General features: G+C 41.3%; 4 protein-coding genes across 14 annotated transcripts; 1 reads left to right on the top strand and 3 right to left on the bottom strand.

Moving 5' to 3' along the window:
- Window positions 1-6122: 6122 nt before the first annotated feature.
- Window positions 6123-49097, bottom strand: YAF2 (YY1 associated factor 2). Its single transcript, XM_054987692.1, has 4 exons — window positions 48738-49097; window positions 48307-48432; window positions 19432-19584; window positions 6123-7703 (listed from the first exon to the last, which is right to left on the bottom strand). Exons 1-4 carry the CDS (start codon window positions 48761-48763, stop codon window positions 7466-7468), a joined length of 543 nt encoding a protein of 180 aa, XP_054843667.1. The 5' UTR covers window positions 48764-49097; the 3' UTR covers window positions 6123-7465.
- Window positions 49098-79269: 30172 nt separating this feature from the next.
- Window positions 79270-89413, bottom strand: ZCRB1 (zinc finger CCHC-type and RNA binding motif containing 1). 4 transcript variants are annotated; one of them, XM_054988077.1, is made up of 8 exons: window positions 89046-89407; window positions 86088-86178; window positions 85883-85911; window positions 82553-82664; window positions 82366-82473; window positions 81050-81162; window positions 80872-80947; window positions 79270-79666 (listed from the first exon to the last, which is right to left on the bottom strand). In XM_054988077.1, exons 2-8 carry the CDS (start codon window positions 86169-86171, stop codon window positions 79538-79540), a joined length of 651 nt encoding a protein of 216 aa, XP_054844052.1. In that variant the 5' UTR covers window positions 86172-86178; window positions 89046-89407; the 3' UTR covers window positions 79270-79537. The 4 variants fall into 4 exon arrangements, with proteins under 4 accessions (XP_054844052.1, XP_054844054.1, XP_054844055.1 ...); XM_054988079.1 differs by lacking the exon at window positions 80872-80947 and having other exon boundaries at window positions 89046-89413; XM_054988080.1 differs by lacking the exons at window positions 85883-85911; window positions 86088-86178.
- On the top strand, window positions 89207-160462 carry PPHLN1 (periphilin 1). 7 transcript variants are annotated; one of them, XM_054988072.1, is made up of 11 exons: window positions 89207-89228; window positions 95201-95243; window positions 99391-99476; window positions 100915-100950; window positions 104667-104837; window positions 105922-105983; window positions 124303-124550; window positions 128347-128429; window positions 129747-129866; window positions 130211-130351; window positions 159528-160462. In XM_054988072.1, coding segments are annotated over exons 2-11 (1140 nt in total). In that variant the 5' UTR covers window positions 89207-89228; window positions 95201-95242; the 3' UTR covers window positions 159720-160462. The 7 variants fall into 7 exon arrangements, with proteins under 7 accessions (XP_054844047.1, XP_054844048.1, XP_054844044.1 ...); XM_054988069.1 differs by lacking the exon at window positions 89207-89228 and adding an exon at window positions 89508-89559; XM_054988070.1 differs by lacking the exon at window positions 89207-89228 and adding an exon at window positions 89806-89863.
- A 1124-nt stretch (window positions 160463-161586) lies between these two features.
- On the bottom strand, window positions 161587-230826 carry PRICKLE1 (prickle planar cell polarity protein 1). Of its 2 annotated transcripts, none has more exons than XM_054989442.1 (8): window positions 230610-230826; window positions 169630-169816; window positions 168071-168184; window positions 166881-167018; window positions 166285-166488; window positions 165856-166042; window positions 164352-165212; window positions 161587-163467 (listed from the first exon to the last, which is right to left on the bottom strand). In XM_054989442.1, the coding sequence occupies exons 2-8, from the start codon at window positions 169747-169749 to the stop codon at window positions 162620-162622; spliced, it is 2472 nt and encodes an 823-aa protein (XP_054845417.1). In that variant the 5' UTR covers window positions 169750-169816; window positions 230610-230826; the 3' UTR covers window positions 161587-162619. The 2 variants fall into 2 exon arrangements, with proteins under 2 accessions (XP_054845417.1, XP_054845418.1); XM_054989443.1 differs by lacking the exon at window positions 230610-230826 and adding an exon at window positions 175534-175710.
- Between the last annotated feature and the right edge of the window lie 35773 nt (window positions 230827-266599).

The following is a 266599-nucleotide window of genomic DNA, read 5'->3' as shown; positions in this document are numbered from 1 at the left end:
GGTGTCACATTTCTTAGGTTTCAACATGTCGTTTGAAAAATTCCCTGCCTGTCCAACTTGTATGAGAATCTGCTTGGAAAAGGTCTTTTCTCATCATCTATTTGGAATCGATGTTAAAATGTGTAGTGGTGGTGATAAAGTTATCCTCTCTCTTATAAACAAAACTAAATCCTACTCCTGTTGAACATGTTCCTCCCGAAGATATTTTCAGTAGCCAAGTGTCATTATGGACACCGAATGAGCCACCGTGATCCTTTTAACTACACACATGAAAATTTAACTATAAAAATATTAGAAAGGATAGCAAAAGGATTCCACTAAGATATGTTAATCTCTCTTGTCATATGAGAAACAAGTGAAAAGAAGGAAAAGTACTTTATGGAACTACAACCATGCAATTAGCATTTTGGAGAGGAAAGTAATTAAGAAATAATATACTTGGTTGCGCTTTTAAGAATACTTTCCTGCGGGTAAGCCCTATTGAACAAAATGAGACTTCTGAATTACTTCTCCCATAGAGAGCAATCCTAAGCAGATCTACTCAGAATCCTACCGAAGTCTATGGGGTTTACGTGCAGGAATCCATTCATAGGAATGCTCCCAAAAAGCCGTATTTAATTATCTGTGAATGCTGAATGTGCCGTCCTTTACTAAGCTACTTTTTTACTACTTTAAGCATTCGATATGAGCTTCTGAAAGTGGAAGCTCCATGGTTTTGTATGCCTTGTTTTTTAGTGTTCAGATTGTTCTAAATGTATATTGTAATGGTGTCTTAATGAACTTTAAAAAATACAATGTGCCTATTGTTGTATTTTGACTGGTACCACAGTTGGTACATTCCATTTAGTGCAGGGGTACCCAACACGGTGCCTGTGTGTACCATGGCATCTGATGACAACTTTTCTGTTGCCCACCAAGCATTTTTAGGAACTGGGAGAGGCTTTCACCTAGAAGACTTCTGACTGGCCATTGGAGATCTGATTGGCTGTAAAAAAAAAAATTAAAACATTGCTTTGGCAGAAGCTGCCACAACACAAGGATCTTTGTTTTGTGGCTGAAGGTAAGCTGTGTCTATGCAAGAAAATATTTTTAAACAATATGTTCATTGTTGAAGAGAGCTTCTACCTGAAATATTGAAGAGTTGCTATTAGAGTTATGCATAACCTCACTTCTTGACATTTTGTGGGTGACTCTTTCTTCCATGGAAGCCGATTTGTGTCCACCATCCATGGAAGCCGATTTGTGTCCACCATCTCACGGCAGAGTTCCAAAGGGGCCCACAGACTTTAAAAAGTTGGGGACCCATGCTGAATTGTGTAATGGAGGCAGCATGTCTGATCAACATCCCTCCCTCTCCAAAGTGCTCACAAACATGAAGGTCCCTATTTGAGCTGACATCATGTTTTTTGTTTAAAAAAAAAAGCCAGAGTGTCAACCCGTAGCAGCAACACCCTTTATCATTTAAAATGATACAACATAGCATGGGGAAAAGCTGTACTTTCTTATATTAAAAATTAAGAATAATATTGTATTTTCTTACTTTGCTAAAAATATTAAGGCTGGAATTATTGCAACATGACAAAAATCCTCAAAGTGAAGACATTCTATTTTAAGCATTTATCAAACACCCCAATTTAATATTTTAGTCATATTTTGCATCTTAGTGCTTTTAGCTAGAGGAAGGAATGTTAAAAGAATAATTAAACACGTGTGATATACAAATTGAAAATGAGTTCTACGTAATAGACAAGAAACCATGCTTACAATTGTTTTCAAATGTAGTTATAGCTATAAAGTTGCTCATGTACTTTAGATAGCTATTATGATATGCCAATTGGATATGCCAAGAACTAGGTTTTTTAAATAAAGCATATAGATTTTTACTATGAGCTTTACACATTCAACATCTATTTTACTTTTACTGTGAACATTATCTAAAACTATTTATTTAAGTGAAGAAACAAATTTGCCAATATTTATTAGTCCCTTTACTGGACACTGGCCTGCGTTCACCTTTATATTCAGAGAAAAGTTTTGCATGGTACTGAACAAAAAGGTTGAGCTCTTTACCATTTAACTGGGATGGATATCATTATTAATATATATGTTTAGGTATAGTATTTGAAAATGTGGATGCTTATAAGGGTAGTGTATCTGGTGGCATATTAAATCTATTGGCTGTACAATTCGTATTGGCTATTTATTGCAAAATAAAAAGGTGCCGTTACTTAAATTACATTTTGGTACATATTCTATGATTTTAGGTGTCATGGAGCCCTGTTCATAGATCCAGAGGAGTTAGCTGTATTAGTCTGTAGTAGCAAAATAAAAGAGTCCAGTAGCGCCTTTAAGACTAACCAGCTTTACTGTAGCATAAGCTTTAGAGAACCAGTTCTCTTCATCTTGTACCTGACGAAGAGAAGCTTTCGAGAACCACAGTTCTCTTCGTCTTGCATTTGATTAAGAGAATGGTGGTTCTCGAAAGCTCTGCTACAGTAAAGTTGGTTAGTCTTAAAGGTGCTACTGGACTCTTTTCTATGGAGCTCTGTGGCGCAGAGTGGTAAGCTGCAGCTCTGCAGCCCAAGCTCTGCTCACGCCCTGAATTCAATCCTGGCAGAAGCCGGGTTCAGGTAGCTGGCTCAAGGTTGACTCTCCTTCCGAGGTCGGTAAAATGAGTACCGTTTCCTGGGGGTAAAGTGTAGACAACTGGGGAAGGCAATGACAAACCACCCCGTAACAAAAGTCTGCCAAGAAAATGTCATGATGTGACATCTCCCCATGGGTCAGTAATGACTCAGTGCTTGTACAGGGGCCATGTCTTTGACCTTTACCTTTAGGTGTCATAAATAAGTAGATTACCAAGACAAGAATAGTCTTTATGCAGACAAAGCTGATTCCCACAAATGTTAATACACCAGCTTGTAAATACATTCACAACTTCGTGAAAAGCCTTGCAATGTTAACTTGAAGACAGTATGTAGTTTTATATATGGCATTTGCTCCAATCTCAAATTTGGTAGCATATGTTTAGTGCCGTGTAACTCAATTTGATTGGAACTCTTCCAGTTCTCCAAATTGTCGTTTGCACAAAGGATTATCTAAATAATAGTTTTCCCAACTATTTTAAACAGCATAAGCAAGTTGTATGGACATGCTGCTGCAGCTTAGGAACCAGTATCGTATAGTGGTTAAGAGGGTCTGACGATCTGAGAGAACCAGGTTTGAATCCTCACTCTGCCATGGAATCTTGCTGGGTGACCTTGGGCCAGTCACACTCTTTTAGCCTAACCTACATCACAGGGTAGTTGTGAGGAATGGAGAATTATGTAAGCCACCATGGATGCCCATTGGTGGGGGAAAAGGTGGGGTATAAATGAAGTAAATAAATGAACAGCTACATAAGGAATACACTCTGAAGAGTTAAGGACAGTATCCTATGATGAAGTATTATCTATTATAAGTAGGTAAATTTTTGCTTCACTGGTATTTGTCAACAGAGGGGGAATGGGTGAAGGTACATCTTTACAATTCATACAGTCTTGCTGCGTCCCTCCACCCCCCCCCCCCTTTCTGTTCAGGTACCTATAAAGCTTGACCATGGCCAGAGATGTTGGTCAAAGGGCAAGAACCAAAGGACTCTTGGCCCATTTGCTCTTAGCTTGTGGCCTGCATCCCAGGTCTTTGGAGGAATCGCCTTATGAGTCCAGGGTCACTCCAAGATGTAGTCTGCTGTTGCGTCGCTGTTTTATTGATTTATGTATAGTCTTTTTTGGTGGATTGTAAGCTGCTTTGGCTCCCTTTGGGGAGAAAAGCAGGATACAAATAATCAAAGTAAGAAAAATGCTTATGATCGCTTTTATTTTAGTCTTGCAGGGCCATGTGTTTGACATACTTTGCACATTTGAAAAGACTGGTTTCATTCCTCCAATCTGTATTTTTCCATGGAAGTGCTACTCCTATTGCTTCAGCAGTCCTTTACTGATGACAACCTAAATCAAATAAAGTATACTAAAATGTATACTGTTACAAACTGACATTCCTCATTTTGCAATAAGTAATCAAATTATCTTATAAAGCTAATAGCTTTAATTTGGTGATAAAGATATAAATATAATGAGATTAAAATGAATGCTTGAATATGGCTATATCATATTGGAAATTATATATACGTATTAAAAACTGGGCATCAGTATCAGCTAAATGGCCAAGAGTCCAGGTAGCCACTCAACTTTTTGCAACCTGTATCATCCCCTTAACGACTGCAAAGTTTTTTCTCAGATATATATATATACTTATGTACTTATATGTACTTATATATATATAAGTACACACAGGAAGATACCCAGCTAATGTATTATTTTAAAGAACTAATTCCAAGTTTTAAAAAGTAATAATCTAAACATGTATTGTTTAAAATGTATTAATTTGTTTTGTAATATAAATTATAACAGTCAATCTTATTAACAGTTCATTTGAAATACATTTTTAGCATTTGATTTTTAGACACCACCACCAAAAAATGAGGTATGCAAGTTTTAGATACCACATCAGACTTCCATTTTATGCAACTAACTGTATTTCACAACTAACATCTTACAAAATAGACAGTACCATTGTGCCCGTAGAAGTACTGCAGTTAAAAACGGTGTGTGTGTGTGTGTGGGGGCGGAATACATTACTACAAGAAATCAATAAACATCACAATTATCAGGGGGTTACAAAATTCCATTATTTAGCTGAAAAGCTGTTGTATTATGTATTTAATATTTGGGGTCTAGATTCACTGACAAAATTCCATCTATTTTTTCCCTATTAATTCACAAAATAAATATTTTCAGTGAAGAATAAAAGTGAATTGCTGGAAAATGAACAGTGTCCCCTGCAACAATACACTGGTAGACTTATTACCAAACTGAATTAACAAATTAAAAAAAGCTAACAGCCTGGTCTTTTATTTTGTCAGAAGTAAGTCCAGCTGAGTTCAGTCAGACTTATTTTCAACTAACAGTGCATAGGATGTCAGCTAAAAATAGATGTTGAGGCTTTTTCATTACTCTGCTCTCTCAGAATATTTGCCGTTGTCTGTCTAGGAGGAACAACAGGAGGGTTTTTATTTGCTTGTGAATCAGCTGGAATATTTATGGGTATAATCTATGCATGATAATATTTGTGAATACAAGTTTTGGATGGTAGCTGTGGGCAAGCATGGGGAATCACAAGAAAATGAAGATGTACGAGTTAGGATCTTTTCAGTTGTTCTCTTAACACATTACTTCTGAATATTAGTGTACTATACATTTGGAATAGAGTCATTGTTAGATAGTGACTTTTACCCATCCATGAAGTTAAGAAAGAGAAGGTAGCAATTATAACTGATTTATTACTTCAGCTTACTGAGCCCCTCAAGCTTTTTTTTGGTTGTTGTTTTTTTTTTTTTACTAATTGTCACTGAATACTCGGGAACAGCACAGTTGGGGTTTGCAACCGGAAGGGAAAATCAGGAAAACTTGCCTCCCGACTCTTAGAACTTAATTTGCCTTAAATCTTTGTAATACGGTTAGATACTTGGTTCAGACCATCCTCCAAACTACACTTACTGTTTCCTCCTGACTTATGTATGATTTCCCATTCAATTTCCATTTTTAGTGATAACCATGATTTGCTACCATATCTAAACTGGAGAACTGTAGTTAGCAGGTTTCTGATTCTGATATATAAAGTGTTTATCACAGTGTGCCAATTAGGGCATTAGGAAAACTGAATAGCACAAAAAAGAAATTGAATGGGCTGCTGCATTAGTAGGGAGGGGAAAACAAAGCCACAACTTACTTTTGGTCCCTGAACTGAACCTGTATGTTCTGGCTAATAGTATTCTTCATTTTATTAACAATACAATCCTAAGGATGTATACACATAAGTCCCACTAAAGTTAATGGGACTTGCTCGCCAGTACATGCGTTTAGGATTCAGCCCTAGTCGCTCATGAAAACACTCCAAAAAGTTAATAATCATCTCCCATCCCACTGTGTTCTTAACAGTACTGTACTAGCATAAGAAATTATGAATAAATTATTTTGTATGTCAAAATGCTTGACTGATTGTAAACAAAATTGCAAAACCTATACTCATAAAAATATTTTATTGGAAATTTTACATAATACCGAATGGGACTGTAAATCTTTTTGTTCTGTATCTATATATTGCTAAATGCATAAATGTTCACAACTATGTCAAAAACAAAACTGCATTTTTCCTATGGTTTGCTCTATAATATTTAATAAAGGATCATTTAAAAAAGCAAAAGGTTGATATAGGAACAAATGTTATATATATATATATATGTATATATACACACACACGCACACATACATACACTCGCTATTTGCTTATTTCCTCACTCTGGTGCAACATTTAATATCACTGGTTGGGATCCCAAAGGCTGCATAGAGAGCTGTGGCTGAAGGAGAGAAACCCCAAGCCTACATAAATCTCTCTTGCAATTTTAAGAGAGACTTTGGATCCCAGCCTCTGTGCTGAACCGATATATCATTATAACACTGAGCAAGTCAAGGGTCAAGGAAAGAGGAGTAAGCCAAAATGAGAACAGTTATCACGTTTGGATTTAAGGTATCAACAGTAGTTAGATATTAAAATCTAGTTTTTTAAAAAAACAAAACAAAAATTCCTAATCATTTGAGAACAAGTCCATGTTCTATAACATAAAATACCAGTGTATACGGACAAGGTAGTACTACATTTGAATTATAAAGCTAAACAATAAATGCTTGTAACAGATTTACTGTCTTTCTTTGCTTGTAAACATTACAATAAATGTTCTAAGTGTGTGAAGAAAATATTGGAAAAGCCAGCGACATAATTCAGTAACAATAATCTAGTAAAATGTGTCAGACATTGGCAAAATTCATACAAATGTTTTATTTAATAACATTTTTCCTATTCAACCACACCAAGTACCAGCAGGTGTTTTAAGATAATCGTTACGAAAATTCTTTTGCAGCAATAGTTGATTAAATTGATCATTGACTTGCATACATATAACTATGTTTCACAATTCTCAAATAATACATATTTAGGCAGCTTGAACTATGTTATAAAAAGTTTTAATTCAGTACATGCCAATAGTATAGAATCCAAGAGTTGAGTAAGAATTCACTAAACTAAAAGTGGAAATGGACTTACCAGTAACACTGCATAAAGAACATTCAAACCACATTTTCATGGCACTTTTGTATATGGAGATTAAAAGTTCATCTGAAAATGTTTTGTAGGTTGCAATTAAATTTAATTCCATGGCTGCACTTTGCTTTTACAAAATGCATAAATCATATCTGAGTAAACATACAAATCGTGCATGGTAGATAACGTCATGAAAATGCGGTAATTGTTGGCCGAAGTGTATATTTGCAAGTTTTGGGGAGACTAAAGAAACTGGAGGAAATAAACTTTAATGAGATTCTCCATTCAACGATGAGGCTTCTCCTCTAGGTGACGATGACCTGGACATTCCTCTCTCTGTATTATCAGAACTAGAACCACTCTGACTGTGCTGATCAGCAGAAGCTGCGCTGGAGGCAGGTGGTGATTTAGTTTTTTCCTTAAAGTCTGTAATAATCACTGTCAGATCACCCACTGTAACTTCCAAGTGTTGGGCACTACTTCGATCCACGTTTTTCAACCTGGGCCTAAAACAACATGAACAATCAAATTATAAAAAGATACTTCATATCTCCCAATCTAAAGTTTTCTTTGCATAAGAAGCTGTTGTATTCTGAGTTAGAATATTGGTTAGTATTGTAGTACAGGACTATAAATTATTATAAGAGTACTATAATGGTACAGTATTATTGGCAACAGCTTTTCAAGATATCATACAGAAACTTCAGCCTTGCTATTTAAGATAATTGGAATTGAAAATGCAATGGAATAAAACAGATTTTATAAATGCAAAGCATGTGTTCAGCCGCTGAGCTCTGGTCACTACTCCGTCAGCTGAAAACACTACTGTTTTGTAAATACTGTAAAAACAATATTGTAAATATAGTTATACAGCATATATGGCTAACAAATGCTTTATAAAAAGTCATTCAAAAATTTCATAAACCCAATAGAAAAAATATAGTTAAGGAGAAGATTGAGATAATGGGAGTAGATGGGGAGGGCAGCGATATCTAGAGAGAGTTTGATGGAAGAGAATCATCAAGCAAGAAAGTACAAAAAGGGAAAGAGAACTGCTTGATGCCCTTTTTTCTCTTAACCTTTTATTTTCAAAAACTCAAAAATGACTGTTCTATAAGTGACAGCAGACACAAAAAATCATTTTAACGTGGAAATTCTTCAATCAACTGCCATACACAAAGATCAAGATCAGCATTATGAAACAGAACATCTTCACACCCTCTGCTCCACCACTGCTGAGGAATGCTCATATGATGACTCTGACTTCAGTGGCTGGCTGTTAACATATGGAATGGCAATCACACGGGGTCAGGTGGGAGATCAAATATTATTTCTTGTAGGAGCCCATCTCTGCATGTTCCTTTGTGGCAGAGAGAATGGAAAATTAAGCTCTTATTTTATCATTCCTAGTTTAGTCAGATCTAGTCAGTGATCCATGCTGTAGATACATCTCGACTGGACTACTGCAATGTGCTCTGCATGGAGCTACCCTTGACGAGCGAGCAGAAACTACAGTTAGTGTAGAATACTGTAGCTACACTGCTGGTTGGATCCAAATACTGGCTGCCAATCCAATCCTGAGTCTAACTCAATTATTGATCTTTAGGAGGTAGTTGAAGATAGTTTTATTTAGAACTATATTCAATTCATTTTACTTTTTATTGATAGTTTTATCTAGTGATTTTAAATTGACGTTTTTATGTATTTTTATGTCTGCTGTAAGGCACCTTGAGCGCCCTAAGGTAGAAAGGAGGCAAAAAAAAGTTTTATGAAGAATTTTTCTGTAACACCCTTGGAGTCTTTCTACAGGAGACATCTTACACAAGAACGCTGAAGTGCAGGAAGACGCAATGTTAGCCGGGAAGCATAGTTTTAAAAGACAGAGCCAAAGGCTCTGTTAGTTTCACCTCTCTACATAGAGCAGGCAGAGATCGCTCAGAGGGTTTGTTCATTTAATCTCCGCCTCTCCAAAGGCTCTGTCAGTTTCACCTCCCCTTCAGGAGATCTAAGTATCTCACTGTTATCCTGTTTTGTTTCTTTTGTGAGAGCACTTCATGGGTTTTAGCAGAAAATAGTGTTGCCCCTTCAAATGGTAAGTCTTCCACTTTGCTTCTCACTTCTGTTTGTAACCCACTATAGTGTAACCAAGAGTGTCTTCTAGTGACAATTCTGTATGCCATGGCTGTTGCAGCCAGATCTACTGTATGCCTTCCAGCATTCATCTATTGTTTTGATAATTTAATTGCTTCCATTTGTAGCAATTCAACTGGGACTTTTTCTGGCAAGGAAGTCCATATAAAATGTTGGTTTCTCCCAAAGAAAGAGCTGATATGCTCCTATTGTGGTTTCATAATTTGCCACTTTTAGTGCTAAGGCAGCAGTGGAATACTGTTTTCTTCCAAGAGCATCTAATTTTCTTCCCTCGTCAGCAGGTGCTGCTTAGGACCCAGCTTTATATCTGGCTTTGACCTCCTCCATTACAAATGAAGAAGGTGGTGGGTGTGTAACCAGGTAAGGGTAAGATAAGGGTAATCCTCTTGCTTGACTCTGTATGTGGATTCTGCTTTTCTAGGCGTACGTGGTACTGATGCTGGTTTTTCCCATGCAGCTTATATTACATCCAATAATTCTTCTAAAATTGGAAAGGCAATGATGGAGTGTGCATCTGAATAGAGTCTTCTTAATATTTTATCCTTTGGTCTTGTATCTAATAAGGCAACATCTATTTCTAACGTTTGAGCCATCCAGAGAATTTGCTCTGAATATAATCTCAAGTCCTCAGTAGGACTAACAGATACACCTCCTCTGACTGCTTCATCAGAAGATAAATATGCTACAGATTTGGATGCTACTTCAGAGTGAGATCAAGCCTCTTCCATTTCTGATTCAGATCCCCCTAGTTCAAGTTGTCTAAGTGTTAGAACAGAGATTTTTTGTTCAGCCCTCTTTTCATTCATGTGGAGTAAAGCAATGTTGAGATTTTCTGCAACGGCAGGGCTGCCAATAAGTGTGCAGTGTTGGATCTCAGTGCATTTCCCTTAGCATCAATAGATCTCCATTGGATCTGATCTGATCACTGGAATCAACTCCAGTTGTTGAGCAGATCTCCATCCTCTTGGATCTGATGGCATAGGATCTGGTTGTAGCATCTCTGCCAATGACTCTGTTTCAATTTCTCCTTTGGTTCTGTATAATTCCGGTGATCCAATCTGAGAAGATGGTGTGTCATGGAGGTTACAACTATTTCCGCTTGTTCCTCATCTCTTATCTAGTCTTCACATAGTGGAGAGTGTGTTTTTGATTTTGCTGGTCCTTGCTTAGAACAATGTTTATGTTCTCCATACTTTGTTTTCTTGGGGAGGCTCTAATAAGCTCCTTGAAGTCAACTTGGAAGACTTTCTGCTGATTTCTGTCAGATCCGGCCTTGGAACCAATGGTCTGGATCATACAGGTTCAGATCTTTTTTCACACACCTCCACAGTCTCTGAAGTTGCTGGGTTTGATAATACTTTTTCTCATAAGGATGCTTTTAAACATGTAGCTCTTTTGTGCTGAGCCTTGGCATGAAATTTTGGCATATTTTACACATTGTCACATTGTGACCTTCATCTAGGCATAAGAAACACACACATGTTCATCTGAGTGTGTCATCTTCACTGAGCATTTTTATACTTCTTAAAGAGTGCTTTTTGAGATATTTTGTACAATATTTTTGAATGTATCTTTTACTGCTACAGCTTCAGACATTCTCCCAACATGACAGGAAAGAAAGAACTAAGGAAGGGTGGGGTGCTCCATCCATTGGCAGGGTGACCATTGGGCAGGAATGGATGTGTGCTGACAGAGGGAGTGCCCCTTAGAGTTCTACAGCTTGAAAAATCCTTGTTAAGAATGAAAATGAAAAATACATTTTCTGTTCCCAAACCATATCTGAAACTGTATCCTGATTTCTTCCAAAGTAGCCTGCGGCTCAAAAATGACGAACTTCTCTACCACCTTATAAACTTGAGATTGGCCTATAATTTCAAAGTTCTAGTGGTTCTAGAAAGGGCTTACTAACAAGTGGCCTAATAGTCTCCTCCAGAAGACAGATGGCCTCTTGACTCACAATGAGGTGTGCCTACCATCATTCTAACAAACCAGTCAGTCCTCCATTATTAGCTTTAATTGACCAAGCTGGGTAAAGGTCAAGTATACAGGAGGTAGATCAAACAGTTGTCTATATCCTCAGCTTGCAATCACTAAAATTTTGTGCAAAGGACCTGAATAATAGGAATATAAGGACAATTTCAACATAGAAACAGCATCTCATGTGGATTCAAGCTGTTTTTTCAGCAAAGTGCTTCACAATGATATTTCAACAGGTGATTGAATAGTTCTTGTCTTGAAGTTTAAATTGAATAAAGCCAGAAAACTTGACGGTGGTATAAAAGTAAGACCACTCTGCTGCTAATCACCATCACAGAGCAGACTCTAATATGAGTTCTAGTTTCTATTCCGTTACACTTATATCTCCACTTTGATTTTATAGTTTAGTTTATTGTATGTATTCCTTTCCTCTTCAAAAGTAAACCCTGGGAAAAATGGAAACATCTATTTATTGCATTACAAGTATACAAGTTAGCAATCACACTTTAGTTAGATTTAATATACTATTATCAGTTAAAAAAAGCTAATAGGCAATTTTGCTATATTTTTCTGTACTATGTAAAAGAATGCCTATGACAATGATCTAAATTCCTTAAAGATAGTTGATGCTTGCAGAATGTGAGTCATATCTACTACTACAGTTCAGTATAGTGAATGAGTATAGTGAGTTCAGTAGTATAGTGAGTAAGGCTGCTAACTGGACAGGAAAAGAGTCCTGTCCCTTTAATAGAGGTTTAATGAGTGGAAATGGGCAGTTGAAACTTTTCAGGGCATGAAGTTAAATAACATTAACCGCAGTTGGTTACACATCAAACTGATATTAAAGGGACAGCTAAATGGACTAATTTAAAAGCTGGCAACCCTAACATAAGCTGCCTGATCAAGATTTGAAAGTAGCTTGGATTAAGCAGGTGATACTGGCGAGCCTTAAACATGGTTAATTTGGCTGCAGGTGTAACGCTTAAGGTAAGCAGCAGTAATTATTGTTCCTAAAAAGGCAGTGTGCAGTTCTACAGTCTACTTCTCCCGGATCAACTATCTAAGATATTTAGAGCATTATGTGAATAAGTGACCAAACAAGGCCCAGATAGATAAATGCACTGTGTGCTCATAATGTATGAACATATGTACAGTAGCATTTTAGATCCTCACACTCATTGTGGGAGGCTTGTCCTACAGTGATATTACATGCTTCTGGTGACTAAAAATATGGGCCTGGGTTTTTCTCATCTTATTACTACTTGTTCCCGCTCCTCTATGACTTTGTTTGTGTGGTATGGGAGAAGTAGATGATGTGATTCATTATGTCCTGAGATGCCCTCTTCTTTTGGACCCCAGAAAAAACAGTGTTTCTTACCTGTAACTGTTGTTCATCTAGGTCTTCCGTGCAGGCACACATGGGACTGCGCACGTGCAGGCCTGCCAACTTCGGAGATTTTTAAAGCTCAAAACGCTAGGGGGCGCCCTCGCCTCTCAGCGCGCATGCGCGGCCGTCTTTCCTGCCAAAAACGGCTCCTAAGAGGTGGGGTGCGCCCGACGTACCCTCAGTCCTCTTTCGCCACTGCTCTACAAGTAAGTACCAAGAGGATTAGCAGGGAAGGAGGGAGAGTATGTGTGCCTGCACGGAAGACCTAGATGAACAAGTTACAGGTAAGAAACACTGTTTTTCATCTGCGGTCTTCCTGTGCAGTCCCACATGGGAGATTATAAAGCTTAAATACCTGGGTGGAGGTGATAGATAGCCGTCACAGGAAGATTGAGTGTAGGACTGACGTGCCCACTGTTGTTTCCTTCCTGTCTAGGACGTCCAGAGCGTAATGCCTGACAAACCTGTCAGCAGAGGCCCATGTTGCTGCTCTACCGATGTCCTGCAGTGGAACGCCTCTCAGGAGAGCTGCTGATGTTGCTTGAGACCTGGTGGAATGAGCATGCACCTCCAAAGGACAAGGCAAGTTCATAACTTTGTAACATAACAAAATAGTTTGAACAACCCAACGAGCTAACGTTTGAGAGCTGGCTTTATGGCCCTTTTTCGGGCCTGCAAAACATAAAAACAAATTGGAATCTACTCTAAAATTCTTAACACGATCTAAATAAAAAAGCAGAGCCCTACGTACATCTAGGGTATGAAGGGCCCTGTCTGCCTCAGAAGCGTGCTCCCTAAAAAACACTGGTAGAGAAATCTCCTGAGACATATGGAACTTCGACAATACTTTGGGTAAGAAATCCACCTTAGTTCTAAGCACCACCTTTTCCAAATGGATCTTCAAATAAGGGGGCTCAGAAGATAATGCCGCCAGCTCCCCAACCCTCCTAGCTGAGGTAACTGCCACCAAAAACACCACCTTGAAGGACAGGAAGTGTAGTGGACATGTGGACAAAGGTTCGAAAGGCTTGGACATGAGCCTAGTCAAGACCAAGGGCAGAGACCACTGAGGAACCACTGCCCACACTTGAGGGAATAAATTGTTTAACCCTTTCAAAAATAACTTTGACGTGTAATGAGAAAAAACAGTCTTCCTATCAACAGGGGGGTGAAAGGCAGAAATAGCTGCCAAATAAACCTTAAGGGATGAATTAGACAACCCTTTCTGCTTAAGGTCCAAAAGTAAGTCCAAGACTGCAGAAAGTGGAGAGGCAAACGGATCCAAGTCTCGGTCTTGACACCACAGAGAAAACCTGTTCCACTTTACAGTGTACGACTGCCGGGTGGACAAACGCTTAGCATTTTCCAGCACGTGCATTACTCCCTCAGAGAATCCTTGTTCGGGAGGATCAGCCAAGCCGTCAGTCTGAGTTTGTGCACATCATGGTGAAACACCCCCTTCCACGACAACAGGTCCGGCCAAAGCAGGAACTGATACCTCCTCGTGTGCAGTCTCATGAGTGTATGAAACCAAGGCTGTCTCGGCCAAAATGGAGCCACCAGAATGGCCGCCGTCCTATCCAACAGAATCTTGCAGATGACTATGGCGAACAGAGGGAACAGATAGTAGAAGTGGTCGGACCACTTTAGCTGGAAGGCATCCCCAAGAGACTCGAGGCCGACTCGTCCTCTTGAACAATACCGGGGAGTCTTGTGGTTCTCCTCTGATGCAAAAAGGTCTAAGTCGGGGAAACCCCAGTCTGAAAAGACAGGACGTAAATGCACATCTTGAAGGGACCATTCATGATTGTCATCCCGCAATCTGCTAAGGTGATCAGCAACTGTGTTGTCCACCCCTGAAATATGAACCGCTAACACCCATACTGAATGGTCAACTGCCCAGTCCCAGATCCTCATAGCTTCTGTACATAACCGGACAGAAGCCGTGCCTCCTTGCTTATTCACATAGAACATAGTAGTAGTATTATCTGTCAGGATCTGGACCGTTTTATTATGAATCATATCAGAAAAAGAGACTAAGGCATAGAAAATTGCCCTCAGTTCCAAGAGGTTAATGTGTTCTGCACACTCCGAGTCATCCCACAGCCCGTGAGCATAAGACCCATTACAATGAGCGCCCCATCCTAGAGTGGAAGCATCTGTAGTAATCGACACTTCAGGTTGTCTATACCCAAACTTCACACCTCCCAGTAGGTTAGAACCTACCAACCACCAGTCCAGGGATAGGAGAACCTTACGAGGGATACTAAGTTTTCTGTTTTGAGAATCCCTCTCAGGGCAATAGACAGACACAAACCAGAGTTGCAGAGGGCACATTCTAAGCCTAGCCAGGGGAATTACAGCAGTTGTTGGTGCCATATACCCCAGCAACATCTGAACCAGTCTAGGAGGTTGAAATCTGCATCGTTTAAACTTGCTAACCAAAAGTTTAATCTTATTGGCTCTATCCTGGAGTAAGAAACCAGAGTCCCTTGTGCCATCAATTACAGCTCCTATAAATTGCGTGACCCTAGAGGGAAACAGCTGAGACTTCTTTTGGTTGACAAACAATCCCAACCATAGCCAAATGGACAAGGTAGTGGAAATTTGTCTCTCCACATCAGCAGCTGAGTGACCAACTATGAGCCAGTCATCAAGGTAAGAGAAAATACAACAACCTTGTAATCTCAAGAAAGCAATGACCACAGCCACACATTTGGTGAACACCCGAGGGGCGGTGGATAAACTGAAGGGAAGGACCCTGTACTGAAAAATGCGTGTACCATATGTGAAATGCAGAAATTACTTATGGTCAAGGAATGTAGATATATGAAAGTAAGCATCTTTCAAATCTAAAACACCAAACCAAGATTGAGAAGGTATCAAGGCCAAGACCGTCTGTAAAGTGGTCATCTTAAATTTGCAGGTCTGAATAAATGCGTTCAAACCTTGAAGGTCCAAAATGAGGCGGAGACCTCCATCCTTCTTCTCTACAACGAACAGATTAGAATAAAAACCAAGAAGGGAGGAGCTATCTGACACCTCCTCAATCGCACCCTTCTCCAAAAGAGCCGTCAGCTCAGACACTACCCCGGGTTGAGTACTCTGGGGGGAGAAATTAGGCAGTCGGAGACCAGGCCATTGTAAAAACTTAACTTTATAACCGTTTTTAACTATTTGCAACACCCAAGAATCGGAACAAATGCAGCACCATTCAGAAAAAAAGGAAGCTAGCCTGACCCCAAACAAGGGGTCAGGTCCCTGCAATAGACAGAATTGCTTCTGAGAATGAGCTGGTTCTTCCGCCTGCTGTTGATGGCCTCCCTATTTGTTCTTTTGGCCCAGTCTTCTCTGAGAAAAAGACGTTTGAGGGCTCTGATAACGCCGTTGAGGTTGGTAACCATACCCGTGGTAGAGGTGGAAGCGCTGGGAACGGCCTCTATTAAAGGGCCTAAAATTGCGATCTGTTGGAAGCTTGGTGCTGAGGCAATACTCCATAGGAGCATGCTGTAAGTCTATCTTAGTCGTCGGTTTTGTCCGAGAAGAGTGTATGCCCCTCAAAAGGGAGGTCCTCCGCCCTGTTTCTGGTCTCCACAGGCAAGGTGGTCGATCTTAGCCAAGCAAACCTGCGGATGACAAGCGCAGACAGCAAGGATCTTGCTGAGGTATCTGCCATGTTTCTAGCTACATTGATTTGATGACGGGATAAACGAACCGCCTCTTCTTGGATTACCCAAAGGAAAATCCTCTGATCTTCCTGTAAATGCGGGATAAAGGTGGCCACCTTGTTCCATAACAATAACTGGTAGGCAGCCATCATCGCTGCATAATTGGCAATTTTAATGGCAAAGGCTGATGATGTATAAACCTTCCTGCCCATCGAGTCTATTTTCCTGCTTTCCTTGTCAGATGGAACCGAAAGCGACCCCTGCTTAGGTCTGGTCTGCATATCCTGTTACCAGAGACAATGGGGGAGAGTGCGAAGACAAAAACGGGCATAGATCATCTCTGACCCGGTACAAGTTCTCCACCCGCTTGTTGGTTGCAGGGGTGGAAGCTGGTTTCAAATTCAGTCCCATAAGGAGCTCAACAAAGCCCTCGATCATGGGAAAAGCAAGGGCTGGCGTCGAACCAGAATAGATATGTTTCAGAATCTTATCATTAGAACGTGGTTCCGTAGAAGCCACTTCCAACTCGAGTGCCTTTGCCATCCTTAGAAGTTCGTTATAGGCATGAAAATCATCTGTCGGAGACGCCTCCTCCGAAGGTCCGATAGCACCATGTAGGGAGTCAGACGGGGGAGAATCATAGGGTTGGTCAAAGCGGGTACCGTCGTCCTGTTCTGAATCAGACAGTCTAGGGGTCCTCCAGGAACCCGGGTAGGAATAAGCCCGCAGGGAGGGTGATCTCGAATGGTGCCTAACTGCCCGCTCGGAAAAGTACGAATCCTCCCTATAATACCGACGCGGTGGAAATCTCAAATGAGAACCAAAATAAGGGCTTCCTCGATCTTGACGAGAGCCTCTCCTCTCCCTCGAACGACCCCTCTCACTTCAAGAGGAACAGGAGGACCATGATTCCTGAGGGGGTGATCTGGATCTCCCCGACGGTGTAGGAGGTTTTTCGATTACAGATACTTCTTCCTCAGTAGGACCCTTAGAACAGGGAGTACTACCCCGAGAGCGATGGCCATCGGAACCACAGCGTTTCTTCCTCGGTGGATCAGAGTCCCCTGCAGCCTGACTTTCTGCTGGCTGTTGCGGGGTTATCACAGCCTCCAAGACCTGTTTATCACGTTTAGAAGAGTGATGTTTTTTCTTCTTCTTCTTACTTAGGTCGGAGCCTGAGGCCACAGATGGTCTAGCTGGATCCGAAGATTCCGGAACTACGGGCTCGCTATGTTGGCTCCATCAGTCCAAACTTTTTCCGCTCCGGAGTCCTTGGTTCCGATGTCCTCTGAGTCAGAGAACCTTCACGACTAAGGTGAGATTGTACAGTAAGCGGTTCCGAGGGGGCCCTAGGCCTGGGTTCCGACGGAGTCGGATCCAACATCGAAGCCGTTGGTTCCGATGTGCTGCGAACCGAAGCTGACGGGTCCAACTGTCGGGTGTGCTTTTTAAGATCCAACGGATCAGCTGGTTTAGATGAACCCGATGCGGTGGAAGATGGGACCGGATCAGTAGCTGCCATGGCATGCTGCCACAGGGAGGCCTGTGGCCTGATGGAAGTAATTGTAAATGGAAAAGGGATATGGAAGGATATTCTTAAGAATCTCTGACAACTCTGCTCTTTGAAAAAGAATCTTGGAAACGGACCCTATGAGGATCTGGACCGTCCGTTAGAGAATTCTGTCGCAGTACTATCAACATACACCAGAAGAACATAGGTCTACTCAGGATCTGCGACATTCACAGTGTCTGGAATCACCCTTGGACTATGCCTATATTGTATTTGATTGCAAGGCAAATTTGATTCTGTATATGAGAAACAGTGTCATAGGATGCCAGAAAGCAATTGCACTTTAATTGTAATAATTATAGCACCTTGAGCACGAGACACTTTAATTAATTGGTTACAGGATATATGGAAAGCCTGCATGGTTGAGGTCGAGGGAGGTTGCAATATGTGGTATAGTTCTTGGACGTGTTAAGAATGAATTGAAATATGAAATTAATCATTACATCCCTTATGTATTGTTAAATAAATAATTCTGGAAATAATATATTAAATAACATATGTTTTATTATTAATTGTGGAGACATTATTACCACACGGGGATTTTTTTCTTGCTTGACAGGGAGGCCTGTAGCTGACCTGCGCGTTTGGCTCTGGCTTTCGGGGTGAACGTACGGTAGTGTCTACAAGCCTGCGTATTATGGGTCTCCCCCAAACAATATAGGCAGTTAGAATGCCCGTCAGATTTCGTCATCTTTCGGTCGCAAGACACGCACTTCTTAAACAAGGCTTTTTCTGACATTCTTACAGTATCCGAAGAAAACTTGCTGGAGAATGGATGAGCTAGAACCTCTGAAGTCGGTGGCAAAAGAGGAACTGAGGGTACGTCGGGCATGCCCAGCCTCTTAGGAGCCATTTTCGGCAGGAAAGACGGCCGTGCATGCGTGCTGAGAGGCGAGGGCGCCCCCTAGTGTTTTGAGCTTTAAAAATCTCCGAAGTCAGCAGGCCTGCGCATGCGCAGTCCCATGTGGGACTGCACAGGAAGACCGCAGATGAACAAATTTATTTCTAATATTTTGTCCTTATGGGAAGGGGTTTCAGATATGGAAAAAGTAACATTTTTGTTAGCTGCTGAGGACCTTTATGTTTCTAACAGAGTTGCTTTGTATGCATTAGCGGCAAGAAAGATCAGACTGAAACGTATGGAATAATAGTACAAGTGTGTTTTGAATATGTTTTAATCTGGACCTGACCCTGTGTGGCTATGTTCTGTATTATGTTGCATTATTTTGTTACGACCTATGGTCGATACAATAAATTACTAATACTACTACTATTACTACTCTCCCACCAGGCAGATGAAAAATCTATTCTTTCAATCTATTCTGTCTCAGTAATATACACATTTGAATACTGAGTCAAATTGGTCTCCATGTTCTGATAATCTTAATTATCATAAAATAACTTTAACTGTTTCAAAAAATGTACAGAAGGATAGATACCAAAACGGTTTTCAAAGAAAACAAAACTTTTCAGAAGTTTACCTGGTTTTCTTATGACTGTTCTTTTTACTAGCAGTTTCCTTTTCACTTTTTTCCTTTTCTACTTTGTCTTTTTTCTCTTTCTTTGATTGCGTGGGGGGCACAAATTGCTGGGTCACCTGTTGTGCAACCAGTTGAGAGACAGGTCGAGGTTTCCTGTGTACATACATAAAAGAGTTTAAACTCCTTAGCATCAGTGAAATTTCTGCATGAGACCTGATCAATGAGTACCATACTCACTAAACCTCCAGCCCTAACTAGATCTATTCACCTCATTCTTTATAGAAACTTAAAGCATACAGCTAGACTCAGTGCAACTTAAAGCAATATAATGGCAGAAGTTGCCAGGAGAAGCCTGAAAAGAACATATTCTCTTCTCACTGATCTTAGATTCCTGCTAAAGTCCAAAGGCTGCAGCAACACTATAAAAGGAAGCATTATATGGCAAATTATTGGAAGTTTTGTTGATTAAATCTCTTTAATCACACCAATAGTAATAACAGATCTCAGAAACATAAGCTACTTATGAAGATATTTGTTAAATCAGGGCAATTATTAGAAAAAATCATAATTGTCAAAATATTTCTTAGAAACAAGCCCATCTAGTTCTAGAACATATGTTACATATTCTCTTGCATAAATAAGACACTGTGATGTGTAGGTTTACATTATTTGTCCTGCAAAATGGCAAAAACTAAGATATGTGCTAAGGTAGTACAGAATGCAACAGTTCACAGCTCTCTCTCTCTCTCTCGGGTAATGTTCACAATTTTGCTTTAATAAAACAAAGGGTGCAATCCTATGCACACTTACCAGGAAGCAAGCACCACTGAACATTATAAGACTTAATTCTTCACAGACATATACAGCATTGTATTGCAGCATGTTTACAGCACCATTTGCAGGTAGGGAGAGCATATCTCAGAGATGTGCTGGCATAGTGCCGTACTCTACCGTAGCCAGCTGCTGGCAAAGCTATGCTGTGGACCCCCACTAGAACAGCACTGGTGCAACCCTCCACCCTGATAAAGTAAGTAGCAGGACCAGGAGCACAACAGGAGTTGGTTGGTTCCCAAAACTGTTCCACATTGGGAATGCCCCCCAGCACTGGTGTAACATGCACCATCAAAAACTACAGCATAACCCATAGGTGTCCATGCAATGAAAAAGGCAAAATGCCCCCCACACCATGCAGTCTTGTCCACAAGCCTCAGTGTATCAAAGAATGCTAACTTCATGGCATGCCTTTCTTGCATCTGCCTTCTTGGCCCAGTGGTTTGGTTGCTGGTCTTGGGTGTGGGAGCTATGGTTCAAGTATTGCCTTTGTCTTTTTTTTCTTTTCTTTTGGAGAAGGAGGGTGCTTGGAGCAGGTATGGTTCTCTGTGGGCAGCACTTATGCTGTCAGTCAAACCCTTGCCAGGGGACAGGTGGGCTTCTTGTTTTCTGCAAGTGCGCCCTTCCCCTGTGTTCTATGGAGGGACATTCAGGCCACATGCCTCTGTAGGAAGTGCAATGTTGCTGGGTGATTCCTCCTTGTCCCCTGGCACTCCATAGGGGGGACAAAGAAGTGTTGAGGGGCAGCAGCTGCATCCACAGGCTGCACTTGTGTGCGCCACTCAGCGCAATGTCACTGCATGCCAGTGTTTGACTGGTGCTAGGGTTGCTATGAACTCTGGCATGTTTGCTGAGCAGTTCCAGCCTTGTTTAGGTGCTTGTGTTTTCTCCTTGAGTAATGTCTACATTACTCCTACCAGTACCACCACTATTAACATCAGTGACTGCCTGCCACCACTGTAGTCTCCCTCAGGATAGGGCTGCTCAAGTTTTAAATTCCTTAAGCATGCCAAGCAGTACAATTTTATATGCTAAGTTATAAATGATGCCTTTTCATTTTTTATGGTTTTTATTTTTATAGTTTTGGGTTTTTATAGTTAATAAGAAAGTAATGCAGATAACTCTTATTTCTCCATCCCTTCTGTTGTTCTAAAATAAAAAGAGGGAAGGGGTTCCTATGTCTTCAAAGTATCCAGAAATTTTACATACTCACTTTTAAAATCACATACAAGCCAGTTAATGTCATAAATCTATCCTAGCAAGTAAGAAATGTAAATTTGGTACTGCTCTCCAATCAAGAGCACAATTTAGCCATCTTGTCTTTATTTATTAATGAAAATGTATAATTCAGGGAGCAAATTTATGTATCTTCTATATGAACATCATTACGATTGGTAAATACAAAAGGAAATATATATTATGTATTTAGACATAAGTTATAACAGCAAAAGCACTGATAACCTCACAAATAATGATTATTAAAATATTCATAATTAAAAAATAACAAATGGCTCTCAATTACATAGAACACTTTACAAACGAACGTCCTTCAGAAATTTGCAAACTGCAATCCATTTTTGATACTCTTACAAAAGACATGTTTCTTGCAGCATGTGCAAGAGCTAAACTACCATTTTGGGTAATGTCATCCATACTGGTTCACAGTCTCTCCCATCTCATTTTTTCCACCTCTGCTGAACACTGGAGGTGATGAAGAAAATCTATCACATGTTGTTCCTGAGAAAGTTCCACAGGAGTGAATACATCTTATAGAGGAGCAGTTTGTGCCAAAGTACACTTGCATCCAATGAAGATTAATTCAAGTTCACTACAAATAGATTTTATATTATAATATTTATTTCTAAAATAAATGTGATAACTTTCACATATGCCAAGTGTAGCACATACATGAAGGTAGTAATGAAGGGTCAGAAATGTAAATGACTAAAAACTTAGGCCATAAATTTCCATGAAGTTATGTAAGATTAAACCCACAGAATTAATGTAACTGTCTAAAGGATTACAGTCTACAATTCTTGGAAGTACATTTCATAACTTTTCATTCCTTCTGGAGTTTAGGTCAAAAGTAGGGTGAAACATACCAGCACTGATTCCATTTTCTTTTTTTAAGTTGAAGTTTTTATTATAGAAAAATTAAAAGAGAAAAGGGGGAGGGGGAGAAAGGTACATATAACTAATAGAAGCCTAGGGCGGCCTACACAAAGTAACCTACAAAAAACAAAACAAAAAAAATCTAGCTCATATCTTTAGTCATTACAGTTTTCCCCCTGTGACACTTCATTTTTCACATCCATTATTGAGCCAGCGTTTTAAAGCCAAAAGCACAGAATAATTTCAGAAGTGAAAAAACAAATGAAGAGAGACAAAAACTTCTCAGGAAGACTCATTGTTATTCAGTCGGCTTATCTTCAAGGCTGTTCCTCTGCAGTACATTCCAACTTCACATGCCAGACTGTTTATCTTGTCAGGTTGTAAAAAACAAAACAAAACAAAACACATAGGCTTCCAACATAGCAAAAAGTTACTCTAAGTCCGTTTGAAACTTTCTTTTTCCAATATAAATAAAGCAAGTTCCTGTACATTTATTCATTTCTTTTCATTCTTATTTTTCAACATGTAAAACATATCCAAATTAGGAAAGAATTAAGAGAAACTTTCTCACCAAGCTGAATAAACCATTCTGTATCACATGTTTCAAATGTTTAGTAGATAGGATTGGGAGTGGGTTGTCCTTTCGGTCCAACACAGCTTTCGATGGAATTGCATTCCCGGTCCTCAACTCTTCAACATCTGACACTGTCCCAAAATGGTCCAGGCAGTCGAACTCACCAAATGAGGCACAAATGGGTATCTTCGATCATTCTCTTATTAAGAATGATAAATGGCTGGAGAAGAGCTCTCCAGTCACAAAAAAATCAGCTGCTTGTCTCTCCCACAAAGCGGGAGCATCCGGACGTCATTCCTCCCAGAAGTCAAATCCTGCGCTGACTCCATTTTCTGAAAATCAGTTTCAACAATAATTTTCTGCAATGTGTGGCTGCTTTCAGATCATTTTATTACCTGCCAGGAACTGACAAGTGTCAATATTGCAACATATGCACACCTGAAAATTCCACTAAAATGCTCTAAATATTATTAGGATCACAGTCTTGATGAAGATGGGTGAGTTGCACTACCCAGTCATAACCACTGAACACAAACAAGAGACAGAACAGTTATATATATACAAGCAGTTACTGCCAAGGCAGTAGTGGTAAAAGAAGACAGACACTAAAGTAATGTTTCCATAGTATGCGCACACACTAGTCTTCATCAACCAGCACAAACTGATGACAATGCACATCCATGCTGATCACTGAACCCAACTGCCCATGCGTATCACAAAAGGATCATCATGGCCAAGCCAGCCTCTTTTCCATAGCTGCTTAGTGATGCTCTCCAGTACAGACCAGTAGTTTGTAAAACATGAACCCTCAGATGAGTTGCAGGATCCTGTCTGTTGGGTTGCAAATCTGTATAGAGCCACCATTTTTGTAGCATTTTGGAAGCTCTGCTCTTCTTCTCTTTGCATGCAAGCTGACAGGAGTATCAGGACAGTAAGGCAAGGTCAGACAACAGCAGAGAGAATTCAGCACAGCTGAGGCCAGGGGCACTGGATCTTCCTTTTCCTGTCACATGACACTGTTGTCATCACTGATACTACCTGCTTGCTGCTCAGGGGCTCCCTGCCCTTTCCTGGGGCTGAAAGGTGGGTTCAGGATCTGGAGCGATTGAAGATCACTAATACAGACTTGTACGGGGTTACAGAGCCCTCCCCCTCAGACTTACCACAGTCCCGAAGGGTCCAGCAGCCAAAGAGACACCAAGGATAGGGGCAGGGGTTGCTGAGCCAGAGCTTTCAGAGGAAATGGCTAACAAGGCTCTGAGAGCTGCAGCTGCACTGCCAACAAGCGAAGCTCCAAGAACAGCAGCCGCACTACCACCAAGCCAAAGCCACAGCTGCGGCCGGGGCACAAGGGCTGGCTGATGGGCAAAGTTCTGAACACCGGGACCATGCCAGGACCACCCAAGGCACATTGCCACCAGTGGAGGTCCAGGCTGCTCCCCCCAGCACGAGTGAGTACAGCCTGGCCCACGAAATACTCCAGGGAGCAGGCCCCCACAGCCAGCCAGGATGGGGCAGCCAGAGGGCCTACTGGTGCAGCAGCTCAGCCATACTACCTGGAAGGAGCCAGCCAGCCCTGCCCTGCAGGGAGGCCTTAAAGGGTCAGTGAGGAGCAGGGGTGGGCCTCTAGAAACCCTCGGTGGGCCTGATGATCTTAATCTTCTATAAAGAGAAGCAGTCTGAATACTTCCACAGTTTCATTGCTCTAGCACAGTAACCAAATAAGACGAGCCACTTGCAAAACCTGAATTTTCTGTTGTAAGTTTAGTCATTCATTTTGTCTAAAAAAATTTCCCTTTTATTTATAAAACGAGGCACCACCGCATACATTATTACCTTGTATAAGTACAGTAGCATAGCCTTGGTCAAAAACAAGAGGAGTGATGTTTACTGGAAACATACCAGTGGAAATGAGATTCAATCTCATGGCTTCCTCTGCCTCACTCGAGGAACATTACCCTAGGACAGACTGACAAACAGAAAGACATAGAATACTGCCTGGTCAGTTTAACTGTTAAGAGTCTTTCTGGCTGTTCTTAGCATATTTTTTAATAACTAGGAAAATAGTAAAAAAATGATCATTTATCAGAGAGGAGGAGGGGTAGCAACTGACAAGTGGTATGCAATTGTAGCTAAACTACTTTAAAAAAAATTTATTGGGTTTTTAAAGTAAACGGGGGGGGGGGGGGGGTTTACAACAAGACATAAACATTTAGCAGATTCATATACAAGACACATATCCATCCGCCCAGATACAAAAAGCCACTATATATGTAATTAGCGCCCCATATACCTTCAAAATTCCCTTTTATTTTCTATAGTCTTTATTTAATTTCTATACTTTTTAATCCACTTACTCTGCTCCTTATATCATTTCTAATAATTTTTTCTTTTGTGCATCTTATAGCTAGATCACATTTCACCTCTTTTACCTTTTAATCAGGGATCTTAAATCCCTAATCATTCCAGGAGTGGGAGATGGAAATAGCAAAACATAAAGTATCAGCAGGGCAGTAGTATACATCAACATAAAATAAAAGAGCAATTTTTATGCTAATTTCCCCTCTTTCTTATATCTGTTCTGGCCATCCCTTCCAAACTTGTCTACTTGAATTTTCATAATAGTAAGGGTGAAGAGGCCAAATCAATATTTAGTTTAAAGACAATTTTATATTCTATAAAAAATATCTCTTTTATCTATTTTGTTCCAGCCAAATTTATATGCTTGGGTTTTCATACTGATAAGGCTAGGGTAGCTAGTAGCTCCTTCATCTGTTTTATTTTGACCATCTGCACTTGTTTACTTGGATTCTCATACTTGTAAGGTTAAGAAGAGCAGGTGGTCATTTAGCTTAACCACTATTTTGTATTCTGAGGAGGAGTACAGTCTAAGAACAATTAATAAATTCCAAAGGCCCACTTATCACATTATCACTATCACTTTAACAGTAGATATACAAAGTCTGTTATAATATAAAGCCCCCAAAATTTTCACTAAATCTATACTGCATATCATTAAACATATAGAGGAAGTCTAAATCATAATCCATAGTTCTCCTTCTTTCTTACTTTCAAAATAAAAAAGGAAAAGAGAGAACAGTAGTAAAACCAGAGAGCTCTATAATTCCATCAATCTCCCTCTCTCAACTCTTCAAAACATATACAGAATATATAGTGTTTTATATATATATATTAAAAAAAAGAAGGGAAGAGCTATAAAGGAGGTTAGGTCTGCATTATTGGATCCTAATCTGGTTCTGATTCTTGTTTTTTCTTTTTTCATCCTGTAAAGTAGTACGTCCAATCTTTAATCCATCTGGACCACCAAAGGTAGATTCCCTTGTCTTCCAGCCATTTCTGAAGGGGGTCGATATGAATGTTGTTACTTCTCTGCTTGTTTTTCTGCTTTAAGATCCACTGCACTCTTTTTTCCCCTTTCAGTAGTGACATGCTGGGTTCTCTCCATGCAGGTCTGCTTCGTGGCTCCGCCTTTTTTTTTAATGCTTTGTATCTTCAAGGAGACGTCCTGGTAGAATCGTCCATTTTGTAGACTGTGTCGCAGACTGTTTTTCCCCTTATTTGGCTCTATTTTTCTTTCAGTTAGATCTGTCCCTTTAGAAATTTTTTCTGCATTGTCATTTCTTGTCATCCTTTTCCACTCCAAATATCCCGTCTGCTTTAATTAGTAGTTCAGTCATTAATTTAGATATTTCTTGCAAATTAGAGAGTACTTCTTCCTCCCAAGAAGCCATTTCAAAAAGTGGTAAAAAGCTTTGTTTTGGTTAATTATGTTCAAAGATTTGTAGCTTTCCAGCAATCTGCTGAGAGAGTCTCTTTAGAATTCCTCTCCTGTCTCTGTCCCCCCCCCAGCTCGCTCAAGCAGCCATCTCGCAATCAAGCTGGATTGCCCTCGTAAAACCATAAAACAATTTGCTTACTTGATGGAAAGCTGTGGGATCACTTGAGCTGTCTTAAAGTTGTTTTTTATATGTCTTGTTAAGAATCTGCTTTTCACTGTAGTTTATTGTGGCTTGCCGGACTCTCGGTTTTGCAGCTTTGTAGCCATATTGGTTCCTTCGTTGGTCCTTGCTTTCAGAACCGGTATCAGGGCTTCTGCGGGTTTGCCAGACCCCCTAAGCTCTTCCACCTTGTTCCAGCCTGCCTCCCCTCTCCAGGGGGAGGGCTTGGGGGCCCAATCTCTCAGGTCCCAAGGAACCAGGAAGGTCACAGCAGGGAGCTCATAAAACTCCCGTCATAATTTCACTGCCTCATACCGGAAGTCCCCAATTGTAGCTAAACTGCTTTAAAAAGCAGTTGTGGAGATGTAATTTGTAAATAAAAACAAATAGCTGTACACAGTAAAAAGTTTAAAAAGTACTAAAAATTAATATTATACCATATACAGAATTATTTATTAGTAACCTACAAGGGAGAAGAGAGCTTTCTATTTATGTTTAGTATTATTTTTTTCTGTAATTTGTAATGCCCTAAGACATACTCTGCTGTTTGCATTATGATTAAACTTTTAAGTATAATTTGTGTGCCGAGTCTAAACTTTAAAGATGAACCTCCGCTTTTAAATATTTTTCAATATTTCAATACTTTGAAAATGCAAGTAGTATCTATATTCTATAATTCTTTTTTGATATCTTTGATATCTTACTGTTTCAGCTCCGGAATCCTCACTGTAACTACACAAAAAGAGAAAGAATGTAAGCTCTAAGCAGCACAACCATTTCTTTAAAGCAACATATACTGCCTATATAGATTCAGTACCTAAATTGTTTAATAATCCCTACAGAGTTTTTTAAAAGCAGGGAAAGCTAGTCTGCCAGGCTCTGATATAGACATGTTGAGTGTCACTTAGAAAAGAGACCCGATAAGATTTTGTCTCTGTGCTCTGGGGAAGAGAGATCTCATCAAGGACTGGTTGCTCCATCTACAACTGACACAAGTCATCCACAATTTGTAAGGCAGCAGCTGCTCAGATACAGAGCAGCTATCCTGCTGCTTCAGCTCAGTTTTCATTGTATGGACCATTTTAAAAAACACTCCTGAATAGCATAAGAAAGTGCTTCCAAGTAGGAAGGGTGGAAATCACCCCCATGCCCTGCAGCCTCAATCAAACCTACTTTGGAGTGGAATTTTGTTTTGATATATAGCATTATGTTGTCTGAAACCTATGTTTATATATATTTAACTCTTGTCAGTGTAACAGTATTGTCAAAACAATCTAACATACAGAGGATTAGAAACTTCCAGTATGTCTTCACCAGCTGTTTGTCCGAAACATAGTATGAAGAGATCATAACGTCTGAGCGCAGTCTTCAATAACAACAACATTTGATTTATATACTGGCCTTCAGAACAACTTAATGCCCACTCAGAGCAGTTTACAAAGTATGTCGTTATTATCCCCACAACAACAATCACCCTGTGAGGTGGGTGGGGCTGAGAGCTGTGACTGACCCAAGGTCACCCAGCTGGCTTCAAGTGGAGGAGTGGAGAATCAAACCCGATTTGCCAGATTAGAGTCCTGCTGCTCTTAACCACTACACCAAACTGGCTCTCAGAACTCTGCCTCCACACAGTGGAGATTTAAACTCAGGTTTCCCAAATGCCATGACCCGGATGGTTCAGGTAGCCCAATCTCATCAGATCTCAGAAGCTAAGCAAGGTTGGCCCTGCTCAGAATTTGGCTGGGAGACCACCAAGGATGCCCTGGGTCAGTATGCAGAGACAGGCAATAGCAAACCACCTCTGAACATCTCTTGCTTTGAAAACCCAAGCAGGAGTCAATGTAAGTTAGCCTCAACTTGATGCCGCATGCACACACACACACACACACACACACGCACTTCCCAATCCAACTTCAATTTTTAAAATTGCCAGTCAACCATGTTTGCCTGTGATTCCTTTAGACTAGCTCTTCCTTTCTGCTGTTGCATAGCCATAATTGTACTGTTTCTATCCTGATGAACTGTTTCTAATCCTTTGTACTGTTTCTAATCCTCTGAGCTACTGTTTGAACATCTGTCTAAAGGCATGCCTGAGTGTGACAGGAACAAGAAGTCTGCACCAGAGCCTCTATACTGATTTAAAATTTTAAAAATGCCATCACAAAGTCCAAGATAAAAATAGGATTTGAAATTGGGCAGTGGGATTATAGATTTGGACTATAATGTTCAAACTATTAAATTGCACCCAAAAAAGCCCATTTAAATCAACAGGCTTGGATTGGAGTACCTGTGCACAGCACTGCACACTTTCAAAGGAAATGGAGTGTTGAGTGCCTTCCACTCCAGTTGCATCCTAACTCATTATGGGCAGACACTGATGTGTCCTTGATGCTATTCCTGAAATATCAAGCAAGGTTGGGATCCCTTGGTGTTGTTGACTTCTCTTGATGTGGCAACAGGGCACACATTGTATGGAAGAGATTCAGAGGCAAAGCAATAGTTACTATATTGAAACCAAAGGAGAAAAATTCTATAAGCGTTATTAGCAGCATTTTTGTCTACATAATACAAGTTGTATGAAACCACCTAGGCAAGATGACTCTGGCAGTGCCAGAACACTGTTGAAACAGCACAGAACCAGTTCAGTATCTCAGATCTACCAGCTAGAGTTATAACAGTTCATATACATAAAAATTAAAGTGAGAGGAAGCCAAAATCAAAAGTTATATTGAATAAAGATTAAGCTCTCTCTTGTAGTGGTGGCAGTCTAACAAAACATGATGCCAACAGATTTTTGCTTTTCCCCTTCATTGTTGGCTTTTTGTTAGAAAGTGACTTTTTCAAAGGGTTTACAACATTTCATCGCTGCTGCTACTTCTGTTACCAGGGTCTCCCTTCCCAGATCTGTGCTGTCTGCTCTGACTCCATCTTGGTTAAGTTTGTTTTGGCAGCCGTTTTAGGAGCAAGCAATGCCATACTTTGGAGAAAGCCAAGCTCTCTTCAGGCTATGCCAATAAGTGGCCATAACTTTGGGCAGAAACTAATTCACTGATGGGACATCTGCAAGCCTACCCATTGCCGCAGGGGCTTGCACCCACCTAGACCTGACAATATAATTTCGGCAGCAGCAAGTCTTGCTGAGCACAAAATCTAATCACTATCAAGAGCCAGGTGAGCTTGATTACCTCTACTGACCTTGTCTGAATGTCTCATACCAACCTGCCACAAGCATGGGTGAAGTCTCCACCTACCAGCCTTTTTGACCACTTTGCCTAGATGTAATCACCTTTTGTTACCTTTCTGGGAAGCCTCCCACTCCTAACTCACTCAAAGTCAGAAAACCCACAGATTCTCATCTTGGACTCTGGATTCCTGGACATTACAATTATGTCTTTGATATTCTTTTGTGCATATTCCTATAACTATCTGCCTGCCAAACAGCGTAGTTTAATCCCCTCTGTTGGCTCAAAGGCTGCCCACTCCACTCTCTTTTGGATCCAACCAGCCTTTTCCTTGGAATCTTCAGAAACTCTGCCTGTTCTCTAATCTTAATCTCTGGATCATCAAAGCAAACAACATACTCCACTAGCTCAGTAGATTGAAGATAGGTAAACTCCTCCTCTGTTCATTCTTTTCCTCTGGAAAGTCTCCTTTCCCCTTCTTTAAATCCCCCCTCTCTTTATGTTTGCGTACATTTTCAATCCCTGTATCCCATATTCCCTCAATGGATTCTAAACTTTGCTTTTAAAAAGCTCTGGTTGTTTCGTGCTTACTGGTAGCCTATTAAAGGCACTCTGAGCTTGCTTCCATGCTATCCAGGTAAAAGATCCCTAAATCATATGATCTGCTCTTCCTAAGTGGCAAGTGTGTCAATTTTTCGCTAATCAAATTGCGGAAGTGGGAATTGGGATCCCTCTGATCCTGAACTTATTTCCTCCAAATTGGTTGTGGTTCTGGGTAAGAGTCCCAAATCCAAGTCAGAGAATCCATGCACGTAAGGATACATGTGAAGGGGAGCACATGTGGTAACACCTCCTTATCTAGCCAACTGATTGACTTATCTGCTATGTGTATTCTTTTTGTTTGCTAGTTATTGTTGTTAATCTGTCTTTCTATCATTATATTTTAAAATGTTTTGTTGTAAACTACCTTGCAGCTATTTTTGGATAGAAAGCCAGAATACAAATGGGAGAAAAACATAAAACAGTTAATTAAATGAATTCTACAAACAGTATACCCAAGATAGCAGAGCTAGGTAAAACCTGAACTATAATTTTATTCAAATGTATGTGTATTTAATATCAATAGATGATAAAACAGACGTTTTGGATAGTAATGAATATAAGCTCAATCGTAATTTCTTAACCTAAGATGTAGTGGTGATGGGTGATAACTTTAACACCTATTAATACTGGGTTGTATCTCATCAGCTTTTTGCACTGACAAAATAAGGAAGAGTGGCTCCTTTCCACCACTGAATAGTGTATACTGAGGAATGAGGACAAAACTATGGACAAAGGCCACACAGGACAGAGGCTGCAATGAGGACAGAATCTGGGAGGATTGTGTTTAACACCTAGTAGTCCCTAACCCAATGACAGTTATGATAAACAGAATCTCCATGTATAGACACCATAACTATCAGATACAAGAGGGAAAACAAGGTAGATGACTACTGCCATTATGTCCTGGCTTGTGAACATCCTAGAAACATCTGGCTGGCAACTGTTAAAAGAAGAATGCTGGACTAGCTGGTTCTTTGCTTTATCCAGCTGGCAGTTAGCCAGTTTTCTTCCTTTAATTTCAATTGAAATGACAGAACTACAATCTGAAAAACTGACAGATGCATGTGCATTGCTACTGCTGTTTAATTTAAAAGCTAGTAGGTCCCTCCAGCAGCAGGAACTGCTGTAAAAAAAATCAGCAAGTGAGGCTTGGGTTGTGCACACTGCTCTCTCCCTGATGCACCTCTGGAATAAGTTATGTGAGCAGTATTACTTTTTTATTTTGTTACTAGAAACAAAGCCCCGTTGTGGGGTAAAAATACAACTGAAAGGGTGAGCAGGCAGGCATTCCCTCCTCCTCCATCACTGATCCCAGCCGGTGAAGGACGGGGGTGGTCATTGTCATCTCATCCAGACCTGATCTCAGCAACATGAAGGGGTAGTGGGCTTTGCTACCTGCTGCATGTCTGATACCCAGCACAGGCTGAGTGAAAGGGGGCAGGCATTGCCACCTGCTCCATTCCTGATCCCAGCCGGGAGAAGGGAAAACGGGCATTGCCTTCTGCTCTGTGCCTGATTACGGCTGGGTGAAGGGGGGTGGGCATTGCCATCTGTTCCGTGCTGGGTGAAGGGAGGAGTAAGCACTATCTCCTGCTCCTCACCTGATCCCGACAGGTGAAGGTGAGAGGTGGGCTTTGCTACACGCTCCATTCCTGATCCCAACTGGGTGAAGGGGGTGTGGGCATTGCCACTTTCTCTGCTCCTGATTCCGGCAGGTTGAAGGGGGGGGGTAGAGATTGCTGCCTGCTTGGCGCCTGATTCCAACAGGGTGAAGATGGGATGGGCATAGCCACCTGCTCCGTGCCTTATTCCAGTAGGTTGAAGGAGGCAGGCATTGCAACCAGCTCCAATTCTTGTTCTGGCTGGGTGAAGGGAAGGGAATTGTCTCCTGTTCTGTGCCTGATCCAACCCAGGTGAAGGTGCTGGGCAGGCACTGGCACCTGCTCCACTCCTGATCCCAGCTGGGTGAAGGGGACGGGTATTGGATCAGGGTACTCTTAATAAAATCCTGGAGTATATTTTTAATTGCAGTTTTATCACAGTCTTTTTTTATCACAGTATGTTACATGGTTTTGGGTAAAATGCATAGATTCTTGCTTTTTTAAACCCAGGTGGTTCTGTGTTTACAGAAAGCAAACTATAAACGGGGTAAGTAGCTGTACTTTGGGGACATTGTTTACTGTGGAACTAGCAGTAAGACAAACATCCTAGTCTCCACTCACGGCTCTTTTCTGCTACTGAAGGCACATGGGGTAGAGGAGAGGGAATAATGAAGCTCCTCCTGCTTGGGAGCCACACGATTTTAAAGGTATCAAATCACACACTGAACACAGGTTCCTCCAACTCAACCCATGTTTTAATGTTTCATCTAATCAGACCTCCATGGCAATGACACTCTTGGCTTAGATGTTCAACCAAATGGACATCCACACTGAACAATATTAACTAGAGAGGTATACCTGGAAAACAGGTATAAGTAACATTTTTGTGGTTGTTGGTTTTGTTGTTGATTTTTGATGCGCCGAGCACAAATTGATCAGGTTCTGGATCACAAGTCCTCAGCAATCTGACCTCTTACCAGATATCGAGTAAGACCTACTTTCTTATGTTCTTATGAATTTTTTAAAACTGTAAGAATTCTAAAAGAGTGTAACTTTAATAACACTATTTACACCTTCCTTTCCTCCTCAATGGGGACCCAAAGTAGCTCACGTCGTCCTCCTCTCCTCCATCTTAGCCTCATAACAACCAGCCTGTGAGGGTAGGTTAGGCTAAGAGGGTATGATTGGCCCAGGGTCACCCAGAGACTTCCACAGCAGAGTAAGGATTCAAACATGAACCTCACAGATTCTAGTTCAACATTCTAAGTATTATGTCACTCTGGTGCGCTCTCTCTCTCAGGTAGAAGACAAAACACTATCACAAAAATTACTGATTTTGAAAATGCATGAAAGCAATTTAAATAGACAGATATAATGGAGGAAAGACATTTTCTGTATGGATTGTAAACTAGTGACAACTGTTTCAAAACTTCATACACATTTGGAAGGTAAGCATATATTCATATCTTTTATTTTTTAGCAAGTACATTAAAAAAATTACACGTCTACAGATAGTTTCCACCCCAAAATGTGAGGTAACCACAAGCAAATAAAATGTTCATGATGCTGTTGAACTTGGCCCATAAAACATTTTAAAAACTCCTCCATCAGGAAAGAACTGAATACTTTCTGACAGTAGATTCTCTGGATTTGTGAGAGGTGACAGTTCTCTTCTATCCCATTATTCCCATGGTTGATTTCAGAAAAAGGGAGTTCAGAAAAAGTTACCACTTTAATTATGTATTTCCCTGTGGACACATCTGGGGAACTGAATTATAAACACACCATTCTGCTTTTCTTTTGCTTACCACCAAATCTAGAGATTCTCACACAGAGTGATAGGTTATATGCACAGGAGTGCATATGGAACAGATGTTTGGTGGTGGCTAGAGAAAACTCAGAAGATTGTGTCAGTTTCGATGGCAGGGGACACAAAAAGTTTGAGAACACCGTTAGGTGAAAACTGGTTGAAATGTTAGTTATTGACATATTTCAGAGGTAACCATGTCAGTCTGCTACAGCAACAACAACTATACATGGTGTAGCTAACAAGCTAAAGTGGACTACACTGTGCAGCATTACCCTTAAGTGGGCAGAAATGCAACAAACAGAAGAGAGCAGGGGGGAGATGTTATTACAAAATGAAGCCAGAAATCCTAGCAATCTAAAAAATATATCTGTTCTATTACTATGCAGAGAAAAAATGAAAACAAGATTCTATCAATTGAATCAGAATGGGAGTGGAAAACTCCCAACTAATGATGAATTGACAAAACAAGTACTTCTAAAAGCATGCTAATTTGTTTTGGAGTGTGCAAGCTACGACTCTCAATTCCTACTAAAACAAAATTTGATGTCAAATCTGCATATACAGTTCAACCTCAGCAGCTTCAAGCTCCCCTCCTTCTCTTCCTTTTTCTGCTTAAGAAATGCAACTTTAATTACTTAAAAGTTCTGGAAGACAAATGCCTTAACCCAACACACTGGCTTCTAAGTATCTGCATTTTTAATGTATGATTTGTGTCTCATTATACTTCTGCACAGGAAGAGTCTGGTATGGCCAAATGAAATGGCAATATATTGATAAATGGCTGGAACATCATAGAAAAATCATACTCAGTATATGGATGACTGAATATGGGGAGAGAGATGGCATGGATATCTGTTGCAAGGATTAGTTTCTGGGTTTTTTCTCTCTGTTAGAAGGTCTGTATTTACCAAAAATGAAGACTAGGGCTTTTTCTCCCAGGTATGCCATTATGAAAAAGAAGGGCTTGTCAATCTGTTTTTTCAGTTCCACAGGTGGGAAAGCATGTAGTTTTAAATGCTTGATGTAAATGATCCTGTTATTTATTCATTTATGGACAATACTGGAGCAAATGCAGTTATATCTTAGTGTTTGGCTATAGACTAAAAGTTGGTTCTGGGTTTTAATTAACAAAATTTATATCCTACCTTCCTGACTTCATAAAGGCCATCAAGGTAACTAACAAATTAAAAGATACACATAATGAAATCACATTTTAAAACCATAAGACCCAACCAAAACAGCAGCAGTAGCAATACATAATTAAAATCACAGCTTTAAAAAAAGTCATAAAAACAATTAAAACATCAGATGGTAAATAGAAGCTTAGAGATTTCAGGTATAAAGTATTGGATGGTAACTGGAAGCATGGAGATTTTAGGTATAAAGTAATATTTATATGTTTGTCACATAGCTGCACAGTGGTGTCCAGAAAGTAAACAAGATGCATGGAAACTACTGAATTTCTCAGCAATCCAGATAACGATGTTACAGATGTAGCTCAAGTTGAGGAAAGACGCTTGTATAGAGGAACTGAGTGTTTTTGTATATCAGCCATAAATATAACATCATATAGTACTAACATTAGTGTGTACTTGATCATACACTTTGTTCTCAGACCTCAATAGCTGTGGGTAAGAATAGAATCACAAGCTCAACAACCTAGTGTGGCTTGTATAATTAGCGATAATGTGTCAGATAGCTTACAAATAACTTAAAGTGCAGTAAGAACTGCCATGGTAGGGCCTGAGGATAGCATCTGCATAACTAGAGAATCCTCCATGGAGTGTGATAGCCTGAGATATCAGTGTTGCCAGGCCCCTTTATTGTCATCCCCTTTACAGTCAATCTGCTAGCAGTAAATCACCCACAGTAAACTCTGGAGATTTGTCCCTTCAGAAGTAATTTTCAAGCAACCTTGGCAATGGCTGTCAACTGTAACTCAGTGGGTACTTCTCATTCAGGATGTAGTTCTCCAACCTTCTTTATACAATACTACCAAGGACCATGGTTAAACAACTAAGATTTTTGTCAGTAGAGATTGTTTTCTAAGCCAAATTTTGAATTTAACAACAGATCTTATATATTATACTGGTGATATTACACACAGAATGGCACACAGAGAGCCATGCGGCCAAAAAATTGTGCTGGGAAAAAAAAGGTTAATTGTAAGCGAAGCTATTTCGGTGCCTAGGGATGTCAAGTGATGTGAACATTTAAATCCATACAATTTTGTTCTTTGGAGGGAAATCTTGTTAAGAATGTACTTTGCTTTTAATTTCTTCTTTGCATTCGGACATTGTGACCATTTATGGCCAAACAATAAAGCTAAAATAATTTTATCCTAAGATAAAAAGATTGAAAGATAATTTTTTAAACATTCCACACCAAGACAAATTGTAAAATATCTTAAATTACAATTACTGTGTTAAGTCAAAATTTATCTGTTCCTATCCTGTCGTCCAACATATCCAATCTTCTTTACATTAAAAGCACAGTATGTATGTAAATTCACGTCAGCAGCATCCCAATTAAAGAAGAGGAGCTAGTAATTTTTATGATGCAGAACAGAGCAAATATATATATTTATATACATATAAATATACATATACATTTATATATGTGTGTGTATGTACACACACACACACACGAGTTTTATGTGCTTTTTAAAAAAAAAATTCTAACCTTCCTAGTGTTCCCACTTCCAACAATGGTTTTAAGAGCCCTGCAATATATTAAGTATTTAGTTCAAATTTATCCATTTTTACTTTAAGCCTCTAGAGAAGAAACACTACATACATTTCTAAATGAAAACTATATTTTATCACTGTATCAGTTCAAGAGGGGAGAAATACACACTAGACAGTTTGCTTTTAAGAAAATTCCTTTAAACTATATACTCCTCTATTTTTCAGATGGCATTTAACAGAAGGGAGAATCAGAGAGGATGTACTGTTAAGCAGTATACTAGTGCCAAAAGGAAATGCCAATATTAGCATCTCATGCATTATTAACAAAGCAATCCTATCCTTGAGCTATGCCCATTGGGCTGCAAAGGATTGATCCAAGTCCCATGTGCCAGCAGAACGCTAGCGTAATAATATGTTTGCACCAGTGGAAAGCTACTGCCAGCAAAACCCCTTATGCTGGTGGAAGACAACAAACAAAAGAGTGAACAGAATGGCAAAGAGTGAACAGAATGGAAGCATGACAAGGAAGGAATAAAACAGCACAGAGTATAGAGATACAGTTATGAGGAAAACTGAATGTTACTATGTTGGTAGTCAAATACCTGTCCCAGGAAAAGAGAGCCTGCTGGAATGGAAAGGCTTGAACCCCATTCCATGTGCAGTTTCTGCAGAACTGATCCTACCCTTATTTTGTTCAATAAAATTTTTGCTTAGCTCAGCTGATCTTATGTGTAAACACACAGAAAATCTCTGCATTAACTTGAGCTATCTTCCCAATGTGCTGTATCAACTGGGAGAGGGGCAAGGGTTTTTCTACCATAGTACCCCATTAGACCTGGAAGTGTGCATTTTGACTAGGGCTTTGGCACTTATAGTACAATCCCTACACACAGCTACTCCAGTCTATTGCATACCATGAAACTAGTGAACAAATCCAAACATCTTAATGTCTTCCTGGCCCACTCCAGCTACTGGTGTAATAATTAAAATGCATGATGGGATGAAGTGGAAACCCTTCAACCAGGCACCTGAATGAGATTACTGGTCCTTCCATTGGTACTGCCTCAGATGTATTTTCTCTTCTGAATGCTCTCTCCTATAAGACCATGTCTGCTAACATAGCCTAGGATGTCTTACATACTAAGCCCGTATTATTCCTCTGCATACAGCATCACATAAGCCCCTTTGGTTGTGGTCTATTTAGGTTTTCTACCTAAAGGATAAGAGTTTGAAAACTGATGTAAAGAATAAAAGCACAGAATTCTAGTCCTGCTGCCCATCTCTTGCATCTAAAATCATTACTGTGAGCAGGACATCCCAAATATAACCATTGTTTCGTGGAAGTAATTTTAACATTTCCTCATGGCAGAGTGTGAACCTGCTGCTCCTGCTGCTGATTGTAGCACTCTTCCTACCGGGCTACCAAGGCAGCTCCTAGTGCTTGGCCTTAGGAGTTTCCTTTCACAATTTCTATCCTTTCAAAAGTAAGTATTCTTTTGGATGTACCTTGCAGAAAGGTAGCTTTGTTCACGAGTACCAATACAACTATGTTGCAAGGTGTGTTCTGAGGAACATGTGTGGGCACATTAGTGTTCCCACAGCAAGACCTAATCACTTCAGTGGGGGGGGGGGGGGGGCTGAGAGTTCCCTATGTGTGCCACCTGGCTAGAAAGACTGTACTCCTTTGTACAGTCATGTCAGCAAAGCAAAGGAGTGGTCATTGACAGCTGTGTTTGCTAGCAGTGGATTCAAATTGTTTTCAGGAAGCTCTGTAGTTTGTGATCATATAAGTAACAGTTGCTAGCTTATTGCTCAATGAACTATGAGATACTGATCTTCGGATATTTCTGTAATCTTTCTGGATGTCTGATTATGTGCTATGCATGGAGGGGCTTAAATACTACACTGATTGACAACATGAAGCCAATCAGACATCACCATGTGTTGATAGTGCCTTTCATGAACAGATGTGATGACATCATCAGGACATAATGCTGTGGTTGAAGCCAAAGTTAACAGTGACATAATGAAAGAGTCTGAAAGTGTTGATATATTAGCAGTTATTTCTATAATTTATATTATGCTGCTGATTGACCGTATCAATATAACCAGGATAACAGCTACTCAATACAGCAAAACCATAGAATCCCTCTGACCATTCTTTAAAAAAAGAGAATAAAACCTCTTTTGTTAATGGGATGGATTTGTCCAGCTTATTTTTATCAGTAGGTATACAGCATTTAACAATACAAATTTGAACAATAATATGAATTTTAGGGAAGTACAAAAAATATTTGAACGTACTATTTATTACAAAAAAACCCACACAAGCTAATTTATCACTTGTTCAACTGATGTGTGAACTTTCAATTGACAGAGTTCATGCATTCAGTTAACAATGCCTTGTGCAGGTGATACTTTACCTTCAGGAAAGAAACTTTCCTTCCCTGCTATTCTTATTGTGAAGAGAAACAAACACGTTGTTCTTAGCCAAGAATGACATACAACCAAAAAATCCATGATGTTATGAAAAATTCAAATCTATGAACACGACTATACATCTTTATTCAGACCTCACACAACAACAAATTACATGTGCAAACAACTTATTCAGTCATTTGGTTCATCATGATACATCTTATCCTCCTAAACAATCAACAACAAAATAAAGCTTTCAATCTCATGTAACATCGAAAGAATCCATGCAGATAACCTAAACTGAGTTATTGACTCAACAGAAATAACATAGGAATGCCAATATTGTACCTTGGTTTTATTGTTATCTTTCATATTATTGTTGTTTTGGTTTTATTGTTATCTTTCATATTATTGTTGTTTATCTTTAATGTTAACATTCTATATAAGTTTAAATCAGTTTTAATAAATATTTTTTTTAAAAAAATTAAACCATGTTGTTCTAATAGATCTCATCCTGCAGGGTTAAAGTAACCCAACATTCAGTCTACTGGTTAATTCACTTCTTTCCACAATGAAAGAAACAGAAAGGGAGCAACTGGAAACTACTTCTGATTCACCACATCAACCCCAGTACAATTTAAGGGAGCCTAACAGTGCAATCCTAAGAACAGTTACTCCAGTTTAAGCCCACTGATTTCAATAGGCTTACACAGGAGTAACTCTTCTTAGGATTGCACTATAAGTGCCATTTGAACAGACCATGGGAAAACAAGTAACCAAGTCAGAAGTGATTTATAAGCACATGGAAGTAGGTCCAGACCAGAAAATTATCACCATGTTACTCAAAATACACAAATGTGCACCATTATGCATGCACTCTTATTCAATATGTTTGAAAACCATCATGCACACATGACATTTTTAGGTGTATATGCATGATGGTGGAAAGAGTCCCCAGGTCAGAGTTAACTTGTGGCAATGCCTGGTGGGGTTTTCATGGCAAGAGACTAACAGCGTGGTTTGCCATTGTATATGCAAAATATAAGCAAAATATCTATAAAGTGTAAAAATTTCAGGGCTCCAAATAGATCTCTCTTCTGGCCTTTTCTACAATTATCCCCATTCCGCAGCTATATCCAAATCCTCGTCCTCCGATTAGCCATAGGAGCTCTCTTTTTCTTGTCTTACCTCACAAAATATTAATACTTTTAAAATGGGGGTCCTAGAAGACTAATTTATGTATCTTTACTTGGTGGTGGTAGTGGTGGTGGAGTCAGTTAACTGCTCAAGTCAGTTAACTTTTAACTTTAACTTTAATTGAATTTTTATACCGCCCATCTCCCGAAGGACTCAGGGTGGTGTACAGCCAAAACAAAACATACAAATATAAAACAGTAAGGATATAAAATATAAACATATTGGATAATTTAACTCAGAACAGGACAACTCAATTAAAACACATTTAGGCCAGCCCCCGCTTATGGTGACACCTGGTGGGGTTTTCATGGCAAGAGACTAACAGAGATAATTTGCCATTGCCTGCCTCTGCAACCCTGGTTTAACCTCTGCAACCCTTACTAACCAAGGCTGACCCTGCTTAGCTTTCAAGATCTGATGAGATCAAGCTTGCCTGGCCTATCCAGGTTGTACAATACAACCATTTCTGTTGTCATCAAACCATAATAGTCCTAGCTCCACTACAGGCATTATTTAACTCAAAGAATGAGTGTCACTGGCTGAAAGGATTTCCAACAACAATCAGATTTCAGTGTAGCTGTCTCCCATGTCACAGTCAAGCAAGCAAAACGTTACTACAAAAGATAGTGTTCACTAATGCCAGAATGTAAGCACCATTCATCTGTAGATCTCATTCTGAAGTAGAAACCACAGCCCAATGTATAGCTAACAGTGCCATCCTAAACACTGGAATTAATGGGATTAGGATAGTTTAGGATAGCAGTTTATCATCTATTCATGATGCACTTTCAGTGAAATGAGTATAGAGATGCATACTTCCATGGACATTCTAGCACTACAGCTGGCCATAGATATTGATGGATAACACTGGTACATAGTAGGTAGAATAAAAAGCATCTGATTAGATTTTTATATAAATTCAAAGTTTTCTAAAATATAATCTCAACCATAACCAGCGCTAATAACCAAGACATCTAAAAATGTGCTAATGAGGTATTACAAGTTTTGCAATACCATTGATATATATTCTGTAAAAGAATTAAAAAGGTGTTCATTATTAAATTTATTTGCACATATTTTTACTTTGAAAATTCATTTTTATTTTTTAGTAAATTTCATCCAGGCTTATATTAGCTCTACAATTTAGAATAAAGCAAATTTATACACTCATAGTTGGCAAATACACACGTATTAACAAAGACACAATAAATTGAAACTGCAAATTTCTGGGAACATAATTACAAACATTCCTCAGCACTGAAGGTTTTAACTGATTGCCAAATCGCATGGTGCAATATTTGGCAATGGTTTTACAATGCAAAGTAATGCCCTTTGGGAACCATCTGAGGCTATCACTTCCACACAGAAAGCATTTATTCTCAAAAGCATAATAGCAAGGGAATTCATCCATTGTATCAGCTGGCAGTTATGACACTATACATTTTACAGAATACTGATATTCTCACATTCAAAACCCAAATTTGCTTTCAGTTTTGAAAAATCTGTTTATGCTCAGCCTGATTTAAATGGATAGTATTTAACGTCTTTGAAATGTAAATTTACAGAAAAACTGTAAACGTAGCTGCTAAAGACCTGATAATACAACTAGATCTATTCAGATTTATTCTGGAGTGATGCATGGCTACTAGATACATGAATGTGTATGCAATGCAAGCAAGACAGAGAACTGTAAGCATACAAAGGCCGTGACCAGAATCACATTTTCTTAAACATAACAGCAGGACAACTTCTTAAAATTTTGCATATTTATACTTTGTAACCGTTTCATATTTCCAATGCTTATCCCAAATTCCTGAATTTACTTAAATTCAGGTATCAAATGACAATACATAATAACAAATATGGACTACAGCAACAATGGATTATCATAGATGGTACATCTTTCAGACTCTAACACTGCAAAATCAACTTGCCTTAATTCATCCTCCTGTAAAAAGATCCAAACAGCAAAATGTTCAAATCCTGTATGATGCAACCTTCTTTCATAAATTAATAAGCAACTATATATAAACACCACAACTATTTCTGAATTTAGACATTAATCTACAAACACACACAAACTAGGTTTGACACAAAACAGGTTATCACCTAGATGTTCCCCCCAAAAACAGCTCTCACACTTCCCCATTTCCCTGTCAACACAATGAATAGCTGAAGGAAGGAGAAAATGTGAATTCCCAAGGAGGTGTGGTAGGACTTTATTTATTTATTTATTTATTGCATTTCTAGACTGCCCTCCCCGTCAGGTGGGCTCAGGGCGGTGTAACAACATACAATTTATAACATACAGTTTAAAACAATAAAAACATTATAAACAAACATTTAAACCTTAATTCCATGTGCAATAACATTTCTCAAATGGCGGGTATATTAAAATTCAGCATTTTAGGTGCAGGGCTTAGCTCTTACATAATGACCTGCGTCACACTTTATGAGCTCCTGCATGGGTGGTGGACGGTCTTCAGTGGTATGGCTGGCAAGAGGACAGCCTAGCCCCCACCAAATGCCTGGTGGAACATCTCCATCTTGCAGGCCCGACGGAAAGATAACAAATCCCACCGGGCCCTAGTATCCTCAGACAGAGAGTTCCACCAGGTCGGAGCCAGGACTGAAAAGGCCCTGGCTCTTGTAGAGGCCAGACGGACCTCCCTGGGGCCAGGGACCATCAGCAACTGCTTCATAATATCTTGCCAGGGTTCCAATCACATTCCTAGTAAGGGTATATAGGGATAATTCATGCAAAAAAAGAGACTGGTTTGGGCCAGACTGTTCCCTCCTGAACCAGTGACGATAATTTTCCTTGGAGAAAGTTTGGCTTGAGTGTAGCGTCTGGGGATCAGAGTCAAACCTATTTTATCTCTCTTTCAGTGTGGTCAACACAGCAAACCCCCGATTCTAAACCAATATAAAGCCAGAGTATATTTATACTTTGGGGGGAAATACAGCTTACAGTGCCTGTATAAGTTACCTTAGTTTTTCAGAGCTCTATCACTACAACATCTGAATACTTTGTCAAATTAAAGAGTATTTGACTCATCAGTCTACAATTTGGCACAGAGAATTTACCTTGAGATTTTACAAAAAAATCTCATGCAAAGTGGCAGAATTATAGAAATTTTTAAAACTTGCCTTGATTTTGAAGTATTTAAATTCTGCAACCATTTCTCATGCACACAAATCTTATCTTCATTTTATATTTCCAATTTGTATTTTTCAGGCTTGGCAAAAAACTATTCATAAAATTACAAAGTTCCTATTTAAGCAGGGCAAGATATGAGTGTAAATATGTAAAAAAAAAATCTCTTTTAAATATCTCCCAAACATAAAAAATGATATCTGCTTCCTAAAACGGATTGAAACTATAAACTAAGTTTTCTACCTTACTTTATATACCATGTGAGCAATTCAAACTTTATACAAACTTATATTCCATGTTCAGTTACAATGTAGGCTCTATAGAGCTACAATTTCTCTTGCTCCTAATTCATTTCCTCATGATGTTAGAAAGCAACTCTGAACATGAAGTCAGTGTTAGATAAAAAGTTAAGTAAGAATTTCATCTCATATTGAAATTAACAGTACAGAATATTTATTTGAAGGAACAGATATAACAGCAATAGCAGTTCAGGGGTGGGGAGGAACTTGAAGCAGTAAGAGAAAGCATAACTGCATGGAACCTAAGTTGTAAAAGAGCATAATGTGCCAGACTATACAACTTCTGTCATGCTCACACAGAGCAGAAACTGAAGTGACAGCCTTACCTTACTTACAATTTTCATGGGTTCAAGAGCATGAGTGAAACTGTAAATGCCTTCAGATAAAAAAAGGATTTTTTAATTTTAGAATAAAATATATTCTTCATACCAGAAGTCTGTGTTGTACAGTGGTTAGAGTAGGATCTGAGAAATACAAGTTGGAATCCCCACTTTGCTGTGGAAGCTCACTGGATGACCTTAGGCCAGTCACACACACTCAGTCTAATCTACCTCCTCTCTCCCATTTTGTGAGGATAAAATGGGAGAGAGGAGAATGATGGAAGCTGCTTTTGAGTTCCCACTGGAGAGAAAGGCAGGGTATAAATGAAGCAAATAAAACAAAATAAATAAAATACTAAAGCAACACAATGGCCACCAGCTCAAATAGCTTTTTAAAGGAACAAATTCATGAAGAAATAAATGAATCTTCATGTTCAGAGATAGTATACCTCTAGATACCCGAGACAAAACCTAAGGCAATTACCATTACCTATTTATAAACTTCCAAATTATTAACTGGCTGTTGTTGAAAACAAAATGCTACACTAGATGAATTAATCTAGGAAAGCAGTTCTTAAAATCTGTCACCCAATATCTGAATATCTCTAGGGACATTTAATATAAAACGACAAATCCTTATTAAGTGCAACCTTAAACAGACTTACTGGGGAATTCAGTGTCTGAGTAAACGTGCTTAGGATTGCACTATAAATGAAGCGGTGTAAAACAAGATTAAACTATAAGGAATCATTCAGCATTTATATATTACTGAAGGCATAGGAAAACTAGTGAAGGGTTACCTGTGCATTCATCTGTGATTGCAGAACGTATGTTTGCTAATATTGGTAATACTGTTAACTGCCTATGCCCAAAACTGACACTGGAGCATATTAACATATTAATTTTTCTTAATAAAGAAATCACTAGCAGAGCTGATAATAATATATAAACATATGTATGTGGGCTAGATGGATTGTGAGCTTCGTAATGTTTAAACAGCAAAAATTTTGATAAAATATAGCATAAGCAAAACTGTAGAAAGATCAGCTTAAACATTGTTTTTCTTAATACACACGCTTCCAAAACTGATATCCTAAGACAGCGATCCTAAGCAGGTCTACTCAGAATCCTATTCAGGTCTATTTAGTGGGGCATACTCCCAGGAAAGTATTCTTAGGACTGCACTATAATTTATCACAATATATCCCAACAACATAGTGTCATATAAATTAATGCATCCATTCTTATAGAAATCCAATCTGTAACCCATACTTACCCCCCAAATTTCAAATTACAAAAGATTATGCACACTTACTTCAGAGAAAGTTTTTGTTAAACTCAGTAAGATCAGCATAGAATTTAGCTGCAAAACTGCATATATGTATATTCTGTTCATGCATATTATTCTAAAGACTTTTCAATCTGGCACAGTTTGGTTGTGCCAGTTCAGACTTGTGGTTTTCTACAGACTTGATATGGTCAATGATGCTGTATGAAGCTACTGGGAATTTATCCAGTCGGGGGACAGCTTTACATTTTGTTAACTAAACATACAGGAATGGTTCTGATTGAATGGGTAAGTTTAAACAGGCTAAAGCTGAATCTGAGTAAAAAAGAAATGATATGCAATTTCTGAACTCTGAAGTTTCCACGGATGTGAGTAAGCGTGGTTGACCTATCCCCATTTGAAGATACGATTGATCCTAGATTTGTCCTGCTATTGGATAAGTAGGTGATGACAATTGCCAGAAACGCATCATAATTCATATCTTGGGGAGGGGGGCTCAGAAGCATAATCTATTCTTCCATTTCCCCTAGAATCCCCTAAGCACTCATGGAGATGGTGTTAAAGAAAATTTGGAAGCTGTTGCTGGTAAAGAATGCCACAGTCTACCTCCTTTTGAATGTTAGCTGAGTATGTTTAAGCCTCCCAGTGTTGAAGAAATGGCACTGTCTGCCAGCTTGTTTCCAGGCACGATTAGTTGCTTGGGCTTATCCATCATAGCCTTGGACCCACAGAGACAAACCTTTGCTGTGACAACTCTTGTGCTGCTTACATTCTATATCTGGACCTACTCCACATTCTGTCACTCTGCAAAGGAGGAACATCTATGGCTAGTAGCAGAGCCTTTACCACATTTGTCCTGAGGACTACAAAAGATCTATTCTGGTTTGCATGTTTAGAGTACTGCTTTAAAATTGATCTTATATGCTCTTTCTACCGCTTTGAATGAAGACATAATGGCTTATAAACATGTTACATAAAAAAATGTTGGTATATTTTCCAAAAAACATAAAACTGACAGCGGAATTACATTCTATACTTTGCTAGTTTAGTATTTTTTTTACCTCTGATACTGATGCACAACATACTTTCATTCATAGATCATACATCCCAGTGCCTGGGAACCATTAACAAGTACATAATTAATGTCTTGCATGGTTCACTTTTAAGGCAACTGTAAATGGGCAGAGGGTATTGCTGGTAGTAAAATCTATTAAAATGTCAATTCCAAACATCTTTTCTGACTATGCCATTACATTCTGATGAGATTAAGAAAGAGATTTCATGATGGGCTGTGTGGATAGAAACACACTTGACTGTTAGTAAGTGGGAGTTGTCAGGGATAGGAAGCAGAGTTAGCATTCCCACCATTCATGTTTTTACTTTCTGAATAGCTGTTCTGTCTACTTCTATGGAGAAATAAGGTACTGCACTTGGGGACAGTGTCCTGAGGGCATAATCTACCCTATGCCTCTGATGCAGCCTGAGCAGCAGCTGGTACAGTGACTTGGTGACAGTAACCATCTGCTGTTGTCGCAGCCTGATTATGGGAGGGGGAAACATGCCCGCACTAATAACCATCAGGAAGTGAAAAGGGGCACAGTGGCAAGCATACAGTTGCTACCTGGGTAGAAACCCCCAGAGCAAACTGCTGTTGGGTTAATGATCCGTCAGCAACTGCACATTTGTATAGTGCTGAGATGTCTCCACTACTGTTGCTTCCCAGAGGTTTCCAGGGGGCAATGTTTTCCCTCCTCCCTCCAAAAAAATCATAGTCCAGAAATGCAGATAGTTCTTGCCAGGGAGCTGACCACTACCACAGTTTCACAGGCAGGCACCTCCCAGGAGACCTTCCCATAAAAGCTTTTTCCTCCTTCTACACTTACCATCTGCCATAACATGAGCATTTTAACTGTAAGCAAATAATTATTTCTCTTTCCCTTTCATGACAGGTTAGGATGGCACTCCTGTCTTATTATAAGCAATAATTGTACAAACATGCATATTAAGGACACACACTGCTGACCCTGGACAGTAATATATCTCTGCAAATAACTAACACTGTAGCTTCCTTTACTGCTCTCCTTCAGTACAGTAAATGAAATTACAGTGAGATATTTTGTGTAGTATATTTATTACGGTCAGAGACCAAAAGTAATAACATACAACCTACAATCAAGGTAAGTCATATTATTTACAATTACAGAGAGATATAGACAGGCAACTAAAATAATATTACAAACCTGACCCAATTCGTTCTTCAAGCAGAAAATAAATCTGTTCTTATAATTTGAATAACAACTCTTTATCTGGTAAATTTAAACATTCCAAAACTACTATATATCCCATGTGCAGGCATTTTTTTAAAGCAGCAAAGACTTCAGCCATCTACACTGTATAAAACGATGATAACAGCAAAGCAAAAAAAATGTACAAGAAGCTTCGTTTCTATCTTCTCATGGCTGTGTGACTGGCAATATGAACCCAGCAGTTATGAATGGAGCTGGAGTATGATAGTTTTTTAAGTTCACAGAAAGAAATTCCTTCTCTGCTACCAGAAGGTTTATGGATGGAGAGGAAAGGAGAAAAGGAAGCGAGAAGGAATGGATCCAGAAGCCGAGACGCAGCCAGCCGGTGGTGCCTGCAGCCTCTCCACTGTCACCCTCTTCGGCGAGGGGCCATAAATAAACACGCCTGCCCCGGTGGCTCGGCTGGGGCGCGCGGTTTCTTCTTCCTGGTGGCAGCCCAGGCCGCCGCTCCTCGGCCCAACGCCGCTCTGCCCGCTCCCTCCCTCCCTCCGCGCCCGGGTCGGGGGGTGTCAGCGCCCAGGCCTCACTCACCGGGTGGAGGTGCCCTTCCTCACATCGCACATCATGCACTTGAAGGCCTCGGCGCTGTTCCGGAAGGTGCACACGCTGCAGTCCCAATAGCCCTCGTCGGAGGAGGGTTTCGGCTGCCGCTTCGGCCTACCCGGAGGAGGAGAGGGGGGAGAGAAAGGAGGCGGCTTGAGAGACAAAACAAGGCTCCCCCGCCGCGGCTGTGCGGCCCCCTCCCTCTTTCGCTGCCTGCCTGCCTGCCTGCCTGCCTCCGGGCCTCGCGTCGCCCCGGCCGCCGCCGGTTACCACGAACTCCCTCCCTCTCCCTCCCCCGCTACCACCCCTGCCGTGCTGGGGGCGCCGGAGTGTGGGGCAGCGAGACCCCCGCCGTGCCGCGCCGCCTCCCCACCACCCGGGCCTGCCGCTCCGAGGCGGCCCCTTCTCGCCTCGCTCACCTTGTGGGGCTCTTCTTGTCTCCCATGCCGGCTCCAGACGCCTCTCCAGCCCGGCACGGCCCTTTGTGTATTTGTCAATAAGGAGGAGCGGGGGAGAGGAGGGGGCTGGCTCGAGCGGAGGGACCCGGCGAGGAGGAAGAGGAGGAGGAGCCGCCGCTGTTGCTGCGAAGAGCCGCGGCTCGCTGCCACCGCTGCAGCCTCCAGCTGTCGGGGGAACTCCGCCGCCGCCGCCCCCGCTTCCCTCCCTTTCCCCTCACGTGTCCCCCCGTCGCCAACCAGCGGCCGCCCGCAGACAGGCCAAGGCCGTGCGGCTCCCCAGACGGCGGCGGCGGCGGCGGCGGCAACCCCAGAGCAGATTTGCCCCGTTGCGGAGGCTGGAGAAGCGGGGGAGGGACTGAGGAGAGCGCGGCGGCAAGGCTGACGGGAAGAGACGTTGAAGGGAAAGGGGCGGACGAGAGCCGCCTCACAACACCCCGGGCGGGGAGCCTGTCCCCTTCACGCGCGTTCAGAAAGGCTTGCCAGGCCGTAGGCTGCCCTTAAATGAGGTACAGCTCCGCCACCATCCTCGGCGCTCTGTTTCTCTCAGCCCAGCCCAGCCGTCGCCAGTTCGGATCGGGGTTCTCATTGCAGCCTTACGAGGTCACAGCCATGGCCTTCCTCCTGCATTAATTTGGATGTAGACCGCCCTTATCGTGATTTAAAATCTTTACTCCATACTACTCAGACTTAACTGAGGTTAATCCGCATTGAATACAGTTAGGTTCCTTCAGAAGTAAACACGTCAAAGGATTGCCTTGTCAATAATTTTAGGCTTACGGTGAAGTGGAAATGGCTGGGGCTATCCAGGGGCCCTCCTTTATCACTCTGGTTGGGCACTAGAGCAGTTTTTGAAAGGCTGTCTTTTTGGCCACTTCCACACCAGTGTTTGGTCCAGCTGTGGTGCTGATGGCAAAGCAGGGTGTTGTTTTTTTCTGTTTCCACACAACATTTAGTATTCTCATTAACCTAGTGACTGCTTTGTTTTTTCCTGTAGTCTTTCCTAAACCTGTTGTACTATGTCCTTTGGGGACATAGCACATCAAAGCTGTGGTGGCTGCTATGTGGACAAGAATGTCAAGATCTTTTCAACTCCCAGCCACATTGGTGCTATTTTTCCTGCCCCAATCTCCCATGCGAACTATAAATTAAATAAATAAATAAATAAAATGCAGGGGACGGATGCTTTCCCACTTTAAAAAAATTAGTGATATTTCAGTAACAGTGTGGTGAGACCAAAGTTCAAATCCCCACTCTGCCATGGAAGCTCACCGGGTGACCTTGGGCCAGTCACACACTCTCAGCCTAACCTACCTCTCAGAATACTTGAGAGCATAAAATGAAGAGATGAATGATGTAAGCTGCTTTGGGTCCCCATTAGGGAGAAAAGACATGGTATAAAGAAAGCAAATAAATAAACTATAGTGATTTGTTAAATACCAGTTATTAACCCAGAAACCCTGGTGGAATGGCCAACAAGGACTAGGGAAGAAGACCTGGAAAACTTGCCAAGTGGAAGCCCCATTTCCATTGGGCTTAATCGCTGTGTGGTTACAGCGATGACAAGGAAACCATGGAGAATTGTCAGTGGTGTGGAAGCCCATTTTGTAACCTATATTGCTTATTTGGTACACAAATTCTGTATTCATCAAGGTCTTAACAATGCAGTCTTAAACACAAGTAAATTCCATTGAATTCAACAGGGTTTACTTGCTAGTCAGTTTGTTCAGCATTGCATCCTCAGTCATATGGCTACTATATGTTCTATCCTATTACTGCATGATCAGTTCTTAGAACCCATTTCACAACTTACTGGCTTGGAAAGGATGACTTTCTGGCATTTTATACATTTGTGAATACTACTTTCATCGCTTCTATCTGCATTAGTGCTACCCTTGTTTAAGGAATTTTCTACTTATTTATGACACCTGAAATCAAAGACAATACATTAAAATGCAGTTAACAGTTATGAAACTATATTTCTCAATCTACAATAAATACCCAACATATCTTCTACACAGGCCCTCTCAGAAGTCCTGAGAGGCTCACATGACTTCCAGCTTTTGAGGCGCATAGGCATAACAACAATAAATTACAACACATGAACCAAATTCAGAGCCAAAACACACGAGAAGAAATACCTAGGTTCAGCACGTGTTCTCTTACCTCAAGGTTTGCCGGGATCTGTAGGCGTCCTGGAAGCTTAAAGTTTAGCATTTACAGAGCAGCAGGAAGGGAAATACAGGCGCCTGCATTTCCCTTCCCCTTCCTGCTGCTCTGTAAATGCTAAACTTTAAGCTTCCAGGACTCCTACACTTCCCAACAAACCTTGAGGTAAGAGAACAAGTTTAGCATTTACAGAGCAGCAGGAAGGGGAAGGGAAATGCAGGCGCCTGTATTTCCCTTCCTGCTGCTCTCTAAATGCTAAACTTTAAGCTTCCAGGACGCCTACAGATCCCAGCAAACCTTGAGGTAAGAAAACACGTGCTGAAAGTTGGTATTTCTTCTCGTGTGTTTTGGCTCTAAGTCACCCAAAAAAGAGAGTGAGGCATTATTTCAATTTTTGTTTGTTTTTCAGCTGAGACAAGATGTTAAATTTAGGTCTAATAAGGATTTGCATAAAAACAAGTTGAGAAACTTCAAATGCCCAAGTTAACAAATCTGAGGCCTCTTTTGAACTTAGATCCAGGACAAGGGGCTGACGTGGCCCTCCCCTATTTCCACACTCAAAATGACAATGTGGGTACGTATACTAGAAGAATACGTGTCACTGTTTTCTTTATCAGCTACATGGAGTTCAGATTTCTATCAAAGTCTTAACCATCTTCTCTTTTTATGATCTTTTTGAAAACCCTCATAGTTTTTTTCCTGGAACATATGGATATATAAAGCTGCCTTATATTGAATCAGTCTACCAAAGTTACTGCTGTCTACTCTGGCAAGCAGCAGCTTTCTAGGGTCCCAAGAAGAGGTCTTTCACTTACCTTCTACCAGATCTTTTTAATTAGAGATGCCAAGGATTGAACCTTCTGCATGCATAGCAGTTACTCTACCACTAAGTTATGTCCCCTTCCTAAAACAGAAGTGCAAAACGGGGAGGGGGCTGAAATAAAAGTGCTCACAGGAAGTTACCCAGCTGCTGTGATTATTTCTGTGGTTTGGAGGCATTATTAAGGGGTGACTTGCCTGTGTTGAATGAAGCTGAGTATGCATTCATAAACTGCACAGGAAATCTTGCCACCTTGACTGTGATTATGAAAAGAGAAGGCAGTAACTCATCTCTATTAAATTATTTTGAATATATAAATACTTCAGCTAATGCTAAGGCCGCTCCATTCCTTGTGGAAATGTTTAATTCCAGAGGGATATCTATTTTTGTCTGCTATGACCAAAGTAACAGTCTTGTGGCCCATTAAAAACTAACAAATTTATTATAGCATAAACTTCTTGTGAGCCAGAGTCTACTTTGTCAAATGCATAAAGCATTGTTTTCAATTGGGAAGAATGTTACCGAATAATGCTTGAACTAATATTGGATGCCTGTTACTGGGTACATGTAAATGTGGTTCCTATTTATCACTATACTTCAGTTTGCAAGAGACAAACATTGTTTAGAGATTTTTCCAGGAGCAATTTCAAATGGATTTAAGTATTCCAGTAATTGCAATCAGTTGCCTGACAGGGTACCCAGCTAAGTTACTTCCTTTTCAGGCTGTGACTGTAGGAAATATCTGTCTGCCTGCCTATTTGTTTAAAACTGTGTATTCTGACGTTTTAAAACTCTGGGGACAAATCAAGCCATGACATAGCACATTTAAGTTCCATTGATTTCAAAAGGAGAGTTAAGTATGTGTTTAACTCTTTTTGATTGAAATCAATGGGATTTAAACGTGATTACCTGTGGATAGATTGTGCCCCAGGTGTCTTACAGGTCATTGAACAAAACCAATAAAAGCATTGTTAAAAACAGTGAAATACATGTTTTAAAATATCAGAATATGAAAAGCAAGAGAGAAGAAGAAATAGCAAAGTTTAGAAAGCTTCCTAAATAGGAAGGCTTTATATTTCTTCTAAAACAACTGAACACAGCTCTGAAAGATGTCTACAGGCAATTATTTCCAATAGATGGGGACCATTATTGGGAATTTAGTGCTCCCAGTATTTTAATTGGATGGAACTGTGAGCACCATCCACAGAGATTGCAATGGGTTGTCATAAAAGGAGTGTGTCTCTTAATTCTCACAGACCTTTCAATGACTTTTTGATCCGATCAACCTTTTGGGTCACCTTGATATGATATGTCTGGGAGATATATGGTATACTAGAGAGGATGGTTCACCAGCTGTAGCCTCCTCTCAAAACAGCCATCTAGCTCATTATGTTAACAGTTATTCATGGCTTAGGCATGTAAAGAATTAATTGGTGCTTTCTGATCCTGGTTAGGAGAGTTGCTACTTCTCAAGGTTCCAGTTTAGCCTCCATGCATTTGCATGAAATAATTTAGAAAAGTTATCCAGAGATATGGCTGGTAGCCTGCTCTATCTCTTCATCAAATACAGTGATCCTCAGTGTGGTACCGGATAGAATCATGGTGTCTACCTGCGTGTTTCTGGTATACTCTTCTTCCTCAAAGCATTTCTTCTGCGAAGCAGAAATCCAGTCTTGGCTTTTCTCCACTCCTCTGGAGCAGGAGGTGTTTCAGAAGAGCCCAGGAAACGTCAGCTTTGTGTCTCACGGAGCATCTGTTCTGAAACAACTGCCTTCATTATAGGAGGATGCTTGTGCAACCTCCCAACTTTTTCTGACTGGCCCGAGCTCTCCATGCCAGCTATTTTGTTGTGGCAGCCCATTCCTAAAAGTCTAAAAGTATCCACAAGCACAACAAGGTTGGGATCCCTGGTCTGATACCAGGGAGGCAGTAGAAATTCCCAATTGACGTTTGTCATCTATGATGGACTGGATGAGCAAACTGAAGCTTAATCCAGATTAGAAGGAAGTACTGGTGATATGGGATAGGTTTGTTCAAGAAGATGTTCAGCCTATATGGATAGCATTGCAATTGTCCTTCAGTCTTGCAGTTTGGCCATGTTCTTGGGTCCTGCACTACAACTGGATGTTCAGGTACACATTGGGGATCACTATATTTGATGAAGAGAAAAAGAGCAGGCTAGCATCATTAGCAAGGAATATATATTACCAGTTTAGGCTGGTTAACCAGCTGTATCTTTTGTGGGAAGAAAACCAAAATTCATTGATGCTTAGCCTCACCAGAATTTACTACTATAATGTGCTTTAAGTGGCTGCCTTTGAAGAGTATCCAAAACTTACAAAGTGGTACAGAATGCAGTAGCCTGATTTGTAATTACGGCTAGCTGGGTGGAGTGCATTACATACTCTGAATCATCATTATTGGCTACCAGGTCCAATATAGTGTGTGTTTTTTGCTTTTAAGACTTAAATGAAGTAGAACCAGGATTTTAAAAAGACCCGTATGAACCCATACACACACAGCCTCGAAGGCCCTTCTCTATGTGCTTCTTCCAAAGAAATTCCATTGGCTTACATGGAATGGGGCCTTTTCAAACAGCGGCTTCTGTGTTACGAAATTTCCTACCCAGGAAAGATCACCTTGAACCCTCATTTCATTGTCTCATAAAAAGCAGCCTCTGTAATAGAGTATGAGGGTTCCCTCATTCAGTGACACACACACATACACTCTGGCTCATTTTAAAAAGATCATTTTTATCCTTATTAGTTAGATCTGATCATCATCTTATGATTGGCTTAACTGTTCTCATTGTAATCATTTGCTGTCTTTGTCAGCTGACCTGGAAATTGATATTCATCAAAAGATTGTGAATAAATATTTTAAATTAATAAAAAACAAGCCAGTGTGGAGAGCCAGTGTAGTGCAGTGGTGTTACGGAAGTGTGGAGAGCGGGTTGCCAGGTCCAGATTTGGGAGGTGGAGCCTGAAGAGGGTGGGATTTGGGACGGGGAGGGGCCTCAGTGGGGTATAATGCTATAGAGTTCACCATTCAGAGCAGCCATTTTCTCCAGGGGAACTGGTCTCTATTGCCGGGAGGTCAGTTGTAATTCCGAGAGATCTCCAGCCACCACCTGGATGCTGGCAACCCTTGTGTGGAGAAGTGGTTAGTGTGTCAGATTAGAATCTTGGAGGCCCAGGTTCTCTGCCGTGAAAGATCACTGGTAACCTAGGGCTAGTCCCAGTCATACACTCTTAGCTTAACGTACCTCTCAGAATCTGCTTTGTAGCTAGCATGAGAAGTTTCTGTTTCATTACAGTTTGCTATGATGTCTGAATGCAACAATTTCCAGCTGGCTAACTAGTATTTTTCATGAGAGAGAGAGGGAGATAGCGCCCGCAGTTCAGCCTCTTGTCATTTTTTGCTTCATGATTTCAACCTCTCAGTTTCCATTTGTGACTCCCATGTGTGCTTTCGAGTATTTTCTCGCTTTTCTTTCTTTTTCTTTCATCTCTTGTAATGTATTATCTTTACAGCCTTTTTTTGGGTTTATTCTCTTTCTGGCTCTTCGTATGGATTATTTCCCTCCATCTAAATTCTTATCTTTTCCAATTATTTACTTACCCCTGTTTCTTATGCATTCACTTTCAGATGTTATCTCAAAATATTTAAATTGCCTTGTGGCTTAGTTTCTTGTAAGTAACTAGACATTACGTACAAATATATGCATAGAAGTCCCAAAAAACTTTTTTTAAAAATGAAAAGCAGCATCAGCAACTTGTGATTCTGAGCTGAAGAGAAGCTTTCCTCACTGGCCACCTTTTTGCCCTTGTTTCCCCCTTCATGAGGTTCAAAATGTATTTTTGCAAGGATAATGCGGTGGAGAGCTTTTCAGGCTGTGAAAGTGCAGGCTTCAAAGAGCTATGGAGCCAAAGGAAGATTACCTTTGAGCTGATGTTTTAGACGCATGCAGACACAAAATGGCATCTTAAACTAGATTTTAATACTGAGTGTTTCTGAAAGTTTTAAAAGTTATCTGTTCAGTTTTTAATTCAGTGAAAGCAAAGAAATACAGGTACGCGCACTGCTCCAGGTTGGATGTGTGAATCTGGTTGGAGAACAAGGTCTCAATGGACATTAATGGTTTGGAGATTATTTCATCATAGTTCTGGCAAATACCTGTCAGTGTTTTGAGGATGTGCCCCTCTCAGCTGAGGGGCTGCAGGTGTATTTGTGTGACAAATAAGCAGTTTGAGTCTCGAAAAGGGACTGACAGACAGAAGTGGATACTGTTGGGAACTGGGTGAAGCACTTTCAGAGTATATATTCTCTCTCTCTCTCTCTCTCTCTCTCTCTCTCTCTCTCTCTCTCTCTCTCTCTCTCTCTCTCTCTCTGGATGTGTTGAGTGCCTCTTTGCTTCCACTGTGCTCCACTTCTATATTTGTAAATGAACATTCCACGTTGCAGCAAGGTGCTTGAGTGGGTGGTGACTACACAGCTTCGGGCAGTCTTGTTAGAGAGAGATGTTCCAGACACATTTTGACCCAGATTCAGGCATAGATTTGTCCTGATGAATGACCTGGGCTTGGAGAGTGAGGGAGGAATGCATCCCTGTTGATTCTCCTGGACCTCTCTGCAGCATTCGATAAAATCTACCACGGTGTCCTTCTGGAAAGGCTGGCAGGGCTGCAAAGATCCACCATAGGTCCCCAGACAAAGATTCCCTCTGGGCACCCGCATACAACCCTGATCCAAACCAAATATAATAACAAAACAAATCACTTGGCTTGTTGTTACCATGCATCTATAATAATAAAAGAATGGGTGTGTCCATGTGTCTGCCTGTCCTTTTGTGGCAGGCACAAATAAAGCTAGGAGTCTCAAAACTGACCACAAACTTCAGGATGATAATGGAGTTCCAGTGTCAAAAATGAAGGGATCAGGACATCTTGGACCATATTATTTCCATGACAGGCAACATGTAATAAAATAGCTGTTAAGCGACCTGTCATGTGTCTCTAATACTTGAATCTCCAGTATGCCATGGACGATTGCTGGGTGACACACACTCAGCTAGATTTATCTCACAGGTTGTTGATAAAATGGAGAACAGGAGACCAATAGAAGTTGCTTTGGGTCTTGATTGGAGAGAAATGAAGATTTATAACTTTTGTTATAAATCTAATTTGCCTGCCTTCACCAAAAAAAGATGGTTACTATTTCTTCATCGAGTATTGCTGATTCTCTTTTTGTAGGGCTCAGAATTGCTCATTCAGTGTTCAAAATACTGTTAAATATTGTACATGCAGCGATCAGGGCAAGCCCCGAGTAGCTATAGAAACCATAATAATTGTGTAAAAGAAGGAAAAACAACTATCCTCCCTCTTTCCAGCCAAGTTGTTCCTGCCAAAAAATGCCCTCATCTGTTCAGCTTGCATAGCCCATGTCTGTCACTATTTCTCTCTATAGCCATGTGTGTAATGTTGTAATTTTATATTTACACAAACATATATACTTTTATATCTGATAAAGTTGGTTCTATTTCACAAAAACTTCATGTAACAAGTAAATCAGTAAGGTTTATTTCAGTTTCCCTGTATTAGTACCTTTAACTAGAATAAAAGCAGGGGCAAAATGGATTATGCTGGGTACTGGGACCACTGGGACAGCAGCCAGTCAGCCCAGGCTCCTACACATAAGCTTCTTGGTTGCTCCCAGAGTTTGCCTCATTGCAACCCCCTCAGCAATCTCTTGCCATTGGCAGGCAACTCAGGAAAGTGAAGACCAGGTGGCAAGGAGCGACATCACTTCCTGGAGTGAACTTGTGGTGCCTGCCTCATGTTTTGCTGGGGCCCATTTTGGCCCCAAATGGGCTGAATTTGCCCCGCGCAAAGCTCAGGAACACACCCATGACCAGCTTTACACCATCCGTGAATTAGAAGCAGTGTATTGATGCCATTTACTGGCCAAATTTTAGCCTTGGTAAAGTTAACATTTATAATCACAGACATGAAATCAAAGTTTGGCCTGTTTGAGTTGTCTTGAAAATATCTGTTTGTATACATGAAAAAGGGTATTAAGAGGGAAATAAACGAACATCACTGTTTTTTCATTATTGTGATTAACTGGCTGTTTTTCACAGGAAAGATGTAAGGCATGCTCCCTGTGGACAGTAAGGAAGGCACATATATTACTACAGTTGTCACGAATTATATCTTGGCCAATTATTTCAGAAATGTCTGCAAGTGTCTCCTCCTCAGATGCAAGCTATGAAGTAAAGAAAGCCGTGAACAAATTAATTTTACAGAAAAGAGATCTGAGGAAGAGGTGCTTATCAAGATGCAACAGCCACTATCGACAATGCACAATTCTTTATTTCCAGATCTTAGTGTGACTGGTGGTTATAATCTTTCTGAATGATTAGAGTTTTATTGAGCACATCTCAAACACTTTCTCCCCCTATAATTAAACAGATAAAGCAAGAATAAAGAAAACAATAGCAGACAGTTGTAGGCAGTTAATATATTTCAAGGGCAGACGGATTAAAAGTGGAATAGACTATCTAAACCCCCTTGACAAATTCATGGATTATCTCCCATTTATGAGATAAAGTTCCTTGGCTTTGTCTAGTGTTGTAGTTAAATATGAGCTGATGGAAACGTTAACAGTTCTGATCTGCATCTTCTGCAGAGAAAACATTTGGAATCATACTGAGATAGTTTCACCATCTTATTTTATATATTTAGCTTATTTATAGCCCGCCTTTCTCACCAAGACTCAAGGTGTATTACAGAGTACAGAGAGAGAGAGAGAGAGAGAGAGAATACAATTCATACAGTCTGTGATACAGAAGGAATAAAGTAATAGACTAGGACTAAAAAATTGAACAATGTGAGCACCACTGTGATCATACAGTATAAGATATATGAAAAACAAAGCAAATGAACAATGCAATAGGACTAGGAATAAAAAATTAAATGATAATGTGAACAGCGAACTGCCCAGGCTGGCATAGTGCAAACAATACAGAATGGGGGAGGTTACAAAGATATAGGCAATGCCATTTTGTCCTTCTACAGATCAATTCTATTATAAGAATCCCCCATCCCACCCCAATGTTTCTGCGTTGCACCTTGTGGAATAATAGTACTGTGAGAGCCTTCCTGGCTTCCTCAGGCAGGCCATTCCACAAGGTAGGAGCCACCACCAAGAATGTATGTGAGCAGGCAGTTGCCAATCTTACCAATTTGCATGGAGGAACCTTTAAAAGGCTCTGTTCAGATGATTGAAATTTCAAGCCATATAACAAAAGTGTATGAATGGAAACTCCTTCCTAGTATATGGTTCTTGGTAGGCTGCTGTTAGGCTAGACAGATCTTCATCTAAGTCAGCAAAGCAATTCTTGCATTTGTATCTTCAGTTGTCTCTTTCACAGTGGTCAAGTGGTTGAGTTGCAAAGCAGTACTCTGCTGGTTCAACTCCCATTACTGCCATGAACTGTGCGAGTGGCCTTAGTTAAACTCTCCTCTCATGCCCAGCTCCCTAGCTGTATTGTGGACATAATGATAACATTTACTTTGTTCACTGGGGTGGGGCTTGTGGGCTTTGGGCCATTTAAAGGGCCCTGCCGGTTGCAAGCAGCAGGTCCCTTTAAACTATCAGCTGGCAGGCGGCGGGGGGGGGGGGGATCCTCCCCTGCTGCCTTCCAGCTGATAGTTTAAAGGGACCTGCTGGTTGCAAGCGCCAGGAAAGGGCCCTTTAAACTATCAAATGTCGCTTTCCCTGCCGCTAAGTGGCCAGAAAGGGGCATTTAAACCCCATGAACCACGAACTGGTATGTGAACTTGCCCCAGTTTGTGGGGGTTCATGGTTCCTGGTTTGTGAAAATACCACGAACCACATGGTTTGGTTTTTTTGTGGTTCGTGCCCATGTCTAGTCCCTTTGAAGTGTAGATTGTTTTCTCAGGGACTTCCTTCCTTCTTGTACCACACCTTCCTATCCTTGTCTCTCTTCTGCATCTTGCCATCCTGCATCTCTCAGCATCCTAGATAGAACAGAATGCTATCTCTTCTCTTTCCAGTCCTTGCTGGAGTTCTTGCAGTAAAGGATTCTAAGGGCATCACTGACCTCCCTCACCACCACAAAATCCACCCTAAGCACCATCTCAAAACCTCCAGAAATTTCCCAAACCAGAGTTGGTAACCATAGTGAAGGAAAAAATTGTGGGAAGATGGCTACCAGCTGCTTGAGATGCAGGCTGAGCTCTGGTCTCCCTCCTGTTGCAGGTGCTCAAAGCTGAGGCATGGCCAGAGGTGTGAGCCTTTTGACTCAAGCGAAAGGGCAACAGACAAAAGGCTCCTTGCCTTTAACCCACAATGCATAGCCTGTGGCCTTGAGAAACCACTCTGGTGGATATCTGGCCAGCCCAGTATGTTTCATGCCCCCCTTTTTCTGTTTAAATTGTTTAATGTTTTTGTACACTGGTTTGTCTCACCAATGGGAAGAAAAGCAGGATAAGAAGTGTTCTAAAGAAATAAATAAAAGATTGATGTAGAAAGGTAAGCAATGTAACAAGAGGAAAAGACTTCTCCACAAAATCAGTAGCAACCCAGAGGGAAACCTTACAGTAGGAACATAACCTAGTTTATCAGACCAGGAAAATACAGACCTTAAAGTATGAAATTCCTACCTAGGCTTAATATATTACTATGAAAATACTATGTTTTGTCAAGACTGTAGCGGCTCAGTAGGGGAAGGGACAGTCATTTTGGAGTTCCCATTCAGTTCAATGGGAACTTCTTTAATTTATAGCACCTCTTTTGCCCGTGTCAATATTATACTATTATGAGAGTGGAGTCTTGTTCTGAAGGAGCTTAGAATACTGACAGACCAGTCCTAAAACTCTTAAGTTGGTGTATCACTGATAACAGGATGGCATCAGGGCTGCTAGTTAGTATTCTCTGTTTTGCAGAGGAAGGATATCTGATTTGCTAGGGAGAAACACCCCCAGCAAGGTGTGGAGGACATAGCAATTGCCTTGGAATGTCTACCAACCTTGACTCAAGCCACTAAACAGTGATGTGTAGACAACAGCAGGGACAAGCAGACAATGACAGCCCAACAGCAGGCTCTGACATGGCGGCATACCACTGATGTCATAAAGATGTAGAACACCCCAAGTGAGGGAACAAAAGGAACACAGTGCCCTCCCCTTGAAGAAATACAATGGTGTGACTAGGAGGAACCTTGGAATGAAGATACTCCAGCAAGCTCTGCATATGTGGGTTCAAGTCCTCTCCTGCAACCAACTTCCCTCTTTTGCCCATGTCAACATTACGTATACTATTATTGGAGTGGAATCTTGTTCCGAAGGAACTTTGAATACGGGAAGGAAACATAGCTGCTTCAGCCATAGCATTCTTATGCTTCTGCAGTTCCCTCAGCAGAGGCAGCAATCATGATCTCTCTCACACAAGGGTTCAGGTCTTGGGATACGTGGGGCTCAGGAATACCAACCTTTTGCCAGGCAAGGAAAATAAAGAGACAGGAGAACTCACAATGACTCTTTCATCAAAGGCACTGGTGTATGAACTCCCCAACAGTTCACCAGGAAAGGTTCTCATGTGCTAATTAGGAGCCAGGAGTTCAGAGTCCACGAAGTGGGGTGCTGGTAGGCTTATCAGATTGCCTGCTGTGCTGGGTAATCTCTTGGCCCTGGCTCCCAGTCCCCATCACCACTGTTCATTCTAGCCAGAGCAAGTGGGGGGAGGCTGGAAGTAATATTACACAACGTTGCAATGTCTCATCCAGTTGCACCTAGAAGTGATGTCATGACACTAGGAATTCCCCAAATCTCTATGGAACATTGTGGTGTGTCTTCTGGGTACAATCAGAAGTGTTGTCACACAGCATCACTGTGCCCCCCTTTCTTGCTGCCACTGGATTGAAGAGGCTGACTGGGAACTCTACACTCTGGCAATGAGACAAAACTCATCTTTTGGTGAGCCATAGCAAAGCAGAGAAATGAGCCATGACCCATCCCTGACACCACCCAATTCTGTACCGACACCAGGGTTATACCAGGGTGGTGCCAGCATGACACTGCAGGATTTGATGGTAGTGTATATCTAGATAACCAGTGCTGGTGTGCTGAGACATCCTCGGATTGTTGCAGTGCAGGATAAGCCCATTTGCAGACTAAGTTAAGGACTGTGCTGTGTGTCCTGCTTTCCTTTGGCATACCTCCAGCACTGGTGTCTTGTGGATTTTATGCCAGTGGAGTTCCAGCCGTTGCCAGTTTACTCTATGGTAACTGCTCTGATTTTAAAATCCTCACTGTTACATCGTATCTTGAAGACAGACACATAAGAGACTTAGCTGGGATCTCTTAGCACTCCAGCCAATGTAACTGGAGTATACATGTTCAAATATAGCAGGGATATCCTCCAGGGTAAATGTGGTCTAATGCAACTGCTTATTTACGGCTAATATGACATTAAACTCTCCCACATATTTGTATTGTTGTTTTAGCATTACACCTGAGTGTGAGCTCATTTTTATTCCAAGCCAAGTGAAATGAATCAGCGATAAACATACAGAATCTTTTTGTAATTATTTTATAATTATATGTGTGTGTAATTACAAAATGATTACAAACAGATTCTTTATATTTATTGCTGACTCATTTTTCTTGTGTGGAATAAATATGAGCTCATTCCTGGATATAATGCAAATAATACACACACACACACACACACACACACACACACACACACACACACACACACACACACACACACACACACACACACACACACACAATCATAGCATTTTCACATTAAACGAGACTAAAGATCATAGATAAGCTTTGTCTCTACACTTGTATCTGTATGCATTGACACAAGTTATCATTGACATGTTGTTGCATATTACGTTACCTCCTGGCCAAACAAGAAAATCCAGGAAGTGAACATTTACAACAGTGCAATAACCAACAACATCTGGATTCAATCCAAGACACCAATAATTGCTGTGGAATTGGAAAAAGGGAAACCTTTTGATGGGAGTGGGACAAACATTACTCTAATTATACATGCTACTGTTTAGGAGAGCACACAAGTGCACAGACTAGACCACTAAATCACAATATGATGCCCTGTCCAATGTTCTTGGCAGCCATGGATGTATTTCTGAAAACTTGCAGCCTGATGATCTTGAAAATACTTACAGACGTAGCAGTGAGGAGAAAAATTGGCTGTCGTGCAAATGGGGGGGGGCTATTTCCCAGTGTGTGCAGGTGGGGGTGGGATCACTTTTTGTGTGTGAACTGGTGCCTCTACTTACACGCAGCTGCTAAGACAGAAGTCATACTTTTCTGTGGAAATGGTGATAGCCTTCAGCCCCTAGAGGAGCTATTTCACACACAAAGTGTCACTAGGTTCCTAAGGCATCTGTTCCAGAGTTGCTGTTTTGTGTGCACTGCCCCAAAGACGCACTATTTGAGATTTATCCTCCCATAGTGTGTTGATATAAAGGTTGCCCATGTGTCATACTTCTTTCAGATTGTGCACAAGAAGAAAGATGAGGGGCATGTATTCCAGCTGTCAAAGCAGGACTTGGGAAAGAATTCATGCGCTAGAAAGCCAAAGGGTCACAAAATCTAGGACAATGGAAGAAAAACATTCAAGAAACATCTGGCTGGGAAAGCCAAGAAAACAGTCTTCTGACAACAGATGGGAGCTGATGCAGATAACATATATTTAAGAGAAAACAATTCTCTTCCCCCCCCCCCCTCCCGCTGTGCTGCAGTACTCATTTGTATCTTTAAGAAGGATACGAGGCGAGCAAACAGATCTTTTCTTGTGTTCTGCTTTGATGCTTTTTACACCTGTGGTGGTGTTCTCACCTTCTCAGTGGGTCAGCCGAAATGAAACTGACATATTTAAGCAATCATCACCTGGAATGTGGAAATGTACCAGAACAGAAACTAGAGCTCAATGTGTTCGTGCATATCAACCCTGGGATTATTTGTTTGTTTGTTTTTTGTTTGTTTAATCACATGTGTATCCTGCCCTCCCCACATGCAGGCTCAGAACAGCTCACAACAATAAAAAAATAATACAAATTTTAAAACAGCAGTCAGGAGGGACAGAACGCCTGCCCCTCAACCAAAGGCCTGGTGGAACATCTCTGTTTTACAGGCCCTGTAGAACTGTAACAAATCCCACAGGGCCTGGATCTCCAGTGGGACTGTGTTCCACCAGGCTGGAGCCAGAGCCAAGAAGGCCCCGGCCCTTGTTGAGGCCAGGCAAATGTCCCTTGGGCTGGAGATCACCAGCAACTACTTATCCACAAGGCCCTGCAGGGGACATAAAGGGAGAAGCAATCCTACAGGTATGTTGGTCCCAGTAAGTGGAGGGCTTTAAATACCAAAACCAACACTGAACTGGATCCATTACTCAACCGGAAGCCAGTGCAGCTAGCACAGCACTGGGTGGATGTGTGCGCTAAATGGAGTCCCTGTAGGGACATGTGCCGCTGCATTCTGGACTAGCTGTGATTTCTAGGTCAAGCCCAAGGGCAGCCCTATGTAGAGAGAGTTACAGTACTCTAGCCTGGAGGTGCATGGATCACCATTGCTAGATCCTGGGATGAGCTGACCTGCTGAAGATGAAAAAATGCAGATCTAACAAAGGCCATGACCTGGGCCTCTACTGAAAGCGTGGCATCCAAGATCACACCCAGGCTCTTCATTGTTGACAAAGGTGTAAATTGCACCCCATCAAGGGTTTGGAGCCAGATCCCCAAACCCATTGCTCCACAACCCAAATGCATGACCTCTGTCTTCAAAGGATTCAACTTCAGGTGACTCTGACTCAACCATATTGCCACAGTATCCAAACCCCTTGCCAAGATATCCAATGCAATGTCCAGTTGGCCAGCCATCAACAGGTAGACCAGGGTGTCATCCACATATTGGTGACAACCCAGCCCAAAACTGCAGATCACCTGAGCAAGGGGACACATGTAGATGTTAAATAACATTGGAGAAAGAATCGCCCCAAGGGACACCACACGCTAGAGGACAGTGTGCAAACATCTATTCCCCAAGCACCACCCTCTGTCCCCAACCATGTTATTTTAAAGTCTATAATAGATGCAAAGAGTGCGTAGGACCTTAAGCTGAAGAAGTTGCTTATTTTTTATATTACAGAAGATGTTTAATAAATCGCTCATTGTTTTCTACCACCTTAGGCCCAACACTTTACATGGTGTCATATTTTCATTCCAGAGCATTCTTCTGTGCAGAATAATTCCAGTCTAAGCCTATTGCAAAGGATTTCATTGTTAATGTTGCATGTTATTGTTGGCATTTTATAGCAATGGAAAGGGATGAGAAAATCCTAAGAATAACTGTGCACTGAAAAATCTGTTACCTCCTACTCGGTCCCCCTTTCCATCCTGTCGGTTAGTTGGATGATGATAGGAGATTTGTTGTTCAATAATTTAGGTTTACTTTTATTTGTCTTCTTGTTACTCTTTTTAGACATTGTAAGCTGCTTTAATTATATGACCAAGTCCTTTATAGAGGGAATATGTTTATGTTTTACAGGAGCAGAGAAAAGTAGTTTAAAGGTGCCTAAAATAGTTGTTAGAGTGTCCAAGTAAGATCTGGGATATCCAGGTTTGAATCCCCATTCTGCCGTGGAGGCTTAGTAGGTGGCAGTCGCTGTCTTTCAGTCTAACCTGCATGTTGGGAGGATAAAATGGAGGAGGAGGAGAGACTGAGGTGGTAATCCATTTTGATTCTGAATAAAACTGGGATATAAACAGGAGATGAATGCAGAGCATCTATTGAATAATAGCAGGAAGGTGGACAGAATTATAGCTAGAAATGTTGGCACATTCTGGATACTTTGAAACTGTAGATCCAGTTTCCAACAGCTGCATTTGTTTTAAATTGAAATCTCTTCCCAAATTTATCTGGAATTCTAGCCAAAAGAACTCTGTAAAATTTTGTTCATCCCTGAATTGCCTGTATTCTAAAAAGTTCATCTTGATTTGGCCAATATTGCAATCCACTCTAGGACTACATGAGCATGTGCTTATTAAAACAGGCGCTGCTGCCGTGTAAGTGCGGCATTGTAGCAATGGGGTAGGTTAAAATGCCAATTTTCTTCAAGCATCAAATACTTATTTCTGGCTCAGCCAGTAACAGTATCTTAAACAGCAGTGTTCAGCTATTTCAAGCTGAGAACTAACCTTGAAAGTTTTGTTTTTGGTGCTAGCAGAGGTTAGTAATATAGCAAAATGAAATGTTCTCTAGCTGAGAGAACAGTGATTATGTGAACAGGCTTTAAGATCTGTCTGCACATAGAAAATGTCAAGTTGTTTAAGAGTAGAAAATGTCTTTTTCCATAAGGGAAGGCCATGTGCTTTACTACTTGCTTTTCCTAATTAGCAAAGAACAGGAATCAAAATCTAATGCAAGGAATGAAGAGGTTATTTATAAACACATAATTACATTATTATCTGGGAATCATACATAATGCCACTTATACTGGTTTAAAAGGAAGAATTTGAAACAAACATTTAAAAAGCAACACAAACATCTCCATTGGTTTCTACCATCCTGTGAAACAAAAATATGCATTACATCAAATACTTTGTTGCATAATTAATTGGAGAGATTGTCCATTGTAATTAAAACCATTATATTTTTGGCACTCCTGACTTGTATATTGAGAGAGGGTGCTACTTATCACCCAAGCTTTTATTTTTGAAGTGAATATTGGCCTTATCTCAGTCTCACCATGTAAATGTGAACTTCTCCCTGAAATTACAAATCTTTAGGCAGTTTCCCTCAGAAAACAGGCTCTGAGACACCTACAGTCTCTTTCACAAACATTTACAGTGCAATCCTAAGCAGAGTTACTCCAGTCTAAGCCCATTGATTTCAATGGGCTTAAACTGGAGTAACTCTGTTTAGGATTGCACTGTCTGTCTGCTCTCTTACAAAAGACAGAATCAGAACCTATATAGTCATCTGAGACAGCTGCTCTCCAACTTCTCTGGAGATGCAAATGCTATCTCCAAAAATTCACTGCTTTAGCCTGCTTACACACAAAACTGAGACAGCCACATTCTCCTGATAAAAGATCTTCAGCCTATCCCTCTGTAAGCACAAAATGATGTCATTTTCCAGCACAAGGGAGGAAACACGGCACACTGGGGCCAGTTCAGCGGGACAGGGGAACAGATGCACTTCTCCCCGCTGTGCTTGCCCCTCCTGTAAGGGAATTACAAACTCACCAGGTGGTAAAAGCGATGCAGGGGACTGATTTGGGTCAGGATCATAGCACGGGGAGGAGGGTCACCTGTGTGTCGTGTGGTGTAGTGACTGGAGTGAAACATTAAGATCTGGGTGACCCAGGTTTGATTCCCCACTCTGCTATGGAAGCTCACTGGATGGCCTTGAGTCAGTCACACGCTCAGAACCTAACTTACTGCTCGGGGTTTGTTGCAAGGGAAAAATGGAGGAGAGAATGATGCAAGCTGCTTTGGGTCCCCACTGGGAAGAAAGGGTATAAATGAAGTAAAATGGTTTTTTTTTTAATGTATGTCTTTTTCTGGAGCCAAAGTGGCTCAGGCTGCAGGGAGGCTAATATTATTTGACCCCTTATTTAACCTAATGGGTCAAATAATGCTCCCTAGAGGAGCCTGTCTTCTCCCTGCAGAGTAGTCCAAACCCAAATCAGGCCCCTGCAGCATTTTTACACTGAGTTGCCACTGGGACTTGCAGCTGCATTGTGGCTGTAAGTCCTTGTGGTGAACTTGTATAAAATATAATGTGCAGTTTGACCCTAAGGGATAAGGGACCTGCCCAGTGTATACAACCAACATTTCTGGCTTCTTACACCTAATGGAAAGGTACTTTCCCTTCTTTGGCATACTTCTTTCATTCTGTTCCCGCACTCTGAGTAATCTAGAGGTAATACAGTCATCATAAGGACACACACTTAGAACAGCTCAATGCATTAATCTAGAATGGACAGAACTAGCATACATTGATTGGTTACCACAGGAAAGCCATTTTAATTTGCTTAACATGGCAGCTGTCAGTTATCATTTTTGAATCAACTGTGTGCAGTGGTGTATCACTTCTCATAGTCCACCTCCAAAGAATTTGTGGTAGGATGACCTCTTGCACATGAATATCTCATGCTTTTAGAACAGCCACCACATAGTGCAATATATAGTGTAACATTCACCTAAGAATGATACATGACACTGGCAAAGAAATTTTAAGGGTGAGAAAAATATGACTATATTGAAAATTAACGTATTTTATCTACTGTTTTGCATAATTTTAGACATGCTGCTGATGCAGAATGCATGCAAGTTAGAAATGAACAAGTATAATTTTGTGTGTGATGGCTTGATCTTAGAAATAAAGTATGAGACTAAAGAGGAAAAAATCATAAATGAAGATATAGACTGGCAAACTAGTAAATTTCTCTCATAGATAAAATAATCAAGTGTTCCACTTTTCCACTGATATTTGGCTTGTAAAATTCTTCTTGAACATTTTACAGAAATAGTTTCTTATGTACAAAATGCAAACTAATTAACTGGTTTTATTGTCAAAACAAAGGCAAGTAGAATTTGTATGATTAGATTAAAAAACAGAGTGCATCTATCATTTCCGATAATATTGTCGTAGTTTTTAAGTCCTTTATTAGTAAAGCCATCTATAAAAGTAACAACTGATGTATGATACAGTCACAACATTGCAGGCAAGTGTCAGCTTATCTTTCCAACACTATATGCTTTCAGAAGGCTTACAGATACTATTAATTTGGTCTATCATTTCTGTGGTTGTGAAGACACCAAACTGTGCATTCTATATCATCAGTAAAGGTCACCCACATAAATGGTATGCCCACAGCTACTTTGGTTGTGGTCTAATGAAACAAAACTGTATGCAGAACATGGTTCTGGCAGCTGTCAGTTATCATTTTTGAATCAACTGTGTGCGGTGGTGTGTCACTAACTGTGGACTAACCATGCCATCATAATTGGAGTTATACTCTTCTAAGGCTATTGACTTCAATAGTCTTAGAAAGGATAATTCTGCTGTGATGGATTACGCATTTTAGAAAAAAAACTGGAAGGCTTGTGTACACGCATTTGCAGGACTGTTAAGGGTTAATCCCTCTCAGAATCAGAGTGCTTTGAGTGGCAGGCTACTCCAAGCCATCTGATTGGGGAGCATGAGTGGAAAGAGGAGGGTCTTCTTTCAGTGCTAGCAGAGAGAGATCCAGTGTGAAGGAGTTGAGAGTGGGAGTCCTAACAGAGAGAGCAGGAGAACTGGGGAAAGTTGGCAAGGTTTGGGAAGTAGGTGCAGACACCCAAATGTGCCAAAGGAAGGGGATGGATCTTCTAAAGAGAGGAGATTTTTCCTACCCAGTCAAACAGGGAGGTGACTTTGGAAAGTGGAGAGATCTCTGGTCTGGTGTGGTTGGAAATTGCCTTTGGAGACCTTAAGATTCAGGAAAGCACTGGTGTGTGAAGAGAAGGGGACTGGGATACCAGCCTTCCTAAACCCAGAAAAGAAAGAATACTAAAAGAAAGTATACCAGAGTGCATGGGGAAATACAGGGGAACCAAAGCCTCAAAACATAAGCTGTTAAGAATTTATAAAGAACCTAAGAACTGAAGTCTGTGATTTTACCTCAAAAAAATGTTGAATTACCTCATAAATTTTCAACTCCTGCTTTCATTTGACCTTTCCCTTCTAAATAAATAAATGTTAGTTATTTTTGAATTTTAAAAATGCCTCTGGTGCCATTTCTACTGTCTAAGGACGAAGGAATGTCATACCTACTTAGGACTGCTCTGGAAAAGTTCTTATAATTCTATGGCCAGCGGGCAAAGTTCCATTCAGTCTGCAAAGTGCTATTTGTATCTCATTATCTGGCAATAATAGATTGATAGAGAACATTTCAGACATATTTGTAGAGAGAAAAATAATATAGTTTCAAGCATCCCCCCAATTACAATGAAATTGTCATCTGTTCCTTTGAGAACAGTAATTATATTAATGAGATTCTCAGTGTAAGCCCAGGCCATTCTGTACTATATTCCTATGGGGGGTGAGGGGGAATCCAGGAAGCTTCTTTGAAGTAACTCCCTGTCTTTTCAACTGTGTCTACTTTGTTTCTATAAAATGATATGAAGAGCCAATTCTCAGAGTTAGCCTCTGTGAAATTGTTCTAGTCAGCTTTGGCTCTCACCAAGCAAAGATGAGAAGAAAGGATTTCATTTTGGTAGGAACCTAGGATTGTTCAAAAGGACACAGTGCCAGAATAGCAAAGGAAAGAAATACCCTGCCATTTCTGATTCAGAAGAGCAAACGTGGAAAATATAAGGTTGTATTTAGCACTGAGGAAATTTATTTTTTTATCTATTATTTAGTTGAAATGATCTGTTTACCAATTAAGAACATCAGCAGGGAGACTCTGCCTTTGCATCTCATGCCGCTATTCATCCCCTGATGTAGCCTGGAGCGATGATGATCAATTATTCAGCAAAGCATTTAAAGCTGCATCTATCCTTGTCGGCTGGATTGTAAGCCAGGGTGAAAGAGGAAAAAAAAAACCCCAGACATTTCCTGAGCCTATCTAGAATTTCAGTTGTTAGAGTGTAAGTTCAATTGTGTCATTAGCATTGGCAGAAGGTACACTCAGTTTTCACACACTATTCGAATAAAGAATATGCTGATATACAGTTGTTCAACATGCAGCCTTATGAATTAAAGGAACACAAACACCTTTCAGTTATACTCTGTTAGCACATATCTTTGCCTCTCAGATGGCATACAAACATGACTAAAGGGGTGGCACTGAGATCAATCCCATTTTCTTAGTGGGAACAGAAGACCACTAATCAGTTCTCCTAAAGTTACAGGCTTTGACCTTGTAGGGGAAACTGTGGTTGGAATCTTCAAGTTGACTGAGCTGCATTGATTTTTTTAAAACACTGATCCTCTATCGTCATTTACATGTTGTCCTAGTCTTGGTTTGATCTTCATTTACGTTAATAAAAATAAGAACAATGAAAGATTAAAATGAGTTCAACATACAAACGGAAATGCGCAAGCACAAATAACCCTATCTGTCTGTAATCAATAAAATCTGTCTTTAAAAAATTATTATTGTACATGAGGTTGAATCCAGCAACAAAACAAAACAAAATGTGGCACAACAGAGGTCAATTTTTGCTTATTCCCCCCTCCTGATGTCTCCTGTCCCCCACCCCAGAGAAGCTGTTCAGATGCAGGGGGAGGGAGAGAAATTCACTGTGGAAGCTCACACAAGTCCTTCCTTGCAGGTTGCCTACCATGCAACTCGGCCTGGCTCAGCTCAGCTGGCACCATGCAGCTTGGCTATAAGGGAGCGGCTGCCAGGGGGTGGAAGGGGAAAGGTAAAAATAAGGAGACGGTCAAAGGTGAGTGGGAAGGAGAAAAGGAAGCAGAAAAGGGGGGAGAGGCTGAAGGGGGCAAGGAAGGGAAAGAGGACATGGTGCAGGAGGGGAACATGAGATGCCCCCTGCAAGTCCTTGTGGGTTCCCCACTTTTGTGTGTGTGTATCCCCCCCGAGTAAGAGCTAAATTACTAAAGTGCACTAGAAATTTATGTTTAATAAAACCAAAAGAATAATTCTTTTTACGCTAATCTACCAATATCCTAGGAATCTTATAAACTCAAGATAGAAGTGGAAGAAAGGTAGGTATAATTCAAACACAGATAGTATAAGATTGAACCATAGATCGATTGTGTCTATTTAAAGCATTTGGGTTCTTCTAAAAGCACCTCCTGACAACATGTAACTTGCATCGATTCTTAGGAAATCAGAATTGATTCTGTGATTTTTTCACAGTGCTGAAAATCATATATATGCAAGTCTATGAGTATATGATGTATGTGTCATACAAATAAGTCAGTAAAGAGGCATTCTTGGTGGTAACACCTCTACTCTGGCCCATCTGTTTGGAACCACACATTGTTAGATATTGTGCTATCACAATCATTCACCTCCTGAAATTTCCTATGTGCAGGGCTCATTTCGACGGGGAACGCGCAGGAACACAGTTCCAGCAGTTCCCCAAAGAGGTCACATGTCAGGTGGCCCCATCCACCTGACTCTTTGCCATTTTGGGCCCGTTTCAGCCTGAATTGGGGCCGAAACAGCCCGGATCAGGCCTCTTGACGGGTGGTGGATCACTCTCCTGTTCAGGAGTGGGCTGATCCTGACCATTTTGGGTCCCTTTTCAGCCATTTTCAGCCTGTTTGCCATTTTGGGCCCAATTTCGGCCCTGAATGGCCTGGTCCAAATCAGCCAGGATAGGTGATGTCAGGGGGGTATAGCATATGCAAATCAGTTATGCTAATAACACATTTCCAGTAATGTCAAGGGGCATGACATATGCTAATAGTTATGCTAATGAGTTATGCTAATGAGTTCCTCCAGCTCTTTTTCTACGAAATGACCACTGGCTAAGGGTTATAAGTGTCAATGCTTCTTTTATGCACAATTGCTAGAAAGGTTCAAATTGGATTAAAAAAAGACTGGGGATTTCAGCAAAAGAAGACAGTTTTGAAAAAGAAATATGCACAAATGATGATCATATAATTATGAAAATGTATACACTGTTGTTGAAATTTAATATGGAGGAAGAATCTGTCAGTGTATGACAAAATGGGCAAAGAATTTTGGGTATAATATACAAATGGATCAAAGGGGAAATATGTGGGTCAAGGACCTCAAATTTACTTTGTGTTCCACCTTCAAGGAGAATTTCTATAAAATGCTGTATCAGTGGTATATGTCTCCAGACAAAATTGCAAAAATGGTTAAGGTGTCTCAAATAAATGTTGGAAATGTGAACAGCATAAAGGAACATTTTATCACCTTTGCAATAAAGTGAAAAAAAATTGGTTACAAATACATATGTTAATGCAGAGAATTCTAAAGGTTAATCTACAGTTTAAACCAGAGTTCTATTTGTTGGGAATTAGGGATAAAAATTTGGAAAGAGTATGGTATTTTAATTCTATATATGGTAATGATGGTACGGCTTATATATGCTCAAAAATGGAAGTGCAAGGCTCTACCTTCATTGGAAGAGTGGACTGGAAAGATGATGGACTTAGCTGAGATGGCCAAACTCACAGCTTTAATTAGAGACAAAACATTGTCTGTATTCATGGCAAATTGGAAACCCTTTATGGACTTTCTGCGAGAGACGAAGAAAAATAAATTAATGATTTGTGGTTTTGATTTTTAAGAACAAGGATCTGGGATATTAAAAAGATGAGATATTGTCTAGCAGAGCCCCCTAAGTTCATTGCCTACATTGGTTCAGGCTTCTAAGTTTTACTTAATTGCACCTGTGAGCTGTTGCCTAGGGAAAGGGCCTTGAGAGACAAGGGAGTCTCAGCTCTTTAAGTACTCCTCTCAGTTCTCAGGCTAGTAACGCTGATTGCAAGAATACCTCTGATTGGCTATCAATCATAGAAAAGATGGCTCCTCTCAGCCCTCAGTAACAAGGATGAACTAATGATGAAGAAGCGCTGAACTTGAACAACACACTTACTTGAGACTTCGTGGGACTCCATGCTTACCTTTCCAGCAGCATGTGCGAGACTTTGCTCTATGCTAGGCCTGATGACCAGAACTACCTGGTATAGTTTATGGACTATGGTTGTGAGTATGAGCCTCAAGCTTTAATCAGAGAAATGCTAAGTTAGCCAGCTTTAAGTTTTAGTCAGTTAGCTATAGATATAATAGCCAAGCTTTTATTGTTTTAAATGCCTTTTGCTTGTGCCTTAATAGAGTGGTTCCTGCTCCCTGCATACACTTTTCTGAATTAATAAACATCTTTATATATAAGCCTTGAGTCTGTGAGTGACTGACCAAGTGTGTGCAGAGTCCCCCAGGTTGGAAAAGAACCCGGAGACCGGTGAGTCTCAACAGAGGGGTAAGTGCTATTCTTTCAGGAGGCCTGCTAGGGGTTTGAGTGGCTGTAAGCAGCACTTGAAACGGCAGGTGGGAGGTAGCCCTTTTGACCCCCCCCCCCGCGGACATATATAGAAAAAAGACATTAATTAGAGCACAAGGTGATTAAAGGAGGAAGTTTTGTAGGGAAAATGTAACGGATTAGCAATATGCTTATTATGCTTTTTGCTGTTTTTACTTTGTTGTAGGTTGATGTTTAGGCCACCGTTGGCTCTTTATAATTGGGATATTGTTATGTCTTACTTTCCTTCTTTTGATATATCTTTTAACTTTTCCACAATAAATATAATTTTTTTAAAAAAATACCCCAAAAGAATACTCACATGATGACCACTCAAGAGTGTAGGAATTTAAACAGCAAATTAATAGAATATATTAATAGAATTTTTTAAAAATGTGAATTTGTATCCCAAAGTGGTAACAGCTTACCCCAAACACAGCAATCACAGTAAAAGTTTCCCCCTCAAATCCCAGATCCAAAATTATAAGAGATTTTTTTCTGACACACCCCAGAACTTCTTTAGGAGCATTTGAGAGCTTGGGTATACCCAGAAAGATGCTTACTTTTCCTCTTTGAACAAATATTGCCACATGCCATGCTACAGCTGCTCCTCAGTCTCTATAAAGTCAACTCCATCACTTCATAAAATAATATAGAAAGTTACAGACCAAGCAACTTTTGTGGGAATTTGGAATTAGTTACCGTGGTCTTGGAAACAGACCTATCTTCCTTTGTGTCTTCTTTTCAAGTAGTGAGCATCCTGAGTTAGGAATAACATCCAACCTTCTAAATAAAGGAGATGATTCTTTAAAGAAAATATACCTTCAGCTTAGAATGTGATGCCACTGTGTTTCATATACCTTAAAGTGTTTTTGAAAGAGCTGCAAGTAAGCTGATACTTAGTAAATGTTGTGTTGGTAAGTTATATGTCCGTATCACTTTTGAGTTCCTCAATGACATTATGGAAACTGATTTCCTTTACATTTGCGTACAGGCTGCCCTTAAAAGGCTCTGGCTTGAAGCTGATGATTCCCTTCCATTAAATAAGGAACCATGCACCTCTGGAAGAAAACCAACTGGGGGGGGGCAGGTACTGGACCCAATCCATGAGTATCTTCATTTAACCACATAAGCACTTTGGTTCATTTAATTAGACTCCTCATTTACTCAGCCCTGATAGAACGTTCCCAGGTGTTCAGCAACCTGCAGAACTGCATCTTCTTATTCGTGGCCTCGTGAATGATAATAAATTCAATTGCAATTTCAGTGTGTGGCTGCCTGCAATGTACCACTGTTGCTATGATATCTAAACATGGATGTCCTCTAATTTCCTTAAACTGCATACTGATAAGAATGGATTCCTGGGAATTGGTTCACTACATAACAGAATTCTTTCCCCACTCTACACTTCCTAACTGTTGCCTTTGATGGGCTCATAACCTTGACAATGCATTTGATCTGAAACTCTCCTGAGAAACCATCATAATAATCAGAAAGATTCCTGCATTGATGTCTCAGGAATTGCTTCAGGCTGATATGACCTCTATAATCTCACCAGGGACTAAGACTTTCATATATGCTTTTATCTCACCCGATTGACCTAATTGCTATAACTCTTTGCTTGCTGACTTACCAACTTCATCTGTTTCCCAGAAAATTGGCAGTTCCTGTGCAAAAAGATGACTGCCAAGAATGTACTACAGATAGACAAGATGTAACAAATTGGTCCTGCAATAAAATGGCTTTATGTTCATACAATCTTAAGAGTCCAATAGAGTGTTAATACTGATCACTACCAAAAAGAATGCTTAAAGACTTATTGAGTATCTTTGTACCCCACCGTTCCATTAAGCTCTGGGTAGCATACAGGGTCCTCTTCCCTCCTCCCTTTTTTCCATACAAATTACGTGAGGTGATTTAAGTTGAGAGTGACTGGCCCAAGGTCACCTAGCAACTTACATGTCAAAGTAGAGATTTGAACCTGGGTGCCTCAGACTGTAGCCCAACATTCTAATCACATCGCATTGGCTCTCATTTCTTAAGAACTTTGCAGTTTTATAAATGGACAGACCTGCACTCACTTTTGTTGCTTTCCAAATCCCCTCCCCCCACCTTATATATGGCACTGCATATGTAAACAATTATGTATCTTGTTGGTAAACTTTACAACAGCCTTGTAACAGAGATCAAAATTTTTATCCCTCTATTGAAGATGGGATGGAGGCTAAGAGAATATCTTGCTTATAGTCATGTTGCGTAGTAAGTTCTTGGTGATGTGAGCACTTCCTGGCTGACAACTGGCCTTCTTAGATGCTACACTGTAAGAGCTTGGAATTGGGACCTACATCTTTAAGAGACAACTCTCTGCCCGAATGCAAGCTCTATGAAACAGCTTCACTTCAGCCAAAGAATACATAAACATGCCACGCTCTTCTCTAAATGTGTCCTAATGTTTCTCTTTTGTATGCACAGTAGTTTGTATGACACAGTACTGTGCATGCGGCACGTGCTCCAGAACCTTTTAGATCAACCTCACCGTATGCTAAGAATAGACAGGGAATCATTCACAATGGCTGTTCTATAACCAAGACATTCCTTTCCCCCTAGACACTCAAAAGTTCAAGCATGCAGAATTTTTGGAAATGACTTTGCTGGTTAAATGATTTCTGGGATTTTCTTTACTTACTTAAAATAGTTCTGTGCCATCTTTCCACTGAGGGTCCCCAAGGCAGGGAACATTTAAAACATTGAAATACCATGGGATGAATTTAGAATATGGAGCTGTTTAATACAATCATACAATTTATATATCATTTAGAATGAGGGCTTGCCTCACAAATAAATATTCCCAATCAAAACAAAAAGATGGAAAAATAGAATGAGATCTATCCATTCTAAGCCCTCCAGATGGAATAAACTTACTATCTGAATAAATCATATATTATAATACTCCTAATAGGCAGAATAAAGAAGGGGTTTAAGATGCAAGACTGTAATTTTCATTTATCAAAGGACAGAACTTTTTCAGATGATTGTAGTTTCAGATCAAATATGAAAAGTTGATGGTGTATATCCAAAAAAAGTCAGTGGAATTCATCTCCAACTAAGAAGAATTCAATTTTCAGACAGACTATTATGCAAGTGGTAATGCTGGATATGGCTTGATTTTTGTGAGCCCACAGGTAAACACTGATTTTTAATAATCACATTAGTAAACGGAAAAAAATTAGACCAACAACCTAGTGACTGCACTATTAGTGGTGTGCAATTCAAGATCGAGAAGAAAGTTGAATTTTTGCCAATTCGGCAAAATTTGGCTTTCCTGAATCCAATTAGAGAATCCTTAGTCAGATTTGGGATTCTGAATTTTTAAATCAAATAAATTCCCTGCAAAGAAACAGCAAAGAAAGAGCAAGGGGCAGTTTTTTGGGGGGGGGCAGTTTGGGGCAAAGAAAAAGCAAAGGGCAGTTGGGGGGGGGCACGGCATTTTTCAATTAAAGTCTACAAAATTTGTCTACTTCTGACTGTCCTCTAAAGACCCCCCACTCCAGTTTCATTAAGATTGGACCCCAGGGCCAATTTTATGGGCCCCCAAAGAAGATGCCCCCTGCCACTCCATTGTTTCTTATGGGAAAAAGTCAAACTGCCACTGCAGAAATACACTGAGCAAAGGCTGCTATGGCCAAGGCACACTCTGAAACGCAAGTCCCACACACAGAAAGCCCATAGCCTTGGCCATGGCAACCTGGCCCCACTATGTTTCTGCACGAGAATCAGCTTTGTTGTTTTTCCCATAATAGGAACAAATGGAGTGGCTGAAGGCACCTTGAAACTTGAGTGGCTGAAGTCCCTGAAACTTAAGGGGTCTTTAGAGGACAGTCAGGAGTAGGTTCCTCGCAAATTTGGTTGAGTTTGCTTGCAAAATGACACTCCCAGCCCCTGGATAGCCCCCAGATAGTTTTCCTCATAGGAAATAATGGAGAGTGGCAGGGGGGCACATTCTTTGGGGGCCCAGAGAATTGGCCCCTGAGGACCAATCTTCATAAAACTTCAGGTGGGGGGGTCTTTAGAGGATAGTCAGGAGTAGGTTCCCTACAAATGTTATAAAGTTTGTTTGAAAAATGCCCCCCCCAGCCCCCGGATTGATTTCCCCATGGGAAATAGTAGCCAAATTAAACCAAATTTATCTGATATAGCTGAACCGAATTAGAGAATCTGTACTGAATTCCAGGAATTCTGATTTTGGGGGGGATTCCTGAATCCCGAATTTATATTTCCCCTATTTGGGGGGGGGGTGTATACCCTAAGCACTACTTTATGCAAGGGAAAACAGCTCTTTGGCAGTAATGGTTTTTTCTTGGTGCAAGAGCATACTGCAACTGAAAAAAAATCCACTTTCGCTAATATAGTAGCTTATATGCTAGTAGAAATAAATCATAAGATGGATGCCAATATGTGCATGCATGCTCACAATTTATGCTCTTCACATATTTGTCATCCTTGTCTTAAAAGGGAAAGAGGGAACTTATGCAAAATAGGCCTGTACAGGTAAGAGCCACGTCAGAAGATCTCTCCTGGAGAATAGCCTCAATACTACACATTTAAATTAAGGATGTATAAATGACTCTTGGCATCCCCTCCGCGCTAATTATTAGCTCAAAAGGGCTACATTAATCTCAGAAGAACATAGCTACAATTCTAACTGTTCTAAAGCCGTTCCTGGTTAACCCTCTTTTAAAATTATGCCCATAATCCATGGACATACGAGAGTTGCCTTACACTAAATCAAACCACTGGTTCAAAGTCAACACTGGAAACTCAGACTGGCTGTGGCTCTTCATGGTCTCAGGTAAGAGGTCTTTCACATCACGTACTACCTGATCCTTTTTAAAAAAATGCCGACGCCATGGATTGAACCTGCAATCCACATGCCAGTCAGATGACCTACCACTGAGCCCTGGTCCCTCTGCCATAGTGAAATCTCTCTTTTCTCTTGCCAGTAGTGCAACTATCTTTTCTCTTAATAAATCTTTCAGAATTCTACTAACTTACTTCCTTTTCTCTCTTTATAGCATGGAGTCTCTTCTTTCTGTAACATAGAAGGGCTATCTTCTCCTTGTTTAGCTTGGTATGCCCATCATCTTATATAAAAATAGGCCAAATGACTGCTTATTATACTATAGTCAACAAAAACATTTTCCCCCTTTTTACAGGACTAACTTAAATGTTCTGAACTGAGTAACAGTTTACAGAACATAATTTAAAAAGAGACAGTAACAGTGAAGATCAACAAAACAACATAGTTCTTCAACACACCTTTTGAGCAGCAAAGCACAGCTAGGAGACAATCCATCATGCTACTTCTTGATTTGGTAATGTGACAAAATAGACATGTTTATGTTTTGGCTGCAGGAGTAATAATCTAAGTGTTCCTTAAGAAATTGCAAATGTTTATTAAAATATATCTAACAAACAACGAGGAAAAGTTGACATTGATTTTAAAGATGGTTACAATGACCATAAAAATACTGCACTTTTAACCATGGAGACATTCAGAATTGTAGAAATTTTTGGTGTTCTTAATACATTATACTTTTATTTACAGCAGTAGGCTAGTTATAGCAGCTCCTTTCTTTAGGTGTAACACAAACTTCTACAGGACACATCTCTATTTTACAAATTTACATAATATACAAGTTAATCACTAAGTTCTTCCTCATCACTGAAATATGCACTTTTTTTGATGCGGGGACGCCTTGAGTCAGAACTTGAAGGCTCTCCTGCAGTCTGCGTTGATCTTTGCTGTTCTTCTTCAATTTTGGCTTGCTGTAAGATATTAATATAAAACAGAAAGACTGAAGACGGACAGAATCTTACATGACGTTCCGTAATGCACACTTCACAGCATAACAATGTTGACAAACCAGTCCATTTACCATTTAGTGGCACAATTTGAACTATGGGTATGTATACCTTGTATGCAACATTGCATCTCACTGCTTGTGTTCATCATCCTCTTGGGAGGATTATAGGGAATAGGGAGTTTAACAGAAGGACTAAAAAGATTGGAACAGTGTTAATTCCTCAATCACCAGCTTGTGATGGTCTAAAATATAGATCTCTTAATCTAAAATAGCAGAATAATGTGTCATGGAGTCTATAGCCAAATATAGCCCTCGCGCACACACCCTCCCGTGCAACAAATGCATACTGGAATTTATAGGGTGCAGGTTTGAAGTAATTAATGAAAAAGAAACGCACCATCAACTCCATATTAGCTTATATCCCCAATGCAAGCACATAATGTAACCGAGCTGTAGGAAATTTCTGACACTCAGAAGTCAACCTTTTTTGTACAAGAGGAATTAATGTTGACAAATAGTTTAACACTATGACTGCCTCATACATAAGCCTGAAAGACACAGCCTTCAGCTTTGTATCTAAACCAACATCCACAGACAGGTGACAGGGATGCATAAAACCATTTTTTGTTTCGTTTCCCCTGAAAATTGCTGCTTGGACCTAAAGACCCAGTTGTGCAGATAGACAGCAGATAGACACACAGGGAAGGGTTGTGGCTAAGTGGCAGAGCATCCACTTTGCATGCGTAAGGTCCTGGGTTCAGTATCTGCCACATCCAGTTAAAGGGGTCTTGTAGTGAAAGACCTGATGTGAAAGACCTCTGCCCAAGACCTTCATGAGACATGGCCAGACAGAGGAGACAGTACACTAACTCAATTATCAGGCAGCTTCATTTACGTGAAAACATGTGCCCTGCCAGTTCAATGGGTTCCAAAAAAGTCTTGCAAGGTGAACTGGCATGTGCATTCACACGCTTCCTCATTTTGCATATGGAGTATTTTTGTTGGATCAGGGCAAAATTTGGATTAGAGAAGGGTAGCAATGATCATGCCAAATAGGAAAAGGCACAACAATTCTCTGCTGTAAATTCTGGGTCTCTGCAGCTGCCTTTGCTTTAAAAAGAAAATGGTGGCAGCTGTTATTTAAAAGCAGAATATGTATTTTGGTACCTGGAATGCTATAGCTTGGCTGAGGCTATCAAGAGCAGGGTCTTCTCCTTCATCTTCACTTTCTTCCAGCTCCTCGCTGAGCAGCAAAGAAAAGACAACAAACCAAGCCATGTGTATTTTAACCAGCAGGCATTTAGAAGAAAGAAAAGAAAAACTACATGTGTATCAATGCACTTACATTTCTTCTTCTGCCTCAATGGCTTTCTTCCTCTTCTTCTTTTCTTTCTTTTTGGGTGGCTCACGCTCTCCTAGCATGTTTTTAGGACACGCGTAGCTTAAATGTCCTGTTTCCTTAAGCAGAAAAAAAATGCCTAACATGAAAAGATGCATTATGGAAAAGCAAAATAGCATGGGGTATAAACATCTCAAGTTAATGATGATAAAGCATAGAGACTGAAATCTTTTCTAACTGTAGGTAGAAAACACTGGACTATAAAAAAGATGCACACCCAAAAGTTGTGTATAATCCCTTTTATGAGGACCAACTAAACTAACAAAACAGTATGCAAGCCTTTAAGCACTTCAAAACTGTTCAATTAGGCATTATACAACCTTTATTCTTGGAATTTTTTTTGCAGACCAACGTGGCCCCAACTTTGTTAATATAAAACTACCTTTTTTTGTTTTCAACCTTATGAGTGGCTCATTTAGTGCGGAAAGGAAAGAAATTCCCCAATGTGATGTTTGTTAATGTGTTTCCTGGTGCCCACTTACTTCTTTTCCACAGCATCTCTTTACCAATGTAAAAAAACAGTCCTGGCTTTCCTCCATCTCAATGGAGCAGGAGGTGCTTCAAAAGAGTCCAGGAGGTATCACTTTTGTTTCTGCAGGTAACATCAATTCAGAAACAGATCCCTCTGCTGTAGAAGGGCTCTTAGCTCAGAACCTTCCAACATACTGTGTCATTGGCCCTGCTATTTTGTGGGCCTTCCATGGCAGCCATATTGCACTGATGCCCACTATGCATTCTCAAAATTCAAGAACTGCCTACAGGCTCAACAAGGTTGAAGACCCCTAGATGAACTGGCGCCTTTTACATTCACAAAGGGGAATGTGATTTTCTTTCCATCTTTGGCGTGCATTAAGAACCTGTTTTACACCCAGCACAACCTGATCCAATTAAGCCCACAACACATCCTGTATTCTATTTTAAGACAACAGGTTACAGAGTTTGTTTTTACTATATCTTGAAACAACTTATTTCATTCCACCCTCTTTAAAAATCTAGCATACAGTCTGCAACCTATTGTCAACAATGACACTGTACTTCTGTTGCAAAGAACTTGTTCATTGAAAGGTACAACATAGCATTTGTAAAGCAGAAAGTACCAGGAAAAAAAAGAGGCCAGACTGAAAAGCAAGTTAATTTTTAGAGCCACAGGGGGTAAAAAAGGGATCTGAGGATATAAAGGAAGGTTTGGGTTACACCAGGTAAGGGGTAAGAGTAAGAGAAATAGTAAAGATTTCTGCTAAAGCCAGGGTACATTTACTTACTCCACATTCATAACATTTTGACTTGTCATAGTAGTTTCGCCTGCGGATGAATTCTGCAGCTCTCCCATTGTCAATAGCAATACTTGCTTTGATTACTCTCCCAAATAGCTAAATAAGAGGAGGAAAAAGATAGTCTTATGTTTCCGAATTCTTAAAAGCTTCCTCTGAATGATCTACGGATACTTACTTGCTTATTGTTAAGTGCCCGAGAACAATTCTGTGCCGATTCTTTATCCAAGAATAAAATAAATGCAACTCCTTTACTTTTCCGTGTGTCTTTGTCCTTCATAATTGTAACTCTGAAAGTAGGACAACCAAGTTATTAGTATGGGGGAAAATATGTTACATTATCTTCATTAAACAATTCTTTACGTTCTGATCTAAATTTCCAGTTCTACTGACAAAGAGGAAAGCACAGTTCACGTGTTATGATAAACAAGAGTCCAATTCAACCTTCATTACATCATGGAGCAAAAGGAAAGCTTCCAGAAGAAGTGCAATTCAAAAAGGTCTCTAGAAGCCACAGACTGAATAGAAAAAAAAGAGTATTGAATAACTACTACTGAATAAAGCTTACAGACTAGTTACTTACTACTGGAAGTTAAGATGTGTGAAACCATTTCTGAAAACACTTGGGTGTTTGCACACACAATAGCTGACTCAACACTAGGATTAAAAAAATTGCCTCCATATATACTGTTTGTTATCCATGCACAATGTAAACTGGATCTTTATGCACTCTTACTCAAGTAACATTACTGTAATAATAAAAAACCAAAAACTTCCATTCAGAAATAATACTGCTCTGACATGAAATGTGGATGTTAAACTCACCTTTTCCCTCTTAATGCTGCTTGACAGAGCCCTAACCCATTTAATGGTTTTTGCATCTTTGGGCAAAATAAAAATCAGCTCCTCTACCTTTCCCTCTGTCTCTCAGGAGACCTTTAATTTGAAACAGGAAATTAAAAAAGGTCTGAATGTGCTTACATGCTTTGATAACACATTGCAATGGTGATATTATTCTCTTTGAGGAAAGAGAGATGAACTTTTAATGTATTGAACTTACCCTGCAAGGTGTCCTTCCAGATTTTATACATTTAAAAAATACTTGTGGTTTGTCTGGCATTTCCTATGGATTGTAACATCTCCTAGAACTCTGTTTATTATTGCTTATATCAGAATACTAGCATGTGTACGAAGATCAAAGTGAGGTCTTGAACACCCCCATCTAACTGCAAAGTGCCTCTCCAGCTGCCTATATGAAGCAGCCATGTACCGAGAAAGATCGCCAGTCTCTTACTGTCACATCTGACTGGCAGCAGCTGTCTAGAATCTCAGGGAGAAATTTTCCTCATTTTTATCCAGGATTATTTAAATAGAGGTGCCAGGACTCGAACCACAGAAAACTGAACACTTTCTCCCTTAAACACCACCACCACAAATGAAAAAATCCCATTGGCCACAAGATTAACAGCTGCAAGGAGCCTGATATCCAGCCACTGGGCCAAAATGAGATTTTTAAAATTACTAATCAAATATTTCACAAGTCACAACTCTTCAGTATTGAAAGCTGCACCCGACTCTCAAAACCAAGCTGCAACCTCCCTGACTTAACCACTGCAGAAACAATCCAGATGCTCTATTATACTACACGGTGGAACAAAGTTTCCGGAAAAGCCATTAGTGCTAATGTCTCTGTCTGCTAATTATTTATCAAAATACTGAATGGAAGAGTAGGAGAAGTACTAACATACAACTGTTTCTTTTATATACAAGTTCCTCTGAAGGACAGGATGTGTCACTTCTCTTGTACAGATGCAGATGACATATTGTTAAAGATATAAACATTCACTCCACTTCTCCTGACTGCACATTTCAACAATTTTCACCACTTTCCATGGTATTTTACAGAAAAAGAGTTGCCCTAGATGTTTTGGTAAAAGAAAATGTTGCAAAGCTGCACTTATTGCCAAGCAGGAAGGGGAAAAAAACTGATGGAAAAAGAGAATGGCTTGACACTACTGAACAGGGGTCCCCAAACTTTTCGAGGCTGTGGGAACCTCTGCAATTCTGACACAAAGTGGCGAGCACAACCACAAAATGGCTGCTGCCAGAGGCAGAACCAACCACAAAATATCAGGGAGTGATTATATACAACAGTCAGGAGGAATCACAGTGTATGAAACCATTAACTACAAAACCCCCACTATGCTAATGGTTGCTAAATACTAGATGTAAAAAATTACAATACAATAAAATTTATTCTTATCAAATATTATGTGCGTGTACTTATAAGAAAATACTCCAGCATGCAATACGTCCAATCCAATCAACATGTGTTCAAATTCTAACCAAATGGTCAAGTAATATTATATAAAGATAAATATAACTCATATACAATCAGATAGTGCTCAAGCACTTTGTGTTAAGTTCAAATACTACAAACATTCTCAAAGATGTCAAGAAGGAAGAAGAAAGACTAAAGGACAGTATCTGAAGAAGTGAACTGTGACTCATGAAAGCCCATATCCTATCACACATTTTGTTAAGTCTTATAGATGCTACTGGACTCATGCTCCTTTCTACTGCTACAGACTAACACAACTACCCATCTTTTTTTTTTAATAACAACTACCCATCTTGATAAATAATAGTCCTTAGGGTGAAATTAACTCTTGGAAGCTACAATATGAAGCCTGGAGAGGCAGCATGAAAACCAGGCAACTTAATAATTATTCACCTGCATCTACATGCAATATCTCATTTCCACTTTATGGTCACCAAACTAAAACCACAGACTATTAATCTATATAATTTAGTAATTATTATCTTGTCCTCCCGCAAGGAGCTCAGGGCAGCATACCTTGTTCTGCTTTCCTTCATTTAATCCTCACAACAACCCTGAGAGGCAGGCATGACTGAGAAAGGGACTAGCTCAGCATGCTTAAGGAAAGAGCGGGTATTTGAAGTCTCTCAGATTAATTGCTATACCATGCTGGCTCTGTAAAATTCCAGTCCAAAGACACTAGTCAGAACCAACATCCTTGATTCATCTCAGATGCAATAAGACAGACACCAAAGTGCTGATATAATCTTTGATCCACTCTATAAAATGGGATGGGATATTCTGCACCTGTTAAAAGCAGTTTTTCAAGCTTAGATTCACAACGTTGGTAGAAGAAAATGTCAGTGATCTGTTAGACAAAATATACCCATGAGACAGGATATAAACTATTATGGACCACATTGGTAGTAGAAAGTGCCATCAAGGCCTAGTTGATTAATGGTGACCCCTGCTGGGTTTTCAAGCCAAGAGACTAACAGAGGTTGTTTGCCACGGCCTGCCCCTGTATAGCAAATCTGTTCTTCTTTGGTAGTCTCCCATCCAATTACTAACCAAGGCTAACCCTGCTTAGCAGCCAAGATCTGACGAGACTCGGCTATCCTGAGCTATCCAAGTCAGGATATGGACCATATTAACGTATGTAAAATACAATGCCTTGTTTATACTCACTTGACCACTTTGCCATATTTGGAAAAAATCTGAAAAAATATACAAGATGAAGATTTTCAGCTATTTAGATTAAGCACTATAAATGCAAAAATATGTTTTTCAAATGTTCGTACACACATTACAGTGCATATCACAGTGTATATTATATAAATGAGAAATGGGGTAACATTTAATAATGAAATGTAATTTTAAAGCACGCACTTACCCTGTATAAGTCATTATTTGTCAACGAGAAGGGAAGATTAGACACATAAACAGTGCTTTTGCTTGGTGCTAACCCTCCACTCATTTTTTTTCTAAATAAAGGGGAAAAAAGATTAGATTTCTCTTTTTAAAAAACAAACTTTTAGCAATTTTTAAATTAAATTTATATAAATTATATCCAGGTACCAAAAGTCTAAACTGCAAAGATTCTGATTTCTCCAGTTACAATTACATATAACCTATCCATTTGTGTTCAGCACCTGAAAACAACTATATTACTGCTAAAGTTGGAGTGGCAATGCCATACTTGAGAGAAGTTAAGACCAAGGCTCTCCTGATGCCATGTTAACAAGTGGCCGTAGCTTTGGGCAGGAGACTGATTCACTGATGGGACATCTGCAAGCCTACCCATTGCTACAGGGGCTTGCACCCACTTTTAATGTAATCTCATCAGCGAGGACAAACCTTCCTGAGCACAAAATCTAATTCCTATCAAGCAGCCAGGTGGGCTTGATTACATCTACTGACCTTATCTGAATGTGTCTCCTACCAACTTACAATTCTGCCCACTCTGCCTAGATGCAATCACTTTGTTACCTTTCTGGGAAGCCCCCTTTCCTAACGCACTCAAAGCCAGAAAACCCACAGATTCTCATCGTAGAATGGATGTTACAATTATTTCCTTGATTTTTTTTTTGTGCGGGCTCCTATAACTATTGCTGTTCTGCCAGCCAAAGGCAGGCAGCTCAATCCCCTCTAAGCTCACAGGCTGCCCACTCCACTCTTCTTCTTTAGAACCAGCCAACCTTATCCTTGGTACCTACAGAAGCCCTGCCTGAGGTTCTCTTTTCTCAGTCTCTGGACCATCAAAGCAGACAACGTACTCTATCCAGCTCAGCGGACTGTGGATAGGTAAATTCCTCTGTTCACTCCTTTCCTCTGGAAACTCTTTTTCCTCCCTTCTCTCTCTCCTTTCCTCCTTTTCTCTTTCACTCTGGTCATTCCATGGTTACTGGTAGCCTATTAGAAGTACTTTGAACTTGCTATCAGGGAAAAGAGCCCTAAATTATGTTTTGCTACCCCCACCCATTTATCAAGTTTGTCAGTTTTCCAAGCTAGCCAGGCTGTGGAAGAGGAAATTGGAATTGTTTGCGGTTCTGTGTATGTGTCCCAAGAATAGATCACTACCAAATCTGAAGTTGTTGCAAGTTAGGACAAACTGACACAGCTTAGTAGCAAGATCAGCTGTGGTGTTGTCAGAGACAGTATTCCTAATGGTTTGATGTCATGCACATAACTGGGGGCACTGATGGCAAAAAAAACTACCCACGTGGCACTATAATATGCCAACATTTTCATGGCTGACTTGGAGTAGCATTTCCTCAGCTCCCAACTGTTAATACTCCTCTTGTACTTAAGATTTATTGATGGCATTTTTATCATTTGGACACATGGAAAAGAAGTACTGGAGAAATGTCATCAGGCCTTCAGCAATTTCCACCCCACCATCAGTCTCACCATGAATCAATCCACACAGGAAGTACATTTTCTATCTACATGCCTCCAGTCATCATTCAAAACACACCAAACAATCCACTGTCTACATCTAACCTCTACACTACAATTGCATTCACTCTAACCCCTCTGACCGAGATCCTTACCTGTGGAATCAACAACAGAGATTTCTAGAATTACAATGCTCACTAGATATAATAAGAAAGCAGATTAACAAAGCTAGAATGACACCAAGGGATAAACTGCTACAAGATAAGCCCCAATAAAACAACATCAGAACACAATTGGTAGTCACATACACTTCCCAGCTCAAACCAGTTCAACGCATCATTAATGACCTGAAACTTATGCTAGACAGTGACGTGATATTCCTCTCACAGGCGGTATTGGGAAGCAAACCTTTTCTTGCCCAGACAGCTCCCCAACTTTAAGCGACTCCTCACTCAGAATAATGCACTTCCCAAAATGGACACAAACTCTGCAACCCGGGCTTGCAATTAACCAAGATGCCAACTCTGTCCTCGTACTGATTCTAACAACACCATCACTGAACCTATCAACACCAGTTATATCATCTTAGGTCCGTTCAGTTGTTTATCTTCCAACATGATATATGATATCAAGTGTCAGCAGTGCCTTTCCACTCTCTACACTGGACAAACAGGTCAGCCCCTATGTAAAGGAATAAAATGACATTCAAAAACCAGTAGATGAACATTTTAATCTTCCAGGACATTCCACTGCTGACCTAGAAGTTGCATTTCTCAAACATAGAAAGTTCAAAAAGAATTTACCACTTGATAATTGCTGTAACTGAGTTACCCCCACATAGGGTTGAATCAGGACAAAGGAGTGTTCTCTGTCAAGCGAATTACATGTATTATAGCCAGCTTCCTGACAGTCTAATTTGAAATACCCCCCTCACCTCTCCTTGTATCTGATGAAGGGAGCTTTAACTCTCAAAAGCTCATACCCTGGAAATCTAGTTGGTGTCTAAAGTGCAATTGGACTCGAATCTTGCTCTTCTACTGCAGACCAACACAAGTACCCACCTGAAACTAGCTGTGCGTTTTATATAACACTTCATACCAGAGATGCGAGTGGTGGCACTGTAAAACTTCTTCCAAAATAAATTTGTCGCATCTACACTAAATGCTGGTATTGCCAAGCTTAAGAAAAATTACCTGAAAAACCTGTTATGTCTTATTGGGCTTGTATTAACGAAGGATATTACATGGATTGCGTTCTTGCATTTTACTTTTAGACAACATGGCTGTAAAGAGTTTCAGCTTTTTAAGGTGCTTTTGATAGCAGCCGACCCACACGCCCATCTCCCACCGCGCTGTCCTTTCCCAGGTTGGGCTGGGGCGGGTGGGATGCCTAAAGTGATGCAAGGAAAATCTAGCAAAGAAGCAGAGGCCGAGACACGGCGAGCTTTACTGACCCTCAGAACAGCCCAGCCCACACCATCTTGCTCGCTTCCTCTTCTCCTACGGAGCGGCCCAGCGCTGCGATTCGGACAGACTGCCTGAAACTCGACGCCTTCCTGATGACGCGCTCCCCGCGCCGCTTTCCGGGCCCAATGAGCGCTGGGTAGGAAGGAGGCGCCGACAGAGCCCCCGTAGAGGTAGGAAAGGGCGGGTTACGTGGGGCGCCGTATGCGGGGCAGACGCCTGGGGCACGGCAAAAGAAGCCACCCTTCCCCGCCGCTTCTCGGGCCAGCTGCCCTTTGTCCCTTGCCCCGCGTGACGAGGAACCGCCAGGGCACAGAGCGAGGGGGGAGGGGGAGTTCGGTCTCTGTTTGAGGGCGGAAGTGTCTCCACACGCTGGGTGCGCGCGCACTTGACAGGTTCAGCGTCCTTTTTCCTCAGGCGGCGGCGGCGCATTTCCGGTGACGTCAGAGAAAGCGCCGAGAGCGGCTGGAGCGGGCGGCCAAGTGATTGCGGCTTTGATTTACGGTGGGTGGGTGAGCGCGGAGCTGTTTGGCGCGCGCCTCTTCTCTGGCGGCAACGGTCGCTTTCCACGCGCGAAAGGCGGCGGCGGCCCCGTCCTCCCTGGTTGCTGAGGGGCTCTCGTACTGCCCGTAGACCGGTTGTGGCTGCTTGGCTGAGGTTGTGAACGGCTGGGTCGGGCCGGCGGTTCTTCGGAGGGAGCGAGGGCTCTTCAGGCGCCCTCGGCCAAGCTCGAGGCTGCCTTTTCTGGCCTTAGCTGGCGGGGGCAGTGGGGAAGCCCTACACACGGTGCGGCTGAGAACTTCAGCAGGTGGGGACGTCCCCGGAAAGTGGAGGAGCAGTGCGGGGAGTGGGTGGAGCGTTCTGGGAGGAAGCCGCCGGTTCGGAGCTTGACCATCAGCTCCACTGGATCTGACTGTATTAGATGGATGTCCGCTTTGAGGACTCCAGTCAGTGAGCTAGTCATGAATCGGGTCAATATTGGGCACGGCGGTGTCGCTGAGGCTGCGTTTTGTGGACTGCTGGCCCATCTGAATGTAATCCTGTTGAAAGCAATGGCGTTTTTATAGAGAAGATCCACACCATATTCTGGTCTGAAGCTGTTTTGCTTGCCCCAACCGAAGACCTTCACTGAGTAAATACTTGAACGTGTAACTTTATTTGATACTTTAGGAAGGAGCCTGACTTAATGTTAGGGTATGTGCTTCACATGCAGGAAGTTTTGTGTTCAGTCCTTTATGTCTTCAGTTAAAAGAATCAGGTAGTGGGTAATGTGAAAGACACCTGAAACCATGGAGAGCTACTGCCAATTGGAGTAGATAATGCTGATATTGATAGGCTGGTAGTCACAAGTAACTTCTCAGCACTTACGATAAATTTATTATGGTATCCTCTGGGAACTGCTGGCCACAATGGGTACTGGGGCACTGCAATCTGATGGATCCATTCCTGTCTGACTGATCAGTAGTACCAAAAGGCAATGTCGGAAGGCATCTGTTCTGTAACACTAATGCTGCAGGATTTCATAGGGTTCCCCCAATTCTGTTTAATATCTGTATAAAATTTCTGGGATCCAAAGATTTAGAGCACTATGAGTGTGCTGATCACATGCTGCTCTGTTTCTCCTTTTCTACTGGGTCCAAGATTCAGTGGACCTCCTTAATGACTACCTGGCGAAGGTAACCGCCTAGACTGGAGGAGGCCAATAAACTAAAGCTCACTCTACGTTATATTGCCGTGCTATTAATACTGTGAATCCTGGATTTTAGATTCAAACTGTTCTTCCTGGAGCTGCCCTTTAAACAGCAAGTTTGTAGCTGGGGGTGCTATTACATCTTAACTTAAAAGTGGATAGGCTTTGTGGTGCTTAATGCCTTTGACAAAGAAATACCTACATGGTCTTTCTTTGTCAGTCATAGAGAGAGAATTTTTTTTGGAAATTTTGAAGCCACTGGGGAGAGGGATTCTCCTCCTCCCTTTTTTGGAAAAATTGGAAATCTTGAGAAAAATTGAAATATATGCAATATTTTCCTGTCAAACTTAAGATTCTTTTACTTATTGTACAACATGAAAGACATCATTTACAACTTAGCATATAAAATTGTGCTATTTGGCAAATTTTAAGGAATTTAAATATATTTAAGAAATTTAGATATGTTTAAAGAATTTAGAATAAATATGTTAGTTTTTTATATGAACTTGCAATTATACCCTGTACTTGAGAAAGTATTGCAAACTGTTGTACCCTATGCTATCATAGCACATATATCTTTAATTTTTGAATATGAGAGACAGAGAAAGTTGAAAGTAGAAAACAAATTTTGTAGTAAACAAAAGAAAGCATTTCATTTTAATAGAAACTGTTTCATTGAGTCACAATAGGTAGGACTGCCAGCATGTTTGGATATTAAGCTGATCTTAGTAACACTGAAAACACTGAACTGTTTAATAACATACTATCATTAAACATATAGAAAGTTAATTGTTGCCAGAATTATTTACATTTATGCAAAAATGATTGAAATTGTTACATATGTTTACAGTATGAGATTTTTGGTGCTCCCCCAAATTTCCTAATTTTTCCATTGGAATAATTGTGTTGTACAATTTTCTCTTTAAGAAGAGTATGTCGTAGGAGAGGGTTTTTTCCAGTGCTTCCTCAAACTTTCCCAATTTTTCCTTTGAATTTTTTTTTTAAACCCAAGAGTTTTTCATGCTAAACATTTTGATATTGAAAACCTTGCCTTAAGAAGCATTATATGCATTCTAAAAGAATTCCAGCACTCACCCTAATTTTCTGATTTTTTATTGGAAAATTGATAAAAGACTCCAGAACCTCACCCACAATTTTTTATTTTTTTAAAAAAATTAAAAATTTATTTTTTTTAATAAAAATTCCCTTCACATCTCTAGTCAGGCATATTCTAGCCATGACTATTCATGCTCTGATCACATTCAGTTTGAAATACTGCAGTGTGTTAAGTCGGGCTGCATTTGAAGGCTGTTCACAAGTTTCAGTTGGGACAAAGCACAGCAGAGAGATTTGCCTGCTGGTGTGAGTTACTGGGAATATATTTCACTAGTTTTGAGACATTTATACTGGCTGCCAGTTTGTTTTCAGGTAACTTTCAAAATGCTAGTTATTGTTTATTTAGGCTACTTTTAACCAACTTTGTTTCATACAGTAAAGTGATGTACAGTGTACAAAACAGAAAAGAGAAATTTCACAGATATGCAAGATAACCTAATTTTACAGTTTACTAGTGCAGAAGGCAGAGCAGATGACAGCAGCACTGCTGTTTAATAAACAGTCTCTCCTTAGGCAGGCAGGCAGGCAGGCAGGCACTCGCTTGCTAACTTCCCCAACTTTATCATTGAAAAAAATTGAAAAAGGCCTCTCATCTCTAGCTGTGACTCCTTTTGTGCCACATGCACATACCCTGTTGTATTCATATTTCAATGAAACATCCTTCTGCGGTGTGGGAACAAGACAGGGCCGGGGGACAGCAGCTTAAGGGATGGATCCATGTTATTCAGTTGACAGTTAAATTTGTCTTCCTCCATGTTTCCCACCCTAATAGCAACAGCCTGAGACCCTGCTATTTAAAGGGTTGCTGCCCCCATTTGAGGCTTTCTGTCAGGTAATCAAGAGTCCTGCTCTGTGTACTGTTAAACAGGTTTAGGGGCACCAGAGACATTTATTGTGGTGCTCATACTGAGGAATTTGCTCACCAAAGACGTTTACCTAGCATGAAACCTATTGCCTTTGATATGTAAGGCAAAAATGGTCTTGTTCTTCCATGCTTTTTGTCAATTTTGGTTGACACTGTTGGCTTCTCATCTCTTTCTGCACTCACTCCCATCTGAAAGCTATGATGGTGTTCCCTGTGCTTGTGCCTTCTGCACTAGTAAACTGTAAAATTAGGTTATATTGCATATATGTGACATTTGTCTTTTCTGTTTTGTACATTGTACACCCTGTGGTAGTTCCTAATTAAGTTTTTTTATTTAGAAAACTAGTATGCCTCCCAATAAACAGTCAAATTCTTGACTGTGGTCCACCCGGGGGAAGCCGTATTTGTTGTTCCCAATAAACAGTGCCAACAAATAAAACAATGAAAATTCAAGCCAGTAAACTTAGGGTCACCAAAACCCTGCAAGCACATAAAATAAAAACAGCATCTAAAATGATATTGATATGATTGCACTGAGGCTCAGAGAAGATGGTAAAACAGTGTTTTTTAAAATGTGGACTCCTTTGTTAAAACCTTCTTTTTGCCTGGTGCCTAAAGGAAAGTAAAATATGTGTCAGGAATATCTCAGTGGGAGGGCAATCCATAGGTGAGATGCCACTTCTAAAAAATCCCTGTCATTGATTGCCAAATATCTCACCTTTGCAAGTGGGGGACAGAGATCAAAGCATGAAAAAGATGATCTTGAATGGTGGGCTGGATATTATTTATTGTTTGTAATTTTCTAAAGTTTGGGTGGTTCTTATCATGTAAAGAAGGGTCTTCAACCTTTTGTAATTAAAGAGCCAAAATACAGATAAGACACACTGGAAAAGACATCTGCTTCTGATGAAGAGAACTGTGGTTCTCGAAAGCTTATGCTACAGTAAAGTTGGTTAGTCTTAAAGGTGCTACTGAATTGTTTACTATTTTGCTACTACAGTCTAACATGGCTAACTCCTCTTGATCTATGATTGGAAAAGAGAATAATACTAGGGAAAGTTGGAGGCAATAGGAAAAGAGGAAGACCCAAAATTAGATGGATTGACTCAATAAAGGAAGCCCAGGAAAGGCTGTTAATGGTAGGACTTTGGAGTTGAAAGTGACTTTGTAGCACATAACGCACACATGTGCACATCAAAATCAATGTAAGAGACCAACAAAGAGCATAAGAAAGTCTATTTGCATAAATTAAACTATAGAACTTAACATTCCTCTTAGTTAATGTTTTGATTAATAATCCATAAACTTTAAACAGCCCAGACACTTTAAACAGCCCAGTGCCACAAACAGGCTTTTACAAACAGTAATAAAACATCTTGTGTAACTGTTAACAGCTCATTCCCAAGCAGAAATACTCTGTTTAAGATTGTACTGCTAGTGTACTGGTATAAATCTGTGCATGAGTTGCACTTGAATTATTGACAAGTGTTCATCTTGATAGTTTCCTTTAAAGCATCTCTGAGATTCCCATTCATCTCATTAAAGTCTTTCTTCCTGTTCCCTTAACATACTGGTTATTCTAGTATTCTAGTAAGGTATATCAGAAATTTTAATTTAATCTAAAAAAATTAATTTTATTTTTATTTTCAATTTATTTTTCAAATAGACATATTTGGTTTCATACTGCCATTTGACTTTAGAGGAAGGGTTGCCAACCTTTTTGAGCCTGCAGGCATCTTTGGAGGCAGAAGCCAAGAGGTAGAAGCAAACAACAAAATCTCAGGGAATGAGACCAAACATAACTCTAATAGTAACTCTTAAACATTTCAGGCAGAAGCTCTGTTTAACAGGATGACTTTTGAAACTAACATTGTTTAAAAACATTTTCTTGAATACACACAGCTTATCTTCAGTTATATGCTGAAGATACTTGTGGGATGGTGGCAGCTGCTGCCGAAGTCCCTTTTAAAAATCTGTACAGCCAATCAGTTCTCTAGTGGCCAATCCACCTGGCCTCACCCACTTTGTAAAAACTCTTGTTGGGCTCCATGGACTTGCTCATAGAGTGATAGCTGCAGGTTACTAATGTATTTTTTAAAAATATAAATAGACACTACCTTGCTGGAGTGTGGTAGAAATACTTGGAATTCTCATTTTAAAGTTAATTTTTAACTGTGATTCTAAAATGGTACCATCCACTTTTTTGGGTAACTGCTTGATTTAAAATTATTTTTAATACATCTGGAGACATCTTTTTAGATGATTAAAAGAGGTTTTTTGGTCTGTCTCATTGATTAATCAATTAAATAGAAAAACTTTTAAAGAAATAAAACACCTTTACCTTTTGTGTAAATAAAATGAATAGCTTGCATTGAGTAAAGTAAAATCTGCTTCTTAAATATGCTTGGTCTGATCTTCCACATCTTTACCTCAGAGATTTTCCTCCCTTATATATTTGTTTTTAAAATACACAGGAACTCGACTGGGATTCAAAATACTGTTGAAACAAGAATAAAAGTAAGTAATGTTTGGAAATTTCTTCTTAGGTCTGGAAAATGCATTGATGGCTAGAGTTAATTTTGGTAATAAACAAATGTTCTTTATTTTACTGTGTAGATAAAATAGATGCTCTCAGATAGATAGATAGATAGATAGATAGATAGATAGATAGATAGATAGATAGATAGATAGATAGATAGATAGATAGATAGATAGATAGATAGATTTGTTTATACAAACTACACATGCACATTAGGTATCTATTTTTAATACCTCAGCTTTATACCCATAAATATGTATACCATCCTCAGGAACACTTGGTCTTGGATCCAGTGGTGTGTTTCTGTGGATGGAAGGTGGAGTGCAACTTTCTCCTTTCTAGCTGCAGCCCAAAATGCTGCTCCTGAGAAAAAGTAACAAAATGAGCTACAAACAGGCTGTTACAAAAAACCCCCAATAAATATGGGTAGTTATTATTAAATGTTTATATCGCCATGAAAGAGAAATAGCTTTAAAACAAAGTTTAGAATTTTTTAAATCATACTGTTGAGGTAATGGAGCATTCCTGCTGATGGAAGGATGTCAGCCTGCTGTGTGTGACTTTTTGCCTCTCCTTTTTTGCTGAAACCCCCCCCCCCCCCAAGTTCTATACTGGGGCTGTTGGAGGGAAAACCCTTTTTCGTTATTTTTGCCAGCTTGTCCAGTATGCCATAAGAGCATGCTGGTCAGTGTACATCAGCATGAGGCAGGGCTTAGAACTGTACGAGGATCTGGGACACTCAGGATTGAATCCACTTTTCAAGGCAAAATTAGACTTCCTTTCACTTGACAAATAAGTTGGGGGCAGAACAGTGAAAACTGTTTTGAGTTCCCACAGAAAAAAAGTGAGAATTAAGTAAATAGTAGCAATAAGAAGAAATACAATGATGTCCCAGTGAAATATCACAATTTTTTTTTAGCAAAATTATAATCTGGTAACAGAATAATAAGTATTTTGCTCAGTAGCAGTTGTTATGGAAAGTCCTACTTATTAGTTTCTTGTTTAGTCATACACGTTTAAATAACTTAGTTTCCTCAGAAGTGTCAGAACTAACCTATTTTCTGGTTGCAAAAATGCAAGTGCCTTACATTTCTTTCCTTGAAACCACCTAAAATGCCCTCCAAAGTGTCCCTCTCCCCTGAGAGATTATGCGAAAGAACACAAAAAATGCCTGTGTGAGAAAAGCGAGCTGCTATGCTGTAGTGGCTAGAGTTTTAGCCTGTGTCTCTGGAGATCTGAGTTCAGTTCTCACTGGGTGATCTTGAGCCTAACCAGTTCCCAGAATGGTGGTTAGGACAAATTATGCCACCTTGAGCTCCTTGGAGGAAGGACAGGATACAAATGGGGAGAGAGAGTAATTACCCAAACAGGGTAATATTTCCTATCCCTACCCCTTTCTTTTGATCTAGTAAGCTTGTACGTGGCTGGCATAATAGCCAATACAATACAATGCCAGGCTCCATTCAGAAATAAGCCTGAGATTTTTGGGAACACTCTGCATTGCCTCTCTACTTGCTTGCTGTATAAATTTTGAGGGCTTCCTGGTTTAGGAAGTTTCAGTTTCCTAAGTTGCAATTCATTGTACATAAAGACAGCTGTTTAAACACATAGTGGTTTGCTTCTTGTGTATAAACCAGAATTTTAAATTGTAGTTTAGCCCTAGTTTAGAATCCCAATTTGTAGGGGGAAAACAAACCAAATTTATAAAAAAATCTTGACTTAAGGTGTCACAACAAACTGTGTGGCATGTGAATGAAAGTTTGTTCTTATCAGAGGCTACTTTGTAATGAAATCTGAGTGCAGCTGCAGAAGAGAGAAGCTAGATCAGGGGTCCCCAGTGTAGTGCCTTTCCTCGGACCTGTGAAGTGTTTTTAGAAAGCGCTGAGCTAGGTGGGCCTTTTGCCAATTATGACTTCCAAATGGTCATTAGACATAAGATTGGCTGTACAGATTTTTAAAAACTTATCAGCAGCAGCTGCTTCCACTTCACAAGGATCTTTATTGTATGATTTAAAGATATGCCTTGTGTATGCAAGAAAATAGATTTAAACAATATGTTCATTTTAATAGGCATCCTGTTAAACAATTTCTACCTGAAATGTTGAAGAGTTACTATTAGTGTTATGCATGATATCACTCCCTGAGATTTTGTTGTTAGTTCTGCCTCTTGTGGCAGCCTTTTTGTGGTTGTGCCCCCTACCCCATGTAAGAATTCCAGAGGTGCCCAGAGTCTAGAAAAGTTGGGAACCACATATGTCTCTTTAACATACCACCTTTAGCTCTTCTGAACACTCTTCTCCAATGTGGCACCTGTCCCATGTTTGAGGAAGGTGGATAGGACCCTTGCCAAGTGGGGCTTATGGTTGGCAGGAGGTTTTCACTTTGAAACAACCACTACCAGAAGCATAGGTAGGTTGCAAGCCTCCCTGAAGTGTAGACCTCATGCCAGGGATGGAAGTAAATGTGATGGTAATTGCTGAAGTAGCCCTTTGTAAACTGCAGACTGAGTGCTGTTGTTATCTGCCCTGAGCCTGCTCGCGATGAGGGCGGAATAGATATTTGAAATAAATAAAAAAAATAAGTAATCTCTTAAGTAATCTCTTCAAACCAATCTGTACCTTGGAAAAATGCAGGGGGGAAATTCCCCTAGACCTTTAAAAAAAATTTCTAACATAAAAATTGGAAAATTTGGAGAACCACTAACTCTTAAGAAATATTTTCACTTTTAGAATGAGTGAAGTGCTTCTTAAGGCAAACACTTTCTTATTGAAGGTATAAAAAAGTCAGGCTTTTCTTATTTTTCCAAAATTTGGGGCCAAGCTGAAAAAGGCCCTATTTTTTTCTTTTGGAATGAGTAAATGAAAGACAATTTTACTCAAAATGTGTAATATGAAAACATTATATCAGACAATCTACAGTATAGTATACTTCCTATGTTTACTGTAGAATATTTTTGTTTAAATGTAAATCACTTTTTGCAACAATTAATATGCTATGATGTGCCTAATGATAATAAATTATCAAAAATTCAGTGTTTTAAAGTTTAATGTATAAATATAGTGGTGTCTATTGTGATTGTATCTGTCCAAATAATGTGTTTTGTTTTCTATAGAATTTGTTTTCTACCTACATTTTTAATTCCCCACCCCATTCTCTCAGATGGCAAGATGCGTGTGCTATAGTATAAGTTGTAGTGGCTGCAACTCTTTCTCAAGTACTGGAAATGCTTGCAGTTTTTCATATAGAAAATGAAGATATTTATATTTTTAAATTTCATTTTTATATGGTAACTGAGTTATGAATGGTGCATTTTATGTTATTAAAGCATTAGCAAAGGTTTAGGTTTGATAGGAAATGTAAGTATTGTATATTTCAACGTTTCTGGAAGTTTTACATATCTGGGGTTGGTGCTTGGCAAAGTAGCTCCTTTAAAGTCTAGAAAGATATTTTAATTTTCACTGTTTTGCACGGAAGTAGCAGTTAAACTCCCTCCCTCAAGTGAGTAGATTGATGATACGGTATTTAATTGAAAAGAATATGCCTGTGAATATAAGACGAAATACCCCCTTAAAAACAACCTCCCTAAAAAAAGGTATACAGAAAAAAATTATTACTGGACATCTGTAATTTCTATGCAAATGTAAGACGACCACTTTTTCATGATGGCATACCTGGAAAAAAACTAGTTGAATGAATGCAGTATTTGCCCCACAATGGTGAAGCATTACCTTCTTGATGCCTCTCAGTCAATTAAGGGCTGAGGCTTTGGATCCCAACAACTAATGGCACATTTTCTGATTACTGCCTTGATGGAAGTTAGCTAACAGCAGACAGAGGCAGCTCAGTGAGTTCTTGTCCTTCAAAAGATGGGGAGGCTGATTCTGTCCCTTCACTTGCAGTGGAGAATCCCTGTTCCCATCCCTAGCAAACAGAGGGTTCTGTTTTCATGTTGGTTTGATGGCTGCAGAAAGGGCTCACTCCCTGTCTTGGATCCCAGTTTGAGAAAGACTGACTATAGAATTGTGGTATTAGTTATTATGAGAAGAAGCAGACATCCAAACATTTCCAGTTTTTTACTGATATAAATATCAAGTACACGTTTACTGATCAAGCCTTCATCTTTAGTGGCATATAGAAGAGATGAAATGTGGTCTGATGAGCGCTACGAGTATGAAAGACTTCCACGAGAGAGGCTTCCACCACGTCCTGATGTAAGATATTGTTTTTAATATAAATTATCTTGCTCACTTAATAATATTTTGTATGTGTTTCCTAACTGTTGTGTTGTTTTAGATTGCATATTGTTGATTTATATTTAAGGTACCAAACTTGCAGGCATGTAGAAAAGACAAGCCCATATTGGATTGTATAGAATGTGTCCATAAAAATCAGGCTGGAAACCTTGGTGGTGCTTCAGTGGGGATTCGTTATTTCATATATTTGGTAATTCATTATATATTGGTAGCCTTAGTAGTCTAAAGTGGGAAATCGTATTTTTGCAATAACTTAAAATGAAGTGAAATAACATATCTACTATGCTTCTCTGTACCTTCAGTAGTGATCAGGTGCATAATCTGGTTAAACTGTATAAATCAGCTTTCTGGAAAAATCTATTCTTATTTCTCAGATATATGTGTTGACCTTTGTTTGGTTTTTAACTGCGCAGCCAGTACAGCTTTCAGCTCTTTGAGCAGGTTCTTATAACCTTTGTGTTTTGCTTTCCTTCTAACTTCTCATTATATTCCATAGGAAAAGGTGTGCATCTGCAGTGTTTTGTGGGAGGAACATAATCTTTACAGAATTTAGGCATAATGAAGTTTTAACTTTATCTTTGTAATCATACTTTCTCATACTGCACTGGAGAGTTCAAATTCCTGCACTTTAAACAGCACATTAAAAATCAGACTTAAAACCCAAACTTTTGCATCTATATTCAGAAATAAATTTTACCTAGTTCTCTTTTCTCAAGTAAGTGTGAAAGGACTAAAGCAGAAAGCATAATCTTAATGAAGAAAGGAATTAAATTATGTTCCACACCAAACCCTCTTCCTCAGCTTCAATGTCTAGTGAAGCTGTGAAATGTGTATTTGCATAAACAATATATGTTCTGAAGTGGTCATTATACCCTGTCCAATTTTACGTTGGCATTCTATGGTGCCTTAAATTTAAATTACCTATGTAATTTAAGAGAACTTAAACTTAAATGGAAAGAACAACATATTTTGAATTATTATTATCCGTTCAGAATGATCTGATGCAAGGCTTTGCTTCCTGATCAGATGCAATTTACAGATCTGCTTCTTGAGTTTTGCCAACTCTGCATATAAGGCATTCTGTGTGAAATTGACATTATAAGGATTCCTGCCTTGCACATTACAAAATTTTATGCTTCTCTATTTGCATCTTAATGTGAGTAGAAAAAATGTCAGAATTGGCACTTATTGGGGACAGATCAGAACAGACTTTGAAATATATGTGGTGCTTTATTCCAAGTTGGAATAACATTTCTGTACTATACTCAAAACTGAATTCTCTTTTATGAACATATTATAATCTGAATTATAAGTGGTGAGGTAAATCAGTTCCTTTAACTTGAGCTCTTGTGATGATAGAATTTCAAGAACCCTTTCCAAATTATTTTATTTACAGGGTATGCCGTTTACATTTGGCAGCATAAAGCATCAGGTATTAGCATTTGTTACCTAGATATTTATTATTCTCTTCCACATGTAGGTTGGCTATAAATCTTAATGGTTATGTTTATTTTTTTCACATTCTTCATGCAATTGCATGATTTGTAATGGTGACCAGATTTTGGCTGTCTCTTTGTATCACCCTTGGACACTTAGTCACTGTATGTAACTATTGAATTATCTGTATGCAGCTATCACTTTCCTAGGATGAGCAACGCTGGAGAAACTGTTCTAGTCCAGTTTTCCCTTTTCCATATAATAAAAGGAAACAGTACCTATGCATAAAATCCCTCAGACTGTCCCTTCCATGGTCCCAATGAGCAGTGAAGCTGCCACATCAGCAGCTTACCTAGAGTGGGGAATGTTTCATCATGTGCTCATGCACGTACTGTCTTGAATGTTGAAAAAGAAATGTTATTCAAGATGCATAGGGTGTGTGCTTACTTCAGTCGTGTCTTGGCTGCTTTGTGATATTTCTCAATTCTTTTTACAGGAGCCAGAAAGCTCTCTGCATTTTCAAGCTGCTGGATATTGGATGGGATTGAACAGGGTATATAGTCAGCCAGTCAGTTGGTCTTTCAACAGTTAATGAGCCATAGGATACAGAGAAAGGCAAAACAATGATTTGGTTAACAACTTGTTAAACTCTTTGTTATTAAGTGTCTCTTTGAATTAAGTGTCTCTTTGGTTACAAATTACTATATTTCAGTGTACCCTAAAATATTTGTAGCTTGACTTCTTTTAGGTTCCCTGAATGTTTTATACCTTAATGACAAGATATCCACAGTTATCACCTGATTAAGCTTTATGCTTTCTATGACAGTAGAATACAATCCCAAAGTAAATTGCAAAAATTTACATGTCTTTATTGGGATAATTTATAGATGACCTCAAGGTGATTTACATAAAAACATACAATAACTATTACAAAAAATTGTAAACCAGCAAGCCAAAAATAATCAGAACAGTCCAGAAAAATCCAAGGGTTGCTGTTTATTTGCAGTAATAGAGTATAAGAGCAGACAGAACTAATAGACCATGTGGTTCATCTCAGGGGTGTCTAGGAGGTAGTTCATGTCCTACCAGTAGCTCACAAGTTGCTGAACAGTTGTTTATGCATCCCCCGAGGACCCAGGAAAAGATCTGCTCTAGGCTTTGTTTTCTTTTTTAAAAACCCTTATTTCATAGGATTTTGTTTAGCTGATAGCTTCACTTCTGGTGGAGAGGAAGAAGTTTGGGATATTTCTCATTACTCAGCAGTAGCTCTTAGGTTGGTGACCTCAGCGCCATCTGTACTTAACAGCTGACAATCATAGCTACTCTAAACAAAAGTTTAGTATCTTCTCATGGAGTAGGGGTGTGCACTTTGGGTTCCTGATTTGGAAAAAATGTCCGAATCGGACCCAATCTGTAAAGATTTGGGTTTTCCGAACATCCCAATCAAAGCTTCCCGAAGCAATTCAGGTCGCTTCAGGAAGCTTTGGAGTCCTTTAAACTTCAGCTGGCCCGTGGGCCAGCTGAAGATTAAAGGGCCTCCTGGGCATGCTGGAGGGGGGAGTTTAAAGGGAAAAACACTCCCCACGCCATTTGCAAATGGCACAGGGAGCCTTCTACCTAGGGCTGTGCTATTCGGGTTTTGCTTCAGGTAAAGATACCTGAAGCTGACCTGATTCAGCAAGCTTCACAGAGCATATCGAAGCGATTCCCGAACCCCGAGATTTGGGGGTATTCCGAATCAGTTTCCCGCTTCGGGAATACCAAATCTCTCCACCCGTGCACAGCCCTACTTCTACCCTTTAAGTTCTCCCCCCCCCTCCCTTCAGCCAGCTGGAGAGGGGAAGAGCTTAAAAGACAGAAGGCTCCGCATGCCGTTCACAAACACGAACACTGCGGCAGCCATTTGAGGGGCAGGAAGGGTCAGAGGAGCCAGTTCTGTGCTTCCCCACCACCCAGGTGGTCGCTTCGGCAGCAGAGGAGGCAGTGTGGAGCCAGCTCCGTGCTTCCCTGCTGCCCAGCTGATCGGCCTCCTCTCTCCCTGCCAAGTAAGTGGGGTGGGGGTGGGGGGTTTCCCCCAGAGGGGTGGGGTTTTTTGCTTCCCCTCCCTTCAGTATACTCCGAATCTTTACAGAACATACCACAGCGAGCTAAATTCCAGATTTTTTTAGCAGTGCACACTCCTACTCATAACCTGAAGGAGGAAAATAGTTTCCTAATCTTGACTGGCAGGGCATTGCAAAAAAGGAATTGCCACAGAAAAAAACCTCTTTTATGAGCTTCTGCAGGCTGAAGCCAAAGAATCTGCACAACTCTTACTGGCTTAACTGCAGTTGCATTCTAATTTAAATAGACAGAAGACAGAACTGCAAACACGATGTGTCATTTGCTTTATCGACAGAGATCTTTGGACTGTAGGAAAGTCCAAGGGCTTGGAAATAGTCAGTAGGGTTTTTTGTATAGAATAGTGGACACTTTAACTGCATTGGGAGGTGCTTCCAATAACAAGTGATTTGCAGGTTGTGGGGTGGGTAGTCATGAAAAACTGCTATTTTGGATTCACAGAACTAACTATATAATCTTTGGAACTATCCTAATTGAATGTTTTTTTCAGAACTGGATAGTGTTGCATATATGTCTCAGTAAAGTTCAGTTAGATCTGGTGTATCCTAACTTTTAGTTCTGCCTCTTCCTTTGATTCAGAGTAGGTAATAACAATTTCAAAATGTCAAATAATGACATAACAGTACATGTATGAAACTTGTTTTAAGAATTACAGAGAACAAAATGGTTGTTCTAAAAATATGTGCTTTTAAATAAGATGTGAATAATCTGCTTCATTTTGAGATTATGCAAAAAATTTCTTAAATATTAAAAGGAATTAACTTTTCTATTTAAAAGTTACTCAAAATGAAATATAATGAAAGTAGTATCATCAGACCTGAGTGAATCCAATCATGCTTATTGATTTTATTGTGTGTTCTTAAAATTGTGTGGTATACCATGTGTGATACTGAATATCCCATGCTACGTATTTCTGGACAGACATTTTCAAACTTGCTAAAATAACCAGCGGTAAATTAGTGAGGAAAGGGATCTTTATGATGTTTTAAAGTAAGATTAAACTTAATAACACAGATATATAGTCTGCCCTTAGAAATAATGGTAACTGAATGTATAATTGCTAGGTTGGAATAACTACTCATAATCAAATTCCAGATTACAAGGATGTACTTTCCATTTAATAGCAACCAAAGGGATGGGAGTACACCAACATCAGGAAAACATAGTGAATGCAAAGCCAGTAAAGTGCAACAACAGTTGAATAGAAGTTTCCTGATGCATTTTTTAGAATTAGTTCAAGTGGAGTTCGTCTGATAGCTGACTGGAGATGCATCAGATCTCCTCCATATAACATGCAGAAGAGCATGGTCATCTATGGAGATGCATGCCCTCTAGACATGTGTGTCTAACTCCTGAACAATTTCCCCGTAAGATCTGCAGAACATGTTTGTAATTTTCTGTTTACTTAAATATCTTGTTGAATGTTTAGGGTTTTCTTTGTTAAACTGGGTCACAAGCTAAACTCAGTATGTATCATGATTTCTTTTGTTTTTTGTTTTGCTGACATCGAATGTAATGTTAGAATTCTTTTTATGGCTTTAAAATGAATTTTTTAAAGAGTTGTATGTTGCATATATTTTCAATTTTTAGGATGACTACCCTCGAGTAGTCAGCTTTGGGCCCAAGAAGCCACCACTTCTGGAGAGACCTGGGGAAGGAAGCTACAGATATGAATATAGTCATGCTCATGTTGGCTACAGAGAGTATGAAGAAGGTCGTGGTTTTATCCATGAAAGAAGAAGTGGCCCGCCACATAGAAGTGTAAGTAGCTTAATTTTGTTTTCTTCATGAATACAGTGTTGAAGAATGCATGCTTCCAAATAATACTTTCGTTATTACAATTGTTGTTTTAAATTATTAAGCTTGGAACATTAAGAACAAAATATGATATTTGCAGTGCAATCTTCTGCTGAATTATTCCATTGATTTCAATGGGCTTAGACTAGAGTAACTCTGCATAGGATTGCAGTGTTTGATTCTTAGACTATAGTAGCCCTAAAACTCTGTACTAGATTTACAGTGCAATCCTAAGAAGACTTACTGTAGTCTAGGAGTAACTGCACAGGATTGCACTGTTAATATAGGAAGCCAGTGGAGATGTTATAACACCAGTTCTTAAAACTTAACACATGTGGTTGCATGCATTATAATGGTACCTAAATAGTCTTTCGTCATTTCTGTGGTAATTTGTGTGGTGAATTTGCATACTCTAACAGTGAAATCCTAAGCAGAGTTACTCCAGTCTAAGCCCATTGAATTCAATGTACTTAGTCTGGAGTAACTGTTTAGGACTTCACTGTTAGAGAGCAATCTTATGCAGGTCTACTCAGAATCCTTCTTATTTCTCTTCAGTGGGGTTTATTCCCAGGAAAGTTGTCTTAAGATTGTACTGTTAGTATACTGTATTTGGCAGCTGCCTTTTGATGCAGTAGTATTTCAACTGATATACAGGCTCCTACATCAGTTTTTATTCTTGCTTGTTTCCTTGTATAGATTCAACAAAATATGTCTTTGGGTTTAATGTTTGATCAACATATTTTCCTTTAATCTCTTATAAAAATGTGGATATTTTGGAGATTTAGGCAAAATGATTTGAATGTGTGTGTGCAATACACTGTTTCGTTATCTACTGTTGGTATGTTATATACCAATAGTATGTTATATACTGTTGGTATGGGGAATGCTACAAAAACTAGCAGTATGAACAATGAAATGATAAAACCTTAGTACTAAATTAATTGTTCTTAAACTGTAGGAGAAAAGCAACCAAATTGTTCATTGTCATTCATACTTGATTCTGTACCATGTTGACTTACAACCTTCAGGTATCTTTCATATTTCATAGGATGATCCAGGGTACAGATGGCCAAGAGATGACCATCCTGCTAGTCGTCAGCCAGATTACAGGTATTATTTTTTGAAATTTGAATGCTTTTGTTTTTGAATTGCTTCTTTATTTGTGTTGGTAAACAATTTGTGCAAAGCTTTAAGCTTTGTTTGGTTGATAGCACATGTGAAATTCTGAATGGACATCCTGAAGTGTTCCAGCCATAGTTGAATGATAGGATGACTTAAAAGTCCTCAGACTGTGTCTTGGATTCCTGTCTTCCATAAAAATTGAAATGAGTTGGATCTATTAATCACAGGTCTCCCCCGCTTTTACCTCCCTTCAGAAGGTATTTCTGACCTTGATAAAGTTAATTCCTGGGATCGTGGGACCTGTGCAGAGTAATAGCCATATGGATGGTGGGCAATATCATCCCCTTCTCACTGCAGCCCCATAGCCTGCATGTCTGTTATTCCCCAAGATCCTGTAGCTCTAGGAATAACTTTGCTGGTGTTCAAAATGGCTGTTAGGGAAAGTAGGAAAGTCAGTAACCATCACCATCTTCTATTGACAGATTATGGGATCCAACCCAACAATCAATCTTCAAGTGTACAAATAACCACTAAGAGAATATAAGGAGACAGTCTTCTTAATGGTTGTTTTGCAGCCATGGAAACTCACTTTAAACACTTGCCAACACCTAGCTTTCATTTGGAAAGGATACGTGATTTGGGGGGAGAGAAGTTTAGACTCCCTATTATGTGTTAGGGACTATCTGCTGCCCATCCCTTCATGAAAATTATTAGGGTCTGTGCATGGCTAGGAATTAGATTGAAGTAATACAAGCACTCTACTTTTTCTGGGTAATGACAGAGTGGGTGGCAAATATGCCCAAAGCCTAATTCCCCACCTTATGAAGATTTAAGTTGTAAGAAATGCTGCCCTCTAAAGAATCATTGGAGAGGGAGGGGGAGATTGATCTTTGAAGATGCATTGTCTCTACCTTCATGAATCTTTTTGTCTGACTATATCATCTTCGGGTTTTGAGATTTAAGTTGCTAATGAGGCTGGTGGGATTTGTAGTTCTCCTTATCTGAGTACTGATTTGTCTGAGCAGCCCAATACTGGGGGGAGTAAACGATGGAGTCGTTGTAAGCTTTTTATATGAAAAGACTTGCCTGCATGTTCTCTCTAGAATCTAGTGTTGAAAGTTTTTGCTTGGTTGACTGCTTTTGTGTATGTTTTCCTTTACTCCGCAGCAATTATTTCCTTAAAGTTTATAAATACTGATGAAGCAACAGCGATTAGGTTTACCTGTGTGTCCCCCTTTTATAGTTATCAGATGTGATGATTTGTGCAGTTTAAAATTGTTTTTTATAGTACAAATCTGATCTTGGAAGACTTGTAAGAAACAGCTTGGTTGCTTTGTGCAGATCATAGTTATGGGTTGTTAGCCCTAGCCATGTTGTCATGGCTTAAAAGCCATGTCAGGTTAAAAGCAGCTTTGCGGCAATGCTGTTTGGGACAGATTGTCCTAATTCTGCCTAATTCAATGCCTGAAGGTGATCTCAGCAAGTACAGAGGATATTTAGAGTACTTTTTTTCTAGAGGTGCTGATGAACTTTTGATCTGTAGTTCAAGTATCAGCCTGAGGAGGATGTTCCTAAATTTCAGTAGGTATGTTTTGCTGCTTCAGTAAATGTTTAAACATTTTATGGATCTATACGTTTGGTTTTCTTGGGTCTGTTAAATTGACATACATTGTAGTTCTTGTTGACTGTGATATTTTAATGTTTTGTTGTTATTCCTGAAGGCTTTGTTTAGTTTTTTTTAACCTGCTATGATGTTCTCTTGTCCTTAACAGAAATGACATTAATAGCATTTTTAAAATTTCAAAAATAAATAACTAGTTTATTTACTTTAGAGTGGAAAGGTCAGGTGAAATCAGAGAATGAAAATTTATGATGTAATTCAACATATATATATCTGAGATAAAATCTGAACATGCACAGACTTCAGTTCTTATGCTCTTCAAAGATACTTAAATGCTTCTGTTTTGAGGCTTCTGTTCCCTTGGTTTTCCCTGAACACTCTAGTATACTTTCTTTTAGTATTCTCTTTCTTTTTTGGAGTGAGAAATGCTGGTACCTACTTTCTAGTACCCCAGTTCCCGTCTCTCCAAACACCAGTGCTGTCCTTCAGTCGTTAACTGAAGGCCTGCACAGGCAGTTTCCAGCCATACCTAACCAGGGATCTCTTCACTCTCCAGAGCTATCTCTTGGTTTGACTGGGTACGGAAAATCTCCTCTCCCTAGAAGATCTATTCTCTTTCTTTGGCCCATTTGGGAATCTGCACCTACTTCTCAAACCTCGTTGCCAACTTCTCCAGTTCTTCTGCCAGTGTTAAAACTGCTTTACTAACTCTTTGATTCCTCACTGCTAGGACTAAAAACAGACCTCTTTCCAGCTCATGCTACCCAATCAGATTCCTTGGAGTAGCTTGTCACTCAGAGCTCTCCAAGTCTGTGAGTGGTTAACCCTTGACAGTCCTGCAGCTGTGTGCATACAGCACTTCCAGTCTTTTTAGAAAGTGTAGTCCTTTTTCCAATGTCTGCAAGAAAAGCAAACAAGCATATATTATTTGCATTACCATGAAGATTTTTGTGAGACTGTGTTGGAGTGGCAGTAAGGAAGCTCCACGTTAAAAAACAATATTTAGGATTATTCTTGGAGACTTTTAAAATATTTTTGATTTAATGAAAAACTAAAGTTCAGAAAGAATAACCACTTTACTACTAAAGCACACTAATGCAGCAAAACAAATCAACATTATCCATTTCCAAAACATTTCCTACTGCTTCTGAAAAAGTAATGGAATCAAGCAACTGAATGAAATGATTCATGCACATTTCAAGCCTTTACCTTTCTAGTCAAAAATCTTGTGGTTAAGACACTGAGGACACATCGGGCAGTTTGTTTTTGAAGTGCAATAGTGGCCTCCAGTGGCCACAGAGAGTTGATTTTATGAACTTAAATAATGAGCTTGCCTTGATAAAGGACTAGATGTTTGTGTGTGTGTGTGTGTGTATGTTTTGTACTTGCAGAAAACCCAAGAGTTATTCTTGCATCTGGGGGAAGAACACAGATCTAATTTTTCTGGTAGACTAGCAAACTCCAGATCCAGAATACACTGACATAAATCTGTCATTAAAAGCCACAACACTCAGAAATCAGTGGGAGAACATTGTTGACGTAAATGTGGCTATTCTCAAAGAAAGAAGCTTCAGAGGCAGATTACAACGTGAGATTGCTGAGCCTGAGTTCATTTATAGGTTCAGAATGGAACCTAGTAGGACTGAATGGAGATAAAGGGTTCTCATCTCGCTGCAGATGCTAATTTCTGCTCTAATCAAGCTACATTGTACCTTTACATCCTGACTTCCTTTTCACCCCGCCCACCTCATGACTATTATATAAAAGCTCAGGGATCTCTACACCTCCCTGTATCTGAACAAAGGAGCTCTGACTCTTGAAAGTTTATACTTGGAGAGGGAGATTTGTTCTTCTCTAAGGTGCCACTGTACTCAAATCCTGCTGTTCTATTGCAGACTAACACAGCTACCACCTAAAACTAATTTGAAGTAGGCACTGGTAAAGAGATGTGCAATTTAGTATTTTATTGTAATTTTAAAATAACTTTTGTTATCTGCTTTGAAAAGGTGAAATATAAAACACCTAAGTAAATAAATCCAAGGACCATCCGGGATTTGCTGTTGTCCCGGATCCCCTTAGCAAGCATTGGACTTGGCCTTCTTTTCTGTGATGGACTGTGTTACTTAGAGGTCTTGTGTATATGTATATACTGTACATTGTCTATTGCAGATCCCTAGTAAGTCAGCAAATATTTATTAAGCTGAGATGTCAGATGTAGGGTTCCTATGCATCTGTTTAAGAAAACAGTAGTAGCTGAGTCCTTGGAGGTAGATTGCTTTTCCATAGTATGTTAGTACTATTGCAGAAATAATGGTAGGAAGTTTTCCTGCTTGATTACATTGGAAAGTCTTCATAATGACTTGTGGGAAACTGACTACACATGCAGATTCCATTTGAGATTCTGTGTTGGAGCCCAGATGATTGCTGCTCTGCTTGGCAGACTGCTCAAAATAATCTAAACATTTTTAGAACAATATATGGTAGAATAGATATTTCTCTCACAGAATTTCTTCGGTTCGGTTTCTGATAGTATATCAAAAGACCAGATTTAAAACAATTAGAATCCTAACACCTATTCAAAATTAAAGTGAATTTACAGTCCTCTGGAACTGAGATCATGGTTCCTTTCTTTTACTTGTGTTTCCTTGCTGTTTAGCTATGAAATGAATGACCTTCATGACATATGAAGTATGAAGTAAATTAAAAGAGGGCTGTTACATTTAACAACATTTAACAATGTAACAGCAACGGTTTCATAAGAAATAAATTGCAGCCAGGATGTTAACTAGATTGGGTTGTTGTAGGAACCATATCATACCAATCTTGTTCCATCTAGGGGTGTGCAGGGCCAGGGTGATTCGGATTTCCCGATTCGGAATACCCAAATCAGGAAAAAGTTTCAGGAATACCCGAATCAGGAAAAAGTTTCAGAATAAAGATTCGAAAAGATTCAGGTTTGCTTCTTAAAGATTCGGACGTTGTTTTCAATGGGGAACATGTTTCCGGCTTTCTGGGAGCCTTGGGGGGGGCATTTTCTTTAGCAAGCAAACCAAACTTGGTGGGGACCTTCTCCTAACGACCTCCCAAGTTTCAGAATGATTGGATTTCGGGGGGCCATGTTATGGCCCCCCAAAGAAGGTACCCCATCTCCACTTTTCCCTATGGGGAAAAGCAAAAGGGCTTTCTAGGCTTGGGGTAACATTTTGCAAGCAACATGTACCCAGTTTTCAGGGGACTTACTTCTACCTCTCCTCCCACCCTCTCCCAAGTTTCAGGGAGAACCTTCTTTGGGGGGAGGGGGCATTGTATGGCCTCCCAAACAAGGTGCCCCTATCCTCCTCCACTCCACTATTCCCTATGGGGAAAAACAAAGGGGCTGGCTAGGTGGCTTGGAGTGGCATTTTGCAAGCAAAATGCACCCAATGTTCAGGGGATCTGCTCCTACCTGTCCTACCGTGCTCTCCAAAAGTTTCAGGAAGATAACACTTGGGGGGGGCATGTTATGCCGCCCCCAAAAGTTGTTCTCCCACCACACCATTTTATTTTTGCTGTGGGGAAGACTCCCACACAGCAGAAACACATGGATTGTGGCTGCCAATGGCCACAGCCACAGTATGGTTACACACCACACAGCCCCTAGAACCAAACTCCCCACCACTACCAAAACCAACCACCCCTGCAGTAACTGCCCAGCCACTCTCCATTGGTTCCTGTTGTGGGAATATCCAGACTCCCACAGCAGGAACCCATGGAATGTGACGTCCCTGGTCACAGGCATAATTCCCCTTTAAATCTACCCCCCCAAGCAGCCCCACAGAGCCAAAGGCACGCACACCCAAGTTCCCCACCACCCCCAGAGCAGGCTGGCCAGCCACTCCCCATTGTTCCCTATGATGGGAACTTCTAAACTGTCTTTCCCAGGGCACTTATGCACAGGCCAGGGGTGCCACAGTAGAAGGCACACTCCTGAGTGCAAGCTTGTCCCTGGGAAAGCACACCTGAACCACAAACATGCACCCCCAAGTTCCCCACCACCCCCAGAGAGGGCTGGCCAACCATTCCCTATGATGGGAACCAACCTTAACACCAGGGAATAACACACAAACACACATTGAATCAAGTTCAAAATTTTTTATTTTTTAGCTTTCAGTTACAGCATTAAAGGCACATGACACTAGTGGCACATCATCACAACAGTCTCCTAGGCAGTAGCACCACAACACATCACATCCTCACATCAGAGAACCACCAACACAGACACAATCACTTGCAAAAAGATTTTATTTCTTGGCATTAAGTTACACAGCATGGAAGGCACATCACAACATATCACAACTGTCTCCTGGGCAGTAGCACCACAACTACCCTCACATCAGAGAATAAAAAACACACATACAAGCACTTGCAAAAACACTTTATTTCTTGGAGTTCCTGGGCTGAGGGTGGGAGACAGCATACAACAACAGCAGAACAACATTTCCACACACACCCCGTAACTATAGTGACTCCAAGGAAGCCAAACCACAGTGTCACACATCCATTCCAAACAAACCAAACTGAACTGGGGGAAACTCTTGCAACTTAGTCCAGCAGCACCATTGTCATCTCCTGCAGCTGGGCTCTCAGTTCAGCCAGTGGGGAAACACCACAGAGCAGAACAGTACCTAGCCACAAGCACAACACAATGGCATGTGCACAGCACAGTTGTAGAACCCCCTCCCCCCCTGCCAGCTTCAGGCTGAACTGGAAAACACCTGTGAGTTAGTGTTGGGATGTAGCCTTCATCATCAGCTGGCAGTGGCCCCTACCTGCCCCACTCCTCCCCCACCTCTTCAACATCAACATTTTTAAACTTTAAACTGCAAACAACATTAAGCAACATTAAAGAACATCAAACAACATTACAGAACATTCTCCCCCACTGCAGCATAGCTAAGTTTGGCAGCTCTGAGTTTCTTGCTGGGAGTCCCTAACCTAACCAGTCCCTATCTAACCTGTCTCTCCCTCCAGTGGCAATCAACGTTTCTGGGGCATGTTATTAATTATCAGAATAAATTTGTGCCCACGGGAACTGTGACAGTTTTGGGTCATTTTTTTATCCTGTTGTGGGGGGAGCCAAATTGCAGGGTGCATTCCCTTTGCCACTGAGTCCCATCTTCCTTCTGCTGGCAGTTTTTATCTACTTCAACAAGTTTAATGTAGGGAAGAGCGCGATTCCCCAGGACCTAGATTCGCAGAGGATGCAGGCCACAAGGTAGACTCACCTCATTCAATCTGGAAGTCCACTTCTGAGAAATCAAAGAGCTGAGAGTTGACCTTCAGGAAGACCAACTGCTCAACTCTCCATGGGAGAAGGCGAGAGCGATGTAGGCTGACAATGTTGCCCGCATAAGAAAAGACACGCTCGCTCTCCACACTCGTCGGAGGGCATGAGAGGAGCCGCTGTGCCTCAAGGGAGAGGTCCGGCCAGACCACCTCCTTCTTGGCCCAGTAGCTCAGCGGATTGGTGGACTGCAACTCGCAGGTCTCCGCAAGGTAATCCCTGACCACTGCTTCTGCCGAATCCTCTCTCACGTGACTCACGACCCCAGAGGGGCTGAGGGCTTGCTGGAGCATCTCCATCTCCATGGACATTCTGGCGGTGGCCACAGGGGGAGTTTACTCAGAAGGGGCCCCGTCCCGTCTGATGAAGGGGCCCCTCTTGGCCTGCCTGCACCTCACCCGCTCATAGAGGGCGTCTCTGGCTTGGGTGAGGTTCTTGTCCCGCTCGGTGAAAGTGCCCTTAATGCACGGGTCACACATGGTCGCCAACATCTATGACTCTTTCTGTGTGAGAGGCGTTAGCCTGGCAGCTATGCCCTGCTGCAGCCTTTTCACAAGCACGCGCGCACTGCTGGAACAGTGTCAGCATGTGGTGCGTCTGGGTCCACAAAGGGGACCATTGAACTCTGGAGCTTGTGCACCAGAGGAATGACCAGACCCAAGGTTGCTGTGTCTGATGAGACTGCCACAGTGAAGTCCTTGAAGAGCTTCAGGACCTCCACTGTCTGGGTGATGGTGAGCCAATCCTCCTGGCTGAACTCACCCACCTGACTTGCAGCGTTGCTCTCCGAGAGCCACACCTGGAGTGCAGCCTGCTGTTCCACCAAGGCACAAGTGGAGTTCCAGCGAGTGGCTACATCAGAGATCAGTGCGTGCTCTAGCACGCCTGTCCTGGCCTGCTTCTGGCGCAGTTCGTGAGTGGATGTCACACTGTGAGAGAAGTGACTCATGAGCCTCCGACATTTCTGCAGGAGATACTGGAAGTCATGAGTCGCGGGATCCTGGGGTTCCAGGGAGGAGCCCACACCCAGTGCACCTTTCACCACTAGGTGAAACTTGTGAGCCGCACAGTAAATGTGCTCGTGGCTCACCTGACGCGCCGCTGCCCTCATGTTGCTGCTGCCATCCGTCACCATGCATCCCACGGTGATGGAGCCTTCGCCTATCCAGTCCTCCAACTGTCTCCTCAAGGCGGCAGCGATGTTCTCCGCTGTGTGTGACATGTCGAGAACCTAGGCATGAAGCAAGGCCTTACAATAGCTGGCCCAGCGGTCTCCCATCCGTTCCTGCCTAACTCTGGGCACCCCCCACCCTGAAGGTCCTTGGGTTGCCGCCAGTGCATAGTAAGCGAGAGGTATGAATGCTGAGCACTAGAGCAGGTCCAGATATCGGACGTGAAGTGCACAGTTCTCCCGGCAGCATGGGACAACTGTGCCTTCATGTGGTCCCTAGCAACCCTGTGAAACGAGGGCACCACGGTCCTGCTCAATGTCGAGCGAGCAGGGATCGCGTACCAGGGAGCGAGATCCTGGAGCAGCTCCTGGAAGCCGAGCTGATCAACTAGGGTGAATGGCTGGCCATCATGGGCAATTATTGTGATGATTCAGTGTGTGATGCGCCTGCTCACCCTCTGGATCCCCTCTCTGGGCACACTAGGGCCCAGCGCACCAAGCATCTCCAGCAGAGAGGCTTGGCGTCCCTGACCTACAGGAACCCATGGAGGGAGAGCACCAGAGGAGCCTGCCTCCTTCTGACTAGCTGGCATCCATGCAGTGCTACTTGAACTCTCCCCCCGAAGAAGCACCGCCTGGTGTTGCCTCTTCAGGTGGTTCCTCATTCCAGACGTGGAGAGATGGTTCACATCCCTGCCATGACTGATGTGCTGCCTACAATGCCGTCACTGGGCAAACCGGGGGTCCTCCGTTCTCTGGAAGTGATTCCAGATATCGGAGGTAATGGGGCCCCCACGCCGCACAGGGGAGGCGGTTATGGGCCCCTCAGCAGACACCTCCTGCGAGGTGCTCGGACCAGACACACCTTGTCCAACTCTTGGCTGGGCAGTTGGGGATGGCTGGGGATGAAAAGGCTGAGATGTGGGCTCTTCCACCACAGTATCTTCCTCTTCCTCCAGCACCCTCTCCTACTGCAGAGCCGTGAGAGGCCTGCTGCTGGCCTCAGAGGAAACACGGGAGGACTGCCCACCAGAGGGTTCCTCCTGCAGTTCCTCCAACATCCTACAGGTTCCTGGGGTGAGCGGGAATGCAGGAAAAGTCATGTTTCCCACGTCCTTCCCAGGAGACACCACATGCTGCCCCTCCTCCAGCAGCTGGATCTCAACCACTGGAGTAGGGGGAGCTTCAGCAGCAGGCCCCTGCCCAGTGCCAGCTCCTGCCTCAGACACCTGGGTTGGGGGTGGCCCTCCAGCAGCTGTCTCAGGAAAGAGGGCCTTGTGAACCCTCTTCCTGTCACCAGAAGCCAGGCTGGTGAATGGCAGCAGTGCAGGGGAGGGCCTGCTCTGCTCAGATGGGGGGATAGCTGCAGCACTACCCCTCCCCTCCACCCCTCTAGACTTACCTCTAGCCTTTCCCCCGGGGCCCCCTCAGCTTTCCTATCAGCCATTCTTCACCCTCCTTGAATCTACACTAACTACCTGTTGTAAAGTTTTTATTAAAAAACCCCCAAATTTACAATTTAGTTTCAAAACCTATCTGTTTCTAAATCTATGTTTCTTGTGGCTCGGTTACTACTGGAGATGGCCAGTTAAATATCTTTTTTAAAGGCCCTATTTATTTTTGGGAACCTAAACCTACCAAACAGCTGAATTCCTTCTCAGGAATCTAGCTGACCCTAAACCCAATACAAAGGAAAAACTACCCTTGGTTCCCTATAAATTATTCAGTAAAGGCCTAGTGGCCTACAACTAGCCTACCTTCTAAAACACTATTTAAACTACTCTGGGAAACACAAAGTAGAACCAAACACAGCTAAACTAACAGCAGCACTAACACTTAACTCTCCTGGAAACAACTGAAATTACTCCCCAACAAACAGTAACTTTAAATTCCCTTTCCCCCACCCAGGAGCAAAGCTCCCACCAATAGAAAACCCAGTGAGTCTCTGACTCTCTCACCAGTCCTGCAGTCCAGCGGTGGTCAGACAGGCAGGCAGGCAGGCAGGAATCCCCCGGGTGAAGTCCTCTCCTCCTCAGTGGTAGGCTGCGGCCAAACTGGAGACAAGAGCCTCTGCCAGCCAGCAGCCCCAGCGGGAGTCTCTCTAGTCTCGCTAGACCAGGAACAGAATGGAAGCAGGTTAGTATAGAAATCCAAAAACCACCCTTATTAAACAGTTGTTAAAAAGTTATTAAACAGCAAAAAGCCTCAAATTAAATTCCATTCCCTTTGCTCCCCTTGGCCAACAACTGGGAAAAACCAAGGCCTTTGCCTGACCTAGCCCACTGGAAAATCACACACACACACACACACACACACACACACACACACACACACACACACACACACACACACAAAGGGATTCCCCGCCCGCCCCCCCCCCCCCCGCAAAACATAACAACTTGGAAAAACCGAGGCCTTGGCCAACAACTGGGAAAAACCAAGGCCTTTGCCTGACCTAGCCCACTGAAAAATCACACACACACACACACACACAAAGGGATTCCCCCCCCCCCCCCGCAAAACATAACAACTTGGAAAAACCGAGGCCTTGGCCAACAACTGGGAAAAACCAAGGCCTTTGCCTGACCCAGCCAACTGGAAAATCACACACACACACACACAGAGGGATTCTCCCTCTCCCCCCCCCCCCAGCAAAACATAACAACTTGGAAAAACCGAGGCCTTGGCCTGACCCAGTAAAGCCTGAATGCTCAGGCCCACTGGAAAATTAAAGCCACAGTAAAACACTTTAAACATACAACAAATGGCCCAGCCAGCAGCCGCTCAAAGCAAGTTATTAAACAGAAAAAAGCTTCAAATTAAATTCCCTTCCTACCTCACCCCTAAATAGAAAATCTCTCCTACCAGTCTCCTGAAGTCCAGCGCTGAGTCAGTCAGTCACAGCACAGGGAATCCTCGCAGTCCAGAAAGATCCAGAAGAAGGCCAGACCACACCACAGAGACTGAGAGAATCCACATGCACTCTCTCCAGGAACAGAATGGAAGCTTGCCCAAAGCCAAACCTCTAATTTAAATCCCCTGCTGCATCTCCTTCCAGAGAATCCATTGGCTGGAAGGAGGATGCAGCAGTGGGATTGGACACTCCTAACTCCCTCATCCCTTCCCTGATCCCCCTCCCTCCTCCCCCTTGTGCTCCTAGTCTAGCACTCATCCCTCCCAACCTGAAAATTAGGCGGGAATCTCTGGCTGCTTGCTTTGCATTGCATTGCAATGCAAACAGCCAGCAAAGCAAAGCTTCTTGCCTTTTTTGGCAAGATGGTAGGGGTGAGGAGGAGGTAGTGAGTGACTCACTCCTTCTCTCCCCTCCCCTCTTCCAAGAAAGGGCGGGAAGCAAATGCAAACAGCCAGCAAATGGCCAATTCTTGGATTTCCGAATATTTCCAAAGTGATCCGAATCACATCGTAAATACCTGCTTTGGTATTTCTGAATAGGGGCCAGTGTGCTGGCCCTGATTCGGAAATACCAAATCTTTCCAAAGCGGGTCCGATTCAGGTATTTTTTCCGAATTGGGATTCCCGAAGCGTACATGCCTAGTTCCATCTACACAGGCTTCCAGAGAGAACTCGTTCCCTTCTGTTGCCATTTTCAGCTGGTGGCTGAAGACTTTTTGTTTTGTTTTGTCTGTAACTCCTTTAGAGATCCTTCCTTTCTGCCCTGCCCTATATTGATAGTCATTTTCATGTATGTGCATTTTATTGTATGTGCATTTTATTGTATTGCAAGTTACTGCTGGGATATTTGAGAGAAATGAATTGTAGAAGAGTATTTTAGTTATGGCAACCACAAAACAAAGTGGCTGCTTTTAGATATAACAAACTCTGCTGTGTTGTTTCTTATCACACAAGGCTCAGGATTTGAAGACTTCCATATTCCAAACAGCCATTATTTGTTATGTTATCCAGTTCAGACAACAACAAATTTATTGTTATTTAGCGTACATACTGGGATTGCAAACAAGATTAAACAGTGGTTTTCAGCAAAATCCTAATCTAGTCTAAGACCATCAAGTTCAGTGGGTTTAGACGGGAGTAACTCTGTTTAGGATTTCAGTGTTTGTGTCCTAATAGGCTAAAGCAGTCACCTATTCTCCATGAAGAGTTAACCGTCTTTTTTTGTATTTACATGGCTTTTATGTACATGTGTGTAAAATAAAATGGTTTTGGTGCTTGAGAAATAACCAGTTCCCTTCACATGTCAGTCTAAAGTTTATATTGGTAGGTATGGTGCATTTTATGCCCTTTGCTCTAAGGGATGTGTTTGCATAAAAACTTGTTGAGTAAAAGGATAATAGTTTATTTTGCTCCTTTCTTGCATTTTCTGTTCTACTATCTAAACCCGTTTGGGGATTTTTCTGTTCTACTATCTAAATCTCTGTTTGGGGATTTGTGCATAGGCAAGAGTTTGTCTTTTGTCTTTTCCAGCTCATCTAGGGAGACTTGTAGAATTTTTTAAATGACAACATTTCTCTGAAATTATTTTTTTTACATATTAAAACAAAAAGGAGGGCCTTGAGATAGTATGCAGGAAATTATAAGATATCTATGACAAATCTAAAGTCTGAATCTAATTTAACAATGGTAGATATTCTCATTTCTTTGTAAGTGCCATGCATAGCATGAGAAAACAACTGTGTAAGAGGGTCTAAGGTTCCTTCAACAAAAGAATAGAATGCACGTATGCTTGCTGTGACTTTGAGTGACTTAAGTGCAGAGTCAATTTTTAGGTTCTTTTTGACTGTGCAGTGATGCAGTAGTAGAACTGTATTACCACCGGTGAAGGCCGGTAAGGGCAAAATTATTCGAGTAAATCTTGCTGTGTTCATCTAAAGCAATAGGTAAGTTCCATTTTCTATGACAAGTTAACCTTCTTCATAGACCATAGTGACTCTTTTTCTTTGGATCTGTTTATTTACATCATTTATAGTCCACATTTCTCACCAGGATTCAAGGTGGATCAATACAATCAATGGGATGGGGCATCTACTGAGCAATACAGTAGGGTTTGTATTGTAGAAATCTGTTGTAATTTGTGTCACTTAGTAACTCAAGTTTATGTCTGGAGATGAACAATTGCCTCCCCTTGGTTAGTTAAAGGAATATCAGTATCTCACTGTGATAGTACAGAGCCAGAATCTTTAGCTGGTAGAGTAATGGATGCACTCTTTTACACTCTAGGTCCTTTGCTATTGATTTTGGTAACTCCAGAATGCAGATATCCCCTATTCCATAATACTAGAACTTTGGGTCACCCAGTGACATTGGTGATTCAGGGCAAGTGGAAGAGAGTGTTGTACACATTGCATAATAGCTGCCAGTAATGATGTCTACTGGTCTCAGTAAAAGGAGAATTCATGAAGGACAGGTTTCACAATTGCTGCTAGGATAGCTAAATTAAACAGGCTATATGCTGCCAAGTCCCATGCCTTCATGCTCTCTGTGTAGCTTCTTGGAAACATCCGGCTGACCATAGAGGGAAAGTAAGGCTTTTACCTTTAAATAGGAAATAAAAGTACATTATTGTCTGAATCAATCATAAATGCTTGTGAATTGTGTGTCAAGATGTGAACTAAAGGACACAGAAGGTAACTGAATGCAGCTTGTTACACATGCTCATATAGGTATTTGGTCCAATATCAAAGTGTTTAAATGGGCCCTTAGCATGGCAGAGATGCTGGTATGAGTTGTGCTGTCTTGTTCGCTCTTTGCATATAACGAGATTGCACTCATAGTGGCCCAGTTAAACCAAGACACTGGGTACATGCAAAATTGCACAATGACGTTACTCTGTTTCATTGGCTCCATATATAAATCTGACTACTACCAGCAGCAGCCATTTTGTCACATGTGCATTTCCTCCCTGATGAAGTTAAAAGGGCTCCCACTTCCCCACTCAGAGCAGTGAACAAGGTCAGTGTTATTATTAGCCCCACAATACACCTGGGGATCTGGGGCTGAGAGGAGTGGTTTACCCGAGGCCACCTGCTGAGCTTGTGGTAGTGGTGGAATTCAAACCAGCAGAGTGCTGATTGGCAGTCCAAATGCTTAACCATTAGATCACATTCCAGTTCCTATCAACTCTCTGTGTCTGTGCTTGGAAAACTGAAGGCCGTAAAAAGGCAAGATCGTTTTGAACTAGCAGTCGAAATCTTTCATGAGTAAAGACAGACCCCTACACCAGACAGGGTATGCGTTGCTCCAGCTATGCTTTTTCTGTAGAGTACAAGAAATCAGTAGTGTGGTCAGTAACACCAGCTTTCACTTTGAAGATAATTTTAGGTGGGTAGTCATGTTGGTCCTGCAGTAGAAGAGCAATATTTGGGTCCAGTAGCACCTTAAAGACCAACAAGATGTCCAGATATGAGCTTTTGAGAATCAAAGGTTCCTTCTTTAGATATCAGTCGGGAGCTTTGTGTCTCAGAAGTTCATAGTTTGGACATCTAGTTGATCTTTAAGGTGCTACTGGACCAGAATCTTGTTCAACTTTCAGTTTGTTTCTCCAACTCTGAGGCAACAGTTTTGCTGTCTAAGACATCGGTTTGTGTGCAGTTGCACCTTAAAGACCAACTAAATTTCCAGAATTTCAAGAGTCAGGACTCTCAAAAGCTCATACCCTGGAAATCTAGTTGATCTTTAAGGTTCTACTGGATCCAAATATTGCTCTTCCACTATAGACCAACAGGGTACCCACCTGAAACTAAGAGATAGGTGTCACTCTTGCTGAGAGGTGCTGGCAGGGTAGGGAGGAACCTTGTACCAGTAGAGGATGCACCTCACTTGGGTTTTGTGGTCATTTTGTGTTATCCATGGAGGTCACAATCGTGAACTTAAGCATAAGTCTGGATCTAACTCCTAAATATACTTCCTGCATTTCAGCACATCTGAGTAGCACACCGTAGCTATCTAATTTTTGGTGTTCAGTAACATATTGTGTCAAATGCTTTGGATCCTGTGGTTTGCATAGGAGCTCCTGCTTCAAATCTGGAGGAAAAGTCCTGATCTGCCCTTGTTGAATTTCCCTCCACATTAGAAGTAGGACTGTACTACTTCTGATCCTAGTTCCCTGTATTTCAAGGCTCTGAAAATTGAGGAGGCTTAATGCACATATCAAAGGTAATTTTGCACATTTCCCAGAGGCAGGGAGCCAGAGCCACAACCACTACCATGATACATGGCAGGTGGTGTATTTGACATACACTTCCACCATGCAGTTTTTCCTACAAACCAATAAAATGTAATGTATAAAGTAGCTCTTATAGAAAAAAAAAAGAAAATATCTTGAGTCAAGACTGTTGGAGGAAGAAGAAAGTCTGTAGAAGTTGTTGCAGGTATTCACATAGTAAAATAGTTTAGAAGGTTGAAAAGTGCTTTGAAGCAAAGTAGCCTTGCTTATGCTGAGCAGATATTGGTCTGGTCATTGTCTGAATCGAGAGCCTCCTGGGTATCCTTTTTATCCCATTTTAAATTCTCTTATGTAATAAAGATAGGATATAAATGCAATAAATATTTTGTGCTATATTAGTCAAGAGGAAAAACGGGGAAAGGCAGTGTAAAATGTAGCAAAGACAGGTGTGACATTGCACTACAGTTGAAACCATATAATTAGAAAAGATAAACAAATTTATACTAAATGTGTGTATTATATTTTGTGAATAAATCTATTGAACTTTTTTCCAATCTTAGAAAGTGTGGATGTGGTTTTTGTACTTGATAGCTACAGGATTGGCTTGGATATAAGTAATTTACTTTTGGTTCTAGTTCTGAGGAGATTGTTCCTATAAGTAACACTGACGGTAAGATTCTCTGAGGAAGATTTGACGGAAACGGAAGCAGACCTAGGCATTTCGTCAACAGCTTACCTTGTATTGTAGTTCCTGACGTTTCGCCAGCAGCAGTGGCTGGCATCTTCAGAGGTGTAGCACCAAAAGACAGAGATCTCTCAGTGTCACAGTGTGGAAAAGGTGTTGGCAGGTCATTTATATCTACTCAGGAGGGGTGGGGTTGAGCTGAGTCATCCTGTAAGAGTTTCCCAGGGTGTGGAATGCTAATGGCGGGAGGCTTCACTGTATCCTGAGGAGGTTCGTTTGCATATGGATTGGTGCTTGATGTGCTAATCTTCTCCGCAGGGCTATTGTCGGGTGTAGAGTGTTTTGTTAGCCTGGTGTTTTTCAGAACTGGAAACCATGCTCTGTTCATTCTTAAGGTTTCTTCTTTCCTTTTGAAGTTTTGCTTATGCTTGTGAATTTCAATGGCTTCCCTGTGCAGTCTGACAAAGTAGTTGGAAGTGTTGTCCAGTATTTTGGTGTCCTGGAATAAGATACTGTGCCCTGTTTGTGCTAGGCTATGTTCAGCCACTGCTGATTTTTCAGGTTGTCCAAGTCTGCAGTGTCTTTCATGTTCTTTTATTCTTGTCTGGATGCTACGCTTTGTGGTCCCGATGTACACTTGTCCACAGCTGCAGGGTATACGGTATACTCCTGCAGAGGTGAAGGGGTCTCTACTGTCTTTTGCTGATCGTAGCATCTGTTGTATTTTTCGGGTGGGTCTGAATACTGCTTGAAGGTTATGCTTTTTCATAAGCTTTCCCATCTGATCAGTAATTCCTTTGATATATCATATATGATATATATGATATGATATAACGTCAGGAACTACAATGCCAAGACCATGGCAATACAGCCCGGAAAACCCACAACAACCATCGTTCTCCGGCCGTGAAAGCCTTCGACAATACAGCTTAACTTGTAACTTGACTTACCAGCTTTTCTTTCAGCTCACCCTTACAGCTCACTTTATATGTCATCTTACATCTCAGCATATCAGCTTCATTTGGGCTCAGCCCTAGTCATGACTCAGGTTACTGGAAAGTGCACCTTATTGGACAATTTGTGAGGTTGAAGGCTATTGAGATCATCATAACCCCAACCAGTGGGATTTTTGTATAATTGTCATTGATTCATGTAGCTCACGAATGTGTGCTTCTCAGTGGATGTCATTGAGTTTCATTGAGTTTACATTCTTCTTGTTTTCAATAGAATTGTAATAACAGTAATGCTCAGTTGCATTAATGGATATTAATACTTTGTAGATTTATTCACAAAACATAATATACACACGTAATATAAATTTATTGTTTATCTCTATTCATATATGTTTCAATTATAGTGCAGTGTCACGCTTGTCTTTGCTATATTAATCAAAGGCAGAATTCTTCACTGACAGAGTAGCTCAGTTCTGTTTGTGTATACTGTTAGCGCCATTCTTGCAAAAAGTCTTTTCAAGACAGCTTTCATGATAGCAGGACCTTTACAAAATGCACACTAGAGGTCCCTTTTTCTCTGTTTACTTTAGTTCAGCAGCTGTGTGGCTTTGTGTGGGTCATGCACTTAACGCATATACTTAGAGAAATAAAACAATAAAATAACTTATGTTTCAGTTTGCTTTAAATGTTTTCCTTTTTTGTATGGCATGGCAATATTATGATCCTAAAAACCTTGCAAGGAGAGAGAAACTTTTTGGTTCCCTATACTTATCTCCTGGCTGCTACAGACATTCCTAGCCCAAATCAAGTTGGTGTTAGTTTCAACACTGGTTAACTTTGAGTTTCTTCACGAAAGGTTAAAATGCTCATGTCTTTGTGTAACTTTTTGTGCTTTGAATTATTGGCCAAGTGCCACCTTAATTTTGACTATTAGAGCTGTGGATAATTAATGTTTAAATTAATTGAAAAATATGAACTCTGTTTGTCCTTACTAAAAGATGGCTTTAAAAAATCCAGGGCTTAGTACATGTGAACTTGGAACAAAAACTTCCAAAGCTATCAAGCATGATCCACCAAGTATACAGTGCCAATATAGGAGGCTGTCCTTTAGCCATTAGTACGTTTTTTACTCCTGAGCTGTAGTGCTTATTTTTATAAACTTAATATTAAAAATTGCTCAGCTTACTAAATATTAATTGGCAGCAGAACAAAAGATAGTACAGGGCAGGCCATAAAAATGAGTTGGAAGAGTGATTTACATTAGTGCTGTTGCTTGATAAAGTTTGATTTTCTCTGAATAAATAGTTCATTAGAAGATCCTCTGCTTTTTATACTTAATTGTGCTCTTCTTGATTCTGATATCTAAGAAGAAATATATTTATGTGATTTGTTTATTTGCTATAACTTTCATAGGGATATCCGAGATGGCACACGACGAAAAAACATATATCCTCACTATGCAAGAGATCGATCTCCGCATAAGAGGGATTCTTCTTACTTCAGGGAATCGCCTGTCAGCCGAAGGGATTCCCCTCACAGCAGATCTGGCTCCAGTGTCAGTAGCAGAAGTTATTCTCCAGACAGAAGTAAAGCCTATGCTTTCCATCAGTCCCAGCGTGGCAGAAGCGTATCATCCTTACATAAAAGAAATATTTCTCAAGGTAGTAAAGAAAACCAGTGCTAGTCAGATAAAACTAACCAGGCCCATGAGCTTAAATTCTTGTGGGATTTCAGTCTCCTCCATATTTTTGTATTATCTTGTATACAAGAGCTCTTTCTTCAGATCTCTTTATTATATCACCGCAGTTCTGACCCTGAAATTATGATATTTAATCAAGATTCAGTGAATAAACAGAAAGCTGGTGACAGACTACACTATGTTAAATCATAATGTTTCTTTTTTATATTAGAATCATCCCTGCTTTTTTCCCACAGAAATATAAATGAAGATTTTAAAGATGTGGGTGTTCTCTTGTTCCCCTGTTAATCATTTATTCCTAGTTTGTGATTTTTAATTGTTGTGAGCTGAAAGTATCTTACTTCAAGTCCTCAATTTAGAATAATCTCAGTCATGAAATAACTCACTTCCCCTTTCTTCTAGAGAAGCTCAGCCATCAGATTTCATTTTGCATGGAAAAATATTATTCTACTAAAGCTTCTACAAGTCATTTATTGTGTGAAACTAGGGTTCTAATGTTGCTCTGTATTTTCTGTTTATCAACACGGCCAAATCTGTAGATACTTAAATTTGGATATTGGAGTATGAATAGAAAAGAAAGATCTTTCTACAAACCCTGCAAAAGTGCCAGGATTGCATAAAAATCTGAAATAAAAAAATACATTTGGGGGAGGGTGTACCAGCTGTGATCATATTGACTTATATTATGTAGTTCACTTTGAACATCAATGAGAAAGGGGGTGTCAGGCTATGGATGACAGGCTATGGCAGATAGACCCCTGTACCATCACAGCAAGAATCCAGGCTCTTGGTTAGAAGGTTTTATTCAGGAATCAGATCATTTCCACAGACATGTCTGTAGAATTACTCAGAAGCAAGGTAAGTAACTAAGCAGTAAGAACTGGTTGACAGGAATGGCCACATGTGGGAAAGCCCTTCCTCTTAACACACATTTACTCCTTCCCCCTCCCATCAGTAAAACGACTTTTGGCGCGAACCCATCCTGAGAATGAGTGATTCCGCACACGTTGGATAATGCACTTCCAATCCACTTTATAGATCATTTGGAACGGATTTTTTGTGTGTGGAACAAAAAATCCACCTCAAATGATTGATAAAGTGCATTATCCAACGTGTGCGGAATCAGCCAATGTCTCACATATTTGTACTATCACGTCTAGACACTGAGAAAGCAGGAGATCAAACATAGCAGTGCATGGGAATGAGCAGTGTACAAGGTCAGAAGCACTGAGAGCCTCTACAGTCTGTTAGATAAGACACGTGCAGCTTCAATAAGCCTGCGAAAGCAAAACAGTTATGGCATTGGCAATATGACATCAAGTTATAGCATGAAACATTGATTCAGAACAACAGGTCAGCATCAAGTAATGGCATGGATGGGGCACAGACATGACAGGGGGACTATAGCTAACATAAAGTAAATAAAAATTTTAAATGATTAAAAGGAGCGCTTGTAGCTTTAAGAAATGGGTACTTCAGTGGTGGTTGCTAGGCAACAACAGCTGTATAGTCCAGTCTTGGTTTCTGTCAGAAAAAGACAGGAGAAGGATGCGTTCTGTTTCCAGGCTGTTTTGGCCTTATTGGGACCAAGCCTGGCAGCACCTAATGGGCAGCTTACTACTAGCTGACTTTCATGACTACCACCTAACTTTCCAACAGCGTGGAGAAGGGTTAGGAGGGAAAGAGGAAACTCTGGGGAGTGTGATACAGGGGAAATGGGATGCCTCTTTCAAGTCCTTGCAGGCTTCTCGCTGTGCAACTGGGCCCAACCAGTCAACTGGCACCAGTTGGACCATAGTTTTCCTGGTAAGAGGCTGCTAGGGATACAGGAGAAAGGAAAACTGAAGGCAGAGGCAGATAAATGTAGGTTGGCTGGTAGGTGGAAAGGAGAGAAGAATGCAGGAAAAGAGGAGAGGCTTTTGAGGCTTTCAGGGAAGGGAAAGAGGTAATAGTGGGGAGGGAGAAATAGAATCCCTGCAGGTCCCTTACTTGTAACTTTGTAAACCTCTTAACATTCCTTTCTTGAAAGGGGGGGGGAGCGAAACCTAAACTCTTAAGACTGCTTTTGAATATACTCTCCAGTCATTTTAGTTGTCCTTTCTAATGGCCACAACATACTTGGTTGACATTTTTCTTTGAGTCTTGTACTGTGGCCCCAAGACCTTTCTTTGATTGTTACAACAAATTTAAGCAAAATTGGCATACGTACAAACTTAGGTTCTTTATCCAAATGTATGGGATTTTGTACTAAGCCTCCCATTACAGTATCTGTTCTATTATTACTGGAGTAAGAATAGCCTGTTTTTCTTTCAGTGTCAACCTCATCTTCTCCCATGAGTACATACTTCTCTCTGTATTTCTATTGATTCAGTCTTTCCTGTTCCATCTCATTCTCTTAGGAGAAAACAAGCCCACAACATTGGTACTAAATTAGTAAAGTTTTTGGTTCATTTCATAGCAGTAGTTTACTGAATTATACCAAGAAAAGCATGTCATAAGCCTGTGCTTGGACTACACCTTTTTATTGCAATGTTTAGAACTTTGGATTTTGCATTGGTTGTTTTAGTAAGAATTACTCATAGTTATATTCTAATTAGAGTAACTAGGTCTCCGATTTGTCCCAATTTCTTTCTGTATTACAGCATACATATTTTTCTACCCTGAGGCAAAATGTTTAGTTTGGTGTATATAGAAGAGCTATACAAAACAAAGGATTAATGCAGAATGACTTAATACTGGCTTCTGAAGCTTTCTACAGATAAAATTATTCTATAATTTAATCAACCATTAATCTTAAATAATATTGTGAATACTGTAATCACAATATCATATATATTTGATGGGTTTTAAAAGTTTCTTTTAACCGTTTTTTAAAAACGTTTAATATTATTTTTAAAAATGTTTATGCATACCATTAAAAATCTGTAGGTTCAAAAACTTGTTAAAGAGCTCTACTGATTATACAGATTTGGAAAACTTCAGTTGTTAAGTGTAGCATGTTGCTCATAAACAATGCTATGGGCTGGATCTAACAGAAGAGTTTGCCAAAGGAGCTGATGGAGCAGATCTTTCCCTGCCTTTTCCAAGTAGCCTGTCATTTATGCTGAAACTCCTCTTTGAAGAGCTCTATGAGCCTCTGCTGACCAGAGAAGTATTTTCTGATAAATGGCAGGCTGCTAGTTGAAGGCAGGTAAAGATCTGCTGCACCATGTCTTTCTGTGAAGTTATCCATGGCATTTAACTGTATTATTCTCTTTCTGAGCTTGACAAGGAAGGTGCATATAGAGAACTGGGAAAGCAAGACGTACATATGTACAGAAAGGCGCAGTCACAATACCCATATCCCCCCTCTTGGTCATTCTCTCTTTCTTGCCCATGTTTAAAAATACAAATAAGAAAAATTACAAACATTCATATACATTAAGGTAAACCATTAGCTGTTACTCGGTATTACATCTGGCTATCTGATTTAATCTGGAGGCCCAGAGTAGAGCCTTTCTGTTATGACTTATTCCTCCACTCCCCCTTTCAGACTCTGGTTTCTGCTCCTCAGGGAAGCCTGTGTAAGGCCAGTACTTCAGGGAGACTGAAATCTGGTTCATTTCAATAGTGGTGGTGGTCCAGTTTAGTGTCATGTATTGAATATCTCATTCAAACAGAAATCAAATGCAACTATATAGCTGTGGAATACAGATTCTTTAAAAAAAATTTACAGCCCAGCTACATATAAAAAAAATGAATACTATTTGTCTACATAGGTAAGGAAAGAACTTCTTCTCAGACTTTGAAAACTTCAAGAGATGTATCCCCCTCAGGAACCACAGCAGCAGCACCTTCTAAGGTGAGCCTGGTAATAGAGCGTGGTGGTGGAAGATAGCAACTTGAAATGCAAAATGTCTGGATAATAGATCAGCATCATGAATTTGGATCTGTACAAATATGTATAGATATCTACACTGGGTTATTTGTTTAACAAGGAAATAAAGAAATAATACAGAAATTTTATTGAATTCTCTTCCTATGTATGTTTTATGGTGACTGTAAACGAGTAAACTGGTCAGAAACAACTGTAATTACACTGTAACAAGACGTGGTTTCCCAACCACACAATTAGGAAAGGAGCAGTACAGCAAGATGTCCCCCACCCCCTCTCTCACACATAGCAAATTCTTATCCTTCAATGGTTTTCTTTAACTGTGCTGTAATCAGAACTAACAATGGTTACTCTCCTAACGGGGGGTTGAAATCCATTTAAAAATTAAAATCCTGGTTTCAGACTATGGTTACAACAGTTAGCATTTACATAATTAATATTACAGTTCTCATTAATGAAGATGTAGTGCTGCATCAAGGTTAAAGCAAGCCATGGAAAAGAAGGGGAAATTTGTAGTGGAGGGAAGGGGTACAGAAGCCAGTGACATGTTTCTGTTCTCCCAGCTGTGTTAATAGTTTGTAAATATTACATCTGTCCCAACTCATAATTTAGTTCGAATGTATAGTCTGTTTGGTACCCTTGGAAAAATTCCAGTACCTCTTCGTACAGTGCAATCCTAAACAGAGCTACTCCAGTCTAAGCCCATTGAAATCAGTGGGTATAGACTGGTGTAACTCTTTTTAGGATTGCACTGTTAATCTGGTAGATAAATGGGAACCAACAAGATACCCATGGGTGTCATGGTGCCCACTAGTGTGCTTCCTGGTGCCTACTTGCTTTTCCCCCAAAGCAAAGAGTTTTGGGGGAAGACTTTCCTTCACTGCGCTGGAGCAGAAGATGCTTCAGAAGATCCCAGATACTGCCATTGGGCCTTCAGGGAGCACCCATTCAGAAATAACTGCTCCCCTCATAGAAGGACATTTGACTTGGAACACCACTGCATTTTGCTACCCCCCTCCCGCTCTCCCCCCCATAGTAGGTGTTTTGTAGTGATACCTACTATTTTTCTCAAAATTCCAAAGGTGCCTCTGGGCCCAGCAGTGTTGGGGATACTTGCTAGGTATTAATTCATACAATCATATTTAGGCAAAGTACTCTTGTTGATTCTTAATAATGGCTTCTTTCAGCCACACATATAACTTGTTTTCAACTCTCCTATATTTTAGGGTACGCAGTTTTACATAAACTCCCATATGTTTTTCATGTGCTTTTTTAAAAAAACAGGCGTTGGACAAAAGCAGCAGGTTATCAGAAAAGGAACTTGCAGAAGCTGCAAGTAGGTGGGCAGCTGAAAAAGGAGAGAAAGCAGACACAAGCAACTTGCCTGAAATATCAGAGTATGATGTAAGCTGAGTAAAAGTACTAATAGATTTTGATTCAGAATTTCCTCCACTATTTGGCTATTTTACCCCAAAGTTTTTAACAAGTAAAACTCAGAACTTACCTAAGAGTGGTAAAGTGAAGATCCATAAGATATTAATAAACCTGTTTGAATTTATTTTTATTGCTTTTTTACTATTATTGTATGGTAATACGTCTATTTTTATCTAACTCACTTTACATAGTGTCACTTGAAAGTTTTAAACAAGGCTAGAGGATACGCTTTTCTGAGTGGGAATATAGCTACTTTAATTTCTTTATGTAACTTTTCTTTAACCACATAACATTTCTGCTATGAATTTCTGCAGGCTGGATCCTCAGAACCATTATATGTTGAGCAACATGAAGAAACCACTGCCAATATAACAGACAGTAATGAATTATTTGAAGACAGTCAGCATGTTAGTCGCTCAAAGGCAATTGCTGCAAAGACAAAAGAGATTGAACAAGTACGTTTCCCTTTTTTGTAGTTAATATTGTTTGTATATTCCTCTGTAAATATTGTGTTTCCTTTTTAAAACTGAATTTACTGCACAGCTGTACTTAAGGCTAGAAATACAAAGGCCCAGAAAATGGCAAAGGGGGGGGGCTTTTTTAATTAGGACTTTCTCCCCAATTTTTTCCAATTGGACATTTTGGAGAGAACTGAAGACTCATTAAATGGTTTATGTTATTGTGTGAATGCTTTTACTCACTCAAAATAAATAGAATGAATTTTTTATGCAAGACAGTCCAAAGCATTGAAGAAGAACATGCTGTCAAATTGCAGCCAACTCACGGTGACCCCATTCACAGGGAGTTTGGATAGTGATAATTGCTATGTATACAGTGGATGTATACAACTTATTTTCAGAAATATGTGTAACATTATAACTTATCTTTTGATTCCCCCCTGTAAAATTTTATTGAAGAACCGTATACAAATAATTAATTACAATACATAACCAAACAAAAATACCATTTGAAGTGTATTATCGCAACTCCTTGCGATAAGAGTCTACATTGCACAATCAACCTAACTTACAATTAACATTAGATACTAGTAACGCAGTGTTATAGCTGGTTCTATATTTAAACTATGTTCTTCTTTTTTCCCTTTACTTTACTTTACAACATGATCATTACTTAATGCTATAATACAATCAACAATATCTAATTTCTCAGGTTCTTTGAGATCTTCTATCTTGTATTAATCCATATAATACAACTAATTGTCAAAAAAGTATATGTTCAGAAACTCGAATAAACTGAGCAGGTCTAGGGAAGCCCAAATAGTGGGCGGGAAAGGAAAAAAAAAGGAAACCTGCCCCACCCATAGACTTGTGATGTGAAAGCACTTACCTAATTGCCGCCTATGTTCCTCAGCTCCTTGCATACAGAAAATTCAGGGTTATTACATATTCAACTTACTAATTGTAGTAAAACATTTTCAAAATTTGAAACTTAGAACCCCTCTAATTCTATTTCTCCATCTTCTGCTTCTTCAGTAACAAAGTTTGTTGCTTTTAGCTGGAGTCAGTGGAGATTGAGTCTTTTTTCAGCTCTAGTTCCTGCTTGCTCTAAAGTAGACAGTCCCAGTGCAGATAGTAGGGTTGCTCCAGAAGCATGATCATATGTGATATATTGAGCTTGGTTATACTCCACAAACATTTTTTCAGAGCGTAGCCAGCAATATTTAACCCCAGCTGCCTGCAGTTTTGAAATGGTGAGTTTTAAATCTCTGCGAATCTTAAGCATTTCTGAGGGGAGGTCAGGAAATACAGATATTTTGCTTCCTTGGAAATCCAAACTGTTCTGCTGACGTGCTTCCATCAAAATTTTCCTCCTGGTCTGGTAATGTGTAAACTCCACCACTATATCTCTACTGGGAGAGACTGCCTCAGAAATATTTATTATTTTGCCAACTCTGTAGGCTCTCACAATTAAAGGCATCATCCCCTCTTCCGATTTTAGCGAAGTAGCTAGCCAGGAAAATGGAAAATTCCTTTGCTGCTTCAGTGTTTGGTAAAAAACCCACAACATTTCCAATTTTTCTCTCTTAAATGAGAATCCAGTATCACAATTTTTTCTCTAGACCTACCATCTTGAGAAGTTATTCCAGTCTTTTTTTCCAAGCCAGCAACTTTCTTTATAGCTTCTTCTGCTTTTTGAGCAGCTTGCTTATGCTGAGACTCTAGTTCGTACATATGATGAGCTAAAGGGGTTATCATATCTATCATATCTTGTTTTAATTCTTGACGCTGTTTCCCCAAGGCTTCTTCTAGTAGAAATGTTGTTGTTATCAGAGAGCCCGCAGCATTTATGTCTCCATGGCTTGATGGGGCTGTGGAGATGCTGGCTGCTTCTGCCGAAGCAAAAAAATCCTCTAACTAAGAAACTCCTCCAACATTCTTTTGTTTATGTTTAGCCTTAGAAGCCTTGGGTGGCATTTTTCAAGACTAATTTGTTTCAAAATAATAAGTTAAAGCTATTGTAAGAGCAAGAGACCTGGGAGCAGCAGATAATGGCTTCTGCTCAGCGAGCCGTTGAAGCCACTCCCCCCACCCCCACCCCAATTTTCTGTTTGTTTTAACCTTTTTATACATTCACCTGTTTAACCTGTTACCTTTGGCTTTGAACCTTAAATTCAGCTCCTCCTTACTTTACCTTAAACTGATACCTCAGGAGGGCTCTGGTCCTAAACGCTCCTTATATTTCTACTTGCACAGAGCTTTGGTGTTCTCTACTTTACCCCAAGCTGTTACTTCAAGAACACTTTACCCTTTTTTGTGTGTTTGACCTTTATATTGCTGCCTCTCTGACTCCCTGAATGTGGTTGCTTAAATGTGGATGGGCAACAGTTAATATGCTGTAACGTGTGTTACAATAATACAGTTTTGAAGAGTTTACTCTGTTCAGTTTTATAAAGTTTAACTTAATGTTCAGATATGCTGCCACACTTACTGTGGCTGTTCAAGGTTGTTTTGTCTCCTAAGACACTTTCTGGTTTGCTGTTTTTTACCTCCCCCACCCCCCATCCCCCCAGTAAAATTATGTTCAAGTAGCATAGGGTACAGCAGTTTGGAACTCTTTCTCCTTAGTATTGGTTCTGTTTGCAAATTTCCTTGTGAAAAAGTAGGGCATTTATGCTTTTAAGTACCATAAATATGTCAAATAGTATACATTGTATATATTAGTAAATGATAAAAAGCAAATATTATAATACTGCTTTACAGATACTGTAAAAGCAATAAAATAGCTTGTTTCATAGGAAGTTTAAGTATTGCATATATTTCAGTTTCCCCCAGTTTTCATTTTTTCCATGGCTTTAAATTTTCTGAAAATTTTACTAAGATCTAATAATGATCTGAACTTTAAAATGTAGCAGGTTTTGCAAAGAAATGTGGGAGAATGTTTAGAGATTCCAAATGAGCTAGAAAGCTTTTCTTTAAAGTACATAAAACAAGATCTGATCTTAAGCCTCCTCTTTCTAATATAAGCCGTACTTGTGCTTGTGCTGCATTTGTCTTTCCCTGAGCTGCATTTTAGGAAGCACAGAAGGCTGCTTCGGGAAGGTGGAGACACTAAGATTCCTTTCACAAGCATAGCTCTGGTCATGATGATACTTTAACTCATTTTTTTCTGTCTCCCATTCAAATCCTATCTAATGCTTATCTCCTCAAAATAGCATTCTCAGTTAGCAATACAAGGGCAGCTCATGCTTTATCAAGAAGATAGATGGGAGCCACTTCTCTGTGGCTTCTCCCATACTGCCCAGGAATATTTTTATCTGGGAAGTGTGGTAGGGAGCACTTCATACAATAATGCACTGCATGGATATGTAGAAAAAATTAAGAACTTTGTACATCAAGTAAATGTGCTCTTTATCCTTAGAGGTTAGGTTTGCTCTCTTAATAGAAGCATAATTCTTGGATTAGATTGGGAATATAGGTATCAGGATCTAATGCAGTACTATCACAACAGAGATGCAATTCAGTTGCATACTTCTGTTATGCTTAATTTTTTAAAAAAAAACTTATTTAACAATGGCATTTGTGTTACAGACAATGCAATATTATTTGCCCCAGCTTCATATGCACAAAAGTTTCTGCTATCTGAATAGCAACTATTGTGGTACATTTCTGTATCCAAGTAGAAGGGAGTGGGTTGTGATATCTAAGTTTGTTTCTTCTGTCTCCACTGAAATACAGAATCTTGTAGACCACCTTTAAATCATTGTTGGTTATTACGTTGCTTTCATCACTTGTTTCTGGGAAGGTAGCATTTGATGTGGGACCAGGGAATGCCTTTTACAGCAAAGTAAGCTAATGAGAATTTTAAAATAGCGCCAGTATCAGGCAGCTGCTCCTACAGTCACCACAAAACAAACCACTGTAGGTTTGGAGCAGGGTGTATAGTTCCTACTGTGAATTTGTAATAACAGTTGTTGGGAAGCCACTACTATTTTTAAACTACTGAAAATTACTTTTTTCTGAAGATGTGTGGATTCATTTGCAGGAAGTGCTGATAGGGACTAAAGGCTTCTTATATTACTGACAAATTTCAATAGTTTCACAGAGTTGCCTAGATCCTCATGATATGAAAATGGTTTAAAATCTGTTTCCACTGTTGTTAAGTTTAAAAATTAATGACAAAAATCAGTGGAAGTTAAAGGCTTCTTTGAACAGTGTGTTTGGAACCATTCCCCTTCCTGTAAACCAATCCTTTCTGATGTTCCTGTTTTTTCTTAAAGAACATATATTGTTATAGATGCAGCTCATCTTTCTGACTTCTGTCCTTGCACACACTGGAAGCTCTGGAAACCTTCTCTGTGGCTGGCCTGTGCATGCACAGTTGTGCACGCACAGGCCAGCCACAGAGAAGGTTTCCAGAGCTTTCTAGAAAACTAGTAGTGCCTCTCTTCCCTTTGGAGCTTTCCTGCCAAAACATCACATGACCAGGAGGAGGGGCGCTGTTCATCTTCGTTCTTCTGTGCCTCCACACATGGGACTGCGCAGGTGCAGGCCAGCCGCTGGAAAATTCTTCATCGCTTCTATAGCCCCGAAGGGGCCGTTTGTCGCGCGCCTCAGCGACCGTTTCCTGCCCAAACGGTCACGTCCTTCCAGCGACCAATGGCCCCTTCCCTCAGTTCTCTTCTTGCCGCCGCTTGAAGTGAACGTCTGCTTCGCAGCTCCGTGCTTGTAATGATTGATTGATTGGTTATTTGGTATTGACTTCGGAATTCGGACTTGACTATTCTTCTTCTGACTGATTTGGATCTTGACTGGACTCGGTAAATATAACCTCGGACTGTTTTGATGACGCCTTTTTGCCTGACCCCATTATGGCTTCTAAGGCCTTATTTAAGCACTGCGTTCAGTGCCACACAAAAATGGCCCAGACCGATGGCCATGATCTGTGTCTGTTTTGCCTGGGGGAGACCCACAACGTTCCGGCTTGCAAGGTCTACCAAAAGTTTACTCACAAGGCCCGGCAGGAGCGTCAGGCACGCTTGAACTCCTCGTTGTGGCAGAAGATGATGTCTGAGGGTACTCCTTTGCCCTCCCCCAAGGCTGGCCCTAGCCCCTCTGCTGAATGGCATTCCCAAGCGGGCTCAGTGGCATCCACGAAGTTAGCGTCAAAATCTCGGCCAACGAGTGCTACGGCGTCGAGAGCGGCCTCTCCAGTGCAAGGGCTGGTTAAATCGCCCCAAGACGCGGCGTCGGCGCGCTCGGATCCGAAGAAGGCTTCGGGATCGGAGCCGAAGAGAGCGGATCCGAGGCCATCGGTGGAACCGATAACGGTTACGGCGCCGAGGCCCCAGCTCGCTGCCGGGAAGGCGACCCCCAGGAAGGTGTTGGGTCCAAGGCCGGAGTCCAGCAAGAGGCCGGCCGCCGAGAGGGCTTCGGTTCCGAGGGCCACTTCGGAACCTCCTTCCAAAAAGCCGAAGAAGGCCAAGCATCGGCACTCTCATTCCCCTCGTCGGGCTTCTATGGAGGAGGTGGTGTTGGTGGTTCCGCGCACGCCTTCCCCCCACCTGAACTCGCCGGTCAGACCAGCTCCAGAGGAGGTGCCGGATCCGGGGGCCTTCATTGTAGTCTCCAGCGATCGTTCCCCCGTCATGGATCCGAGCCCGTCGGTCCGCCGTCGGAGCCAACCTTCGCCAGGACCAGCGATTCCTATATCTCCGACGTCCTCCGTTCAGAGCCGGCGCCGTTCGGGAAGCAGGGAGCGTCGGTTCCAGGCACTCCCTGGAGTCTCGGCACCGACAGGCCTCATACATCCCTCTGGCCTACCATTGCCAGTGGAAAGGGGCCCCTGCCGGTTTTGAGTACTCGGAGCCGAGACCATCCACCTCGAGACGGGGTTGGCTGCCTCCACCCTTCCATGGAGAAGAGTCGGTGCCTGGGTCTGATGAGGAGGAAGCTGAGGACATCTGTGATTACAGATCGGAGTCGTGGTCGGAGCCGTCCCCAGACGACAATGTGGCACCCAGTACCAGCTCCCCTTATGAGGACCTTCGGATCTATGCAGACCAGATGGCACGCATGGCGAAGGCGTTGGAGATGGATATTTCCTTGGCCACACCGCAGACTAAAGACAAGCTCCTGCGCCGGATCTACAGAGACAACCCTGCTACGGTGGGCTTCCCCATGCTGGAGGGTGTGGAGGAGATTGTGGAGAAGGTGTGGAAGGTGCCCTCGGATCAGCCAGCTACATCTAAACGCATCGAACAGATGTACAGAATCAAACAGGGCACCTGGCAATCGTTGGTCAAGCACCCTCCACCCTCCTCTTTGATTGCTGAAGAGATCCAGCCTCGTCGGTTGGGTCCCTCTTCTGCGCCACCTGATAAAGAGAGCAGGAAGATCGATGCCCTGGGCAGGCGACAATATTCCATCTCCTCATTGGGCCTCCGGATAGCCAACTACCAGACCATCATGGCTGGCTATCAATTATACCTCTGGGAGAAGCTGGCATCCTACGTCAGTGACTTGCCTGCTGACAAGAAGGCTGTAGTGTCCCTGCTGCAGATAGAAGCCATCCGTCTCTCCAAGCAGCAGATGAATGCTGGGAGCCATGCTGCCGACACTGCTGCACGTGGAATGGCTTCGGCTGTGGTCCTCAGGCGTCATTCTTGGCTCCGGTTGACGGCTCTCCCACAGGAAGTGAGGAGAAAGATCGAGGGCCTGCCCTTTGAAGGGGATTCTCTGTTCTCTACGATGACCGATGAGGCACTCAAGAAAAAGAAGGAAGACAGGCAGACGGCCCGGTCGTTGGGTTTGACCTCGTCAGACAGGTCTGCATCCAGGCCACGGTATACTGCAAGGTACAATCCGTACCAATATCAAGGCAGATACCAGCAGCGGGCCTATTACCAGCAGTACCCTGCCTCCTCTCAGCGCCACTTTGCTCCTGCTCAGCAGCCCAGGAGGCGTAAACCCTTCAAGCCTCGCACGTCACAGCCCTCGGCCCAGCAGAAAGATCAGCAGGGACCTGGGAGGCAGTACTGACGAGACGATCCAGCCGCATCCTTGAACTTTTCTGATAAGCTGAAGCCTTTCCTCTTTTACTGGGAGTCAATAACATCTGACTCATGGGTCTTAACAATCATTGATAAGGGATACGGGCTGGAATTCTTGGAATTGCCTAGGTGTAGCTCACCCCTAACGGCTGTAAATAATACCATGGCCGAACTGGATGCAGAAATAGTATCGCTCCTGGTCAAGGGTGCTATAGAAGAGATGGCTTATGACGAATCTGAGAAGGGCTTCTTTTCTCGGTTCTTCTTGGTCCCCAAAAAGGATAGGGGTTTACGCCCCATTCTAGATTTAAGAGGCCTTAATGCCTTTCTAAGAGTGACTAAGTTCAAAATGGTCACACTGTCTGCTGTAATCTCCTTGTTAAAGAAAGGAGATTGGTTTGCTGTCCTTGATTTGAAGGACGCTTATTTCCCTGTGGGAATACGGGAGGAGCACAGGAGATACCTGAGCTTCGTTTACAAGCGAAGGGTGTTCCGTTATAAGGTGCTTCCCTTCAGCCTGTCCATGGCGCCACGGGTATTTACCAAGTGTGTGGCCCCTGTGGTCTCCTTCCTTCGGGAGGAGGGCTGTTCCATCTTTCCCTACCTCGATGACTGGCTCATCGTGGCTGACTCTGAAGCTAAACTTTTGCAAGATGTGGAATTAGTACTGAGGACTTGCAAACGTTTGGGGCTTCTGGTGAATTTTGATAAATCAAAACTGGTGCCCAGCCGTAAGGTCTCCTATATTGGTGCAATTTTAGACTCTGTAGAGGGTAAGGCACTGCTCCTCCTTGAGAGGGCTAAGTCCCTGAAGGGTCTGGTATCCATGTTTAAAAGGAACCGGTTCCAATCCGTTCGCACCATCCAATGTTTATTGGGTCATATGGCAGCAGCCACCTCTGTGGTCCCCTTTGCTAGACTGCGTATGCGCCCGCTTCAGAATTGGTTCGTGCGGAGGTATGATGCTATATGCCACCCTCTGTCTCTCAAGCTGTCCATGCCTAGGGCTATTCTATCCTCCCTTGACTGGTGGCTGTCTGATGACAACTTATTTAGAGGGACCCTGTTTGGTTACCAGCATCCTGAAGTTACAGTGACCACTGATGCGTCCCTAATAGGATGGGGTGCTTACTGTGGTGCTGTATGTGTACAAGATGTTTGGACAGAAAGGGAAAAGAACCTGCACATTAATGTACTTGAATTAAGAGCTATTCGTTTAGCACTTGTGTCCTTTACAGCACTTCTACAAAACCGTCAGGTGTTGGTGCAGACGGACAACACGACTGCCATGTATTACCTAAACCAGCAAGGGGGCACAGCATCTATGATTCTCTGCAGGGAGGCCACGCTCGTTTGGCACTGGGCGATCCAGAATGGTGTGATGCTTCGGGCTATACACGTAGCGGGATCAGACAATGTTCGGGCAGATGCCCTGAGCAGGGTGCACATGTTGGACCACGAGTGGGAATTGAACGCAGAGTACATTGGGCCGATCTTTCGGATGTGGGGCCAACCGGACATAGATTTGTTCGCGACTTCAGCAAACACCAAGGCCCAGATATTTTGTTCAAGGGCAGGGAGCGACCCCCTCTTTATTGGGGATGCCTTCCAGTTTATGTGGACCCACAGGTTGCACTATATGTTTCCACCATTCCCACTAATACCGAGGGTGCTGTGCAAAATAGAAAACGACAATGCAGATTGCATTCTGGTGGCACCCTTCTGGCCGAGACAAGTATGGTTCCCCAAACTTCTGCAAATGTCCAATCGGACATATGTGAGTCTGCCTCCCCGGCAGGATCTCCTGCGGAACGGGAGCTTGTTCCACCACGAACCCAGAAAGCTGCAGCTGTCGGTCTGGCGGATACAACCCCGCCTGTTGTGTTTTCAGAGCAGGTGAAAAAAGTCTGAATGCAAGGAAGCCGTCCACTAGACGGGCCTATGAGGCTAAGTGGCATAAGTTTGAGGCTTGGGCACTTGCTAAGGATGTGGTGCCTGCCAGTAGCCCCCTGGGGCTAATATTTGACTACTTATGTCAGTTGAGGGACCAAGGGTTAACAGTTACCTCCCTTAAGGTCCATCTCGCAGCTATTTCCGCTTTTCTTGATCGGGTAGACGGTAGCACAGTGTTCTCACACTGTAAATCTCGTCAGTTCCTGAAGGGGATGTTTAATCTCTACCCGCCTGTGTCTCCTCCTGTGCCTCAATGGTCCCTATCCCTGGTGCTGTCAGGGCTGATGTTGCCTCCCTTTGAGCCATTAGCCACATGCCCTTTGGACTTGTTGTCCTACAAGGTAGCGTTTTTGGTGGCTATAACGTCTGCCAGGAGGGTTAGTGAGTTGTCAGCACTTAGGGCTGACCCACCTTTCCTTCTATTCCATAGTAATAGGGTGGTCCTGCGGCCATGCCTTAAGTTCCTGCCAAAGGTGGTGTCTGCCTTTCACCTGTCGCAGGAAATTACGCTGCCTGCGTTTTTTCCGCAGCCATCTTCCAAAGGGGAGAAGGCCCTTCATACCTTAGATTTAAGGAGGGCCTTGGCTTTTTACTTAGATAGGACAAGGGACTTCCGTAGTTGTCCTCACTTGTTTGTCTGTTTTGGGGGCAAGGACAAGGGTCACAGGGCATCTTCACAGACCCTGTCACGGTGGATTGTGTCGGCCATTAGTAGGGCCTATGCTCTGGCTGGGGTGGTTTGCCCACTAGAGGTCAAAGCCCATTCCACGCGGTCTCAAGCAGCCTCTTCGGCACTCATCAGGGGTGTGCCGCTGGTTAATATCTGCAAGGCAGCTATGTGGTCCTCTGCTGACACATTTGTCAAGCACTATGCTATGGATGTCAATGCAGAGCAAGAGGTTTATGTAGCCAAAGCTGTCCTCCACTCCCTGTTCTCCTAAAGGGATACTGGAAGGTCTTATTGTAATAATTGACAATGACACTTTGTGTATATATGTATATATTTATTGAACGAGTTGAATGTTACTGAACAAGAATTAATTTATTTCTTGGTCCTTGTACTAGGGCTGATGATACATAATAAAATTGAGTTGGATTTCACCCCACCTTCCTTATTGTGTGAAGCTTGGTACTCTCCCATGTGTGGAGGCACAGAAGAACGAAGATGAAAACAGGGTTAACATACCTGTAACTTATGTTCATCGAGTTCTTCTGTGCTGACACACATCCCTCCCTCCTGCCCCGCTGTGAATTCCAATGCAGAATAACAATAGGTATGATAACAATAATGAGAATGGTGATTTGAAAGGTTATGCCTATGTGTATTGGATAGCGGCGGCAAGGGAGAACTGAGGGAAGGGGCCGTTGGTCGCTGGAAGGACATGTGACCGTTTGGGCGGGAAACAGTCACTGAGGCGCGCGACAAACGGCCCCTTCGGAGCTATAGAAGCGATGAAGAATTTTCCGGCGGCTGGCCTGCGCCTGCGCAGTCCCATGTGTGTCAGCACAGAAGAACTCAATGAACATAAGTTACAGGTATGTTAACCCTGTTTTCCCTCAGTTCTCTTTTTGCTGCTGCAAAGAGAGGATTTCCATTGCTGTTCTGTTTTTTCCCCTCATCTCATCCTTGAGACTGAGGGCAATTATTTCTTTTAAAAGTTTTAAACCATCAATAGTCATTCTAGTGTAAAATAAAATTAGGTTTAAAGAAGAAAAGTTTCTGTCTTTCCTGTTGTCATTATGATTCAAGAGAGGCCTCCTTAAGATGCTGGAAAATGCACTCCTGACTAGGGGTGTGCACCCCAAAAAGATTCAGTTTGCTTCGGAAAGCTTTGGGTAGAGTGGCAGCAGCGGCAGCACTTTTCTTGTTGTTTGCAAACAGCAAGAAAAGTGCTGCTTTCACTACAACTCCCTCCTCCCATTGGGTAAAAAAAGGCATTGGGAAGCTCAAAGTATCGCTTTTCTTGCTGTTTGCAAACAGCAAGAAAAGTGCTGTGACTGCTGCTGTACCCGAAGCATTCCGAAGCACTTTGGAAAGCTTTGTTTTGGTATTTCCAAATTGGCTCAGTAATACTGGGGCCAATTTGGAAATACCAGATCATTCCGAATCGGGCCCAATTTGGATTAAAAATCCAAATTGAAAACCCAAAGTGCACACCCCTACTCCTGACTAAAGGCACCTGCTCCGTCCCTGGCACCTTTGAGTACCAAGGGCTAAGTCCAGAGGTCTGGCCTGTCAGAGCCTCCTCATAACAGCTCTTTCTTCAAGGCTGCAACTGCGTGCCAGCCTGATTAAAAGCACCCGCCCCTTAGGTTCCAAGGCTATTTTTCAGAGGCTTTGCCTACATGCGTACCTGAATAAAGCCCCTCTCTTCCTTGGCTGTGTCAGCTCTGAGGGGAGACACCTGGAGGTGTAGCTTAACATAGCTCTTGGTTCTGACACTGAGAAGGGTTTTTTTTTCCCCTAAAGGTTTTGGCTGCATGCCAACCTGAATTACATTTCCTCTTGGTTGGAAGCTGGGAGATATTTTTCTAAAGGCTTTGGCCTGCCATCCTGAATAGGCCCCTCTTCTCCCTTGGCTATGCCAACTCTGTGGGGAGACACCTGGAGGTGTAACTTAACAGAAGCCTGGGATCCGAAGCTGAGATGCTTTTCCCCAAGGCCTTTGGAAATGTGCCTGCCTGACTCAAGGAAGCTGTCCTCACTTCTAAGGTGAGGCCCCTGGAGGCAAGGGATAATAAGGCTAACACACTAAAATGGCAGGCTGGAACCATCAGTATAATAATTTGGGCTCCCCAGCTGCTTCTGTTTTAACAGAGATGATAAACCTGCACCTCTAAGCCCAATGCTTGTGGGAGACATTTTTTTTGTGTGTCTAGTCCATGCATACCTACACTCCCTTTTTCCTATCAGGGAATGGTGCAGCCTCTTCCCACCGTTCTTCATCTTATTGCCGTAAGATTCAGCAGTCATTTAGGAATGTGCAGAAGATTTCTTTTAGTCAACAGAGCAACTTTATTCAGCAGAAACAAAGAAAACAACACAAGGCCTAGCACAGGTCTTCCCTAGCGGTCCTTCACCCAGTTTACACAGACATGAATAAAACCTGGAGTGGAACTGCTCCAAATTCTAGTATCCTGGGACTAACATAAAACATAAAACAGACTCCACAGCATTACAATTGCCACTGTTAGGAGAGAATTCTTGTTGTAAATATGTTCATTATGTTTCTGGAGTCATTCCTGTATGACACTTTTTCTAACATTCTAACAGCCAGTTTGTTACAAGTGGTTAGAGCATCGGGAGCTAGAATCTGGGAAACCCTTTCTTTGTGGGGAGAGCTCCCTACATCTTTAGAAGCACCTCTGGGTGAATGTCAGTGAGATGCTAAGCATCTGTTGGGAAGGTGGTCCTCCATAGTCTCTTACTTTGAGACCTTCACACCCTCCTCCAGTAAATGAGCTCGCTACTCTCCCAGTTTGTGGCTGCACAGAAGCCACGAAGATGAAAACAGGGTTGCACTTACCTGTAAACTGCTGTTCATCGAGTGGTGTTTGTGTAGGCATATATCCCTCCCTTCTGTTACACTGTGATCTCTCTGGAACCTTAGTTTCTTGGGGGTCTCTGATGGTGGCATGGAGAAAACTGAGGGAATAGTGCCCCTCCTCCTGGCCATGCGATGATTTTGGCAGGAAAGTGGCAAAGGGAGGAGGGGCGCTCCTAGTCTTCTAGAAAGTTCCGGAAATCTTCTCCTTGGCTGGCCTGCACGTATGCAGTCCAAATGCGTGCCTACACAGAAGACCACTCAATGAACAACAGTTACAAGTAAGTGCAACCTTGTTTTTCCTAACTAAGAATGTAAAGGGTTGAATATGTTCAGTACCTTGAAATCTAGGGTGGAAAGTGTGCTTCCGTTCAGATGCTTTCTCTCCTGCAAGGTACAGTGCTACAAAGACCAGTGTCTTTTCAGAGTGTAACGGTTTGTATAGAGTTGCAATCATCCCTTTTCACAGCATAATTCTTTTTTAATGCGTTTACTTCTAGACTTACACAAAACCATTTCTCTTAGGATGAGTAATTCGTAAAATATAGTTTTATATTAGTAATTCTTAAAATATAGTTAAAATATAGGTCAAACTATTGTTTTTGTTTCAATAAAGTATGAATAAGGTATATCCAAACATCACTTTCAGTTACAGTGGAGGAACCATATGATAAAAAAAATATTTACTTACAAGACTTCTTTCCTTTGACTACTGACTGTTCCCAGTAACCATTAGGCTTATCAAGGAGCACTTCAGCTATGCAAAGTGTTACATTGACTTATCGTTTTGAGTTGAGAGTTGTTGAAATTCTTATTCATAAAAGTTGTTTTAAGTGGTATGTGTAGAATAAGGTAATATGGTGTTGTGGTTAAAACTTCACATTGTTATTTTGGTTTGGACTTCCTTTCTGCCAAAACTCTCCCTGATTTGACTTCTCGGAGAACTCAGTTATAATCTGTGAAATACACTATAACCCTTTCCCATTCATTTTGTTTTATTAATGGATGTGGTAACTTTCCTACTCATGTTTGGAAAAACACTACTCCTTGATTTGTGATGATCTTCTGGGAAACATGGACTGGGATCCAAAGAGCTACTTTTGACATGCTCAAGTCACAACCAGTGGGATTTTTGTCTTTGAAAAGTTAATTCTAGTTCCTTACCACAAACTACTTTCATTTTCAAAAGCAGTTTGCCATGAGGCATGGAGGCTTTTTAAAAACACACACACACAAAAAAAAACACATGTGAAACTAGTTGTGCAGTTTTTTCGTTTTGTTCATAAAATGCTCTGCTCGCTTCAGCTGAGGTGCTTATTATCTAAAAACACACACCTTAGAAAAAAATGTGGCTAATATACAAAGAAGCCCACATGAGCATCCAAACTGCATGCATAAGTGAACCTGGCCAGTATGTCTAAAATAGTAATTAGCATGCAGCATGAAGCAACTTAAGAACATAAGCAAAGCCATGTTGGATCAGGCCAGTGGCCCATCCAGTCCAACATTCTGTCACACACAGTGGCTAGAAATCCAGTGCCATCTAAAGGACTGTCAGTGAGGCCAGGACACCAGAAGCCCTCCCACTGCCTTCCTTCCAGCACCAAGACAACAGAGCACCACCTCCCCACAAAGAGAATACCATCTATCTCCTGTGGCTAATAGCCACTGATGGACCTCTGCTCCATATATTTGTCCAGTCCCCTCTTGAAGCTGGCAATGCTTGTAGCTGCCACCACCTCCTGTGGCAACGAATTCCATGTGTTTATCACCCTTTGTGTAAAGTAGTATTTTCTTCTATCTGTTCTAACCCGACTGCTCAATAATTTCATAGAGTGCCCACGAGTTCTTGTATTGTGAGAAAGGGAGAAAAACACATCTTTCTCTACCTTCTCTAACCCGTGCATTATCTTGTAAACCTCTATCATGTCTCCCCTCAGTCGTCTTTTCTCCAGGCTAAAGAGCCCCAAGCGCCTCAATCTTTCCTCATAGGGAAAGTGTTCCAACCCTTTAATCATTTTAGTTGCCCTTCTCTGTACTTTTTCCAGTGCTATGATATCTTTTTTAAGGTGTGGCGACCAGAACTGTACACAGTACTCCAAATGAGGCCTCACCATCGATTTATACAGAGGCATTATGATACCGGCTGATTTGTTTTCAATCCCTTTCCTAATAACCCCTAGCATAGCATTAGCTTTTTTTATGGCAGTCGCACACTGTGCTGACGTTTTTAGTGAGTTATCTATCATGACTCCAAGATCTCTCTCTTGGTCAGTCTCCGCCAGTTCAGACCCCATCAACTTGTATTTATATTTTGGATTTTTGGTTCCAATGTGCATTACTTTGCACTTGGCTACATTGAACCTCATTTGCCACATGGATGCCCACTCTTCTAGCCTCGACAGATCCCTTTGGAGTGCCTCACAATCCTCTCTGGCTTTCACCACCCTGAACAATTTCGTGTCATCTGCAAATTTAGCCACTTCACTGCTTAATCCCAATTCCAAATCATTAATAAACAAGTTAAAAAGCATTGGACCCAATACCGACCCCTGTGGCACCCCACTGCTCACCACCCTCCACTGTGAGAAGTGCCCGTTTATACTCACTCTCTGTTTCCTATTAATTAGCCAGTTTTCGATCCACAAGAGGACTTGGCCCTTTATCCCATAGCTACTGAGCTTACTTAGGAGCCTTTGATGAGGAACTTTGTCAAAAGCTTTCTGGAAGTCAAGATAAACAATATCTATCGGGTCTCCCTTGTCCACTTGTTTGTTCACTCCCTCAAAGAACTCTAACAGATTGGTGAGACAAGATCTTCCCTTACAGAACCCATGCTGAGTTTTCCTCATCAGCTTTTGGTCATCAATGTGCCCACTAATTTTATTTTTGATAATAGTTTCCACCAACTTACCCGGTATTGACGTCAGGCTGACTGGCCTGTAATTTCCCGGATCTCCCCTGGAACCTTTTTTAAAGATGGGGACAACATTAGCTACCTTCCAGTCCTCAGGAACAGATGCAGAGTTTAATGACAGATTACATATTTTTGTGAGGAGATCTACAAGTTCACACTTGAGTTCTTTCAGAACTCTTGGATGTATGCCATCTGGGCCCGGTGATTTATCAGTTTTTAAATTATCTAGCAGTCGCATAACCTCCTCTCTCGTCACCTCAATGTGACTCAGGTCTTTCAAAACCCCTCCCAAAGTCAGTGCTTCCGGAGTGGGCATGCACTTCTTATCTTCCACAGTGAAGACAGAAGCAAAGAACGCATTCAGCTTCTCGGCCATTTCCCTATCACCCTTTAGTAATCCTTTTACGCCTTGGTCATCCGAGGGCCCCACTGCCTCCCTAGCTGGTTTCCTACTTCTAATATATTTAAAGAATTGTTTATTGTTTTTCTTTATGTTCTTAGCAATATGCTCCTCATATTCCCTTTTTGCCTGTCTGATCACAGACTTGCACTTTTTTTGCCACAGCTTATGCTCCTTTTTATCAACCTCACTCCGACTAGTTTTCCACTGCCTAAAAGAATCCTTTTTACCTTTTACAGCTTCTATTACATTGCTTGTTAACCATGCTGGCCTTTTCCTAAACCTATTTGTGCCTTTCCTAACCAGCGGTATATATTTAATTTGAGCTTCCAGGATTGTAGTTTTAAATAGTCTCCAAGATTCCCCAAGTGTTTTGACCTTTTTTACTTTCCCTTTCAGTTTCTTCTTCACATACCCCCTCATCTCAGAAAAGTTACCCCTTTTGAAGTTAAACATGGCTGTGTTGGTCTTATTTGGCAGTTTCCTATTTATACATATGTTGTACTCAATAACATTATGGTAACTGTTCCCAAGTGGTGCAATCACATTTACATCTCTCACCAGGTCTTCAGCATTACTGAGGACCAAATCCAGGATCACCTCTCCCCTAGTAGGTTCTGTAACCATCTGTTCCATAGCACAGTCATTGAGACAGTCTAGAAACTCACTTTCTCTCCCCCGATTCGAACACCCATTGGCCCAGTCAATGTGTGGGTAGTTAAAATCACCCATTACAACACAGTTTTTTTGTTTAGCAGCCATCTTTAATCCTGTCATCATTTTATAATCCTCTATTTTCTGATCTGGAGGGCGATAACAAACTCCCACAGTTAAGTTTCCATTTGGGCCCGTAATTTCAACCCATAGCATTTCCAGAAGCGAATCTAATTCAGTTACCTTCTCAATCTTACTGGAATGTATACCTTCTCTGACATATAGAGCCACCCCACCACCAACCCTTCCCTCCCTATCCTTCCGATATAATTTATATCCAGGAATCACCGTGTCCCACTGATTTTCCTCATCCCACCAAGTTTCTGATATGCCCACAATGTCTATGGATTCGCCCAACACTAAACATTCCAGCTCCCCAATTTTACCTCGGACACTTCTAGCATTTGTATATAAACACCTGTAACTTCCCCGGCACACTTTGCCTCGAGACGTAGTTAGGTCATCTGCACTGTTTGTCTCCATCTCAGTTGACAACTCTAATCTATCTCCCTGTAGAAGTGTTATACCTAGCCCTTCATCTCTCTGAGATGAACCATCCTGAACCAGAGACACTTTATCTCTTGTTGGCTTTCCCCTAGCATTTAGTTTAAAAACTGCTCTGCCACCTTTTTGATTTTAAGTGCCAGCAGCCGGGTTCCTTCTCGGGACAAGTGGAGACCATCTCTCTTGTACAGCTCCCGCTTGTCCCAAAAAGAATCCCAGTGCCTAACAAACTTGAACCCTTCCTCCCTACACCATCGTCTCATCCACGCATTCAGGATAGTTCTGGATGAAGGACTTGCATGCTTGAGCCAAAATAGATGGAAACCATCTTGAATTAAGTATGAGAACTGAGAAACCACAAGGCACGATAACCAGATACTAGAATATACACCAGCAATACTACTGAGTAATTGTTGTTCTTGCTGTGTTTAAGAAAAAGTTTTCTGTGAACAGCAGATACTTGAACCCCAAAGCAAAACAATTGAGTGGTCCTCACTTTAGCTAGCTAAGGTCCTCATCACGGTGGTAGAAAAATGAGAAACTGAATCAGCAACAGGTGCTACCACAGCACAAGGATCTTCACCGCATTATTGTGTTATATGCAATAAAATATTTTTAAACAATAAGTTCATTTTAAAAGACATGCTGTTAAACAGAGCTTCTGCCTGAAGCATTGAAGAGTTACTGAAAGCTTACAATTTAAAGTTTTGAAAAACTCTTATTCTCATACTAGAGATAAATAGCTTTTCTTATTTCTGTAAATATATGTTTAGGTGGCCTCATTGCTAACATGGCAGCAGCCAACTATTCCATTCCAGATTTCTACATATCATCCAGCGCTATTGAGTTTATTACAGATAGAATTTTTAACTACAGGCGAGCAGTCTGGCTCTGGGAACTAACCACAGCAGGGAGTTGCAGGCAGCTGCCAGTTGCAGCAACAAGTAAGAGGGAGGCAGTGGCATGAATGGAGAAGGAGAATGGCATGACGGCTGACGGAGCAGGGGAGGAGGGCAACCAGAGTGGATTCCCTATTCGGGCTCTCCCCCCTGCCCAAGCTCCAAAACAGCTTTTAAAGCCACTGCCACAGGCAGCCATGGAACCAAGCCTTGCACCACTGCTGTAGGAAAGCAGAATGAGGCTGTGGGGCAGGGGAGGAGGGCAGGCAGACTGGATTTCCTTTCCATTCTGACACCACTCCACACACACACCTGAGCTCCAAGAGCCCTTTAAGCAGCTGCCAGGCTCCCTTTAAACTCCATGGCTCTGCAGCAAGCTAGGGGCTTTCTGGTTTGGGGTGGCTTGTTCAGGGCTCAATTCACCTGAAATTTGGGTGGTCTTTAGGGTAGAGGCAGGAGTAGGTTCCCCCCAAATTTGGTGGAGCCAGGTAAAAAAATGCCCAGCCGTCCAGGAATTTTCTCAGTTTAAAAAAAAAATGAAACCTGGATCCAGATCACCTGGATTTGGCGGGGAGGGTGAACAATTTTACTTTTAACTGTTGCCAAACCCTAATTTTCAGAAATTTTGTATTGCTGCATTCCTTCTTCTAGTCCAGAACCAGAATGAATATTTATTGTCTGCTGCCAAAGGCCATCATCATAATCAAGCAAATAATTCACATAAGCAAAACAAACACCAAATGATAAGACTATGATGTTAAAAACACATAAGGATACATTAAAACACATGAACACCTTTGTTATACATAGGTGAAGGAGTTCAGCCTGTACTAAACCTGTTGGAGTGCCATGAGGCAAAGTGGAAGTCTCTTTAAGAAGAGGTTTTGCATTGGTTCCAGGGTCAAGATCAGCCTTTCATTCCAAACCCAGATCTCTGTACCATATAGAAGCTGTGGAATGGTCTTAACACTGGAACTGTTTCAAGGCCAGCTCAACTGAAAATTCTCCTTTCAAGGTGTAAAATTAATGATGGCCTGAGTGGCTTTCAAAACTGAGACTTTTGTTATGGCCAGGTGGGCTTTCCATGAGAGGATTTTACTAAATGTTACCCAAGATACTTAAAGGTTCTGCATTATTTAATGAGATTGACCATTTATATAATCAAAGTCTCTTCCCAAAGTCTTGGCAAAATTAATGTTTAAGGCCTCACCCTTACAGAAATTGGCCAGTTTGTTCAGCTTCCTTCTTAAATGGATACAAGTTAGGGACACCAACACCATGTCATCTGCATGCAGGAGAATCTATACCTTCTCCCCCCCCCCCAGATGTTGGAAAGAACTCAGGGCCTGACAAGCTTGGAACTGTGGCATTTAAGTAGAGATTGAAGAGCAAGGGGGCCAAAACATGCCCCTGTTTAACTTCCTTCTGAGTAATTGTGATCTCTGTTAAAGAGCCTGTGGGGCCTACCTTAACTTTAGCAGATATATTGGAATGAAATTCCTCAATCAGGAACAATAGGTGTTTATTGATATTAGTGCCTGCTACTTTTGCCCACAGTCAGTTCTGATCTACTGAGTCAAAGGTAGCAGACAGATCCACAGACACTGCGAACATAGCCCTGATGGAGTCTTTAATGCTATATTGAGCCAGCTGGTAAAGAGCCAGTGATCAATAGTGCCTACCCCTTTCCTAAACCCTGTTTGCTCAGAATGGATAATGTTGTTAGAGGTCTCTCAGCCCTCCAGTTCGCTTAGCAAAAATTTGTGGTACAATTTGGAGGTTATGTCCAACGGGCTAATTGGGTGGTAATTTGGGAGGGGGGATTTGCAGCCCTTTTTAAATAGTGGGGCTACAATGCTTTGTTTCTACCATGAGGGGAATACACTACTTTGATTGATCTGGGTAAACAACTTTGCAAAGATGGGCACCCACGAGTCAGGGAAAGATTAAACAACTCTGGAGGTATCAGGTCCTCACCAAGGGACTTACCAGAAAAGAGAGAGGAGATGAAATAAGATGCTGCAACAGGAGGCCATTGTGGTGAGGTGGGCTCTTCTAGTTTTCAAACTGATTTAGTTTTATGTTTTGTCTTCCAACTAGATCAATCAAAGTACGTTTCTAATTAAAAAAATACAGGGTTTTTTTTAAAAAAAATGCTGATCAGTTTAGTTCCGTGTGGTATGTATGTAAGAGCCAGAAATTCATTACATTGTTGTGTTGCAATGGTTATATTTTCAACTGCTAATCACATTCCTCCATCCTTGCTAAAAATGGGCTACTTTGTTTCGAAACCAGCCAAGTGAACTCCACCCATATTTAACCTATGCCCTCTTCAGATTATGTCTGTATGAAAACTCCTTCCTGTGTGGGCCTATAAACATAAAATCAAAATTATTAATGCATTTTAGCTAACTACTCAATACTAAGCAAACAACTTTTGTAGATAAACTGCACCCTTCCTGTTTTTGACAGGGAAACAAGTTGATTATGGAACAGGTTTAGGAAACAGCTTTGGGTCAGTTCAGCACTTTATAAATAAATCATTGAAGGGTGTGCCCTTCCTCTAGTGAAATGTAGATTACTCCCTAGTTAGTGTTAAAATATTTGGAAGTGCTTTGAGTAAAACTTTGTACTTTTTACTTTTTGAAATTTATAAAAAGTGGGGGTGGGGGGGTCCTTCATGCTGTTGCCAAAATAACGATACAGAATGGAATTACTCGAGACAGTGTAGTGAAACTGAATCTATGATCCTATCTTTTTCTAAGACCACTCATTGAAATCATTGGTCTTTTGTTCTGAGCCACTGATACCTGTGTGCTTTTCACGTTTGAATTTTTTTGAAGTTGCATTGTTTTTAATGTATTTTTAACATGGCTTACTGAATTCACACAACTATTTTTACTATACTAATAAAGAAGGTAGGTCTATCATTATTTTTAATAGAATTATGTACATAAATTGTATTAAGGAGTCTAGAAATTAAAATTTAATAATCAAGGATTCGAGTCCAGTAGCACTTCAAAGACTAACAAAGGGAGGTTTGACTCTCAAAAGCTTAATTCCCTGGAAATCTTGTTGGCCTTTACTGGACTCAGATCGTGCTCTTGTACTGACTAGAGGTGTGCAAAAAAAAGAAATTGGCTGATTCAGCTCGGTAAAGCTGAACTGGGAAAAAAATGGCATTCCCCGAATCCCAATTCATTCCCCAGGTTGGCTTGGCTATGTAAAGCAAATTTGGTAAAATTTGGCCATTGTTCCCAATGGGAAATGCAATTTGGGGTCATTTTAAGGCTGAATTTTACCAAATTTGCAGCGGACCTACTCCTACCTGTCCTCTAGCTACTCCCCAAGTTTCATTTTATGGCTCCCTGAAGGAAGTGCCCCAACCACCTCCAATCTTCCCTATGGGAAACCCAAGGGGAGCTTAAGGAGGCTGGAGATGACATTTTGCATGCAAAATCCACTGAATTTGGAGTGGACCTACTCCTACCTGTGCTCTAGCTACTCCCCAAGTTTCATAAAGATTGGACTTCAGGGGAGCCATTTTATCCACCCGCCCCCCCCAGGAAAGCTGCCCCAGCCACCTCCAATCTTCATTATTCCCTATTGGAAAAACGAGGGAGGCTTTCTAGAGGCTAGATGTGGCATTTTGCATGTAAATCCACCAAATTTGGAGGGCTCCCACTACTACCTGTCCTCTCAAGATCTCCAAAGTTTCATTAAGATTGGACTTCAGGGGGACATTTTATGCCCCCCCCCCTCAAAGAAGGTGCCCCCAGCCACTCCATTTTCTATTAAACTCCTTGCAGCCCTTTTAAAAAGGCACTCTACTTCTCGAGAATCCTGTTGGCCCAGAGACGGAAAGTTGTTGAAAGGATTGGCTCACACTCCCCCCTTCTTTTCATATTCATCCTCCCTTTTCCCCCTTCAGCCTCCGACTCACTCAAACTTCCTTCTTCCCCCTCCCATCGGGTTTAAAAAAATGCACAAACATCACAAAACACAGTTTCTTGCTGTTTCTTAGCAAAGGAACAGCAAGAAACCGTGCACAGCCGTGGCTCCCAAACTTTACCAGATTTTACTGAATAAATCTGGTAAACTTGAGTTCAGTATTGCCAAATCAATTCACTCCATTGGAAGCGTTTTGGATCCAGTCCAGAATATTTAACAGTATAACAGGTCCTCTTTCATAGGGGCCACATGATGACTATTGGGTGTTGCTTGAGTATATTATTATTCAGTTATTCAGATGGGGTAGTAGTGTGTTGGTTTTGAATACAAGAGTTCTCCGCAACTCTTCAAGACATAAGAATTTCATGGCATTGTTGCTAGGTTCCTTTATAGATTCTTTCCGCCCCATTGTCAGAGTTGAGAATTGTATCAGCTAGAATGCTGAAGGCAGGGTTATTTTGTAATAATCATTCTAATTCTAGTTTTCTCTCTGTCAGAGAATTGTTACAATTCGTAATTCCAAAGAATCTTATTATTTGAACTCAGTGCAGCTTCTCAAGCAGTGTTCTATATAAGATAGACATCTATCACAACCGGTGAATTGTGAATGGTTTATATGCTGCTGACTCTTTCACTGAAGGTTTTTTAAAAAATAATAATGGATACAGCGATATATGTTATGCTGATATGTCAATTACTGATTTTAAAAAAAACTTTATGAAGTGCGGGGTGGGTGGGGGAGGAATGGCCATTGTTGGGAGGAAGAGAAAATGGCTGCCGGGAAAATCCAGACTTCCCCACTTACCTTTCTGCCAGTTCAGCTTTGCTGTGATCTTTCTTAAAATATTGACACAAATCATATTTAGGAAAGATCACAGAAAAAATGCGGAAAACCCAGGTGGGGTATGAAAGCAGCACCATACTATGGCAAAGTAAGAAAAAACCCTGAATAGCATCTAAGCTGGGCCAAATGATGCATTTATAAGGAACCATAATGTTTGAATTGCTCCAGGAAGTTTCATACTTTTGTTCATCATTGTGTCTTCTGTACAGTCCCACATGAGAACTGCCCAGGCCATCCATGGACGTTCTAAAGCTCCTAAAGGCACAAGTCGCTTACCTAGCCTTTGATGCACTTTTCCCCTAGGCGCAGCTATAAAAGGTGGGGCGAGAGGCTCCCTTTTTCAGTTCTTCTTTAGCCACTGCTGAAGAAGGGCGTGTTCTTTGCTCCACTCCTCAATTCCAGTAATAGATGTGGGTTTGGGCCTTTGACTCCATGACTTCAATGGCTTTTTTCAAGAAGTGTTCATGTTTAGGAACCACGATGGTCCAATTGGATGGGCACAACAAATGCCTCCTATGTCTGGGTGAGAGCCCTGACACATTGTGGTGTGCGGTCTGTAAACAGCTTATGCCCAAGGTGTGTTGTGATTGAAAATGGCTTTTTGGGAGTCTGCCCTGAAGGGCATTACAGACTTCTAGAATACTAACGCCTCAGATAAAGGACTGCAGAGCCAAGAACAGGCCTCCTCGGTTCCTCCAGCATGCTTGGTGCCTATTGCTGCTGAAAGGGTTCCAATTGTTTCCAGTTGCTCACTCAACAGTTCCACCAGTCAGAGCTGCCTTCAAAAGAGGCTTAGCTCAAAGCGAAGCATGCTGATAAATTATTAACTTAGTAGTCACAGAAGAGGAAAAAGTTCACCTCTTCAGCTTCTACTATGTCGGTGGCATCAAGTCTGCCCAGGGTTCTGAGAACTCCTTCTCCACGCCCCCCCCCCCCCGGCCCGGCAGCATACCATTTTGGCACCATCCTAGGGATTGTAGAATTGTCAGCAGCCATTTCCCCGTTGCCTTCCTCTATGCACCCTGTGGAAAGACAGAAGTCTTCTTTGGGTTTGTCTGAGAATGACAAATCATTTGGAACTGCCTCCACACCATAGACGCCATCGGTTCCGTTACTTTCCATACAGTTCCCTGTACCATTACTATGCTTACAGGTTTGAAGCGTCACCAGGCGCGAACCTGCTTCCTCATTAGTTCTTCCATGTTAACAATGCTTATGCCCCCATTCACTTGGAACCAAGAAGTAGTAAGGCCAAACCTACATCGGTTCCAGCCATGGTTCCAGAAGACAACTGTGTTCCGGAACTGACCCTGAAACCCACTACATACGCAGACAGTAGAAAAGAGCAAGAGTCCAGTAGCACTTATAAGATTAACAAAATTTGTGGTAGGGTATGAGCTTTCGTGAGTCACAGCTCAAGCTTCTTCAGATATAGCTAGAATAGACAACGACTTTGATGTCAGTTTGGATATTGCATCAGATCCTTCTCCACCAGAGTTTCTAATGGAGGTCTCTGCTGTGTCCCCAAGTCAGGATCTCCACTTATATGCTGAACAGTTTGTCTATATTGGCAAGATCCCTGGAAATTGAGGTGATCTGCTCTGCTCTGACTTCTTTGGATCCGGTCATCAAGGTCCTCCACTTGGAAGTGGCCAGACCGGTGGCATTTCCAATCATGCAAGGCATGCTAGAAGTGACAAAAGACATATGGTACAGACCGGCCTCAACTGAAGCGATGTCTGAGAAGCTGGGCAATATGTATAAGATGAAACAGGAAGGGTCAGGTGTTCTGTTTTCTCATCCTCCCGCCAATTCTGTTGTCACCAAGACCCTGCAAGGCAAGGGCCTCCGAAAAAGCATGGGCCATTCAGCTCCAATAAAGAGGGCAAGAAGCTAGACATACTGGGCAGAAAGGTTTATGCTTCCATAGCCTTAAACTTTAAAATTGACAATTATGAGGCCATTATGGCCCAATACCAGCTTTTCTTATGGTAAAAGATTGCCCCATACTTAAGCCTAATCCCAGATGATAAACAAAGGCTGACAAAAATTCTGCAAGGAGAAGCTTTAAGACTCTCCAAACAACAAATTTGTACAGCCAGACAAATTGGGGACGGCTTTTCTAGAGCTATGGCCTCTTTGATTGTAATTCATAGACATGCATGGCTCAGAACCACCGCTTTAGCCCCTCACCATAGGATGAGTGTAGAAAATCTTCCCCTTGAGACAGGCCTGTTTTCATCCACCACAGACGAGGCCCTCAAAAAGATCCAAGATGATGACAGCTCTGTTTTTTGGTATTAGCCCCCTCTACCCAAACCCCCAGGCAGTCCTGAAGAGTCTTTTCCATTGAAGAGCTATATACCCGCCTCCTGGGCAAGTTCGCTCACTAATCTCCCCTGGGACTGCACGGAAGACACAGTGATGAAAACAGGCTTGCATTTACCAGTGTTCTTCTGTGCAGGCCCAAATCCCTCCCTTTTTTCACTGTGTGCTCTTTATTATTAATTTCCTTCTACACTGGTGGCTTAGAGAACTAAGGGAGGAAGCCGCTCGCCCCTCCTTTTATAACCGTGCCTAGGGGGAAAGTGCGTGAAAAGGCTAAGCGAGCATCTTGCATCTTTAGGAGATTTAGAACATCCACGGCTGGCCTGCGCATTCTCAGTTCCCATGTGAGAATGCACAGAACGACACTCGATGAACAGTAGTTTCAGGTTAAGTGCAACCCTGTTTTCTTGGCTTTGTAATATGCCTTACGTAGCTCCCTCAAAACCACTTCAACTGATATGCTATCTTCTCATGTTAACTTGGTTTGTTCTCTACCCATTCCTGTCACCTTCAAGTTAGCTCCTGTGTTACAATATCATGCTTTGCGTGAAAATCTTGGTAGCGCTTGATGAATAATAAAAACTTGCAAAATATCACCTGAGGGACTAGCTGCATAATACATTGTGATCTAAAAAAACCACCATGAAGTAGCTGTACATGTTGAGCAGAGTATTTTTTCAGAACACTGTCCTCAAATCTTGAAGCCTTTGCACGCCTAATTTGAAATATTGCAAATAGAAGAAAAAATACTTCTTGTGCAGTTATTTGTGCTCATGTGCAAACCCTTTCATGTGCATTGGAGGTGTGTGCTGCTTTTTATGATGGCTTTGATCATGGGAAAGGACCCTACACATGAAAACTCCATGCTTATAAATTGGCAATCACACATAGGCTGGATTGAACCCAGTCTACTCATGCTTGCCCTCTCTATATGGACATAGATTTCAATGTGCCTAATGGAAAGTTGGTATGGTTTGTAACTGATACATAAAATAACCTTTAGAATGTATCATCATTGTGGTCTCTCTTGGAACATACTCTTATATTATTTAGTGTCTTTCAGATATTTTCTTGTGCTGTGTTATCTTTTGGGTTTTTTTACATTTTCCTATTAACTACTATGATGAACATTCTCTTAAGTATAGACTAGAGAATGTGATCATTGCTTATAAAAGAGTTTGTATTACATTATCAGTTAGCCAGTTTGTTTAACCTTTTAAAAATTGTTTCTGTGTTCTGTTTCTGTACTTCAACTTTGATAAAGGAGGGAATGGTAAAAAGAATGGTTATTGGCCATCAGTAGTCAATGACAGAAAGTCTTCTACGTTTACAAGTAGAATATGCAGTCTAACAGTGCAATCCTATGCATGATTACTCAGAAATAAGTCTTTACAATAAGGACCGTTTCTCACTTACAGGGGAATAATCACCATTGAATAAATAGAGCCATACTTCTTAGTAAACATGCAGCACAAATTATGTGCAAGTCTAAATATGGGCAATATCCTTAAACTGATGTGTGCCACTAAGTATGCTCCTGAGCTTTCTTACCTTGGAAATATTTTACTCCATTTATACTCTAGTTTTTTCCCAATGAGGACCCAGATTGGCTCACAACATTCTCCCATTTTCCATTTGATCCTCACAACAACCCTGTGAGGAAGGTTAGGCTGACTGGCCCGTGGTCACCTGGTAAACTTCCAGAGTAGAGTGGGATTTGAATGTGCGTCTTCTGAGTCCAATGCTCTAACCACCGTAGAAGGCTGGTTCTCATAGCTAAAATACACATATATAGCTATAAGCTGCATTTTTAGCCAGACCATAATTTTTTAGATCACAGAAAGTTCTGGTTTGTTCTGCTAATATCTTTAGTACCTAAAGGCCAGAGTTCCCACACCAGTGCCTGAAATACCAAAGCATATTAAGCTGAAAAGGACTTTGCTGGCTATTTTTATTTACCTGTCTGAGATACTTAGATGAAGTGGCCACAGTGATTAATGCCACAGGCACCTCTAGGTTAGACTACTGTAATTCACTCTACACAGGACTGCCCTTGAAGATGCTCCAGAAACTGCAGGTAATCCAGAATGCAACTGCTAGACTTTTGACTGATTGTCAAGCCCCTGTCCAGGCGCAGCTACGCCTGGCACTCTGCTGCCTGTCGGGGACTTCAGGTAAGCAGACTCGCCCTGATTTGGCTGGGGCGCAGCTGCACTTGGCCCCTTGGCGTCTTGCTGGGGGCATTAGGTAAGCAGACTTGCCCCGCCTCGACTGGGGCACTGCCACACGGGGCATTTTGTGCTTGGCGGGTGCTTCAGAGAGGCTGCCTTGAGGCTCATCACTGGCGTTGGGTTTGTGGCCAGAGGGGAGGTATACATCACCCACGCACCCTCACATCCACTTCCTTCCATACGCAGCCCCGTTCTTCTCCTTCTCCTCTTCATCTCTCCTACTGCTTGCTCTCAACACCACACGCTTGCTTTTCTATCCACTCTTCAACTCTCCACCCTTGGTTCCCTACTGAGCCTGTTTACATAGGGCTTCCTGCTCTGCTCTCCATCTTTCTTCTCCTGGGCTGATTGCTTCTGATTTGGGCCAGCTGGGGAGGCTGTCAGGCGCCTCTCCCCAGCTCCAGCCTCCTTTTCCCTTTATTCCCTACTTGGAGGATGGGGCTTGCAGGGCCTTTCCAGGCAAGGCACCTGGTAGCCGCCTCTCCAGTGGTGTTGGTGTGGCTAGACAAGTCCCCTGGGCAGGTGGCATTTCTGTGTGCCCTGCTTGCCAGCTCCACCCAATGTGTGCCTGGGCAGGGGGATTTCCTGCCTGTCTACTTGGTTGTTTGGGTGTATGTTTTGCCCTTTGGTGCCTTGCGCCTGGGGAGAGGTCTGGGGCTGCTCCCAGGTCTCCTGGCATCTGCGGGCTGTCTTCCTGCCTGTCTGTGGCTCCCCCAGGCCCTGGCATCTCCCCCCTCCTCCCGCTTTCTGCCTGCTGTGGCAGTGGTACGCCTTTCGCAGGTGCCGCTGTAGCACGTCCAGGGGGTGCAGACAGCTCATCCCTGGACATTAATCATGATCTGCCCATATGTGGCCTATTCTACAGCAGCTGCATGGGCTTCCAGTTGGTTTCTAGATTAAATTCAAGATGGTTTTAACCTTTAAAGGCCTACATGGTCTGGGACCATAATACCTGAAGGACTGGTTCTCCCAGTATGATCCCCCACCAAGTCTGCATTCTTATTGTCGTGGCTTACTGGTGGTGCCAGGCTCCTGAGTGGTTCGTCTGTCTTCCACCAGGTCGAGGGCTTTCTCTTATGGTGGCTCAATCCTTGTGGAATGCTTTGTCTGACAATACACATGCCCTGCAAGGCCTGTCTAGGTTCCGCAGGGGTTGCAAGGTAGAACTATTTCAGCAGGTCTTTACCCAGCCATGATTAATATGGAATCTTTGCCACCTGGTTGGTGTTTTTACTACTGGCTATATTTCTAGGACCACCTAATTGCAGTGTTATGTTTTCCATTTTAACATATTTATTGCTGTTTTGTTTTTAATTGTCTTGTTTTTTTTACCATTTCTGTTGTTGCAAACCACTTCAGGCATTGTTTGAGGGAGAGGCAGTATAAAAATCAAATAAGTACATTTTTAGACATTGCCATTTGTTCTTTGGGTGCGAGTTGGATTTGAGACCCTAACTATTTTAACTTGAGACCCTATTTTTACTTGTGCTTCATCTTAGGATACCTTCTATTCAATAATTTGAGCCAAATCCAAATGTCGTTCTTCATAAATAAAATCACATTCACCTGTGTTCTTGTTATGTGAACATTGATCATCAGAGTCCTGTGGAGAAACTCTAGTCCTATTCTCCACCTTTAGGAACATGGATGAGGTTTGACACCTACATATCCTAGTGTCTCAATTTATAAGAAGTTGTGTGTGCTTTGTAAAAGTCCACATTCTGATTAGACAGTTTATAGTAGCCTTTTAGTCTATTATGGTTCAATTGGGAATGGAGTTGTTAAGCATACAAAATAATTCTGCATTTCATGAACTTCTGAATTTGTTTTTCTAGGTCTACAGGCAAGATTGTGAAACATTTGGCATTGTAGTGAAGATGTTGATTGATAAAGACCCTTCATTAGAAAAACCCATCCAGTTTTCCTTGAGACAAAATTTGCACGAGATTGGTGAAAGGTGTGTTGAGGAACTTAAACACTTCATTGCAGATTATGATTCTGCCAGTCAAGAATTTGAAGAACCATAAAATCAAGTTTGGATTGTTCAGATTATGTAAATACTACTTGTTTAAAAGTAATGAACGTTAATGAGTTCTGGTCAACATCTGTTCATCTTGCAGCAGAATTTTCTCTTTGGTCAAAGTTATTAATTTCAGAACTTATTTATGATGTCATTCCTCTGCCAAGGTGTAACCCATTCATTATTCATGTTTGTATCTCAGTTCTAATTAAGAATTGTATGCTTTGTTTGACTTTTTGGATTGGAAATAGATGGGATGAGTCCTAAGAGTGGACTGTGGCTCATGGAACGGGACTTCCTGTTGTAGCTTTTGCCCCCTTCCTCAAGCCACTGTTAGGGTGTTGAGGACTGTTAGGAATGCAGTGGGGTGTGTTATAAAAGGGCTATGGCTAAGTGGAATCAGTTAAAAAAAGAAAAAGGAACCCCCTCCCCTTCCTTGGAAGCAATGTGCCTTTTTGACCAAGAAGCCCTTTGAATTCATCCCATCATATTTAAACAATATTGAATGTGTTAATTTGGTATGATGTTCCTTTTGAACATCACAGTATCATTCCCCAATGACTGAAACGGTCTGACTGAAAACACTCCTGGTAGGAAAGAATGACAGTTTTAATAATTTTTAATACTGTCTGCAGGAAGTAATTGTGCAAGTTTATGTATTATATGTATATTTGCTTATGCCTGTATTTTAAGTAGGGTATCTTTACAAATTATGTGGTTACTTTGAGTAAACAATTTTTGAAGAGTCAAGCTTGTTTTATTTTAGTGTTACTGCTTTTTGTATTTGAAATGGGCTATAATTAAAAAAAAAACTAAAACAATCTTACAGTACTCACATTTCCTTGATCCAGATCCTGCAGTGCTTAGTTACCTATATTTGGATCCAGAGAATATACAATAAAATGTAATTTGCAGAACTGATCACTGCCATTTTCCTCTTTCACCTATCACCATCTCTATCCCCAAACAGTGAGGGTCAGAGCTATCCTGTCCTTAGGAACAGCATGAAATATGGTATAGGAGGCTGCACTGGGGAGCAGGAATTGGAAATCACTGTGCAAACAGCCTGTGTTCCCTACAGTAAACAGACTTAAAATGGAGGCAGTGCTGCCACAATGGGAGAGTTCAAATGTGATGACAGTGGCTTGTAGATACATGAACTGTGGAGGCTCCTTGGGGTTGAATGCTTTGCCCCTGTAATCTAATTAAAGCCTTATGTAGTGAACAACAGCTTGTTATATCCACTGTGTGTGATTCAGACAAACAGGGTGGTTTGATGTAAGTAGTTTATAAGTATAAGGGGATGTTTGCTGTGTCAGTCATGCCAAACTTTTCAGGGTTCCTTGAGTCTGAGGAGACAAGGCAGAATAGAAATGTGTTAAATAAACAGGTATGCATTCAGAGCAGAAAAAATTAAAAATAGTAATAACTTCTGCAGATTATAAGCTCCCTAAGGCTGTGTCAAAAGCATGCAAAAGAAAAATGAATTTCAATCACCATGTGAAGTGATTTTTAAAAATCCCACCTTCACCTATATGCTAAGAAGGCCTTAAAGAGCCATCTCCATGATGGAGTCTTAAATAGGTTCCAAAGGAAGCTTTTTAGGAAAGGGGCTGAAAATGAAATTGCCAATACTATATTGCATTTTATGTAAAGCTTATGAGGTAGACATTGAAACATTCAGTTTCTAATATCCTTTGTTTATTGCCTGTTGTCAAGTTGATCACTATTCCAGGAAATCTATAACCTCGAGTAGATACACCAAGTGGGTTTTTTAAATCTACCACAGAGAAACAGTGACATCAGATTGTGTCTGTTTGGGTGGATTTATATATTCCAGTTTTGCATAGTTTTTTTACATTTTTACAATATAGTTTTCTTGACCCATAAATAATGCCTTTAATGTTTAAACAGACCATAGCTTAAACAATATTTACATAGCTCTACCATGCATACAGAGCTTTAGTTTCAGAAAAATTAAACATTGTGCTACTATAAACTTATGAACATTTAACAAACCCTGACTGACTCAAGCTGATGTTAAACCCTCAAAACGTTTCTATTTTAACACGTGTCTTGCAATTCAGTGATATAAAAATAGTCTGTTAAATTTTAACTTTACAGTATGTACATTATTTGCACTGTTAAGTTAGGAATACCGATTCAGTTATCTAATACATTATAAATATAAATGGGACCTAACTGCTGCTCCTACTACAGTGGAAACCTGCAATAATGTTTCAAATACACAAGAATCTCACTTTATTTCACAATAGTTCTGGATAAGCAGGCTCATTGACTTAATGCAATTACCTTACATACCACATTTAAAGTAGTTGCTGAAGGGCAAAAGTATATTTTATGTTTAAAAAGTCAGAATGAGGATCCTCCTATCCGCAGAAAATGAATTGGACTAGTCAGCTGGCTGTATCCAGGCATCCACTGTTGACGTACATTGAAACAATTCTTGTATAGCATCAGAATTGGTTAGGCTACATTAATACAGCTGGTGACTAGCTGAAGAAAGAGAGAGGCAAAAAGTGTCCAAACATTCATTCATCTGCTATTGTCAGGTTGACTTAACCTGCTACTTCAGTTCCATATTTATGTTGAAACCATGATATGCAATTTTTCTGGGTTTTAGCATAATTCAGCAAACCTTATAACCCAATCTCTCCATTTGCTGGTATATTCCCCAAAAGGTATATTGCCATCTGGGCATTATAAAACCTGTGTTCAATTTGCTCTTACATTATTGCCTCCCTCCTGCTTATTAGGTTATTCAGTGCCTTGACTGAACATGGGTGAAAACTTTGCGCTACTATAATTTTACACGAAGTAATTTATGCTATTTATCTACATAATATTAAAAACAGTGTAGGCACAGAGCTTAATTACCAGTAAAGCTTAAGAAATTATGCAGTTTTTGCCTTTGTGAGCTTTTCGCTTTTTGGATTTTGTTGCCCTTTGTCCAAATGGAGAACTGGGAAGTTCAGCAGGTGGACTAGAAAAGTCATCCGTATAATAGGGATATCTCACTGATCGGGGCTGTGGAATAGGCTGTCCTAAAAAGTAACCTTCCTCTTCTGAATCTGATGATGAAGATGATGATGAACACCAAGAGTCTTCCTCGTCACCAAAGAATCCCAGAAACTGATCTTGATGGTTCCCCATTGCATAGTCTGAAGAAATATGGCTGTACTGACTATATGGGTTTGGAGTGTATGCCCGAATTGCACGAGGACTTCTATTTTGAATGAATTTATCATAATCCTGAGGGGAATAAAAATTAAGTCTTTCCTTTGGCGAGGGTTTTCTTTCTGCAGCCAAGTGAAGTGCATTATCAGACCGAGACTTTCTACTCTTCCTGCGCCGATGCTGGTGTCTAGTTCCAAAGTCATCAAACTGATAAACTCGCCGTCGAGTCCTTTCACTCATGGGAGGCTGACGAATTTCAAGGTTCTCATAGTTTCCATTATCAATGACATCATCCGAAAACTTAACCTGCTGAGGTCTAGTCTGTGATTTGGACCGTCTGAGGACTGGCATATGTACTGGCTTTTCTTCTGGCAGTGCCTTGCCTTGACATAATTCAGAACTTAAACTTTTTAGAGACTCAGTACTCCTATGAAGCATTGAAGAATTCAGGGTTCCCATGTTACTCATTTTCTCACAGTCATCTACCTCCAGTTCTTGGTATGTTTGCAAAGAATACAAAGATGGTCTTGGGTTGGCTTCCCCATCCATAGAAGCACCTAAGGAGGAAAAAATTATGAAAATATTGAATGTGTTATTTCGCCCATCTTCCACATTTGAAGTGCTAACAGTTAAGCATTGAAGAATGTACAAAGTTTTTTTTAAAAAATTAGGACTGAAATAGAAATTCAAGTTCTGATTATAGAGAACGGTGAAGTAAAGGACATTCTTGACTAATCAATGAGCTACTGCCAAGTAATGATCCGTTACAATTACTGGAAAAAACAATCTGAACTTCAACTTTGCTTTCTCAACCACATTTCTATAGTTAGGGCCACACTATCGATAATCAGACCCTTTACCACCACATATTTGAATTCCTCTGTCAAGATTAGCTTAACACAAACAACAAGGCAACAACACTGTGTGTGTAAAGTGATGTCAAGTTGCAATGGACTTATGGCTACTCTATAGGGTTTTCAAGGCAAGAGATGAACAGAAGTGCTTTGCCATTGCCTGCCCTTGCGCTGCAACCCTGGACTTCCATCCAAGTACTAACCAGGGCCAATCCTGCTTAGCTTCCGAGATCTATAAGATCAGGCTAGCCTGGGCCATCCAGATCAGGGCAACAACATTATGCACAGTAAATTGTTCCTATGAGTTGCATGAAATCTATTCCCTGCAAATCTGCTCATCTACATAAAAAAAGAGGAGAAACAAATGTGTATCTGGGAACTACTGAAAGGTACTTTAGTAATCCTTAGAAATTCCCCTGCCCTTGAGTGGGATTATACTGGCACAGCTAAAGCAACAGGAATCAATCATAACTTCATTCTATTTAATCCTCCTCACAGAACAAACTATTGTTCATCTGTTAGTATTAAAATAAGTGCTGCCTAGACCATAGTTTTGCTTTCCAAATGAAATTCTCCAGTCTTCTTACCTGTAATATTGGACAAAGCCAGTGAATCCATTGAATCTCTAACACATTGTTCTTTTTTCAGGTCTGATAAACATTCCAGTGAATTATCATACCATTGCTTTTGGTCCCCTTTATACCTAGCTGCACTGTGTTCCATGTCCAGCTCTTGGATTTTCCTGCTGCTGGCTGGGCCCGGGTGGCTCCCATAAGCAGAGTCCCCTAAGCCATCTTGGGACTGAGCCCAGTACATATCTGATTGGTATTTCTTACTGGCTAGGCTTTGGCTGTTTTTCTTCAACTCTGACCTTCCTTTAACCGTGCTTTCAGAAACCCATTGTTCATTTGACCTGACATTTACTTCCACTGGCTGCTGTAAGAGACTTTTATCACCAAACTTGAGGAGCAGCTGAGTCATATAGTCTTCATGTTCAGCCCATTCTTCAGGATCATCAGGAAGTTCTTGCTCCCCTCTTCCCTTCCAGAGTTCTTCATCAGCAAAGCCTATTCCTCGCCTTGAAAGGCTTAATTCATCCAGTTTCCTTGAAAGGGTGTCATCCGCTGTGCTTGAAAGGCCGGGGAATTTGTAATTCAGCGCTGGGGACAGCAGAAGGGACTGTCTACACTGATCTGCTGGCCGGCTGCTTTTCCCCATACGAACACTCCTCCTAGAGTCCCTTGAGCGGGCAGACTGGAAAGCAGAGTCGGAGGAGTCAGAGGCATGAACATCTTCTCCCAGACTGCATGACTTGGAACAGTAAATCTGACCTTGCTTGGGAAGGAAAGGACAGCCAAGCAAGGAAACTTTACAGTGAGCACAAGAAAAGCAAGTTTCTGTGGCATGCCAGTGCTGTCCATCGTAAGTCATCTGAGCATGATCAACACCTGTCAAGAAGAAAAAAAAACTCTTACTTTTTTGTATATGTTTGTTGGGTTTTTTTTATTCCCCGAGTTTCTTTAAGCATTAAGAGAGCCAGTTTGGTGCAGAGTCAGTTTGGTGTAGTGGTTAAGAGCAGCAGGAATCTAATCTAGAGAACTGGGTTTGATGCCCCACACCTCCGCTTGAAGCCAGCTGGGTGACCTTGAGTCAGTCACAGCTTCTCAGAGCTCTCTCAGCCCCACCCACCTCACAGGGTGATTGTTGTGAGGATAACAACAACATACTTTGTAAACAGCTCTGAGTGTGGCATTAATTTGTCCTGAAGGGCAGTATATAAATCAAATATTGTTATTATTATTCTTTAGAAACTTGCTTAAGGCAGCTCACATTCTGTTCCAAAGAATCCCCAGACTCTCAGGAACAGGAGGAGGGGATGGTACAAAAAGCTGTAAAGGAAAAAGCAGTGATCCATTCAACAAACTCATTTTGTTCAGAATTATACGCCCTGTGAGTGTATTTAGCACTGATTATAACGTGTTCAGTTTTAGACATCTTTTTCATATGGAAGCAAAAATATTTTCAAGCTTTAGCTACTGAACCAATTTGTACAGTAAACATTATTTTTTATGTTTTGAGGTACAGAATTACCTATGTGTTCCCCACAAGTTTCACAATATTCTGCATAAAGGGACTCAAAACAACTACAGCAGAATGGACGTCCGTCCTTCATAATGTATCTCTGTCCTCCAAGAATGGTTTCACACTCAAGGCAACAAAAGTGTTTCATGTGCCAGTGGCGACCTTCTGCTTCTGTACATTCATCAGCAAAGATAATCTAAAATAAAAAAGATTTTAGGCATAAAAATAAGGATACTAAAGAACTGCAAGCTATTTCACTTGAGCTAGCAACTTAAACAATTCACAAGTTTCAAACTCCTGTTTACTATAGGAACATTTAATTTGTGAGAAACAGACAAATTTTTAGAAGTCTTCAAAATTTTAGTTGCTTAACTGAGCAAGCAAAATCATTTGTTTCTTTCTTTAGTTTAAGTACTGTTGAATTGCAGGATTACTTACCTCATCACACGCTGAACAGCGTGGCTTGAGGAGTTCGGCATGGTGTCTTCCACAATGAATTTTTCCATCTTGGTAGAAATAGATTAAGTCAACAAGAAGTTCATTGCATGTAGAACACACAAAACAGGATGGATGCCAGCACACTCCAGGTCCTGCTCTTGAAGCAAACACTGCAACTTCCCCTCCATTTATTTTTGTACCACACTGAAAATAAATAATAATGTATAGTTATTTTCCATTTTATTAATATCTTCTATAGTATAACTTTGCTATTCCATGCCTCCCCTTTCTCTATATCTTTCAAGCATCACAATATAACAGCATATTCCACCTTGATATCCTAATAACATTTTTCTAGGAAAAGATAGCTTTCAGTAACCCTCATAGATGGATATAGTTCGACCATTTTTCTAACCTAAAACAGCTAAGGATTGATCATACTTTTACACAGGCATGACTATTATAGTTTTACTCCAACAGTAGTAGACCACTAACTTTGGTTCTAAAATAGTTCTGAGAATCCTGGATGACATACTTGAGCATCTGAGCATTACACCATGCCAACATTAATTTCATTTGAATAATAACAATGTTACCTGTTCACAAAGTATATGCATTATGGCTCTTGAGAGTAATTTGACTGTGCCTCGTCCCAGGGCTTCTTTCTTACGCTGTGAACTAAATATCTGAAGTTCCTTCTTTTCTTCTTCACTTAAAGAATGACAATATCTAACCTTCAGCAAAAGAAAGTGATACCAATGTTAGACCGTACTGTCTGTTGGATTTGATTCTTTTAAAGAACTTGTCAGTGCAGCAAGCACGTGCATTCAACAAGAACTGCATATACAGCCAGCTTTATTTGATGTTTTTATCACAGTTGAAAGCATGACTTTTTTCTTTGGCAGTGACAACTGCATGAAGCAACTCTCTGGCAGCACACAAAACATATTCTAGGATTCAGACCTGCATGCATTCAGTTTTGTAATTACAGATCAAGATTAACTCTATGTACTTTAAGCACAGAACTCTTTCTAGGACGTTAAAAATAAATGTGCATAGCGCATTATAGTGTGGTATCAGGAATTTGTAGGAGTCTGACAGAGTAGATTTTCTCATATAGTCTGCCTGGATACATTGCACTATCTCAAGCATTTGTAATAAGATGAATTATGTTTTCTCAAACTGCCTTTACTGAATATGTTAAGTTTATTCTCTTCTCTGTTTTATCCTCACTACAAGTCTGTGAGGTAGGTTAGGCTGTGTGAGAGTAAGTGGCCCAAGGTCACCCTGGAAACATTCACTGCAGAGTGGGGATTCAAATTTGGGAAGAGGAGCTCAGAAGGGATATAATACCATAGATTCCACCCTCCGAATCAGCCATTTTCTCCAAGGGGTTTGATCTTTGTAGCCTAGAGATCAGCTGTAACTCTGGGAGATCTCCAGGTTCCACCTGGAGGTTGGCAAACATCCCAGAGCATTTAGATGTTCTCCATGTCTGTATCAGGAATGACTGGATTATGCACTCATGAAAGACAGAGTTGCAGAATCGCTTTTCCCCATATGAGGCCTACTGGGAGACCAGATTAGGGAATCGTGCATCTGTTCAGCAGGCAAATTTGTCTGCACATAGCTTATTTTGGGGTCATAGAAAACTTTTTTAAAGATCTAACGTTGTCAATTCTTTCACAGCAAATAGTTTGAGAATTACTGCCATAATCTTAGAAACCAAATTATGTGTTGTACACACTGAAAGTTAGGGCAAAACATGCATGAACACATTTCTTACTTCATTATCATGGGGTGGAAGCTGATAAAGAAGCTGCTTAATTCTGTGTTTCTCTCCAGGACTGTTAACGTAAGGGACCTTCTCCTCTGACAAACAGGCAAAGTATAGCTGCACCTGAGTTGGAGAACAGAAATAAAGTCATGCCCTCGTCCCTTGTAAGAATAATTCATCTATTACCTTATTGACAGCCTGAAGAAGAGTGAGCTTGCTTCCTCAAAGGTTTGCAGTATTTTAGTTGATTCTAACAGAAGGCATTACAAATTTGGCAGGGGGGAGTTGCCTTATCTTAGATTCTGTTTACAAAGAGAACTAAGATTTGGGGTTTTTTACTTTAGATCTTCAGCGGAGTTTGCATTCCTCCAGCTAGAAGATAACCAGATGAGCCAGCTCAACAGAACAGGATTGCCTGAGAGAGCTAGCACCCAGCTGTTGAATTGCTGTTCAGGAATGCAGTGGCAATTAAGGGTATCATAAATTATGCACATCAAATTTACACCCCCCTTCAGGGGCAATCAACAAATCTGTTAAAATTCCACATTTCTTTCTGCATTTTATCACAGAATGTGTGAAACTCTTCAGAAAACAACTGCTGTATTGACAAGCTTAATTTGCTCTATATATTTTATAGGTTGAATAGGCAAATTCTCTTTTGCAACCTGCTGCTGATCAGCTTCATTCTGTTAGAACTTTTTGCATCGCTGCTTTGGGAGAAGGTGGATATATCTACATTTCTACCTGATCCAAGTGAAATTTATTCAAGAAATGGTACTTTTTAGATTTTAAAAAAACAATGGATCAAAAACTGTGAAGCTGCGATCTATCTGCACAACCTCTTTGTTTGCTTTTTACTTACAACAGAATTATATGTAAGGAAACCAGTACAAAACAAGCTTCTTTTAACCTCAGTTAAAGGGAGGTTCTGATTTTCTGGTGTTTGCAACTTGCTTCAAAGCTTAAAATAAGCATTTTGCAGGATTGTTCCTTTTTACTGGACTCAATGGATGAGCTGGTTATGGGACTGCTAAAAATACTGATGGGAGGCTAGGGGATGCAAAACAGCTTCATGTAGGAAAATAATTTTCAAAAATAATTCATAAAGCATCATCACTACCTCCAAATTAAAGTACACAGAAAGGTGCCTTTATATGTCTTTGTAACCATTTTACAAAAAAACAAATGAAATGCAATGACTTTTTTCCTATTCACCAATACATCTAGAAATGAATATTTCCTATTCTGCTGTACTTACATTAGCATAACCATTAATATTTGATTCTTATTAATATTCAATGGTGGCATTATCAGTTAAATGTTTAAGAATCTGAAGTTTAGTTGTGATTTTAACTGAGAATGATTAACACAGATAAATGCAAAAACCAGAATTCTTTACTTTTTCTTTAGTACTGTATCTCAGTGGGACAAAAATAAATGAAACGGACAAAAACCAGAAGATATCTTAAGCACATTTTCCTTTAACAAGTTATCAGTCAGAGGGAAACACAGGCACAGAGTTAGTGGTCTCCGATAAGCTTCAAAGAGATGACAGCATTTCCTTCTACCTGCTCAGGTCTAAGACCTGGAGGCACCCAGGCATATTCTTCCAAGGCACAGCCAGAGTCATCATCGGATGTTGAGCTTCTCTGGAAACCAAACGTCAGATTGCAAACTTTTGGTTCCATTTCCAAAAGGCACACTGTCGGTGGGAGAGCGTGAAGATATTCAGCTGCAGTTCATCAACTAAGAGTTCTAAAAAAAAAAATTCCAAAAGCGAAATGTTAAAATAAAAGGCATGGTTGCTTTTTTTTTGTGTGTGTGCTAACAAATGGTCTTTGGTACATGTGTATATTATGTGTTAACAGACCAAAGAGGTTAAGAAAACAAACTTTGTTTTTCAAAGAAACAATTTTGTTTTTAATCATCTCTTGGTTCTAAAGTTTGAAAGCCCAACACCAAAACATGAAAAAAATCAACTGCTAAGTACGACTATAACAGGGGAAAATAGGCATATATAAGTTGAACATACAAAAATGGAAGGATTGTACGAAAGTATTAATCAGTTTACTTTCAGTTTAGGTTGATTTATTTTTTGTTCAGCTATTTAAACCTCGCTTTTCTCCCAAATGGGAACCCAAAACGGCTTGTGACATCATCCTCCCCCTCCTTCCAGAATATTTTTCTATATGTGAATTCTTAATCCGCTCAAATGCTCTTTTCTAAATCAATATTTTTCTAAATAGCTCGTAAGCTCAACATACATCAAATATTCATAGTCACTTGCAATTTACAGTGCAATCCTAAACAAAGTCACATCCTTCTAAGCCTACTGATTTCCATGGCTTTAGAAGGGTATAACTCTGTTTAGGATTACACCTGGTAGTATCTTAACAATACTATTGGAAGATCCGTATTACAAGGTATGAATTGTTATAAAAGCTAAGATATTATGTCCATGCACATACATACTCTTCTATTGATTTCCTAATAGATGAACTACACCAAAAATAATCCAACAGAAGCTGAATCAAAAGCCTATCTATAAAGTTTAAAAGGTACAAGAGGTGCATACTGAGACAATTAAATTGCATGTTTGAGTGATCTCCCATGAAAAGCATTCCTGTTGATAAAAGGGGCTATCCTCAAACTATCCTCGGCATGCTAGCTGTCCACAGCAGGGGATTTCTCACATGTGGAAGCAAGCATTTTCAATCCACATACTCTGCACTGTAATAACAAATGACAGACAATGCCTCTGCCATAGTAGAATCACATCCCCACACCCAAGCAGAGAGATCCTCAGGCATGCGCTATATCCCAACATGTACATGAGCCTTTATAGATGCCTCATAAGCACTATCCTATGCTGAAACCAACTTTTGCAAGAAAAAAATGTTGCTTTGGAGTTCTTTAAAGATGGAGGAGGTAGCTGACATAGTTAATCATTGCCCCTTAATAATCATGATGGCACATAGGCTTAAATGTGTTTGTATACAAATACTAATGATAATTAAACATATTTACCGGGTCCATTTGTACTATTACCATTGCAAATAAAAATGGTTGACAGTGTAGAAGAAGTCAATATTCCTCCACATCAAGGCATCTTCTGCATAGTATAGGACATCTGTAAGAATGATTCTGAAGTACTTTGAATTTTGTTTAATCCTGTTAAACCAGGGCTTTTTTTATGGGGAACGGAGTTTCATGGGGAACGGAGTTCTGGAACCTTTTGAAAATGGTCACATGGTTGGTGGCCCCGCCCCCTGATCTCCAGACAGAGGGGAGTTTAGACTGCCCTCCGAGCGGGAAACTCCCCTCTGTCTGGAGATCAGGGGGCAGGGCCACCAGCCATGTGACCATTTTCTCCGAGGGCAACCCACTGAGTTCCACCACCTCTTTTCCCAGAAAAAAAGCCCTGTGTTAAACCATCCCTGAGTGTTTCCTTCCTAGGCAACAAACAATAAATCTGGACAGTATATACAGGTCAAAGCTGATACCAGCAACAATAGGTTTGCTGAGATTAAATTTGGTCAACTCCCATCCATCCCTCCTTTTTCTTTTGTTTTCTTCAGTGAACTTAATATGCAATCTGATAGCTGTTTACAGTAAAGGAGTTATCTTATAGTTAACCTGTTACTCAAGTAGATCTGGTTAACAAGTTTCTGTTAAATGAATGCACAAAATTTAAGGATAAAAAAATCTAAAATTTAAGCTATAAACCCTGAACATTCAAATCAGCCTCTTCTCTCTGAATGAAAAAAAAAGCTGAAGAGGAAGACATCACTCCTATGGGCAACTAATGCTTGAAATAAGATTAAATCTTAATCAGCATGCTTCCTGGAAGCAAAAAAATTAATCTTTGTAATGATTTGTTGATGGAACTGGCTATCTTCATGCTCCAACTGACCTAGAGTTGGGAAGATCCATATCCAGTACAGCAAACTGATCAATATCTAATTTTTAAACTCTAATTTGGCACAGAGACAAGATTCACCAGCAAGTTTAAAATAATGTGTAACTGGTCCCTTTAAAGCAAAAATTTAAAGTGTTGTATTAAATAACATGCTCTGCAGTTTAAACTGGTTTGCATTAACATTCTAAATATCAAAAAGGAGTCCAATAACAAATGGTAAGGATATTTTGCCTGAGAAATAGTAGTTATTATGGCACTGACATTTTAATTGTATTTTGTGATGTGGGATATAATGACCAAAATTGTATTTTAAATAATAAAAGTATTCTTGGTACTTATATTCCTAGGAACCAATCCAGGTAAAAAAAAATCTTATTTTATTGTCAGTCTGGACATTCGTTTTTGCAAGGGTTATGTCAGCTAGTCTAAGTATCCTAGAACAGATTGCTTAGAAATTGCTAAGCTGCCCTTACCTGTATGTAAGCTGTTTTGAGAAAATTAACACTCAAAATTGATGTTTTATAGAGAGAACAATTAACAAAGTCTCCTGTCAACTTTCTTCCTCTTGTAGTTGGCTCGAAGGTTTTGCTCCCGCAAGACGGTATGCTGCAAGTCATGGGAACAAGGTAAGCCCAGCAGTGATGGCAACACTGCAGGGGCTTGGCTTGGTTCAGACAGAGTTGGCCCAGAGGAAGGGCACGGCAGACACGCGTTATGTTACGGTTGCCAGCCTCCAAGTGGTAGTTGGAAATCTCCTGGATTTACAATTTATCTCTAGATAACAGAGATCAGTTCCCCTGGAGAAAATGGCTGCTTTGGATGGTGGACTCTATGGCATTATATCCCAGAGGCCTCTCCTCTCTCCAAACCTCGTCCTCTCCATACTCCACCCTCCAAATCTCCAGGAATTTCCCAACTTTGACGTGGCAACCCTGAGCTATGTCCATCATCTCCTCCTATGCAACAGAGAACAAAACAAGCCATAGTGGCAGTGCAAGCAGTTCTGGAGATTGCTGGTAGTGGTGGCAGCATACATTTGGGTGGAAATGATGGGCCTCCTCTCATGCTACTGCCAGCTAGGGCAAGATGGTCTGGGTAGGACCAGCACCACTTAAGTCTGCCTAAGACCTGTACAACAGCAGTGGGGATATGGAAATGGTGACAGGTACAAGCCACATCCCTTTGCTTCTTCCCCATGTTGGTGCCATCTTCTGTTTGAATATGTAGGCTTCCCTGAGCCATGGTGGAATGTGGGGTATTAATATTTTAATTCATATATATTTGTGGTACTTCATTTGGCTGCTTGGTCTATTATAGCATTTAGCGTTTGTAGTGCCATTTTATAACCCACTGCTCAGTTTATACATAAGTGGTAACTAGTAAGTATAAGTTACCTAAACTGCAGGTTCGAGACATAAATGTTTACATCACTGCAGTTAAGTTTTTGTCTAATTATATACAAGTTACATCATGCTAAATATATTCATATATTAGGAGAAAGGCAGAAGGTTGTCATTATATGATGATCCCCTCTTGCCTTATTTTTTAGAACTTAGACTAACATGTCTAGCTAACAAAAAGTATTACATAGTTTTTCTTTGGATCGACACAGCAATCTGCAATCAATAACTGACTTTTACAATATCACCTCTGGGCAGAACAGCAAAATATTCAGGAAAGAGTCCTTTTACTGGCAAATAGAGTATTAATCATAATACTGGATTAAAGAGAAATTTGATTAGGAAGTTTAGATATACACAGCAGTGAAAATGGCATCTATTTTCATTTAGATGGTTGTTGTGGATTTTCCAGGCTGTATTTTCATTTAATATAAGCTGTTCAAGAGACAGAGCCCCATGCACAAAACTTGCTGGACAAATTCTAAAAGATTCCTTGTTCTACATACAAGAGTTGAAATCAAGTATGAAACTAGCCCTTATGTTAGGATTTCCAGATTGCTGAGTTTGCTCTGTGGTCACCTCTGACCAGAATGAAGAGGTCACAATTCATAAGGCCAGTTACACAAACATTCTTGGCCCATCTCCTGCTGTTTAACTCTGTCCTGCGGGGCAAATTGTTTAACAACTTTTTTTGTTAAATTGCTTGTTAACAAGGCTATGGGGAATCCAAGATGCATATCACACATATCCATTCACAGCAACTATAGGGTCATGACTTGAGGTTAAAAAGCAGGTGTCTGAATGATATACACATTAGAATATACAACACAATCTTAAAGAGGAAAATCACTAATACCACATAGCTTGAGTACATTTGAACATCAGTAGAATTCAGTATTTTTTTAGAACATTTCAAAGGCTGGTGTAAAAAAAACCTCTTAATTCTATTTTTTTTTTACTATAGCAACCAAATAGGAAAAAGATCCCAATTCTAATACTGTGTGGTTGTATTTGAGAACATTCCTTTATCTTAGATTTTGCAAATGCACAACACATTTGCTCTTTCAAACTACATTAAATACATTGCAAGCTTAATTGCTTCACTGAAAACTAATAGAAACTATGGTGCTTAACTTTTGCTGCCTTGTAAAAGCAGTTGGGTCTACATGTTATTTGAGGCCATTTGCCTGCACAATAGGATATAAACAAAGGACATGATGTGGCTCAATGGAAATAAAGCTTGACAAAAAACATGTCAATAGCTTAGGATAGGAAGCAATATCATTTTCACTAATAGTTTGCCAGATGAAGAAATCAGGCAAATTTACTTTTTAAAGACTCCTATTGATACACATTTTACATTTCTATTTTAAACAGTGACCATAAGAAACAGCATCCAGACTTTACTCTAGTGTAAACATATACTCAGGTTTCACCCTGTCACCTGTTGGCTCCTGAACAACACTCTTCTTTGTTGAAACTTACAGCACTCAGCTTAGAAAAACGTTTATAAAGAAAACATTTCAAGGAAGTGATAAAGTAGTCACTAGATCTGTGTAAAAAACTATAGTCCAAGTTACATTTATATTTTCAGTTCTTTTTTTTAAAGCAAACTACTATGGAAGGGAGAATGCTGGATTCAATTACAGAAAGGGTTAACCATGATACAAAGCCAACAAACAGTCCATCCACACTCGGGGGCAAATGCACAACTTAACTGTTCCCCAAACAGAAAATCCCTCTTACATCTCTGCTTCCAGATTGATGTTTAGATTACCCTGAGACAGTTCCCATTTTACAAAATCAATACGAGTTTATTCTACGTATGCAAGCACTTAAGATTGCTGATTTTTAACACCACATCTGCCTGGAGGCAATCACAAGCAGACCCATTCCGATCTGCGTGCCATTTACATCTACTGAATTTCCTACGAAGTAACCATGTTTGAGATTAAGCAGCTGCAACACACACACTTTAAACACAGAAATTCTTTGGCCGAAGTCCCAAAACCATTTCATTCCGGGCCGGTGTCCCTCAACTCCCCAAGCCTCCCCCCACCCCACCCCGTTGACCATCTTATCTATCCCATTCAAGCTCTTCTTGGTGCAGCTGCTGAGTCGGGGTTCTGCGCCCCTAAAAGCCGACCACTCACCACCAGCGGGCAGGTTCGTGAAGGGCTTCCATCTACTCAGCCGCCCTCGGACACGTCTATAGGACCAGCTCCTGAGCAGCAGCCGAAGGCTGACCAGGCAAAAAGGCATCCCAGTCCAGTGCACTCCAGGGAAACTGGCCTGGAAGGAAACCAGCCCAGGCCACCGCCAGAAGACCCCGGGCACGGAGGAGGGGCTACCCAACCGGGGCGTGTGACTGGGAGGGCGAGCCGCGGGCCAGGAAATCCCCCCAGTCAAGCCCACCCACCCCCCGCGGCTTGCGCAGAGAAGGCCTCTGGGGAAAAAAACCCCGCAAGCAGAAGCCGGCAACTGAATGCCCGGGCAGAGCAGCACCACAGGCGCCCTTCCCGCCCACCCGCCTTCTCCGAGGCCTCGTCTCTCACCCACCCTGGGCGATGCTTCCAAAAGCCTCGCTGCCGCCCAATAAAAACAGGGGCGGGGGGGGGGGCTGCCGGGCCAAAGACCCTCAGCCGCCTCCTCTCTGTCGCAGCTGCCTTGACCCTCTGCCGCCTCTAATATCCCCTAACAAAATTCCAAAAAGTATCCTTTTCTCCCTCTCTCTTTCCCCACCACAATGCTGCCCTGAAGGCAGAAAAGGACAAGGCAGCAAGCAGCACGTTCACCGACTGCCGCATTTTTTATAAAAAGGCACTATCCTATTTCAGTCTACATAGCTTGGGACGGGATCTGTCACCGGCTGTGTGCAGAATACGTACAGGGAATCTCTTCAGCACGCCTGCGGCCGCCCCTCTCACGTGGGAAAAGTCACACAGAAGCCTCTCTCCTATTTTCCCTCAGCCAGACCCTCCAAGAGCCCGGACCCCCCCCCTTTCTTCCCTCTCCCAAATTTCTCCTCAAGGTACAACAGGGGCCTTTCTTCTCATCACCCTCACAACCTCCCCTGCCCGAGCGTCCTTTGCGCATCCCTTCACAAGCCTGCCAAATTCCAAAAAAAGAGCGTCTTCAGTCACCTCAGCAAGTAATTCTTTCCCAGGATTTTACATTTAGCAACACAATTTCACTACATGGGGGTGGGGAGTGGGTAGCAATTCCTGTTAAATGCTAAATTCAGCAAATGTAAAAGGAAAGGAGAGGTTGTTTCTTCATTTCTGCTACTAGTGGTTCCCATTTGAAAATAAAACCCTCCCCATACTGTTGGCCATAAACAGAGACCGATATACTGCATCTGCTAAAGGAAAGGATGGGGCTGAAATAGGGTTGCCGCTCCAAGTTGGGAAATTCCTGGAGATCTGGGTGGTGAAACCTGGAGAAACCTGGAGAAAGTGGGGTTTGGGGAGGGAAAGGAACTTGGCATGGCATGATTCCATAGAGTCCACCCCCCCCCCAAAGTAGCCATTTTCTCCAGGTGAACTGATCTCTGTGGCCTGGAGACCAGTTGTAATTCCGGGAGATCTCCAGCCACTACCTGGAGACTGGCAACCCTGGGCTGAAATCTCTCATCTCCAAGAACCATAATATTTTCAGAAACCACAGGCAGTTTAGATTACAGTAGAGAGACTGTTGGAGAAAAATTATTTATTTTCTTATTTATGGGCACTATTTTTACTTGACATTCCCCCAACTCCACCCTCCATTGTGTCTGGAACCCTTCTGGCTAACTTTCAGAGAGCTCCAAGGAGCTGACCCCAGTGCAGTTTTCAATTCCTTCAGCACTAGTCACACTGCCTATCAATCACTGGTGACCTAGTATGAACTACCAAGATGCCATAAGTGGCATCCTCCAGGAAAGAAACTCCAGGACAGGACATGGATACATAAAAATGGGAGGGGGTACCATCAATTTTGCTTTTAGCCTCTGAGCACTCTCTGAGTCATCTCACAAGCAAGGAAATCAGCAAGAGGATGCCACTGGGTCAGACATTAACAAACATCTCTGACTATTCTGTACAAAGAGCATTTCCATATGAATTGCCAAAGCATCTACGGACAATATAAGCCAAGTAAAGGTTAGGCATTTCAATGGAAAAATGGCAAAAATAACAAACTGTATTGCCGTGGTCTTGGCATTGTAGTTTCTGACGTTCTCCGGCCGTGAAAGCCTTCGACAATACATCAAAAATAACAAACTTTATTTCATGCCTCTCTGCATTCCACATAACCTAAAATGCCCAGGCTACAACCACAAATTAAGTTTTGGTCATCATTTTTATGGAATTGGGACAGAAAAGATCTCGCATTCAAGACGCCCCTCGCCCTGGTCTCTCCCAGTCTCAACAAATGGCTGCGTTGGTCTTCAAAACCTAAGAGCTACAATTATACTACACTGGAATGAAGGACAGGTAGAAGAATGGGAGTGTGGGGGGGGGGTCTAATTTCTCTTCTCCCCTTACACTGTAGTCAAAACGATCAATTGTCTTTCTTCCAACAATAAAGCTGAAGTACTGCCTTCAGATCCAATTCTGAAAGGTCACATTATCTTAGTATTCTATTAATTTGTCTGCATGTGGCATAATCAGCTCATTTCATTATTTCGTTAATCCAGTTATTTTGATTTAGTCCCACTTTGTTCCATTGACTTCTGCAGGGAAAAACTCAGCTGACATTCAAGTAACCCGGCTTTAGTTGGACTGTGGCAGGACTTTATATCCATTTAGATACTAAAACTAAAAATAAAATACAGATTAAATTTCTACAGTGGATATACATGAAGAAATAAATGTAAACAAACATACAGCAGTGGCCTTTTGCAAAGACACAAAGATAATTAGTTGAAGTTCCAGAGGAGCAGATACAGCCTGTTGTAGCAGAACATCATAAGCTACAACCTTGTGTACAGTTTGGCTGCTTTAGTTCCATCAACTCCAATAGGATTCAGATAGGTTCACTGTGTGGTGCAGGACTGTGGCTAAAAATACTACTTTCAGCCCTAGCCGATGTGTGTGCATAGAAGTGCACCCACCCAAGTTGTCCACCTCATAGTTGAAAATCAACGGTAATGTGGACTTTTAGGCAAGAGTCTGCTCAATGGTAGAAATAACTAATTACATTGCTCTAAAAAACATACAATGCAATAAATTAATATATCTAAGACAAAATGGTTATTTTACTCATTGCATAAGCCACCTGGTGTGTTGGATCCAGTTATCTGTGAAAGGAGGGTGCAGACAGTTGTGGATCTTCCCTGCTTTCCCCTCCCCTCAGCAGCCCCTTTCAACACAGGATAAGTTGATTCCCAGCATCTCAGGACCTATGTGGAGTAATAGCTATGTAGATAAGGCGACAACAATGAGGATGGGGAGAAATTATCCTTCCTGGCTCCATTAGTGGAGCTAAAATGCTTTTTTAAAATTTAAATGTTATTCCAGAGCTTGGGCACAAGAACAATTTAATTCCATTCAACAGGACAATGGATCATATTTTAAGCTTCAATTTAACTGGCACTTGGCTGTGAGTAAGTTTGGTTAAGCTTAATAGAGCTTTTCTAGCATCAGTAATGAGGAGAGAGAGAATAGACAGATAGCAGAAGTTTAGTTTGTAAGTACAACAGACGGTGACATTAACAGTGAAATCCTAATAAGTTATTCCAGTCTAAACCAATGGGCTTAGACTGAGTAACTCTGCTTAGGATTTCACTATAAATTGGTAGAGTCAGACAATAGAATTTGTAACACAGACATGCTTGGCCAACAGCCAGTATTTAATCAACCTGACACACTTTGAACATGGGAGGAATCACCAACGTTGCTTCTATTTCCTTTACACACCCAACCACCCACACCCACTCACACTTTTTTTAAAAGAATGGAGCATTTCCTCTAGCTCTGATTTAGCATATAATTGGTTCAGGCACCAGTGCCGGTATGTTTGCCTTCTATATGTGGATTCCTCTGCTGAACCTCAAATTGAACTCTACACAACTAAGGTCAGATTTATTTTTCCTACCCCAGTATATTCTTTCCATGAACTTGAGAGTATTTTTATTTTTTTATCTTCTATATCAATTTGTGTAGTCATATCTGCTGACTGAGGATTCACTTCACACATCTGATGAAGTAGGCTCCAGCCTTGTACAACAATACATCTGCAAGCTTTTAAGGCGGCATAACATTCCTTATCGGTTTTGCTACAACAGGCTAACATGGATACTCTGGAATTATTTACTTGATCTGTGCCAAGACTTCACTGGGTGGGGGGAGGGTTGTGCCAGTATAATCTTAAAGGCTTCAAATTAGAAGCACAGAGAGAGAGAGAGCGTGCATGCACGTGCTTAGGGACTATAGTCATTTATGAAGTTCTTGCCTTTAATTTTAGTCAAAGCCAATAGACAGCTGCTGGGATATGTAGCTAGTTCACGATGAGTGGGCAGAAGGAGGCAGGAGCAAGAACTGAAAGGACAGCTTTACCTGCTTAGAAAAGCACCCCTGTTGCTCCACTGCTCCAAGCAGTCAGTCACCTCTGCAACTGGCCCTTATAAAATGTAACTACGGTGCACCTTTACCAATTTACTTTCTGAAATATTGAATTGGTTTGCACAGAAGAACGCTAAGGAGAGAAAAAAAGAGTTACCACTTCTCCAAACAATTCTATTTCATCTTTGGCCTACACTGTTAGAAGGGCATTTCTACTTAGGGTTGCCAGATCCCCTTACCCTAAAATGAGGAACTTCCATTGAGCTTCAGACCACAGTAAGGGGAAATGGTTACCTTTGCTTTAAGTAAGAAATTACCAAAGGTTAGTTCTGAATGGGCTAGGGTTTGGTTTCTGTCAAATCTGTAATGATACTCCAACTTTAGAACCTATACAAGAGGAAGACTTGGGTCCAGCAACCTATTGTTGGGAAGGAAAGAAATGGTCTGCATAAAGTGAATGCTTCCTACAGGAATTAAATTAGAGTGTGACAGACTTTAATTCACAGGGTGCTAAGAAGAGTCAATCATGTCTCAAAGGCATTGATATGGCCAAGGGCAAATCCACTCTGGAAAAGAAAAAGGCGCGAGTCACAAGTCTTGGCCTTATTTCGGTGTGAAGAAAGATTAGTTGTCGTCAAGAAAGTAACTGACAGCTACGCAGACAACATTTGATTTCATCTAACTCCACCCCTTCCTCCCTCAGCCTTTCAGACTGCCTTATAAATTATTCAATTAAAGTATCACCAAGCCAACATGTATAGATGACATTTGCAAGATAAAGGAGTTTAAAAGCACACTGGATATTATTTAGCTACATTTTGCCAAGTCTGATTTAGCGAGTACAAGCAAAAACTTGATGCTAATTATTCCTTATGCTATACTGCTAAATGTATCAGACTTGGCATAATGCAGAGACAAAGTTCATTTTGCAGAGAAACAAAAGGTCACTTTCACCCTTCACATTTTGATTCACAACTGCTAACATTAGAAGGAACCAGTATGGTAGTCTGACCACACCAGGGGTCATCAATATACAGGATCTGTGACTTCCTCCATCATAATATCCCTCTGAATTATTACTGTTGCCAGTTTTGCTGAGTTTAGAGGTCCAGAGGTTGCTAGAAGTCTTTACAGGACTCCAAATATTCACTCACATTAGGATGGTGGTTGAAATATCACATCTTTGCATGGCAGCAAACTCCACCCTGAACTCAATCTTAGTGTCAAGAGTAGCAGGGAGACACCAGAGTGAACACTGACATGGTTAGATTCAATTGGAGAAGACTACTACAAAGCCCAGCATCCTTTTTGGTCTCATAAATCTTACTCTTCTGATCAGTGTGTTGAGTAGTGGGCTTTAGGAAATGGCGACACAGGGCAGGATTGCTTTCCTGCATTGGATACGGCTAGTGCAAAATCAGTCACAAAAAGAGAAGCTGCATTAGGTTGGAACCTGCATAGGGATCAAGTAATTATTAGCAAACCAGAAAGAATATTGGGCAAACTTTACCTATATATAGTAGGTAAGAAGAGGGAAAACCAACTGAATCATGGTTAAGAAACTGTGCCTACATTTTATTACATGTTAAGGAGTTGCATTACAGTGCTTAAATATTTTAATGTCATTGCAAGGAAGGAAAAGGAGGACAACACCAGAATAAGTTGGTTCCAGCTACCACTGACCACTCTGCACCATTATACCCAATGTGTACCACTGCTATCAGCTTGTATTTCCACTGCCCCATATACAGGCAAATCAGATAGCAACTCGTATTTGGTAGAACATTTGCTAAGTGATAACCAGACAGTGATTTTGTAAAACAGCTGCACTTTTGCCCAGTTCTTAGCGTTACTATTTTAATACAAAATCACTTTCTGTGGAAATCAAAGCATTTCAGTTCTGGACTTTGCAGCAGCATCTGACATGCACAGTTTTCTGGAAAATGTAGCAAATCATTGCTTCGATAAGTTGTTGTAGCCAAAATTGTATTCTGAGTAATATTTTGAAGTGCTGGATAACAAATCAGTTAATACAGAAGAACAGACTAAAATCAATGTTCTGGTCCAAAATATTTAATAGTAATCTGAACTAACCAAACAATTAACCACAGCAGTGGTTTCCAACCTTTTTGAGTATGAGGAACTGTTTTTAACACCAAAGAAGCTCATGGATCCACCACATTATAGTAGTTGTACTGTTAGAATCCACTGACAGAAAAAAATACATAATGACAAAACAATCAAAATGACAATGTTTAGTGAGCATATGGATTAGTGGACAATTTGCAGTAACTCTGTGACACTCGGGGGAGGGGGTCCCAGCACCCAGGTTAAGAAACACTAGGGATCCCAGGTGCCCGCTGGTGGCAGGCAAACTCCTGGGGATTTGCCCCATCATCTACCAATTGCCCAGCAGTCGGGGGGAGGTAGCAAGCTCCCCAGAGGTTGCCCACCACCAGAGGCACCTCAGGAATGTGCGCTGCATGGAAGTACCATGGTTATTAAATAATTTGTGATATCAGTTCTCATAGTTAGCATCAGACTTCGTTAGATGAATAAAGCAAATTAACACGGTAACATGAGCATAGATCTCTCTCTCTCTCTCTCTCTCTCTCTCTCACACACACACACACACACACACACACACACACACACACACACACACTGTGTAGGATGAACCAAGCTAACTGGGTGAAAAATAGCAAAACAAATAATAATAACTGCGCTTATATACTGCTCTTCTAGACAGATTAGTGCCTCACCTAGAGTGGTTAGTGTTATTATTCCCACAATACAGCTGGGGAGCTGGGGCTGAGAGGAGTGGCTTACCCAAGGCCACCTACTGAGCTCATCATGGCAATAGTAGGATTCAAACCAGTGGAGTGCTGATTTGCAGCTGAACCGCTTAATCACTGTGATACACCACATGCATTCTGATCAAGTGCAATTTTGTTCTGAGGGAGACAGGCTAGATATCTTACACTTCCCAGTGGACTGGTGCCCTATAGGGCCACTGAAGACCAGGAACAAGCCCAAGCAACTCTGCCTGTGCCTCTGGGGCACTGACTTGGCTCAACCCTTCAGCAGCAGTGATGATCTTTGTCAACTATATTTGCAGGAGGAGGCAAATGGGTGAACCATCACCCGCTGTTGATTTTGCTGACCAGGCCTGAGATCAATGGCCCTCCAGTGCTGGCTTGTCGCACCAAAGGGGTTATGCAGTTTGCCTTACTCCACGTCGTTTTCATTTCCCAGTCCACCTTGCAGCGTCTGTAAAATGCCCACCATTCTTATTCTTTAAACACTGAAATCCAATTCTATAGCCTCTGCTTTTAGCTGCCATTTAAACTGAGCAACCCAAACAGTAGCAGCTCAAGGAGAGGAAAAGACTTCCATGTCCTATAACTGAGCCTGCAGATCTCTGCAGCTTCCAGTACGGATATGCATTTGGAACATTACTAATCAAAATCTGACCTCAACCAAACCCATTATAAATAAAAATATTATGAATCCAAGCAGAGTTATTTCCTGACATTTGTGAGTATCTGGAAACATTCCAGTCTTATTATGCTGGAACCTGTCTATTTCTATTTCCTGGAGAAGCAAGAAGGGCTATGAGAGAAGTGATTTCAGTAGGTAGATGCCAAACGGTACTGCCATGCAACCAGATCAATAAGACAATCTTCTCACCAAGATAGTTTCAGGTAGGTAGCAGTGCTGGTCTGCAGTAGAATAGCCAGATTTGAGTCCACTGGCACCTTAGAGACCAACAAGATTTTCAGGGCATGAGCTTTCTTTCTTTTTTAATTAAATATTATTAAGAATTTTTAGAGCAAAAAGATAAAAATTGACCAAAAAGGAAAAAAGAGCTGAAGAAAAGCTGAAGAAAAAATAATTTTCTCTACGACAAACACAAGTAAAATCACAAGCCTAACATTTACTCTCCTTCTATTATCCAAATCTCCCTTTAATCATCAAATTCACAAATCATCAGTTCATTTTTTTCCATTTCATGTAAAAAGTCTATAAGGGGTTTCTAGTTAGCAATAAATGTAGATAATGTCTTTTCTCTAATCAAAGAAATAAGTTTAGTCATCTCTGCAAGTTCTATCATCTTCACCAAGCACCTCTGCTGTGGGTAATGTCGAATTTTTCCATTTTTGTGCGTATAATAATCTTGCTGCCATTGTCATATATAAAAATTATGTTCCATGACTTTTTCCCCTAGCTACCTGTCCACTACTCTCAAAAGAAAAACCCCTGGTTTCAGTTGAACATTAGTCTTTAAAATCTTCTGGATTAATTAACGTATTTGTATCCATTTTTTTTGGCTTTAATACATATCCACCATAAATGATAAAATATCCCGTCATTTTGTTCACATTTCCAACATACGTTTGAAATATTTTTGTACATTTTAGCTAATTTCTCAGGTGACATATACCATCAATGCACCATTTCATAAAAATTCTCTTTAAAACTGGAGCTTAGCATAAATTTAAGACCCTTCATCTACATATTTTCCCACTGTTCCATTTGTATATTATATCCAAATATTTTAGCCCATTTTATCATAGATTCTTTCATTTGTTCTTTCTCTATCTCAAATTTCAACAAGAGTCTATATGTTTTAGCAATAACATGCTCATCATGTGCACATAATTATTTTTCAAATTGTTTTAGATTGTTCAAAACCATGACATCGTTTATCTACTTTGAACTTTTTTGATAGTTGTGCATAAAAAACCACTGGCAAGTGTATCTTTCTGTTATCAAATCTTCTCTTAATTTCCTTTTATAATCCCCTGGAGAAAAATCTAATATGTCACGATGTGTTAACCATTTAGGCTTAGTTATCAGTACTCGTCTACAGAATGCTTCTTGCGTAGACAGCCACAAAGGTGTTTTCGGATAAAACCTGTTTATATTTATTCCATATTCTCAAAATAGCATGTCTAACATAATGGTTTTTGAAATCCACATGAACCTTAGCTTTGTCATACTATAAATAACCATGCCATCCAAATCTCAAATTGTGATCTTCTTACTCATATAACCTTCTATTTCTCAGCAGAACCCATTCTTTCATCCAAACTAAACAACAAGTAGCAAAGAAGAGTTTCAAATCAGGTAACCCCAGTCCTCCTCTTTTCTTTGCATCTTATAATACCTTGTGGTTTTCCCCCTTGCCATATAGATTTGGATATATCTTTCTGCTATTGCTTAAATGGTACATCAGTTGTCAAAACAAGTACAATCTGAAACAAAAATAACATTCTAGGTAAGGAGCTATTTCTGAATGGGCACACCTTGCAGATACAAAGAGTGTTTTTTTCTGAAGCATGTCAAGCTACAATGAAGTGCTAGAAAGCCAGGATTAGCTCTTTACTTTGTGAATAAGCACATTAGTGCCAAAAAACTATCAATGGGTACCATGGTACCCACTAGCACAACACTGGGTATTATGATGATGTGTCAGTGTAAGACTAAAATGGTCATATTAGCATTACCCACAGCCATTTCAATATCTCAGGAACATCTTTTCTGTTAAGAAATTGTATTCATACATTGCTCATTCAGCAAGCAGGCCCTAACTTCTCTCTGGGTGGAGAGGCAGAGAGGTTCCCCCACCCCAGTTTGCCCATGTATTTCATGGATTTTTTTAAAAAAAATGGCGTGTGTGTGTGTGTGTATCTGATACAGTAATTTAATTATGCAAAACTGCTTCTAGCCAAAAGCATAGGACATGTCTCTTTCTTATTATATACTTATAGTTTAGTATAATTATATAATTGAGCCATTTCCAATTTTTTAAAAAAGCAGCCCAATTTCCTTAAAGCTAGTCATTTAAAAGATACCCATCCCTTAATATGAAGCATATACATACATACATGTTAAGTTCACTAAATTATACTCTATCAAGGCAACATCCTCCTGAGTTTAAACAAGATTCAAATTATTACCTTAGCAAATATCTCCCAAGGCTACATTGGAATGTGTTAAGAGAAAATAGAGCTCTGTCATCTATTGTGACAGCCATTTAAAAACCAGGACACTCCTTAGGATTCACTTCTTCTGGAATAAATCTAGAGAGGGCATCAGAGGAAGTTCTAAAGAAAATATCCTGAAGCATTAGAAGCAGAGTTTCTTAGCAAGACAGAGAAATGGATTTCTTCAGTCTTAGTACATAATGGAAATAAAATGACAGTTCAATAAAAGCCTTTAGCCAAATCTGATTCCTAAATTCCAATCAAAAGTGATATCCAGCTCCTCTTTCAAGCTCCCTGGTCCCAAATCCTCCATCCCTCCAAAGATCCTTTGTGTGCACACTACCAAACCCCTTCTGGCCCTAGACTGCATATGAGGTTTTCCCTCTTAACCCAACTTACTTAACTTTACAACCTTATTTCATAGATGCTCTCCTTAGAGCACTGCTTCTTTGGACACAAAAGATTTTGTTCTATTAAATGGCAGCAGCAGAGAAAATCTTGACAGTGGTATTGACAAATATGAGAATCTAAGGTCCTGCCACTGGCTGCCAACTAGTTTTCAGATCCAATTCAACCTGTTGGTGTTCACCTTTAAAACCCTTTATGGACTGGGATCCTCGAAAGAGCACCTCTCCTTGCATTTTCCCTTGGGGTGGCATTGTTTTTCCCAGAAGGTCTACTGTCAGTACCCTTGTAATCTAAGGCAAATTTGGCAACGATACAGCCTCAGGATTTTTAGTGGCTTCCCAATGCCCCCTTGTCCTCGCCCTCAGCCCTCCTGTCAGTTCTTAGGTTCATCCTGGTAACCTTATGCCCACCTTGCTTGGGAGAAAGGTGGGTATATACTCTAAATCTATAAATAAATGTAGACTACTCAAAATAATATCCAAACTAGATGGAAAATAAAGCCGTCATAGTCAATGTATTCAGTATTTAACAGCTAATAAAACTGGGATATTCTCTGCTATCTGAAATTTGGTAAGAAGGCTCCCTAGAGCAAAGGGATAATCTCTGAAAATAAATTGGATAAAAGTAAAGAAAGTACTGCTTGAAATCAGTGCAGTAATACATTAAACAAATTTGAGAGAACAAATAACTAAGGAAACAATTTGTGCTGAAAACTAAGAAATGATGATGCTTGACTGAATAGTCCAAAACATTATTTGCCTTATATTTGTCATAAGTACAGTACCCACTAATTTGCAAATGTTATTACATATAAAGTGTTCACAAGTTTAAAATTGATCAGGCATCATGAAGGCTGAGTCATTTCAATTCTGTGCTGAAAAAGCAGCCAGAACAGGATTGCTAAAACCACAGTCAACTAAGGTCCACGCTAAACACAAATGAAGGCTGTATTATACAGAGGTGTGTAATAGCATCTCAAAGAGATGCTTCACTGAGCTAAAGGACCATAAACTTCACCACTATGCTGCCTTACATACTATCTGTTGCTTTAAATATGTGCTCCTATGTACTACCTGTTGCTTTAAGTATGATCTTAGTGGGTAGTTCTTTGTTGTCTAACATCAGTCCTGCTTATGCTCTGTTTCAGCATTTCTTCAACTCTGTATTGGATTTTTTGCTAATGTTATGTGTTTGTAAACCTGCATTTATTTACCCTATGGCGTTGTTTATTGAAAGGTCTTTGATATTGACTGTATTGATCTCTCACTATCTAATCTACCTTGAGTCTCAATGAGAAAGATGGTCTATACATGACATAAATATATAAACAAACCAATATATAAATAGTTTTGGCCAAGAGAAGTGTATCTTATTTAAACTAACAGTTTGTTGGTCACTTTAAGATGGGGACTGATGGGACAGTCAATTTTCCAAGTCATTGAAGTCAGTAAGTCAAAGAATATCCTTTATTCCAGGGTATCTACACAGACCTCAAACCTCATCATTTCACAAGACGTGGTATCTTTTGATAAGGTCACCTTGGCTTTACATCACCTGGTTTTTCTAGCTTATTTCCAAAGGTTTGCATGGGCTTTGGAAAATTACAACACACTTGTAAAGCTTCAGTTAAACGTTTTTCCTCCAGGTCATGTCTTTATGATAGAGAACCTGGCAATCAAATGGTATTTACACAGCATCACCAAATTGCAGCTGTTCCTACACTGGAGCTGCACAATGATTGTGATTGTGCTACTGGACCCAGCCTGAAATACCACTGATGCAGATGACGCACAATTTGCTTCCCTTTGTATATCAGTGAAATTTTGTTTTACAGTTTTTTCAAATAGTTCATTCTCTGCAGATACCTCTCATTTAGCCCTTTAAATGCAAGCACAAACAAGTTCTATCCACTTCTTGATAGTGCGTTTTATCCTTAACTCCCCAGCACTCAATCTCCTATGAAGATAGTTTCAGGTGGATGGCTGTGTTGGTCTCTACTAGAAGAGCAAGATTCTGGTCCAGTAATACCTTAATGAACAACTAGATTTCCAGGGTAAGAGCTTTCAAGAGTCAAAGATCCCTATGCCAGTCAATACCTTCTCCTGCAAGGTGCCCCATCCACAGTACGTTTGCACTAGCCTTGCACAAACTAAAACATAATCTGTGTTATAGGGAGCATGAGGACTATGCTCTCCTTTGCCCTATTCTCCAAGAGTGTTCTCAGTAAATACCTTTATGAAACTGAGGAAGTGGAAGATTCTGCAAAATGTTATTTACATCCCAACAGAGGTGAGAGAAAGACAGCTATTTATTTAGCCAGAAGCCTGAACTTTAAATTGCCCACGACACACTAGACAATAAAGTTAGGTATTTTTATCACATTGTTGCTTGCTTATCTGAAGGGATTCTTCTCAGTTCAAAGGGTCAATTTCACACCAGGATACCAATGTTTATCAGCGGCGGGCCTCAACAATTGTAAAGGGAAGTGTTGCTTCCAACTGGTATGACAATGGGCCAATCCAACAGGCACTTCAAAGAGACACTCAGATACTTTGAATTGACCATAGTCCTCATGCTAAATTCCAAGGGGCTTTCTTCATGCAGGAGTTCGAACATACCCTCCAGGACTAAGAATGTAGAAAGTCAATGTCACAGAACTGTGGCAAATGGAACACAAAGGACCTATATATATATATATCCAGCCAATAGTGAGAGGAGGCTGAAGTAATTATTTGTTTATTTCATGATTATCCCATTTTTCCCCCCAACGGAGACTCAATCAGCTATCTATTTATTTATGTCATTTATAGTCTGCCTTTCTCACTGAGACTCAAGGCAGATTACAAAGTATGAGATTAGTATAATCGGTATCAAGTACATTTCCATACAGTGTCAAGGACATTTTCATAAACAATGCCATAGGGTAAATAGATACAAGTTTAAAAAGACATAGCATTAGCAAGAATCCAATACAGAGTAGAAAAAATACTGAAACAGAACATAATTAATTCTAGGACTGACATTAGACAACAGGAAGCACAGGTGGTACATAGGAGTACATATTTAAAGCAACAGATAATACGTAAGGCAACATAGTGATTAAGTCTATGGTCCCTAATTCATTAGCGAAGCATCTGAGACCCCCATCTCTACTATACAGCCCTCTCATTTGAGTAAAAAGCCTTTTTGAATATCCTCACGTCCAGCTCAGTGAGGTACATTAGGCTGAATGTGTGTGACTGCACCAAGGTCACACAGTGACAGGCACCAGCACCTTTATTTATATTTATTTGTTTAGATATGTCATGTCCTGTTTTTCTTCCCAGTGGAGATCTAGAATTGCTTACATCACTGAACTCCTCTCCATATTATCCTCACAACAACTCTGTGAGGTAGGTTAGGCTGAGAGTGCGACTGGCCTATGGTCACCGAGAAAGCTTGCATGGCAGAGTAGAGATTTGAACCTGGGTCTCCCATATTCCAGCCTGACACTCTAACAGCTACACCATACTGACTAGTGAATCAAGTCTTTGACATCTCTGACTCAGATAGTAAATTCTGGTAGTTGATATCCCTTTTTTACACATATTTGATTTATATGGATGAAATTCCACTTTTCTACTAAGTGAAGGGGCTTAGAAGATTTTTAAAATACAATATTTACAAATGGTTCTGAGTCCAGTAGCATCTTTAAGACTAACCAACTTTATTGTAGCATAAGCTTTCAAGAGCCACAGCTCTCTTCATCAGATGCAGATGGTTCTATTGCCTTACTACCCATGAACACATCTGGGCATGGCAACCATGATATGATTAGAAGCAGTTACAGACATAGAAGAGAAAAAAATATGACCCAGACTTTGCATCTTGGGTACAATAACTCTTAAAACTTATACAAAATCAAAAGTCCAGTAGCACCTTTAAGACTAACCAACTTTATTGAGACATAAGCTTTTGAGAACCACAGCTCTCTTCGTCAGATGCATCTCGAAAGTTTATGCCTCAATAACGTTGGTTAGTCTTAAAGGTGCTACTGGACTTTTTACTATTTCGCAACTACGAACTAACATGGTTAACTTCTCTGGATACAAAATCAAGGTTCCTAGTTTATGGGCAAATTAAAAAGCAGCTACCAGAACCAAGACTGCTCATATCAACACCTCATCCTCCTCAGGGGTAGTCAACAGGATGTGATCACAGCAAGTTAGCTCCCCTCCTCCTGTCTTACAAGCTTTTAAATATGCAGGATCTCTGCATGTGAATACCTCCATTCAAAGTGAACAGCATGCAGGTGAACTGCCTTCCGGTTCCCTTAAAGGATTTTGCTTCTGTTGTAAAGATCAAGACCAGGTATCTTGGAGGCCCTCTCCACGCTCGTTGACAACAACTACCAAATCCTGGTCCAATTGTTGTAACTGGCACAGTAAGTGTCTTCTCTTGATCTCCCCAGAGGGGGATACTTAACAGAGATGCAAAGTGACTATAAAAAGTAAGTGCTAGAGCCTGGCTATTCCATTGTCTGTTTACTTGCTTTGCTTGATTATCATGCTCCCTGTATTGAGCTCTCAAGCAAACAGAGCCTGGAAGATGATCCCTTTTTCCTTCTGCCCTCCTTCCTAAGGCACCCTACTTTTCTAGTTTCAGTACATCTACTAATGAACAAAACAACATTACAGATCTGCTTTTTCCTATTTATTTATTTAATTACATTTTTATTTATTTATTTAATTACATCCTATGAGACATGATTCAGCAAAACTATAATAGATGGAGATATAGGAATAAATGCTTCTTACTTCTCAATGATCAACCTAATCCACGTTCATAGTATGGTTGGACTAAGATCTTTAAGGCCCAAGACTGAGTCCCTACCCTGTAATGGAAGCTCACTGCTTGACCACAGGCCAGTCACAGTCACACACTCTTAGCCTAACCTACTTTACAGTGTTGTTGTGAGGATAAAATGGAGGAGAAGAGAACAATGTAAACTGCTTTGGGTCCTGGGGAGAAAGGCAGGATATAAAGTAAGTAAATACATAAATAAATGGAGCTCATTATCAACCTTGCTTCATTCCTAGTGCCTAGTCCTAGACTGGTCATATTTGGATTTCTTGTACCAAAAAGGCAGATAGCATTAATCCCCCTGTACAGGGATAACAGCGTATTTCATGTTTTTGATATATTTAAACATAGTTTGGAAGGGTTGGATTTCATAGCTGAAACAAAACTGTTTTGAGATTGTACTTTTTCACCTCTATCATGTTTAATGTGCCAATTTGTTCCATATTGTTTCTTACCTGTTCCAAGTTTTGCAACCTATTAGAAAACAATAGTACAAACCCTCTCATACAGTACAAGATTCTTAAGTGCTAAGTTTCAAAAAATTCAATGAATAGAAATTTGTTGGGAGCAGAATAGATCTGCACAAGAAACTAAGTGTGATGAGTCTTAATGTAGAAAACCATGATTTAAATCTAGTCTTACTAGTGCTTTTTTTCTGGGAAAAGAGGTGGTGGAACTCAGTGGGTTGCCCTCGGAGAAAATGGTCACATGGCCGGTGGCCCCGCCTCCTGATCTCCAGACAGAGGGGAGTTCCATGTGACCATTTTCAAGAGGTTCCGGAACTCCATTCCACCGTGTTCCTGTTGAAAAAAAGCACTGACTAGTGATTTAAATTGATTCAATTTAAATCAAATCCACCTTGATGGCAGGTCCCCCAGTGAGGGCTTCATGATGCGCTGATTTGGCCCATTTTGGAGTGACATCCTTGTGTCACACTGGGAGTGCGCCCTGGAAGTCCCAATCCCACGCCTTCTCTCCACTTTGGATCTCCACTGAGAAGGATGAGATACAAATGAAGTAAAATAAAATATTTTTTTAAAAAATTCTCGTACACCAGTAGACGGGATGGTTTTTGCACTGTTGTATGAAGAGAATGGTCTAAAACTGAATCCTGAAATCTGCCCCCTTCTAAGATGTACAGTTTAGAGCGATTAAAAAACAGTTATTGAGAAAATGGAGAACTTGTGCACATTTCTCTAAATAATCTCTAATCACATAATCTCTAAACGGGCATACTCACACATATACTGGAAATTAAGACAGCAACAAAGAATGTAGCTATCATACACACCATGCACTGAAGAGCCTGTGGCACAATACTGTGCACTGAATCTTTTAAAATCTACCAGTCTCCAAGAGCAACTCTTGGAAGAAGTCTAATACCTCAATGTCACATTGACTAGTCTACTGCAGCATCAGGGGACTGCAAACCATAGTATTTGTTTGCTATTAACAAGGTACGCTCATACGATTTTGTTTCAACTAACTTAATCTCTATGCAGGGGGAAAAGTCACTACTTGGAAAATCCAGTATGGATATTTTGCCTTTATATTAACCGGTCCATGTGGCTAAAACTAACTGCACGTGTCCAATAGTGTTACACACATTTTTGCCTTATCAGGAAATTAAGACAGCTTGCTAATCCTAAACAATGTTTACTTGGAAGCAAGACCCACTGAGTTAATGAGGCTTTCTGGTAAATACTGTAGGACTATAACCTGTGATTCAAAAACACATGTGAAACAGCCCAAGCTTTCAAAGGGGGAAAATACATCTTAAATTGTCTTAATGCCATTATCCAGCCAGATAGCCAGGAGGAAGCTAACCTGATTATTCCACTTTATATGTTGAATGGAAGCAAGAAGGAATAAACTGCTCTGTTTTAAATAATCATTTGCATAGTCCCCTGAGGAAAGACATTCTTCTGAAAAGACACAGAAAGAGTAAATTAAAAATTTCTACTCTTGAGGTTCCAGATGGAACACATTTACCAAGTTACACTGGTATAAGCAGCAGTAAAAGTTAATAAACCTGTTCCTTCAGCATTAAAATTTTAAAGATTTTATTTGTAATTAAAATATTCCACAGGAAATGTTTACCGTGACCTTAATTGCCTAATTAAACAAGTTCTTGCACACTTTTATTTAACACAGTAGAAGAATCATACAGATGGCAAAGGTTTAACATGAGTCACACCATGTTATAATATTACACATACAAACTCAAAAGAAATGCAAAGAGGGACAGTTAGTGGTCCTTATAACAGTGGTCCTGTTTGTCAGACAATTGTTAGCCTTGGTTTTCTACACACTAGGAAGCAAGACGGGTCTAGCGCTGAAATTTTGCTTCCTCTATACCATATACACAATCTGTGGATAAAAAATCCCATAGACAGTCTGTGGTACTTCGATACCGAAGGTTCTCCCCTCTGCTACAGTCAGAAAACATCCCTGGACAAGTCCAGCAGAGTTTCTTGACTTTTTCCTCAGTTAAAGGAGAAATCATGACATTTCATGCTGCAGGAGTTATTGGAGAAAGGCTCAGTAGCAGAGCATATGTTTTGCTTGCAGAAGGTCCTAGGTTCAATCCCTAGAGTTCTCCGTTTTAATAAAGAATCAAACTGTATGTGATTTGAAGACTCTTTCCAAGACCCTACAGAGCTGCCGACAGCCAGAGCAGACAATACTGACTTTGACAGACCATTGGTCTGACTCAGTAGTCCTCTGTACATCCCTGTCTACAACATGGTTGCCAGCTTGTAAGCAAAGAGTGCACATTGAACATGCATAGAGCTCAGTACTCACCAGCTGGTGATCAGCATTCCCAATCAGTATAAGAGGGTATGGCAACAAAGCTCTTCACAGAAGCCTTTCACAGCCCTTGCCACCCAGGCAGATAAAGGGTAGGTCCACCACACGCCACCTGTCTAGCCTTCAATGTAGCAAGTAGTGAGCCCTGACCCAAATCCTCACAGGGTCCCCTCTCTCCTCTTCCAAAGGCTCCACCAGATAGGCAGCTAGTGCCCTATATGTACCTCCCCTTACTCAGATATAGGGTTGCCAGGTCCCCTTACCCTCCCAGCAGGAGGGGAGAACCTGGAACCTACTGGAAGATGTTCTTGCACACCCACTGCATGTTGGCCCAAGAGGCTTTTTGCTACCCAGGCCCATTCCCCGGGCCCTTCCCACCTGCTGGCCAGGTTAAGTGGCACTGGTGAGGCAGAGACTGCAAGCGGGAGATTCCCCACTCCCACCAGGGGACCTAGCAGTCCTACCCAGCTATAGCCCAGGGATATTAGGGAAAAGGGAACTCGGACATTATTTTCCCTATATATGAGCTGTCACCATTTAAACTAGGCCCATTTAATGTGACCAGATTGTGTGTGCGTGTGGTATTTTTTCCCACAGCCAATGATTTCAAGCCAGCCAGGGTTAAACAAAACAAAAATAAACTTTATTTACAGGATGGAACATAGGAGTGAATGGATTTTAATCAGCAAAACTGGAGCTAAACTGAGAATATTCCAAAGTATCAGAAAAGATTTACTGCCAGCTTTCTGCTGCCTCTCTTAGCAGCATCTCAAACCCTTCTCTCTCAGCAGCCCAGCATTCCACCCACTCCCACTGGCTTCCTCTCCCAAGAGAAGGAGCTGGAACCAGTCCTGTCCGTCAAAGGGGACTTATGCACCTACATTTCTTAGATGTGTCAGCTCCCTCCCGATTATTGGAAATGCTGCTTTTCAGTCATGGGGAGAGACCCTATGCATGTAGACTGCACACTCATGAGCTAGTGATCACATGTAGTTGGGGTAAAGATGTTCCTGCTTGCTCTATACACTACACACTACACACATTTATATCAATTCACATAACATGTGTAAGGTCTGCATACACATCAAAATGTTCTATGAGTGGTAAACAGTGATTATATAATTTGTCTTCTGAATCAGATGGGATGATCATTCTGGACGGGGTATCTATAAAGTGATTAAAATCAGAAAAAAATAAGTAAAGAAGAAAGGAAACTCAAGTATCATTGGCAGAAAGAAGTTGCAAAACAGATTGCTAATTGTTTTCTTCTAATGGAGAATTTATTCCAAGAACATTCTGTAGCCTTTTAAACTTTGCAGACACAGAAGGACTAGCTACCCTACCACCTAATGATATGAAATGTGGGGTGAGAATCAGTACTGCTTTAGTCACCACCACCACTGGACTCTCACATCAGTCCAGCTACAATCTTAACTTACAAACAGTTGGGTCAGTGGCACAGAATGAGTGAAATTTTTTAGAGTTCACTCCTTTTTGTAGTAAGAGAAAGGCAGCCTTATAGCCGAAGTAAATGGTTAATTGCAACCATTTACTTTCATTCTGAATTAATACCATCTGCTTCATGATAAAGTAAGCTCTATAATTACTTTTAGAGAGAGACAAAAATTCAAAACAGCACAGAAAAGGAAACATGATAGACAAAAACTACAACCAATAGCATTCATTAATCTTAAAGTACTGTTTTCATTTCTTATCAGCTGTCTTTGAATTCTCCACCCTCCCAAATATATCAGCAACATTCTTGGTAATGTATACCTACATACCCTTCAATTTTATACTTAGGTTAGCTTTAGAAACTATAATTGCAGAGATGTTACACTCTGAATACATTTAAAGTGTCCCTTTTCAGAGAAAGCTGCCATGCTACATTATTTATTTTCCATCTTAAATCAAATATCTATATTCAGTGTAAAGCTCCTTTTTTCTTTTAAAAAAAGGAAGGCAGGAAGGAAGGACAAACCTCAAACACTCTGTACTCCTCTTTGAACTAGGACTATCAGTAGAGTTCTCCTTAAACCTACAGTCAGGGCTCTTAAGTGGTGAAGAGGAGGAGCTCAAGGGGTCAGAGACAAACAGTTTAATCAGGTTATGTCCATTCAGCTCTTTGTTGATCCTCTGCAATGAGAATGTCCATTCTCCTGATGACTAATATTGACCCACCTGCAGGCTTTAAAGATGCAACAGTACGTACGGAGATGAGAAACAGGCTCCTGGCACTCCTGTAGCTTGGTTTTATTCTGTAGGAGCTATAAGAAATGTATAGCTTGTGCAAGGCATCCCAAATAGTCAAGAAGTAATGATTTTATTATTTATTTACTTCACTTATACCCCCTTTCTCCACAGTGGGGGCCAAAAGCAGCTGGCATCATTCTCCTCTCCTCTATTGTATCCTTACAACCAGGATTGCCAGCTCCAGACTAGGAAACGTGTCTAGCTTAAATGTCATACAGAGAAGCATTCTTGATGACTGTGCCACAGCTTTTGACCACCTCTTTCCAGAGAACTCTTACAGTGCAATCCTATCCAGAATTAGACCCATCTAAGCAGAGCTTTTTTCTGGGAAATGAGGTGGTGGAACTCAGTGGTGGAACTCAAGACCGCACAATGACGTCACTTTGGGTCAGCTGGAACAAGGGGGGAGTTTTTTAAAGTTTAAATTGCCCTCGGCGAAAATGGTCACATGGCCAGTGGCCCCGCCCCTGATCTCCAGGGGAGTTTAGATTGCCCTCCACGCCGCTGGGGCCACCAGCCATGTGACCATTTTGAAGAGGTGCCAGAACTCTGTTCCACCACGTTCTTGCTGAAAAAAAGCCCTGCATCTAAGTGTGCTGATATCAATGAGCTTAGAGTGAAATAACTCTGCATAGGATTGCAGAGGACACATACGGATATAATTCAAACACAATGCAAGAATTATTTAGTAAGCAGTTTGTGTTAAGAATGCATACTTGTTTCTTTTTCATTTTAAGTGGACCTTTCTAATTCTTTTCCCACTGAAACTTTTAGGTTAAGATAGGCCAAAATATTTTAAAAAGAGGAAATTGTGCCAAATTCAGAATTGTATTTTGCTCCTTCCCACGCTAACCAAACCCTTTCACTGTCTGTAAGTAAAACAGTTTGTACCAAGGACCAACACTTCAGTTCATCTGCCAGTGTTCTTACTTGGAAGTCCATTTCATCAAAATCTATTTGACTTTCATCCAAGTCAACATGTTCATTGCAGAGTGCAAACTGGTTTACATCAAGTACATTCCTTTTAATATGGAATGGAATATTAAGAATATACTGTGCATTTTCTTAGGAGACAAACAAAATAAGCTGAAAAACAATCAAGGCATGCTTTCTAACTCAAAAACTATGCAGTGCCAATATATCCGATGAAAGTGTTTTACGGACATCAATTACATTAGTTTTGCTTACATGACACCTCCGTTCCATAAAAAGAAACTTTCTCACTAAACCTTTGTCTGTTCTTATGTTTTTTTTTAAAAGCACAGAAGCATTATAACAACTTACTAAAGCATTGTACTAACTTACTTACTAAAGAAATGCAAACTTAATTAACTATAAAACAGAACAGTATTTTCCTCAATATTTACTACCATTTTTGCTGAAGCCTCTGTAAAACTCTGAATGTTAAGCTGGCCCAGGAAAATTAGAGTGGTATTTTTTTGCACTCAAATGGTAGGGATTGATGGCTTCCGAACAAAATCTTGTTTTCTTGGGCTTCCCAGTTGCATACCAGAGGCAGGCAATCTCTCATGGGTTTGCAGGCAACCCAGGAAAGTGCATACCAGGCCAGCCATGGGTGTCCTCCCACGCTTCTCTGGGACCAATTTTGGCCCAAAGTGGGCTGAATTGGCCCCATGCAAAGTGCAGGAACACTCCCATGGCTGGCATAATGACATCATGTCTGGGAAGTGATGTCATTGAGGGAGCAGTGGGAGCACACGCGCACACTTTGTGTATGTGCGAGGAAGAATCTCCCAGTAAGTGCCAGGTTTCCCCCTCCCCCTGGGAGGGTATAGGGACATGACAGCCCTGTGCTTTCTGATTATTCCATTCATTTCCTTAGTACTAGTCCATCAACTATTGCAGTCAGCTTTTAAAAAAAAATCTGATTCATGGCAAGAGCCTTATAGAATATTCAAAACGTACCTGTAAGATACAGGGAAAAAAAGATCACCCTTATACTATATGGAGTGCTTTGACCTGGATGGACCAGGCTAGACCAATCTCATCAGATCTTGGAAGCTAAGCACGGTCAACCCTGATTAGTATTTGAATGGGAGACCAGCACAGAATTCCAGGATTGTTACGCAGAGGCAGGCAATGGCAAACCACCGCTAAATGTCACTTGTCTTGAAATCCCTACAGGGACACTAACAAGTTGGTTGCAACTTGATGGCACTTTCCACCTTACTGCATAGGGTAAGAAATGGAAACTGGTTCCTGCCAATTAGGGTTGCCATCACCTCACTGGGGTAAGGGATTCCCTGCCTCCACCCCCCCCCCCCAATCACCTGGCCAGCATGGAATGCACTGGTGGGGAGGTTCACTTCCTCCTTGACGTGCTGGAAAATGAGCGGGCACATACTTCCCCACTGCCCCCTACTCCCCAGTTTGCCCCCTGGGGGACCTAACACCCCTACTGCAGTGTCAAAATCTAAGTCCGTCAGTTTTGCCTCTCCATCCATCCCATATCATTTTGTAGCTGGAACAGTCTGACCGATCTCCCACTATGAACACAGCACAACCTCCTCCTCAGGCCTGATACGTGGTAACAATCTTCAGCTGGTGATAGTCATACAGTACAACCCTGAGTGAAGATGATTGCATTCAATGGACTTTGAAAGATGTGAAGTTGCTTAGGATGGCACTGTTAAAGGACAAGCAAAATTGTTACCTTGTCACCGTGATAACTGGAGAGCAGGAAGAAAGAGTCTTTATTCCATTTTATGCCACTCTTGTGAAAAATGTCTCCCAGGGCTTTCAAAAGGCTTTCAGGTAGTGAAAAGGGTTAAGTGCTTCCCTCCTGAACAATGATGGTGCCCAGGGCCTTTTTTCTGGGAAAAGAGGTGGTGGAACTCAGTGGGTTGCCCTCGCAGAAAATGGTCACATAGCTGGTGGCCCCGCCCCCTGATCTCCAGACAAAGGGGAGTTTAGATTGCCCTCCGTGCCGCTGAGCGGCGCAGAGGGCAATCTAAACTCCCCTCTGTCTGGAGATCAGGGGGCGGTGCCACAGCCATGTGACCATTTTCAAGAGGTTCCGGAACTCCGTTCCCCCGCGTTCCCCCTGAAAAAAAGCCCTGATGGTGCCCCATAAATGTCTCCAGACCCCCATATTAGCAGTGCAAGAAAAACATGAAGTTGAGAACCCTTGTCTGTCTTGGCAATGTCTTTTCCTTCCAGTTGCAGCTGAGTAAACTTCCTTCTCCCTCAGAAGCCAATAGAAGCTTTGACAAGCAGAAGAGCCAAAGCAAGAAAGTAGCAAATGAAATATGGAGTAATCTGTATAAAGAAGAGGGAGAGTAGAGTCTCTAAAGGACCCGAAGGCTAGCTTTATTCTCAAATGTGGCCTGATGCATGTTGAGCTTTAAAGGTTCACCCTGAAAACAACTAATTCACACTAATAATTTTACCCTGATTTGTTAGCAGAAATTGTCCCAATACTTCAAACACAGATGTCTTAAGACTTTGGTCAATCCTGTATTTTTTCTTAACAGTTACAGATATTGGCAGCTACAGACATAAGGATGAATGACTCTTATCAACATCCCCTTAGGAGATCGAGAAATGCCTTTGCAGTCTGTAGCATTCGTAATCAGAACTGGCCTTGGTCTCTACAGCTACCAAACATTTGTCATACTAATACCCCCTTGTCCTGTCCTGCTGAGTCAGTAGAAACAGTATCACGGGGTTAAGACCTGATCAACTTCAAATTTATGTAAAAGAAGTCAGTTAAGCTTTGAAATATACTCCTCAACAACACCAACTAAAATGCCTTCTTCTAGCCTTGAAAAGTTCCAATACATTTCATTAAGCCTGTATAACTGCTCCAATCTAACAGCTTTCAAAAATATTTCTAAAAATGTTTTTAGAAGTAATTTTGCAGCGATATACATTTTTGTATAGACACACTGAAGATTATATGCATATATACTTTTTGACCCTACGGGCACCTTTGGAATTTTGACACAAGGTGGTGGGTGCAACTACAAAATGGTTGCCCCCAAGAGGTGGAGCCAACCACAAAATGTTAGGCAATGAAGTCATGCATAACTCTAATTGTAACTGTTCAATAATTTCAGGCAGAAGCTCTCTTTAACAGGATGCCCTTTAAAATTAACATATTGCTTCAAAACATTTTCTTGCATATACCTTCAGTCACACAGCAAAGATCCTTGTGCTGTGATAGCAGCTGCTGCCAAAAACAATTCTTTTTTTGGATCTACACAGCCAATCAAATCTTCAGTGACAAATCAGAAGCCTGCTGGCAAAAACCCCAACTGGCCCCACCTACATCCTAAAAACACTTAGCAGGTGCCACAAAAAGGTGTTGGTGGGCACCATGACACCCATTAAGGGCCCCTGCTCTAAATGCATTGGTGGTCAAAAGTTGTCACATCTGAGCATAGCATATGGTGACCCCTGCTGGGGTTTTCAAGGCAAGAGATGTTCAGAGGTGGTTTGCCGTTGCCTGCCTCTGCATAGCAACCCTGGTCTTCCTTGGTGGTTTCTCATCAAATTACTAACCAAAGCTGGCCCTGCTTAGCTTCTGAGATCTGATGACTGGGCTGACATGGGCTATGCCAGTTAGGAGTGGCAGGAATCTAATCTGGAGAACCGGTTTTGATTCCTCCGCTTGAAGCCAGCTGGATGACCTTGGGTCAGTCACAGCCCTTCCAAAGCTCTCTCAGCCCCACCCACCTCAGAGGGTGATTGTCGTGGGGATAATAATAACACACTCTGTAAATCACTCTGAGTGGGTGTTGTTGTCTTGAAGTGCAGTATATAAATCAAATGTTGTTGTTGTTGTTGTTATGCGGGTCAGGGCTCTAGATGCGTTACATCACTACTAACAATTGGTGGTGGAAAGTGCCTTCTGAAAATACTCCGAAGATCCATGGTGTCACTCTGCTGAAGCCAAGCAGAACTGAGTCTGCTCTTGTTTGGATGAGGTGCCTGGGATGCTGCCTTGAGCATTACAGAAGATAAATATTTTGAACTGTTTCAGGCCACTTCTATTTTTCTGGACAGTTATATTTTTCCAGGATTTATTTTTCCGCAACCAAAAGAACAAACATCATCTTGGCTTTTAAATCAATAGGAGACAGGCAATTGCAGACTAGCTGACAACAAGATAATTGCAGTCAGTGCGGTGTAGTGATTCGAGTGTCAGACTAGAACTGAGAAACCAGGTTCAAATCCTTGCCTGCAATGAAATTTACTAGATGATCTTGTGCAAGTCACTTTCTCTCAGGTTACCCTATCTCACAGGTTTATTGTGAGGATAAAATGGAGGTGGGAAGATCGCTGTATGTGGTCCTGTGCTCCTTGAAGGAAGGGTAGCATAAAAATGTACTAAAGGCAATAAAGAAATACCACTGGGCAGAGGATAGGATTCCAGCCGTGATGAAAATAGCAGAGTTACCAACCAAAACAAAATACAGGTGCACACAAGTTTCTCCAAATGGCTCTGGCGGCATTTTTCATGGGAAAACAGCAGGGGAAGAAAAGCACCAGAATCTCTGTCAAAGAAGAAGCCTCTGCAGCTTATTTCAAGAAAAAAGTAACCGTTCCACACTTACATTCCAAATATTGCCATGCAAGACATGTCTGCCCGGAGCTCTCCGTGCTGTGAGCCTGCCCTGAACTTACCACATAACAAATACAATGCAAACTATGAGCACTGATTTCCCCTTAAATGCATCTATCTGTTCTTTCCCAGAAAAATCTAACTCTAGTCTCGTCTAACTTAAAACAGCATGTGATTTTTCCTGAAAGCGTATAGATGAAAGATATGTTGAATGTGATGGTGTTGCTAAGAAGTATGTAGACTTGTACTTCCAGTTCCCTGAATCTCTCTGTCATACCCTAAACCACTGAAGGTCATCACATCTATTCCCCATCACTAGAAAGACTCCAAAAACAAGCTGCCGTGTTCTCATATTCTACATTCCTTCTAATTGTCAGTTACCTATCTTGAAATACCCTCCCCTCTACCACAGAGACTCAGGCTAACTGGATGGCTCCTATTCTACATCCACCTTTAGTCTCATCTGCACTTGTGGACACTTTCTATTCAGACAGATCACATATTTTGTGTAACTTGGAAATCTGACTATTGTTTCACCAAGAAAAGATAAAATAGGGTGGTAATGTCTATTTTGTAGACATCTTGTAGCTTGTATCTCGTAGCTGCATGAAGATAAAGCAATTCCACTTTATTATTTATAAAGAGCCCACTGCATTCACCAGTGTGTGTGTGTGTGTGTGTGCACGCGCGCATGCATGCGCATTTGGCCCTGACACACCACAAAAAAATGGGGACCTGTCAAAATGGTCCACCCATGAAGGCTCATGGATCCTTATGGATTCCAAAATGCTCTGGGGAATTTTAGAATTCCATACACATGCTGTATTGAGGCTGCAGTAGAAGTTTGAAATGAGAAACTTCTTGAAGCCATCAGCAAGATTGTTCCTCATTGACCTCTCCTGCTCTTGTGGCAGAACCCAGCCCCGTGGTTTACCACAGAGAGCATCATGATGATCTAAAGAGGGCTAGAAGATGTCTAGAAAAAGGCATAGAAAGATGCCAGTGGAAAACCCATGGTGAATCTGACAGAGTATTACAGAGCCCATTGGGAGACCTATGAAGTGGCAGTAAAAACAGCAAAGAAATGTTATTTCTCTGCCACCATTGCATCAGCTGGTCCATGCCATCCCAATTGTTTAAAGTTACCTTGACATCTTCTGACTCCTAAATCTGAGTCTCTACTGGCTCAAGAACAGACAATTAACTATGATACCTGTGCAAAGTTTTTTGCTAATAAAACAGCACAAATATGGTCTGATTTGGATACCAATTCCAACATAGGCAAGATGGAATACATGCTTGATACACCATCTGGTCAGCTCATGAACCATTTTGACCCAGCGAGAGATATTGGCAGGATCCTGGCATCTGTGAAAACCACTACTTGTACACTGGATCCTTGTTTACCCTATCTGCTAAAATCTTGTAAAGACCACATACTTGAGCCCTTGATGTCAATCATAAACCAATCACTAACTCAGGGCACCTTCCGTAGGCCACTCAAAGAGCTGGTCATTTGCCCTCTACTTAAAACCATCCCTAAACAAAAATGATGCGACCAATTATTACCCAGTCTCTAACCTCCTCTTTTTGGGCAAGTGACAGAGCACTAGCTGACCAACTCCAGGTCTTCTTAGACAACTCATGTGCTTTGGATCCTTTTCAGCCTGGTTTCAGGCCAGGCTATGAGACAGAGACAGCTCTGGTGAATATAGTTGATGACCTCTATCTGAATATGGTCAATAATCCTCTTGCACCTATCTGCAGCCTTTGATACAGTAGACTTCCATCCTGTTGAGGCGTTTGGAGGTAGAAGTGGGTATCAGAAGATGTGCCTTGGACTGGTTTAAGTCATTCCTCAGAGAATAGGCTCAAAGGGTTGCTGTTGGTGGCCAGCTATCTTTAGAGTGGGAATTATATTGTGGAATTCCACAGGCCCAACCTTATCTCCCATGTTATTCAACCTCTATGTAAAGCCTTTAAGAGAAATAATTTGTAGCTATGGAATTGGATGTTATCCAAACACAGGTGATACCCAGCTCTATATCTCCCTATCCCAATTCTCTGGTGATGCAGTAGAAGTCTTAAGTCACTGCCTGACAGCTGTGGTAAAATGGTGGAAATCAAACAAATTGAAACTGAACCCAGACGAGATGGAAGTGATGCTGGTTGGAAAGGCGGAGATCTTGAAGGGCATTATTGCTTCCCACTTTCAACAAGACCCAGGGGTTATACTAAATCCAGCACTGCTGCTAGAGCAGCAAGTAAAAGCAGCTGCAAAAAAAGGCCTTCTTCCAAATCAGCCTGTACCTTGACACAGCTGATCTGGCCATCTGGATTTACACCATGGTCATGCTGAGATTAGACTATTGTCATGCACTGTAAATAGGCCTCCCCTCAAACTCAACTTGAAGACTCCAACTGATTCAAAACACTGCAGTTCAATTATTATCAGGACTGGAGCTAGGTGGAACATGCATACTGCTTCCATTCTGTAGTCACTCAGTTGGCCACCCAGCAGTTACTAGGCTCAATTCAAGGGCTTTGGCTATCATACATAAAGGCCTTCATGGCCTTGGCTGCTCATATATGAGTGACTGTCTCCCTCCCTAATGCTTCACCAGGGCAGCTTCTGAACAAGGCATTCTGCAGATACCATCATGCACATAGGCAAAATTAACCGCTGCCTGCACACATGCTTTCTCTGCGGAAGCCCCCATCTCATGCAACGGCCTGTCTGAAGCGGCCAGGAAAGCTCCCACCCTCCTAGCTTTCCACAAACTGTGCAAAAATGAATTATTCAAGAAAAATGTTAACTCTGAAAATAGGTTTATCCAGTAAGAAATAGAGCAGACAGATGTCTTGGTAAAGGGACCAGGCCTGGAAGCTATACTACTGGGTACTATTTGTCGGTGTAGATATGTTCCTACTGAGAGTTTCTGCATCATTTAATATGTTCATGTCAAATTACTTATGTTTGTTTCTGCAATGTTTTGAAAAATTTTTTTGGTTCTATGCTTGTTTTCAAATTTCTGCAATCCATACCCCATTGTATTGTTCGCTGGATGTACCAGCTGTTGATCATAGAGATTTATGCTGTGTAATCTATCTTGAGTTTCAATGAGAAAGGCAGACAATCAATCAATCAAGAAAAAACTTCCCACCCACTGTTGAGAAGTTATGCCTGTCTGAACATCTGCCATGGCTGTTGCTTCTGTACTAATGAAACTATTTCCCCTTTCAGTTCCTACCGCTAGTCCTGGGGAAGGTCTCTCCTATCACTAACCTTAAACAGTTTCATGCTCTGGATAGACAATCAGACCTATAGCTTGTTTCCCACCTAGGAAGACTTTTCCCTGAGGTCCATGCTACATTGTGACAATGCACCTCTCTATGGCCTAGAAAATGATAGAGAGGAATCTGAAGGAAAGGCCTTGACCACCGGATACACTTGATGCACCTTATGTTGTTTAACCTATTCAAGCTACATCACCTTTAAAGCTAGAGCCCCCTACCTCAAGAAATGGATTTTCTAAATGCTCTGCGGGTATTATGCCAACACCCTGTTTCTGTGATATGGCAGCCCACCAGCAATGAGTTTGGGGACCACAATATGCATGGTTGCTGTATTGAGGGAAAAGGGCACAGAATCACTGCAAAAGTATTAGCCCAGGTGATGATAAATACTTGCATGACTCCTGTGGACTCCCTGCATGCTGCACAGGTTTCCAGAGCACATTTTAGGAAGATGACATATCCCACTCACATGGAGCACTCATCTTTGCTATATGTTAAAACAAAAGAACACCCAACAGCACATGCAACATTCCCACATAACTGAATATTCAAGGAGAGAGAACAGTAGTTGTAGATAAGCTGTCATTCAGTTTACCCACACTTACTGTTTCTCTTACTTAGGAATCACTGCTAAGCTTCCTAGTAATCTCAGGGTTACTAGGCAGTATTCTGAAAAGAAGCTGGGCTAAGTTATTTATCAAACTACGTGAGACTCAAAGTCCACAAGCGACTTTCAGAAGACATTCAAGGTAATTTCCAAGGACAAGAGAGGCAAGCCAGAAAAAGAGAAACACAACTTACTCAGGAGTATGCTTTGAATGGCTGCATGGACTTTCTCTGTTCCGGAAACAAGTTCCACCCTAGGGTTGCCAATTCCATGAGGGAAATTTCTGGAGACGCAGGGGGAAACGTCAGGCAACAGTACATCATTGCTTCCAGGGAAAACCTGTAAGTCACCACACACCTCTCTAAGAATTGCCAGAAATGTTGTGGGAAAACCATAGAGTTTCTGGCAACTCCTGGAGAGGCAGGACATCATTTCTGGGTTTTCCCAGGAATGGATGCAATGCTGTCACTCGATAACTCCCCTCCAACTGCTGGAGTGCCAGAGGACAATGGGAGCTGGGAGTGGGAGACCTCCTGCCCCCAGAGGGCAAATGGGAAGCCTCCCAAAGCTGCCATTTCCTCCATGGGAACTAAACACTGCAGTCTAGAGATCAGTTGTAAATCTGGGGGAACTCTAAGCCTCACTTGAACACTGATAACCCTATTCCATACTTATCCTAGATTCCTATACTTAGAAGCAACGGCCAAGGTCCCAGGGGACCTTGGACTTCCTTTTGTCAAATAGGTGCCACAGTTGAATATCCCTTTCGTGGGCCTGCATTTCACTATGTGCAGGCAGCTTTATAGCCAAGAAGTAACCACAGTTGAATTACAGGGCAACTGATTTTGCAGAAAGGGAACCTTTAAGCAGAATACAATAGCGTCTCAAGGGGGAGGGGGAATCTTATGTCTTGTTAACAGCAAATGAATGATCCTCCCAGGAGGGGGCAAAATGGAAAAATTATATGGGAGGGAAACATAAGACACACTCAAGACTGAAAATTCTCTCTCTCTCACTCACCCACATACACACACACACACTTCTAATGCTATCCTGTTTTGGCAAAAGATGCAGGAGTGAGCTTTCACATCTGGGAAAGTAATGATTCAAGTAATTTAATTATGTCCCTGCAAATGCAGGCCTTAACAGCTGACAACAATTTAACTGTACATTAACTAAAACTGTAATTGAAAAACTCTGAAAGAAACACAAATCAAGTAATGTAACCCCAGCCCACCTTCATTTCATTTGCCTGCTTTGGTCAAGTTGGCCCTATTTTTCCCATTGTCCAGTGGAGACTTCTTTGCCCTTCTTTAATATATTCAATATTTTATCCTATGAGTGTGCATCTCAATAAGAATTCAATCCATTTTAGCTACTCTGTTGATGACTGGGAAAGATATACAAAAAAATAACCTATGTTTAGAAAAAAGATTGTGACCTGAACCATCTCACATTCCAGAGCTACCACAGAAAATAGCAATAGGATAAATTTTGGAACCAGGCCATTTGGAATACCAGCTTCCCTTGTTGAGAAATCTATGTCTCAATGCTATATTTACCTATTATCAGGGACTTTTTTCTGGGAAAAGAGGTGGTGGAACTCAGAGGGTTGCCCTCGAAAAAATGGTCACATGGCTGATGGCCCCACCCCCTGATCTCCAGACAGAGGGGAGTTTAGATTGCCCTCTGCGCCGCTCACAGTGCGGAGAGCAATCTAAATCCTCCTCTGTCTGGAGATCAGGGGGCGGGGCCACCAGCCATGTGACCATTTTCAAGAGGTTCCGGAACTCCGTTCCACTGCGCTCCAGCTGAAAAAAAGCCCTGCCTATTATATTTTTAGTTTTTCTTTCCTCCAAGGAGATCAGAGTATTATATATAGTTATCCCATCCTCTGTCATACTCTCACAATAACCCTGTGAAATAGTTTAGACATAAAGAGTGACTGGCCCAAGGTCAACAGCCAGAGAGTTTAATGGTTGACTGGGGATTTGAACCTGGGTCTCCCAGATTCTAGCAAGACACTAATCCTTACGTGATACAGGTTCAAAACTCTCTGAAGTCTGGATTGACTTTCATCTCTACTACCAAGCAGTTATCCAATGCATTAAGATGTGGGCCCATGGCTCAGTGGTGAAATGTTTGGTTTGCACGCAGAAGGTCCCCACCAGGTTCAATATCATTAACACAATCAAATACTAGGTGACGTGAAAAGACTGGAAAGCCACTGCCAGTGAGTAGGCAATAATGACTTCGATAAATACATAGTGTAGACAACTTCATCTCCTTGCAAGGGCTCATGGGTAACATTAGAGGCCCTGTACAATTGGCTGGTTTGGATGCTCCAGAACCTGCTCAAGGTGTTATTACCCACTGGGGTGCAGTTTTCAATTTCTCCTGAGGGCTGGAAAACATAAAAAGTATATCCATGCATCCTGGCAGGAAAGAATACTCCTAAGCAAGTTCAAAAGAATCAAGGATGGTTAAGGAGAGGCCTATGATGACTCTTAACCTTACAGCAAGCCCTTCTGATCACCTGTTCTTCAACTCATTTACAACAGTAAATTTGCTTATAAGCAGGAGAGGGGGAAAATAGTGAAGAGGGCTGGGGCGCTTCTTCCACATGTAGTATTACCAAAATCTGAGAAAAACTGAACTGAGATATCTTTGCCCATCACTAATAGAAACTATGTACTCAAGTCTAGGGTTGCCAACCTTCAGGTGAGGATGGGTGTTCTGAAGTTACAGCTAGGCTTCCCAGGTGCACGTTGGTAGCGGGCAAACTCCTGGGGTTTTGTCACCTTGCCCGCTGACCCGCCAGTGGTCAGCAGGAGGTGGCAAGCTCCCAGAGGTTGCCCACCACTGGCAGCACCTCAGGAACGCATGCTATGTGTGTGCTCCCAAGGGAGCGTATGACAACGTCACCACTGGAAGTGACATCGTGTCGTCTGTGGGAGCATTCCTGCACTTCGTTTGGGGGCCCACATGGAGCACAGGAGCACTCCTGTGGCTGGTGCAACAACATCACTTCCAGCAGTGACACCACTGCATAGGTGCCAGAGCACGCGCATGTGCAAAGGAGACCTCGCTTCCGGCACAAGGTAAGTGCCAGTCCCCGTATAGGGACCTGGCAACCCTAGTTACAGCTGATCTGCAGACTACAGATATCAGCCCCCCTGGAGGGAGTGTCAGCTTCAGGGGATGGATTGTATGGCATCACATACCTGCTGAGCTCCATACACTCCCCAAACTCTGCTCTGCCCAAGTCCCATCCCCAAATCTCCAGGAATTTCCCAAGACAGAGTTGGAAAACTTGTTCATAAAGTTCCCTAAGCTGAGAGACAAAAGAAATCTGCATATCCAAGGACCAAAACCAATATACCCTAGTGGTTGGAATAAATTACACTGTTTGCATAAACTTTTGTAAATTGGATGATACAAACAAGTACAACATATACTACATAGTTAGTTGGGCACGGTTGTATACAATTTGTTGTGTTGGTTGTTCCGTGCCTCTCTCTTGTTTTCGTGTTATCCAAGGACCAGGGGAAATCCCTTTTTCCTTGATATTAGTTTAAGAGAGGAACCATGCCAAACATACAAGCAATTTAGGTTGCAACAGGAGATGGGTACATTTGAAGACTCAGAAGTGTACTATGAGGTACATTTACAAGAATTGCCACTCATTTTGCTTAAGAGAAGAATGGAGGACTGGATGCAGGACAGAATCAAAGCCTGAATAAAGAAGAGGCCAAGGGCTGAAAACGGGGAAGATGATATTCTAAATTCTGCCCACAGCCATATTGTGATGACTTCAGATGCCTGAAATGAAGGCACCATTAAAACCAAATTAAGAAGATCAAGCCAATGTCCCTCATTCTTGGGCTTGGAAACACCCTTGGGCAGGGGCAGATGAAGTCATAAGCAATAATTTCCATCTGTATTTCACATTACCAAGACACGCCTTCCTTTCATTCATTCTGCTGTAAACAGAACATTGGGAAAGCACACAGGCACTGAAACTATTATTCTCTTTATTATCTCATTACTTTATTTCACTGGGAAAAATATAAAAAAACATTTAGAGAAGGAGGGCAGCAAGAATGTATACAAAACCACTATAAACAAAATTACGATCTCATAAGGCAGTCAACCACAGGATGGGTGGAACTGTATTTCATGCCAAAATGGCATTCGCTTTGAGACTTGTACTTTACAGGGAATGCAGTTCTCATAAAAGTGTAAGCCATTTTATCCCATCAGAGACCAAACACAACCATATTAACATGTGGAATATTCTGGAAGTATCAACACAGAAAATATTAGCTCAAGAAAGCAGGTACCCAGCAGGGACATGGGATCTCCCACCCCTAGCTTCTGTTTCCTGTGCTGATGCTTCAGTGGCCAGGGATGGAGAAAATGTTTTAATCATCATTGGCATAATGGCATTATGTCACTCCTGGAGAAAACCCAGAAGTGACATCATTCCACTCTAGGAATCGCTGGAGACTCGATGATTTACCTAAAGTGATTCCAAGAGCAGAATGACATCACTTCTGGGTTTCCCCCAGAAGTGACATAACAGCATCACACCAACGACACTCCCATTTCCCCACCAGCTCCAGACTCCCACCAGTTGCCAGCAACCCTATGTATGTCACAAACCAAAGATTCCAATATAAGCAGTTGATCCAAAAAAGCAACTTTGGCATTTAGACAAGGCTTCCACAATCTTCAAAAAAGGTGAAAGAGAGGGGAAAGCTCTTGTCAACACCAGTCTTATTCTTTGAATATGCTTTTGTGGTTCATGCCTGTTTTCCTCCACACAGGCAAGGAAGCTTTTACTGTACCTCACATTTGTTCTTGCAAGATGTAACAGAAAAGTATTGATTGTATCAGAATTCAAACAGTCCTGGCTAGGACAAAATGTACAAAGCTAACTGAAAAATGCAAGAGGAATTAAAACTGATGGAGTGTAGTAGTTAAGTGTTAAGTCTGCAATGCAGCACTTCCGTGGTTCGAATCTCAATACTGCCATGAACTCACCAGCTGGCCTTGGGTAAGCCGCATCTCTCAGCCCCAGGTCTTCAGATGCATTGCAGGAATAATAATAACACCGACTTTAGTATTTGTATACAAATCAAGTACAATTTTATGGATCTGGGGGACCCAGGTTCGAATTCTCACTCTGCCATGGAAAACTTGTTGGGTGAACATAGACCAGTCACATTATCTCAGCCTAACCTACCTCGTTGGGCTGTTGTGAGGATAAAATGAAGAAGAGAATGATGTAAGTCACTTCGGGTCCTCATTTAAATAAATAAAATTAGTTATGGTGATTTAAATAGCATCTTAAAGTGTCCTAGGTTTCCCCAGAATTAAAATGTCCTGGGAATCCCTCAGTCCCTCTCTTGTTAAAGGCATCTCATAATGCCCTTTTATTCTTTTGCAGTAGAGACTATTTAAAAAATCAACTTTGTAGATTCCTTCATATATGGAAGCCTGGACTAAATTAATGGACTCTCCGTCTAGACAAAACACAAACTTCGTGTCAACTAAAAAGTTCAGGCCAATCCAACAAGGCAACATTGTTCCTACTTGTGGTGATTTATTTATTCAGAAAATTTCTATGCCGTCTCCCCAGTGAACTTGCTTGAGGCTATTTACACAGTAAAACATGATAAAACATATAACAGCATAAAATGGTTAAAAATTAATGAACTAAACCCAAGTTAAATCCTGCAAACATATATAATGCTGAGGTAAGAGCTTGGACTCGCTGTTATACGTATATAGGGCTTTGGAATGTTCAGTCTCTGAGAACTACTTCACATTTTACTCCCCCCTCCCCATGGATCATTAATGTGAGCCCCCTCATTCCCACATACATACAAGGGAAGCCAATAAATTCTGATAAATCTTTCCTTTAGATTTATCTAAAGATAGAAATATTGTTGAAGTGTTTTCAGTTTTCCCGTATGTTCAAATCCCAGTTTGTGGGGAGTAAAATAACTTAGTTTTAGGCAGACACCTGCCTTCATGTATCACAGGGAGCCAGAGCTGGGCTCAAACTGGGAATCTTTCATCACACGCCATGTGAAAAGGAAGGAGAAGGCAGGAGGCATACATCTGAACATGGCAATAAGCACTGTCCATATACAAATCACAGTTTAATCACTGCTTGTTGTAATATCTAAATGCAGGCTAGATCCTTTCGCTGAAGCCTATTGCTTCTTGTCTCATGATCCACTGACCAATGGATTCTTCAAACACCTTTCTAAAATGTTTCGAGAAGCTAAAAGTGTAACAGGGTATTTGTGTGCGTGTGTTACATACTACTTGCAGGGAATGTTGATCTAAACATCATTGCCTATTAAAACTGTGCTGGGGGAGCTGCCCTGAAGTGGTAAACCCATGTTTGGGATTCAGTACTCTAGACTGTAGGTGGGGCTCATGACTGAATGTTAGGGTTGCAAGTTCCAGGAGGGTGGGGGTTTGTGGAGAGGGAAGAAAGTTCAGGGGGGTTTGCTGCCATAGTGACCACCTTCCAAAACATCTATTTTCTCTACATTAACTGATTTCTGCAATCTGGAATGAGTTTTTAATTGTGGGAGATCTCCAGACCCCACCTGGAGGTGGAGAACGCAGAACACCTCCCTTCACCCAGAAAACTTGGCACCAGGAAGAAGTGTTCTTGTCCCACTTTCTCCCAGACATGCTTGTTTTATATATTTGGGGTTTTTTTACTGTATGGAGGATGACAGAATAAAGTTAGGGGTGATGCTGAAAAATAAACTGGAGAAACAGCCTGGGTGATGGAAGCTTCATAGCGATGGAGCCTCCACAGGAGGAGCCCCACCCACTTGAGATACCATGATAAAATTCCCAGTAGCAAATTTGTCTTAAGACACAGAAGTATAACATTCAGAGTGTCAAGACTAGGATCTGGGATACTCCGTTCAAATCCCCACTCTGCTGTGCAAACTTTCTGGGTTCCCTTGGGCTAGCCACACGCACTCAACCTAACCCACCTCACAAAGTAGTTGTGAAGATAAAATAGAAGAGGAAATAACAATATAAAGTATTTTGAGTCTCCATCAGGAAGAAAGGTAAGGTATGAAGCAAAATAAAAATTAATAAAATAAAAAGAATTCCAGTGGTGTATGAGTCATAGCCCTGGTTCTCACTGAGAATGCAAGTAGAGTTTTAATTTTATAGTGCTCCATAGAACACTCTCCCTGCTAAGGAAAGAACATTAAATGTTCACCTACATAAACTAGTTAATTTGCTGTACTCCATTGCCAAACCCTAGAAGAGTTCAATTACCCACCATTCTGGAACTTGATCATTATTATTATCTGGTGTGTCTCAAGGAAAAAAAAAAACAAGCATTGGTTATCAAAACTGAGGTTTGTGACTTTTAAAGGTGTTTTTCCTAATTTCATCTCACTGAAAAAACACCTAGAAAAAGTCATGGATGATTCCAAGTTTAAGAGTGCCATCTAGTGCCTTGTCTCCTCCTCACTGGATTCCAACATCTCTCAATGGATACGAGTATGGTTTTTTTCATCCATTTATTGACACTGGATTTTTGAATTCTTTTAAGGGTAAACATCTCTTTTCAAACGGATCTTACACTACTAGCTTTACCAACAATGATGGCGGCAGTTAAGATCAATAATCTGGACTGTTTTACAACTTTGGAGGGGGGAAATGTGGACATGCTTGTAACCATTAAAATATGCAAAGCCTGAGTTAATTCTCCGCTGCAACTAAGCCAAGCCCACAAAGGCAACCTCACAGCCAACTATACACTGACCTCATCTCAACTATTAAAAGGGGGGACAAGTTTAATGCGATAATCCAAGATTAACAGGATTCCAAAATGGTAATTAGAGTCCTATTACCAGAGACCCAGACTAACAGTAGTTTGTTCTGTGCTAGATCTTAAATGCCTGAAGCGATGAGGTGAATAAGCATTACGCCCTAGCATTAAGGTAGATATATTCTTGTGGGGTGTATCTAGCCATATATTTACAAAACTTTTCCTAAAGTATGTTCTCTGAATAGTTGTTGTTAATGTCTTGGAAGGGATTGTTAGCGCTGTAAAAAAGAAAATTGTGTGTGCGTGCGTGCGCATGCACCGTACAGCTGGATCCATCTGAAAATTCCTATTCTCCATGTATCGTTTGGGAGATACACACTGCCTCTCTCTTTGTTGCCCACTGCAACTCAGTGGGGTGGGGGTGGGGGTGGGAGAAAAAAACCCGGAAAGCAACATCATGCCAATGGTGTAATGTCAATTCTGGCAAATTGCTGGAAGTGATGTCACATCAGTGACATGATGCCAATGTGATGCCACTTCTTCTATTTGTTGGAAGTGATGTTGCACCGTTGGTGTGATATTACTTTTCCAGCAATCTCCCTCTTGTCTCCCTTCTCCTTCTCTTTCATGCTGGTTGCCAGTCGATCAAACCCTATGTGTCATAAGTTGTCTTGAAGGGTGGTATATAAATCAAATGTTGTTGTTGTTATCATGGATTTGAGAATAGCCAGAATAATAAATTTCAGGCAGCCCAAAACCTGTGTACTGATGCAGCTTGAAGGTATCCTATATCCTCTCAGCAGAAGGAAAACATTTACAAAAAAAGGTCCTACTCCAAAGAGCTGAGGTAGGGGCTCCATGTTGGTGTCTGTGGCGTACCTGTAAGGGTCTGAGTAAAGCAGTTTTATAAATATTCTTCAGCTATATTTGTTCTTTTACTTGGATGTTTGTAGACAGTGTGCCTTTTTTCTGCAAAGTTTTCTTTCTCTAGAGTTCCCATTATCAGAGAATTATTTCTAAATGTACCCAACATGAGGTCAGAAAGACACAAACCCATCCATGCACCTATAATTGGAGTTCTTAGCAGAACTGCAATTAGCTTAGATGATCACCTATCTGTAGGCATAGTGGGTCAGTTGTTTTTCTACCACCCATGTCTTCTGTTGGGTGTAAAAACTGTGAGTAGAGCAAGCTGGGGATGCTTGCTCTACTCCTCCCACAGTACATCCCCATTTCAACACTGGTACAGGGTTTTCTCCCCAAGCAGAATAATAGCTTCCCTTTAGAATAATCATGGTGCACAGGTACCCAAATACTCACCAATCTTCAATTCCAATCATGGCTTCCAATACTAGGCTTTGTTTGTTTGTTTTTGGTTGGGAAGGATCGTTTGGGGAAATCTGAGCTGAAAATGTCTAGTGAAAGTTATCTATTCCTCAGTACTTCTTAAGAGTAGAGAGAGAGTATTGCCAAAATACTTCCATTCTGATTTTCCTTCCCTTAGCTTCAATAGGCAGGAGGGAGGGAAGCCTGTTTTAACTGGGTTCTGATATACTCCTGAACAATGCATAATAAAAAAGCAATTGTAGTGTCATCCAGTTACCACTACAATGAGATTTGTTTTTGTAATTTCAGTGCTTCCTGCATCTTCAGATGGATCCAGCTTTTTTCCTCTTTATTGCTCTTGGTAGGTTTGGTGAACGGCAGCCTAAATATAGTTTTAATATTCAAAATAGCTTCCTGCAGCACAGGGCATTTTATTTCATCCTTCCTTCTATTCTAGTTTGCGTGCTCTGAGCCAGCTCTCCCTTAACAACTTCCTCCCATTTCTATTCTTGTTGGGAATGGAATTAATTCATCTTTAGGGTTTCCTTGGTTTTTTCCTACAGAGCACTTAGATACCACAGAGATACAAAGTCATTACGGAATTCATTAAGCTTTGCATCCTTACAAAGGACACCAGTTTCATGTTGGGTAAAATTAATGTAGAAATGAAATTACACAATGGTTAGGATGCTGTTCTTTAAAGTTATTTGCTTACATCAAGTCCAAGAGGAAAAGATCAAAGGCCACTTCATGTGTAACTTTTTTTTAAGTCTCTTTTTTAGGCTCCTCTGAGTTAACAGTGATTTGTTCTTTTTTTAACAGTCATTCCATACAGATTTGTGATGCCTTTGTTGAGAGCTTTTAATTAAATGAACATGGAGAGTTTAACTGGTTACATTAACTCAAGGAATGTAGAAGATTTCAAGTTCACTGGGCTCTTTCTTCCAGTATTTCCCTCTGTACTAGACCTATCACTGCGGTCTACATGCTAACGGCCACATTTTCCAGAGGCATCTAGAATCTATGGCTGCCTTTGTCTGTAGCAAGAAGCACTGGGGCATCTTTAGGATCACAGATCGAGAAAAGAACTGTGTGATCTTCCCCCAGGATGTAGGGAGCCTTCCCCGGGACTTCCATTTTTATTTTATTTTTTAAAGTCTTTAGCCCTTCTGTTTGGGAAGATAAAAGGGAATATCAAACGGCTTAGCAGAAATTAAACCATCTCCACTCCAATGTTTTAGGGTCAGAGTTATACCGTTCTAAAAGCCCAGAGACCTGAATGGATATAGAAGGATATAGTTCTGCTTAGGAATGTTAGGAAGCACTCCTAAGCAGGTCTACTCAAAAGTAAGTGCCATTTTATTCAGTGGGGAAGAGAACCTTCTTTGGCTGGAGGAGCAAGATTTTCAGTGACCTGACTAGAACGACAGGACACGTCTTACTGTTAAGAGAATTCTTTTACATTTCTATCCAAGAGATCAACCAGAATTGCAGCTTAGATTTCTTTAAAAGGTCTGATCTCAGAACGATCTTGAACACTTCACGGACAGAGGAAAAGGCAATTGATATCATCAGAAAAACACCAAGCAATATAGCATTTAGTATGAAGTGCTATATTCACTTTTTCAATATTTAATTCAATATATTTCATCATGGAGACAATTTTTTCTCCACATCATATTTGTTCCGAATTTGTATTGGCCACACTAAACAGACTGTAAACCTGAGTGAAAAGTTTCAGTCGGGACTCTTGTGTTGTGTTTTAAATTCAACCAACCAGTGGGGAAGTTTGCTTCTGATGAATAAGGGGACTGTTTGCGGGTGGGAAAACAAACTCGAGAGCTAGTGTGGATATTTTTTATAGCACTCTTGTATAATCATAGTCAGTGATTTGAGCTCTGATGCCAATTAAGGACCTCCATATATTGCCAAAAAGTACACACATCCCAGTATCCAGCAAGACTTGTAGCAATACTGAGGTTTTTATGTAGCTGTTCAGCAGACACTTCCCTAGGATTAACTATTCAGAGAAAGTCTGAAAAAAAAATCTGAACAAGTTTTCCATTTACGGAAAAACTGATGTGGCTAGAAAGGGCAGCCAAGCGACGGTGTGGAGACAGCAAATTGAGACAGTTTTCTTTTGGAAAATTAATTCTTTGTCACCACAGGCTGAATCTGTTTTAAGGTGGAAATCTATGAACTGAGAGAATTGCTACCAAGCTATTAAGCAGAGTCCCCAAACTGGAATTTGAGGGTGCAAACAAAATTCATGTAAGCCACATTCCCAGAATATTCCGAGTATGACCTCGCACTCCCAGTTCCAAAGGAAGACTTGCCCTACTCCATAAATCAGTTCTCTCTCTCACTCTCACACACACATGCATATGGCATTTTATAGAGGAAGATCAAAACTACATGTTGTATGTAATTTGCAATTTTCAACAACAGAAACTGAGGGTGCCACTGAAAGTGGAAGACGGGCACATGAAGGGAGGACGGCGTTCAGAACCCGTATTTCTCATCTCAGCCCCACATGAACACACTGAAAATTACCCTCCTCAAGATAGTTTTATTCCTGCTGGGGGGGAGAGTTACATGTATCTCATTTTTCTCCTCACTGAGAGTAAAAGCAACCACAGATGTGATTTCTGGTGGTTTAGAAGTCCTTCTCCTCACCCTCATGCTCCCAACAACAAAAAGTAGCAGGATTAATGTACACAAAGGCCATTTTCACACACCTGTAACCCTCCAGAAAATTGCGCAAAACTCAACAGTATGACAGTGTCTTCATAGCGCGATTTCCCATCATGATTCCATTTAATGGCGCAATGACATCAGAAATCGCGCCATTAAATGGGATCATGATGGGAAATCGTGCTATGAAGATGCTGTCGTGCTGTGAGTTTTGCACAATTTTCTGGAGCAATTTTCATGTGTGTGAAAACAACCAAAGTGTTTTGGGTGGCTTTGTGCCTACATAAGCAACTATGCATGGGCTGAGGTCATGGCTCAGTGGTAGAGTGATTCTTGGTTTTGTATGCCGAAGCTCCGTGGGTCAGTTCCTAGCATCTCCAGTTTAAAGAATAAGGCAGTAAGTGATGTAAAAGACTTCTGCCTGAGACCCTGGAGAGCTGCTGATAGTACTGACCTTGATAGACCAATGGTTGGATTCTGCAGAAAGCAGCTTCATGCATCCATGCATAATATCAAAAACTATCTCCCATTGTGCTATTAGGTTTACTGTCCAATCTGCTATTTCGCTTTAGGACCAGTTCCAACTCTTTAACTGCAGTGCCATGAATGTTATCATTTCGTTTTCTCAACTTAGTTGTCTGCAATAAATGATTTGCTCCAAAATACAATTTGGAGTCTCTCAACAAGACTTTTACAAGTCGGGGAACATCCATCCTTCCAATGAAATAGACCAGTAGGAGGAATTTACAAGTCCTCATAAGAGGGACTGGGACTGGATTCCATCAACAAAGCTTATGGTGATGTTTAAAGCACAACATCTCTACACACAACAAAGGGGAGTAGGATTGTACTCTCTGGCCCCATTCTGTAAAATCCACATGTTCAATCAAATATCTGCAGTGAGCCTTATGTGTGTATGCACACAGGCTCTTCCACATGACCCTGTGGAGCACTGTACACTTGTATGAGCATAGGGCTTGCCACAGACATTGGGCACATCTACTCTATGCACGTTAAAACTGATACAAGCATTTTAGCATCAGCGTAGGGTTTTACAAACTCTGCATTTCTGATGTAGCATTCATTCCATGGGGAAAATCCAGGCTTTCCCAATGCAGTTATCATTGCAGGACTGTTTTTGGAATATTTTTCTTGTTAACTCAAACATTAAAAAGAGGCATTTTATGACCAATCCTGACTTTAAGCCAGAGCAAGAAGATTAATCTCACTTAACCCTTTTGTACAAAGTGGGCCTCCTTTGGGATTCTGCACAGTTAACTATTTTTAGTCATTTATCAATGCTTTACTTAGAGATGTTTGACTTGCAGCTTTTTCAGACTAGTACAACATACTTCATTGGATTCTGTGAAAAGAAGCATTATCAACGCAGCTTGCATTCTTCAACAGAATGGAATTTTAAAAAAAAACAGATCTCATCTCAATTACTCCCAGGTACATTTATATTAGCAAGGCAATACACATTGAGTAGACTGATGCCCAGTTTCATGGTGCAATCATAGGCAGAGTTGCTGCAACCTAAGCTCATTGGTTTCAATTAGGGTTGCACACAAACACCGACATCCAGAATTGGAATTAGGACCCTTCGGATTTGGAATTTAGAACATGCAGAATTTTGGAATACTCAGAACTCCATTAAAATCAATAAGAATAATCGTTTTCCATTTTAAAAACAACTCAAAAAGGCAAACCACTTTTTAAAATGTCTCTGTCAGTTCTGTCCCAGTGCATGAACTCTGAACGATGCAAATGCCACCATGGCAGCAATGGGCATGTCACAGTTAAGCAGAGGACTGCTGGTCCTGGGGAGTGGACAAACACCCTGGGCAGCACTGGCAGGCAAACTGAAGCAGCAAGCAGACAGCTGGTGGTGGGCAGGAGCTACTCCAGCAACTAGGGTTGCCAGCTCCAGGTTTGGAAATTCCGGGAGATTTTGAGGGTGGAGCCTAGAGAATGTGGGGTTTGGAAAAGGGAGGGTGCCTCAGCAGGTTATAATGCATACAGTCCACCTTTCAAAGCAGACATTTCTCCAGGGGAGCTGATCCCTGTCGTCTGGAGACTGGTTGTAATTCCAGGAGCTCTCTGACCACCACCTGGAGGCTCGCAACCCTACCAGTAATGCTGAGCACAACATAGCTGACTGAGTGAGCACTGTGCTGGAGTAACAGAAGAAGGGAAGAGGCAGCAGAAGAGGCAACAGACTGAAGCATAGAATACCTCATACTGTGGACTGGTACTCAAAAAGCACCTCAGGGAAGTCCAGCAATCACCGTTGACCCTAAGGAAAACCAGTTTTTCCACAGATCCACGTTCCCTACACGAGTGGTATGGTCTAACAATTTCCCCTGCCCGAGAGAGAACACCTGCTCCCTGGGCACACTGATTGTCGGCAAGCCTTCACTGCCATTGCCATCTTGGCTAGATCTTCCCAAACAGCCCAGTAAGTCCAGGGGTCAGTCTATTTCGGCCTTCAGGACACATGCATGTACATCTCTTCCTCTGTCATTTCCTCCTCCTGGCAAAGCCATGGCAACACCAATCAGGAGACAGTGGGCTCTCTTCCCCCACTGCCACTGGTACCAGACTGTCTGGGAAATGTTTCCGTTTCCTTTCCTGAACAGCCAGGCCGTCTGAGGAACAAGTTTCATTTTCCTCCTCTTGCAAGCAGCCTAGTCTGTTTCTATAGAAGTCAAAGGGGCTCTGAATATTAGGAATTATTCAGAATATCCAGAACTATAAAATTCAGATTTAGAAATATTCGTTAAGTATTTTGAACATAGCGGTATTCAGTAATTTTGAATATTCCCAACTCTGAATTGCACATCTCTAGTTTCAGTGGGCTTAAACTGGAGTAAGTTGGCAAAGGATTGCTCAGTATAATGTCTGGTTTTATGGTACTCAGCACAACGAGACCTTAAAGAGGCCATAATTACAATAAAGTTGGAGAACAATCATTTTATAGGGAAAACAGAATCTCAACTCCAAAGGGTAACAAGTATGTCAAAAGGATTTTGCATTAATTCAGGATACCATTAGCCATTTGGCAAGGATTCAGTTTACAAAAGAAAGGGAAGGAGAAATGTCAACACAGCCTGAATCCAGAGGAAGTTCAGCCTCCTTAAAAATCAGTGAGACCCGTCTGTATTAAACTGTCTTGAGAGCACCAACCAAAAAGCTCTGAGGCAAGAAAGAAAGAGATTTGCCATCAATGGCCTGATTCTGTGTACGAACCACTGAGGTGGCAAATCAGGACTTCTGAAAAGGCAAAGACAACCAAATGACTGCAGCACTTTATTTACTTTATTTAAATGTATCTTCCTCCCAAATGGGGGGACCCAAAGTGACGTACGTCGTTCTCCTTTCCTCCTGTTTATCCTGACAATCAACAGTATGAGGTAGGATAGGTTGAGTGTGTGTTAACAAGCCCAAGATCACTCAGCACAGGCTCCCATGGCAAAGTGGTAATTCAAACCGGGCTTCTCCAGATCCTAGTCTAACACTGGAAGCGCTACACCACACCACGCACTGCAAAATCACTAAGTGGCAATGGAAGCTGATGGAAACCAATGCATGACCTTAAAGAAGTGTTGGAGGTTGTTTGGGAGACCAGATACTTCCCCTATAAATACATTTGTCTCTATTTTTCTTTTTGGCATGGTTCCACTTATTAGTAATGTGATCCAGAGCTACTGGCAGGTATTTTCATTTGGGACTGTTACATCCCACCTTTCTGAACTGGTTTTAAAAACAGCTTTCCTTCTCTACAGCCGACTGGAAATCACAAGAGCAGTATGTCATCCATCAATGACAACATCACTTGATCATTGGTTCCTCCCACCCTCAAGGTAAATCAGGACTTGAGAACAAGTCTTTTGAAGCAGTATAATGGACATCTTCTTTGTTGCCAGAGCTCGTAGAAGTGCAGAGTAGCTTCTGGTTTAGTTTCTTTGTAAACGGGGGGGGGGGGGGGGGCATATTTCTAGTATAAGAGACCAGTTGTCTTGTTCTTTCAAGCCTGCTGGACAGTCATCAAGGACATTTTATTGGCTTATAGCCCACCATGCTGTCTAGACTTGTATCAAGAGCACAAAGGAATTTACATGATTATTTCATATTATTCCTTTCTTCATGCACCAAAGACAAAGATTCAAATTACTTTAGCACAAGCATAAATGAAAACTGTATTTATCATTTCAGAGCCTCTCTTTTGTGTTTTTTTTACAAGCCAGAAGGGTCTCACAATGAACTTATCCACATGATAATCATAATACACAAAGAAGTACAGATTGAATTCTGAGGTTGCACAATACACACATTTTGGGAAAGGTCTTTGATAATGCTAATAGGGTTTCAGACCAAACGTCACTCTGTTCAGAATTGTGTGTATTATAGGTATATACTTACATGACATAAAATGTAACAAAGAGGTGGGTTGATTTAGTTGTTTGCAGAATATCTTTGTTTTGAAATATAAATTCTTTGGTGCACTGATATGTTCTCAGTTCACAAAGAATGAACACATACTCAGCCAAAAGTGCATACTTAGGGTCTTTTGGAAGGCAGCATAGTATAGCCCGATCTCAGAAGCTACGCAAGGTCGACCCTTGGATGGACAACCACCAAGGAAGACCCTGCAGAGGAAGGCAATGGCAAACTACCTCTACTTCTCACTTGCCTCAAAAGCCCTTCACAACTTGACGGCACATATGCACACAAACAGGGTCTTTTAATATAGGTAATTTATGTTTTGCTTTTTAGTAGATTCTTAGTAATATTTTGTTGAATCAGATCGTATAATTGAGACTAGGGCTGATTCCGCACACGTTGGATAATGCACTTCCAATCCTCTTTATAGATCATTTGGAGCAGATTATTTTGTGTGCTGAACAAAAAATCCACCTCAAATGATTGATAAAGTGCATTGAAAGTGCATTATCCAACGTGTGCGGAATTAGCCCAGAACTATCTGCAAAAATCCCAGAACCACTATGTGGTCTACTAGAAATTGGTTAGTGGTCTATCAAATGACTTAATGCCCAATTCTGATATAAGCACCACAGTGAAGATCCAGACACAATAATTTAGTGAGCAATACTGAACCTATTTGGGTGAGACAAAGGGAGTCTGTGGAACAAATGATGCCACTATCTCCCCAGAGCTCCCTTATCTCAGGGCAAGAAGAAAGTGAGAATCAAGACCTGCAGCAGCTGGATGGAGTAGACATCTCCTTCATGCCCCCACTTTTCTGCTTGAACTCTCCCAGCCACAAAGATACTTTACAGGCATTTAGTAGCAATCCACACTTGAGGATAAGGATCTTCGTCATGTAGAAATTCAGTTTGTACCTTCAGCAATGCTAATCACAATAGAATAGACCTGGATTATTCACTGTCTAAGTTAAAATACACACACAATGAAACTGAAGGGAAAGGCGTTCACACACAAAAGAATCATAGGAAATCTAGTATTCTTGTATAAATTAAAAACAATCAACATTCAATTCTTGAAAGGCCCCTGGAAGTACATTTTGATGCCTAACTACTTTGTACTCCTAATGTTGTACATAACTGGCAGCATTTCAAAGAAAATTGTTACTGACCACAATCATAAAAATATGGGATCTGCAGCTCATATTAACAAAGCATAGCTGAGCACAACTTATGAATGGAATGTTCTTGTGGATCTGCTCGCAATCCTTTTAGAAGTAACACAACATCCTGATGTATGTAGAAAGATAGCAATGCAAAAATCACGAGGCTCGGAAAACAGAAGAGCAATGTTTCTGTGCGCTAGATGTCAAGGATGCGCACAGATCTCTTGATAGGCTTGGCCAACGAGTGTCCTCATGGACTATACCGAACCTCAGCCCTCTCAACACTATGTAGAAAACATCCACCACTTACAACCCAGCAGGCACCCTCTCAGCACCAGAGGAAAAGTCATAGAGGTTTCTGGTGGATCTTTCCATTATAGGCAGCGCCGATGCCAGCTCACAAGAGGTATGGGAACAGCAAGATTTGATTCCAGGAGCACCTTACAGACCAACGTGATTTTCTGTCAAAAGTGAATTTTCTATTTCAAATTATTCCAATCCATATAAACCAAAATACCCTAAACAAATGGCAGAAAGTAATAAATGACTTCATATGGAAATGGAAGAAACCAAGGGGAAGACTTAAAATATTATAGCATGACAAAAATTGAAGAGGACTGGCTGTACTGAACTTCAAGATACCTCACCAAGCGGCAGCACTAGTTTGGATAACAGACTGGATCATAAATCTGACTAGCAGACACATCCAATTGGAGACAGAGAATGCCAAAGAAGGTATCTATAATTATCTATGGCTTAATTATCTATGGCTTAAGAAATCACTGAAATCTATCCAAAAACAGGTTGAGACTCACATATTAAGAGATGGGCTACTCAAAACATGGTTTCAAGGTAGAAACAGACTGAGCCCACTAGTTTCCCCAGTGATGTCACCAGTAAATGCTTACTATGACAGTCACTAGAAGCAGAACGAATCAGTTCAGCTATGAGTCAATGATTGAAGAGAAAGGGAATATAAAAACCTGGCAAAAAATTCAAGATCAAGGTACAAATGTTCCATGGCTGATGTATCACCAAACGGTATCGAGGCTAAAAGAACAATTTCTTAAACAGGGCTGTAGATTAAGAAGAAGGTAAAAACAAGAATTTGAACTATTATTATCCGGAGACCTGAAACATCTCTTAAGTTCACCACATATAGGGCATTTTCACTCTCCCAGAGCCTCTGGAAGATCGCGCGAAACTCACGGACTGAAACATCTTCCTAGCGTGATTTCCTGGCATGATCCCATTTAATGGCGTGCTTTCTGACGTCATCACGCCATTCAAGGGGATCGTGCTGCGAAATCACACTAGGAAGATGCTTCATGCTGTGAGTTTTGCACGATCTTCCGGAGGCTCTGGGAGAGTGAAAATGCCCCATATGTGGTGAACTTGTAAGAAAGCGCAAAAATATTGGATAAAGGTACATGAAGAGATGCAGAAGATTCTCAAACAAAGATCTGATTTGAATCCAAAAAACATGTTATTAAACATCTTACCAAACTATCTCAGAAAAGAGCAGGGAGACCTCTTTCGTTACATGGTGACAACAGCTAGAGTGCTATAGGCAGCAACATGGAAAGCAGATGCCTCTCCTGAAGTGTCAGCGTGAATAGATAAGGTATGGATAATGAATAGATAAGGCATAGATAATGAATATGCCTCAATGACTAAATTAACTACTTATGTACATAATAAATCAATAGCTGAATTTTGGGGGAAATTGAGGGATTTCTTTGATTATTTGGGCCAGAACTAACATTAATCAAGGTAACAAAGCCAAACTACAAGTGACGCCTGACACTAGTTGGACACTTGTCAGCTTCCCTCAAGTTTTGATGGGAAACGTAGGCAGCCTGGTGGAACGTTGGACAAGTGACAGTTGAAAAGTCCATTGGACAGCAGTTGGAGAGCCAAGCTGCTAGACCAGGATGCCTACATTTCCCATCAAAACTTGAGGGAAGCCGACAAGTGTCCAACTAGTGTCAGGCGTCACCTGTAGTTTGGCTCTTAGTATAACTTATAAAGATAAAAGGATGGAACACAGAGAATGATTAGTACAATAGTTGATATGAAATTTTGTATCAGTAACCAAGGAGAGGAGATTTACAACATAACTAAATTCTGTTACTAATATTCTTATATTTTATCCTTTATCAGTTTAAGCTCAATTTTAAATGTAGTGCTTAAGTTATAAACTAATTTTAGATGTGTTATTCATATAAGTTACTAGAAGTCTCAAACTAATTGAAAGTACTGTTTGTATAAGTTTTTCTATTGCACTTTCTATTGTCAAATCTTATCTTTTTCTAAATAAATTAAAAAACATTTTTTAAAAAAAGACCAACACGATTTTCAAGGAATGCTTTTGAGAGTCAAAGCTCCCTTTGTCAAATACTGAAGAAAGGATCTTTGACTCGTGAAAGCTTATACCCTGAAAATCTTGGTGGTCTTTAAGGTGCTACTGGACTTGGATCTTGCTGCTCTACTGCAGACCAACATGGCCGTCCACCTGAAATGATCTTCACTAGAGGTATAGGAGTTCCTTGGCAGTACCACTTTCTGAGCAAGTTTCTCAGGAAACAGTGCAAGCAATACGTCCCTCCCAGTCTAAGAGAAGAGGGCCTTTGTGGTATCTGCTCCTTTCATCCTGGAAGGGCCCTGCCGGTACAAGCTGCTTACAAGAACTACACTTGCTGCTGAAGGGAAGGGGACTTCTGGCCTCTAGGCTGCAGAAATGTGTCAGGTGCCCAGGAACAGGAGATCAAAGCCATTGACAGGCAACAAGAATGATCTTGGAAGCATCTGTCCCAGGTTCACTTACATCTTTGGGCTTGAAGATCCAACGCAGAATTAGGTGCACGTGAGCCAACTGCTTAAAGTGGGCTTTAACTGCTTCCTGATTAAATGGGGTCTTTTCCAAAGGAGAGAACAAATATTTTGGGCGCCTTTCCAGGAAGAGGCAAATGTCTGCATGTTTGTAGCAGATTTTTAAAAAGTATTAAAGTATTTGTGTTGGCTCGAACAGCTTTCCCGTGACATCTTAATTATTGTACATACTGGGAAAATTCTCTGCAGAGAAAACGATCATGAAAAGGGGTCTAATGAATGTACGTTTCGCTGCCATAAAAAGCTCCTAGAGAGAAACCTAACAAGAAGTGAGATTAATTCATTTCGAATGAAGTCTAAACATGAACACGATAGAAAGACAAAGAAAGACTCATTACAAAATCCCTTGAGTAATTTCTCTCAAGAACTGGAAATACCCTTTGACAATGGACCAGCAATGAAGGAAACTACATCTGGAAGGACTGTCATTTTGGCAAGGAGGAAAGTGATCTGATTAGTCTATCTGAGCATCGCTGCCAGAAATGTCATGACATCAGTGCTCTATAACTTGTAAAACATGTTGCTTCCCACCATTCTTCAGCTCAAAGGGGAAGGGATAGAGAGCTGACATTCCTTCTTTCCAGACCCCATTACTGCAAACACATCTGCAAGCACAAAATACTCACCTGCACAGCTATGAGAGAGTCAAAAACCAAACAATGGATAACCCAAGGTAACTTCTACATCGAGCGGCTCAGAGCTGTCCACGCAGACTTAATACCCAACCTGCTTTTATTTTAAAGTCTTCAAGATCCATAGACAAAGCTGCAAGACGCCCTGAGGGTCCACATATATTTGAATGCAAAAGTTAAAAAAATAGCATTTATCAGGACCAGAGAAGACATCACAAAACTACACACATCATGGACACTGCCCAACCTTCCAAGTTCTCTAGAACACTTCATCAGGTGGGATGTTTGGTACAAAAGAGGGGAGATGAGAAAATAAGTTGTTTTAAGACATGGTTACAAAGGCCAAAATCTACAGCTGTCACCTTAAAATAGAAAACTGGAGCCATAGTGTCACATAATACACTTCTGTTCACAGCACACACTATCCACAGTATTGAAATGTGAAATAACAAGTCACATGTTTGACTAAAGGCTTCTAGTGTGGTGAAGATTTTCCAAGACCACTTGGACAAGGAAGCAATGTGACCCTTTCAGATGATCTACGAAGCAGTCAACAGGACACTTCTGCAGTTATTGTTTAGTGATTACAGAATTAAGACGGCTTTGCTCAAACGAGAATGAGGATCTGGGCACGCTTGTGCCACTTCAGTCTTATGTCTGTCAATAAATAACTTTTGAAACCTATAACTATGCTGAAAAAAAACTTATCTGGAGCTTTAGTGGGTTCCTGCTGGTGTGCAGGTGGTCCTGCCTGCTGCCAGGAGATTGTCTAGAATGGACTTTGATCTCTTCCAATTCAGAGTCTCAGTTTTTTGCTCAAGGTGAGGGCACTGCTTGCTCCCCCCTCCTTTTGATTTTTCATGTGAAACTGCTGATACAGATCACTGTGTGTCTGCTACTTATGCTAAATCCTCCTCCTAAAGAGGCATCACCAATGAGTCCATTAGACATATGGCAGTGCAACTCTCCACCAAAGGTCTCTGTTTCCTGTAAGGCAGTCCTGAGGACGCAAGTACTGTTCTGCTTCCAGTGTGCTAAAGAAACACCAGATATAAGTCATTTAAGACAACAGGGGGAGACAAAACAAACAGAACAAAGCAGTGAGAAGCTTGTACAGCACCAAAGGGTTATTGCAGAATGGTGGCAGCTTCCTGAGCAAGGCCAAAACCCAAGCATCCTCACTCAGCCCAACATTTTGACAATGTCTCTGTCCAGTCACTCCCCCCGCCCCCGCCTCTCTCGACAAAGGCTTTTAAAAATTCTGGATAAGAGTCTTGAATGATGCTACAATTACAGAGCTGACCATGTTCTAGTTATCTAGAAAGAGCTCCTCAAGAGCTGCCATTTAAACAGCGTTGTTTTTACTATAAAAGTCTTTCATTCCTCTGTGGAAGTGCTTCATGATTTTTAAATCTAGGCTAAGTTCTTCTAGCCACAATTCACTATTGTGTGTTATATTATTTCTGTTCCACAGAGGCAGGCTACAGCTTATATTTTAAAGTCTTAAATAGAAAGAGGGTATTTAAAGAAGAAGAAAAAAATGTAATTACCTTTGCAGTTATATTACAGGATATTAGGGAAATCCAGACTCCCCTGTTGCTTTTAGCCACATCTGACTCCAATCTTAATAGCTCAGCTATTAACCCTGTAAGGTTTCCTCCCCTCCAGCTGATGTTAAAGTTTGTCCAGGTAACCAAGGCTGACTACAACATTACCTTTACTACAAAAGAGAAACTGGAGCCACACAAGCACCAAATTATAAAATGTAATCCTATGCATATTGAATGTGGAAGCAAGTCCCACTTAGTTTAATGGGACTTACTACCAAGTAAGGGTGTATAGGATTATAGACTAAGGCCCCATGCTCTCAATAGGACTCACTATCAAACTAAATGTGCAAAGGTTCAAACTGTAGTTGTTTTAAATTCCTACCCCCTTTCACTGGCAAAACAGATAACTATCCGTTACTGTGGTAATTCACTGTAAAATTAGGCATCTACAAACACTGAACTATTCCTTCAGAGGTATGCTGGAGACAACCACTGGAGACGGGATGCACAATAAATTTCATCAGAGCCAAAGAAAAGGAATATTGTTCTTCTGTGGCAGTGTGTGTGTGGGGGGGGGGTGTATGCGTGTGTGGAATAGACATCATTAGATGCTCCATCTTGCTACAGCAAAAAAAAATGGGGGGGGGAGGAATAGATGGCTACCTAAAGGTCAACCACTTGGCTGCATGTCAAACCATGGAAAATACACTGAGGAGTAATGACAGCCATTATTTTTGACACCTTTTTATTTTAACAAGGAGGGAATATCCACAGTTAACCTTTAAATCCTCTGCATAAACATTGGCTTAGGTTGCTTGTAAAAATCTTCCCAACTGTGTTTCAAACTCTCCAGTTGATGGCATTTAGAGGCACTAAAGCTAGCAAAAAAAAAAAGAGGCATTATTTTGTTTTCCTGAGCCCCCAGCTGTGAAACATTGACAGATCCCTGACCAAGGCCAAACCTGAGCATCCAGCCTAAGATGAGCCCATGCTGAAGAGACACTGAATAGAAACCGTGAAGACAGCCAAGATAAATGGTTGCCGTTTAAGTTGTAGGTCCCTGTGGAGGAGTGTTGTTTGAAAGGTAAGTGGAGCTGAGCAAATATCATTGCATTTTTGTGTCCCTGTTGTTGGAAGACAGATCTACTCCTTAGAAAGTTGGATTTACACCAGGTTTTAAATATATCTTTCTAAAGAGGTAACCCCCAATGCCTCCCCAAGAATCTAGACACAGACGTATTGTTAGGGACAGCCAAACAAAACAGCTCTCTCCCATGGGGCTGCAGCACACACCAAATAATAGAAGGGGAGCTGAAACACTGACACTTAGCTGAGGATAATGGGAAAAGCCAAGCCTCACTTGGGGGGGGGGGAGGCCAGTTGTCACCCCAGTGACAGACAACAGCTGAGCTCACACATCTGGAGCCCGATTCAAGCAGACACACTGAAACTCACACCCATCTATAGTCATAGCCTGCTCGAAAGACAGATGGGGCTTTTCCTGGGCAGGAGAGTAAAAATAAATAAATAGATACTCCGCAGCAACTGTCTCGCTTTAAAAAGAAAGACAAGACGACCGCGTCCTTTGATTACAGCGGGGCACTTTACCGGCAACGAGAGAGAAATGCCGCGTCGCCCCCCGCCCCGAGTGCCAAGAGCTGTTAATTACACACACGGCCTGCCCTCGCTATAATAAACAGCCTCCCGTCGCCCTAACGCTACATTCCAGCTTGACGGCGTGCGCGCACCGCTTTGCGGCGCGCAGCGCGTGGCGCGGGGCACACAAGTTCGAAACCCCTTGGAAGCGAACCTCGGAATGGAACCGGCTCCGACCCTGCCCGCGCTGCTCAACGCAAGTCTTCCCCGGGCTCCTCTCGGCCCCGCTCCCCCTCCCGAATCGCCCCAAGCCGGGCATTTAACACGGAAAACGACGCCGACCTCTTCCTTCTGTCCGCCCCGAACCCCAACCACGGCCAAGGTCAGGGAAGAGAGACCTTCTACGCGATCGCACTTTTGGAGCCCCGAGTCGGCGTTCCAGTTAGCCCCAAAAAACCACGGTCCCTCCTCCATTGAGTTCGCTTTCACCCCACGGACCAGAACTCGAGCGAGGGATGCTCCGAAGTCGCACCGGTTGCTCCCTGCAGAAGTTTCAAGGGCTCGATTTGGCCACCGTGTCCCGTTCTCTCTCCTGTACAGTGACAGGAGAGGCTGCCGGGGGGGGGGGGCGCGGCTGGCATCCCGCGCCTCTCCCCTCCAAGATCGGGGCGGGGGTGCCGCTGGCCAGCAGCCCGAGCTCGCCTCATTCCAGGGCCGAGACGCCCCTCCCCGCACAACCAAGCCAAGGAGCCCCTTTGTGACTTACCCTCCCAGGGCAGGACTCGGGCAGCAGCCGCAGCAGCAGCCAGGTACTCCTACGAGAGACGACGGGACGGCATGGAAGGGCAGAGGAGAGCCGCTGCGCTCAAAAAGGCTCAGCTTCCCTTTCCCGAAGTCAGCGCAATTCGGAGCCGCGCATGTTCCCCGCAGGACGGCAGGAGGGAGGCGGGAGCCTTTCCGCGCAACCAGCCCGGCCACCGAAAGCGACCGCGCAGCGCCCGACTCCCTGCCTAATGGAACGCGGCAGCTCGAGGCCACTCCAAGGAGCCCAGCCTTCCCCGTCGCCCATTGGCTGCGGCCGGCCGCGCAAACCAATCGCCGAAAGGCCTGCGCTCGCCGGCAGCTCACAAAACCCGGGCGGCTGGAGCGCTGCAGGAGAGGGCTCGGGAGTGGAGGGGGGCGAGCTGGGGAGGGGGGCGCGGCGGCGGCGGCGGCGGCGGCGGCGGCGGCGGCGGCCTGCGGGGTACGGAAAGGCAGGAAGGAGGAGGGAAGGGCTCGGCGCGTGCTTTTTAGGGGCTCGTTTGGGGGCTCGTTAGATCGGACGGGCGATTAGCAGAGCGAAGGCCGTTCTTGCTATTTGAAGTGCGCCCAGGCATAGCCAAGTTGGAGGCGCTGAACAGATTCGCTTGACGGATTGAACTCCGGGAAATGGGAGGAAAGGCTCACGTCCCCAATTTCCCCCGATGAAATTGACAATTACCGTAGCCGTGGCCTCCAGCTTTCTCCTTAGGGGGACAGATTTGGCCGCTTTCTTCCGTTATTTGCTGATGCGGTGTCAGCTGCGTCCTAGCCTTAGGCTGGGATTGAGCCGTCGTACGGAGACCCAGGGCTGCTACTAAGTAACGAGTGATCGGGCTGGTTTAAAATTCTGTAGAGGGTGGTTATTGTTGTGAGTACTTGTCAGTATTTTTTTTAAAAAAATCAGTGGCTACCTGAGAAGTAGAAAATTGCTGACTTGTTCTCTCTTTCTCTCTTTGTGCAATCCAATCCTGAACTCTTTAAGTTCGACAACATGCACACAAATGTATGAAATCAATGGACTTTTAATTCCATTGGCACTATTTCAAATAGTCATTTGAAAAAATAAGCATTTTTAAACTAGCTACCCGTCATATTTCTCTAATACCACCCTGTTTCTAAACTGGTTAATGGTCAGCATTGGAGAGGTTTGCAAATATCAAGTGACAGTTTGCTTTTCATGTTTTAAGGACCCGTAATAGGTTTACCTGACATTAACTGCAGTTCTGCAAAAACTTCTGAATAAATTTGCAGATAATGAAGTTTTATACTTGCAAATCAGCTCTGTATTAATACACATTCATTATGAAAACCCGAGACTATTCAGACTACTATTTTTTTTAGTCATCTACAGAAGTCATACTGAGATTCTTCCCAGTTTGGGGCCATTTTAGCAATAAACTTGTTTTGGGGGTTTCTTGTTTTGAAGTATAAATGCTGGCAGTGCCATCCAAAGCATCCTTCTAAGTTAGTGGGCTTAGGACAGAGGGGAGGGGGTGGGGAGCATATACTATATATATATATATATATATATATATATATATATATATATAGGGGATAATTAGTAAGTAAGATGTAATAACATGTATGTTATGTTAACCATCCAATAAATTTTTTTAAAAAACGATACAGGATCTGGGTCACCAGGATACATCAGAAAGCAACTTCTTTTTTTTTAAAGTCCCTCATAGTATAAATCTTGGCAGGTCACACTTCTGTTGAGATTTTCTAAGAGAAGCTGTGCTGTACACTTCATCTGAAATTCACTGGGACCAGTAACAACATTTATTATAGTGATATCAAAGTAGCATTTTAAGGAGAGAAAAAATGAAAGTTTGTGGATTACACTACTTAGGCTATGCTCCTCCAAAATAGTTCCAGGATTGCTTTGTGAGATGGAGGTGGGGGTTGAGAAAAAAGGCTAGAGAAAACCTTACCAGAATGATTCTGCTCTGTTTGCTTCTGATTTATGCCATGTAGGTTGTCCATTGCTCTGTTATGCTCTCTGTTCAAATATTGCTGAAATTCTTATTGTAATATCTAGACACCTTCAGATCTATACTGCACATTATCAGTCTACATTTATCCTGGGTCATATAGGAAATTGGATGCTTATTATTAAAAAAGGACTTTAAATCACTTTTACGTGCCAATAAATCAGTCTGTGGGATAAACTGTTTGGCTATCTTGATCTTTAAAGGCCTTTTGCCCCTCCTACTGTGTCTTCTCTCAAGTTCTATATCTCGTCATCTAAAACTAGATACAAGTGCCATTCAGTATATGGAGAAATCTCACCTTCTGTTTATTTCCATAGTATGTGCTTCAGGATGGTATGTACTTCGAGGTGTGATCAAAAACACATCCGGTCTTAAACAAATACATAATATGTCAATCACAAGATTTTATGGCAGACTGTTTTCTCAAGACTGAGAAGACTTACATTCTTCCAAAGTGTGTGTGTGTAACCAAATTTCAAAGCAACTATCCTACCAATAGCCTAAAACTTCAATATTGGAATAAAGGCCTGAACTAAAGGCTTTTTTACTCAGATGGGAAAGCTGTATTGAAGGAGTCTCAGATGCTTCACGAATGAGTTAGAAACCACCCCACTATGTTGCCTTACATCCTATTTGTTGCTTTAAGTATGTGCTCTTGTGTGTTACCTGTGTTTTGGGTGTGATCCTGCTGGGTACTTATATGTTGTCTAGTGTCAGTCCTGGAGTTGCGTATGCTTTGTTTCAGCGTTTCAACTCTCTGTTGGATTCTCGCTAATGTTGTGTCTTTGTAAACTTGCATTTACTTACCTTATGACATTGTTTACAGAAATGTCCTTGATATTGATTGTACTAGTCGCACACTATGTAATCCACCTTGAGTTTCAGTGAGAAAGGCGGACTATAAATGACATAAATAAATAAGCAAAATTTCCATTCACAAACAAGACTTTGCTTACAACAGAAGTCCTGGAATTATTTCAACAATGAAATGTGCCAACAAGTAGATGAAATGTTTGTTTAGTTTAAACAGGAAGGATGGACTCTGACATGGGCCACCTCCTACACTACCCACATCAACATTTCAGAATATTTTATTTCCAGTAGTTTGCTTTGATATCTGGTTAGTTGGTCCAGGACACTTCAGTAGTGAGCTATGAACTCAGTGGAAAAAGTCATCTCTAAGAACACTAGACAATGCAGTGTATTTCAGTTTTCTGCAAGGATGTGCACCTTCCATATACTTACTGGAAGCAACATGGAAGAAGAGTCTTCAGAGAAGTCACATGGATGTGTGACAAACACAACAAGCTACATGGGGTTAATTCTATCATGGCATTTCATAGAAATTGGAGCATTTCTGGACGGGACCATCTCTGCATTTCATTGTATTCCTGTTATGTAATCTGATAATACCATTAGTTTTTAAAAATACAAAATCACTCTTGATTGGTCCTCCTCGGTAGGAGACTAAGCCATTGAGTTCAAGCCCCATGGAGAAGCCTTACTTAATGGGGTGGCAGAATATAGAAGCAATAGAAAGACTGCTTTACACCAGACTGTGGGTGGTAGATTTCAGTTTTGAATGCTCCATAAGTTTTAAAAGCTCTCTGCAGATAGAAAATGCACACAGCAAACAAAGGGAGGGTATAGGACCTCACTGCTGTGCTAATCTGCAGGGAGTTACTTATGCAAAGGAGCATTCAACAGTCAGATGCCATCAACAGCATAGTGGCCTTCCTATTTCAGGATAGCGTGAAAGGAGAACAATGTTTGCATAGCCAGAAGCCAATATTAAGTCACAGTGTCAGAGAGGCAATGTCACCTATTGTTTTGGAATGAGAAGCAAACCCATTGCTCCATGTTCTGGTAAGTTCCTGGGCCACTCTTTGTGAATCTGCAGGCCACACATGCAACACAGGCAAGTTCTTGTGGCCTCTTATCATTCTGAATCACGTAATCAGCTTCCATGGGATGACTTTAAGAGGAAGTGGCTGGAGGATAATGACTTGTGTTACAAACTCATGCTTAGAAGTTTGGCATCAGACATCTTCGGGCAGTTCATGAGCCATAACATTGATTGACTAGATTAGTTTTTGTTGATTTACACTGCAATCGTGAATGGCATTAAAAAAACAGGCTGTCGTTTCATCACTCTGGGTATTATAATCCTCTTTTTTTTTTTGTTAAAAGCAAATTACGAAGCAGCATCGCTAAACAAATTGACTGAATGTCATTGATTATTCATCTGATTAATTGTGCCAGATCACGTAATTCTTTATTAATCATTCTTGAAGAAGGAGAATAGATGGCATGAAGAAGAAAATGGGCTGCAATTAAGACAAACTATAACTGGATTCCATGGTTGCTTTTCTTTCATCCTACAATTCTTGCAATTATATCAAACAGAAATTAAATATGAGCAGATTGATGAGGGCACGGAATAATGAAGTACAGTTAGTGTAATCTGATGGGGCCCTTCACATATGACAACATAGGTGACTTCCTTGATGTTTCAAATATTTTCTGTGTTTTCTTTCATTCATTCAAAATGACCATCTTCCAACACAACCCAATCAGAATTGAGCACTTTCAAGTCTTACTGATTTCTATGGGAGAGTTAAGGATGTACTTAACCTTCTCATTCACATCAATAGGCCTGAAGAGTGCTTGGTTGGATGGATCCATTCCCCAAAAATGAATGTCATTGCTAAAGTGTTTGGTTTCTGTGTCCAGAACTCAGCTCCGGTGCTGAAAAGAGCCCCTGGGAATGACTTGGGGGGGGGGAGACAAGGAACTCTTGTTTATGAATCACAGACAGAGGAAGAAGTGGATTGGGAAGGCAAAACACCCTTGGAAAAGGATCATGCCTCCTCCGTAGCCACACCTCATCCCTGCCCATGCCTCCAAAGGAGGAAGGCTGGCTAGTGGTGAAAAAAAGAGAATCATATCATGTAGGGCTGGCTGAGGCAAGGAACGTCTTGTCTCACATGGGACCAGCCTGAGTGAGGAGAGGAAAGTCTTGTCTTGTGCATGGCTGCCCCCAGTGAGGTAATGCCCAACCATTGGCCCACCAGAGAAGGTGATGTCTCCCAGCTGCGTCTTCAGGTTTCCTCATGCAGCACCAATCCTGATTTATTTCATTAATTGATTTCATTTGCTTACTCCTATTATGTATTTCTATCCCACAAAGGATATTCAATGAGTCTTACAAATTAAGATCCGGTAAAAACATCATACAAGTCAATAAAATCAGTATTATAATTATCTGCAGGTCAGGAAGGGGCAATCATTGTGGTCTGTTAGGTTTTCATCACCTTTTCCAGGAGCTCTGTCCCTCAGAGTGTCAAATCTGAGTGTATATACTTGGTTTTTTAAAAGCAGCAAATGGTCTGTCCTATCTTCACAAGGTTACCTTATTGGTTCTGTATATAGTACCACTGATTCTAAAATAGAGAAATAACACATTTTATGTCGCAAGAGTGTTTTTATGTATTAAAACCTTACCTTTCTTAGACACCATAATAAACTCCTTAATCTTTAATATCTCCTTTTAGAAAAGCAATGAATTATTCCTCCAAATTTATATCACATCTGTGTGTATAATGTATGAATAATAATTTTAAAAAACCAACATCAGACACTACCTAAGTAACTGCTAACTAAAACAAACAGGATAACTCCCTGATTAGCCAAAGCCTTTGGGTTCACCAGCCTCTGGGAAAGCCTAGATAAACAAATACACTTTGCTGCTTGACCTGCAGGTCACAGATTAATAGATTACAAAGGCCAAAAGGGACCATAATGGTCAACATGCTTTATTTCCTGTACTGTGCAGATTTTTTTTTCATTTTCAGTACAATTAGTTATAACTATAGCACCAAACTTAATGTTTCTGAAGTCTCCAAGTTGTTTTGAATTTCATGTTATTTCTATTTGTAGTGCTGTAGCATTAAAAGTCAAAGAAGGCCTTGCTACTAGCCAACCATAAAGAAAAGAAATTAAGGAGGGACATGGTAGAGGCTTACAAAATTAGACATCAGGTAGAGAAAGCAAAGAGAACTTTCTTTACCTTTCCTATGGTACTACAACTCACAAGATGTAGGCCTAAGAACATACCTGGGAGCAAACAATTGAATAAAACGGGGCTTACTTCTGAGTAGACTACTTAGGATTGTTTCTGCAGACACTCAATGACATTTATGGACAATAGATTCAGGACAGACAAAAGGAAGTACTTTTTCACACAATTAGTAATTAAATTGTGGAATTCACTGCAAGTGGATGTGGTGATGGCCACTAGTATATCTTTAGAAGAGGACTAGACAGATTCATGGGAGATAAATCCATCACTGTTTTCTAACCATGAACATATCCACATGTAGATGCAGTAAAGAACTGAGAAGCAACATCAGAGACTTCTGATGTTTTATGTCCTGTTTATTGGCAGCTGGGTGGCCATTGTGTGAAACAGGGTGCTGAACCAGATGGGCCACTGGTCTGATCCAGCAGGGCACTATTTATGTTCCTAGGTATCCACAGATGGATGGACTTTTTCCTCTCCAAAGCACTTAGGGCATCTACTCTGCATAGGACTGCCAGGAGGTCTCCTGCTACAGGCTCCTGGTCCCTGCGGCAGCTTAATAGAGTGATGGGAAATGCTCTGAAAATTGTTGGAGGAACAGTGTAACTACTATGACATTATAGCATTCACTGGAAACTCTATGGTCTTACCTCCCCACCACCACCAGTCAGTTGCCAGGCCCAGGAGCCAGCTGCTGGCTGGCAACCCTAACTCCTCTACAACAGTAGGTAGTATTTTGCTCATGACAACCCCTTTTGCTTTTGTTCTCCAAAATGGTACAGTGGTTCTGTAGAAGTTCATGCGCTAGAGGAAAATGGCCAATGACTGTTGCTTTCTCCACTGCTGCCATATAGTTCAAGAGGCACCACCAACCCCAGATCAATAGGACTGTAAAATATCCATTTGCTAATGAGTTTCTTATTTCTTTACTATGCAGTTTTTTATAAACTAGAATAAATACTTAGTAGCACCCCCCCCATACACACACACACACACACCACACTTGGGAACACTTTTATTCTTCTCCGGTAAGAATAGTGCTTCTTACTTGAGGAATTTGTTCTGAAAAATCCTAAATGATGGTAACAACGTGTTCATATTATGTGATGGAAATTGCCACCTAAAACGACTTTACATGATTTAACTAAAAGCGAAAAGAGATTGCCACAGTTTCATAAACCCTACATTAATCTATTATAGAAGATAATTTGTGTGAACCAGATATTTTGCAGGTATTGTAGAAATCTGGGAACTGGTAAATCAATATACACAGGAATTTTGCACATACAGAGAGAACAGTTAGAGGCACAGCTGACAAATACCGAAGGTCTGATGCCAATATTTTATTGTTGCCAGTGAAGGTTTGTGGTTAGAGAAGAGGAAATACTGCTGCTCTTGATTTGGACAAAATGAGGTACACTTTCTCACTTTCCAGCCACCAGTTGTTTAAAAACCATGACAAAACATCATTCTCATTTCTTGCCAGACACTAGTTGCTTGCTGTCATCAGTGTGAATTCAGGGCATCCCTCATCCCACGTAGATTTTTGCTAGAGCAAGGTTCTGATCTAAGGAGTTTGATTTTTCTGCTGTCCCAAGAACCTCTTCATCACTGTACCAAGGGCTAAGTAAAGATATACAGCCATTTATAAATTGAATGTATACAGAATTATAATTCATCTGAGCATCTGAATAATAAAGGTGTAAGTACCCAGGGGTGGCGTCAGGGTTTCTGGTGCGCGCAGCTGCCCCTACATGCATGCACATGTAGTGCGCGCATGCACCCCTCAGACTGTGTGATGACATCACTGCATGTGACATCATTATGCAGCAAGCCGGCCCCATTGGCCACCGGGTGGCTGGGATGGCGCGTGGAGGCTGCCCGTGCTCTCAGTCAGGCACAGCAGGTGGCTGGGGAGGTTTTTCACGCCGCCCCGAACGCCTGCCGTTCCTGGCCCACAGCTGCTGCGCTTGGCCAGGGGCGTGTGTTGGTGGCGGTGGCGGTGGCAGCGGTACGGGGCGGGTTGGCTGCAGCAGCTGCAGGCCAGGCACGCCAGCTCTGTGGCATGTGCCCATACCCCTGGCACCCCCGTCAGCACATCAGCGCTCAAGGCGGGGACCGGACCTGCCTCAATGGGCATGCCGGCCGTGTAAGTACCTTTTCCTTTGGTCAGCCAGTGTGGTTTTTCTCAAGTAGATATTCAATGTTCGAAATGAAGATGATGATGAACCTGTGGTTGTAGCACTCATAGTGGGAGATTGGGGGGGGGTGTAGGTGTTGCACAGGATCACCACCAGTCAGTATTTGGGGGATTGTTACAGTATTACAGAAATGCTTGACATCACTTTTCTGTTTTCTGGAGGCAGGAGGTCTTCCACCATAGTGGGAGACCTGTCCCCCTAGTTCCTTCCCATTGACAGAGCAGAGGCTATTCCTGCCAGCACTAGTCTCTGGGATTAACAGAGGGAATATATGACCAAGGGCTGTACATCATATGCCTCCAGAGTGTATATATGGTCTCAAGTTCAATCTATTTCAGAAATGGAATTGGTCAAGAGAGTACCTTCTTAAAGGATGTAGAGTTGAAGTTTATTGGACGTTTTATTGTATGTATGTGCATTGCTTTTACATTCTTGTAATCCAGTTGCTGCACTGTTTATGGTATATTATACACCATTTTCTTCAGTCCATAGTTTTTCTAATTTTGCAATCTGCTTTGAGTCTCAGTGAGAAAGGTTGGTATAAGTACACTAAATAAAAATATAATAAAATAAACATCAGACTATGTCACAGTAGAATATATGCTAGTAACTATAACCAGATCCCTTTAAATATAAGAAGGGAAAATGTAAAGAAATTACATATTGAAAATAACGTAGGTAGAGAAGAGCTGAATTTTATATACATTTTATTGCTTTATGTTTTCTAACTGCTGGATCCTTGCACTCTGGTGACACTTTTCTGAATATATTTTTTCGTGTTCCATTTTTTTCTACCTTTCTCAGTGTAACAATATAATAAAAACACAAGATCAGTAACTGCTGGACATTGCCAAATGTATTGAGTTTTTGACACACAAGAGATGATTATCATAATGCAGTTTTGGGAACAGCCACTCAAAGAACAACCTCAACTCTCAGGATTGCAAGAGGTGTGTGTGTGTGTTGAAACTGTCAAGCATTAAAGCTTAGATCAAATCGGAGAACTGAAGGGAAACAAGTGAGACTGATAGGAGACATTCAAATAGCAGACAGAAAGAAACATGATAAATGACCAGCTCTGCTCTGTTCTAAGAGATTTTGAACTAGGCTTGGAGATAATTCAGGAATGGATATTCAATGCTCTGGGGTGGGTTCAGACTCACATAGCCATCACCATTTATTTATTTAAGACATTTACATCCTGCACTTTCCATTGTTGGTCCTAAAATGACCAAAATCAACTAGAAAGACCAGGTAAAATACAACAATCAAAATACTTAAGGCACACATGTAATAAAACATAAAATAAATTAAGACCAGTAGTAAGGCCAGGTGTAAAAATCAGAGTCCAACATAATACACTTGGAACTTAGAATGACAGCAGGAGTTTTAAAATAATAATTATAAATAGTAACAGCATAATGTGGAGTACTAATAAATAATTTGGAAGCAAGTATGGGGAAGTGGAAAAAATCAGCAAACACCCTGGGGAAACAGGAATGTTTTCACTGGGGATAATGTGCAACAAGCTTGGAGTAGGCAAATCATTGTGGGGAGAGAGTTTTGAAAGTGAGGCACCAGAAGCTGAAAGGCTCCACCTCTGGTGTGTGCCTAGTTTTTCTGTGCTAATAAGGCTACTTGAAGGAGGGCCTCAGAAGTCACTGGACAGACTAAGTGCAATCCTAAACACAATTACACCTTTTGAAGCCTATTGATTTCAGTGGACTCTTAGAAGAGTATAACTGTGTTTAGGATTGCACTACAGTGTCTCCCCTGTTTGACTTCCTGTATGCATCACATTCGCAGCAGACAGGCAGCAGCCAGATTTTGAAAACAGAACGTGAGAATTCCACCCTGATTAGGAATCTTGAATCCAATCCTGTCTGAGTGAAATTTTTGTCCAGTGATGGCTAATGGTTATATTGTCCTACATTTGGCTGAATTTCTTTTGGCCTGTGACACATGGCTTTGGGGGCTTGTAAGAACATAGTATTGCATCTGTGAAACAGTCTCTACAGAATACCAATTTCCTTTGTTAACTCCTGAGGCATTTCAGACATAATGTTACAGAAATAAGTAGTTTCAAAATGAACGTGATTGATTTATAACCCAATAGCTCAAAACCAACTCCCAAATATGTTTCATGTTTTAATAGTGCAATTTTTCCTGGAAGAGTTTCAGTTGGCTAAACTTTTATTCCTTGGATAGCATCCTAAGGTCCCTTGCTTTGCCAGTACAATATACTTTCCTAAATAATCAGATCCAAAATCATAGTCTATAATCTTAAAACAACAACAAAAGGGCCTTTTAATATAAACTCTAGGTTTTTTTAAAATCAGGGTTTATGTGGGATGTATGAAGTTAAATTAAATGAAATTGCATTAAAATCATGCTAGCTAAAAGACATTTTTTTAAAAAAAAAGGTAACTGAGATGATCTTGTCAAACACAGTAGAAAGTCTATTGAATAAATTGGATAAATAGATTTTTCAATGGTTCCTTTACTACAGACAATTGGCTTAAATGTCAATCTGCCCCAAGCCCTGTTTGGATGGAAAAAACATTAAAATTGGTGTGGATATCAATCATTTCAATTAATCATCTGTTAGAATCTCATTTATGGGTTATTGCTCATTTTCTTTTAGACTAGGCTTCAGTGCTTGGCAAAACATTTCAGTGAATTACACAAATAAGTGATTATTTTCCCTCACTGCATCTCCCACTCAGTCTTGCTTTACTTGCTAACAACTTGTAACAAACTTGACTTTGCTTTACAAAACAAATGACTCATTCAATTTTTTTTGTTTCTTGCACTCACAAAAGCCTTCTACTTTTCCATGAACAGGGAAGTCTTCCTTAAACAAGGACCTCATGTTTATTATGGTTTGCTCAGGGTAATACCTTAGGGCCAACTTCGTGTGTACTGATCTAATTCCAAGTAAAACCATGTCATCCCTAACCTGAATGGACCAGGCAAGCTTGATCTCATCAGCTCTCAGAAGCTAAGCAGGGGTCGCCATAATTCAGTGGTGGCTTGACAGCACCTTATGTACATACTACTGCTCCACTAAGCAAGGTCTGAAATCTTCCTCCATCCTAAGGACCCTTCCTTCAACTTAACTGGCTCACCCTTCAACAGAAGAGCCACTTATTGGAGGAAGATGCAGAGGAGTTAGCCGTGTTAGTCTGTAGTAGCAAAATCAAAAAGAGTCCAGTAGCACCTTTAAGACTAACCAACTTTATTGTAGCATAAGCTTTCGAGAATCACAGTTCTCTTCGTCAGATGCGCATCTGACGAAAAGAACTGTGATTCTCGAAAGCTTATGCTACAATAAAGTTGGTTAGTCTTAAAGGTGCTACTGGACTCTTATTGGAGGACGGTTCCCTAGGCTGAAGACATTTCTGTGAGCCTAACAGGCTTGCCAGGTACCCCACTATTGTAGCAGATTCCCCGCTCCAAGCCTCCACTCCACTTACCTGGCTGGGGAGGGGGAGGATAGAGGGGAAATGGGGGGAGGCAGGTTGCAGGTTGGGGGTACAGGTATGCAGGCACCAGTTGATTACATAATTTCCAGTGTAACCTGGAAGCAACAGGTCATGCTTAGGCCAATTTAGTAAAATAGCCCCCAAACATAGTGATTTTTAATGAATTGGCCCTGCTGCAATGGATTGCATCAGAAATGACATAGTCAATCAGGAATGCACATGGGTGATTGTCACCCCCAGTCTCCAAACACCTCCCCTGCTTTTACTTTGGGAGGAGCAGGAAACCCTGAGCTTAGGGTTGTCAATTCTAGATTAGGAAATGCTTGGAGATTTGGGGGTGAAGCTTGGAAATGGCGGAATTTGGGAAAGGGAGGAACCTCAGCAGCATATAACACCATACAATCCACTCTCCAAAGCAGCCATTTTCTATGGGGGAACTGATTTCTGTTTCCTGAAGTTTCTGTTGTAATACAAATCTCCAGGCCCACCTGGAGTTGGCATCCCTAGGTCCAGGACTGAAGTTATAGTAGAAGAACATCCATTTCACTTGTAAACCCTTGCAAATTTGCTTACTGTTGGTGCTGGAAAGTATAGTCTAATCACAGCCAAAATATGGCAACTCTGTAGTTTTCACAGTAAAAGATGAACGGACGTGGTATGTCATTGCCTGCTTCTGTGTAGTGACCCTGGACTTCTGTGGTGATCTCCTGTCCAAGTACTAACCAGGGCCAACCCTGCTTAACTTCCAAAATATAACGAGGGTCATCTATAGGTCAGGGTGTGTAGGAGGATACAGGCCACCAAATTGCTTCCATTGCTGTTCTTGCATAGGCCACCTTATCAAATCCGTTGTCATTGCATCAAAACCAGAATGATGTTCATGTTATATCTAGAATGCAACTTGTGGGATGTCACTTGTGAATTTCTTTGACTGTAGGCTGCAATGGTACATTTTAACTTAACGATTGCTACTTATAATCTTTAGTTTGGCCTTAAAACTCCAGTATATCTAGATGCCATTATATCTGATGTTGTGCAAACATGTTAAAAAGAAACTATATCAGCACCAACTGGAAGGAAAGCTTAGATTATGAACAAGAATGCTTCTCTTCAATTAGTCATACGTTAAGGAATAAGGAAGTTCAATGAAGACTGCATTACTGGGTCAGTTGATTACATCTTATCCATGCTTATGTACATACATTGCTTTACCTTTACATCTTATACATGCATGCGTACATACATTGCTCCACCTTTACATCTTATACATGCATGCATACATACACTGCTTCACCTTTGCTCTGTGTGAAACTTTCTTCCTCCCTTAATTAAAAAAAACCTCTATAAATGTGGCAAAACAAAATACATCCATCCCTGACATGGCTTCTTATGTTTTTCTTGCTATTTAAACAATGTTTATCTAATAACAGAATTTCAAGGCGAAACAGTACAGTAGTGTCTGCTCCTGTTAGGAAAGGCAGGGGCTCCTTGCTATGCTCTCTTGGAAAGCAGTTCTGCTGTAATGAAAAGAGATACTATGTGACTACAGCAGGGTCCCACAGAAGCCTGCTCAACATTTTTATGCCTTGGGAAGACAAGAATCTTCCTTCCTTCCTTCCGTCCCAAGGCCAGTTATTCAACAAAATTGTATGTTACCAAAAAATACTATGCTTGATATTGCTCCAGCAGGGGAGAGGTAAGGATATTTAAGAAGGCAAAAGGTGAAAAATGAGGAAGGGAGGCAAGAAACTGGAGGAAGTTTCAGTTGCTTGGGTCTCGTAATAGTGCTGGCTGAAAGTAAACAAGTGAGCTAAGGAAATACAGCATAAATAGAAGGAAAGAAGGGGGGAAAGTCACATATATCTTGGCAGTATGAGCATACTGGACTTTCTAGTAGAATATGGAGTGATGAGGATTACTTCTAGCTTTGAACAAGATATGAAGGCCTAGAATGATGTCTTAGAAAAAGAGTTTTTTGAACATTCTGTTATAAAGAGAGAGAATGCTGGAGACTTTCTCTTGGATGTATTTATTTAATTCATTTATATCCCACCATTCTCCCCAACGGAGACTCAAGAAAGTTACATCATTCTCCTCCCCCCTTTTTATCCTCACAACAATGCTGTGAGGTAGGTTTGGGTGAGAGTGTGTGACTGGACCAAGGTCACCCAACAAACTTCCATTACTGGAGGAGGTGATTTGTGCCTCGGTCTCTCAGATTCTAGTTCTTTCCACTTCTATGTTCAATTAAGGGCATAATTCACATAGAAGTTCCCTTTAGAAAAGCCGACTGGAATTACAAGGAGCTGTACCAGAACTCTCGCATGAAATCCATTCATTTTGATAGGACTCACACAGGAGAACTTGACTGCGGACTGTGTCCAAACATTGAAGTTCAGGAGTTGGAATGTTTAGCAGTACAACATTTCAAGTGTAAGTTTTAAAGTTTGGTTCAGTTCTAGACTCAAATCTAAATCTGTTTCAATTTATATGGAAGGTCCTACATCAAAATAAGCTAGATCAGGTCAGGAATTCTTACTGAAGTAGTAAAAGTCTGTCTTTTCTGTATTATTTCAATTCGCACTTGGAGGCTCACACGTAGGATCGCCAGCCTTCAGGGTGTTTCTTGAATGACAACTGATCTCCAGAGATCATTTCCACTAGAGAAAATGGCAGCTTTGGAAGGTGGACTCTTTGATATTACATCTCTGCTGAACTCCATCACCTTCCCAAATGCTGCCCTCCCTGAACTACACCCCCAAACCTCCAGGAATTTCCCAACCAGGAATTGGCAATCTTACTCGCATGCTGGAATATTGCTACATGAAAAAGAAAAGATTTCCACACATAGAAAGCTAGCATATTGAGCAGAAGACTAGAACCAAAATGTAGCTTTCTATGGGTAACGCCATGTTTTTACATTGGAGTAGCATTAAATGATGTCAGCAGCACCTACCTGCAGTCTGAAGAAGCACTTACCTCATCAGTAAGGAGCCGCAGAAATTGTGAAATAAGGGGCTTGTATGGGTTTCATTTCTGAAAATGTGAGTCATCTTTTAATGCATAAATGATATTTAGAAATAAGAGTGACTAATATTTATATAGGTCAGTGGACTTAGAAGAGTGTAACTCTGTTTATGATTGCACTGTGTCCTTGATTTCATTTTGCTCATGTGTTTAAGAGTTATGTGCATACTAGATGTTCTTTTTTGAAATAAGTTATAGAATCTTACCTTGAAAATACGAACAGTTCAGAGAAAGACAGAGAGAGAGAGAGAGAGAGAGAGAGAGAGAGAGAGAGAGAGAGAGAGAGAGAGAGAAGCTTGCCCCGTACAAAAGACATAATAACTACTAGTCCAATTAATCCCTAAATGATTCAGCAGACTGAACCATTAGTCATTTGCTGGAATGAAGGCTGCTCCATTCCAACCCACCAGAGATCAATTTTAACTAAAGAATGCCTTGTGGGGAAGAAGAAATACTTCAGAAAGGTTTTCAGAGAGAAACTCACTTAACTGCAGGCTTAGGATTGCCCACCTCTAGGTGGGGCCTGGAGATCTCCCAGAATCACAACTGATCTCCAGGCTACAGTGATCAGTTCTCCTAGAGAAAATGGAAGCATGGGATTCTATGGTATTATACTTTGGTAAAGTCTCTCCCCTCCCCAGATTCCTCCCTTCTTCCTAGCCCAAATCTCCAGGAATTTCTCAACACAGAATTGACAACCCTAGCAATACTGGTTGAATAGGTGAACAGACCGTGAAAGACAGGAAGGAGGAAAACTAACAGGACAACACCCTAAGCCTATACCTGCGATCTTTATCTGTGCAAATATAAAGGATTTTAATCCTTGCTTAAGAAGTGACTGGCCAAAGGTTCACTCTGGCCTTGTAAACTTTCTCGGAATAGTGTGTTTGCACACAACAGCTTTGCTTCTGTTTGTTTCAAAGCTGTTTCAAAATAGCATTGTTCTCTGGAAAGAGAAGTGATCAGAAAATTATTGAGACAATCCTGAGAAAGTTAAGGAATGGCTTGTTCACAGAGGTAAAGAGCTTGGTGACTTTGCCAGCATTTAAGAAGGCTTGTGGGGTTGTTCTTTATAAAAGGCTTGTTGCTGACTGATGCCTAGGGATTTATACTGGAGGCATACTGGTGTTTCCATTTTAAATCGTTTATTTGCTTACTATCCTTATTGGCCACTTTTCTCCTGGAACATAGGACTCAAAGCAGTTTACAAAGTCATAGACAACCTAAGATAATGACTCAAAATCCTAATACATCAAAATATCCATTGCTCACATTCCTATTATTATAAAACTCAATACTGGAAGAAAATGATGCACCAGCAAAAGACATCTAAAGAGACAGAAAACAGGAATGCTGGTGATCTGCAGGCCAAGGTAGAAACAGCCTCTCCCCGTTCAGTCCAAGGAAGCAGGTGTTTGAACCATCTCTAGCCAGGGGGTAGATCTCGTCAGGCCAGAGTGGTAGCACCTTTACTTGATTTATTATTATTTGTTTTGCTGCCAATTTTATTGTGACCCACCTTGGGTCACTTTTGTGTGGTGGGATGGGAAAGGTGGATTTTAAATAAACCGATAAAATAAAGAAATAATCATACATTTTTGTTCCATTAATGGGTTTAGGGGGTCAGCTGTATACCTCAGGCAATTTTCAGAAACATGCTGTTAAGTTCCCCACGTGAAGGGCAGGTGCTTAACCTTTTTGCTCCTCACCAATTCTCCATTATAATCCCCCTTCCCCCATGTAAATTGTTTCTTCATGAGTCAGGCTCAGGAAGAGGAAGTGAGCCTGTGGAGGGAGGATTGGCTTTCAGAGGTAAAATTGGTAGGTAGAAGCAGGGTTCCTGAAACCTCACAATCACATCCAACCCCCACATTCCTGTTTTATTAAAAACTATTAGGTTAGGACCCTGTGTTTGCTAACATGTGTATTTGGGCACTAGTGTAGAAATGCTGTGAGTTCAAGTGATTTTGATGTCTTTGTCATGGTCTACAAAATAAGGAGGTGGAATTCTGAGGTGACAGGATGGCTATACCACTTCTGACTGCCAGGAGAAAGAGTCAAATTCTTAATGCTCCTCTGGGAAAAACGTCCCTGCTAATAAGATATTAGTGCATCAAGGAGAAAGGCTCAAACATGTGGACAAGGGGGAACCAATAGATGTCGTCTACCTGGACTTCCAGAAAGCTTTTGATAAAGTTCCTCATCAAAGGCTGCAAGTAAGCTCAATAGTCAAGGGGTAAAAAGACAAGTCCTCTTGTGGATCAAAAACTGGCTAATGAATAGGAGACAGAGAGTGACTATAAATGGGCAATATTCACAGTGGAGGGTGGTAAGCAGTGGGGTACCACAGGGCTCAGTATTGGGTCCGGTGCTTCTTAACTTGTTCATTAATGATTTGGAGTTGGGAGTAAGCTGTGAAGTGGATAAGTTTGTGGATGACACTAAATTGTTCAGGGTGGTGAGAACCAGGGAGGATTGTGAGGCACTCCAAAGGGATCTGTTGAGGCTGGGCGAGTGGGCAAGTGGGTGTCAATGTGGCAAATGAGGTTCAGCGTGGCCAAGTGCAAAGTAATGCACATTGGGGCCAAAAATCCCAAATATAAATACACAATGATGGGGTCCAAACTGGCAGAGACTGACCAAGAGAGCGATCTTGGAGTTGTGGTGGATAATTCACTGCAAATGTCGATACAGTGTGCAACGGCAATAAAAAAGGCCAGTGCTATGCTGGGGATTATTAGGAAGGGAATTGAAAACAAATCAGCTAGTATCATAATGCTCATGTATAAATCAATGGTATGGCCTCATTTGGAATACTGTGTACAATTCTGGTCACCACACCTGAAAAAAGATATTATAGCACTGGAAAAAGTGTAGAAAAGGGCAACTAGAATGATTAAAGGGATGGAATACTTCCCCTATGAAGAAGGGTTAAAGCGCTTGGGGCTCTTTAGTTTGGAGAAATGATGACTGAGGGATGACATGTTAGAGGTTTACAAGATTATGCATGGGATAGAGAAGGTAGAGAAAGAAATATTTTTCTCCCTTTCTCACAATACAAGAACTCGTGGGCACTCAATGAAATTGCTGAGCAGTCGGGTTAGAACAGATAAAAGGAAGTACTTCTTCACCTAAAGAGTGATTAACACATGAAATTCACTGCCACAGGAGGTGGTGGCAGCTTCAAGCATAGACAGCTTCAAGAGGGGATTGGATAAACATACGGAGCAGAGGTCCATCAGTGGCTATTAGCCACAAGATATAGATGGAACTCTCTGTCTAGGGCAGTGATGCTCTCTATTCTTGGTGTTTGGGGGGCAATCAGTGGGAGGGCTTCTAGTGTCCCCCACTGGCAGGCCTCCTGATGACACCTCGGTTTTTGGCCACTGTGTGACACAGAGTGTTGGACTGGATGGGCCATTGGCCTGATCCAGCATGGCTTCTCTTATGTTCTTATGTTCTTAAATTTGTCCTTCTCATGCTGTGTTGGTTTGTCCTTTTCAGGGAATTATTAATCTAGGAGAATTTTAAACAATGTACAAATAAGATCAGAAAAACCTTTGGGCAACCATGGATGAGAGTCCAGTGGCACATTAGAGACCAACAAGATTTTCAGAGTACAAATTTTCAAGAGTTAGAGCTCTTTTATTCAGACACGAGACTCTTGAAAGCTTACACTCTGACCATTTCCACACGTCATTATAGGCATGGTCCACCCATGAAACTCTGGCAGCTTTCCCCTAAGGTTTCACACATCTCAGGGCCAAACTACAAGTGACGAATGACACAGGTTGGACACTTGTCAGCTTCTCTCAAGTTTTGATGGGAAATGGAGGCAGCTTTGCAGAATGTTGGACAAGTGACAGTTGAAAAGTCCATTGGCCAGCAGTCGGAGAGCCAAGCTGCAAGACCAGGACGCCTACATTTCCCATCAAAACTTGAGGGAAGCTGACAAGTGTCCAACCTGTGTCAGGCGTCACTTGTAGCTTGACCCTCAGTTAAGCTGTTTTCCCTACCTTTTTTTGTGGCATTTTTTCTGAGACTGCACTTTCCCTGATATTTTCTTTTTCCACAGATTGATGGCGAGCTTCTTCTGTGTTCTTGGACATGTGAATGGTTAAAGCGCTCTGAAGAATCCTCTGATCACTGCCCAGCTCCTCCCTCAAAGCTCTCAGCATGCATTTGTGCATGTGCAGAGTAAAAAAAAAAAACATTTGATAGGGAGACGGGCGATGATGCCAAAAGTGCCTGACCTTTTCTCCTAAACTACTTTTCCTATGAACTGTGGAGGCTGTCCTGCTATCTCAAAGCACAAGGTAAGCACTTTTGGGTGATCTTGGGCCACTGAATCTTTGTCAGTTTAGCCTACCTCATAGGACTGTTGTTATGAAGATAAAATGGAGGAGTGAAAAATAGTGCTGTAATCCTCTTCAGAAACTCAATAGGGAGAAAAGTGGAGTATAAATATCTAAATAAATAAAAATAATCATGTCATAAACAGATTTTGAAATTCCCTCTATTTTAAAAACAGTTTCCCATTCAGCAACAAAGACTGTAGATTGAGAAAAGTAAGTCTATATCGCACTTTGCCTCACAGAACAATTTTAAACGTTCTTTGGATATGGGCAGTTTGGATTAGGGAATCACATGAAAGCATACTGTTATCTGATAGAGAAAATTATTTGTTATGAAGTATCATATTCCATCAAGAAAAGACACTGAGATGCAACCACTCTTCTCTTATACACCCGTGCAGGACATCAGATCAGAAAATAAGGTTGGAGCCTGTTCTGTGGTTGTAATTCTGAAATAAGTCAACTTTCTGGTGTTAGGCACATCTGGCAACCTTTCTGGAGTCATACAATCTGGGTGGATACTCGGCTTTTTGCTACTCAAGGCCTTGCAGCTTGGGTTTGCCTTTGATAATCAAGGGACCACTCTCCTGTCATTTGAAATAGAGCTGGCATCAACCTCAAAACGTCTGGTGTTTTGGGCCCTGACCCAGCAAAGCACTTAGTCACATGTGTACATTTAAGCACCTGAGTAGTTCCCATTGATGTCAAAGGAGCTATTCATGTTTTTAAAATTATGTGCATTCTTAACTACTTTGCTGTGGTCAGAGCCTTATCTGAGGCATCTGAAATGTTTAGCTTTGCAACATTGGACAAGAGCAGCCCCATACTTTAAACTTCTGCTTCTAGTCCTTGCAGTCAGGCGGCAGGAGTTATGTGGGAGTCTGGCATTTCCATTTGAAGCCTTAGTTAGGATAAGGAAACACAGAGGATTTCAGAATTAATACTCTGTAACCAGATAAACTTTTTAAAAGTTTCAAGATCTGAATGACTGAATATTGTGCTCCCCCCCCTTTTTTTGTTGCTAATTTCAACAGTCTGTCAAGAGTGGTGTCTGGCCCTTTGTTGCACTCCCAAAATAACATTTCTCTGATTAACATTGTTGCGCTGCTGTTGCTGTGCCTTCTAACATACCTACATGTGCTTATTTGCCTGGTCTGTGAACCCACACTGACCTGTAAGCTTAATTTGATCTCTGCAGTGCTATGAACACCAGAGCAAAGTTGAAGATATTAGAATGCACCTCCAACATTATTTTGTAAGGACAAGGAAATATTCTGAAACTGTAAGGTTTGTGCTGAAAGGAAACACACAGTTGTGGAATTTCTCCCATCCAGGTACTAACCAGGCCCGACCCTGCTTAGCTTCCGAGATCAGACGAGATCGGGCATGTTCAGGGTCGTATGGCTGTAGATAGTTGCAGAATTTCTAATTGGAGAGCTGAGCTGACGTAAGGGTATGGTTAAAAAATGGCAGTTGTAAACCAGGAAGACCTCAGTTTAACTCTTATCTAAACCATGAATCATTTAGTGTTTGCAGGCAAGCCATTCTCTTTGGAGCCTTAGGGCCAAGCTACACATGACGAATGACACTTGAACAGCAAGTGTATTTCTCCCTGTTCACTTGCCCTCCACTCAATCCACTTGCCGTTCAAGTGTCATTCGTCATGTGTAGCTTGGCCCTTAGCTCCACATCAGGAATACAGGTAGGGGTGTCAGTCATGTGCCTGGGAATCACAGGGTCTTGGGGGGGGGGGGAGCTAGGAAGAGGGCGTGTCATGGGTGCTGGGCTGTCACAGTTCCTGTGATGCTCCTCAGATTTCTCCAATCTCTATCATAAAGTCCTTGAAGATTAGAGAACATACTTAGAGCATTACAGACACTGTGTGGTCACTTCTCGGATCACTTCTGGGAAACAGAGTTGCCAACTCCAGATTTGGGGTTGGAGCCTGGAAGGGTGGGGTTTGGGGAGAGGAGGGAGCTCAGCAAGGAAGGCATACCATAGTTCACTTTCTCAAGGTGAACGAATCTCTGTAGCCTGGAGATCAGTTGTAATGCAGGGAGATCTCAAAGATCCACCTGTAGGTAGGCAACCCTACCTAGAAGTGACATCCCAGTATCAGTGTTGCCCATCTCCCTTTCCCTCTGGCAGAGCTCAGTTGTTCAAGCATGGGGGATGGAGTGCAGTCTGCTGTTTCCAGGCTACTCACTATGGTGATCGAAGGGAGCCTCCATTTACAGCTGCAGCAGGCCTCTGAATACCAGTGTTTTGAGACGACATCAGGAGAGGCCTCGGCCTCTACGCCCTGCTTCTTTGTCCCTCCAGGGCAACTGGTTGGCCTCTGTGTGAAACAGTATATTGGAACAGATGGGCCCCTGGCCTTTTTTGGCACTCTCTACTTTTGTATGTTCTTAAATGGTCAAACTAAATACAAGTCTAAACATGCTGGCTTAGCTTATATATGTATGTATTTAAATTTAAAATATTTATATGCCTAGCTTCTAGAAAGCTCAGGATGGAGTCATACCCAAGATGGAAAACTGCAATAAATAAAAAATTAATTTAAACTATATACATTCAAACATTAAAAACGTTAAACAATAAATCCATGAAAGCTATCTTAAAGCAGCTCTATAAACACTCTGTTTTCAGCCAGGAAAACATTTCCTGTTGGCCAGATTCTGACTGCCACAAAAGCTTCCAGGAGGCTGTTCCAGAAACCTGAGGCAGCCACTGAAAGCATCCAGGCCCAGACAATTGATAGAGTTGCCACTCTTGGGAGCAATTGGGAGCCGCGACTGGTAGACCCATGTCATGCTGGTGTGCTGATGTCACTTCTGGTTTTCACCTCAAGGGATGTTCTAGGATTAGTGAAAATTCTGTAGTAAAACCAGAGTTCCTTCCCTCCCAAATACTATAATGTCCTTGATTTTTACACAAAGTGACATCACTGCACCAGCAGAGTGCTGGCACAAGCTCCCATTCCCCCTTCCGTTTCCTCCCACCGGTGCTTCAGGCACCGACAGGCAACAAACGGGGCCGCTAGCAGTGGGAGACCTGGCGTCCTGAGCCAATGAAGAATGTGCCCTAGACGAAGAGGGCATTGTCTGTCTGGGAAGAATGAAGTGGCTGCATCTTGCATGGGAATGTGCAGGGAGAGGAATTCCTTCAAGTGTGTAGGCCCCAGGTCACAAAGCACATTAAAGTTATCTTGAATTGGACCTCAGAATGAATAGGCAGCCAGAAAAGGGACCTCAGAATAGGAGAAATATAGTCCCCATAGTTGGATCCTGATAATAAAGGGGCTGCTGCATTTTATATCAGCTGAAGTTCCTGGATTATCTTCAAAGGTGGCCTCACAAAGAGTAACAGTATCAGTGGCAGATTTTTCTGAGGATTTCTATAGATGAAGTACTTTGAACTTTTGCCAAATAAATGTTAACGATTATTATTTAGAAAAATACTCTAAAATATATATTGTAATGATACCTTGAGTTTGTTTCTGATGTGTGGAACTGGCTTGATAGTCAGAGGCTAACATCTCTTTGCTCTGAAACAGAACTTTGCATGCGCTCTTGATGTGGGATTTCTGCTGCGAATCTAATAGGGTTGCCAGCTCTAGGTTGGGAAATTTCTGGTGATTGGGGGGGAGGGAGCCTAGGGAGGGAGGGTTTGGAGAGGGGAGGAGAGGCACATCACCGGGGTGTAATGCCATAGAGTTCACCCCCTGGACATTTTCTCCAGAAGAACTTATCTATGAAGTCTGGAGATCAGCTGTCATTCTGGGAAATCTCCAGGTCTCACCTGGAGGTTGGCAATCATAAACCCAAACCCTGTTACTACATCTCTGTGTAGTTAATTGCTTTTTTGAAGCAGGGACAAGATTGTTTGTGCTGACTTTTAACATAGGCAGGAGAAAAACGTTTAGTTAGCCACTTCGCATAAGCAGTTTTCTATATGAAGAGGAGTTTATGTGTCTGATATCCATCCTGATAACATGTAGAACAGGCTGTATACAAGTGCTCTGAGGAGGCAAATAATTATTTTGTCATATTGTGTGTGATCATGAGTGCTAACAGCCAACTAGATGTACTGTTTTTCCACAAGTCAGCTCTCCCCAGTGTGGCACAAAACACCTTGCTGGTGCCATTTTAGGTCAGGAAAATAACAGAGGATGTGTGTGTGTGTCTGCCCGATTCAAATTGGGCCCCTGTGACACCTGGGAATTTAGTTTCTAGCAGTTGCTGTTTGACTGTAAGATTATGAGAGTTAGGTTACGGAAACCTAGACTCAAATTATTGAAAAAGTCACATGTAGTTTGGCCTAAGATGTAGACAATCTTGGGTGTGATCAGTATTACCAATGTGTTTTATTCATTATGGAAGGAATATGAAGGCCACTGTTTCCATTCTGCTTCATATAGCAGAATGGGTAGAATAAGCAGCAGAATGGCCTTTAGTTCCTGTGGATGCCTCACTTTCCTGCCCTGAACAAGCTTCGTAACAAAATGCTTAAATTAGCAGAACAAAATGGCAGCAAAACTAATAATGAGGGACCTCTATTGATTTTTATATCCCACTTTGCCCCTATCTTTCCTGGTTGCTCTTGATTGCTAATTTTAAAATGCTGAGCATTAAAAATCTGGCCTGTGCAAATCTGCCCGAGGACATACAGAAAGCCTACTGCAAAGCACTGAACCCAGGCCGCGGTGACCAGAGATATTGCAAATGCTAATGAATGTGAATGTTTAAGGCTAATGAAATTGTGAATCTTAGTAAGAAAAAAATGGAGATTCTTTCTTAATCATATTGCAAGATGCCTCACTGTGCCACTGTGCCTGCCCATGTAGACTTGGAATATATAACACACAAACAGGATGTTATTATAATTATTTGTGCTGTTATTTCCCCTCCCTTTGTAGATATCTGTAATTCAGGAAAATGAAAGGAGCCTGATTACTAACTGGGACGGGTTCAAGAGGCAACCCTAGGCTCATTTCCGTGAGACAAGCGTCACTGTTATAAAAATTATAGACAACAAATAAATATGGCAATTTCTACTCCCTTTGGCAAGTCCCAGTTGCAATTCTTGTTGTCATTGTTTATTTATAATCCACCTTTCTCACTGAGATCTAAGGCAGATTACATCTTTAGCAATGCTGAACAATCTAGTAGGAATGTATCTACATCAGCAGACAATACCCAATAGCTTCGTCTACACTCCCCCTGTCCCTTACTAAGGTATCTCTTTGAACTGTTTATTATGACATAGCCCTATAATCAGAGTATAAAGCTGTCCCGAAATAATTCAGTCTTGCATAGTTTGTGGAAAGCCTGGAGAGTGGGAACTTTCCTTATGTCTTCAGGCAGGCCATTCCGCACGGTGGGGGCTACCTCAGAGAAAGTGGCATATGGGCAGGTTCTGATTTAGCCTAACTGCAGGGTGATATTTGCCGAAGACCCTGCTCAGATGAGTGAAGCTGCCGTGGCAGAACATAAGGAGAAATGTGGTTTCTAGCTATGAGGGGTCTAGGCCTTGAAAGACTCTTATCTAAATTACTGGACTCTTTTTGATTTTATCTAAACTATGAATCATTTGGTGTTTGCAGGCAAGCCATTCTCTTTGGAGACTTAGCTCCACATCAGGAATACAGGTAGGGGTGTTAGCCATGTGCCTGGGAATCACAGGGTCTTGGGGGGGGGAGCTAGGAAGGGAGGGTGTCGTGGGTGCCGGGCTGTCATAGTTTCCGTGATGCTCCTCACTTCTGAAATATGCTGAAAATTTTTAAAATTTATTTTTACATTCATTATTTTACAATTAATTTTTCGTATGAGTATTTTTGTTTATTGTAATAAAAACATATTGAACATTTGGAAAATGTTGTGTTAGCACTGAAAATAATGATCTTTCATGACTTTTTCTGAATGCAATAGTATGACCTTGTCTACCCATGAGGCAGAATGAGGAGTTGAAATCCTAAGAAGATGGGTTTTGAATTCTCTCCTACCGTGAAAAAAACCCCTTCCCTGTACACAGTTAACCAGCACAGGAGACACCTGAAGTGACTAAGCCAGGGAATTTCTCCCTGGTTGATGGTTCCTACTAGCATAGGGGAATATTTAAAAGTGGCATCTTCCACCTGGAGTCAAAATGGTATGTTCCATTCTACCTCTTCATTTTGTTGCCTATATAGATACAACTGAAAAATGGTAATGGGTGAACTGACGTGTGGATTTATTGTGTATTTTCTAGGGTTGCATTGGTTGCAAAGAGACAAAAAAACAATGAGTTCTACAGTTTCAACATTTTAAACAATTCATTCTTTTGATAAAAGCAATATCCACCTACTTTTCAGATTGTGTTGTGTAGACTAATATAACTTGAACACATAGCCACACAAAGTACAATACATCTAGCAATTTCAATACAATTTCTCATGTTATATGGCGTAGTTGAGGTTGTGTGGCTGACTGCTAATGTTAGGATTAAGTGATATATTCATTTTCCAGTTGTGTAATGTTTATGTTGAGGAGTGCTACAGCAACCTCAACTACATTAAGAAAATGTTGGCTATCAAATATCCATAAGTCTCTTCATTTTAAGACCTGTTAGGGTAATCTAAGTACTTAGAGCTAAAAGATATAGGGTGGGGGTGGGGTGGGGCTCCATTTGGCAAAGGTGGTCTCTGGGTTGGAAGAGTTCCATTTTCTGTTTCCCTATAAAACATTTATTTGGAGAAAAGCTAGTGAGTAATGTTGATATTATAATAAGACTGTTATTCTTAAGCACCTTCTAAGAGATGGGAGTGCTGTATGTGTTAACAACATTACATTCACAAGGAGATTGAGGGAAACTAATGAAAAGAGAGTCCATGGTCCTTAAGACAGCACACAAATTACTTAAAAAAATTAACCATTATGTGTTTAGAGTAGTGTCACCAACATCAGCAACAGTTATGTCTTTTCAGCAGATTTTGTGGATTAAACATTGTGGCTTGCTGTGTCATGAAACACCTTCAAAAAGTAGACTGAACTGGGACTTGCAGCATTGCAACCTGAACACGAGAACATTAACACAACCTATTCAGTGCACTTCAGTCTACTTCCATCATCCTAGCCAACTTAAGACAGCTACGTTAATCAGCCAGTGGTGAGTGGTGACAGTGGAGATGATGACCAGTTCAGCAGAATCAATTGCAGATTGACAAGGAGCTGGCTAGAGGCCTGCCCTTTGAGCCACTGCAGATCTGTGTCAAGTCAACCCATGGGCCTTATTTTTTAATGCTTGATTTTAATTTATTTTGTTTCATGTTTTGGTTTTATTATTTTTATTTTGTAGGCTGCCTTGGGCAGGTCCCTGGAGAGGCAGCAATACAAATGTTCTAAATAAATAAGATAACTTAAGAATTCCTTGGCCTCTGTGACTAGTCCTACTTTGCCTTTCACCATATAAGCTCCCCTTCCTTCAGCAGACTTTGAGCAACTGTAGGCCTCTGAATGCAGCTGATAATCCCTGTTTCTCATTTTGCCTCCATATACTCTACTAGAATGCCCATCCGCTGCCAGGCACTCGTGGGTAGAGATGTGCACAAACCACATTACGAACGTCAAAAACCCATGAAAATGGTGATCGCGTGATCGTGACCTGGTGGATCATGATCGTCCACGGCCAACGATCCAGCGGTCAGGAGAGGCCTGGATCATGGCATTCAGGCTCGGTTCGGGAATCCAGACACTCAGGTGCCAGCAATCTATTCCCCTGGCAACAGAGCTAGGGGAATGCCTGAGCTCTGTTTGCCCTCCTTCTGTCGCCCTGGAAACCCGAATGGAAGCCCAGCTTTCCTTGATGAGTAGGGCTTCCTTCCAACCACGGAGCAGCAAAGCAGTTACAAGTTGGGAGAAGAAACCCAGGGGAGGGAGGGAGAAGGGGGTGTTCTGTAGCCATCGGCACTCCAATCTCATCCCTGCAAACCCTGATAAGCAGCTCTGACAGCCAAACACAGACCTCCTGTGTTGCTGAATGGGACCCATGCTTATAAATAGCCATGGTCTCCCAGGCTGGGTTTCACTTTCTGCTAGCAGTGGAGTGAGACAGAGCTCTTGCCAGCATCACCCACCGTTCCTGTATCGCTGGGAACAGCGGGGTGCCCCTCCGCTGTGGCCTCCACGATCCACAATCCACGGTTCGGTTCGGGAACGGGAGATGTTCGTTGCTGTTTGGGAATTCTGATCGTGGTCTGCACGGAACCACGATCCTCTAGTTCGGTAAATTTTTTTGGTTCATGCCCATGTCTACTTGTGGGTTCCCAGCTCTCTACCTCACCTGTTCATATTGCCTTCTGGCAGAGAGGTCAACCCTAAATAGTATGGCAACGGTATCTATGGAAGTTCTGGTAAAAAGTACACAAAAATATTACATAGTTAATGCAGAGCTCATGACTGAAGGAAGAGCTATCTCCTGGTGGAATTTGGGAAGAAGAACCAGTATGTCCCTGGTTTCCAGAGGGATACCAGGGATGGGGACATGGAGGTGGCCTTCAGTGACTATATGACATCACTTCTGGGGGAAAACCCACAAGTGATGTCATGCTGCTCTAGAAATCACTGGAAACTTGATGGTAAAAGTATAGTGCTTTTGGCAATTCCTACAGAGGCATGATGTCTCTTCTGGTTTTTCCCTGCAGAAGCAATATCAGCCCTCTCTAGGATTCCTAGAGAAGATTAATTTTGGCAATTCCTAGAGAGGATTGCCATGGAAATGACGTCAGTCCTCTTTAGGAATCACAGAAAACTTTATGGTTTTTCCACAGAATTTCTGGTGATTCCTAGAAAGGTATAAGGTCATTTCAGAGTTTTCTCCAGAAGTGATGCCATGCTGTTGCTGATGGCTGCCCCCCCCCCATGTTCCTGCCCCCCCAGTCTTCCACTGGTTGCCAGGCAGCATCTGGAAACCCTAGCAAGGGCAAAGCCAGGCTCAAACTGTAGAAGACGAAATTTCAGTATGTCCAAATTATTGTCTACATTTGTATGTACCCCAATTTTTCTTTTAGGCCAGTAGAAGCAAATGTGTTATATATCTATGCATTTTTACCCCACTTTTCTCCCCAGTAGTTTATAAGATATACTCCCCCCCGAGTGGTTTATAAAATGGTCAGGTGCCAAGTTAAGAACCCAGAGTTTTGTGCCTCTAGCCATGCTCAAACGTAATGGCCAGCAAACAGAAAGGGAAACAAGCTCATGTGATATACACTGCTGGCAGAGATGTTCCCTACCAATGATGAGAGGTACATGGTCATAATCCTATTTCCTATAGGATTTGATGATCTAACAGTGCCATCTTAAGCAGAGTTATGCCTTTCTAAACCCACAGATGTCAATGAACTTCGAAAGAGGCAATTCTTAGGACGGCACTGCAATTTTGCTTCTCCTGCATATATACTATTTGAACAGTTAGTTTACTGTAACACTGTGGGAATGCTGAAGAAGTGTCTGTATTCTGTCTGTATTCTGGAAAAGAGCAAGAGTCCAGTAGCACTGATAAGACTAATAAAATTAGTGGTAGGGTATGAGCTTTCGTGAACCACAGATCACTTCTTCTGACTTGTATTCTGATACTACTAATTTCCCTCTGGTCCGGCATTCCCATGTGTGACTTTATTTTTTTTTAAATTAACCAGTTTCTGATGCTAATGTCAAAATGTACATTAGCAACAATGAACCTTGGTGGTGGTGGGGGTGGGGGTGGGGGTTAAGCACACTTTCAGTCACAAAATGAACACTTTCTCAGAAGGCACTTAAGAAAAGCTCAAAGGCACTGTTTCGTATTACATTTGAGAGCGTCTATAGTACAGCTTTTCATCTTTTGGCCTCTGTTTATAGCTCTTGTTCCTGTCCATACCATATTCCTCTGCTGATTCTCACTTCTTGTCTCACACACTGGCATGTGATCAGGTCTTCAGAAGTCGATAAAGCGAATGTGTGGGACAATAATGCCATACATTTCAGAATTAAGGAAGCAAACGCACCCCACTAAACTTAATAAATTATTCCTGAAGCTTCCATATTTTGAAAATTATTATTTTAAAAAATCTTGAGCCTTTAGGATTAAAGCTTTGAAGCCTCCTTGGAAAATGTAAGAGGGCCTTAAAGAAAAACCCTAAAAGGGGTATAAAGCAGGAGCAGTCCCCCTTAGGATTTAGAAGTTAGTAGGGTGGAAGGAAGCAATAAAGTAGATCATAATAAATTTTCTCCATCGTAAATTAAACATAATATAATTATCAGTAAAGGGTAATATACTTCTAAAATTTAAATGGAAATGTTCTGATTACAAAGTCATCATGATTTAAGCATTTAGAAACTTGACTTTGTAATAATGGCCGAATCCACACTTCCTTTTTGTTTCCGCACCTTTTTCACAACCGTGGCGCTGTTCAAGCAGATACTCACACGCTTTCCCATTCTGCGTGTTACCTGCCATCACCGCGCCACAATTGCGCCTCCTTTCCGTACCACATGATAATGGCGGAAATCTGTTCTTGCCCGGCCCTTTTTTTAAAAAAGGGGCTTTCATAGCGCATTTGCACACTAAAGAAAGGTCAGTATACCACAAAACCTACTTTAGTGAGCAGCGGTTTGCACAGGAAAAGAAATGGTCCCTGGAGCATGCGCATGTCACATGGTGACTGTTCCCATAGTGTGTCTTGCCATTTTAAAGGGAAGTGACATGCGCCGTCAACACTGATGACGGAGGAGGGAACCGCCCACTATAACGCTTTACTCAGTGGCATGTGGAGAACTGATTGCACCACAAAGACGCACTGGGAGGGTGAATGTGATGATGCACAGCATGGTAGCGGAATGAACCCAACTGCCATGACTGTGCAAGATAAGCGGATGGTGAGTGCGTGTGGATTTGGCCAATGTCAGAGTGGGGATGAAGTTCCCCAGGACGTATCTGGATTGGGAATGGAACTAGATGCTATCTCAACAAACGTGTTTACTGATAAAAGTTTGCTGACATCATTAAAATGTACTGCTTTTACATTCTCAGGAAACCTGCATTTGGCACAGCCATTTGAGGACGAGAATCTGTGGGATTAAGAGAAGTATTCTTATCCTATGCCTGCCCAATTTTCCCTGCAAATGTTTCTCCAGGAGGGACGTGCATTATGAAATCCCCGAGCTGAAAATACACGAAAACCTAATTTTTTTGAGTTGATACTGTGATTTCCAGAATGGTAGCACAAATTCAGAATTTTTTGGCATTAGGAAAAACACCTTCCCCCACCCCAATCCATGTTGCTTTGCTTACCATCAGGCATCTTGTTTTTGTCCGATTCTCTAAATTTCCGAGGCTGTGGCATTTCTCCCTTCCAATAATATCAGGAGCTGAGTGCCAATTATCTTTGGAGACAATTCTCATAAAAGGAACTTTGATGGAGAGGTTTGTGAGTGTTTGAACTACTCAATGAGCAGTTCCAAATTTATGCAAATAACTTCCCACTGGGGGTTCTTTAGGATCAGTGAAAAAAGCAACTGGATGGTTTTGATTCATCACATGCAACCACACACACACACACACACACACAAATTATTATTTTTTAAATGTGAACTAATTTCAAAGATTGCATGGACAGGGTGGGTCAGGGGAGGTTTTCTGCAAAAGAAGCCTTCTTTGTGAAAGGAAAAAATGGACCACAACAAGGAAGGATTGCAAACAGAGCTTTCAGTGGAAATATATTTTTTTTAAAATTTCATTCAGTCACTATAAGATTACATGAAAACATGGATGCAGACAGATTTTTTTTTTAATGCTAGTAGCTGGTACTGTTTCTTCCCCATAGGAATCAGTGGAGAGAGAAGTGCACCAGTACTGAAAGGCACCTGGTTCAATGGTCTGTCCATTCGCCATGAAACTTAGAGGTTCTTTAGATTAGAGGGAGAACTGTGTTCTGTGCAAATCTGGTGCCATTGTCTTTAAAAATAGCTGACCTTCAAAGTGGTTTCCCATTGAAATTAATATTTCTGAAAATCCCAAACCTTAAAAAAATCCACATGCATTTGAAACCAGAGCCAGTAAAGTCCTGCCCTCAAGTCAGCAATCATGGTTAACTCCCTGCCCCTTGAATCCTGAATCTGGTATTATAATGATTTTTTTCTCAGTGCACATTTTATTTTCCAGCATATTCCCTCATCCCCTTCAGGTGTAGTTCTTTCTGGTTTTGAAGCCTTATTGGGGAAACTGAATTAAAAATGGATGGTATGCCATTTGCAGGGCAAAACATCAGTAAGCAAAGGAGGGTTAAGCACAACAATTCTTCCCACTGATGCCCTATTAGCAGTAGCACTCTGAAGGAAATGTAGGCTTGGAAACATCATGCTTCTTATATGAAATCCAGAGCAACCCTGATAATGCCTACTTGAAACTTCTTCCTATTGCTCACTTCCCATTTATTTAAATGGATTTTGTGCAAATGAATCTTCATCCATATGTATATAAACTTTTTTGACAGAGGAATAATTATATTGACACAGGCCATTTTCACACTGCTTACCAGCCATGCACCATCGCGGCGAACTCCCGGAATGACAGCGTCTTCCTGGTGCGATTTCGCGCCAGGAAGACACTGCCTTTCCAGGAGCTCGGCACAATGTTCCGTGGCCGGTAAACAGTGTGAAAATGGCCACACTGTTGACTGGTATTGCTAGAAATTGTTCCAATAAACATGTTCTCCAATGCCACGTGAGTGGTCTGAAAAGCATGAATTTGCAAGACCATATGAGGGAATTATGAAGCATTAAAAATGAATCTAAAAATATAGCCTTTCCGATCAAGGATGCTTGAAAGTTAAAGATCTGATATACACACTGACTAAAATTTGTAAACTGCACTCTCTCAGGTCTATGAAAGTAGCTTAGGATTCGTTTTCGTTTTCGCAGCCATGTCGGACGCTCCTCTCGGCAGATCCGAGAAGAAGTGGCCGAGCCGCCTGGCCGGGCGGCTGATCTGCAAAGGTTAGCCCCCAGACTCTCAGGCAGGGAGTCTGAGTCCGGGGCGCGGCGGGAAGAGCCCTCTGACAGATCGAGGCAGGGGGTAAATTGCCCGTTTGTCCCTATGGAGGCCGGCAGACGAGCGCGGCACCCAGTGTGCTGCCGGGCTATGGAAAACGGCAAGGAACAGGATTAGGCGAAAGCCGGCAAGTAAGCGAATACCTTCTGTTACTACAAGCGTATGTGAGGAGTGGGGGGGTCTGAAGGTTAGAAGACTCGGATTTCCCCCCCCTCATAGAGTCTCGGAAGATTGGCGGTTCCCCCCCCCCCTAAAATGGCAGCGAAAAAGCAGAGTCCTGCTCTTGGCAAGTCAGTTACGGCTGCCTTGCAGAGGGGCGAGACGCTTGAGGAACTGGTTAAAAGAGCGGTTATGGAAGCCATAAAACCCTTTGTTGACAAGCTGAATGAAACAGATCAAAGGGTGGGCTTAATTGAAAGCGATGTGAAAGCCATTAAAGAAGCAGCGGGGGGGCAGAGAAGTCTGCCCGGGAAAGTGCGTCACTTACGAGAGCAACGAACAGGGAATTAAAGTTGGTGGAAAACCAGCTGATCGGACTGCAAGTGGAGCGAACACAAACCATTTTGCGTCTCCAGAATGTTAAAGAGGAGGAAAATGAGGATTTGTGGGATCTCGCCTCGGAACTTTTAGTGACACCCGCGAGGGCAACTAAAGAAGAAGTGAAAAGCGCCATTTTGGGAGTCCGTCGGACATCTTCAAAATATGCAATGAAGCGGCAGCTGCCTCGCGAGATTGTTATCGAGTTTTCATCTAAGAGGGTCTGGGACAGTATCCTATATAATTCATACAATGCGGAATTGGACTTTCTGGGAAATAAAGTCAAGCTATTGAAGGACGTTCCATTTTTAGTTCGGAAGCGAAGATTTAAGTACAAGAAGTTGGCAGCTCTTTTGAGTTGGCAGCTCTTTTGAGGGAACGTGACATAAAGTACAAATGGCTACTCCCGGAAGGAATCGGGTTTAGTTATAAAGATCAAGCTCACAAGATTAATTCTGAAGATCAGCTAAGGGATTTTGTGGATAAAAATCCAGAATTTGGACCAGACACCAAGCAAAAAGAAGAGGATCCGAAGCCTGAAGGGAGGGGGGAGGCAATGAGCGCTCTGGCGGTAGCTGCGCAGAGGGAATTGCGTCCGAGGCCCAGGGGAGGGAAAAAGATTTAATTTGAACTGTAATTTGTAATTTGTATGATCAACCACTCCGTCACTACTTTATTAAGCTATTTTTTTACTATGGCAGTATGAAGGGAAAGCATTGAAATGTAGCGTTTAGTGTTTGTAGGTTACCTTCCCCCTTTTTTTCCACCCCCCTTCCCTTTCTCTTTTTTCTCCCTTCTTTCCCTTCCCTTGTGCTATTGTAGTCTTTTGTAGTTACTGTCATTGTAGTTTTGTATGTTAGATATTGAAAAATAAAAAATTATTAAAAAAAAGAAAAGAAAGTAGCTTCAATGGCCTTATCTTGCAAGACTAGTCCAACCCAAACTTTAAGAAAGAGCAGTAATTGTGACAATGATATACACTGTGGGAGAGACTGTCTCATTGAAAGTCAGCAGAACTTCTGCCTTTATCCCTATCTCAACCCCTACCTTGTTCCAGTAGCTGCATGGAAATCATCTGTCCATTCCAGCAATCAGGAGAATGGTAGACAAAGAGCTCTCTAGCTGAACTAGAATGAAAGCTTTCCCAAGCCAGTGATTGGGAGAAATCTGCTAATGGAACCACAATTAGAAATGACACTGTGTGGTGTGGACATGGGCTAAGTGTTCTGGATGGACTGCATGGTGAGACTTTGCTGTCTGTCGATGAAACCATAGGCTTGATTTAAAGATGACACAAGCAGGACAGAAGAGTTTACCTGTGGGATTTGGCATGCATCCAGTGTCTTGTTTAAACTGGGCTTTTATATGCATGAAATGGCTATGCATGCAATAGCACAACACCCACTTGTTCTACAGATCCCTGGTGTATGACTATTACATGTACAGAGGCTGAGGCCTCAGGGTTAATGAAATGCAAGCAATACCACATGTGTAATTTATCCTGTCTGATCAATGCCACACTTAACCAGGTCTGTAAGGTGGTGTGGGAAAATTTAAACTGAAAGACACAGATGTTATGGATCCACCAGAAAAGTAACCAAATCTGGCCTAATTTGGAGGAAACGCCATTAGAATTAGTTGTCCATCCAAGGCTAATGATCAGATGTTGATCAGATTTTGAATAGTTACTTTTTGTGTGAACATCCCTGATAAATGCTTATAAGTGAACTCTTTCTGATTAAGCACGTTTGGGGGATCATTCAGGCTAGCAAATATATGATTTAATTATTGATTTCAAGATCAGAAGACTGAAGGATATCCTTCTCATTGTCTAAACGCTGCATGTCCTGGTACAATGAAAAACATTCCTATGTGGTTCTGATCTGGGCTGTACTTATAAAAGATACCCACTGATATTATATTTTCATTTGAATGGGAAAAATATCCTGAGGACTCGGTTTCCTATAGTCAATGACTGTTGTGTTCTGATGGATGGAACCAGATGGAGAGATTCTGTGGGAAGCTGTGTGCCAAACGACCAGGAAGCCTCTTGCTGGAAGAGTGGGCTGCTGTTTAAGCCAGAACATTCTCCCCCCGTTGGTTTTAATTGCCTTAATACACAACAGTACCTGTTTTGAATCTGAATTAACCAAATCCAAGTGGGCAACCAGCAGCCGTTCACAAGAAGTCAAATTAACACTTCAGTTAGAATGCTTTAATTAAGAAACGCTAATAGAATTTCAGCTTATGTTGTGGGGCTTTTTTTGTTTTTGTGGCGCTGGCAAAAACAGAAGCTTCTTAAATAGCCTTATAGTAATAGATAATGAAAGTTACTTCAAGAATTAAGATAAGCTGGTGAAATGCTGGGCCAATTTATACTTTGTTAGTCTGAACTTTTGCACTGGAGGCTTAAAGTTGCCAGTCGCTGTAAAAGAAGGTGTTGATTGGTGGTTGGGTCCTCAGAGATGTACTTTGGCTGCAAAAAACATCAGGGGGAGGTAGCAAATAGTAATCAAGTTTACAGTTCTGGGGAAGTGCAGATATAACCTTTCCTTCTATGCTGTTTCTCCAGTGGGAAATGCCCTCTTGATACTTTTTTAGGACTTCGGTGTGTGTGTGTTTGTTTATACAGCCACCTGTCTTTTTCCCTTCCCAGGACTTAAAATAATTGGGGGAGGCAGCCCTTGTCAGGGAATTCTAGGAACACTAGAACAAGGCTCAGGGAATTGGCATTGGGGAAGAATCAACCCTCCTCTCTGCAGTCTCATCACGATCTCAATCCATATCAAGTTCCCAATGGCTGGTTCCACCCCCTAAAATATACATCCCGGAAGCTGATCACAGATCTTTAGTATCATGTCATGTGTAGCTTGGCCTGATGAGCTTAAGCTCCAAATGGTCATTATCACAAGTAGCTGTAAGAGTGCCCTTAAGCTTGAAATGCATGACTCTTGAATGTTGTTTTTGTAGGACAGAACCTGCAAGAGACATTTTGAATCTGATCCACCTTGGAGATTTCTAAGGGGCTTTTCATGATGGCAAATACATGTGCTTTGTGCTTTGTCTCCTGGTCCAGCTTATGATCTGCTAAGAGATCTTTTAAAAAGCAGCCCATCAACTGCTTGGGGGAATGCAGGAGTCAGGATTCAAACATCTCCTCCAATCCCACCTGATAGGTAGCTTCACAGGGATTCTGTGCATGTAGAGAAG

Source organism: Eublepharis macularius, chromosome 9 (assembly GCF_028583425.1).
Source record: "Eublepharis macularius isolate TG4126 chromosome 9, MPM_Emac_v1.0, whole genome shotgun sequence".
NCBI lineage: Eukaryota > Metazoa > Chordata > Lepidosauria > Squamata > Eublepharidae > Eublepharis > Eublepharis macularius.
Note: the sequence above shows the minus strand (reverse complement) of the source record. Positions and strands in the feature narration are given on the sequence as shown.

Coding starts and splice junctions, on each gene's coding strand:
- YAF2 (XM_054987692.1), bottom strand. CDS start 48,763: ATGGGAGACAAGAAGAGCCCCACAAG. Junction 19,585..48,306: donor AGGAAGGGCACCTCCACCCG/GTGAGTGAGGCC, acceptor GTATGTACACAG/GAAACCTCGACCTGTCTCTC. Junction 7,704..19,431: donor AACAGTCATAAGAAAACCAG/GTAAACTTCTGA, acceptor ATGTTGTTTTAG/GCCCAGGTTGAAAAACGTGG.
- ZCRB1 (XM_054988077.1), bottom strand. CDS start 86,171: ATGAGTGGAGGGTTAGCACCAAGCAAAAGCACTGTTTATGTGTCTAAT. Junction 82,665..85,882: donor AAATATGGCAAAGTGGTCAA/GTGAGTATAAAC, acceptor TCCTACTTTCAG/AGTTACAATTATGAAGGACA. Junction 81,163..82,365: donor CAAAATGTTATGAATGTGGA/GTAAGTAAATGT, acceptor TTTCTGCTTAAG/GAAACAGGACATTTAAGCTA.
- PPHLN1 (XM_054988072.1), top strand. Junction 104,838..105,921: donor GTGGCCCGCCACATAGAAGT/GTAAGTAGCTTA, acceptor CATATTTCATAG/GATGATCCAGGGTACAGATG. Junction 124,551..128,346: donor TAAAAGAAATATTTCTCAAG/GTAGTAAAGAAA, acceptor TTGTCTACATAG/GTAAGGAAAGAACTTCTTCT.
- PRICKLE1 (XM_054989442.1), bottom strand. CDS start 169,749: ATGGAACCAAAAGTTTGCAATCTGACGTTTGGTTTCCAGAGAAGCTCA. Junction 167,019..168,070: donor TTCCACCCCATGATAATGAA/GTAAGAAATGTG, acceptor CTTTTGCTGAAG/GTTAGATATTGTCATTCTTT. Junction 163,468..164,351: donor GGCTTTGTCCAATATTACAG/GTAAGAAGACTG, acceptor TTTCCTCCTTAG/GTGCTTCTATGGATGGGGAA.